Source organism: Helicoverpa zea, chromosome 28 (genome assembly GCF_022581195.2).
Source record: "Helicoverpa zea isolate HzStark_Cry1AcR chromosome 28, ilHelZeax1.1, whole genome shotgun sequence".
NCBI lineage: Eukaryota > Metazoa > Arthropoda > Insecta > Lepidoptera > Noctuidae > Helicoverpa > Helicoverpa zea.
The window spans coordinates 5,179,645-5,452,172 of record NC_061479.1 but is presented as its reverse complement, the minus strand read 5'-3'; the positions used below and the strand labels follow the sequence as shown (position 1 = coordinate 5,452,172).

General features: G+C 37.3%; 14 protein-coding genes and 1 long non-coding RNA gene across 19 annotated transcripts; 9 read left to right on the top strand and 6 right to left on the bottom strand.

Moving 5' to 3' along the window:
* Positions 1 to 17,113: 17,113 nt before the first annotated feature.
* LOC124643651 (craniofacial development protein 2-like) lies at positions 17,114 to 24,345 on the top strand. Its single transcript, XM_047182669.1, has 2 exons — positions 17,114 to 18,142; positions 24,255 to 24,345. The coding sequence occupies exons 1-2, from the start codon at positions 17,217 to 17,219 to the stop codon at positions 24,343 to 24,345; spliced, it is 1,017 nt and encodes a 338-aa protein (XP_047038625.1). The 5' UTR covers positions 17,114 to 17,216.
* Positions 24,346 to 27,149: 2,804 nt separating this feature from the next.
* On the top strand, positions 27,150 to 45,871 carry LOC124643650 (lysosomal alpha-mannosidase-like). Its single transcript, XM_047182668.1, has 29 exons — positions 27,150 to 27,242; positions 27,966 to 28,068; positions 28,583 to 28,664; positions 28,994 to 29,179; positions 29,698 to 29,822; positions 30,151 to 30,231; positions 30,440 to 30,576; positions 31,873 to 32,006; positions 32,457 to 32,577; positions 33,041 to 33,148; positions 33,507 to 33,609; positions 34,022 to 34,112; positions 34,345 to 34,435; positions 35,215 to 35,332; positions 35,858 to 36,015; positions 36,399 to 36,491; positions 37,384 to 37,551; positions 38,086 to 38,237; positions 39,284 to 39,405; positions 39,934 to 40,085; positions 40,607 to 40,733; positions 41,147 to 41,274; positions 41,805 to 41,926; positions 42,242 to 42,406; positions 42,805 to 42,899; positions 43,470 to 43,863; positions 44,432 to 44,793; positions 45,107 to 45,248; positions 45,708 to 45,871. Exons 1-29 carry the CDS (start codon positions 27,150 to 27,152, stop codon positions 45,856 to 45,858), a joined length of 4,104 nt encoding a protein of 1,367 aa, XP_047038624.1. The 3' UTR covers positions 45,859 to 45,871.
* A 1,582-nt stretch (positions 45,872 to 47,453) lies between these two features.
* Positions 47,454 to 90,798, bottom strand: LOC124643697 (serine/threonine-protein kinase BRSK1). Its single transcript, XM_047182736.1, has 25 exons — positions 90,424 to 90,798; positions 86,676 to 86,967; positions 76,691 to 76,785; positions 76,268 to 76,353; positions 75,649 to 75,789; positions 75,082 to 75,232; positions 67,509 to 67,625; positions 67,114 to 67,212; positions 66,497 to 66,696; positions 65,813 to 65,948; positions 65,293 to 65,366; positions 64,551 to 64,627; positions 64,090 to 64,155; positions 62,050 to 62,121; positions 61,456 to 61,554; positions 61,025 to 61,114; positions 60,317 to 60,439; positions 58,479 to 58,648; positions 57,934 to 58,038; positions 57,599 to 57,680; positions 56,821 to 56,952; positions 54,275 to 54,399; positions 53,713 to 53,772; positions 52,752 to 52,836; positions 47,454 to 52,139 (listed from the first exon to the last, which is right to left on the bottom strand). Exons 2-25 carry the CDS (start codon positions 86,764 to 86,766, stop codon positions 51,976 to 51,978), a joined length of 2,640 nt encoding a protein of 879 aa, XP_047038692.1. The 5' UTR covers positions 86,767 to 86,967; positions 90,424 to 90,798; the 3' UTR covers positions 47,454 to 51,975.
* Positions 68,291 to 73,220, top strand: LOC124643698 (kinesin-like protein KIF23). Its single transcript, XM_047182737.1, has one exon. The coding sequence runs from the start codon at positions 68,398 to 68,400 to the stop codon at positions 71,029 to 71,031; it is 2,634 nt and encodes an 877-aa protein (XP_047038693.1). The 5' UTR covers positions 68,291 to 68,397; the 3' UTR covers positions 71,032 to 73,220.
* Positions 90,799 to 92,237: 1,439 nt separating the features above from the next.
* LOC124643770 lies at positions 92,238 to 96,408 on the top strand. Its single transcript, XM_047182848.1, has 3 exons — positions 92,238 to 92,316; positions 94,442 to 94,664; positions 96,276 to 96,408. Exons 2-3 carry the CDS (start codon positions 94,446 to 94,448, stop codon positions 96,360 to 96,362), a joined length of 306 nt encoding a protein of 101 aa, XP_047038804.1. The 5' UTR covers positions 92,238 to 92,316; positions 94,442 to 94,445; the 3' UTR covers positions 96,363 to 96,408.
* Positions 96,409 to 99,263: 2,855 nt separating this feature from the next.
* LOC124643827 (gastrula zinc finger protein XlCGF17.1-like) lies at positions 99,264 to 100,671 on the bottom strand. The gene has a single exon (XM_047182933.1). The coding sequence runs from the start codon at positions 100,409 to 100,411 to the stop codon at positions 99,422 to 99,424; it is 990 nt and encodes a 329-aa protein (XP_047038889.1). The 5' UTR covers positions 100,412 to 100,671; the 3' UTR covers positions 99,264 to 99,421.
* A 246-nt stretch (positions 100,672 to 100,917) lies between these two features.
* On the top strand, positions 100,918 to 107,814 carry LOC124643836 (tigger transposable element-derived protein 4-like). The gene is made up of 5 exons (XM_047182943.1): positions 100,918 to 101,285; positions 101,759 to 101,916; positions 102,904 to 103,036; positions 104,570 to 104,703; positions 105,686 to 107,814. The coding sequence occupies exons 1-5, from the start codon at positions 101,067 to 101,069 to the stop codon at positions 107,319 to 107,321; spliced, it is 2,280 nt and encodes a 759-aa protein (XP_047038899.1). The 5' UTR covers positions 100,918 to 101,066; the 3' UTR covers positions 107,322 to 107,814.
* A 2,745-nt stretch (positions 107,815 to 110,559) lies between these two features.
* Positions 110,560 to 113,176, bottom strand: LOC124643797 (small integral membrane protein 12). Its single transcript, XM_047182892.1, has 3 exons — positions 113,022 to 113,176; positions 112,092 to 112,221; positions 110,560 to 111,721 (listed from the first exon to the last, which is right to left on the bottom strand). Exons 2-3 carry the CDS (start codon positions 112,219 to 112,221, stop codon positions 111,588 to 111,590), a joined length of 264 nt encoding a protein of 87 aa, XP_047038848.1. The 5' UTR covers positions 113,022 to 113,176; the 3' UTR covers positions 110,560 to 111,587.
* A 211-nt stretch (positions 113,177 to 113,387) lies between these two features.
* On the top strand, positions 113,388 to 118,356 carry LOC124643795 (arginine-hydroxylase NDUFAF5, mitochondrial). The gene is made up of 7 exons (XM_047182891.1): positions 113,388 to 113,828; positions 114,388 to 114,539; positions 114,940 to 115,047; positions 115,796 to 115,941; positions 116,220 to 116,403; positions 117,214 to 117,274; positions 117,408 to 118,356. Exons 1-7 carry the CDS (start codon positions 113,519 to 113,521, stop codon positions 117,542 to 117,544), a joined length of 1,098 nt encoding a protein of 365 aa, XP_047038847.1. The 5' UTR covers positions 113,388 to 113,518; the 3' UTR covers positions 117,545 to 118,356.
* Positions 118,357 to 119,573: 1,217 nt separating this feature from the next.
* On the top strand, positions 119,574 to 125,129 carry LOC124643649. Its single transcript, XM_047182667.1, has 6 exons — positions 119,574 to 119,700; positions 121,878 to 122,013; positions 122,805 to 122,925; positions 124,106 to 124,244; positions 124,617 to 124,643; positions 125,098 to 125,129. Exons 1-6 carry the CDS (start codon positions 119,640 to 119,642, stop codon positions 125,127 to 125,129), a joined length of 516 nt encoding a protein of 171 aa, XP_047038623.1. The 5' UTR covers positions 119,574 to 119,639.
* Positions 124,623 to 137,274, top strand: LOC124643789. The gene is made up of 12 exons (XM_047182884.1): positions 124,623 to 124,643; positions 125,367 to 125,456; positions 125,819 to 125,875; positions 130,532 to 130,588; positions 131,083 to 131,187; positions 131,595 to 131,657; positions 133,626 to 133,718; positions 133,909 to 133,965; positions 134,485 to 134,550; positions 135,690 to 135,752; positions 136,310 to 136,372; positions 137,019 to 137,274. The coding sequence occupies exons 2-12, from the start codon at positions 125,444 to 125,446 to the stop codon at positions 137,102 to 137,104; spliced, it is 723 nt and encodes a 240-aa protein (XP_047038840.1). The 5' UTR covers positions 124,623 to 124,643; positions 125,367 to 125,443; the 3' UTR covers positions 137,105 to 137,274.
* A 1,976-nt stretch (positions 137,275 to 139,250) lies between these two features.
* LOC124643867 lies at positions 139,251 to 159,523 on the bottom strand. The gene is made up of 19 exons (XM_047182990.1): positions 159,414 to 159,523; positions 155,228 to 155,363; positions 153,903 to 153,963; positions 153,064 to 153,232; positions 150,320 to 150,346; positions 149,621 to 149,722; positions 148,426 to 148,491; positions 147,314 to 147,424; positions 146,972 to 147,022; positions 146,336 to 146,440; positions 145,813 to 145,881; positions 143,270 to 143,320; positions 142,711 to 142,836; positions 141,528 to 141,587; positions 141,143 to 141,205; positions 140,605 to 140,652; positions 140,208 to 140,258; positions 139,905 to 139,964; positions 139,251 to 139,570 (listed from the first exon to the last, which is right to left on the bottom strand). Exons 1-19 carry the CDS (start codon positions 159,502 to 159,504, stop codon positions 139,470 to 139,472), a joined length of 1,548 nt encoding a protein of 515 aa, XP_047038946.1. The 5' UTR covers positions 159,505 to 159,523; the 3' UTR covers positions 139,251 to 139,469.
* Positions 159,524 to 162,038: 2,515 nt separating this feature from the next.
* Positions 162,039 to 244,789, top strand: LOC124643816 (putative fatty acyl-CoA reductase CG5065). 5 transcript variants are annotated; one of them, XM_047182917.1, is made up of 13 exons: positions 162,039 to 162,321; positions 212,751 to 213,023; positions 216,368 to 216,484; positions 218,093 to 218,215; positions 227,325 to 227,450; positions 228,945 to 229,098; positions 230,855 to 230,956; positions 234,949 to 235,141; positions 235,721 to 235,827; positions 237,534 to 237,666; positions 238,181 to 238,309; positions 238,915 to 239,043; positions 239,472 to 244,789. In XM_047182917.1, exons 2-13 carry the CDS (start codon positions 212,904 to 212,906, stop codon positions 239,617 to 239,619), a joined length of 1,581 nt encoding a protein of 526 aa, XP_047038873.1. In that variant the 5' UTR covers positions 162,039 to 162,321; positions 212,751 to 212,903; the 3' UTR covers positions 239,620 to 244,789. The 5 variants fall into 5 exon arrangements, with proteins under 5 accessions (XP_047038873.1, XP_047038874.1, XP_047038876.1 ...); XM_047182918.1 differs by lacking the exon at positions 162,039 to 162,321 and adding an exon at positions 187,099 to 187,260; XM_047182920.1 differs by lacking the exon at positions 162,039 to 162,321 and adding an exon at positions 187,099 to 187,264.
* Positions 244,790 to 245,113: 324 nt separating this feature from the next.
* LOC124643872 lies at positions 245,114 to 246,084 on the bottom strand. The gene is made up of 2 exons (XR_006985985.1): positions 245,884 to 246,084; positions 245,114 to 245,547 (listed from the first exon to the last, which is right to left on the bottom strand). It is a non-coding gene; the product is annotated as an uncharacterized LOC124643872 (long non-coding RNA).
* A 1,258-nt stretch (positions 246,085 to 247,342) lies between these two features.
* Positions 247,343 to 268,194, bottom strand: LOC124643852. Its single transcript, XM_047182961.1, has 10 exons — positions 268,098 to 268,194; positions 267,035 to 267,198; positions 264,986 to 265,156; positions 264,271 to 264,430; positions 263,507 to 263,568; positions 260,131 to 260,188; positions 252,496 to 252,626; positions 251,969 to 252,088; positions 251,284 to 251,438; positions 247,343 to 248,402 (listed from the first exon to the last, which is right to left on the bottom strand). Exons 1-10 carry the CDS (start codon positions 268,183 to 268,185, stop codon positions 248,327 to 248,329), a joined length of 1,185 nt encoding a protein of 394 aa, XP_047038917.1. The 5' UTR covers positions 268,186 to 268,194; the 3' UTR covers positions 247,343 to 248,326.
* Between the last annotated feature and the right edge of the window lie 4,334 nt (positions 268,195 to 272,528).

Below are 272,528 nucleotides of genomic sequence, written 5' to 3'. Positions count from 1 at the left end.
TAACATTATTTAACATAAAATTGAATATCAATTAAGTATGTACATAATTTTAATAGTTATAACATTAAATACATTAATTTTGCAGGCCTATTTATGACCAAGGTCTTAGTATTATCAAACAAGCGTATTAAAGAGGCCTTTATTTTTGCTAAAATTTTAGAAATACTGATATTTATTTCTAAGTAAAAAAACATACATATACACACTTTGTCAAGACATTATATATTCATCTGCCTAGCCTTTTCCCAACTATGTTGGGGTCGGCTTCCAGTCTAACTGGACACAGCTGAGTACTAGTGTGCCACAAGGTGCGACTGCCTGTCTGATCTCCTCAACCCAGTTACCTGTGTCTCCCACGCCCCTTTGGTTGTCAGACTTTCTGATTTCTGACTACTTAATATCTATTTATTTATTCAACAGTTTATGTACACACATACAAAAACACAGACAATAATAAAAATAGAAAAAAAAATGTACAAGGGAACAGCTTATTTCAAAATAAATTTCTTCCAGCAGGCCCGTTATACGAGAGTTAGAATAAAAAGAGATACAGATAGACTGTAAAAATGTTGATAAAACGGCTAACTTAAAAAGAACTTCATAAATTACCGGAAAACTTAAAAACATTAACTTTTAGGTGCTGGTTCACTATTTTTTGTGACCAAAACTGACCCTAAGCGTTGACCCGTAACTTTACGCTATGACTAGCTTATGTCTAGTTTTTGTTTCTTAATATTTCAATCAAAAGTCCTGTTAATTAATTCGATCTCAACCTTTTTTCATATTCATGGTGCATCGAGCGTAATCAAGCGAGTTTTAGCTGGCGTTTAAAAGTAGTAAGAAGTCGGAAAAATATTTGTAAAACATTTCATATTTTTTACAACGCAAAAAGTGTATTTTCATAGGAGAATCTCGTGACCGCGTGAGTCCATCGATCATAAGGTAAGGAGATCAGTCAGCTCCGCAGGACATATTACATTACACAAGCATTTGCTTAGACACAGGTGCTATCACTATTCCTTCACTCTCATAGCGCGATGGGACGACAATCCGACACGACCGGAAAGAGGTCAGGCGCAGGACCGACATTTACGTGCTCTCCGATGCACGGGTGTATCAATCACCAACTTCCAGACTCCGGGCTGCTTTTGTGAAAGTTACTCAAATACTTAGTAAAAAGCTAGGCACATGTAAGGTTTTTCTTAAAAAAAACGTGAAACAGTTTTCGTAATAAGCGTAATAGCTTCTGCTACATCTACTTAATGACATTTGCTATGGCGATAAAAAAACTCGTGAAGTGTGCTTGTTATCGACTTACGGTGAGTTACATCATTTAACTGTAACGATAATCGAACCATTTTCAGTTGTCAAATCACCTAATCGACCAATGGGTGGAGAAAATATGGTTTGGTTATCGTTAATAGTTAAATGATGCAATTAAGAGTGAAAACCTTGGAAAATGCATTTTTGAAAATAAAAAAACGCGTTTATAGACGCTATAAACGCTAGTTGTTTTCTTTGGTTTCCCAAGGAACTTCTTCTAAATTAAATATAGCTTATGTTACTGGAGGATAGTCTAGCTTTTTGAAAGAAAAAAAAATCCGTTCAGTAATTTCGGTGCCTTTACGTGTCTTATTGTAGAACACAAATAAGAGATGCCTGTATCCTACAGTAAATTAAGGTTTTTTTTTAAGATAAACTTAATTAGAAAGATGGTTAGTTAATGTATTGGATTAGTAGTTAGTTAGAAGTGTAGGTTGATTTTATTTAGTTTAATGTTGAGCAGTTCTAACTAACTCTTTCCTATCGCATCTCTCTATCGCTCTAAGGTTTGCTGTCAGAGAACCCAACTCTGGGTTAAGCTCGCCTTTGTACATAACTTCTCTGTACTGTGTGTGTATTAAAATGTTTTTGTGTACAGATACATGGGCAAAAAAAGTCGTGGTGGCCTAGTGGGAAAAGGACCAGCCTCTCAAGTATGAGGGCGCGGGTTCGATCCCAGGTCAGGCAAGTACTTACCAATGCAACTTTTCTAAGTTTGTATGTACTTTCTAAGTATATCTTAGACACCATTAACTGTGCTTCGGATGGCATGTTAAACTGTAGGTCCCGGCTGTCATTGAACATCCTTGGCAGTCGTTACGGGTAGTCAGAAACCAGTAAGTCTGACGCCAGTCTAACCAAGGGGTATCGGGTTGCCCGGGTAACTGGGTTGAGGAGGTCAGCTGAATCCGGTTAGACTGGAAGCCGACCCCTACATAGTTGGGAAAAAGACTCGCAGCGTGATGAATAGCATGGGCAGTAGCATATATAAAAACAATATTCATAATTCACACTAAGACACGCCCTTAAAGGTTAGGCTCGGTACCTACTTATCGAATCGTGATCACCTACGAAAAACAATCGTGACTTACTTTTGTCACTTCAATTTTAATAAATCAGCTGATCTGTTGAACTGTCAAACAGCTGTCAAAATTTATATAGAGTAGTAGAAGATTTGTGGTCTCTATAGGCTGTTTTAATTTTAATCCAAGGTTAATAGTGATTGCTTATTAGCTGTTTCCCACGGAAATAAATCTATAATACAATATAATAAAGAGGAAAACATTTTTTGTTTGTACCGTAAAGGCTCCGGAACTACAGGACCGATTTAAAAAATTCTTTCACTGTTGGGGCGCTACACTCTTCCCGAGTAACATAGGCTATATTTTATCCCGGTACGGGCAGCAGTTCCCACGGGACGCGGGTGAAACCGCGAGAAAACGGCTAGTTCTCTATAAATTATAAGGGTTAAACATAGACACATTCTTAACTTCACTATACCGTTGCTTCCTATTGGTCAAGTTATTATGAAAATCAATTCATTCAGCAGATTCAGAGGCTACCCCCTAGCTAAACGATACAAATTCATTGACATCCCAATCAGTTCAGCCGTTTTCACGTAAGTAAAATACAAAGTTACAGACAGGCTTACATTGTTTATATGTACGAGTAAAGATGTAAGTAGGTATCTTATTTTGATTTTCATTTATTTATTTTTGAACATATATTTTACATTTTTGAATATTAAATATAAAATAAAAAACAGGTAGGAAGGTATCTTATTATTATTATATTTGTATGTCTCTAACCGACCACGGGACTACAGAGTCCCGGATTTTTGGAAGGCGAACGTGGGGCCGAAGCCAACACGCTGAAGCCCTTTTGAGACAACATTAATGAAATGGTAACACAAAACCGACGATTATCCCTGTATACACTATAGAAATGTACCCAAGGACAATCCCCGGTTCTGTGCTAAACTATTGCTAACTATGGATGAAAACTACTTAGGCTATTGTGATGGGATGCTAATGGACTAGGAATGGGGAAACTACGGGAACTATGGCACCTGCCGATGACAATGTATTAAATACATGTTAAAAAGGCAGGTGGAGACTCGCCAACTCACTTACTGGGCCCCCGGGAATCAGTCACTGAAAAGCAACAAGAGGGCAACAGGGACATGAGCGGCTGAGAAGGGTGAGGATACCTCGGCGGACTTTAAACGCAGATCACGCGCTCCCTGTGGGTCCAGCATCACCGGCCCACTCGCCACTTACCACGAGGCACCTACCCTCCGAGCAGGACTAACCTTGCTCTAGCGACTCCACTCTGACCGGCCGATGAAGGCAAGCCAAGAGGCGGGAGACCTATCCCCCGTCATGCTTCACTCCGGCAGGCCGGAGATGGGGGACAGTATACTCTCCCTGGAGCACTCGGATATATAGCCCCGCGGGGTCGCTACTCCCCGTCATCCGCCTCAGATGCCCTGCGGGGGGACACTACAGGCTAGATATAATATTATTATATTATTATATCTAGACTGTAGTGTCCCACTGCTGGGCAAAGGCCTCCCCATCTCGCTTCCACCCTTCCCGATCTTTCGACCGTGTCCACCAATCCGGACGATAGGCGTCTAGTTCGTCACGCCATCTCTTCCGGGGCCTACCCCGCCTGCGGTGTCCATCCTGAGGTGTCCACTGGGCGATAATAGTGGCCCATCTCTCCGGATGCATTCGGCTGACGTGTCCGGCCCAGTTCCATTTTAATGTCGCCGCCTTTTGGCCCACATCAGCGACTCCTGTTCTGGAACGTATCACGGTATTCCGTATGCGATCGGTCCGTTTAATGCCTAAAAGGCTACGGTAGGTATCTAATAAAGTCATATAATTTCATATCTTTCATATTTCATAATAAATCACTTCGTCAAAACATTAAACATAAGTTTAAGTTAAACCAAATAAATTATACTTAACTATTATAAAATTAACAGTTAACAGAACCGGTTAAACACTTTTTGTAGTACAAATGATTTTTTTTTTTTAACGGAAATGAACCAAGGCCTTAGTTCATTCGTCCAATACACGATTGATTAACTTTAGTTTTGTTTATTTTTTATTAAAAAAAAAAAAAACAGAACAGAGTATTTTATATTCATTAATTGATGTTTTGTTTGTCTGTGGCTGTAAGGCATAACGGGTTCGATTCCCGGGTTGAGCATACTGTTACTGAAAAAACCGGCCAAGTGCGGACTCGCGCACGAAGTGTTCCGTACCATTATTTATTGATTGATTTAAAAAAAAAATATTTATATATTTTTTTAATTCCAAAATATTTATTTAATTCTAGTTTTCAGTATCTGTTGTTTGTATATAGCGGCAACAGAAATACATCATCTGTGAAAATTTCAGCTCTCTAACTATCACGGTTCATGAGATACAGCCTGGTGACAAAGTCAAAGTCAAAGTCAAAATCATTTATTAAAATAGGCTAATACGATTAGCACTTTTTAACGTCAAGATTTTACAAGAATGACAGCACCCCCAAAACGCCCCCCTTTCACCACTTCCTAGTGTTATGGCTGGAAAGAAGAAGCGGTGAAGAACAAACTTCCCAGTGACGGACGGACATAGGAGCGAAAACAATTGGGTCCCGTTTTAACCCAAAAAAGGAAACAAAGTTGGTTTTTGTATAGAATCGCAAATAACATTGAAGGCTAACTAAGCGTAATTTTCATAATTTGATCTTCTAATTTATTTCGCTGAAGTCATCAAAAATGGTGTCAATTGTAAAATAAGTTGTTATTGTCCTGAGTTGGTATCAATAAAAAGATCAATTAAGTACATCATCATCTGCCTAGCCTTTTCCCAACTATCCGGTTAGACTGAAAGCCGACCCCAACGGCTTTCAGTCTAACCGCATGCAGCTGAGTACCAGTGTTTTACAAGAAGCGACTGCCTATCTGACCTCCTGAACCCAGTTAACCGGGCAACCCAATACCCCTTGGTTGTCAGACTTTCTGTCTTATGACTACCCGTAACGACAATCAATGATGACCAAGGAGCGACTGCCTATCACCTCTTCAACCCAGTTTCCCCTTAATAGGACTGGTTTTCAGACTTCTAACTTCTCGTAACGACCGCCAAAGGTGTTCAAATGACAGCCGGGACCTACAGTTTATCATGCCTTCCGAAACTCGATGGTCACTCATCCACGAACCAACCGCGTCAAGCATTGATTAACCATTAAGTTACTGTTACAGCCTTTTTATCGTCCCACTGCTGGGCTGCGGCCTCCTCTCACACGGAGAAGGATTGAGCGATAATCACCACGCTTGCTCAATGCGGGTTGCTGATTTCAGACTATGTAGTCCAGGTATCCTCAAGGTGTTTTCCTTCAACTTTTTATCAGCTATCGGTGTCCAAGATATACTTAGAAAGGACATACAAACTTAGAAAAGTTGCATTGGTAGTTGCCTGACCTGGAATCAAACCCACACCCTCACACTGGAGAGGTTGGTCCTTTACCCACTAGGCCACCACGACTTTTTTTTAACCGTATGATCAATAGCAATAAATAAATAAATCTACATAAATCATCTTTGTTTTGGTTTACATAACATACAAACCTCCTTCACTGTCAATGTCAGATCATCCATAAAGCATAGAGTTTCAAGGGCGAGTCTATGATGTAATATACTCTATACTCTATGGTAATCACTTGCATGGTAGAATTATTCATAAAGTCTGAACAGACTTCTGTATTTTATAAGATTAAATAGTTCTGTTGTGCGGTTGTTATTAAGGTCAGAGTTAGGCTGTGTTTAAACTGATAGATAATTTGAAATAACAAAGCACTTTTACATAAATGCGAAAGTACATATATAACTACCTCAATCTGTTTTAGATGATGAGCTTTCACGAGAAAACTGTCGAAACCAAATGGCATGAAGTACACAGATAGTCTAGATTCTGAAAAAGGACGTAGGCTACTTTTAGCCAAGTGTGGGTGTGTTGCATAGAAGGCGTGTAAGGGTGGATTTAGTAACCTTCCTCGTCCCCCTCGCCCCGCATGTTGTCGCGCTACTTTCTTAGGAGATTTTGCGTTATGACATCTCCGTCCGCTAGTCATTTTGTTCTCCTTGGGTCTTTTTTTTTTCCGACGTCAAAAATCATCAAATGACCCCTCCCGCTGTGGGTTAGCAGCGGTGAGGGAGTGTCAGACTCTTACTGACTAAAAACCGTCGTGTTCCGTCATGGGCCTTTTATGTACCAGGGCCGCGGTATCTCTTTCGAACAACCCGCAGCCCCGGCAGGCCTTGGCCCTGCTGGGCCCCGCTGGGTTCTCCTTGGGTCTGACCTAGGTCTGACTTTTATGTACACGTTCAGAAATCTCTCCATTATGAACCACGCATTACACAGAGTATTTGGAGCACAGATAATCAGACACGTACCATCGTCACTGGCGCATGACGAGATATTTATAAACAACTTATAATACGTTTAATTACACATTTTATAGTATAACTTTACGACTAATAGACTACTTGAATATTAGTTAATAGTCCTGAAGGCAACTGGCGGTTTTTTTTTCAGTGGCTTATAAATTATTGGTTAAAAATCCTTTCTCAAATTATTTTTGTATTAGTCAGAGAGCTGTGTTAAGAGAGAAGATGTGACCGTTAATCACAGGAAACAAATTGGCGCTTTCAAACTTTAAAATGTATAAAAAGACATTCATTTAAATTAGGCTAAAAACCAGAACTTTTTGAAGGTCAAGTTTACAAAAGACAGCCGCCAAATCACCCACCCTTCACCACTTCCTATGTAATTTCCAAAAATCCTCTCCTTGATTCAATTATTAGATACTAGCTTCTGCCAGCGGTTTCACCCGCATCCCGTGGGAACTACTTCCCGTACCGGGATAAAAAGTAGCCTATAGCCTTCCTCGATAAATGGGCTATCTAACACTGAAATTTTCAAATCGGACCAGTAGTTCCTGAGATTAGCGCGTTCAAACAAACAAACTCTTCAGCTTTATATTATTAGTATAGATAAGTACCAGAGAGTTCCAATTAATCTAGCTTTAAATAAGTTCAATACTATGCAGTCGCTCCTTTTGTAACACTGGTACCCAGCTGTACCCAGTTAGACTGGAAGCCGACCCCAACAAGGTTGGGAAAAGACTAGACAGATGATGACTAAGTAACACAATTTTTAATACTCAACTTGATTGCTACTTATTGACTATGACAACCACGACCCATTTAGTAATAAAAAGGTCAACTTTTTGTCAACTTTGACCTCAAAATTCAGTATTTAGAACAATGACTAATTAATCATACAAATACCACGCGGTCACCCATCCTGTTACATGCCTCGGTGGGCGCCACTTAACCGCAACGATACAGAGCGTTTGACAAAAGAAATATGAGTGATTTAATCATAATGATATAATTATTTCTTTTATGTTTTTCTGACAAAAGTAGAGCAAGGTTCGGAGATTATATTGACAAAATTATTTTTAATTGTTATACTTTGTGGACAAAAAAGCTGTTTTTTGTCACGCAATGAGATTCCTCAGTCATTGTTAAGTATTTTGAGTATAATCTTAACTTTATCTGAGATTTGCCGGTTCGGATTCATCGGGTATCCATCATCATCATCCTCCTGCCCTTATCCCCATTTTATTCCGGGTCGGCGCAGCATGACTACTCCGTCCATACTCTTCTATCTGCCGTCATCTCACAAGTAACATTGTTTCTTACCATGATCGGGTATCCATCATCCTCCGAGCCTTTTTCCCAACTATGTTGGGGTCGGCTTCCAGTCTAACCGGATGTAGCTGAGTACCAGTGCTTCACAAGGAGCGATTGCCCTATCTGACCCCCTCAACCCAGTTACCCGGGCAACCCAATACCCCATGGTTAGATTGGTGTCAGACTTACTGGCTTCTGACTACCCGTAACGACTGCTAAGGATGTTCAATGACAGCCGGGACCTACAGTTTAATATGCCATCCGAAACAGTAGTAAATACAGTTACAACATTTTAATTTTATTATCGATGATAATTAATAAATACTACTTACGTAATAAAGTGGACGTAATATAATCAGTTTAATGTGTTTGATGAAGAACGGTAAAATTAATTTTAACCGTGACCCGATTACTGATTGAATTAAGACGTATGTCGTTAACTATTAAAATATACACGGACTGATTATATTCTGCGGTTTTTATGTAACCTATATTTTTACGTAATATAATAAAAAAGTACTTAACAATACTTTTTTTGTACCCTAAAAGACTTTGAAACTTCTGGATCGATTTGAAAAATTATTTCAGCGCTGGGGAAAGCTACACTCTCCCCGAGTAACATAGGCTATATTTTATCCCGGTACGGGAAGCAGTTCCCACGGGACGCGGGTGAAACCAGGGGAAATTGACTAGTAATTTTTGTCAGTTTTGTCGTCTCAAATTGCTAACTCGATAGCAGTTCAGACGAGATGACAAAATAAATAGGTAGGTTACAAAAAATACCTACATAACATCTGCTAGACATAGTCCACTCGTAACCAGACGGCTGGCTACTTTGGCAAAAGAATATGCATTGACATACAGCGTGGCAATGCAGCCAGCCTTTTGGGCACGATCCCCGCTGACAGCGATGCGGATGAATTTTTTGATACATACATATTACAGTTTCTCTTTTTTATCTGTTTCCTGTTAATTTTTATTTATAGAAGAAAAGCTTATAATTATTTATAATTGTCTAATTTATAAAGCATTAAGTTCAAGAGTTTGGGTCCACAGCTAGCATGTGTTCGCGCGTGGTGGTTGCAGTTTCGCGGACATTTTACAAAATGTTCGCACGCAATTTGTTACTGTTTGCTAGAGCGAGTACCTACACCAGAACAAACATTTATGTACGTCACCATAACTTAGTTATAGGAACTGAGGAACTGAAAACATAGGGTTTCCTGGTTGCCTTAACTCGGAAGTGACCTTGTGTTAAATTAGAATTTCACTCACTGAACCCAAGGTTAAGGTCACGTTAAGTTATTACGGAATAGAGTTAAATCTTTAAAGTTTATGACAGTTTTGTAGTGGGTGGTACTTTAAAATATTTGTAATATCTAACGGCCAGTTTCTTCATCAAAAGTTAAAGTTAAAGTAATGTCTAAAGTAAAAGTAACGGTCAAATTTGTTTTTTCAAGGCTAAAGTGACAGCAAAACAAATAGAAAAATTGAATTTGACCGTTACTTTTACTTTAGACATTACTTTGACTTTTACTTTGGCTTTAACTTTTGATGAAGACACTGGCTGTTAATAAGGTAGGTAGGTATACTTTCTTATTAGATTTGATGAGAAGGTGCTCGTGGCTAATTAAGAGCCCCATGGATCGAGCATCGGGAGGACGGCATATTGGGCTGACAAACTATAGTGCTACTGTAGGACATGTCATCGACACTAAAGAAGAAGAATGGATCGAGCAATCATGGCGCTGTCGGTATGTGCAATAGTGACGTTAACCGACTTAAAAAAATAAGGTTTTCAATTTGACCTGTATGTATGTTTGAGTGTGCATGATTACCTATGTAGCGTTTAGCTGAACCGAGTTTCATGCAGTTTTCAGCATGGTAGGTGTATGTCAGTCTTATGCGTACTTTTTGAGTCAGTTTTGCATTATTGTAAAAGGTTTTTTTTATACGAACCTTTTCTGAAAATGGCTTTAGTCCAGCAGTTTACTGGCACCGGTATAAAATAATAACGATGATAAAATGTGTCTTAAAATGTTGTGTTCTTTTAATTTATTACGTACTTAGACATACCATACAAAGTTTAATTATTAAAAACAAAAGACATAATTATTATTTCGCAATAGGTAACTGGAACATGTCAAGATTTTGCGTGTTCTTGAAACGAATAAGAGAATTGTTAGCTTTTGTTTTTTTTTGTATTTATTTTTGAAAATTATAACAAAGTTATGCGTACAAATCAACTCGAGTCTAATATTAGCAAGTGTTCGCGGACATTTTAGTATTGTTCGCACGCAATGTGTTACTGTTTACTAGAGCGAGTACACCAGAAGATACATTTGTGTGCGTCACAGTGCCGTATCTCGATAGAATCTTGCTCTCCCGGGCTGGGCCGGGATCTCCCGGGGCTGCGGGATTGTTCGCGCGAGTTACCGCGGCCCTGGTATACTATGGGCTCCGGAAGGAACATGGTGGGTTTTAGTCAGTAAGAGTCCGGAGTACGGATCCACATTAGGATTCCATAATTTGACAAATGCCCACCAAAAAAATGGTGAACATGTTCAACACATATTTTGTAAGAACATGGTATCACACGGACTCTTACACATTATTATTATACACACTACCTATATAAAACAATAATTAAACTTCTCATCGCTACCCACCGGGAGTGTACCCAAGAGGCTGGCAGCACTGCCACGTTGGATGGCAAAGCTTAACTTTAACACACAGATTCAATACTTTAAACTGCAATCAAACTGGTGCTCACTTAATCAACGTACAGTGATTATTTTTTTGCAATAACATCCACTAACGAGATCGATTTAAAAATAATTATTTGCTGCAGACCAGTCGAGGCTAACTAGCTTGTGAGTAATGTTTATGAATGCCTATAGAAAGGTATATGACCTTACGCAGTGCAGATTCCAAAATCCTATATAATCATCGGCACGAATATTGAGCGCTGACCTTCACCTGCGCAGAAGTAATTTGTTGGATCCCTTTTGTGGTATCAATTGAGGCGCGGGGGCGCGGGGGGCTAAAGCGGTGATTGGCCCGCAGCGCATCGCGTCATAGCCGTCACTCGGGATTGGTTCTTTGCTAATAAATCACTTCTGCACAGGTGAAGGTCAGCGCTCAAGATTCGTGCCGATGATTCTACGAATACTATAATAGCATTATATGATTTGTTATATTAATCCTCATCATCTGCCGAGCCTTTTCCCAATTATGTTGGGGTCGGCTTCCAGTCCAACTTAATGCGGCTGAGTACAAGTTTGACAAGGAGCGATTGCCTATCTGATCTACTCAATAGCATAACCCTATTCAGCCCTGTTTTAGTTCGCATTTTTTATATAAGCAGTAATTAATTCAGAACTTACATAGGGACATACGGAAGTTACGTGCTCAATATAATAATATGTACGGTAGACTGCACATCAGTGGTAACTGTCATGCACCTTAACTCAATAGTAATAAGTACGATTTTCCTATAAAACTGTTACCACTGACCTGAAGTTGACTGTACTACAAAATAAATTCCGGTAGCACCCACGTCCCGTGGGAACTACTGCCCCTACCGGGATATAATATCCTACTTATTCCTACTTATATCCTACTTATATTATGTGTCTTACTTGTATCCTACTTTCCTACTTATAAATGTGAAAGTTTGTGAGAATGTATGTATGTATGTTTGTTATTCAATCACGCAAAAACGGCTGGACTGATTTGATTGAAATTTGGTAGGTAGATAGGTGATACCCTGGATTAACATATAGGCAACTTTTTATCAACACACCACGCGGGCGAAGCCGCTGGCGGAAGCTAGTAGCCTATAAATTAGGTACTCGGGAAGAGTGTAGCTTTAGAATAGTGAAAGAATTTGTGAAATCGGTACAGTAGTTTCGGAAGTTTCAGGGTTCAAACAAACAAATATGTTTCCGTTTTATTATAATATTAGTATGACCAATTATATTTGTATATATTTACTAACGTCATCACCATTCACGGTCATTACCTACCTCAATAAAGTACTTGCTTATATTATGCAATTGCAAGACAATATCATAATTATAATTATTATCGATCTTTTTAATTGATCAGCGAGGTTACGCTTAACGTGGCTCTTTTTATGATTGGTGACCAATATTAATAATAGTTATTTGTTATACAAGAGGGCAAAGTTGCTTTTTAACCGTGGGCTCAATTTTGATGACTGAGCAAGCGAAGGATTCTAAAATAGAAGGATTAAAAAATCTAATTATTGAAACACTCGCTACGCTCGTGTTTCAATAATTAGAATCCTGAGCGATAGCGAGGGAATCAAAAGAGCACAAGGTGAGAAATCTTTGCACTCGAGTGCAACACGTAACTTTTCATCCCACCCTCCGTGATCCCACCTCATCGAGGAAAGGAGATGGCCAAAAAAAAAACCCAGAATCGACAGAAACTTCGTATATATGGTTGGATTTAGTATAATTTGTAGATTACAAAAAGTATTTCATATCATCTAAAACCATGGGGTTCTCTTTTTACAAGGTTTTTTCGATTAAGATTTTAGTACATAAAAAAGCTTAACTTTTCTGTTTACTGTTCATAAGAAGTTGTGCATAGGGTAAAAACTTTACACTCAGGTGTATGTCTGTTAGCACTATACACGAGTGAAGGTTTAGAGCTGACCTGATCATGGAGAAGAGAGAAGGTCAAAGGAACTCGGCAATGGTAAATATTAACTACCTCGTGTTTGGGCTCATATTATTCGCATTGACAAGAACTTTTCAGTTATGCGAATAGTGACTAAAAATCTAAAAATAATTAAAAAAAAAAAAAATACTTTTAAGTTTTCTTTTTTATCAACCTTTGTCAGTTCAGAAGTTTACACATAACCTCTTCAACCTCTTCAAGTAGGTAGGTAGGTAGGTTCTGAAACCTCTTCAAGTAGGTAAGGTCGGTACTTAGTCGTATCTGGAGTGGTTCATGTGAATAGTGCAATGGGTGGGGGTCAAACTCAAGACCTTTACATTACTAGGCGAACTCCGTAACTATGGGGATATTACTATTCGCATGTATAATGTTAGTATACCTTGTTTTTTTTGGTCCTTTATGTAAATAATCTTTAAAATCAACAGAAATTCAACATAACCTATTTTTGTGAAAATATGATATAGCTCCTATACCCCATGGATTTCAGGCTTGACTTTTTGGCACCATCAAAGGTCTATCATAACGAACCCATTGGTACCCATTTCGTTGCTGTCGATTCTGGGTTTTTTTACTATGAAAATTTGGCCATCTCCTTTCTAAATTCAAAAAAAGAAAATGGCACGCACGTCACATTGCAAATTAAAAAGATGTACCTATTAAAATCTATTTATTCAAAAACTCAGTTTGAAAATGTAATGAGGTTCAAAATCGACCTCAAAACAATAAAAAACAATAATTTCATCCCACTTCATCGAGGAAATTACTAAATACAAAAAAATAAAATGGCGCGCACATATGAGTATCAAATTAAAAAGAAGTACCTATTAAAGTTCATTTATTTGAAAACTCAGTTTAAAAATGAAACGAGGTTAAAAATCTATGTAAAAACAATAATTAAAATTACTTAATTAATTGAATAATTATTTTATGCAGTATTTTATTTGTTTAATATGTATTTGTTTGAAAAGTCTCATCAAGATTGTCACAAATGGAGTATTGCACACGATGTTCTTAATTCAAATCACTTTGCCGCTCTAGAGGATAAAAACGGCTTTTGCGCTCAGATATCAAAGGGTAAAACTACTCTTTCCGAGATGGTGGGATGAAAAGTATAATTTATTGAATGACTTCATAGTTGAATGAGGACATTAATAAGGATCAAGGTTCGATTCCCGAACTATAAAAGAGTATCAAATTAATAGGTGCTATACCTACTATAACGCTTTGGAGCTTGTTTGTTTGAACGCGCAAATCTCAGGAACTACACTGGTCCAATTTGGAAAATTATGTCCGTCCGACCGTTTGTCCGTTTGTCACCATGCTGTATCTCATGAACCGTGATAGTTAGAGAGTTGAAATTTTCACAGATGATGTATTTCTGTTGCCGCTATAACAAAAAATACTGAAAACTATAATAAAGTAAATATTTTGGGTAGTTCCCATACAAAACGTGATTTTAAATAATGGTACCTACCTACGGAACCCTTCGTGCGCAAGTCCGGCTCGCACTTGGCCGGTTTTTATCTAGGTGCGTATAGTAGTTTATTTTAAGACTATTCTTTTAATAACCAAAAAGATCATACCTTCCAAAACTGGAGCTAACATTACCGGTCACCCATCCACAAAATGACCTTGGCAACCACTCAGGCTGGCTTTACCTTGATTGAATACCATGTCCCCGTTACTGAACTCCAAAACCCTTGGCTTCCTGTTAAACCACTTTAGTATTTAATTTTATGTAGGTACCTATACTAATATTGTAAGTAAAGTGAAACATATTTGTTTGTTTGTACCCTAAAGGCTTCGAAACTACTGAACCTTTTTGCATTATTGGATAGCTACAATAATGAAGTCTACGGCCGATTTCGGCCACGGCGGCTGTTCTCATTTAAGGAGATCAGCCAGCTGCGCAGGACATATTATAGTGCACGAGCATTAGCTTGGACACAAGTGCACTCACTATTCCTTCACTCTCATAGCGCGATGGGACGACAATCCGACTCCACCGGAGAGAGATCAGGCGAGCTACTCTATCCCCGAATAACATCCTACTAATATTGTAATGAGGAAGTATGTTTGTCACTCTCTCACGCAAAAACTAGTGAATGTATTTTGATGAAACTTGGTAGGCACCTGTATAGTACATATATTAGAATAATATGTAGGTAAGCTACTTTTTATCCATGTGCGGGAAGTAAATCCTTCTGGACGCGGGTGAAACTAGGCAGAAGCTAGTAGGCTATATTTTATCCTGTTACTGGCAGTAGTTCCCATGGGATGCGGGCGAAACCAAAATACCAGCTAGTGTTATACAAAAAAGGGCAAATATATTGTCAAGTTTCAATAAAAATAAAAAAGAAACGATAATTTTTATTGTTTATGAACAAAATAACAATTAAAACGTTCAAGTTTTTGCCGCTGAACGTTAAAAACATTAAGAATGCATTTTAATAAACAGTAAAGGAAGAAATAAAGTTGTTTTGTAAACATTTATAAGTAATATTATATTATGGAGAGTTTGTTTGTTTGTATCTTTGGAACTACTGATTCATTTTGAAAAGATCTCTCAGTGTGGGATAGAATATTTATTGAGGAAGACTATTTACATGATATCTATTTACCTATTTTGTCCTTGTATGGTAGGTACCTTAAACCGACCCCAACGTAGTTGGAAAAAGGCTAGGCAAATGATGATGATACTAGATACCTTTGTCAGCGAACTCTAGTGGGGCCCATTGAGGCCAAAGCCTGCCGGGGCTGCGGGATTGTTCGCGCGAGTTACCGCGGCGCTGGTACATAAAGGGCTTAAGAAGGAACATGGTGGGTTTTAGTCAGTAAGAATCTGACACTCTATCACGCTGCATCCACAGCGGTAGGGTACATTCTCAGAGTGGCAAAATGATAGTGTTTTTAAATGGTTAATGATATCTATACATATAATAATCTATACATATAATAAATCTGTAAAAAAACTGTGTCTGTACATTGAATATATTAAAAAAATAATAATTGGGTGGGGTTTAGAAACAGTAATGGAGCACAAATCCAAAAAAAAAAAATTGTCTGTATGTCTGTATGTCTGTATGTCTGTATGTCTGTATGTCTGTATGTCTGTTTGTTTGTACACGCTAATCTTCTGAACTACTGAACGGATTTCAATGATTTTTTCTTTGTTGTATCAGTATTAGGCCTGGTCAACATATAGGCTATAATTTATCTTCGAAACTTGAAGACCTGATGCAGAACTCCAACAGACCAATAAAACAATAAGAGATACAAATATGGTGCCGTGGCAAAAATTGTTTCATTTGATGAGCATTTTCAGCTGAGATAATAAATTTTAAGATCTGGAACACCTGATGTGGAACCCCAAGAGCCCAGCTTCTCTGTACCATATACAGGTATGACGTTTTAGCAAAAGTTGTTCAATTTGATAAGCACTTTCTATTGACTTATACAAATTGAAGATCTAAAACATCTGATGTGGGACTCCAGGGGCCCAGCTAGACTATAGCATATAGAGGTATGACGTTTTAGCAAAAGTTGTTCAATCTGATAAGCACTCTCTATTGACGCATTTTTCTTTTCTCTCTCACACAAACAAATAATAACGAAGATACAACAACGCTTGAATGTCGTGTTAAGTCACTGCTTAGTACAAATTTTACATAATTGTCCTTTTGAGACAACTTTAAGGAAATGGTGACACAAAACCGACGATTATCCCTTTATACACTATAGAAATGAATCCAAGGACAATCCTCGGTGGACGTCGTTAAAAAAAAAGACAATCCCCGGTTCTGTGCTAACTATGGAGGAAAACTACTTGGGCTATTGTGATGGGACGTTAGTGGATGACAATGTATTAGGTACATGTAAAAACGGCAGGTGGAGACTCGCCACCTCACTTACTGGGCCCCCGGGAACCAGTCACTGAATAGCAACAAGAGGGCAACAGGGATATGAGCGGCTGAAGGGTGAGGATACCTCGGCGGACTTTAAACGTAGATTACGCGCTCCCTGTGCTTACCATGAGGCACCTACCCTCCGAGCAAGGCTACTAATCCTGCTCTAGCGACGGCTCCACTCTGGACGGCCAAGCCAAGCCAGAGGCGTGAGATCTAACCCCGTCATGGTTCACTCCGACCGGCCGGAGATGGGGGACAGTATACACTCCCTGGAGAACTCAGTATATATAGCCCCGCGGGGTCGCTACTCCCCGTCATCAGCCTCAGATGTCCTGCGGTGCCTATATCTTATTATTATTGTCGTTATTATCTCAAGAGCCTTTGTCCCAATTATGTTAGGGTCAACTTAGGCCCCTGTGGGAAGTGGACAAGGGTTTTTGCACCAACCTGGGCGGGTGCAATGTAAGAAGCGAGTCCGGGAAGTAAGATTGAGGTATGCAAGTTGGAATGTAGGAACGATGACTGGAAGAGCCAGAGAGTTAGCGGATGTATTAAAGAGAAGACGAATAAATGTGGCATGTTTGCAAGAGACTAAATGGAAGGGCACGAAAGCTAGAGAAATTGGGGAAGGATACAAGTTTTATTATTGTGGAAGTGATGGGAAAAGGAATGGGGTAGGCATTGTGTTAGATAAGAACTTGAAAGAAAGTGTGATAGATGTAAAGAGAGTGAATGATAGAATAATAGTTGTTAAAATAATGTATGAAAGTTTGATAATAAATGTTATAAGTGTGTATGCTCCTCAAGTCGGTTGTGATGACAGGGTGAAAGAACAATTTTGGACGGATTTCGATGCAGTAATGATGAATGTGCCGACGAATGAACAGGTATTTGTGGGAGGAGACTTTAATGGCCATGTTGGCAGAATGAGAGGGAATTATGAAAGAGTGCATGGAGGGTGGGGGTTCGGTTGCCAGAACGACGAGGGTGAAGCCCTGCTACAGGCTGCTACTGCGTTTGACCTAGCAGTGGTAAATACGTGGTTTCAAAAGAACACCGAACATCTAATCACCTATAAAAGCGGTCACCACGTGACACAAATAGATTACTTTTTGGTCAGACGCAGTAGTTTAAAGAACATCAAAGACTGCAAGGTGATACCAGGCGAAGCTGTAGTCTCGCAGCACCGACCCCTAATTATGGATGTGATTTTAACTTCCCGGCCAAAAGCCAAAGAGAGACGGCCCCCCAAAATCAAATGGCATCTGTTGGGGAAGGCTGAGTTGGCCCGGGAATTTAGAAAAGTAGTGGTTGATAAGATGATTGAAATGGGAGAAATGAATGAAAAGAATGTGAATGAATGCTGGAGTGGAATGGCGACGTGTATAAGGAAAGCGGCAAGAAGCATTCTAGGAGAATCAAAAGGGAATGGAGTGATAGAGAAGGAAACTTGGTGGTGGGTGGAAGAAGTGCAGAGTGTATTAAAGGAAAAGAAGATGAAATTCAAGGAATGGCAGCGGACGGAAGACAATGATGATAGTGAAAAAGCACGAAAAAAGGCTGAATATGATGAATGTAAGAAGAAAGCAAAGAAGATTGTGGCTGTTTCAAGGGCAAAAGCGCACGAGAGGATGTATGACTCCCTAGATAGCCCAGCTGGTCAAAATGACTTTTACCGATTGGTTAAATCTAGGGAGAAAATGACAAGAGATGTATGCCAGATAAGGTGTGTAAAGAATGGAGACGGAACGGTCCTTTCGAATGATGTGGAGATTAAAGGTAGGTGGAAGGAATATTTTGAAAGACTGATGAATGAAGAAAATGAGTGGAGCGGTGTGCTCCATCATAAAGCGGTGAACGAGGGCCTTGTAAGAAATGTATGTGAGGATGAGGTCAGATTAGCAGTGAATGGAATGAAAAATGGAAAAGCGATAGGGCCAGATGGAATACCAGTGGAAGTGTGGAAATTATTAAAGATGGATGGATGGAAATGGCTGGCTTTATTCTTCAATAAGTTGTTGCAAGAGGAAACTATACCAGACGAGTGGTGCAATAGTTTCCTGTCATCGGCGAAAAGCATACACCAGGGTGCCTCCTCCCGTATATCTGCCGTAAGCGCGTCCATTACAAGCAGGAAGAGATACGGGCTGAGGGCCGACCCCTGATGTAAGCCCACTCGTCCAAAGTGACGGTGAGGTGAACAGGGACGTTACGCATCGGATCAATACTGGATGGATGAAGTGGCGACAGGTAACTAGCGCTATTTGTGACCCGCGGATGCCCCTCAAACTGAAGGGCAAAATTTACAAATCCGTCATTAGACCTGTCGTCCTGTATGGATCGGAGTGTTGGGCATTGAAAAAGACGGACGAGAAGAGAGTGCATGTAACAGAAATGAGAATGCTGAGATGGATGTGTGGTGTTACAAGAATGGATAAAGTGAGGAATGATTACATTAGAGGAAGTCTGAAAGTAGCGCCAGTTACAGAAAAGATGAGAAGTAGAAGATTGTCGTGGTATGGACATGTAATGAGGAGGGATGATACGCATGCAACAAAGTGTGTGCTAAGTATGAATGTAGATGGATGGAGAGGAAGAGGAAGACCTAAGAAAAGATGGATGGATTGCCTGAAAGATGATATGAATAGGAAGGGAGTGAGTGTCAGTATGACGAGTGACAGGGGAAAATGGAAGAAAATGACATATTGCGCCGACCCCAAGTAATATTTGGGAACAGGGCAGGAGAAAGAAGAAGATGTTAGGGTCAACTTCCAGTCACGATGCAACTGAGTACCAGTATTTTACAAGGAGCGACTGCCTATCTGACCTCCACAACCCGGTTACCCGCTCAAACCAACACCCCTTGGTAAGACTTACTGGCTTCTGACTACCCATAACGACTGCCAAGAATGTTCAATGACAGCCGGAACCTACAGTTTAACATCCCCTCCAAATAACGGTCATTGGTATCCAAAATATACGTAGAAAGTACATACGAACTTAGAAAAGTTGCATTGGCAGGCACTTACCAGACCTGGAATCAAAGACGCACGCTCATACTTAAGAGATTGGTTCTCTATCCACTAAACCACCACGAATTCCACTAAGTCACCACGACTTTGTCATCTATTTAATGTTTATTTACGTAATATTTTTGCCACACACAACTTAAATGCGGACTAATTAGAATCACTACTTTTATCCCTATGTTCACGTCTATTGCGACGATTCAGATCTTTGATTTTGCTGACCCCGTAGTCGCTGGCATAAGGGACAGGATCCGCGTACGAAGTCGTGGGCAGAAGCTAGTATATAATATGGCCCGTGTATTGATTAAAAGGCAAGCGAATTCGCAAGCAAAACGTTAACAAAACAATATTTTTGTAAGAAAAATAATTAACAAAAAGAAATATAAGCGTGACGCATTCGTTTACCCTTGGAAAGCGAGACAAAATGACGTAAACCAATCTAGATATTAAACTTAATCTATACTAATATAATAAAGAGGAAACATTTAGTTTATTTGTACCCCAAAAGCTCCGAAACTACTGAACCGATTTAGAAAATTCTTTCACTGTTGGAAAGCTATACTCATACCGAGTAACATAGGCTATATTTTATCTCGATGTGAGCAGTAGTGTCCACGGGACGTGGGTGAAACCTCTCATTTGAACAACTTTGGCAGTGGTTACGGGTAGTCAGAAGCCAATAAGTCTGACAACAAGTCTAACCAAGGGGTATCGGGTTGCCCGGGTAACTGGGTTGAGGAGCTCAGATTGGCAGTCGCTCCTTGTAAAGCACTGGTTCTCAGTAACACGAGGTTAGACTGGAAGCCGACCCCAACATAGTTGGGAAAAGGCTCGGAGGATGATGATGATTGATCAACGCTCACTTAATCAATATCTGCATGGTTATTTACAATATAAGCTGTAACCGAATTTAATTTAATTATCAATTTCAACAGTGTTAGTTACGCATTCGCGGTTCACGTTTTTTTTTTCAATTATATAATAACTGCATCCATTTATTTATTTACTAACGTAACTTTTCTGAAAAAAATAACACAAGGGAACAAGATTTTTGTTGCATGAAATATTACGACTAATATTGTATATTTTTGGGCTGCTAATTGAAGATCTGAAGTCAGAATTTCTGTATCAGCTTTAGTTTGTGAGATATCAACAAAACGTGATTTTCAAGAAAAACACAATTTTATTAACAAAAAACAGCAGAAGAACAACAATTAAGCATCAAAAAACTTTCTTTTATAAGATTTTCTAGCTTCATTCGGTTCACAAGGGCTGTCTTTAATGCTGCAACAGTAGTTAGCCATCATGTTGGCATTCCAATGACCCTGGGACCGCTTTTCCGTAGTCCGAATATCTTGATCAAACCTTTCGCCTTGTTCTTCACTGAGATCACATAGATTTTCAGAGAAATGGTCGAATGGCTAAGGAGGAAGTATACCTTGATGCTCATATTACAACCAAGCCGACAACATCTGTTCAAAGTGATTTGAATAAGCTTTCATCCTTTTTGTTTGATAGAAAATTTTGTGCAATCTAAACGAATTCGTTTCAGGCATTTTTTTCGATATCGGTCATGTAATTATGAAACTTACACTTACATCAACCACCTTATTTGTGGACCATCAGAAATTCCGGCTTTTAGTTTCTCTATACTCAAATTAGGGGACTTTTTAGATATGTATTGAGCATTTTTGTTCAGAGCTTTTACAAATTGTTTCATGAGCCCAAGTTTGATGTGCAAAGGTAGTAGCACCTTTATTATGGTAAAGAAGTAGATAACAAGTTAGGGTAAATCCATTTGGACCGTTTTTTTTTTTTGTTAATACCGTTCATATCAACCACGCAGAAAAACTACCTAATGATTCGAGGATTCTCGCCAGATCATCGGTGTTTGTTACTTGAAATGGGGTCTTTTCTTATTTTTCCATAACCTTAAAGACTCGACGCATGTTTTACATACCATTTTAGACACCCAGTAGGTACCTTTTTTTTTTTTTTCCGACGTCAAAAATCATCAAATGACCCCTCCCGCTGTGGGTTAGCAGCGGTGAGGGAGTGTCAGACTCTTACTGACTAAAAACCGTCGTGTTCCGTCATAGGCCTTTTATGTACCAGGGCCGCGGTATCTCTTTCGAACAACCCGCAGCCCCGGCAGGCCTTGGCCCTGCTGGGCCCCGCTGGGGTTGCTGACATCTCTTTAAGGAGCGCGTGGAACGACGCGCGCCGTCGACACGGGTCTGTCGTCTAAGCAGACAGAGGGACGATGAGCCACCCGAACTCACCGCCCACAGACCCACGCCTACGGTGGCCGGGAGTCATCTCGCGACACCCGGCGCCCATGGTGTCTACCTGGTCCAGCGCGGCGGCCGGGATGAGAGGTGCGAACTCTCTGGCGTTCCGCCTCCTCCATCTCGAGCATGACCGCTTCGCAGAAGGAGGCGACGGCATCCCCTCTCGCCCCGGACCATGGCCTGAACCAGGGCCGGACGCGAGAGGTCGCCGCCGCCCAAAGCCTCGACGAGGACCCGGCGGTGCCCCTCCCATGCGGGGCACACCTGGACTGTGTGGTCCACCGTGTCCTCGGGGCTGTCCGCACAATGGTGACACCCGGGCGCCTCCTCACGACCGATGCGGTGCAGGTACCTCCCGAAACAACCGTGACCGGTGAGGACCTGCGTCATGCGGTACGTGAGGGCGCCGTGACTCCTCCCGAGCCACTCCTCAAAGAGGGGACTTACCGCCACGATGGTGGCGTGCCCTGCACTGGGTTGCGACAGTCACTCCCTCCAGGCCACCATGAGATCGCGCCGGAGCTCCGCCCGCTGCGCGACAACTTGCTGCGGCAACGGGCTCCTCGCGCCAGTCGTACAGGCGCAAGAAGACCCTCGCCTCCAGATCCCACGGTGGCAGTCCAGCAAGTAGGCCAGCTGCTTCGCGGGAGATCGTGCGGTACCCCCGGATTAGCCTAATGGCTATCACCCTTTGGGGCACGTTCAGGTAGTGTACAGCCCGCGGCCGTACCGAACGTGCCCATACCGGGGCCCCGTAAAGGGCCATGGACCGCATGACCCCCGCGTACCCAGTAGGTACCTGTCGCCGGTGTCCAAATAAAATCCAAAGAACTCAAAGTACACCCGTTTCAAGAACTCCGACACGCTTAGTCTACAATCTTTAAATGTATATTCACCACAAATATTACAGAAATAGTAAGTATCATTTTTACAATTATTTTGCAACATAGAAATAGTAAAAATTATATACTTTTTAAATAAAATGCTCTGTTTTATGAAATTTAAGTGTAACTAGTTCGAAAATACGGTCAATAGCTGTATCTCAAAAACTAAAGCTACAAGAAAAAAAATGTGGATAGATTTGAAATCAGCGACCTCGAATTAGTAAACAAAAGTCATAAAATTTCATGCAACAAAAAAAAAGTCTTATTTTGTTCCCTTGTGTAATAAATTCACACACTTTTATACACGACTAGCTGCGGTTGTTCTCACTTACCGTGGGAACTATTATCCGTATCGGGATACAATATATCCTATGTTACTCGGGAAGAGTGTAGCTTTCCAACAGTGAAAGAATTTTTCAATTCGATCCAGTATTTCCGGAGATTAGCGCGTTCAAACTAACTCTAGCTTTGTTACTGTTATAGCCTTTTTATCGTCCCACTGCTGGGTTGCGGCCTCCTCTCACACGGAGAAGGATTGAGCGTTAATCACCACGCTTGCTCAATGCGGGTTGGTGATTTCAGACTATGCAGTCCAGGTTTCCTCAAGATGTTTTCCTTCACCTTTTTATCAGCCATAGGTGTCCAGGATATACTTAGAAAGTACATAAAAACTTAGAAAAGTTGCATTGGTACTTGCCTGAACTGGAATCGGACCCACGCCCTCATACTCGAGAGGTTGGTTCTTTACCCACTGGGCCACCACGACTCTCTAGCTTTTTAATATAAGAATCTATAGATAAAATAATAAACTGAACATTATTATAAATTAAATAAAAAACCGCGAAAACCCATTATTAATGGAAGCATCATTATTATGAAATTAAGCGAGCTATGCGAACTATTCGTAATGGCGTCGGTATGTCAATATTGAATGTTATTATTTTATCATTAGGATAATGTTTTGACCTATTCTGGGTCATAACTAATAATAGGTGAAGAAGTGGTGGCCTAGTGGGTAAAGGACCAACCTCTCAAGTATGAGCGTGGGTTCCCTTCCAGGTCAGGCAAGTACCAATGCAACTTGTCTAAGTTTGTAGGTACGTAGGTACCTACTTTCTAAGTCAATCTTACAATGACTGTGTTTCAGAGGGCACGTTAAACTGTAGGTCCCGGGTGACATTGAACATCTTACGTAGTTAGAAGCCATTAAGTCGAACAACCAGTCTTAGGCCGTAGGTATACAGGAAGAAAGCTGGCAGAAACTGGAACTTATAAGCGCTTATCACGACACGCGCCGATAAGCGCTGACCGGCGCCGACAAAAGCTGGAAACTTATAAGCGCTTATACATAGGTTCGGTGGCCTGGGTAACTGGACTGAGAAGGTTTCAGATAGTCGCTCAGATGATGATGAAAAACTAGTAATAGCTGAACTTCTATACTAAAATTATCAACTTTAAGTTTACTCAGTCGACAAAATTATTATTTAAAAGTTCATCAAACCTACAGACAGACATGCTGGGGAGTTTGTTGCGCCACTTCTTCTTCCCAGCCAAAACACAAAGGAAGTGGTGAAGTTTGGGCGTTTTGGGGGTTGTCTTTTGTAATTTTTAACGTTCGAAAAGTGCTGTTTTGCAGCCAAGTTGAATAAATGATTTTTAATATTGAACCCACACATTTAAGAGGCTGGTTTTTAACCGCTAGGTCAACATAACTTTTTTTTGACCCTGCCAAATGTCATTACCTTTAACAAGGTCTAATTGAAATATTTAATTTAAATAATGAATCTCAATTAACTAAGATATTTCATAGATCAAAATTCTCAATGAAAAATTACGTATTTCTGACGTCAAGCTTTTGGTCTTAACCTCCAAGCAACACGTAGGTAGGTACATTAAAATTTTGAGTGATTTAAATTCGGAACTGTTTTAATGTTTGAACTGTATTTAACTTCCGTTTCCGTCATTAATTGAGTGTGTAAACGAGTATGTATATGTCGCGATTTTTTGTAGGGAATTGTTCTAATTGACGTAAAACAAAACCTTGATTGTTTTGTACATAATTTTGCGTTTTAATAACTTAGATTTAATGGGAGTTTGAAATTATTATTATAAACTACCTACACATAATAGATTGAAGCACAATTCTTCTCCGTGCGAGAGGAGGCCTGTGCCCAGCAGTGGGTTCTATGTATGTACTGTTCATCCATCCTCATCCTCCGAGCCTTTTCTCCAATTATGTTGGAGTCGGCTTCCAGTCTAACCGGATGTGGCTTAGTACCAGTGTTTTACAAGGAGCGACTGCCTATCTCCTGCACTACACAAATTCTGCCTGTTGCCGGGTGAAACCATCTAGTAAGCTATATTGCTGTGGTAGCAATATAGTAGGTACTATCAAAGCACTATGAACTTCATCTGCTGATCCCACGACAATGCGTAAACGTGACTGACGTGTAAGACTTACTGGCTTCTGACTAACCGTAACGACTGTCAAGGATGTTCAATGACAGCCGTGATCTACAATTTAACGTGCCATCCGAAACACCGTCATTGGTGTCTGACATACTTAGAAAACTATGGAGGCTGGCTATTACCTCGGACAAAAGATCAGCATGGCCATCCAACGAGGTAATGCTGCCAGCCTCTTGGGCACGCTCCCAGTCGACAGCAATGCGCACGAGTTTTTTGACGTGTTTTAGTTATAGTGTTTTTTTAGGGTTCCGTACCCAAAGGGTAAAACGGGGCCCTATTGTTTTCGCTCCTCTGTCCGTCCATCCGTCCGTGCGTCTGTCACCAGGCTGTATCTCATGAACCGTGATAGTTGAAAAGCTGAAATTTTCACAGATGATGTATTTTTGTTGCCGCTATAACAACAAATACTGAAAACTAGAATTAAATCAAGATTTTAGGGGGCTTCCATACAACAAACGTGATTATTTTGCTCATTTTTGCTCTGGTACGGAACCCTTCGTGCGCGATTATAAACGCACTTGGCCGGTTTTATTTTTTCTTTTACTAGGATAGTTTTTTTTGTGTTGTAAATATCTATGTAAATAACTAGGTATGAAAATAAAGTATGAATATTTTTTTTTATTTTGATAACTATGTACATTTATACTGTAATTCTATGGAATACTTCACTTCATCTGGTGATCCCACGACAATGAGCAAACGTGAGTGTTCATGAGAAACTCCCAGCTGTGATTCTGTTTAATGTTACCGTTTAACTGAGCCTTGTTTTGCTAACCCGATACTAGTTATTTGAACGGAAAAGGCTGGGTTCACACTAATGCAGGTCAAGTTTTCTGATAACTCTAGAATAAAACTAAGTCTAACTGATCCTGTTAGTCCGAAAAGTCTTATCTAGCTTGAACGCCCTAATCTCAGGAACTACTGGTCCGATTAAAAAAAAACCTTCAGTGTTAGATAGCCCATTTGTCGCTTTTATCCGGGTGCCTAGGTTCCCAAGGGATGCGGGTGAAACCGCAGGCAGAAGTAAACTTTGAATTCGAAAGTAATTCAGTTTATCTGAAAATCATAGGATTTTTTTATGTTTATAATGTGACCTGAAAACCGTATCAAAATACAGTTCATAACTAAGAAATATTTTTCTGACGTAACATTATAAGGATTAAAAAATATTTTTATTAGCCTTTAATCTACATCAAGCAAATTAAAGAAAAGGTGAAGGTTGTGACGTATAAGGAAGTTCAGGAGTTGGCGCTAGATAGGTGTAAATGGAAGGAGCTGCACCGACAAGAGCTGGGCTCTTAAATTAATGATGATGATGATGATTAGCCTTTAGGGTAAAGGCTACGTAACTACTGAATTGATTTAAAAACTACTTCACTGTTAGGAAACTACACAATCCCCGGATGACTTAGGCTATATTTTATCAGGTAGTCGTATCAGTAGTTTCCACGGTTCACGGGTGAAAGTACGAGAAACAACCAGAGTTCAATAATCGGCCAAGTGTGAACATATCCTTACTGTAAACAGGCGTCTAATTTCAACAGTTGCAAGTACTTTCCCTCATGACCACAGTTTACTTCCATTTACCTTAGAAACACCACCTTTTGAACCACCAACCAACTTTTTTCAAAAAAACAGAGCAAAAAATACAACTCTTTCAAAAATAATCCAACTCTTTCGAAAAATAATACTAAAAATGATTTTAAAATAAATAATATTTGTTCGATTTTTAAATGTAGAATTAGGTTTTTGAAAAATAGTTTTGTTTTGTTAAAATAATGTTTTGTTTAATTCATTATGTGTTCATAATAGTTTTGTTGGAACTGAAAATTATTTCGTCTGTGAAGAGTAAAATTGAATGTGGTTATAAGGTATGTATTTTTTTTAATAGAACCTAAGTCTATTTGTAGCTTTTCACAATATGTTAAGACTGTTATGTAATCTATGGCTTAGGGAGGCAAATAATACTTTAAATTATAATATTAATTAAATCTTTATTTATTTATTTACTTTTAATACTGTCCTGTTAATTTAGTAGTCGCAAAGCGCGAAGGAGGTTCCCGGTTCGATTCACGGGTCGGGCCGAAATAGCTTTGTGGGTATCAGAAACTTTCGCATAGCAGCCTGGAGTCTGGACGTTGGTGGTTTTATAGTCCTATTTGCGCGTTATGGCCTCTTTTCATACTGAGAAGGAACGAGCGTAAATCATCACGCTTGCCCAAGGGGGTGATTTTGGATTGTAAAATCCAGGTTTCTTCAAGATGCTTTCCTTCACCTTAACTAAGTCGTTGTTGTCTAAGATACACTAAGAAAATACATTATGTAATAGGCGTCGTCTTTAAGTAAAAACCAAGTGTAAAAGAAGCGACTTTTCAGACGGTAGCAATAGGATTTGCTTTGCAACGGTATCTTCCTAGAAAGACAACATGATTCCGATACAAAAATACTTTTGAGAATTTTTCACTCTCAGACGCAGTCTCATGAAAATATAAATTGCTTCCTTCCCTCCTATCCCTTACTTGAAATCGAAACACTCTTACCTAATAACCTGATACTTTAACTTGACTGACTAATATTTAAAACATTTTCTTCAGCAATGCCCACAAACAAGAGATGGCGCCCTGAACGTTCACCTAATACCTCACTCACACATGGACGCCGGCTGGGTGAAGACCTTCGACGAATACTACTATGGAAGTAATCTTTATTTACCTTTATTTAGTGGTTTATGTATACAGTTACACAAACAGAACACAGACAAGAAGAAAAAATAAATAGAACAAATAGTACAACTAGTACCTTTGTTTCTAGCGGACTTCCCAAGAAGGCGGTTCTCAATTCTTGTTAGCGTCTTGTTGATACTTCAAGTAGCCAAGTGAAGAACTGCCTTTCAATGTGCTATACTGCCAGCTTGAAAGATTTTATAACGCTTATTTTAATTCATCGCCGAAACTTTTCCCAATTATGTTAGGATCAACTTACCGTCTGACTGGATGCAGCTGAGTACCAGTGTGCCACATAAAGCGACTACCTATCTCATCTCTTAACCCGACAACTCTCTACGCCTTGGTGAGACTGGTCGTCAGACTTTCTGGACTTTGGACCCGTACCGACTGCCAAAGATATTCAATAGACTGCTGGGACCCACTTCCACCCCAAACTAGAACATTTATTTACAAGATTATTCTTAAATTATGTTTTTTATTGACAGCTAAGACGTCAGTTAGCACGGCTAATGTACAGCTGATCTACCATTCCGTACTCTCCGAGTTACTACACGACAAGAGACGCAAGTAAGTCACTTCTTAAAGAAAGAAAATTCTTAAAAGGGTTTAGAAGCGGAACCATGCAGAAGAAAATTAAGAGCAGCATAATGGAACCTCCTAAGAATATAGCGTCGCCATGACTGTATTCAGGGGAAGACGAATGTCACTGGCTTCGCCCAAATGAGCTTTCTTCGGGATTTGTTAAACCAAAGTATTCTACGGATATGACGGCGACCAAAAATTATATTTGTGGTTCTATGTTTACCTGTTGTTATCGACTTTGTGAAAACTTATTAACACCAAAACACCAACCATTTTGATCTGCATCAGAATAACCACTAACCCATTTCTCCAAGGTTCACCTTCTCCGAGACAGCATACTTCTGGCGCTGGTGGAAAGAACAGCGGCCCACCACAAGGGCTACCTTCAGGTCACTGGTGCAGGAAGGCCGCGTGGAGTTCGCTGGCGGAGGATGGGTGCATAATGATGAGGCTACCCCGGATTATTTGCATATCATTGATCAGTATACTTGGGGGTTAAGGTGAGTTAGTAAAGACAGATTTTGTAAAAACTCCTTTAAGGAATTATTTTATTAACGGACTTACGGCCAATTACTGAGACTCCTCTCAATATTAAAGATTGCTCAATCATAAATTCTTTCTTTTCTTCAAACACTATTATAGGGTGTGTAAAAGGTTACACACCGTACCGTACAGGTGTCAGTACCGTCACAAGTAAGGACTTGTGACGGTACTGACAAGTTATCTGTATATCTAGCTATCGTATCGCCGTCAAATGGCTGGTTGGCTGGATGGTTATGGTTTGGTTATCGTTATAGTTAGTATCCGACCTACCCTAAGAACTTTGAGTACCTATTAGAGGGTACTAAGTACCCATAAGTCTTGTTTTTTTTTAGTTTTTAGCAACCTCTGCCAATAATAATTTTGCTAATAGTTTTGCTTTGAATGGATTACTCCAGTTATTTATTACTCTTCTTCAAAATTATAGAAAATATTTGTAATTACTACAATGTCAACTAAAGTTTCACTTCTATTTCAGAAAACTTAACGATACACTTGGACCCTGTGGCAAGCCGAAAGCAGCATGGCAGATAGACACATACGGACACACAAGAGAACAGGTCTCTTTGCTAGCTCAAATGGGATACGATGGTCTTTTCATAGGTAAGTAAGTCTTCTTTTTCATCTTCCTACCTTGTTCCAAAAGCATTAGTAGTCGGTGCAATTGTTTTACACAGCCATTCCTCTCTGACAGCCGTCATACTGGCACCCACTCCCTTTTTATGCAATTTTTAGGCATTAAATATATATTTTTGCCTTAATTCGCCTCTTCCTGTTTCTCTTACGCCTATCCATTCACATTCATACTTAAAACATAGGTAAGTAACTTTTTATATCTCTAGTATCTTATCTATAGTCCATATGTATTTTTTTTGGGAAGCGACTAATTTAGAAAAAAATGCACAGAAAATATCTTGTAATGTGCTTTCAGGTCGAGTAGACCACAAAGAGCGAGAGTCCATGATAGAAGAAGATAGAATGGAGTTCATGTGGAGAGGGTCCGATGTTTTAGGTAAGGTCTGGTGGCAAAAACGCTACTAAAATCTGAAAACTGAACTGAATTGAATGGCTTTGTATCTCAAAGGCTATTTCAAACAATCTTTTACATATTATTTGTTTTTAGTTAATGGTGGTACCTTAACTATACCTATATAGTTTGCTATAATCTGAGTAAAGAAGCCATCGTTAAATTGCTTGTTTAAAAACTTTTCACCTTCCAGGCAAAATGTCAGACATAATGACAAACACGTTGTTCAACCTGTACAACGCTCCCGATGGCTTCTGCTTCGATTTCCTCTGCAACGACGAGCCTATTATTGACGATCCGGACAATAAGGTCTACAATGCTGATAGACGAGTAAGTGCCTCATCATCATCACCATCATCTTCTCCATCTTCACCATTTTCTTCATCTTCTTCATCTTCTTCATCTTCTTCATCTTCTTCATCTTCTTCATCTTTTTCATCTTCATCATAATCATCATAAACATCTTCATCATCATCATCAGCCTTTGAATTGTCCCACTGCTGGGCTGCGCTACTGACGGCTTCTGTTTCGATTTCCTCTGCAACGACGAGCCTATTATTGACGATCCGGACAATAAGGTCTACAATGCTGATAGACGAGTAAGTGCCTCATCATCATCACCATCATCTTCTCCATCTTCTCCATTTCCTTCATCTTTTTCATCTTCTTCATCATAATCATCATAAACATCTTCATCATCATCATCAGCCTTTGAATTGTCCCACTGCTGGGCTGCGCTACTGACGACGGCTTCTGTTTCGATTTCCTCTGCAACGACGAGCCTATTATTGACGATCCGGACAATAAGGTCTACAATGCTGATAGACGAGTAAGTGCCTCATCATCATCACCATCATCTTCTCCATCTTCTCCATTTTCTTCATCTTTTTCATCTTCTTCATCATAATCATCATGAACATCTTCATCATCATCATCAGCCTTTGAATTGTTCCACTGCTGGGCTGCGCTACTGACGGCTTCTGTTTCGATTTCCTCTGCAACGACGAGCCTATTATTGACGATCCGGACAATAAGGTCTACAATGCTGATAGACGAGTCAGTACTTCATCATCAGTCTTAAGTACTTTATTCACCATCATCATCAGCCTTTTTATCATCCTGGTTGTGGGCACAGGCCTATCTACGTGGAGAAGGATCGAGTGTTAATTGCCACGTGTGCTAAAGGCAGATTGGTGATTTTAAACTTTAAAGACCAGATTTCCTGAAAGTGTTTTCCTTCACCTTTACTTATCCAAGATATACTTAGTAGAAAGTACGTTACATTGGTATCCTGACCTCGAATCAAACCCATATATTTGAGAGCCTGGCTTTAACTACAAGGCCACCATGACTTTTTGAGGAAATCATCATTGTTTCACCATGTTGCTCTTATGTATTCTTGCAATTAAAAAACTCCAAAATGTTCCGAAATCTTTCGCGAAATACGGAGGAGGTAATCATGACAAGATAGTCAGCCATCCACAGACCCACAATGACGAGCGTTTAAACGCCTTAAAATCATTCGACCGGTGCTACTTTTACTATAACTTCGCAGAAGATTTATCGATTGAATTTCTATCAATAATTCTAAAAATGCTCTGCTAAACAAAACTTCTCCATTCCCAGGTAAACGACTTCATATCCCAGATAGAGAGACAAGCTAAGTACTACGACCACGACAACATCATGGTGACCATGGGGGGAGACTTCACCTACCAGAGCGCCGCCAACTGGTTCATGAACATGGATAAACTTATCAAGTAACACATTTTTATCATCAATATATTCCCAAGCAGTTTCTCGCGGTTTTAGCTGCGTCCCGGGAAAAGTTCCGGGATTTCATAAGTCCTGAAAATGTTATTTTTATAAAATTTTAAACTTAGGAGCTTACAATTTCCTGAGGAAAAATTGCGTAATTAACTTGGATTTATAAGCCTGTAACACCCGGGAATAGTGAAGCTTTGTGCGCCCGTGCATGAACACACGCTAGCAAAAGATTTGCCCCAACGCACGCATATTTGGTTCGCAATCAAAAGTTGCCCGAACAATTTCTGTGGAAACTTGCATTTAGAAGAAAAGCTCGTACTACTTTTGCCCACATTAATCGAACTATTTTCTTTCGAAATTGAACGCGAAAATTCATAGTAATCAACAGTTTTATGCTGTCTGTAAACTTGGGCCATAAAAGGATAAATTTTATTACTTTTCAGCCACGTGAACACACATCCAGCGAACTTGTCCGACATCAACATATTCTACTCGACACCATCTTGCTACCTGAAAGCTATCTATCTATATGGAAGGAGAGATAAAGCTGTTTATACTGAAAAGGTAATATTTGGAATATTTTCTAAAGAATAAACTGCTATACGTACCGTCAGTTGCCGTACGGTAAAAGTCGTGGTGGCCTAGTGGGTAAAGAACCATCCTCTCAAGTATGAGTGCGTGGGTTCCAGTTCAGGCAAGTACCAATGCAACTTTTCTAAGTTTGTATGTACGTTCTAAGTATATCTCAGACACCATTGACTGTGTTTCTGAGCGAACGTTAAACTGTAGATCCCGGCTGTTATTTAACATTTTTGGCAGTCGTTACGGTTAGGCAAAAGCCAGTAAGCCTGACACCAGTCTTACCTAGGATTATTGGGTTGCGGAGGTCTGATAGGGGGATGATGATGGAGGTCTGATAGGCAGCTTAGTAGCTATATGTGGCACACTGGTACAGTTAGACTAGAAGCCAACCGCAACATAGTAGGGTAAAGGCTAGGCAGATGGTATAATTTGTAATATTTTACAGGGAGACCAGCTGCCCTATGGCAGTGACTCCCTAACGTACTGGACTGGGTACTACACATCCAGACCTAGCCTGAAGTACTTTGCGAGAAGAGCCCATGTCTTTCTGCAAGTAAGTAAAATATAAAATAACAGAGGATGACTTTTATTATGCACTTACCCAGAAGTATATGAAGAACTTCGGTTTTTTTTTTTTAATTTGTCCTATAATTTCCACCTTTATAACATCCAGTAGACTTAAGAAAACTCTGATTCTCATAGCTTATTAAACCTACAGGACACAAAATAATATGCGTAAGAATTTGCATAGCCATTCAACGTTGCAAAGTAGACAGCCTTTTGGGCACAAACAATCCCCGGTGACAGACTGACGTTTTTCATATACATGTATATATTTTTTTTATTTGTTAAGTTTTTATAGTTGTCAATTTAATATAATTTCGTTATTTATTCTTATAATATACTTCTAGGTAGTGAAACAGATGACAGTGATTGCTCGGCTTGGAGATTCGTATGAACTGCATCTCTTGAGGCACGCTGTGAGCCTAGTACTCCATCATGATGCTATTACAGGTACCCTACATAGCAATATAATTATACTTACAATAGGTTACACCCGTTCCGTGGGAACTACTCCGCACAAAGGGAGTAAGAGTAGTCTTCCGACAAAACTACTAAATCAATCTTGTAGATTCTAAGCTTAGAGCGTTCAAGCAAAGAAAGCATTAAAAAATAACTCTTCAGCTTTATAATATTAGAAAGGATTTAGTCCCCTACACTGCAGACTAAACTTTCAACCAATAGTTAGCCCGATGGTTGGTTGCCTAACTTGCCTTACTGATTTAAGAGTCCAATCAAATCGTGGATCATATTATTAGCCAACAATAAGTTTGCGGTTTGAATTTGAAAAATTGTTGGTTTCTTAATCATCTAAATACAGCTTAGAATAAAGTAAGTCGTAAGTTAATCATAAAAAAATTTACAGGGACGAGTCAACAACACGTCACGTCCGATTTTGTACGAATCTTGAGCGAAGCCATCGACGCGTGTACTAAAAAGGTGTCAAATTTACTCAGGTATGTTCTAACGAAAATCAGGAATTTACTTCCAAAGAATTCGAAGTAAATTCATCTTCCCATCTTTCATCTTTATATGTTCTTATATATAAGAGTTTTACATGTTAAATTGGGGGGTCCCGGCTGAACCAGTCTTATCAAGAGGTATTAGGTTGCTAGGCATAGTATTGTTACTTGAGTGAGTTAGACAGTTGCACCATGTTAAATGATGATGAGCTTGTTCTTTTCGCAGTTACCTGACTCCCACGTGGGGAGGAAGTCGCCGAACCAAGAATAACCAGCAGTTTGTGATATGCCATCAACTCAACATGAGCCAGTGCAGGGTAAGATTTCTTAAGCCCCCGCATTCTGCAGACTAAAGTGTCTGCCAATAGTTGGGCAGACTGTAGGCCGATACTTTATTTTATCTTTCACCTACATTACAGTCGTTCCCAATATTCTATGCATCTGAGTGCCTAGTGCGAGTTTTGCAAGTTAATTTTTTCGATGCGAAGATTATCATACCATTGAATCACGTAGCACTTATCTTAGAATTGTGTATTTAATAAAGACTGTCATCAGTACTTGGTCGTATTACACCTGAGCTCACTTTTGCGAGTGTAATCATTAATAACGGGCAAAATGAAAGAAGAAGTAATACCTAAATAATGTGACGTAGCATACGACTCTTTATTTCAATAGACTTATAATTACGTATCGAGTTGCGAAAGCTGTCAAAACTCGGAATCAGCACTCTGTTGATTTGCTTAATGGGCTAATGTCAAAATACATTATCTAGTCAACAAATCCGAATATTGGGAATAGCCTTTTGTCGGTATGATACTGGTTTGGAACTCATTTTTATAAACTGCGCACTACCTGTTTTGCAGGGGGGCCTTACACCTTTTTCTCTCAATTTTTTTTTTAACCGTTATCCTGTTATAATTAAATTAAAAATCAAAAATGCCTTTATTTTCAGGCTGCAATTTCATCTTAATTAAAAGCCAATGGATCAAAAGCAATAAAGTAACTTATTTTGGCCATTAATCCTTTTTGAAAATTATTTTTTTATCCTAAACATCGAGCTGGACACACCACCTAACTACATGTTTTTGATTTCTAGTTCACAGAAAACCAAGAATCCATGTTACTACTGGTTTACAACCCTCTAAGCGTGAAGACTTACCACCACGTGCGTCTGCCTGCCATAGCTCTTCACTATACCATCAGAGATTTCAATGGTAATACCACCTACCACTACTATTTCTCCACCACTTAATAGCAGACACGTAGAAAAAGTCGAAGCGTTAAGTCCGCCGTTGTACAATATGCAAAACATTTTGAGTAAATAAGCAAAAGGTATCCATAATCATCGGCCTTTTGCCAACTATGTTGGGGTCAGCTTCCAGTCTGACCAGATGCAGCTAAGTACTACGTAGAGTGACTCCCGATAGTATCCCGATAGGTCAGGCCGGGAATTGGTGACCATCTTTGTCATGACGAGTTCCCCCGTTTTTCGAGAGGTATGTCAAATTGGCTGGTCCCGACGGTCATTTGAACATCTTTGGCAGTCGTTATGAGTAGCCAGAAGTCACGAACTTGATAAAAGACTAGGCAGATGATGACGATATATCTCTAGTTTCATGTAAAGGTACCCTTGTAAAGTGTTTTCTATGAGCCTGATATTCTGGTGATAAAACAAACACAAATTCAATATCACCGGCATAAAATATGTATAATGATTTGATGCTTTCTTCAACCTTCAGATGAGGAAGTGGAATACCAGCTAGTGCCCCTCCCAGCAGCCATTATCAACCTCCCCGGCAGATCCTCTACAGCCATCCAGGAGTTGTGCTTCGAAGCCGAGAACATACCTCCACTTGGGTTCACTGCATATTATATTGCACCCGTTCGAGATCAATTGGTGAGATATATACTTTACATCGTTACTAGTAATGGCATCCTAGCTGATTATCGGCTACGGCGGCTGTTCTCGTATAAGGAGACCAGCCAACTGCGCAGGACATACATATTATAGAGCACAAGCATTTGCTTGGACACACGTGTATTCACTATTCTCTTGTTCTCATAACCCGACGGAAACAACTGGTACTTTATGTATACAGATGTTTACAAGTTATGTTATGTATACAAGTTTTCATTTATTTATATTCACCGAGGTTTTTTCTTGCAGATAGAGCATTTCGTGAAGAAGATTTGGTTCATTAAATGGATAAAAATACAGATAATCAAGAACATTATTATTTTGATATGTTGATCATTGTAACTGAAATGTTTTTGTTACAGGAAGAAAACGAGTTCGCGAAGAAATTTTCAAAATCGAACCCTCCTGGGAAAGCTGAAGCCGAACAAGAAATAATTCCTTTCATATCTAATGAGGTAAGAACTTGGACCCTTGTATGAAATCGCGAAATAATTCTCACTCTACCGATTAATATGATATAATATGGTGTCTAAACAGTCCCAAGGAGTTTCGAATTTCACCTGTTTAGATAGACCGCGAAGCCCCTGAGAAGTATGTGAAAGACAGGACATAATAAAATAACTCATGAGATCTCTACTGTCTTAAAAGTACCACTTACTAACGTTTATGACATGGAATAAATTTTTTAAACCAGAACGGATAGGGTACCAAAATAGTTCTTCATGTAAAAGGGGATTGTGTCGCGAAAAAGGTTGAAAATCGCTCATTTATGTACTTCAATCTTTCTTTCGTATCAACGTAAATCTTTCTGACGTAGGTATATTCAATGACCGTAACCCTACGTAAGTTAAAACAAATGAAGGAACTGCTTTCAGGGAACGTGTAATCTGAAACAACGTATAATCAAACAAATTAATGGTTCTTACATTTACGTACGTGTCGAGAAATCAGTTGATGCTTATGAGAAAACAATAACAGAAAAATAATCCTATGTTTTGTCTTCTGTATGTCTCAAATCAGACATATAGCTGTAAATAGTTCTAAGATCTAAAATGTAAAAAAAAATGTACCTAATAAAGTATCTATCTGTCTATCATATGTTTTACATCTGTTTTGGGCGCGATTCCCGGTAACAGCAATTCGTATGAGTTTTGTAATTCTTAACTACCTAATTTTAATTACTCTTTTCTTATTTTTGTTTGTTTGTTAAGTTTACATAATGTGATGTAAGTTAAATCAAAATAGTTATGTAAGCCAAACCGAATTTATTGTGCAGCAAAATCCGGTGGGAAAAAAATTCAATTCCTCAAAAAGACCATTTATTTCAAATTCTTCTTAACATTACAGTACCTGAAAGTAACAGTAGAAAAAACTACCGGACTCCTGGAATCTATCCAGCACGTGGACGGGGTCAGGGTGGATATATCGCAGAACTTCTTCTACTATGCTCAAGGTCAGCAGACTCTGCAGTCTGGCGCCTACAGCTTCCGACCTGATCGGCAGAGGCCTACACCTGTGAGTGACCTTGGAATTTTTATGACTTGTAATTAATTTATTTGGGGCTGTGAGATTGTCCAAAAGAGTTACTGCGGCCCTGTTATGTAAAGAGCTTAAGGAGGAACAAAATGGGTTTAGGCAGTAAAAGTATGAAACTCCCTCACGCTGCACCCACAGGGTGCAATTTGATGATTCCCTTTAAAAAGGATGTTGAAATGATAACATTCTTAGATCAAAATCCTGGATGACAGGAAATGAAATGCAGCTCATTACACAGAGCATATGTATAAAAAGATTAAATATATGATCAATGTTATAGCAATCGCATTTAGGATGAGCAGTAGCATCTCCGAACCTTAAAAATATCCAACACTGCGCTCACCAATACATACCTATGCCCAGCGCGGTGAATATGATAATTGTCCAGCTTGTGAGAGCTAGCAGTCCAGCAGAGGACGTTTTTAGGCTGTGACTACGATGACTAAGACTAATTGTTTATATCAATCATAAGCTGGATTTTCCAAACCTTACCAAAACGACCTCATGTTCCAGGTGACAGACAAAGTAACCTACAACACCATCCGAGGGTCGTTAGTGAAGGAGATCAGGCAGCGGTTCAGCGACTGGATCACGCAGATCATCAGACTGTACCGTGGTGAGGAGTTCGTGGAACTCGAGTGGGTCGTTGGACCTATACCTATTGGGTAAGTATGTGAGGATGCAGGATACCAGAGCTTTTGTGATAGGATCAGTAATATCATCCAGCTGTAACGTAACTATTAGTTCTAGCTGGAGTGGGTCGTTGGACCTATTGGATCAGTGGTAAAATTCAACGTATGTAAAGATACAGAAAAGCAGTGATTTGGTGATTGGATCAGTAATATTATCCAGCTGTACCATAGTGAGGAGTTCTAACTTGAGTGGGCCGTTGGACCTATTGCTATTGGGTAAGTGGTGAAGTTCGAAGGGTGTTAGGTTACAGGATAGCAGTGACTGGGTCACTCAAACCATCAGGCTGTAGTGTGGTAAGGAGATTGAACAGCATAAGTAGGCCAATAGACTAATGTCTATTGGGTTTGGAAATGTTAGAAGTATGGAGGGTTGGCAGCGCTTCAGCGACTGGATTACGCAGATCATCAGGCTGTACCGTGGTGAAGTGTTCATGGAACCCGAGTGGGTCGTTGGACCTATACCTATTGGGTAAGTGGTAAAGTCCGACATATGTGAGGATAGAGAAATATCAGCCAGCTGTATCGTTGTGAGGAGTTCTAGCTTAAGTGAGTCAACGGCCCGATTCCTATTGGTAAAGGTCGAAGTTATATTTAATTTGGTAACTGGATCAGTAAAACCATCCAGCTGTAACGTAATGAGGAGTTCTAGCTCAAATGGGTCATTGCACCAATATCAAGAAGGGTGAGTTACAGAATACCAGTACTTTGGTAACTGGATCACTCAAACCATCAGGCTGTAGTGTGGTTAGGAGTTTTAACAGCAAAAGTACGCCAATGGACTAATACCTATTGGTTGAGTGGTAAAGATAGACGTACCTATATAATGTAGCTCATTGGTCTAGTAGTCACAGGATTTTGGTTTGATTCCCGGATGAGGGTTAAATCGCTTTGTCGATTTGAATAAACTTTTCATTATGATGGTCACTCATGATGTTAATTATACAGATTGGGCAAGAGATAAGAAGAACGTGATATTCCACCTATTCCTAAGAAGTTTAACTTATATACTTCTTCTGCAGCACGGACCTGGGCAAGGAGGTGGTGAGCATGCTATCCACGAACATCAGCAGTAATGGAGAGTTCTTCACCGACTCCAACTCGCGGCAGATGATGAGGAGGACCTGCTGGAATGAGACTGCTAGTAAGTTAACATAACTTGGGTTTAAGACTTAATTTATTAGCGGTTTTCGTGGGGAACTTCTTCCCATACGCAGATTAAATATTAATAATAATAAGATTTTTGTGTGTGTGATGGATGTGTGAATAGTCAGTGGCTGTAAGTGTATGTCATTCGGAGATAGTGTGTCTTCTCAGCAGTGAAAGAATTTTGCAAATCGGTTCAGTTATGGAACCTATAGAAACCAAACCAAAACCAAAAACTAAGCGTGACAAATACTATACTGAAAACCGCATCAAAATCAGTCCAGCCAAACGTGATATAATCGCACACAAACATGTATACAAACATACATCTGAGAACCACACTTTTTTTAAGTCGGTGAAAATTATCAAGGATGGCCATGGCCATGAGGTTTTTAACCCCGGATATACTAAGTAGATCCTACAGGATGCGGATGGAACCACTAACAGACACCCGTAATTTAAAAGACCTACAACCCTTTCTTTTAATTTCAAGGTCAACATACTAACCACATTCTTCCTCCCCAAGGTCAACAGCAAAAGAAGCCAGTAGCAGCTTGCTATTATCCCGTGACTTCTCGCATATGTATTCACTCGATGAACACCAGTATAGAGATGTGTGTGCTGGTGGATAGAACTCAAGGCGGAACTTCGTATAACGATGGAGAGATGGAGCTTATGGTATGGAAATTTCCTTATTTAGTTATTCATGTGTACCTACAAAAGTTTTCTTTGTATCATTTAGGTAACTCACAATTTTGCGCTAACCCAAGGGTAAGTAACAGCCGCGTTGATCTCTCGATCATAAGCTTAAGCAACGTTAAAATGAACCATCTTGTCATGTCGAATTCCTCTGTGTTTTAGAAGACGTTTGATGATCCCAGCAGTCATTTCAACATTTTTGACAGCTTTTTCTAACTACGTTGGTTATTAGCTATAGAGGAAACGATGCAGCTCAGTTATAGCAGTGTGCCCCATGGAGCAATTGCCTATCTGACCTCCTTAACCCAGTCACTAGGCAAACCGGTACCCCTTGGTAAGTCTGGTTGTCAGACTTTCGGGGTTCTGAATACCCGTAACAACTGCCAAAGTAATTCAATTGACAGCAGGATCCCACCAATTTAACGTGCCTTTCGAAACACGGAGATTTTAAAGCTACTCAATCGCCGAAAATATCAGCTTTATCACGTCTTTTTGTTCAGGTTCATAGAAGATTACTGACTGATGATGGCTTCGGGCTTGAGGAGACGTTGAATGAAGAAGCTTATGGCGTAGGCCTGGTCGTCAAAGGAAAGCATAGGATTCTGTTTGGCAATTATAGGCAAGAGGGTAAGTAGATTAATTCCTAATTAGACCTACTATACGGGCAACGATCCTGGCTACTTTTGAATGTGGTAATTAAGCTTAGTTCAGCACTAATATGTGGGTAAGGGCTACCTACATATTCTTTACACTAATATTACAAAAAGATTAAGTGCAAGGTTGTTGTGCAAGGGATAAACTCTGGAGCTACTGAACTTATTTTGAAAATGCTTTTACCAATAAAAAGCCACATTATTGGCTAACCCTAATATAGGGCAAAGTATCCTCGGAATGCTGGCGAAACCACGAGAAACAGCTTTGCAGCGATAAAGGGATAGTCAAAATGCTTACAATTTTCTAGTTTATAAAAGCATTTTTCTACTTTTTCATTTTACAGAGTTTTCTTTTCTAGATAGGTATTATATACCTTCGATTTTCAGTGGACGACCAAACCTTCTCGGAGCGGATGTCCCTCTTCTCAAGGAAATGGCAGTACGAACCGTGGCTGTTCCTCACTTCTGGAGAGAAGGTCAACAGGAGGAAGTGGCAGAATGTCAGGAATAAGAGAGTAAGATGTTTTTGAAATGGTTTTGTCAAATATGGAATTCTACTAGGTAGGTTTGTTGCTGGGAGAAGTAAAAGGGTTTAGAAGAAGATTCAGATGATTGTGATGATGAGAAATTTTGTCAAATATTAGTTATTTGGGTTTATAATTAGGGGAAATAATTTTTGGTAGTATGTACCTATATTCAAGATAGGTATTATCTACCTAGCCTTGAACCAGCTATGTTGAAGATGCAGCTGAATACCAGTGGTTTACAGGAAGCTACTGCCTATCTGATCTTCTCAGCTCAGGATCACCTGGACAATCTAATATGCATCGGTAAAAATGGTTGTTACATTTTCTGGCTTCTAACTACCCGAAACGACTGCCAAAGATGTTCAAATGACAGCTCATTATGCTGAAAACTGAAACTATGAACTTAAAAATGTGAATCATTAATTATGGCATATCTTCTAAAGGTTCCTCAAATCTATAGATAGACATGTGTTGCTGGGGCGGGCGATCTGAATGTAAACTAACCCTCTTAATAAAAGTTTTCAGTATTGAAGCTGCACGGTCTACCTCGCCACATTCACGTTCTGACCTTGGAGCCGTGGAAGGCAGGCACGGTGCTGCTCAGACTTGAGAATACGCTGGAAAATCCTATAAGAGGTATGTACGTAATTTTTGCCAAAATTACTCTCAGTTCATTACAAATAAGGTTCAGATTCTAATAGTCATAATTATACATTACCTGCCTCTTGTGCGCTGGACACACTTGCTCGTACTCACCGCGCTGGGCATGCACATTGGTGAGCGCAGTGTGAGACATCACACTTTATTTTTATGTATTGGCCCTTTGTATTCCCCAAATACTCCCTTATGTACTCCCTCATAAACTTTCGTATTGTACTTCTACTATACTCATCCTATGTCCTTGCCTATTTTAGGCCTACTTTAAATGACTTTTTATCTTCACAGAACGCTACAGAAATGACAAGAACGATGGCCCAGAAGATTACAATACGAAACCCACACATATAACAGTGGAATTGAAGAAGATTTTTCTACAAATGAACATTAAAATGGTGCGGGAAACCACGTTAGCTGCTAACCAGTGGTTAGATGATGCGAGGCAAATGGATTGGAGTACCAGGTAGGTTGGAAATTGAACTTTATTTATACGTGTTAAGGGTTATTTTTTATTGTACTTAATGGGTACCAGGTGATGTTGGAAATTGGACTTTAGTCATACGTGTTAAGGGCTATTTTGTATTGTAGTGGGATATTGCAACGTTCAATTTATTAGCGTCTACTTATATTGATTGATTATTAGGTTTTTTTTTTAAATTGTTGGTACTAATAGAATAAAGAACAAACATTTGTGTGTTCTATTGTACCCTGAAGGCTCCGATACCACTAAACCTAATGAAAAAAAAGACTGCTTGGGAATAGTCAATATTTTAATATTTTGTCCGGGAAGATTTTTTTCCGGAAAGCAGGTAAAGCCATAGGAAATAGGCAATTTTCTTATATATTTATTTTTGTCACCAGATATGTATACAGCGGAGCTGATGATGGAATTCTACCTGAAGATGCAGAAGAAGGTGATGAGAAACCTATCAAAACCGGTGAAAATAAGGAATCAGGTACTCTAAAAATATTTGATTATGACGAATTAAGAACAAAGTAACTATATATTTGCACAGAATACCGAATAGGTATGTATGGAAAAAACGTCTAAAATATGACTTCAAAAACGGTCGGTGACCCGCATCCCGAGAGAACAACTTCACGCAGCCGGTTAATGAGTAGGATATGTCCACTCTCAGACTCCAGGCTAGCTATGTACTTAATTTCATTTAAATCGATTCAGCTACCTCTAGCAAACAGTAACACATTGCGTGCGAACATTTGCTAAAATGTCCGCGACACTGCAACCGCCGTGTGCGAACACATGCTAGCTGTGGACTCACGGTGTCTCGAATATAGAAGGAAGAAAGATTATTTATTGACACAGCACAAGACATATAAACACATAGAATTACAAATACAAAAATGACAAAAGGTTGCGCCAAATAGGTCCAATTCAGCATTATGCTAGACAGCTAGTTTCTGACGCTGGTTTTCAACTGGACCTTTGAGGAGTTACAATAACATATTTGCTCGCCCCTATTTTATGTAATTTCGCCATAAGAATGTAAATGCTTATTTTTCAGGCCACTATTCCGAAGAAGATCCCGATTACACGCGAAGAAAATACATCCGACCCCGTTTCTCCGACAAATCGCGATCCAAAATCAAAATGCCGATTTACGCCGACTATGACCGACGCAAGCGATCTGTTAACGTCACTGGAAATATCATGGAGAACACTATTAACGATACTTCCCTTGATGACATTAGAATGAACGAAACTACAGAAACACCAATTAATGATACTACAACAGCAGTTACGTTAAAACCAGAAATTAATGAAACAACAAAATTCTCTGAGCCTTTCAAATTTTTCGCGACTCAAAAGACCCCAAAAATGAGTTTTTTGAGCCGAATGAAGCCGAGTAAATTGGTACCTGATTGGGGAGCAGAGACTGAGGAGATAGTGTCTTCTGAAGAAGATTTCTCTTCTAATTTGAAGAAGAGATCGCCTCGCAGAAGGAAGGGTAAGGGTTTCAAGAGGAGAAGTCCTGAGGGTAAAAAGCATACTTTTTAATAGTCCAGTCTCTTCAACTCAGATCCTAAACTTAGCTGGTAGTCCAGGTCCATTCGATTAATGGTGTCCAAGATATTCTTAAAATATCTAAATAAGATAAATATCTAATATATCATATAACGTAGAATGTACTTTTATTTTTACTTGACTTGGAATGGAACCCATATTCCATACTTTACACTCTTAACTCACATTTTACACCATGAGTAAGATCCTTATTCAAATCATTTATTTTTCAAAGAATGTGAATACAAAATAGGATGTTAACATTTTAAATAGCAGTTCTAACATATTAACAATGATTAGTACGAAACGGCTAACTTCTGACCTCCGAAACCCAAACATAGAGCAATATTATTTTGATTTTCTCCGCGTAGTTCTTGCAGTGACCTAAACCGTGGACATTTTTAATGTCAGAAACACAATTTTTTAAATGCCCTATCCATTATTTTCAGACCCATCTATCATAGATGACTCAGACGATGGCATAACGAAGTCAATCTACGAAATGTACTACAAACACCGTCCAAGAGCCCAATACAGGACATTCCAGAAGAGTTCAGAAGAAGACATGCAGAAGATTAGAAAGAAGAAGAAGTCGAGAAGAATGAGAGATAAGAATGACTATGATTATGAGGAAGCTACTACTAGGAAGTATTTTAGGGCTAAAAATAGAAGGGTAAAGAGTAGGGGTTTGGCAGCCGATATGCCTTTCTTTATCACTGATGGGAGAAGGCATAATAATAAGGGAGATAGAGAGTATCTTGTGGATGATGGCAGAAGAATACGGGATAAGACTTTGAATGAAAATGATGGACATATTATTAAAGGTATTTTTTTTAAGAAATAATTTTCACGATACTGCTCGTAAATGTTAAGCAGGGTTTTCAACAAGTAACTTTGGATACCCAGTGGGACGTTATACTTTTTATGTACTCCCTTATAAAATCTTTTATGTACGAGTACTGCCTATGTGTACTCCTTTATGTACTCCACTTATTTATTCACTTATAAACTCCCCCTCTTAACCCCTTTGCACTCACTCTCCTATGCTTAAGTACTCCATCAAGCCATGTGGCTTTTACTTAGCCACGAGCTCCTCAATAACTAAAATAAGTTGACTGATTACCCATATTTTTTCAGAAGTAACTTTGAAATCATCACCAAACCGTTTGAGGAAAAGGAAAGACAGCAGTGGCGTAGAACTCCAAGACTATTCTGAAGAAGAAGAGATTGATATTGAGAGGGAGAGTGATAGGAGAACTGAGAATAGCAGGAGGAAGAGGTAAGAGTTTTTTGGAGAAGATTTATCAAACACTAGCTGTTTTGGTTTCACACGCGTAATGTGGGAACTACCTACTTCCTGTGTTCGGATGGAGATAAGTCTGTTTTCTGGATTCAAGTGGGGAGATTTGCATACCAATATTCAGGCAAATAGGTTCAGTTATTCTTGATTTGTAAACAGTGTAAATATCACGACTTTTTAAAATACTTTTAGAAGAGTAGTTTCCTCAAAAACTTATTCATAAGAAGATAAAAGGTAGCCTTTATTATTATGTTATTCTGATATGCAATACCTGAGGCTATCAGGTTTCATGAAAATCCATCCAGTAGTTTTAGCGTGATGAATTACAAAAAGTGAACCCTCACAAAATCGCTAGATAGACCACTATCCTAACCGCCTGTTATTTCTACAATCATATCTACCAACATATCAAGATAATATAACCTATTTCTTCCTCAGAACCTTACCAAAAGACGACGAGCCGCCCGCAGCAGACACGGGCACATCAGAACCGGTAGACGATGTGGATTATGTCATAACACTAAGACCTACTCAAATAAGAACTTTTGTTATATGGTTTGAGAATAATAGGAAGAATTATAATACTTAAGTTTGATATAATCATCGGCACGAATTTTGAGCGCTGACCTTCACCTGCGCAGAAGTAATATATTGGGTCACTTTGTGGTATGAAGTGAGGAGCGGGGGCGGGCTAAAGCGGTGATTGGCCCGCAGCGCATCGCGTCATAGCCGTCACTCGGGATTGGTTCTTTGCTAATAAATCACTTCTGCGCAGATGAAAGTTAACGCTCAAGATTCGTGCCGATAACTATAGAAATAAGTATTTTAAGATGATTAAGTTAGTATAAGCAGAGTCAATATCACGGAAGAAGGATAAATAGCGGAGATACCATACGGAAGATAGATCAATAGCTTTATAGGTCATGCAACATGTGGTAAGCGTCATCAGTTACTAGAACCAATGAGACATTCGGGTCCTTGTCATTGGCGACGCTACTTTCTTAGTTAACTTTGCGTTATGACATCTCCGCTAGTCATTTTGTTCTCCGTGGTCAATATCATTATCCTCCTGTCCTTTGTCCAAATTTTATTTGTGTTCGGCGCAGCATGTTTTCTTCTTCCATACTCTTCTATCCGCCGTCATCTCACAAGTAACATTCTTTCTAGACATATCGACTTTCACACAATTGGTCTATTGTTTCTTTGGTCGTCCCAGTCCCCTTTTTCTGTATCCATACTAATACATATATAACCTATCTCAAACATGATTAATAGTAACAGTTTTTTTTTTCAATATTAGCCAATTTTGGCACGCATTAAGCTCTGTTTTTCTATGTACGTCACATTCAGCATTTAAATAAACCTGCCTAGCAGTTCCCAATGTCGTCGTTTGAATTTATAGCTGCCAATTATTTGATAGATGGTAAAAATCTGTCGGTATGATTTAAATCGTATTTTTTTGCGACTAGCTGTCAATTGTTATCTGTGATGTTGCTCTGAAAATCCGCTGGTGAAAACTGTAACTATGTACAGAAATATAAAGTAAATTGTCTTAAAGTTTTTGATGTTGAAGTTATTTTGATAAAAAGTGTCAATTTTGCAATATGGCATTATCTGTCTCACTATATTTGATGCCTTTATAAAGTGCTTGCTACATATTGTGTTTGTTCCAAAATTTTAGTCAGTAGCTCAAGCTCATGACTAGACTATCTATATTTTGGAAAACACAAAATAAACCTACTTCTTATCAGTTACTTATTTTATTTGAGTTCGTATTTTTGTAGTTAAAAATATTATATTTATGCATATCTAATTAGATAAATGTTAAGAATTTTGATTTTATTTAAGTAAAAGTTGTTATTATGATTTATTTTATGTTAATTTCATTTGAACGTTTTTGTTAATAAATGTACTGGTATATTACGATTTTTTCATTTAAATACACCATATTTAGCAATGCCATAGTTATCGAACGCCTGACAAAAATGAAAGAGCAATACTCGGCATCCTACTATTATTGCAAACGAGAATGGATGGATGTTAGTTAATTTCTTAAGGAGTTAAGGACCTACAGTTTATCGTCTACAGAGGGCACGATAAACTGTAGGTCCCGGCTGTCAGGTCAGCCCTCCTTACCCCATAAGTTTTTATTGTAGAGTATTGCAGAAATAAAACACAAAACCATATATTTTTCAATGTATTATTTTGTTCAATGTTAACCAATAAGTTTCTTAAGCAAGTTACAGTATGGATATAGCGTAGCGTAAGTATATATTTCTTCTAAAATGTACAGTATCGAGCTTGGTCTTAAAGCATTACGGAATTCTCTCGAACATTACAAAAATCCCGCGCCAAGACCAGAGAAGAATATATTTTTTTCATAAATATATTAATTATTAAGTATTTTACAGAGTTACACAAACACACAAATTATATCGGATTTTTATATATATGTATATATACTTTTTTATTTATTATATATGATGATATATTTTGCGGTATTTTTCGTGCAAAATTATGTTCGCTTTTCAATGTTAAAATATAATTTTATATTTTTAACGATGCGTACATTTATTATGAATAAAGAAGCCGTTTTGCGTAAAAAATATTTTGCACATTTATTTTTTTGCTAAACAATCATTCATTCTTTAGGAATTGAATGAACGATAACTCGGGTCATTCATTCATTCGTTCATTGAAGGAGACTCGATTGCAAATTCATTGGACATTGAAAATTTTGAAGGAAATATGTAGTTTCAAAGATTGTCATGAAAATTAAGTTTTTTTAATGATATGTAAAAATCAGGTCAGATGTTAAGAAGGATATACATATAACCAATATTTTTTCAGAAAAAAATCCTATAAAAACAGATATTTGTCAGCAAGTTTTTTTTTTCATTAAATGTCTACGAATAATAATTATTATAACACCAAAAACAAACAAAAAATATCAATGGGAACATGAAAACTCATTGTATTAAAAGGACATAACCACGTATTGGCCACTTAAAAATATTTTTTTATGTTGGTCAAATTGTGAAAAAATATTTTTTGAGCGGCTTATTAACAAAATAAGCACCTTAGGATAAACTAATTATAGACAATGGTAAAATTCATATAGTATAAAACTTTAAGAACTGCAAAAAATAATGAAAACCGCGAATGATATTAATACTAGTAATTTTCCTACAGTTTCGATCGCGTCCCGTAGGAACTACTGCCCGTACCGGGATAAAATATAGCCTATGTTACTCAGGAAGAGTATAACTTTCCAACAGTGGAAGAATTTTTCAATTCAGTAGTTTCGGAGCTCTAACGACATTACATGAATTTTACCATTGCCCATAAAATTAACAAATAATGGGGAATTATACTAAATGGGACTAAAGTCACACCATGACTAGAAAATTTAATGTTACTATCATCGAAGCAATAATATCGAACATGGCAAAATAAATAGCATTCACAATTTTAAGTAAAAAAATTATAAAAAAAGAAAAAATACAAAAAAAGATAATTTTTTTTCTTATAATTGAAAATGCTATTTTAACCGTTGTTTTTGACGCAAAACGCGACAAAAGGCGTTATTCAAAACATTTTTATACAAAAGCACTTGACGTATATAATATACTATACAAATTACCTACCTACATACAATATCAGGGAATGTACGATTATAAAGCTGTTTTATTTTAATTATGATATATCACAATAAAAAAAAAATATAAAAACATGCGTATTAGATGAAATCCAAAAAAAAAATGATTTGTGATGACATATTTTACCAGGAACCATAATTTTGGGGTGAATATTTTTTGTTAGAAACGTAATAAAAAATAAAATATACTTAGAGCGAAGGTAGAAATACTCTTTAGAATAAACATGACGTTAAAAACAGATAAAATAATAAAGATTCAATCTGTTTTGTTATGTTGTTCCAACGTATGTGGTCTCTATGCATATTTTAAAAATCATTTTCGCAAAATTTTACTTTCTCTAAGCGATGACTAGGGGTTCAATTGCCTGATTTCTACATCATTTACTGTGCGTATTATTATTTTTTTAGAATCACACAATTATACTACTTTCAAAAAATAACTGAAAAATATTTGACATCTTTCAAATGTAAAAAAAAAAACAAAATGACTCATTTTACAGTATTTACAAGAAAAACGAAATATGAACAATAATATACAAACGAAAAAGCAAATGTTACTTATTTATATGTATTTATACATAAGTATATATGTTTTTATATATTATTTTTTATACGTATAGGAGTTTAACGTGCAAAATATCGTTTGTTTCCGCAGCTACATCAAACGGGTTAAAATTGACAATTTATTTTAATTCTATTACATTTTTTGAGTTTTTTTTTTCTATTTTTACTTGTATTTGGATGGAGTTATAGCTTAGACTCCTAAACTACTTGACAAAAACACATTTTTATGGACATTTACAAAAATAAACTTGGCTTCTAGACTATTTGAAAAGTTCAATCAGATTATAGATACAATATTTTGCACGATTTAGTGTTTACTGACAATGAACACAGCTTTTTATAATTTTATATAGGTAGTAAGACGTTGTTTTAGATTTAAATCATCTACTATATCGCCCATTTCTAAAACAAATATAATATTTTTAATACATTTAATAAGAGAAAATAATATCAAAGTTTCTATTTAATATTTTTAATAAAAAAATAAAAAAAAAGCTAAAAAAATACGAATTGAAAAAAAACTACTGGGCGATATACATAAAGGTGCAAGTCTATAGATACTATTTCTATAGTGTAAGCATTGTCTATGGCAGTAGGTAAGGTTAAACATATACATATATACTTTTTTTTGCAAAAATACAGCAATCTCAGGCCTTAAACTAATTTAGCATAATTTCAGTACACGGGGGTAGCGCTTTTTAACATTTTAAAAGTACATGGCCGGTTTCATTATTTTTATATAAGTTTTTTTTTATTTATTTTAATTAAAATTAACACATACTTTTAAGCTTACTAAATACAGCTATATTGTATGTATGTATGTATACTTACAAAAACTGATTTTGCTACTTTTCTCAACGATTCGCGTTTTTTTACAGTTGTAACAAAATCCATTTACAAATAATATTTTAACAGATTATTTTTTTCAATTTATTTTTTTGGATTTTTGTTACACTCTGTTTTTTTTTCATTCATACGTCAAACTTTAGTCGGTCAATTACATTTCAAAATATCAAAATGTTTTCATTATTTTGACAGACTTTAATGGTGTTTTTGAAAATATTTTCCGTTCAACGTTATTATATCACAATAAAATTAAAAAAGGATTTTTAATAGCATTCACTCATCGCAACTCTTACTTATAATAAAAATCTAAATATTTATATTATACATAAGTACATAAATGTACAAAAAAACGAAATATATTTTCAAAACACCATATTTGTTATTTCACATTTCAAGAGTACGAAAAATGTGTATTTTTCGAAAGTTTTTTTTTGCTAAAATAGTGACAATTAGGAAGCTTTCGTGTCATCTATAATGTTTTTTTTTTATTAAAATTTGGAAGTACCTACAGTCGTTTCCAAAAACATGTAGTTTTCTAGTCTTATTCCAACTTTGTGCAGCTTTCCTTTATGTGTTCTGTTTTCAGAGAAAAAATATTACAACTAATAAAATGGGTGTTTTTTTTTTTGTAAAAAAAAATATTTTAATTTTTCAAGACAGTGGCGTTAGAATAAAAATACAACCCTTTTCGAAGAAAGTCGGTTAAAAATAAAGTAAATATGTACTAAGTTTTTTCAGTATTTTTTATATATTATAATAAAAGGTAGTTTTAATGATCACTGAAGACAGAACACATCCAACGTCACTCACTATCTCACAATTATTTTTTTTAGTTGACTGTACATAAAATTGCTTCAAAATTAAATTTGACGATCAATTTTACAGACGTATAGCAAATGATATTATGTTTTTTTTTTATTATTTATTTTATAGTAAGCGGTGAAAATTTAGACATACAAAAATGTGTAGAGATGTGAATAATGTGTTATTAACATTAAAAAAAATGTTTACTTGTATTACGTAGGTACATAATTATTCAATACTGTATTGGAAGCACTCAATAAGTTTACTCAATTAATTAAAAAAAAAACAGTTCTCAACTATTGAAAATACAGCAAAAAAAACAAGTGCATTTTTTTTAATCCAGTCTATTGAAATCAAAAAAAATCGTCAAAAAAATTCGTCAAACTCAATTTTGAAGATAAAACGACCAATTCTGTATACTTTTACATACATTTTTGTAAGCTAGATCGAAAGTATGTGATGGGGACACTAAGACTAAAAGTGATAGGAAGAAGTTTTACTAGAAAAAATCTAAAATACTAACTTTTTGGCAAGCAGGAACTAACTTGAATTTAAACTCGAACATTTTGACTTCATTACGTAGTTATTCAGCTCAATATTAGCAAAATTAGTATTTTTTAAATTAAATTAATATCAATTTTAAAAGGTATAAAAATGGGGTTACTTTTTTATCAAAAATTTTGTTAAAACAAGCTAAAAACTTACCTCAATTTCACCTTCAAATTACACAAAAATACATTGTCCTCAACTGCCAGACTTTTAATCCCCCAAAATCCCCAACTTTAGTCCTCAGAGTCCCCCACCACATACCTCCAGAGTTTAAACAGTTTACTCTCACGCCATCGAAGTGGTAGGAGGTGCAACATCGCGACGATTGTCACGCAAGGAGTTGTTACGTCGGAGTTCGTCCTTGATCGAGCTGTCGCGAGACTCGAGGCCCCGGCGGGGGGAGGAGGTTGCCTCCCTACACTCGGAGGAGGAACGCTTTGTGTGGGTGCCTGTGGATGGGGGAATTTGTTATTCATTATATTCAATGTTTACCTATTGCATTTTACATAATGCAGAAAATAAGGTGGAAAATTATTATTCGTGTGGTTTTCTTAACACTCTGTATACTTACTGAAAAATCTCGAAATAGTTTTCGTTTTTTTCTGTATCCATATTAAATAAAAAGAATAATGGAGTATCTTGAAAGGGGAAAAAATCTTTAAAAAAAACTTTACTTACAAAACTAACGTAGATTTTTCTAAACAATCTTTTATACTATTGCATATATTATGCTAAATACCAGAGCTCCTATGGTAAACATAGTTGGCCTTACTACAAAAACTTAAACATCTGTTTTACACTTGTCTAAAAAAATTGTGGCTGCAAAATGAACCATATGCCAACGTCATAATCTGACATTTTTTTTAGACACTTTTTTCTTAAACTGACGTTTAAACGTTTTTGTGGTAAGAAAAAGTTTAAAAAAATACTTTTGGTTTTATTTCCGCATTTTACATCTTTTATGCACAACATTTAAAAAAATAACGAAATTTACTGAAATGAATGGGTCACAAAATTTTCAAAGATAACACTTAAGTAATAAAAATAAATAATAATTTTACCTGGCAGATCTCGGCCGCAACTCATAATCTCGTGGTCGAGGGAGGCGGAGGCCGGGTCGGCGCCGCGTCTGCCGCGTCCCCCCTGCTGTCACACAACTAGTTACTTGCCACATACTACTATATACGGGTTGGGGGCAATACTCCCCCAAGGGTAAAACTACCCCCGCAACAGTAACACACTCCCCAAAGAGTAACACACCTTGTTTAATACTATACCCCCGCAGTAACACTACTCCTTCAAGAGTATCGCTACTCCCCTGACATTCACACTACTATATGGGTAACGCGTCCACCCTGCTGTCACACAACTAGTTACTTGCCACATACTACTATATACGGGTTGGGGACAATATTCCCCCAAGGGTTATACCATTTTCCCCCGGGGAACACATCTTATTATCTGCCACTCCTACTGTAGATGCGCGAGCGGCTATACCTCCACGGTAACTCATGAAGAGTTACCGTTTCGTTACCCCAAAATTATTCCATTTAAAGTCACTCATTATTGCTCGATCATTTCTGGACATTCGTTCACAGTTCATTCAATACTTATGATTTTCTCCATGAATAGAACAAGCAAGCAAGTAGAATTTTATAGTTATCGGCACGAATCTTGAGCTCTGACCTACAGATTCTCTGCGCAGAAGTAATTTATTGGGTCCTTTTTGTGGTATGAAGTGAGGTGCGGGGGCGGGCTAAAGCGATGATTGGCCCGCAGCGCATCGCGTCATAGCCGTCACTCGGGATTGGTTCTTTGCTAATAAATCACTTCTGCGCAGATGTAGGTCGGAGCTCAAAATTCGTGCCGATAACTATACAGCTCAGGAATACTACTGAGTGGACGGGGACGAGATGTTTAAATAAGGGAATTCTACTCGTTGTTTAAAAACTTCTCCGCTACTTTTTTGGCGGAATTTGGGCTCACATTAACTAGATAATATAGAAAAGGGTAAATATTCACTTTGTATCCACTGGAACCACTTGTAACTGATGAACTGGACCCAAGTGGATGTGTGCCATTCTGAAACATCACAAATCAATTTTTTTTTAACCACATGAAGGAAAGAGCAGAGCTGGTAGTTATTAGAGTACTTCTACATAGTAGCCAAAGTATATGTTCATTTGCTGACTAGAAATAGGGTTTTAACACAAGTTGGGGCTAGGTCAAAGTAAGTTCAATCTATATAGTAGGCAAATCAACACACACATAGGTAGATTATAGAAATTCATAGTAAGTGAAAGAAGCACTTGTCGATCGATCATAAGGTTATCCGTAGTTAAGCGACCATCTTGTCATGACGAATTCCTCCATATTTCGGAAGGCACGTTAAATTAGTGGGTCCCGGCTGTCATTTGTACATCTTTGGCAGTCGTTACGGGTAGTTAGAAGCCAGAAAGTCTGACAACCTGATAACCAGGTTGAGGAGTTCAGATAGGCAGTCGCTCCGCGTGGCACACTGGTACTTACCTGTACAATTAAACTGGGGCAGTTCAGAAAACGCTAGGTAGATGATGATGATTACCTGATCTAATTGGTCTATAGAAGTGTGGCTAGTCGGGCTCTTCACAGTGTCGAATACTGAAGAATCACTGTCGTGGTCAGACTGTTGATGTGGAGTTTCTGGACTGTCGGGTATCTCGCCAGCCGCTGTAAATGAAATACAAAACATTAAAAAAACGTGATAATATTGAAAAAAACTGACCACACGTTGTATCCTTGGCAAAAACCCGAAGCAAAACGGTGTTTTTGAAAAAATAAAACGGAATATAAGTGTGTATATAACTGTAAAAAAAAGAATCAGTTCGGTGTCTGGAAGTTGGTGCTTGATACACCCGTACGTTAGTGTCCGTCCTGCTTGTGATCTCTCTCCGGTGGTGTCGGATTGTCGTCGCATCGGGCGCAGAGAGTGAAGGAATCATTGAATTCGAGTAGTGACCCGCCCCGGCTTCGCACGGGATAACAGTATTTTCTCACTATTTAATGTTTGTTATTATACATATAAACCTTCCCCTTCAATCACTCCATCCTCCTCCCCTATCTATTAAAAAATCCGTTGCGTAGTTTTGAAGATTTGGGCGCACAAAGAGATATAGGGATAAGAACAGAAAAACCGACTTTGTTTTATAATATGTAAGTAGTGATATTACTCGCAGAAGATGATCTAGAAGATGTATGACTCCCTAGATAGCCCAGCTGGTCAAAATGACTTTTACCGATTGGTTAAATCTAGGGAGAAAATGACAAGAGATGTATGCCAGATAAGGTGTGTAAAGAATGGAGACGGAACGGTCCTTTCGAATGATGTGGAGATTAAAGGTAGGTGGAAGGAATATTTTGAAAGACTGATGAATGAAGAAAATGAGTGGAGCGGTGTGCTCCATCATAAAGCGGTGAACGAGGGCCTTGTAAGAAATGTATGTGAGGATGAGGTCAGATTAGCAGTGAATGGAATGAAAAATGGAAAAGCGATAGGGCCAGATGGAATACCAGTGGAAGTGTGGAAATTATTAAAGATGGATGGATGGAAATGGCTGGCTTTATTCTTCAATAAGTTGTTGCAAGAGGAAACTATACCAGACGAGTGGTGCAATAGTTTCCTGGTGCCCATTTTTAAGAACAAGGGTGATGTGTTGAATTGCAACAACTATAGAGGAATAAAGCTAATGTCACATAGTATGAAAGTGTGGGAGAAAGTTATTGAAAGGAGGCTGAGAGAAGAGAGTGATATCGCACGAAATCAATTCGGTTTTATGCCTGGTCGGAGTACAACGGACGCTATATTCTGTATTCGCCAATTGTGCGAAAAGTACAGGGGTGCACACAAAAACTTGCATATGGTGTTCGTTGACCTCGAGAAGGCATATGACCGGGTGCCTCGTGAGGTTTTGTGGTGGGCCCTTGAGGAGAAAGGTATACCAGGGAAGTATGTGCAGTTGATCCGAGCGATGTACGGCAGATGCCGTACAGAAGTCCGGTCCGCAGCGGGCACTACCGCCAGCTTCAGTGTAGGTGTTGGCTTACATCAGGGGTCGGCCCTTAGCCCGTATCTCTTCCTGCTTGTAATGGACGCGCTTACGGCAGATATACGGGAGGAGGCACCCTGGTGTATGCTTTTCGCCGATGACATTGTTCTGGTGGGGGAGAGTGGGCCAGAGGTCCAGAGTAGATTGGAGGCATGGCGGCTGAGACTGGAGACAGTGGGTTTAAAGGTGAGCAGGAGTAAAACCGAATACCTTCATTGTGATTTTGGCGGTATTTCGGGACCCATGACCATAACCCTAGCCGGCATGCCGCTACCAGTTTGCTCCGACTTCCGGTACCTTGGTTCACTCGTCCAAAGTGACGGTGAGGTGAACAGGGACGTTACGCATCGGATCAATTCTGGATGGATGAAGTGGCGACAGGTAACTAGCGCTATTTGTGACCCGCGGATGCCCCTCAAACTGAAGGGCAAAATTTACAAATCCGTCATTAGACCTGTCGTCCTGTATGGATCGGAGTGTTGGGCATTGAAAAAGAGGGACGAGAAGAGAGTGCATGTAACAGAAATGAGAATGCTGAGATGGATGTGTGGTGTTACAAGAATGGATAAAGTGAGGAATGATTACATTAGAGGAAGTCTGAAAGTAGCGCCAGTTACAGAAAAGATGAGAAGTAGAAGATTGTCGTGGTATGGACATGTAATGAGGAGGGATGATACGCATGCAACAAAGTGTGTGCTAAGTATGAATGTAGATGGATGGAGAGGAAGAGGAAGACCTAAGAAAAGATGGATGGATTGCCTGAAAGATGATATGAATAGGAAGGGAGTGAGTGTCAGTATGACGAGTGACAGGGGAAAATGGAAGAAAATGACATATTGCGCCGACCCCAAGTAAAATTTGTGAACAGGGCAGGAGAAAGAAGAGTGATATTACTCGCATATGAATTATTGAATGTTGTGTACATGAATAATTGGAATTCATATTTATGTACCTACCGTTTATTAACGTAACTGTTCTTTGTTGAATGTATTAACTTGTAGTCTGTTACCTTACAAACTTATTAAATAAAATAAAATATACGTACCATGTGGATGTATATTCCTCCTCACGGCCCTGGGCTCGGGCGGGTGCAGCGCGGGCGCGCGGCCGGCGCCGGGCGCGCGGCACACGGCCGACTGCACCACCTCGCACACACGCCGGAAGCGACGGATATTACCTGTAAACGCCATGTTTATAGCAGTAAGTAAGCATGTAAACTTAACTCTGGTGGAATTAAGGGTGTGTCCTAAGTGTGTGATCAGCAAGATAAGCGGCACGATTTCCTTTCAAGTGGGCAGCGTGAAAGTACTTAAACAAATTACAGTATTTTTCGTTAAATGTACAAGAACTACTGGTGTTTTTGTACATTTAGCGAAAAATACTGTACCTAATACAAAATATTTTTTACCTCTACAATCAGTGTTTTTTCCAAAAATCAGTTTTTAAATATGTCAAGAGGCATGGTAGAGCAAAGCCAAGTCCAAACTTCGTTTTCACCAACAATCTCTTAACGTTTCCCTAACTAAGTGTCACTTAGAATAAGGGCTCCCCCAATATTACATTTAAGTTACTTATATAAAATATGTATTAGTGTATGTTTTAATATTTGTGTATTGTATTTTTCTATGGGTCTTAGATGCCTGATTCAAATAAATAATAAAGGTTATATGGGATACTTAAACTTTGGTGAAAACGAAATCATATTAAATCTTCCTTAAATGCTCTTAGGGATCCCTAAATTTAGGTATTTGTTGGTAAAAATGGTCATTAGTCAATTTCGGAAATTAAATACTTTTTTAAATACTTCTAATAAAAAAACTTACCAGACAATAATGTAAAAGTGATAGCATATAAATACTCCTTTCCATTCTCTCCTGGCGCCTTCGTTATTGTTGAAATGTCAACCTGAAATAGATTTCAACAAATGTGAGATTGGAATATGCATATGGAATCGATTATTTTCTCTCTGCGAACCTAGTAGAATTATTTTTCGTTTGGTAGAGAGATAAACGTCAAATAAATAGAAATATAGAGATGTACGTAAAAAATATTATTTTTGTATTTTTTACGAATTTTACCCAGTATACCTACGTAAAAAATGCAGTAAAGTTCTGGTGCTTACTTTATGCTGTATGTAAGGAAAAAAATATGACATTACCTGAAATCTCACGTGTCTCTGGAACATGGCGGGCGCGTTTGATCCTCTCTTGTATTCGACGCGAAACGACATCGGACTTAACACGCTGTGGGATAATTCTGCTATCTGCAAAGTTCAATTTTTGTTTTATGTAGATGCAATTTGGATTGTAGGTATTGTATTATTACGAACATACGAGCTGTTCCTTGCGATTCCACCCGCACCTTGAGGACGATAACTCTGGGTACCTTTAGAATAGGTATTTCTTTCCCAGGCAACTCAATAAAAAATACATTACATTTTACCAAAAAGGTGAGATGTATCTATAAACTAGCCGACCCCGCGGTTTCAACCGCATCCGAAGGGAATTACTTCCCATACCCGTTTGAAGAGTAGCCTCAGTTACTATATTCTAGTCCATTCGTCCAGCCATTTCGGAGATCACAAAGTTAGAAAAAAACTGACAGGCAGATAAACATAAAAAAAAATCACCTATGTGACATGCATACAGATCATATGTACATAAAAGGAGTACCGTGTAAATAAAATATCCTTTAAATACTTACACTCAAAAACGCATGTATAAGATCAGCTTTGACGGTAGCCAGGGGTTTCCCCTTCACCAGAGCTGTGAAGGTTTCCTCCTTATCCGCGGACAGGAGCAGGGAACCGAACCACGACCGCTTGGTCAGCTCGGGCGAGGATTCTGGAGTTAAATGGACCTCTTCTGATGATGCTGTGGGAGAATAAAGATTGTTCATGATTTGTATGTGCTCCATAGTGTAACTCAGTATACTGTCCAGTGTTGATGTCATGAATCCGCAATATTGGACTAGTGAGATAAATGTGACGTATATAACGCACAACTGTTGATTTCAATCGTCTAATCAATTTAAACAAAACGTCCTACATATATCTATGCACTGGCCAGTGTACCTATTTCGGAAGAAATCAACGTCATCAAAAATGGCGTTTTAGCACCAGCCATATATACAATTTGTAACATAAGGGGTTATGTACAAAGTAAGTGAGTTAATTTAAGTTATAGTACATGAGGTTTAGTCTTTGACGGTAGTTTGAATTCCATAGATCTTAGGTTTTTCTCTGGCATTGGCAAACACATTCATTTGGTATATAGCATTTTTAGTTTTGAATGTGGCGACACGTACTAAAATATCTAGACACACGGCAGTGTGTCCGCCAAGTTCGAGCAAAAACAAGCGACACACCGGCCGTGGGTTATATTACACGAACCATTTCGGGCCAAATTCTACCCCCCTATAACTCAAAATCTATTTTATTTACGCATATCAAATTTCTAGTATCTGTAGAGACCCCCTCACGTATCTAAAATACAAAATTTCATTAATATATCTTTTGTAGGTCTTGAGATATTGACGTCAGAAAATCGCTATTTTTACTATACACTCACTGACTGACTGACTGACTGACTGACTCACTCATCAAAAACCTAGACCACTTCCAATGGTCGTATTGACTTGAAATTTGGCATGGAGGTAGGTCTTTATGTCAAGGTAAAGGGAAAAATCTGAAAATGGCCAAGTGTGAGTCAGTTTCAAAATAATGAAGGTGTTTTATACCCGGTGTAAATTTATACCCCTAAGGAACTAAAACGAACTAAATGTATCTATATTTATATAATATATCTTCGAATGGTCGTACCGATCTGAAATTCGTTACAAAGGTTTGTATTTAGTCAAAGTAAAGTAAAAATCTAAAAACGGCCAAGTGTGAGTCACTTTCGAAAATAACGAATGTGTAACTTTGATCCACGAACATAATATATGATAACATGTCATGTCAGTCAGTTGGTAAATCTAGTCCATTTAGTTAATCTAGTTTATTTCTTTGTAAGAAGCATAGTGCATATTCAAAAATCTGAAAGATAGTATAAATGAGACATTTCCTTAACTAATTTAATCATAAGAAAAAAATAAAATAAACAACCTTACAAAAATAAATGAAATCCCACCCAAAACAAAAATGTGAAAGGCTGCCAAGTTCGATAATATGGGAATGCTTCGCCTATAAAAGAAGTGAGATCTGAATAAGTACCAAGTTCCATACAAATACCTCAGTTAAAAATAGTTACTTTTTAATGATGGTTCTTGGCAAGTTTTCACACACCTTGTTATAAACCTACTCACTTCTTCGTCTCACTTCTTTTATAGGCGAAGCATTCCCATATTATCGAACTTGGCAGCCTTTCACATTTTTGTTTTGGGTGGGATTTATATATACGCATTTATGTTTGTACCACCGCGCCGTCATAAAACTCATATTTCATTTTTTATCAATACGCAATTGCTCCAATCAAAACAACATTCATCTTTAAACTTTTCTGTCGCCACTACCATGCCCCCAGCACTCTATGCCTACTTACTCTGCATTTTCCTCCTGTGGAAGCGCGGCGAGCCGAGGAAGGAGTTCTTGATCGTCGCCAGCCGCACGCGCCACGGCGCCGCCGCGCCGCCCGGGACCGCACCCGGGGCTCCGGGTGCTACACCTGGGAGTAATACGGGGTATTATGTAGCAGGCCGGTCTTTAATGTGGTTTGGTCTATAGTCAGTTTATTTTTACGAGTTCTGTATTCATTCACCCTCCGATCCTTTTTCCCAACTATGTTGGGGTCAGCTTCCAGTCTAACCGGATTCAGCTGAGTACCAGTGCTTTACAAGGACCTCCACAACCCAATTACCCGGGCATGTCAGATTTTTATTTTACGGGTTCTGTATTAAAAGGGTAAAACGGAATTCTTTTTCTCGAGTCTCGATTTAACGGGTCTATCACTAGGCTTTATCTCATGAACCGTTATAGTTACAATTTGAAATTTTCAATGAGATGATGTGTTTATTTCTGTTTTTAGGACTAAGTTATTTTTACTATTAATTTTTGCTGCATCATTTAAAGCTTCTTCTCACGTAAAAAAGGTAAAGTACTCAACTGAAGAAGAGTCAGATGGCTCGACATTGTTCAGACTTAAAGTCCAGCTTCTTGTGTGAATTATTTTCAGCCTAAATCTATTAGACCGACCGAACGGTAGAATATATAAATATTGTATATATTTCTATATACTTGGAAATCTACTCACTAGTTATAGTTCCTAGATTGGGGAATAGTGAAGGTTGCGCGGCCGATTGCGTAGTGCTAGGTGGTCCGGGTAGAGATGATCTTTCTCTCACTGTAAAAATTTAAAAATGTGTAAATATAACGCGGTAAGGTAACACTTGTGATTAAAGGAGGTGAAAAGCCCAACTATAAATCGAAACTGGCTGATGATATGTGATCATATAAAACAACAAAAACATCCAAAATAAAAAAATAATTAATGTTTCTTATTCCCTTCGCAACTATTTTAAAATGAATATGTAGAAATATTTGCCTTATTCATGAGAACGTAATTAAAAAACAAACAGTACTAATTTCGATTCCTTGTTCAAGATTCGAAATCTGACAGAAGAAAATACTCAATATTAGCTTCATGAAAATTGGGAACTTGGCGTTGCACTCCCGTGCACATACCTCGATGCGTCTGCGAGGGGCTGTGCGGACGCACGGCGACGCCGGCGCCGAGTAGCGGCGACTCGTTTATTATGATCACCGCCTCGCCGGGTTCACCACCTGTGGGGATTACGTTACTTACTAAAAATATTTTTTTGGGATTAGGGTATTTATTTAAAAAATCTTTTGGGAAATTATATTTAAGTCGTTAACAGTTGGTGAAACTCTCAGCAAAGCCATTTTATTTATTTTCTCAACATCTGTTGGTTTTGTCACTTTGAATTGAAGGACCCAAAAATGGCATACATTTAACGATTTACGTGAATACGCGAATTCTTCTATTTATATGGCGAGATTCCACCAGTCACTGTGGCGCACACCTCGTGCGTATCCCGTATCGTATCGTATCCGTGGTGTATGCACTCTAGCAAACAGTAACACAAATGTCCGCGAAACTGCAACCACCGTGCGTGAAAACATGCTAGCTGTGGTCTCGCGACGACATTATTTCCGTTGCATCTTGTCTTTAATCATTTGGTAAGTAGATTTTTTTTTTTTACATAAATACCTTAATAATTAATTAGGCAATTGTGTTATAAAATATAATGTACTTACTGATATTAAGGCTTATAGTAGGTCCAGTAGAGTTTGCTCTCTGGTGATGATGCTCACGAACTGACGGCGACGCTGAAATTAAATATAACCTTATTTATCCATTTCAAAATACTAGTTAATACACTCAGCGGCACGGAATCTGGCCCAAGCACATTTGAGCCTTATAACCATTATTTAAATGAAAAATCAGCATTTTTATTTTAAAATTGTTTAATTTACTCATTTTCCAAAAGAAAATGACTAACAAACAACAGAGTTGTGAGGATTTTCATTAAGTTTCATTGAGTTAGAAAACAGAGTCCTTTACCGCAATATCACCATAAACTTTTTAAATTCAACATTTTTAACAAAACAGAAAGTTATCGAATTTTAATAATGGGTATTTCTTCCTCTTGATCTGATGACTGCCTGCATACGATCTGGCATGCTCTGGATGATGTTTTTTATCTCCACCTGAGAGATCTCCTCTCAGGCAGGTACCAGCGCAGTTTTCAGTTCACTAAGAGTCCGTGGTGGGTTACGACTTGCTTGAACCTGTCTTTTAAGCATGTTCCAGACATGTTCTACAGGATTCATGGCTGGGTTTCTTGCAGTCCAGTCCAATTTTCGAATACCGACCTCGAACAAGTACCTAATCGGTTACGCAAAGAGCTGCGTGAGGTCGAGCATTGTCCTGCATTATACGAAATTCTTCACTTCCCATGAATCCCTGACAGGGTAAAACATGATTTTGAAGGATCTCTTCAATATACCGCACTGTTGTCAGACGACTTTCGACAACCAATAATTCAGTACGGGCTTCTGAACTTATGCCTCGCCAAACCAAGATGGACCCACCATGAAAACCGACTGTTTGCTTGGTAGTGGTGGGAAGAAACCATTCTCCGCGCTTTCTCCATTCACATTCACGGCCGTCTGGAGCTCTTAAGACGACTCTGCATTCATCGGTCCATAAAATTTTACTCCATTGGTCATGCGTCTAATTTGCATGTTCTGTTGCAAACCTAAGTCTGGCTATGCGATAGTGCGGGAGAAGTTCCGGGCCTCGAGTTGGTCTTCGAGCACGCAGATCCCGTTCCTCCATCCTTCTTCTTATTGTGCGCTTACGGGTGTTGACTTCTCTTGCTGTTTGCAAAGGCTGGCGTATCTCTAACGCAGTGAGAAACCGATTTTTCATATTGCACGTACGATAAATCGGTCGTCGTGCGCCGACGAACACCTTACACCCCCAGTTTCTGGTCTTCTTGTGTAAAGGCCAGTCTGGTCATACATTTTCTATGCATATCTTTAACTTGTATGCGGTGCACTTAAAGTTTCAACCATCTTCCGCTGCTTCCGCCCTTCACGCAACTTTAGCTGCAGTAAGGGTAATTTTCAGATCAAATTGTGAAAAAAAGAGAAACAAAAAACGATCATAATCATAATTTTTTTTGGAACGTGCTTAGTAGAATTTAAACTTAACTCTCTGCTTTGTGTTCCAACAACAGAATCTGTTTCTAGAGTTACAAAAGTTAAACAGACACACATTTTTCTGTATTTTAATTAACAATTACGAAAGGACTGACAATATGTCATATGAAATTAGAATTTACAACAGCTATCTGGGCTGATATCTACTTGTATTTGTTTGGGCCAAATTCCGTGCCGCTGAGTGTATTTTATATACAATTCATAATTTGCGTAATGGCTAATAAGTATACCTCTAAAACTTGTATACTCCAGCCAGTTTCTTCATTTGACCGTTACTTTTACTTTAGACATTACTTTGACTTTTACTTTTGATGAAGAAACTGGCCGTTAGAAAACAACTCTTAACTTAATTAGATTATCGGCGGAAACTGTCCGCCGATAGTTTGCCCATACGTAAACCGATAGTTCATTTTAAAGGTAATCGTAAATACAAACACACGTTTTAGTCGGTCTGAAACCGGTGTAATGTGCTCACTGCCATTCATACTGATTTATGAACCCGATTAGACTATCGGCCTACTAAAAGTTTTGCGCGGAAGCTCCAAGTAAAAATAATAATTTATATCTTACCCAAAGGAGATCCGGGGGTTGCAGGCGTTCCTCCCAATGACGACACCCGATGTGGAGTGTGTCCCGCTGAAAGAGAAATACGGAAATATGAACTTAATTTGTTGAACTTGTCAGCATCCACTATCATGCCTCTCGAATAATTATGATGCAAGTGTTATGTTTTATTTATACTTTCTTTAAAATTAATTAAATATTGAATAAGATGTTCAAATTCTTATTCCACTAGTATCAAAATAAAACTATGTATATGTCATTCTAATATGTGTATACAGATTACAGTCTGTGAAGTCTCATGAAAATCTATACAGCAACAAACATACACATTTACAAACTTTACAAAAGTAAAGTTTACACTTATAAAACTAGCGTGATTTAAGGGGCTCTGTACCTCAAAGGAAACCTTAGCACAGTCTAATTTTTTGTCTATAAACATGAATATAATATTTCTTAGTTATACTCACTAGGCGGACTGGCGGGCAGCTGCGGGGAGCTCCGGCCCTCCCCCCGGCGTCCCGACGCGGACCTACTGCGACCAAACCTGTGCTCAAACCTCGGATATTACATACACTACTACCTTATGTCTACTGGGTTATGCAAAGTTGAAATGTAGGATTCGTGATCTCTCGGACTCATGCGTCTGTCGGACTCAGACTCACAGGGTCTCTCAGACTCGTAGGCATCTCAAAGTCAGACATCTTTCACATTTATAGGTTCGTCAGACTCAAAGGTCTATCGGACTCACGGATCCGACGGTCACATTTATAAAACTTATGGGTGTGACATGCTTTGCAAATAGGAATTCTTTAACAAGAGGCTGCATGCAAGGGTTTTAATGTTTTCTTGTTGATAATTATATTAAGAACAGAAATATAAAAATAATATTTCTGTCATAGCAATTCAATGAAACATTATAATTATCAAATAAACTGAACTTTTCGGTACTCTACCGTGGACCCAAGTACAATTTGACGTCAATTTAGCTCTAAAATAAAATACAACTTCATAAAAAAAGGTTTACCTAGTACAGATTTCGTGAGTGGGTGTCAAAATTTCTTATAGGAATTTTTGTATGTTTTAGACCACAATCGGCAAAATATATCCAAAAATTAAAACACAATAAGAGTAGGTACAGTGTTCCTCTTGTCTAACTAGGTTACTGCTTACCCTCTCTTCGTAAAACGTGAAGGTATTACTACTTCGTACCTATACTGAGATCTCCGAGGCGTTATCGGCGAACCCTCGCTGATTTGACCGAAATGTGCCGATTGTCCGTTTACCTGAAAAAAAATAGATTTTTATATAATTACTAAGTATATAGCTGTTGTTTGTGGTGCAACGAGCGATCGCGATGTTTATAAGCTGTTGTTTGCAGAGTAACGTGCGATGCGAGGAAACTACTTTTTCCACCCGGATGAACAACAACAAGTAATCCATGTCCTCTGATTCCTCTGTTTTCCACAGCAAGTCAATAAAATACATAAAATTAAATCAAAGAGGAGTTGATACGCGTCACAACGTCACAAGTACCCAATACGACCATTTCTCAGCATAATGTTGCGACGAGACAAGATAACAACTTTTAAATACTTTTGCTGCGGGGCCCTGCGGTTATTTCGCAACGGGCCCACGATTTTGCTACAGGTCCCGTCCCGCGATAATTTTGCAATGTGACCCACGTTAATTTTGCTACAGGCTCTTCAATACTTCTCCTATCTCTACTTACCCGGCAGGTGTCGAGTCGCTTGCGCGGCGGGTCGGGCGGCAGCGCGGGCGCGGCGGGGCGCGGCTCGTCGTCTCGCGCCGGCCGCCGTCGCTTGCGCTCCAATAGTAGGAAGTAGATCACCTTCTCTGTGTTGTGGCTGTGAATATAAAAGAAAATAGCGTGTGAAGAAAGGGTTGTGGATAATTCAACTTCATGATCATATATCTGTCAAGACTTTTCCTATTTTGTTTTCTTCCAAGCGAACAAACTAGTACAGACACATGTCTAAACTGTGCTGGTGCTCAGTTAAGTACTAATCTTTTACAAATAGCAACAGCCTAGCAATCCGATACAGTCTGGTTGTCAGACATTAAGGGTAAAGACTGCCAAAGAAATGTATAATCAAATGAAAACTATGTCCGAAATGGCGAAATCAACCTGCCTTCCGAAACTAGGAGGAACTCGTCATGATATAACATAATCACTGTTAACAAGACCAACCGCGCCAAGGCTTGCTTACCTTGTGATCGATCTACCCGTGTGGTTTCTTAGCCATGAGCAAAGTATTCAAAAATAAAAAAAAAATTGAAAAACAAGTGGGAATAATAGGATCTTATAACTAGGTACATTTTTAGAACTTAGTTGCCTGTTTTTATTACAATTATCAACCATGAAAAGCAAAAGCAACTAATTAAATCAACTCACTGTGGACTTAACAACTCCTGTATAAGTTTCTCCCTCTGCTTAAAGCATCCGAGACTGCAGATTGCCTGTAACACGTCAGGGTCTATGGCTTCTGCTGAAGGTAGCACCCTGGTCTGAACCACCTCCATCATCGGGAGCTCTTGTTCTAGCTCTCCTCGACCGCCGGCTGTTACCCAGGGGTGTCGTGTGATTTCTGCCAGCTGGGAAAGTAAAATTGGAGTTTATTTAGTTATTTAAGAATGTATGTTCACAGTCAGACACAGAGTAGACAGACAAGAAGAAAAATAAAACATTCAAGTTAGAGAGTTAGGTAAAGAATTGTTATGGTGGAGCTTTCTTAAGAAGTAAACTGTGCATTTGGCACAGTTTACTTCTTAAGAAAGCTCCACCATAACAATTCTTGCTTAATGTTTTACACAGAAAAAGAGTGTCTCACAATTTAGGTGACAAAAATGTTATCAAGTGACAATACATTTTCAAATTCAAGCTACAATTAATAAACATAGGTACAGTCGTTTAACTTATTTATTTCTAAGACCCCTAATTCATTGTGCCAAAATCCAACATTTAGTTACAAAAAATGAAAATCTTGAAAAATATCTAAATTCAGGTCTCACCGTCATTCGTTTCTCGGGGTTAACTTCGATCATTCCTCGCAGCAGCTGTTGGCAGTCCGGAGGTACAAAATGTGGCACATGGAACACGCCACGTTTTACCTGAAAAATTAAAATAAAATCATTAACAAATAATCTTAAAAATTACAATCAAATGAAACATTAATATATTATTCGTAGGACTTGGCTTAGACACTCTTCCGTGCACCAAATTAACTAGTTTCAAATTCAGTAACGCCAAGCCGTTAGAGAATAAATATAATGTAGTATTAAAAAAACTATTATTTTTACATTCGACTATCGGGCACAAAAAGCTTGTCACTATGTTGTAATTGTATTTTGTATTCTGCGGTATCTTGAAAAAATATAAGACTTTTGTAAATAAATAAAGAAATTACCTTTTCAAGTAATTGACGTAAATTATCATCATCGAAAGGCAATGCACCGACCAGCAGTGCGTATAAAATCACCCCACAGGACCAAACATCGGCTCGCCGACCATCATATTTCTCTCCCTGCAAAATAAACAAAAACAGTTATAAAAACACGTTACAAAATAACGTTATGCTAAAAACGGTTATTTTTAGATATTCGTTTCGTGGAACAGAGTCGTATGGTTGTGTTTTGTTATACAGTTGGCAGCATTGGATATCATTTTAGTGTGGCAACGTTATAGAAACTTTCTTTTATTCGTGGTAAAATGGTAAAGTATTAAATACTTGTCCGTTTCAACTGTTATAGAAATCATAAAAAAAATTAACAACTTATGTCTTTTATCAAATGTTCTATCAATAAGTAAGCTTTGAAGTTTCACGTTATAATTTTGATAAATAATAAAATGAATAAACTTATTAATACGATTTATACACTTATTGTCTAACTTATTAATCAAATTATTTGGTTTATATTTAATCAAAACAATAAATAATGTCAATATAGCATCATAATTTTAACAAATAATTTCAGTGTTGGCTTTTATTGTCGACGATTTTTTGGGACTTACAAGTTTACGCTGTGGCAACATTCACAAATACGTCAGACTAACTTTAAACGGCCGAGTATAATCCGACCAAATACGACTCATACCAACTTCTACCGTTAAACGAAACAGCAACATACAAAATCCACATGCTAGAAAGAGTAAACAAGCTCCGCAATTTAATAATCGAAATGTTTGTAACATATTGATAATTCATGAACGACCGTTGCTTTGATTTCATCAATCCGTTGAAAAAATATAAGTTGTGATAAAGTAAACAGTGTATGTGATACTAAAATACTTTCAAAATGAAGTCCGCTAAATCTAAACAGAGATTAAACGATTTACGAACGCCTGCTAGGAGTAAACAAAACCTTATAGGCGAAAGAGATCCCGTGCAAGTTTACTGTAGACTTCGGCCTATGCAAAGGGACTCCGATTCACCATGTATGAAGATAATTTCGCCGACAACTGTCCTCCTGACGCCCCCATCGACTGCTATAAGCTACAGAAACGAGAATGCGAAGACTATGAAGTATACTTTCAAAGAAGTCTTCCCGCCAGAAACGAACCAACAAGAAGTCTTCGATAAAGTCGCTTTACCGATTGTCGAAGGCCTAATCAAAGGTAAAAATGGCTTATTATTTACTTACGGAGTCACAGGAAGCGGTAAAACGTTCACTATGACCGGAGAACCGCAAAATTGTGGTATTTTACCAAGATGTTTGAATATTATATTTAAAACTATTAACGACTTTCAAGCGCACAAATATATTTTCAAACCTGATAAAATGAACATGTTCGATATTCAATCTGAGGCAGAGGCCATGTTGGAACGGCAACAGGAACTTCATAAATTTAAAACTGGAAAAAAGAATAATTCAAATCCTGATTTGGCCATGTCATCGTCTGATGTGACCAAAATCGAGGGTATTAACGAAGATAATCAGTATGCAGTCTTTGTAACTTACGTTGAGATATATAACAACAGTGTGTTTGATTTACTCGAAGATGGCCCTCCTATAAGTAGGAATTTACCGGTAAAAATCATTCGAGAAGACGCAGCCCATAATATGTATGTCCACGGTGTTACTGAGGTAGAAATTAAGTCTGCAGAGGAAGCTTTTGAGGCATTCTACTTGGGATTAAAACGTAAACGCATGGCACATACTTCACTCAATGCAGAATCAAGCCGAAGCCACTCGGTATTCACAATCAGGTTGGTGCAGGCTCCAGTTGATGAAATGGGAGAAGCCGTGATCCAAAATAAAAAGTTTCTCAACATCAGTCAGTTGAGCTTGGTAGATTTAGCCGGCAGTGAGCGCACAAACCGCACTAAGAATACTGGACAACGTCTTCGAGAAGCTGGTAATATAAACAAGTCTTTAATGACGCTAAGAACTTGCTTGGAAGCGTTACGAGAGAATCAGATCAGCGGTACCAACAACATGGTACCGTACCGAGAGTCAAAGATCACACATTTGTTCAAGAATTTCTTCGAAGGAGAAGGACAAGTCCGTATGGTTGTCTGCGCTAATCCGAGAGCTGAAGATTACGATGAGACGCTCCAAGTCATGAGGTTTGCAGAGATGGCGGCTGAAGTGGAAGTCGCTAAGCCTCAAGTTATTGATGTAGCAGCCAACATTGGTCTAACTACGGGACGTCGTAAGGCTAACAGATTATTTACAACAGCTAGAGACAATTTGTCTAGACCGGAAGCTAAAGATCTGGAAATGGATCTGGGTCTTGTATACAGTCTGGGACCTGACTTCCCGAGTATAGAACTGAACAGTTCCCAAGCTGCTCATATTATTAAGGAACTTATGGCTCATTTGGAGATGAGAATCAGCAGGCGTGAGATGTTAAAACGCAGCAAACAAATCAAAGATGAAAGACTGAGATCGGCTCTTTTAGACTTGGAAAAAGACTCCTTAGAAGTCAGGAGTGAGAATGCGTCGTTACGAGGACAGTTGGCAGCCGCAGAACGCAGGGTCAGAGCCTTAGAAGAACGTCTAACAGCTACAGAAAACGCATCACTCACTCACCAGAGAAAACTGTCAGAAATGACAGAATACACAACTAATTTGAAAAGAGAATTACAAGAAAAAGAAATGCTGCTCAGCCAAAACAAATTCGATAAAGAAAAGCAGAAAAAGATCTTAGAAAGAAAATATAATCACAAGATAGCAGCCGAACATGAGAAAGCTAAAGAAATAAACTCTGAAAAAGAGAGATTGAAAAACGCAATCGAAGAGAAAGAGAATAGACTTCGAATTATAGCTGAAGCTCTTAACCGAGGCGACCATGATGGATTTAATAAGATAACTACAGAAATTGGTGCGCAGACGAGTAACAGAGAAGGGAATTTCACTCCTGGGTCCACTCCGAGGGCTTTACCAGCCCATCTTTTGACTCCATTCAGTTCTGCACCGCATACTACGCAGACACAGCGAGATACACCAGCTTCTTCTCGTCGTGGGATAGCCATTGCTAACCCAAGACACCGTCGCTCCCTCTCCGCCGATGGCCGCGGCTGGGTAGAACATGCTCCGAACAAAATCGTCCCCATGGGCACAGTTATGAAACCCAACATAGCTAACAGTAAAGTAGTTAACAAACTTACAAGCGTTAAAGATGTAGTTAACTCAAGAACTTCTAAATACTGTTTGATTTCTCAAGAACAGGACACGGATGGGGAGTTAGAAACGAAGTTGTATAAAGGAGATGTGGTGCCCACTTGTGGTGGAGGTGCTCAAGTAATATTCAATGATGTTGAGATGTTAAAACAGTTCTCTCCTACGAGGGAGTCTTCGCATTCCCATAGCCACCGCCTGTCTGCGACCACTTGTGCAAGGCACTCGGGCAAGCGTAGGGACACCGCTTGCTCCCCACCGCAGACCCCATCGAATACGAGCAAAAAGCAGAGAGTCGACGATGATTGAAGGTGTTAATGGGTAAGAAGTTTCCGCCATAGTCCTTAGTCTAGCATACATCTGGAATTCCTGATCTAAATCCTCTATGGTTGCAAAGAGTTTCTTGCAAAAAAGTTTTGTTACTTTATACTTGATCAGGAAATTCAGATGTGTGGTTGTTTTTTTTATATATTATTGTGATTATGTGTGGGTAGAAAGTTTGTTATTTCTAAGTTTTGTTAAGCTATTAACACTTTGATAAATGGCCTATGACACTTTTTATTAGATTTCAAAAATAATGGATATGAAAGGTTTGGTTTATATGTAAATTGATAGCAGCTAAAAAAAATGTTTGTTGTCCTCAAAAGGCCATATTTGAGAAAAAAATACTTTAAAATTATTAATTTAGTATTACTAAACATATTTTTTAGGTACCAAATAGTTAATATATGTAACTTTAATTGGTAAGGCTTGTAATTTCTTTAGGTTTAATTACTAAACATTTTAGCATTTGGCTGACAATTAAAAATTATGTAAAGTGCCTTTTTGTTCTTAAAGATGTATTTAAGATACAAATAAATTAATAGTTTTAAAAGCACGCTTTTACAGTACCTGTCTTTTTCAACGTTTATTATAAGACTTTTCTAATAAGTCCAAACACAGACATGATATTTTCCAACTTGCATTTCCAGTTCATATCTTCCGGCTTCATCATCAGATCAGTTTGACGGTACCATATTATTGTATTGTCATCAGAACTACATACAGCTGCCAATTTTCATGACGCTACGATCCTTGGAAGATTGTTTTAGTTACTTTAGATTCCATTTCATAGTTACATACTACTAGGTCAACCTGCCTAATAAAAGCGTGTTAATAATTGTCAGCCAATAGTAAATTACATATTAATATACTTAAGGGTTTGTGATTTTTTACATTGAAGACATTTCTGACTGTGATTCAAATAAAATTGCTCATTGTAAAAGTACATACCATTTTTTGTTAAATTTTTTTTTACTTGCTGGTTTCATTGATAATTAATTTATTGAGTCTCTTTTACTATTATCAAACACTAAAGTACATCATTTTTTTTTTTCAGAATACTAACTATATATATTATCATCATCTTTTACTGTGTGTCTGGTACAGGTGTCTGTCTAGATTTGGTCCCTGATATATGAATTATTATTTTTGTCAGTTTTTGAAAGGTCTAAATACTCATGAAGTACATATTTGTAAAAGTACATTAATTCTTATGCTTATCCCAAACAACTAGTAACAGTACAGCTTCCACCATGTTTTACCCACTTTTTATGGGAATAACTTCCCTCACCTGGTTAAAGAGGACCATGTATGTTAGTCTTAACTATAAAAGCTTTATTACTGCAAACTTTCACCAAAATCGGCTGAGCAGTTTTCGCGTTAAGAAAAACATACTCATAAACTTTCGCATTTTGTAACATTAATGTGATATTTTGTCAATGAAACCAGCTACATATGTATAGTATACATATTATACTCTCATATACAGATAGTACATAAGTTTTTATTATTACTTTTTTCTATATTTTTCAGAAAACTTGTAGTAAAATTCTCAAAATTCTTGATTATGTGGCTTTTTTTAACTTTTTCTTTGTGTAAAATAACTTAAAATATTGTCTTTTCATACTAATTTGAAAAATAAACTTTGTTTTGTTTACTTAGTAAGTATTTACAAAGATTATGTACCTAATTATGTACTAAAAAGTAGTACAAAAATAGTCTAAATGTAGGCTGTCTAAGTTCTAATATTATATAGATCTGATTTGCCTTAGAAAAAGCGCTGTTTTCAATTGAATTAAAGTGTATGTAATAATTTTTATTGGTGGGTTCACTCGTTTCCAAAGGATTTTGATTAAGTGATTTGATTTTGATTATTTAATTTTAGTTACCGACTTCAAAAATAGGAAAATATCACTTTCGTATTTATGTCTCTTTGTGCGCTATTACGTCACCTTTTTCTGAACCGGTTTGATGCGGTTTTCAGCATAGAATTTGTCAGACTTAAGAGAAGGTTACAGGATTTCATTAGGATTTATTTTTTTATAAAAATTTTCTTGTGTGTTATACAAAATTTCACCCACATTAATTTAGTTCCTACAAACATAAAAGAATTTCAAATTAATATTAGTTTAAGGTGTCAAAGTTCAAGCATTTAATTTGATTAATTAACACTCTGATTAAAAAAACGGAAATTGATAATCTGATACAGGGGTGGTAGTTTCCGGTTCAAAGGTCACCAGTTGGACTGTTTTTTGTTGACTCATTGTTTCTGAGTATAGAGGATTTAAATAATAGCCATTGAGTACGGTTTCTCCTGTGTTATATGCAGGAATAAATTTATTCTAGTACTAGCTTCCGCCCGCGGCTTCGCCCGCGTAGAGTTCGGTTATATCGCGTTTCCAACAGAATTCTTCAAAAATCCGGGATAAAAACTATCCTATGTTCTTTCTCAAGGTCAACTCTATCTCTGTACCAAATTTCATTAAAATCAGTTCAGTGGTTTAGTCGTGAAAGCGTAACAGAGAGAGTTACTTTCGCATTTATAATATTAGTAGGGATTAGAGAAGGGGTTTCGGAAAGCACGATAAACTGTAGGTCCCCGGCTGTCATTTGAACATCTTTGGCAGTCGTTACGGGTAGTCAGAAGAGACGCTAAGGGCGATTGTTATAATCATTAGTTTCAGAGATATTTATAGCATGTCATATTGCTTTTTTTTATAAAATATTTACTTTAGCACATGCTTAAAATAATGCCTTATTCCGCAGTCACATTATTTGCGTTTATAATAAAAGTGAAAAGTTTTCTCTGTACCACTAAATGTAATTGTCTCTTTACTAATATGAGTACCTACACAATGTCCCACATATTTCAAGACCTATAATTTACCCACTTAATTCAATTGTAAAACCAGCGTTTCGCGTTCAAAGTACTTAACTAGATAATTATGAGGATGTGGGCTATTTCATTATTAAATAAACTTTGGTTTAAATGTTTTGTGGGCGCCATCTTGCGCGTCGGTTGTAAGTTTTCCCGCCATGTTTTTGGCGCGGAGTTGTAATAAATAGTTTGTAAATTGATTTTGTTGGTTTTATTTTGTTCTATGTTTAAGTAGGAGTTCGTTCGTACCTACTCCATTTGACTTAGGCACTTGACTGAAGGTAAACTATCTTACACAAATACGTATTTGAAAAAAAAATATATTTTTTTTTTAAATTTAAAAATAGTATCGAGATTGTTTACCTATAGTTAAAATAAAAAGTTAAATGGCTGCTCAAGAATAATAAGAATAAGAATTATTTATTTGCCAATGATGTATCAAATGTGCATCGTTGTATTATATTTTTTATCTCGCTAGCTTCTGAAGCCCCTTACAACAATTTGAATTCTCTAAATAAACACTCTGTAAGTGTAAAATGCAGGAAATAGACAATTTATTGCCGTGTAGCGCAACGGTCATTTTTAAATTGATAGGAAGACATGATACAAATTGAATGGTTGTATTTTCTACCATCTTGCTGATGCAATGTGTTTAATATGAATACACTGGTGACTTGTCCAGTCAATGATTCATTCTTTTATTTCCTGTTCTAATGTAAAGTAAGGTTGAAAATGCCGTGCAAATTTACCATTTTTATTTTTACTGATTTATCAAAAACAAAAAGGATACCTAGTAGGTACCTACTGTAGGTATGATAGAAATAGAATGGTCCTCTTTCGAAAAAAACCTCGAGTCTTAAAATTAAGACTACTCATGTAAAAATGTCTTTTCTCAATAAGTAGGTACCTTAGTAACTTGACATCTCTATTCTAAACTTACAACTGCAAAATAGGGTCCTACTATAGTTACCGGCACGGATAATGAGCTCTCGGCGGAAGAGTGGCAATAAACCAATAAATCACTTTTGCGCAGGTGAAGAACATTGCTCAACATCCTTGCCGATGATTATACCTTAGCTTAACTTGATATCTATATCTATTTTATTACAACTGAAAAATAAGGTTCTATACCTTATCCATAGTCTATAGTAAGTACTGACCCTAATAACTTCTGGGCAAGCGTAATGCGGACTGCCACAAGAAGTCTCCAGCAATGACCCGGCCGGCTGCAGTGATGCCATGCCGAAATCTGCTATTTTTATATTATTCCGCTCATCCAGTAGTAAATTTTCAGGCTTCAGGTCACGGTGGCTGTGAATTTGAGAAAAATACGTGTTAATATTCGAGAAGTAGGAAGTGCGTTTTGAGTTAGTCGACAATAGATGGCGCTGTTAAATTTTCATACTGATTTATAATCATTGTTGTGCTTGACCATTGTTATAACAAAGTAAAAGTAATTTCCATTTCATCCATGTACCAACCTACACAATGTAAGTGTGTATGAAACTAAAGAAGAGAGTTAATTAATAAATTCGCTATAATTAAGTAGGTATCTAAATTAAGTAAATATGAAATTTTTGAGTTTAATCAGTAGGTTCTCTTACATTTTTAAACTTCACCTCTTTAGTGTAGGTATTAGCGTAGACATGTAGATAATACAACTTCCACTTTGAATTACCTAACTCATATTCCTGACTTTACTAGAATTTTAGAATATCAAAACTTACCATATAGAGTGACTGTGACAGAAATCGAGTGCAGATATAATTTGCCTGAAGAATCTTCTTGCCTCTTTCGGTGTGAGTCTGCCTTTCTTCACCAAATAGTCGAACAACTCACCACCACTCACGTGCTCTAATACTAAATATCTGAAAAAAAATGTAGTGTAAATGTTAATTTGATTTTAAGAATGTTTTTGAAGAGCCTAACAAATATGCTATAGCATTTTGTAATGTTCTTTTTCAGCAATTTTATAGAATCAAAGGGTTTCGCAATGCAATGTTCAAGAAAATCAGGTATACAGGAGAATCTAGCACAGATTATGTTAACAGTGCTTTCAAACTAGCGAATATTCCACTCGGATTTGGTGGCAAGAATGTGTAGCGCCTAGAGAAACTGAGTTTACCTGCGTGCGAAGAAAATCTGCTAGTGTGAAAAACTGTCTTTCAAATGTTATTATAAAGTTAATTAAGTTTTAATCTGTTCTTAGTGCATTTCTTTCCATAACGGCATTTTTAAATGAAGTCAATCCTAGCAGAAAGAACGCCATTTAAAGTGCCTTGAATTAATTTCGATGCAAAAAATACCTAGGTACTCTATCGTGATATGTTTTCAGTGAATACTTACAAATATTTCTTATTCTCGTAAACGTCGGACAGTCCCAAAACGTGTGGATGTTCTATCAACTTCATAATTGCTATTTCTCTTTCCACCTGAAATATTACAAGGTTTACGTTAGAAAAATCGAAAGATAACTCGGAAAATAAAGAATAAGAGTTAAATTTATAACAACGCCATCTATTGGTGTTATTATGAACTTAATAAGCTACAGATTGTAAAGTTTTAATTATGCGCACAGTAGGTAGATAACGTAAATTAATGCTTATTTTCACGTAAATTTGCTAGTATAAAAACATAGTAACTATTCCAAAAAATTATATTAGTTTCTGTGTAAACAGAAATTCTTCATTTTCTTTTCTAGTTTTAATTATTGACCAATAGACGGCGCTGTTCCAAAGTTGTTTAATTAAAGATATTTTCATAATGTACCTTCATGAGCACAGACTCGCTGAGTTTCTCTCTGTTGATAATCTTGATTGCCACCTTTTTGCCGGTCACGCAATGCACGCCCAATTTCACGAGACCTGCAATGATAAACATATCACATTAAAATAAATTAAGTACCTAAGTATGGTAAGTAGGTACACTCTAACTTCTCGCGGTTCTTGAAATCTATAGAGATCCATTTCAAAGGTTCATGAGATACAGCCTGGTAACAAACATAATGTACAAGATTTACAGACACAAGAACGGACACTGGGTCCTTTCTAAACGACTTCAAAAAAAGGAGTTCTCAGTTTGACCTCTATGTACCTACGGTAGGGCCATTATCTCACGTTTGGTTGAACCGATTTTTATGCGGTTTTCAGCACGATAAGTATTCTTCAGATTTAGGAGAAGGCTTTAGGTAGGTACAATATTGAAGTCGGTTTAATTATTTTCTTAAGTTTTCGCTTTGGGGGTGTCATTATGACTATAAATAATCTACCTCACCAATTAGGTTTCTAATCTCTCTAACTATATGCAGCTGAGAACCAATATAGGGAGGTAAGTAAAAGTCATATGATTAGTTACTGTAAATATTATAGTAGGTAATCTGTGTTATTAGTTTAACCCATGCATGTTCTAAATAGGTATAGGTAAGGTAATGTGCTAGCCATCATGATTAAATATTTAATTGAATTAACATAACTCGTATAACAATATTTTCATATTTTATAATGTTTTTAAAATATACAGACAGAAGTCGTGGTGGCCAAAGCACCAACCTCTCGAGTATGAGGGCGCGGGTTCGATGCCAGGTTAGGCAAGTACCAATGCAATTTTTCTAAGTTTGTATGTACTTTCTAAGTATATCTTAGACACTAATGACTGTGTTTCGGATGGCACGTTAAACTGTAGGTAGGTATCGGTTGTCATTGAACATCTTTGGCAGTCGTTACGGGTAGTCAGAAACCAGTAAGTTTGACACCAGTCTTAAAGGGGTATTGGGTTGCCCGGATAACTGGGTTGAGGAGGTCAGATAGGCAGTCGCTCCTTGTAAAACACTGGTACTCAGCTGCATCCGGTTAGACTGGAAGCCGACACCAACACAGTTGGGAAAAGGCTCGGCAGATGACAAAACAGAATTAAGTCTCTACGATTATGAACGATTGCTGCTTAATGCATCAATAAGTCTTCCGTTCAAGTCAATAACAGCTGAATGTATGTAAAATTCAGGAAACAAGCTGTATACAGGTATATTTTCTCACGCGGTGTTACAATTTACATTTAGGCTTAGCAAGAACTGCGGGTTTAGTTTCAATATTTCCTGTGCGGTATCTGCTACTTATATAGAGTTGTTAATACCATTTGTGTTCATTTTTAAAGCACCAACGACTGACTTGGCCTCATATAAGGTCTATTTTAATACTGAAACCTTCGTCATCTGGTGAAAACCGCATGAAAATTGTTTAGAAGCGGCTTTCCCTGACAGACTGATATAAGTACTTAAATAGATAGTAGATGATGATAACAAGAAAGCCGCTATCTTTCTTCCTAAAAATACAACAAAACCACTATATGAAGAATGACAAGCATTATGGACCACGTAGGTACTTTAAATACGTATATTAGAAAAAGACATCTCAAATTTGTCTAGCCGTTTTATGGTAGGCCGTAACGATCAAAAATTATTCTCATTGTTAAAAGTCCCTCTCTCTCATTATAATAGATAATCTATACTTATATAATAAAGAAGATTTTTTTTATGTTAGGACAAGGCTCCTGACTAACTACTGAACTGATGTGAAATTACTATCCGTAACCCGGGTACAATATAGCTTAGGTATAAAGCCTATATCACGCGGGAAGGGCTGCCATCTCGAATTTCGCCAAACCCGGACAAACATTAAAAAAACCCGGACATTTGATCGCATTTTTTCCCCGATCGAGTACGATTTTTTTAAACAAAATAATACCTAATTTGTAATCTATTTACTATTAACATATACTTAAATTCAATGGGGTACTTCCTTACATGAAAAGTGTCCGGGTTTTCCCCGGTCACTTCTTGAAACCCCGCCCGGACGGCCCCCGGACGGCCTCCAAACGAGGACAAATCCGGGGAAACCCGGACGGATGGCAGCCCTAAGCGGGAGTAATATAGGTACCTTCACAACAGTGAAATAATACAAATCAGTTCAGAAGTATAAAAAATATCCGCCGTGGTGTATCAACAGCTCTCTACGATATGTTATTAGCAACCGCAAGCGGAGTCTTATTCACGATTTAACATCATTCGCTCGAAACCAGCGGGTTGTGACACAAGTGCTGAACATCTACAATGACGCTACTTCAGGGGTGAGTTATAAACGTGTCATTTGTATCATTTGCCTAGCCTTTTCTTAACTATCTTCAAGTTTTTGTAAGCTGCTAATACGGTCCTGCCGGGGCTGCGGGATTGCTCGCGCGAGTAAGCGCAGCCCTGTTACAGGAAGGGATTAAAGAAGGAACATGGTGGGGTTTAGTCAGTAAGAGTCTGATACTCCCTCAGGCTGCACCCACAGCGGAAGGGGTCATTTGATGATTTCCTATAAAAAAGCTGCTGTTACTATGTATAAGATTGTTCTATAATGTACTCCTAGTCGATTGACGGCCACATCGGCTGTTCTTATATAAGGAAATCAGCCACCAGGACAAATTATAGTGCACGCACATTTGCTTGGACACAGGTGCACTCTCTATTCCTTCACTCTCTTATCCCGATGGGACGACAATCCGACACCACCGGCGAGACATCATATCAGACCATTTTTTGACCTACTTCCACACAATGTTCAACCATATCCTCGAGGTTTTAAAGTATATTCTCCATTGAGACAATATCACGCCATCCTCCAAGCCTTTTTCCCAACTATGTTGGGGTTGGCTTCCAGTCTAACCGGATTCAGCTGAGTACCAGTGCGCCACAAGAAGCGACTGCCTATCTGATCTACTGAATCACAATTTTCAATCTTGTAATATAATATATAAAGTCTATTCTCCATTGCAGGCTACAGTTCCTGTTGATAGTGATCATGGTTACCAGCTCGACGACTATGAGACATCATACGGCTTCCATACAAGCGGTGCCGCCAAGCGTATCCCTCAATCCGATAGGAGATAAACCTAGTACTGGGAATTTTATTAATATCAGTAAGTATTTTGTGTAGCTAGCTATGTCCATAATTTAAAATGGGGAATATTCTTAGAAAAATCAACCAACCAAAAGATTTAATGTAGTCGCCGATACCTAGCATTCAAAACGTAGGTATCTTAAAGGTAGCTAACATAGGACGCAAACGCGAAGCGATACCTCGCAACGCAAAAACAACAAACATTCGATTTCTTTTGAAGTAGCTTCCGTAAATCATTTTTTGTTTGTCTGTTTGAACCAGGCTCCGAAACTACTGAGCCGATTTGAAATATACAGGAATGAATTTTAAGCAGTGCGCAAAAAAAAACTGGTGGTCCAGAATCTTTAATAGAACATATCTGCATCATCAGTAAAAAAAATTTTTTCATTCTTTTGTCCGCCCTAAAATCAGCAAAATATGGATACCAACTATTCTTAGGCCGCTGCCTCGAATTTTGCGGGCAGCGGGGCGGCAGCGGCGGCGGCGCGGGAGCGGCAGGATCTTACGCGTATAATCAAATGGACCGGCCCTCGAATACAGCGGCGCGGGAGCGGGCAACGAGCGGTGAGCTCCATTCAAAACGGTGACCGAACGCGCCGCCGCCGCTGCCGCCCCGCTGCCCGCAAAATTCGAGGCAGCGGCCTTACGCGCGCCGAGCGAAGCTCGCGTCAGTAAACCGGTTTCGCGTTGCCGCCGTGCATACTATGACGACTGTGACCGTACTATTGGTTACAAAATAAACATCTTTCGATATCAATAACTTTTCTTTTTTGTACTAAAACACTACAAAATAAAAATACTTATACGTATCTATAAAACTTATTTAACTATAAGGTGACAAAGTTTGCGCACTGGATAAAATTCATTCCTGTATACTCTTCCCGAGTAACACAGGCTATATTTTATCTCAGCACGGGCAGTAAAATCGCGGAACTACCTACAGCTAGTTACAAATATAGTAAGAACGAAATCAAAACGTCACTAATACAACATACATGTAGTACAATACAATGGAAAGTTAACACGACTCCATTCATACTTTTCCAAAAGGCTGAAAGCATTTTCCATAGCCTCTATTTCCTAAAGGTTGACAGCTGTCAACGGTTCCGCCATTTTGAGCGCAACGGGTATCGGGCCACTATTGAATTCAAAGTTTAAAAATGAAATATGTTTTCTTTCGATGTTTTTCACAATGTGTTAAGTCAGTACATATGTATGTCCTTTCTAAGCAATACTAAGCGTATCTTGACCGTGTTTCGGAGGGCAAGATTAACTGTAGGTCCCGGCTGTCATTGAACATCTTTGGCAGTCGTTACGGGTAGCCAGAAGCCAGTAAGTCTGACAACCAGTCTTACCAAGGGTTGCCTGGGTAACTGGGTTGAGGAGGTTAGATAGGCAGTCGCTCCTTGTAAAACACTCTTTACCACACTCCATCTCACGAAAAAAAATACATCCTTAATTATATGAATCTTTTGAACTCAATATTTTCAACGTAAATTCCACCCAAGCTGCTTAGCTTTTCCTTTTGCAAGAAACCATAGTACCACTCACTGCAAATTAACTGCATATTTCTGTTCAATAACATTAAATTAATGTTAGTATCATAATGTTGACAACTTATTACTGGTAACTTGGAAGGCTGCCCGTTTATTACGCTTGCTAGCGATCATGAATGGCAATTTACTGTATGTGAGTAATTAATATTTAGAACAGAGTTAGGTTTCATATTTTTGACCGATTTTAAAAAATGAGGTTTTTAGTTTGAATTTGACGCTTGGGTCGACTGATTTTAATGAGGTTTGGGCTAAGTATTTGTCACATTTAGGAGGTTTTAGGTAGGTACATATAAAACCGAAATTGAATATAAAAATATTTTTATATAATATGATTATTGATTAATTTATTATCGTCTAATGATTTACAGGTATTATAGTTAAAAAAAATCAACATGTTTGTTGTTTGTTATACCTCAAACATGCTCTACCTAATTATAAATGTAATCGTGGTCTTAAAAAACTAACCGTCTTACCACAAAAACTTTTTAACGTCAGTTTAAGACTTGTCTAAAAAAATGTCAAATTATGACGTTGACATATGGTTCATTTTGGAGCCACATTTTTTTTAGACAGGTGTAAAACAGTGGTTAAAGTTTTTGTAGTAAGGCCATAAAGGTCTTAAAGTAACAATCAAGTCGGTACAACTTATTTTAAGATCACATCTTTCTTATATTAAGTGGGCCACATCTATATCCTAACTAATATTATAAATGGAAAGTAACTCTGTCTGTCTGTAAAGCTTTCACGTCTAAACCACTGAACAGATTTTAATAAAATTTGTTACAAAGAGATAGAGTTGACCTTGAGAAAGAACATAGAGGATAGTTTTTATCCCGGACTTTTGAAAAATTCTCTTGGAAACGCGATTTAACCGAACTCTACGCCGGCGGAGCCGCGGGTGGAAGCTAGTCTTTATTCTATTCTATTATATTTTTTACCCCCTTACTTATAAAATCTCTAATCACCTACTAACCAACATTTTAACTAATCACAACTTAATGTCTTAAGTAGTGATTAAATATTAGTTAAGACATGCTTAAGCTACGTTTATAAGTAAGAATTTTATTAAACAGCCCTTAAGTATTACTTATATTTAATTCACGTTTATAAGTAAGTAAGGCTGTTCTGTTAATTTTTAATTTTAAGTTATTATAATCGTTTCGTAAACCAGCCGAAGCGGTTTACAACGATTTTCAAAAACTAATGAAAAAATTTTCAAATCGGTATGGTGTACTGTTTCACTTCGAGACTAGACCAAATCGTTGTAACGAAACCATAGCGCGATTCAGAAAATGTACCCGATCTAACAACGCCATCTAGTTACGTTTTCGGAACTAATCTTGAGCCTTAAGTTTGCTGTTTTCTATCTTAGAAGAGAAATGAACATGTTTTTGTAATGCTAATATGCATGTGGAATGAAAAAAAAAATAATCTATCTTTGGGATAGCCCTGAAATAAATAACACGTTTCAATTTTGTCTTACGTCTGACGGTACAAATTCTACATAGGAGAGACGTCATATTATATTTATTTATTTTAAGGTAGACTCACACAATAATAACATTATCTAGCATATCTTAGTAATATTAACGTTCTTTTTTTAAAAAACATTATATGAAAACAAAATCTTTTGCTTACATAAAAGACGGACTAATAACTAGTCACTATTTTTATATCCCACGCTAAGCGTCGTAAGTATAGAGTACCTACCAGCGACCCGCTCCGGATTCACACGGGATAACAGTATTTCCCTACTATTTAATGTATGTTATTTATTATACATATAAACCTTCCTCTTTAATCACTCTATCTATTGAAAAAAAATAAACCGTATGAAAATCGGTTGTGTAGTAAAGATTTTAAGCGTAAGCAGGGATACTGGGACATAGAGACAGAAATAGCGACTATAATATAATATTAAGTTTACTTACGGCCAGTTTCTTCATCAAAAGTTAAAGTTAATGTCTAAAGTAAAAGTAACGGTCAAATTCGTTTTTTCGAGGCTAAAGTGACAGCAAAACTAATAGAAAAATTGAATTTGACCGTTACTTTTACTCTAGACATTACTTTGACTTTTACTTTGGCTTTAACTTTTGATGAAGAAACTGGCTGTTATTGATATAAATATATTTTAAACTAGCTTTTGCCCGCGGCTTCGCTCCCGTCAACTGACTTCTCTACTTTACCCTATTTTTTTCGGTTCATAAGAACCTTCTCCTGACAATAACAAACACAACAAAAAAAGAATTAGCCAAATTGGTGCAGGCGTTGTTGAGTTATGCGCTTACCAACACAATTTGCGATTCATTTTTATATTATAGATTTAAAATTTTAATTTTAAAGTTTCGTTCAATAAACCAGCCGAAGCGGTTTACAACGATATCCAAAAACTACTGAAAAATTTTTCAAATCGGTAATCGGCATTATTTCACTTTGAGACTACACCAAACCCTTGTAACGAAACCATAGCGCGATTCAGAAAATGTACGGGATCTAACAACGCCATCTAGTTACGTTTTCGGAACTAATTGCACTTAGGTATTTGAGTTTTTTTGCTGTTATAGCTAAATTTGAATGTTGTTATCTCTTTTTTAAGTTGCTAAATGATAGTAAAATAATAGTTATGTTATTATGATTGATAGTAATTTGCTTTTTAATGTTACAAAGCTGGGTTTATAGGCCTCTTCTAATAGAGAGATTTTTTATAGAGGTGTAAACATTTTTACAACCACTTATATGTTTAGGTATATATTATGGCCATTTTTAGGGTTCCGAAGATAACTAAGAACCCTTATTAGAGCAGGAAACTACTTAATAATTACAATATACTCTATTTGAGTACCTAAGCCCTTATTCACTCTTTTGCAAAAAAAAACGGGCACCCTATGTTAATATAGTTGGGAAGAAGTTTGACAGGTGATGATTTTCTCTGAAAGTTAAGGCTAAATATATTGAATTTGTTTGTTTCAGATCCTTTTTTAACGAGTTCCTTATTGCAGACATTAGTGGAAGAGTCCGAGAACAAGAAACGCGTTCAGAGGTACAGGGACGTCGCGTAAAGTCTGCACTTGATCATATTGAATAAATCTTAGTTACGACGCCATTTCGTTCTTTTTTTTCCACTTTTCCCGCGGTTTAAGTCGCGTCCCGCTCTTGGAAGGAAATATATTATAAATTTTGATAGGAAGTGTTTTTCTTTTTCATGAACTTTATTTATGTAGAATTTATGTAGATACACAGACGTCGCGTAAAGTCTGCACTTCATCATATGTTAGTTACGACGCCATCTTGTTTTTTATTTGTCATTTTTCCCGCGGTTTTAGCGTTCCGTTCTTGAAGGAAATAAATCATAAATTTTGATTTTGTATTGTGTTTTTATTTTTCATGATCTTTTATTTATATTTATGCATTCACATAAAAATACAGTGAAGGTAAAAATCTAACATTGTAAAAAAACTAAAACTAAAAAAATTCAATCTATGATTAGGTTTTTTTATGTCTTAGTAGAGACTTTAAAAAATAATATTTCAGAAAGCTAGGTATTATGATAGATAGCCCAGCTTCCCAACTGTGTTTATTTCAAACTGGTTCAAAAGTTATAGAGCCTTTTGGGTACCTACAAACAAAAAATTATTCGTACTTTATTGTATTTTTAAGAAAATAAAATATTAAAATAATGTGATGTAACATACGATGATACGACTCTTATTTCACCCGAGAGGCCGAGATATGATAGCGTATTAACGTATCGGTATCGATCGCGTGCCTATATAAATAACACTATTATGAAATAATAGAACGAAACGAAACGAAATCAAGACGACAAAGTGCTCTTTACATAACTTCTAATTTTCACATCATTATAATCGTTCTACAAACCAGCCGAAGCGGTTTAGAACGAATTCCAAAAACTACCAAATTTCATCTAAATCGGTTAACTTTGCAAGTCTCTCTGCGAGACTAGACCAACGCGTTGTAACGAAACCATAGCGCGATTCAGAAAATGTTCGGGATTGTACAACGCCATCTAGTTACGTTTGCGGAACTAATTGCGGCACTTTTTTTTATGGAGTAAGTAATCTGACTTCATAGAACTTTTCTCATACATATTATACAACTGTTTAAAATAATAATAAATGTTTAGTTTGATTGTTTTTGTATTAACTTTGATTATATGTATAAAACATAACTTATTTTGTATAAACCACGGGTATAAGTTTATGAGGATTTGTAACCACATTTTATTTTTAAGCTGAACTTTTTTTAAAATAAACATAAGCTTCAATCGTAATTGAGTTGGGATTGGACCTCAGTCGAATGTGAATCGTATATCGCTTAAATAAAATTAGTAGAATCGCGACCCTGGTACATAAAGGGTTTAAGAAGGAACAAGGTCTCAGTCAGTAAGAGACTGTCACCGGAGGGACTGAAAGTTTAACGTAATTAATTGATCTACTAATATATTTTTAAAGTTGAAATGGGTTCAGTAGGTAAGAAGAATATTTAATGTATTTCTTCGCCGTTATGATTAATGTCTATTTCTATACGTTTAACATTCCTGCCTAATTTAATAACTGCTCAGGGGCCCGATTCTCCTAAGTTAATAATGTCAAAATCGAATAGAAATCGAATCGCAATATGATCGCAATAGCAGTTTTAAACATATCGGGCATTCTGCTACTAATATAAGATCAATCGTATTCCAACGACAGTCGATTGGTTTGCGATTGGTCTGCTATTTTGGTGATTTTGGTCTATACAGTAGTTTGCTCTACAATCATATTGCAAGCGTAAATCATTTTCAGACCAAATGATTCATTATTAAATTACAGAAAAGGATAAAAACGTTTGTTTCAACGAAAAAATAGCGGAATGCCACATACGTTTCAATCGTAATCGAGTCGTTATTGGATCGCAGTCGAACGTGAATCGTATGTTGCTTAAGTAAAATTAGGAGAATCGGACCCCAGAACGTCGCAGAAACCATTTTTTTAGGTGTCAGGTGGTTCCCAAGGCGAGTCAGCAAACCCCAATAGGGCCCACCAGGGCCAAAGCCTGCGGGGCCTGAGGGATTGTTCCTACATAAAGGGCTTAAGAAGAGTCATGGTGGGTTTTAGTCAATAAGAGTCTGTCAATCCCTCACGCTACCAACCCACAGCGAGATGGGTCATTCGAAGATTTCCTTTCAAAAATGGTATCAGAGGGTCGGACATTAATCACTTAATTGCACTTAAATGCAGATATGTATTAAAAAATATTTACCTGTCTGCCCCTTTCCCAAGGTCTTCTCCAGCCTGAAAGGTCCAACATATTGGTAGACCTCGGAGGTCCCCGTAGACCCTCCACCTTCCATCTTCACACTTCGCGCCAAATCCGATCACGAACATAAAAACTGTTCATATTTCACTATAGTAGTTCAGTCATTTCGCCAACAGATGGCGCTGTACTAAATTTATAGTCATTGTTTTTTAAAACGATCTTTCTTCTGGATGGACGGTCATGCCTAATATTGGTTATTTTTAATTTTGTTTATTTATTTCACTAGTGTTTTGATCTGCAGAAATAAGTTAAGATTTTCAATTTAGTCTAGTGTTTTACAAATTCCGGTGCCTCGATAAAAAACGCTAAATTAAAAATTTGTTGTTTCTGCCTTATTGTTGTTTATGATAATGGAGGACATCTTGAAGACTTTTCAGTTAATTAAATGTTGTTAACTATATCCACGTAACATTAATTTGAACGGCCCGAAAAACTATTTAGGTCCAGGTCCACCAAGGTTCTATAAATCACGTTCAATTTTCATAGCAAATAGATTTTTTGAGAAAAACTGACGTTTAGGTATGCTGTCAACGAACTTTAGCCTTACCACTTCTTAAAGCATTCGTGTCAACCTCCTACATCAGTTTTTAACTCTAATTAACTCCCGTCACGAGTACCAGCAAAAACCGTCGATTTACTATAAGGGTTTATCGAGATAAAACTTTAGAACTATGTTTTATGGACACCTATTTGTCTCTATGAGAAAAATCAGAGCTTTCGCTAGGAATTTAAGGATATAAACTAGGGATATCGTCGCTGAAGATAAATGAATAAAGTTCGTGGCAAGGCAACTATTTACTATTGAACTATTATTTTATTTAGGTATCTATGGTTGAAAAAGCTCGTGGTGAAGTTGTGGTGGCCTAACGGGTAAAGAAGCAACATCTCAAGTATGAGTGTGGGTTTGATTCCCGGTCAGGCCAAGTACCAATGCAACTTTTCTAAGTTTGTATGTAGGAGTTCTCCCGTGTTTCGGAAGGTACGATAAACTGGTGGGTCCCGGCTGTCATTTGAACATCTTTGGCTGTCGTTACGGGTAGTCAGAACCCAGAAAATCTAGTTAGACTGGAAGCCGACCCCAATATAACTGGGAAAAGCCTAGGCAGATGATGAGTACCTATACATATGACGACACAGGTGCACTCACTATTCCTTAACTCTCATAGCCCGATGGGACGGCAATCCGACACGACCGAAGACCGAGAGATCAGGCGCAGGACCGACATTTACGTGCTCTCCGATGCACGGATGTATCAATCACCAGCTTCCAGGCTCCGGGCTGCTTTGTGAAAGTCTTCTAAAACCCACAAAGCGATTTCGGCCCGACTCGGGAATCGAACCCGAGACCTCGTGCTCAGCAGCCACACTTGCGACAGCTAGACCAACGAGGTAGTTAGACCTATATACATATACCTATATAGTTACATGAAATACCAACAAGTTAATAGTGTCGATTAAATAGAAATTAATCAAAAACCAATTACTTAAAATCAGTCATCTACCTGCTTTCAAATACGTTTCAATTTGATATGATTGTTATGTCAATATTTACCAAGGGTTGGGTGTTAAACCAACAAGAACAGTGGGTTGCACCATTTAACTATAACGATAACCGAACCATTTTCAGTTGTTAAATCGAGTTGACCAATGGGCGGCAAGTGTACGGCTGGTTATGGTTTAGTTATCACTGTTGATAACTAAATAAATGGTGTAACTCACCCTTAGGAGGTTAAACACCTGTGGGACTGTTCGCGCGAGTTACCGCGGCGCTGGTACATGAAGGGCTTAAGAAGGAACATGATGGGTTTTAGTCAGTAAGAGTCTGACACTCCCTCACGCTGCAATTGCGGAATTGACATTTGAAGATTTCCCATCAACCACTCAAGCGTATCATCTGCTTAGCCATTACCCAACATCGTCCTTCCATCGTCAGCAGCGACTGCCTATCTGACCTCTTCAACCCAGTTACCCAGGCAACCCAAGATCCCTAGGAACGACTAACTGGCTTTTGATTTTCTGACTACCCGTAACGACTGCCAAAGGTGATCTTTTTTGAATGATTGAAAACAATTTCGAAAATAGAACTCCAGAATAACGGACAACATTTCTGTAGGGATTAATTAATGTTGCCAACTTAATTAATTTGGTAGAAAAATGGTTGGCAGTCTGAAAGTTGCTAATTACGTGGAATAATAATAATTCTGACTGACGTGCGTACAGTTAACGCAATTTATTCGGACTTACACTGAGTTGGGTCAAAAAAGTATTTTACTAAAGTAGGTACCTAGTTAGTAGGTATATAGATAAGTACACAGTCCATTTCTTTCTGGATACTTGCCAGACTAAAAAACTCTTAAAAACAATGGGCGACTACCGAGTTCTTGAAATAAGATTTCATTTGAATGGTGTAAAAGGCATGTTATGAGTGAGTTTTATGTTTCTGGAGGTTTTTCCTCCTCAACCCAGTTACCTGGGCAACCCGATACCTCTTAGTATACAGGTTGTCAGACTTTCTGGCTTCTAACTACCAGTAAAGACTGCCAAAGATGTTCAAATGACAGCCGAGGCCCACAAATCTAAAGTACCTTCCGATACACGGAAACTCGACTGTATGTGTACGATCACTAAACCAACGAGGCTCTAGAACAATGAGGTACGTACCAAAGGTATGTTAACATGGACAGAAATATCACCTTTAGCACCAATTTAAGATTCGTGAGTAATCAGATTAGGCTCAAAATCCAGGGTTAGGTATTATGAAAACGTAAAGTTCAAGGTGTTACAACCACTTTTGTTAAACTGAAAAACGAAAATCACGATGAGATGAAACTTTGAACACGATTTGAGTGAGAATCTCCGTAAGGCAAGAGGTTGTATACGTCAAGGTGAACTGACTGGGAGAAATCATCATCTGTCTAGCCTTTTCTTAACTTTCTTTCTTTCTTTCTTAACTATGTTGGGGTCAGCTTCCAGTCTAACTGGATCCCGCTGAGTACCGATGTTGTACAAGGTGCGACTGCCTGTCTGAGCTCCTCAACCCAGTTACCCGGGCAACCCGATACCACTTGGTAAGACTGGACAGTGGTCACTGGAATGTGTGTGAAATGGTCACTGGTCGAAGGATTGGGAAGTGTCTTTGCCCAGAAGTGGGACAAAGGCTGGTAATAAATAACCTGACAGTGAGAGTATATGCTTTTTTTTTTCATTATACCAATTGATAGGATTTTTTTATCCCGCTTTCTAAAAAGGCTCACGTATCCTTGGTAAATCAGAAATCAGACATGATCGAAACACTGCTTGCAAAGATATGCTTATAAAAGCTTAAAAAGCCTCGGAAAATCATTGTTTCAATTAATCAGGTGACCGAATTAAATAGACTGACTAAATTCTTGATAATGTTTATCAGGAAATAGATCTAGCGTGTTGGTAAGTAATTTAATGAAAAAGGGCATTTATTTAGCCTCCGTTAAGGCATTGATACGTAAAAAGGTCGATAATTTCGTTCACGATTCAAGTAAATAGCGTTAATTTTAGACGAACGTGCGAAAATATCCATTTAAAGCGACTAAACTATATTTAGAATGTATATATGGCGTCCTTTTTTTATTTTTTTATTTATCATTTCATATTAAAGACTCATTTTGATTTAAATTTAGAATTACTTAAAAGTTCTAATTTTAAAATAAATCACCTGTACATAATTAATTATGAAAAAAAATATGCAGACTTTCACACATTTTCCGGTTGAGGCACAGGAATTGTTCTAAACATCCAAATGGAATTATTGAATTTGATAAGAAAACACTGGTTAGCGAATTAACTTACTGAATTATTAAGCACTACACAATCTTATAATAACACTGTATTCCGCATACAACGTTTTCATCTGTACGTCACTAAAAAATCAATATAGGCAGCCTTCGCACATCACTTTAGTTTGACACACAATTCGTACGCGTATCCGAAATGACGAACACCTGATACATTCCCGCGCATTTTCACTATTATTTTAATGATTTTATTTTGTTAAAAAAATTGTAAAATATTACATAATAATGTGGGTATGAGATTTAATGTTTTCCGTGCGGCCACGGTACGCGCCGCGTTCGGCTGGACTCGGCTGTCGTCGGCTGTTTCCGTAAGGGGGTTGAAATGTGAGTCACTGGCTCCGAGGGGTGGCTTTTCGATACGTTCCACGAACGAGAAATAGGGGAATGGATTCTTATTGGAAAGTTTTGTTACGTTCATAATTCTACAATATTGTAGACATAATTTTGCAAGTCTTTAAATCAGTTCATTTAGTCAGAAAAACATTTGAAATACGTGGCCATCTACTAAAAAATATTTTCTATTTGCAGCTACTTTTGCCCTTTATTTACTAGATCTTCTCACATTTTTGCTGTAATATTACTCATTGAATTACCCACATTTATAAGTACTTAACTTTCATGTAAAATAATATATTCCTAATTGACAATTTTCAATTTACTTTTATTAGGTACGTAGGTACTGATTAGACAACGTGACAGGCAACGCCATCTTGTGGCGTAGTATAAAGGAAAATAATATTTTAATTAATTAAATCTCAGTTTTTTATTTAGCTCTTATTTATCTACATAGCAATTTGGCCATGGGTATAAAAGTCTAGATTAGAAGGTTTTATCCTACAATTTATTTATGTTTACAAGGTGGAAAAGTCTGAGCCCCATCTCAGGATTTTTTCAAAGAAAATGATGAATGATGAAATCACTTATTTGCTTTCATCAAAACACGTTAAACTTGCATACATATTTTAATCAATAAATTATTCCCTTACATACCAACAAATACGTAGAATAAGGAATTAATTAAAATAGTTAATTGTTTCAATGCAAATTCATTGTCGTCGTAAACCTTTATATTTAAAAACAATGTTTAATTTACTGTATGTCATTTTACTTATTTCAGAGAGTAACAACATTTTTTTTTTTTAAGTATATCTGGGACACTAATGGCCGTGTTTCGGACGACACGTAAGCAGTAGGACCCGGTTGTAATTTTGAATATCTTTGGCAGTCGTTTCGGGTAGTCGGAAGCCAGTAAGTCTGACAACAAGTTTTATCTAGGATATTGGGTTGCCCGGGTAACTGGGTTGAGGAGGACAGATAGGGAGGCGCTCCGTGTAAAACATTGGTAGGTAGGTACGTACTCAGCTGCATTCGGTTAGACTGGAAGCCAACCCCAACATATTTGGGAAAAGGCTAGGCAGATGATGAGATAACAAAAAAAACACTCATCTAGGAATATTAACCTATCAATATGTATGTTGGTTTAGTGGCTACAAAAACGACTCGGTGGAGGTATCAGAGTTCGATTCCCGGGTAAGAGCGAAGTCGCACAAGAAGATGAGATGTATCTATCCCAACTCTAGGCAGCCTTTATATTCTTTTGACCCCAACGCATCGAAAATGTTGTTCACCCCTGCACATATTAATGGCGTACAAAAATAGTAGGTATCTATAACTAGTTGTTCTACGATCATGTAGCACGATCATTTGGAGTTTATTATTCTGACAGTTCACAGGTCTCTGCCTACACGATAAATGTGAGTATTTTAACTACTTACCTATTAATTACCTATGTTTTTTTTTTCATTACCACGGATTTTGCTAAAAACCGTCGTGTTCCGTCGTAGGCCTTTTATGTAGGTACTAGCGCCGCGGTAACTCTTTCGAACGATCCCGCAGCCCCGTCAGACTAGGGCATGCAATACCGGTTTACCGGTTTCGGTTTTACCGGTAAAACCGCCCATTTTTGCGATTTTTAATTTACCGGTAAAAATAATATGTAACCGGTAATTTACCGGTTTTTACGTTTTTGTGATAATATATAGCAATTGTTCATTTAACGTCAAATCTTCATTATGTAGCCTGAACATGATTAATATTGCATACATTACATATTGTAAGAGTGTTAAAGCTGCTGTTTTTAGGAAAGTAAACTTATTTGGCTCCTTAACTATCTCTAGGTTAGATACAAATCTTCATTCTCATCTTAATTTATAATATCTAAACAAATTTTATTCATTCGGTTATTCTGAATTTCCTCATAGGCTGTCAGCATCTATTAGGTAAAAATGTAGCTTATGCTTATTTTACCTACTCTATGACCTTATTGAGCAAGGGCTTTTACTTCACCACCATGCGGACAGCTCTGAGGATACGGTGGAGCACACAGTCCAGGTATGCACTGCTTGGGAAGGGTAGCGTCGTGTCGTGCCGTGTGTCGTGGCGACCTCTCGCGTCCGGCCCTGGTTCAAGCCATGGTCCGGAGCGAGAGGGAATGGGAAGCCGTCGCCTCCTTCTGCGAAGCAGTCATGCTCGAGAAGGAGACGATGGAGCGCCTGCGAGTTCGCACCTGTCATCCCAGCCGCTGTAGTGGACCAGGAAGACACCACGGGTGCCGAGTGTCGAGAGACGACTCCCGGCCACCTTAGGCGTCGGTCTGTGGACGGTGAGTTCGGTGGCTCATCGTTCCTCCGTCTGCATAGACAGCAGACCCCTGTCGGCGGCCCGAGTTGTTCCGCGCGCAGGGCCAAGGCCTGCCGGGGCTGCGGGATTGTTCGAAATAGTTACCGCGACCCTGGTCCATAAAATGCCTACGATTTACCATAAAAAAGGGCTTTCACTTCAATGAAAAAAATGATTTTTTTTCACGGTAACTTACCGTTTATCCCGTCTTGTGACGGGGTCCGCTTTCCGTATCTTCTTCTTCCACTTCAATCTATCCAGGACATCTTCCTCTTCGATTTCGTAGATTTTATGTCATTCTTTACGACACTCAACCACCACCGTTACGGTCTGCCTCTGCGCCTTTGACCGGGTATATTGAGATTGAGTATGCGACATTGGCGATCTCATTTTTACATGGCCGAACCATCGCAGCCGTTTCTCTTGCATTTTGTCGACGACATCGCGTACGGATGGTACTGACATGTTTTTTTGTTACGGCCCACGTCACAAAAAATGTTTACCACCTATACCTTGTATTTTTAATTATTTTTTGCTTTTAGGCTACCCAATCTTATTGATATAATATCATTTTTTTTTAATACAAAAATTACCGTTTTACCGGTTTACCGGTAAAAATATTTTAATTACCGAATTTTTACCGGTAATTTTTATTTTACCGAAATTGCATGCCCTACGTCAGACCTTGGCCCTGCTGGGCACTGCTTACGTAGGGACCTAAATCTACTTGCTCGTGATATCTTGGTCTGAAAAATAATGGACATTTTAGATACAAAATTACAAAAGAAAATTCCTTATAACATGCTTTTTAGAGATTTAAAGTGTAGGTTCCTTATTAGGTATACTTTCTTTCAACCAAAACCTCGGATAGGTAAATAATAATACCTGCAACATATAATAGGTAACCTGGAACTTATACCTACTAGGTAGGTAAGTTAGGTACCTCTAGCTTAAATTATAGGTACCACATCTTACCAATCCGCGCGGTAAATCGACGGAGAATCGACGGATATGAAATTGATTTTTATCCGGATGCGTGAAGTAGTTCCTACGGGGTTCCTCTGAAACCACTGGCATTATAAGCTAGTTGTTAGGTATATTCCTCAAATGATATTTAATTCGTCTTACCACTCTACACCTTTAAAGAATACCTGAATTCTATCCCCAAATAGTTCCTACCATATTTCTTCTTTTTCACAGCAAAATGACTTCCTACGACAAATACCTGGGCCTCCCCCTTGAACAGTTCGAAAGGATGTCGAGGAACTACGAGCTCTTCCAGGAGACCTGTAACGATTTGACGAAGGAACCTGTCAGGGTCTACAGCCCGCTGACCAAGAAGAGCATGGACGAGCTGTACCTGAACAGAGAAGTCAGCAAAGATCTTCAGAAGAAGAAGGAAGAGGATATGAAGAAGGCTGCGGTAAGATATTTTTGAAAATTATGAAGGGATAAAAAAAAACTACTGGATCGATTTCCAATAGGTATAGGTATATCTTTGACACCACTAACTATGTCTCGGATGGCACCTTAAACTGTTGGTCCCGGCTGTCATTGAACATCCTTGGCTGCCGTTACGGGTAGTCAGAAGCCAGTAAATCTGACACCAGTCTAACCAAGGGGTATTGGGTGGACCGGGTAACTGCGGGTTGAGGAGGACAGACAGGTGTTTACTCCATGTGGCACACTGGTACTCAGTTGCATCCAGTTAGACTGGAAGCGGACCCCAACATGGTTGGGAAAAGGGTGGGCAGATGATGAAATTTTGGGCTACATAATTCGTTTTTCCAATGTTTTGGCAGCCTCTATGAAAGTAAAGTTGCATTTTTAGGGATTGTTCACACCAAACGTATTGTCCGCCGCTTACTGTGAGTATACTCACTGTCTGCCCCAGTGTGAACGTCGACTCAATCTGCAGTAAGCGTACTCACCAAACCGACAATAAGCTATAGCGTACGATGCGCTACATGTGTGAACAAAAGAATAGGCTCGTGTAGGTTCACACTAGATGCGTACGCTGAGCGGCTGACTATTCTACACATAAAAGAGCTCAGTATTTGAACCCCCCAATCTTCATACATAACAGATGCTATGTCTTCCCAAGCGCATCTTCGTAAGTTTCTATCACTAGATTCTTCTGAATTCGCATTCCAAATACATTCTCTAGAATGTACTTCTGCAATAAACTTTTCGGTGTCGAACATCGCGAGGTGTCACGTGTCTCGTCTGTCCTCATTGAAGTTTGTTTCTCGAGCGGCGGAGCGGCGCTATTCGGCAACTGCGTCCGCGTAGCCAATCCGCGTCCGCCGTGCATAGTCGCGTAGTAAAATAATCGGCCACTGAGAGTCAGCGACAACAGACGACGTAATAGCGTATAGTCGGTTCGGTGTGAACAACAATTTCAATATATATGGAAAAGCAATAAACTGCGTAACGCGCGCTCACAGTCAGCGGCCGACAATACGTTTGGTCTGAACGATGCCTTATAGCCATATAAAAATGTATGCCTATTTAATTTAGGTACACTACCTAATATTATAAAAACAGAATAGTTTTTTGCTTGAACGAAAGTTAGGCTCTGGACGGACCGATTTGAAAAATTATTTTAGTTTCAAGTCGCCCATGTATCGAGGAAGAATGTAGGCTTTTTATACGAGTGGACCTGAATAAAAACATCGTAGTCAACAGATGATCATTCTTGTACTTAAACTTGAAATTATGCATGCAAGAATGACGCAGTTAGAGGTCATAAGTTCGACTTTTATTTGAATAACCATCAATGATTTAGATATTGTAACTAATTAAGTTAATAAATAAGGCGAAGTAATTTGGACTAAACATAGATAGGAACCTACATTGTTTTTAGCGTGAAATAAGGCCTTTCAAATCTAAACTACTTAGTAAGCCGATTTAAATGAAATAACTAGCCTAGAGCCTGAGACAGATTAGGTATACCTAGGCTACTTTTTTTGAATGAATTATTTATTTACCTACCGTTTTAAATAAGTACTTTATTTTCTTTTATTGTTTACAGCAAGCCGCTCAAGAAGCGTCAGAAGCTAAAGAAGAGAAAGAAGGATCAGAAGAGAAACAAGAGGAAAATCCAGAGACTGAGAAGTGATCTGTTATATTAAAATTATTTATTAAATATTATGTAAATAGCTGTAGTCATTTATTTTATTTAACCTTCTGGAAATCAGAAGAGAAGTCTTAGTTTGCTTTTCACTGCCCTATCGCAGTAGCGGCGTAAGTTGCGGTTCGCTCCGAGTGCCACATCTCAGGGGGTGCCATCTCGGGCGGCACATATCTGCACGACCAGGATGGCGCGGTCAGATGGGACAAGTCACTAAGGGTGCCATTCTAATCTGCGAAGCCTAGGTTCACTACCATTTACTGCCCGATATTTAAATTTTAAACAAAACTATAAAAAAAAAAATTATACAACAGTGCATGCGCGAGACATCGAGGCGGGACTGAGAGGGGTGAAACCCCTCTCATTCCGACTGTCACCCCTCTCTTGTATTTTTGCTTTTACCTGATTACTTAATTCCTTCAAGTTAGTAAAAAAAATCCGCTCGCTTCGCTCGCGGGATTTTATTAATTTCTCATTTATTCTGCGCTTACTTTTTGAGTCCTCAAGCTAACAAAAAGCTAAAGCACCGAAGTAGCTAAAACAACTGACGCTAGCATCAGTCATGGTTTCTTTTTATTTGTGCTTAATTCCGAGTTAAATTTGAGAGTCCTCAAACAAACAATTAGAAAATTCACATGACTTTTGTGTCCCAAAACTCAAAAAACTTAGCGCTCACTAAGGTCGCAACTTCTTCACTTTGCAGTAATTTTTTTCCAACTTGTTGGATACTATTGTGGTGAAAAACCAAAAATTTTCGCGCTCGCTGCGCTCGCGCCTTTCACTTTGCGCAGGTCTTTTCTTATTTCATTGCGTCCCAAACATCTAAAATTTCGCGCTCAATGTCTTCTCATACAGAGAAAATATGAGCGTTAATCACCACGTGCGGTCAAAGCGGGGGCGATTTCAAACTTTCTGCATCCGGTTAGACTGGATGCAGACCTCATTATAGAAAAGGGTAGGCAGATGATGGCCTGCCCACCTAGAACTACCATGGGATATGTACTATTCAATATCTATGTATAGTTACCTCCTTTAACTGTCTCGTTGGTCTATATAGTGGTTGCAAGCGCGACTGCCGTGCACTAGGTCACGGGTTCGATTCCCGGGGCAAGGCGATAGCGCTTTGTGGGTTTTAGGAACATTCACAAAAGCAGCCCGTAGTTTGGAAGTTGGTGATTGATACACCCGTGCATCGGAGACATAAAGTAAATAACCACTAGAGAGCGCACTCGCCAATTTCTTCTATATAAGAACACGACTCACCACTGCGGGCCGGGGGACGCGTCATAATAGGCTAGTTTCCTAAAAAATAATAATTAGTCCGTCTTGTAGATTGTCCAAAATTAAGCGATACGTATTTTTTCTTTTTTAAATTGGATCAGAACTTGTTAAGATATAGCGTGTTAAAGTTGAGTGTGACGTCGCAAGTTGCTACAATTTTCAGGACACTGTGACGTAAAAGGCCCCCACTCCTAATTTTTGAAGTGTATTATCTTTGTCATTTTATGTTTAATTAAAAAAAGAAAAAATACGTATCCAATATTTTTTGATTATCTAAAAAGCGGACTAAATATTATTTCATTATTTCGACCCTGGACACTACCCTATTCGCGGCTACTATTGGTCAGTTCAAGGTCGAGTTGCATGAGTACGCTCAGCAAGGGATTGCTCTCTTTCAATTAAAAAATATCGATAAAATGTATTTCATCGTAGTAATTAATACTCAATAAAAATCGTATAAGAATATTTAATAAAAATCAGTCTATTACAAAAAAGAACTCCGTACAAGAAAATTATTGATTCTTAAAATGTATTAATTTAGTATAAGTTTTTCGAATGAATGTTTTAGGATCCTGATTGTTTTTGGTAAAAATATTTACTTGTTGGGGACCAATTTTCCCCATTGATAGTATATATCCACTTCACTTTTATTTCTGGAATCTTCAAAAATCTTCTTTCGATTACATTAAGAGTAATTTGTGGAGGCACCAGGAACAGCGGCCTCTAACGTTGCTATGGTCAGTTAATTAACTCATTAGCCAAAATAAAACATATTTTTTAATTAATGTAAATGTACTATTATCGATATCCACTTCATCCAGTTCAGTTAACAGCCCAAATTTCATCGATAGGAATACAAAGGGCAAGAAAGAGATGGACATATTAGAATTTCTTAATGAAAGAAAGGGACTTTCCCAAAAGACATCAACGAGCGTGAGCGCGGTTCACCAAATACCAATGTAAATAGACCCCTGTGGTATTTCGAAATATAATTAAATCAAAGCCAAATTTTGGTATTGATACTTGCCAATGCCATCCTTTTTGTAACTAGATGTCCTGGATTGTTTCCCGCACCATTTCATCGCGCATGTAGGCATTTTTTTTATTTTTTACTAAATAAAATCCTTAATAATTTAGCGTGTTCGCAGGTCATAGACTTGGTCGCTACTAAAGGATCGTACTGATCGTAGCCTTATAGTACGCGCAAAATCGCTAACGTTTGGCGAGCGTCGGGGCACTGTATGCGCAGTCAAGTGGTTTTATAGTCTTTGATCGGAGAGCACGTTAACGTCGGTCCTATGCCGATTTATTTCTGGTCATGTCGGATTGCCGTCACATCGGGCTATGAGAGTGAAGAAAGTATGCGCAAATGCTCGTGCACTATAATATGTCCTGCGCATTTGGGTGATCTCCTTATATGAGATCAGCCGCCACGGTCGATAAATCGGCAAGGACATCAAAAGCGGAAGTGAGTTTTTTCACTTCGGAAAAATCACTGAACTGATTTGGATGAAATTAGGCACTAATATAAAAGGTACTTTGGAGATAGAGACAGAAGAGTAAAGGTAGGTAGAACATAGAAAATAAATAACAATAAAAATAAAATAATTTATATGAAAATACACGGTTTTATTGAACTTAATCATAAAATGGAAGGTTACAGGGAAGTAAAATTAATTCAAACTACTTATGTTTTTATCATAAAAAAGTATAATTATTTTGTAATAATACGTAGCAATACGCTTATATACGGTTAGGAGTAACAACTAGGAATTATCTGTCATGATTTCTTCGTCATCTTCCTCCGGCTCCGCTAGGTCTGGATGACAAACTCTTATGTGGAGATTGAGATTGATTCGGACGATGAAACTCTTACCACAAGTTGTACATTTATGGGGTCTCTTAACATCGTCATCAACGTTAGGAGGATGGGCTCTTGTTAAGTGAGTTCGGAGCAGAGACGCGTGCATAGTTCGGTCGCACTGTGTACATTTCACATGACAGTCGATCGGCTGCCCTTCGTGCGTTTGTCTATGCTTCTCCATGGTGATTTTCGATACAAATAACTTGTTACAACAGTCACATTTAAAGTTTTTTACCTTTGTATGTTTCTTCATATGGATTTTCAGGCAATTCTTAGTCGGAAACATTTCGTCGCATTTCGAACATTTAAACTTCTTTATATCATTATGCAGCTGCATATGAAGCTTCAAATAAGCTTGGCCAGTAAAACTTTTATTACAAATTTCACAGTTAATAGTGGAAGTCGACGAATGAGTTTGCATATGACTTTTAAGGAACTGAGCGGCAACAAAACTTCGGTCACATACCTCGCATAAATACTTTTTGGACGCTGCACCTTCATGCTTGGACCTATGAATGTCAAGATGGTACTGAGAATTCACTTTAACATCACACTGGTCGCATTTAAACTTGCGCCTTTTTTTAGGACCTTCTTTGTGATGAACTTGGGGCTCTGGCTCCATGATAGGAGTATCCTTGTCGTTTCCATGGAACTTCTTGTGCAGCATCAAGTACTCCATACCTTCAAACGTGAGGTCACAAACATCACATCGGTACCTCGTATCGTTCTGCTGTTGTTTTAATTCGTACGTTACGTTGTCCCCACCGTTGTAAGCTTCGGCCATCTTCTCGCGTTTAACTGACGAACGGTTATCTTGTTTGTCACTAGACGCCGGCTCCATCATACTCTTCATCCAGTGGTCTTGAATTCCAACGCCGGATTTCGTCTCCATTTGGTGTACCGACGCTAAGCTATTGCTAGCGCATATTAACTAGTGCGATATTGATCCATATATCGCAATGCTGTGGTCACAATTTAGCGTAAATACACTTTTCTGGCGTGCAAAACGCTATTCGCGCATTGTTTACGCGTTAGTTTTGTGGATTTCACGTTAAAATTACAGCGGTAACACAAAAGCGAGCCTTGTTACAGTACCATAAATTCCAAAAGAGAAGCGATGCGCGTTGCTTTTTTTCGGGCGGTTCATTGACAGCGGGAACTTTTTTTATTCTTGACAAGTTTGCTGTTGCCATTATACATTTATTAAACCCTATAATTATAAATATTGACTAAAAACAATACTGTTATGTCAATAAATACTGTAAAAATAGAGACAATGCAATAAGCAAAATTGTTTTCTTAAATATATTATATTACAATAGTTTTATTCTATTTTTTGTGTCGAAATCGATTGCCATTGCTAATATCAGCCGATAACAGTATTGCCACCAAATAAAATCAAATCTGACAGATGGAAAATGGCGTCTCCGAACTCTCCGATGTTATGCGGTGTTTATTTTTATTTATATCCGTAAAAACTCGAGTTATACTACAACAATAATGATAATATTTGTGTAGTGCCGGTAATAAGTAACGTGTGTACCGCCATGGCTACTACTTCAGAGGTTCCGGCTTCGACTTATATCGATAGTTCGTCCGACGACGAGTGTTTATCTTTAGTGAAACGAAAAGCTGAAATCGCTGAAGAAAGTAATAAAAACTGTAAATATGAGGAGGATAGTGATGATGATCCTATCATGGCCGGGGTCCTGGTGACCGTAGAAGTCGAGGAAATGGACGAGGACTGTCCTTTAGAGTTCAACAAAGTAGGTGCTAGTTCCCACCTAAAAAATACTCCTTGCTATAAGTTATTGTATGTTTTAACTTGTGTAAACACTTGAAAATTGAGCTTAAAACCTCTTTAGTACATATTTGTGTAGTCTATGCAGTATTTACTTGGAGTTTTAAGTGTTTTGTTGGACTCATGTAATGAAAAACAAATACTTTTAACATGTTTCATGTATTAATTTGCTATGGTTCTTGAGAACTCAAGGTTACATTCAGAAAGTAGGTAGATACTTACATATATTTGTATTTAAATATAGTGTTCTTGTGTGCTTTTTATCTTTTCAATATAATATGTATATAAGTAATCTATTTATCCATATGCGTAAGTATAAGTTGTTCTCTTTTGAAGGCAGGGTGCAACTGCTGGCAGAAGCTAGTTAATATTTCAAACTTTAACAGTGTTTTACTTATCCAGAATTCAATAATCATTTCACAACTGCTAACATTTCAGAATGACAGACTCAAAAAACCGAAAAGAAGAAAAAAGTCAAAAGAAATTGAGAAGAAAGTGAAAAAGTCTAGAAGATTCCGATGTACAGCCTGTGATGCTGAGTTTGACACCTCTGCTGACCTTAAAACTCATGGACTGGAACATCAGGTTAAAACAAGGTAGGTAAGCTATTCCAGTAAGGCCTGCCGGGGCTGCAGGATTGTCCACACGAGTCACCGCAGCGCTGGTACTTAAAGGGCTTAAGAAGGAACATGGTGGGTTTTAGTCAGTAAGAGTCTGATACTTCCTCATGCTGCACCCACAGCAGGGGATTGTGTGATGACTTACAGCACAAATAAAAGGTAGGTAACATGTACTCCATTTGAGTTAATAGCTCTAGCATTAAACTTGATAGCTCTACACACAAATACAGGAATGAATTTTAAGCAGTGCACAAAAAAAAACTGGTGGTCCAGAATCATTAACAGAACACATCTGCATCATCAGTAAAAATTTGTTTTTCATTATTTTGTCCGCCCTAAAATCACAAAATATGGATACCAACTATTACGCGCTTGGAGCAGCGCTCGCGTCAGTAAACCGGTTTCGCGTTGTCGCCGTGCCTACTATGACGACTGTGACCGTACAATCGGTTACAAAATAAACATCTTTCGATATCAATAACTTTTCTTTTTTGTACTAAAACACAACAAAATAAAAATATACGTATTTACAAAACTCATTTAACTATAAGTTGACAAAGTTTGCGCACTGCATAAAATTCATTACTGTATATATTAAATAAATAAACTGCTGCCTTGATTAAAATATTGTTATTGTCTTCCTTAATCTCTTCTGGTGGTGTCGGATCTGTGTCCTATCATGCTATGAGAGTGAAGGAATAGTGAGTGCACCTGTGTCTGCGCAAATGCTCGTGCACTATAATATGTCCTGCGCAGCTGGCTGATCCCCTTACATGAGAGCCGCCGCTGTGGCCGGCAATCAAATAGGGCACCATTATTATTTCTTAAGTTTATTTAAAAGAACTATGCAGCAAATAGTGGTTTTAAGAAAAACAGACGATTTATCCTGCTGACGAAAATGGGCCTTAACAACTCAGTATTACAGTAAATTTTTGCTAAACGAACCAATTTGAAATGTTCCAGGCACAAATGCGAGATTTGCGGTCGCTACTTCAAGAAGGCGTTCAGTCTGCGGATGCACTCCAAGGTGCACATGGAGAAGGCAGCTCCACAGTGTCCTCTGTGCGGCCTCAAGTTTAATAATAAGAATTATTTGGTTAGTATGTTTTGTTCATCAGTAGGTAAATCTGGGCTTAGGTGGCAGAAAAATAGTAAAATCCTATTTCTTGAATTTATTATGCATACCTTTGATTTGTTCTATTTTTGCTAAAAGCCAAATAGTATTTATCAATAATACTACAGAATCCTTACTTGTACCTATAATATTTGAATATATTTATTTATATTTGTTTGCCTGCCTGTTTGACGCACTTTCACGCCATTACTACTGAACAGGTGTAAAATAAAGGTAAACAAACAATATAAGTTAGAAAGGTAAAGGTACACAGATTACACTTACCTAGAATCTGAAAAAGGACATGGGCCACTTTTTATCTAGGGGTGGGGAGTTATTTCAAGATATTACAAACCTGGGCTTTACATCACAAAAAAAATATTTTAGTATTTATTTTCTACTTTAAAAACCACCTTTCAATATATTTTACTAACCAACTTTTTCCCAATAAGTAGAAGACTCTTAATTCATTAGTTAACACATATATTTTTCGGGAACTATATTTTTTGTCACCAAAATTTATATTAGTCATCAAGTTGTATCACCTAATAAATAGATCTATCGCCACGAAATATTTTCGTTCTCAGATAAACAAAGAGTGTTCCCAGGTATGAATTAGCAAATTATTGTTAATATAATGTGTAGAATATGAGATGGATTACCAATAAAATTGTAGTGCATTACATGAATATAAACTTCGTTCTTATAATAATAGTTTTATTACTTAAATAATAGCTTGGTGCTCAAAATGGTAGATCTGTCACCAAATAAATCGATTAATCGATCCCTGACTGCGACTCCTTTTTATTTGTTATTTTGTCACCAATACAGTAGTTACATTTTATTTCGTTCAGTTATTAAAATAATGTATTCGTTACCAATTTAATACATCAGTTTATAATTTTAATAAAAATATGTTCAAAGGGAAGAGGAAGGGAAGGGAGACAAATTGGCGCGCTTTCGGGCCTCAACGAATGGGTTGTAGGTTGGTTGTAGGTACGATCATACGATGCGGGGCGCGGGCAGTGAGATTTTTAACAATAAATATTGATTATTTTGACTTTGATTAATTGTTTTATTTACTATTCAGCTAGAAATTTAATTTAAATATATTTATACTACCTGTGGAAACTAAAGCCCTTGGGGGGAGGCACATGGCCAGTTAAGTAGTAGACTCTTTTGGTTGAAATGATGATGACGACCACCCTACATTTTTAGACCTTCATGAAATTTTCTAGTGATATAATATATGATTTATTGGTGATCTCTTTAAATTAGTTTGCTTAAATACTATTAGGACAAACCTATTATAATACATACAAAATCATTTATTTGGTACTTGACCCCATATCTCCATGATTTTCGGTAATTTATTGTGGAAATGATTTTATATTGTTTGGTGACTACATTTGGTGACAAATCTACTATTTTGAGGGCAAACCCTATTATTTAAGAAACACAAAATGAATTAAATTGGTGACAGCTTAAATCATACCCATATTTTTCTCATTACAGGCTCGACACATGTCTACGCACGAAAGAACGGAAGAATGTGAGATATGTCAAGCGAAGTTTCATACAAAATCTCAGCTCAAGAACCATACGAAACAAGCACATTCTAAGAGGAAATTAGTACCAGAGACTACAACGTAAGTTTTTATATTATTTACTAGTAATTCTTACTAATAGATAGATAGGTAGAATTTCTAGAATAGACCTGTGCAGTTTTTTGAACCTGCGCAGGCGACCTATTCCCATACACACTCTCCTCTACCTCTACGGTAGACAGTAGCATTTATAGCTGGCATAACTCTGTCTGTCTGTCGCGCCAAAACAACAGAACCGATTCATATAGTCTAGCTAGATATTGAAAATGGACTTCAGCTACTTTTATCCGGATCCGGATGAGTCAAAATTAAATAGTCTATCGCAAAAGCTCAACAAACAGGGGCCCGATTCTCCTAAGTTAATAATGTCAAAATCGAATAGAAATCGAATGGCAATATGATCGTAATAGCAGTTTTAACCATATCGGGCATTCTGCTACTGATAAAAGACCAATCGTATTCGATTGACATTTGATTAGTGTGCGATTGGTCTGCTATTTTGGTGATTTTGGTCTATACGGTAGTTTGCTGTACAATCATTTTGCAATCGTAAATCATTTGCAGACAAAATGATTCATTATTGAATGACAGAAAAGGATAAAAACGTTTATTTCAAAGAAAAAATAGCGGAATGCGACATACGCTTCAATCGTAATCGAGTCGGGATTGGATATCAGTCGAATCGAGTCGAACGTAAATCGTATGTTGCTTAAGTAAAATTAGGAGAATCGGGCCCCTGAAGTAAATATGTTCACAAATAGACTAAGAAGATCACACATAATTATTTACTAAAACATAACGCAACATAAATAGAGAATCGCTCGTGACGTCACGTCTATGTAATATTTGTAGGTACTCAGAAGTGACGTAACTCAAAATTCAATCGTGTTGTATCTTCGTTGTTATTTGTTTGTGAGAGAAAAGAAAAAATACGTGTCCGTTATGTTAGGGTTATCTAAAAGGCGGACTAATTACTTTTTTTCAATCAGCATGCCTATTAACATCAGTACATATATGTTTTCAGGAAACCATCCCACAACAGAGAAACCAACCAAATTTCCTCAGCGGACGGCGAAAACACACAATCAGACAACGATTTAAAAACAACTGAAGAACCACCATTTTTATATAACCAGTACGAAAACCTAAAACGCGAGGATCTTAACCATTCTACTCAATGTGCCATCGTTAGCAAAATGCATAAGGGACGATCAGTTTCTGATGTTTGTAGACTATATAAACTAACACCGGAGATAGTCAACGAAATTTGGGAAGACAGAGAAAAGTATGCTTTACCTAAAAAGGTAGGTAAACGTACTACTAGGTATATGAATAGTGTTTTAGATACAAGAATAGTGGACTGGTTCCATTCCCAAAGGGCCAATGATGTTCAGGTTTCAGGTAAAATGCTACAAGATATAGCCGAATCGTTTGCCAAAGAAAGCGGTTTTGTAGCTTTTAATGGCAGCAAAAAATGGTTAGACAGGTTTAAAAAAAGATATAATATAAGTCTTAGGGGAACCCCTTGTAAAAGGGATTATCATAATCAGATGGAATCTAAGTGGAAGAATCATTTTTTTAGAGAGCAATGGAGCGATGCTAGGTTAGGGATACCGGATGAGGATATTTATACAGCTGATGAATTTGGCTTTTACTACAATCCTTCTAAAGGTCGAATAAAAAAGTTAGCAGGCAAAAAGTATATACAAGGTTACGTCAAAGATAGGTTATCTGTGTTCCTCTGCGCGAACATGCCGGGGACAGATAAGAAAAAATTGCTAGTCTGTGGTACGGAAGATCCCCTTTTACATTCGTTCAGAAATCCAAATACTTTACCAGTTACTTATATTAGGCATTCTCAAGCCCATTTCACGACGCAAATGTTTGAAGAATATGTTAAATTTTGGAATAGAGAACTTAAATTAAAAAATCGGAAGGCAATATTAGTGTTAGACAGAGCAACTATACATTCTAAACTTCAGTTGTCACATCTAAAATTAGTTTTCGTACCCTGGAAAGCTTCTAACGGCTTAATACCTATGAAAAATGGAGTTTCAGCGAAATTTCGCGAGGAGTTTCGCAGATTAATTTTAGAGGAAAAGGCTATCAATGTTCTAAGAGGCGTTGATAGGAATTTAACTTGCTTAGAAGCTCTAAGTATGCTAGAAAAAGCTTGGGAAAGAACGCCACCGGAAGCTATAACGAAAAGTTTTATAGACACCGGTTATGACGTTTCAGTACCAGAAACTGTCAGTTCAATAGACAAACCGAAAGTTTATGAAAACGACGAAGAAATTCTAGCTAATATGTTAAAAGATTATGATGTAGAATCTTATTTTACGAATTTAAGCAATTTAGATCAGTATTTGACTGTTGACGAAGAATTGGTTACCGGCCAAGGGACTAACGGATCGGTTTTTGGCGGGAATCATAAAGTGACAGATGTCATAAATGGCGCGGAGAAAGAAAAGGAGGATTTAATGCCTCTAGCCACAGATAAACCAGAGTCAGATGAAAAGGAGGTTCTAGTTAAAAAGTCTAGGGCGTTACAAGATTTGGATATAGTGAGAAAATATTTGCAATCAAATGCTACATCTTATGATACATTTTGTTGTTTCATGGAAATTGAGAAATTCGTTATGCAAACTGTTATTGGTTGACGTTTTGTTATTTTTAACCGACTTCGAAAAAAGGAGGTTCTCAAGTCTGTTTTTTAACAGTAAAAATTAACTATGGTACAAAGAAATTTATGGATCATGCAATTTTTTTAATCTATTGTTTTTGCTTAAGCGTAGTTTTAAAGTGGTTTTTGCCGCTAAAGTTGTAATAAATAAAGTCAAATTAAATCAATTATTGGGCTTATATGAAAAAACTTCTTTCGACCTAGTCAAATCGATAATCTAATTCTTAAAAATAGGTACGAGTTACCTAAAATATCTTGATCTAAATTTTTTTAATGAAATATTTAAAAATCTCTTTCCTTCCTCTATTTTTTAAGGGAATTGAGAATAAATTACGTACATAATTATCCAAACTAATATTATAAATGCGAAAGTAACTCTGTCTGTCTGTCTGTCTGTCTGTCTTTTCTTCACGCCTAAAATACTGAACCGATTTGTGTGAAATTTGGTACAGACATAGTTTGAAACTTGAGAAAGGACATAGGATAGTTTTTATTACAAAAAAAATAATAATAAAGACGGACATATAGCGCCATCTATTGGTCAAATCAAAAATCTGCTGGTAGTCACTATTCCACGCGAACGAAGTTGCGGGCAAAAGCTAGTTATGTATAAATTAAAATTGGATCTCACTTTTTTTGACCACTCTTCTTCTTTGCGAGTCGATGGCAATCAATTTTAAATTTTAGAGGCACAGTATTTCGCCATGCCCATGGTTCATGAAAGTATATTTCTTAGGAAAAAATGGCTGTCAGGTAGCCGGCTTTATTGAAGTTTTTATAAAGCCCTCTTGAGTTTTTCAATGTTTTCAATATTTTTCCTTGAACACTGAAAATTTTGCATCGTCTTTTTTATTTAAGTATCTTGAAATTACAGTCACATCCAAGGTACGATCCAAGATACAAAGTTTGTATTTTTGGTTTGAAATTCCAATAGCCTATAATTCTCTAATAAAATACCAAGGTTGGTTTACCTTTAGTTATTTGCATAAATGGAGTACCTATAAAGATAATTCAATGTTGAGCTAAAAAAAATTTGGGCCATTATTTCCCAAAAAAAATATGTTTCCTCAAAATATTGTAATTAAGAGTTTAATTAGCAATACTGAATTTTATCAACGAATCTAGCTTTTACAGTTTTGAAAATTTTATATATTTTTGTCGAAGGTACGAAGTAAATACAGTTTTGATGTTAAATTAGATAGTTCACTTTATAGATGGCGCTACTAAAAATATAATTTTATTAAGTGATATAAGTACAGTGAGCAAATATTAACGGGATTGTTCAAAAGAGTTACCGCGGCGCTGGTACATAAAGGGCTTCAGAAGGAACATGGTGGGTTTTAGTCAGTAAGAGTCTGACACTCACGCTGCGCCTACAGCGGGAGGGGTCATTTTATGATTTCCCATAAAAAAAATAACTTGTTTATTTATGTATGTAAGTGACAAATTGTTTCACGCATGGATCAGCATTTTCAGCATACAATGGTTTAAGAGTGGCGCTATCTACATATAATAAAAATGTCTACTTCCTTTTGGCGGTTGTCTAAGCTGAAATAATGCGGACGCTACCAAATGTAACACACGAACACAAGAAAAACAATAAAAAGTTAATTCACGCAAGTGTGACACCAGCCGTACCAAGGAGTATTGGGTTGTTCGGGTAACTGGGTTGAGGAGGTCAGATAGGGCAGTCGCTCCTTGTGGCACACTGGTACTCAGCTGCATACAGTTAGACTGGAAGCCGACCCCAACATAGTTGGGAAAGGGATCGGAAGATGATGATTCGTTTGTTTGTGTGCTTAAATGCGGTAACGGGGTGCATCATTTCAGCTCAGACAGTCTCAACTTTTTTTCTATAATCTTGCCTGTTTTTTGTTATATAAGAAAGTTTAAATGTATATAAATAGCGAGATTTATTATTATATTAAGCAAAGGATTTTTTGTAAATATATTTTTTTTCCTATAAGAGGAATTCCAGTTATATAGTAATTGATATTCGAATGGTTGATAGCTTTTGGAGTGAATCCATTCAATGAAATGCAAATAATATGTATATATCTTATTAAGGTCGCCGGAAGACGCTGGATGCAAGTCGCCTCCAACAGGTATCTGTGGAGATCTAAGGGGGAGGCCTATGTTCAGTAGTGGACGTCCTATGCCTGATGCTATGTGAGATGATGATGATGATGAAATAATATGTAAAAACTAGGTTCGGCCAGTGGTCGCAGTCGCTTCCTAAGGGATCTAATTCCTGGTCCCCGTTGAAAAGTAGTCTATACATTATTCTGATGTGTAAGCTATATTACTGCTAAGTTTAACCAAAATTCTTCAGTATTTTTTTTTGCGTTATAGAGTAACAAATATCCATGCTTGTACTCATGAGCGGGAAGTTGTTTCCAGCACAAAAGTAGTATATACGTTATTCTGATGTGTACGCTATATTACAGCAAAATCCATGCAGCAGTTTTTGCGTAAAAAATAACAAATATACATTCACCCAGGCTTCTTATCCATATGCGGGAAGTAGGTCCCGAGATGTGACTGAAACCGCGAGCTTTAGTTAGTTTTTAATATAAATATGATTTGTATTACATTGAATGGCTTGTTTGGTGCTGCCAGACTAGATTTTCTTGTATATAAATAAATAGAAATTATTATATAAGAAATTGTTGATTTATCTGTTAAATTGTTATATGTTTAAAAAACTTTATATTCTGAATTCATAAATACATATAATTATGTTAGTATGTTTCAGCCATTACTTAGTTCTGTGAATATTATTATTAAAAGGCTTTTTTTCTAGTCTGGCAATACTGTGGAGGTGCAATTTAGCTTGTATGTGGCAAGCTAAAAGTCAGGAGTTATTGTAGTCTGTTAAAACTGTTATTTCTTATAAAGTATTTTAAGAATAAATGAATTTAAGTGTCAAGTCTGTTTGTCGTTTTATTTCAAAGATTTTAAGTATGTAATATATTTATGATGTCGTCCTAACCGATAGTCAGCCATAGCGGCTGTTCTTATATAAGGAAATCAGCCAGCTGCGCAGGACATATTATAGTGCACGAGCATTTGCTTGGACTGCGGTGCACTCACTATTCCTTCACTCTCATAGCGCGATGGGACGACAAGCCGACATTTACGGGTGAAACCACAGGAAATCAGCTAGTTTCCAATAAGCAATCAACATTTTCTGGGTATTAAATAAAATTCAAATGTTAAATAAAAAAAAACATTTAATAACAATTATTTACAACTTTCAAATTCATTGTTTTCAACTTATTATTTAGTTTACTAAATTATGGCTATTGTTGCGGAAATCCGAAATACAAGTTTTACATTTTTACAAATAAATAAACAATACGTAAGTAGGTATAGTTTCACCAATCTCAATGGCGGCAACTAACTTCCGAGCGTCGCGTCGGCGCGTTCCTAGCCGCCAAAAAGTCTGGCGAGAACTATGAGTGCTTATATGTATTTATCAACATACAAGAAGTTTAATAAATAAGCGTTCTTTGTTTGCTATTTTGTTCTTCAATTGAATGCCAATTTAAAACTTAAAAGAAACTAAGGAAGAAAGGTTTCTACTTTGTCCGAAGATATAATAATTATAAAAATGCTAGTTGTAACTAGAATAATTTATAGTAACTAAATTGTGTATCATTGATGTCAGCCTTATCCCAATATTTTTTGGGGTTGGCTGTCTTCATCTTGAAATTTATTTTTTTCTAAGTAGTTAAATGTTTTGCTAATTTTTAAAACTATTGGGCAATTTTAACATTCAAATATTTTTTCAATTTTTTTTTTGTACAGTATTAATTATATTATTCATAGCTAAAACATAATTATTTGAAGAAGAAAGTCCCTATTCCAAGGTAATGAATAATTTGATCATCCATTATTTTAAGTAGTATCAGGCCATTGAATTACAGACGTTTATTTCACGAAAGCGGGTAAAAAAGAACAGAAAGAAAAGAAAGGGTAAGAACCCGAACGCTTCGTTACTTAACTCGTAACTGATCGTGTTGGTCATGCCCACCTGACGTTTTTTTACCTATAAAAAGGTGCCTTCTTCCCTTCTTTTCACATTGTCTTTGTAAGTATGCGGGCGCTCGGGAGCGCTCAGTAGTGGTCGAGTCGCCGAGTCATACAAACATACTGTGCATGTACATTTAGACACAGGAATGGCTCAACGACTTTTGTAAAATAAAACATATTTTAATAGTATAAGAGCTAATTAAAGTGACTAGTTTGATTGTAATGATGGTGAAACATTCTTTCCGAGTACATTTTCTTTATATTTTAGTTTCTGTACGTTTGTTGGGTCATTTAGTGTTAGGTCATCTGTAAGTCGTTCTAATCTCTGGTCCTGGACTGGTTCTGAAAGAAATGGAGAAATACAAGAGTTAAAAAAAATATTGAGATTTTTTTTGTACCGACTATTCTGAAAGTAGGATTGTTTCAGATCAATTTCTTGATTTGTTATACAAGTATTGCTAATGGCAAATAAACAAAAAACAATTGGGTGTGTTTGTTAGCTTGCTTAATGCCGGTTGGTGATTTCAGACTTAATAGTCCAGGTTTCCTCAAGATGTTTTCCTTCACCTTTTTATCAGCCATTGTTGTCCAAGATATACTTAGAAAGTACATACAAACTTAGAAAAGTTGCATTGGTACTTGCCTGAACTGGAATCAAACTCACACCCTCATACTTGAGAGCTTGGATTGTTGGATGGATTTAAATACTTACTAGTGTAAGGAGTATATCTATCAGAAAGCCAGCCTTCTAAGTTGTATCCGATGACACCAACTACAGCAGCTACGGGCAACGTGAAGTACGGAGCGTTTGTGCGCAAGAAATGCATTATTAGTGGCCACATCTGGAAAATGGAAAGAAAAATAGTGTGTTAAATGTCTATTCTAATATAATAAAACTCGTGACCAAAAGGCTGACCTATACTTCGGCCAAAGGATATGCAATGCCATCCAGCGTGGAATGCAGCCAGCCTTTTGGGCACGATCCCCGCTGACAGCGATGCGGATGAATTTTTTGATACTTAAGGTTTTAATATTTCCCCCTTTATTATTTTTGTAAATGTAAAAAATCATTGTTGTGGCAATAAAAAATTAAAAGGCTTCAAAGCAACTGAATCGATTGGAAAAATGCTTTCACAGTTGGCAGGCTATACTCTTCCCGAGTAATATAGGTTAGATTTCATTCGGGCAGGCGCAGTTCCCACGGGACACGGGTAAAGCAGGGAAACGGCTAGTCTTCAATATAATTATTGTGTATAGAACTAACACTGGTTTCTACCCGCAGTGTTACCAAGGGAAATAATTCAGGCAGCAATAGCAGAATAATATTGGCTACTTTTTATCCATGTTAAAAAGTAGTCAATATTATTCTGCTATATAAACTACTGATATAAGCTATATCACTGACAAGTTTTATCCAAAATCCATCTCGTACTATTTGAGTGGAAGAGAGACAAAAATCCATACATACAACAAACTTTCGCGTTTAGTAATGGGATCTTGAGTTCTTAACAAACTCATTCTGTAATATCTGTGCTTCAATACTATAATATTTAAATTAAATAAGGAGAATAAACATTTAAGGTTATGTAAGCGGTTCTTATCAATAACTTGTAAATAAAATAAGAAATGTAGAACAACTTACTTTTGATGATAATTTACTGCAATTTGGCTAGAAATGAATGAAATCTTTAGTGTTTTTTGTAAATAAATATTTTTTTTCATCAACAGGATTCACGAAAGTAAACAGCTGATAATTTTATTAATTTGACAATGACAAGTGAAGGGACTTTCCAATTTACGAAAGCCTTGAAACATGCTTGAAACTAAAATCTTGTAGTGCTTTAGGAAGGTTGTTGCTGGACCTATAATATCACAATGATATTAAAAGACTTTTGAATCCAAACATAAAAAATATACAAACCGCTCTTGAATAAAAAAATGCAATAGATAAAGAAATATATAAATATGGAAAATATTATTATATGAACAGCCATTGAATTTTCGATTGGTCTCGACCGTAGAAAGGAACGTAATGTCAAAGTGCTAAAAACATAACCTCAAACATTAATAACGCTATTTAAAAAATAAATAATGTGTTTATAAATAAAGAATCAATAATAAACTAGTAATTTAACAAAAATGTCTCAAACGCAACTCTTAAACTGCCTCTCCAGGCTCCACATATCGCGAAACGAGTCCAAATATTTACATAACCATGTTCAGATTTTGGTTAGAAATTATTCTTCAAAAAGTCCAAAACAGAAGACTGCTTCGTCTGTGTATCGTACTATGAATATATTTGATAGGAAAGCGAAGGCTTTGCAGAGGGAAAGGACAGCTAGGGCAGAAGATTATCACTTGTCAGAGTATATTAAAGAAGAGGTTGGTTGGCGGACTGCCGACCGAGTTTTGGATATAAAACGGGTGTTTAAAAACGCTGTTGAGCTTGGTAAGTACTTAAAGGCAGATTTGAATTATATTTAAACACTATTATTTCATTCGTGCTGTTTGTTTCTGTTATAAAATCATTGATTGATGTAACTCTTCCTTCTTGTATGTTAAAGTCATAAAATCTTTACTTATAGCATACTAGCTCACTCCAGTCGTTCCACTCGCTTCCTGAGGGAACAAATTTCCGCCCCCTAAGAACCCCAAATACAAATAATCAGGGACCAGAAAGTTGGGTCAGTGGGTCGTGACCCAACTTTCTGGTCCCTGATTATTTGTATTTGTTATTCTGATGTGTAAACCTCTCTCTGATGTGGTGTCCTACTGCCAAATCTCATCAAAATCCATCCTGCAGTTTTTGCATGGAGAGGGAACAAACATCTACACATACATACAAACTCTCATATTTATAATAGAAGAGTGCTAAAAGACTTTAAAAATAAAATAGTTATTTCAGGAATAAAATACATGTATTTCCCCAAACACAAACCTTTTTAAAATTACCTTTAAGATTTAAACACACTGGAAATCTAAAAACGATCATGTCATTAACATTTCAGGAGCAAGCCGAGGCTATGTATCCCGTCACTTCTTACCCGACAGCGTAGAGAAGGTCACATTATGTGATACCTCACAAACACACCTAGACAAAGCCATTGTAGGGGACGGCGTCAAGTTTGAGAAAATTATCATGGATGAAGAGAATATTGATGTAAGTTTAAATGTATGCCCTGTTATGTTTACTTATCAATACTAATATTATAAAGACAAAGAATTTGTTTTTATGGATAAAGTAAAAAACTTATGACACTCACAAATAAAATGGCTTTCTATTGGTAAAGAATTTCAAAATCAGTTCAATCAATCAATCTCAAGCAATCTCCTAACTTTAGGTCTTTATAATGTAACTAGCTGCTTTCCCGCGGTATCACTCAGGTTCAGTGGGAACTTGGGAAGAAAGAAATCTTTCACTGTTGCAAAACTACACGTTTTGCAACAGTGAAAGATTTTTTTTAAATAATCGGTTCTGTTTAGTTCCACTCTTTAAGGTACAAAAAGAAAACAAAAAAAAGCTTATATTAGAATAGATGTACATAATTTGTGTTATTCAGTTTCCAGACAACAGTGTGGATCTTCTGGTTTCCTCTTTAGCCCTGCACTGGGTGAACGACCTGCCTGGTGTCTTTGATAAGATCATGAAGTGTTTGAAACCTGATGGGGTAAGTAAACCAAGATATTTTATTGCATATCTGTTATTTTGTTTAAGTAAAAGGTTCTAAATTGTTTATAATTGCATCCAATAGTAATGCAATTTTGAAATTAGCTACTTAACCAAAGGCAGATCCAAGATATTGGACACTGTGGGCAACCCTAATTTACTTTAAAAAAAAAAGATAACACAACTGGCAACACCAGTTGTGTTATCTTTTTTTTTTATGTACTCCTAAAACTCATAAAAAAAGTCAAATCATTTATTTCATTTAGGCCTTTACGAGCACTTATGAACGTCAAAAATATAACTAAGATTGATTCTAGTTGCCCACTCCAAAAGTAGCTTCCTTATAGAAGAACGGGCAAGAACTTCTATAGTTACTCTTTTTAAAAACTTTAAAGCCTTATGAACTCTCCCTAAGTTTTCTAGTTATTCTACCTCTATAAACTTATTCACCTATGTGCTCTCCATATATACCCCCTTGCGTACTTATGTATCCTATTCCTCATGTACCTACTACCGACTGCCCAAATGCTCAAGCAGTCAAATGGCTAACTTCAGAATCGCAAAGCTATATGACGCGAACTGCAGTTCCTGAGATTAGCTCTCAAGCTTCATAATATTAGTAACCTTGACGGGACCTTGACCTAATAAGCATGCTCTCGCTGTGGCGGCATATTGGGCTGACAAAGTGTAGTCTCACTGTAAGACATGTCATTGACACGAAAGAAGAATAATTATTTCTCTCTTCTCAGGCGTTCCTAGCCTGCGTATTCGGCGGGGACACACTAATGGAGCTGCGCCAAGCACTTCAGTTGGCAGAGAGCGAGCGCTGCGGAGGAATATCTAATCATATCTCCCCCTTCACCAGGGTCAGGGATATCGGGGGGTTGTTGACTGCGTAAGTAGAATAGTACGTCCAAAGCGGTCACGGCGGCTGTTCTCATGTAAGGAGATCAGCCAGCTGCGCAGGACAAATTAATGTGCACAAGCATTTGTTTGGTCACAGGTACATTCACTATTCCTTCACCCTCATAGCGCGATGGGACGGTAATCCGACACCACCGGATAGAGATATTTTATTTATTTATTTCAGGCAACTGAGGCCTATAAAAATATAATACAAAAATACTTATAAACTAAAGGAACTGATTCCATATTGTTTCTCAAACATTGCAGAAGCGGCTTCACCCTCCAAACAGTGGACGTGGACTCCATCGTAGTGTGGTACCCCAGCATGTGGGAGGTCATGCGGGATGTCCGTGCACTGGGCGAGGGTAACGCGGCACACTCGCGCCCTCTGCGCCTCAACAAGCACGTGCAGTTCGCTGCCAGTAGCATCTACACTGAGATGTATGCCAAGGTGAGCAAGGAGAGACGAGAGAGAGAGAGGGAGAGAGACAGAGGGGGGGAGCGAGAGAGAGAGAGAGAGAGGGAGATATCCACAAGCACGTGCAGTTCGCTGCCAGTAGCATCTACACTGAGATGTATGCCAAGGTGAGCAAGGAGAGACGAGAGAGAGAGGGAGATATCCACCACAAGCACGTGCAGTTCGCTGCCAGTAGCATCTACACTGAGATGTATGCCAAGGTGAGCAAGGAGAGACGAGAGAGAGAGAGAGAGGGGGGGGGGGAGTGGGAGAGAGGGAGAGAGGGAGAGAGGGGGGGAGAGGGAGAGAGAGAGAGGGAGAGAGGGGGGGAGAGGGAGAGAGAGAGAGGGAAGTATATAATGGAGAGACATGAGAAAGGGCGATAAGGAGATTAAGAGGCAGGTAGATAGGGATAGGAAGAGAAAGAGAAATTAACTGCTAGAGATCGAGAGCGAAGTTTAAGGCTTATGAGAATGAGATAGATTGAATGGTATGAGAGATCGTTTTAGAAAGAGAGAAAAACAGATTATGCTGCAGATATGTGTTCTAGATATGCGCAATAGTCGGTTTTGCATTGTTAAACAATCACTAGTACCCATCTTCAGATTGAAAAGTTATTTGTCGGATTCTATTGAATGTACCCTGTGTACATAAGTAAAAATTAATCAAAACAAAATTTTATCATCTCACAAAGAAAAACCCCTAAAATATAACCAACAATACCTACTCTATTTAAGCAATCACTTGTCTAAACATAAACAATATCTCTTACCCAATATTCAAACTACCCTCTCAATTTTCCAGGAAATGCCAGACCGCAAGATCATGGGTGTTCCAGCTACTTACCAGATAATCAACTTCCTAGGTATTGTATAATATTTATTGTATTTGCATGCCAACAAGGCAGAATGTACACGGACCATATTAAGTTATTTACCATCCTATTTTGTATGAACCTGCATTCTAAGCAAATAAAGACCTATTCTATTCTATTCTAGGTTGGAAACCAGACCCTAGCCAGCCACAGCCGAAGGAGCGAGGCACTGGTCAGGTGTCTTTGAAAGACTTGCATAAAATAGATGATATTGTCAGAGACCCTAAAGTCGTTAAACTTAGCGAGGATGATATGAAATAATTGGTTGATAGTTAAATTTATATCCTACTAATATAATAAATGCGAAAGTCGGTTTGTTTGCTACGCTTTCACGCAAAAACTACATAACCGATCATCATGAAACTTTGTACACATATTCTTGGTGGTACGTTTTTTTTTTAACGACGTTAAAAATCATCAAATGACCCCTCCCGCTGTGGGTTAGCAGCGGCGAGGGAGTGTCAGACTCTTACTGACTAAAAACCGTCGTGTTCCGTCGTGGGCCTTTTATGTGCCAGGGCCGCGGTATCTCTTTCGAACAACCCGCAGCCCCGGCAGATTCTTGGTGGTACTAAAATGAATATAGGATACTTTTTATCAACACACCATGCGGGCGAAGCCACGGGCGGAAGCTAGTACAGTAGTACTGTAATATTGTAAAGAGGAAAAAAAAATATTTTTCTTGTTTGTAATGGATAAACTCAATAAATACTGACTGATTTAAAAAATCTTTCACTGTTGGAAAGCTACTCTCTTCCCGAGTAACATAGGCTATATTTTATCACGGTACGGGCAGTAGTTCCTACGATTCGTTTCTACCCACGTCCTGTGTACATAGTAAAGAATGTGTAGTTTGAGTTTGAATATATAATAAAAGAAAAGATTATATAATAAAAGAATGTGTATTCTAGTTAGCTGAGATTAGCGCGTTCAAACAAACTCTTCAGCTTTATAATATTAGTATCTAAACATAGATAAAAGAAAAGAACAACAAAACTGTAAATATTGTTAAGTACTTTGTAAAGAAAATATGGTTTACTTATGTTGATAATAAATGTTTAAAATTAATACAATGTTTCGTTTTAATTTTATCAGAAATTGTTCTTTATTAATACACACAAATATTGCTCAAACTTTTTCTTGAAATGACACATCTAGGAAAGTGAGAAATTGAAATATATTTTTATAAATACATAATTTAAGTATTACAAAAAATAATTTACATTACAGTACATAAGTAAGTTCTAAATTGGACACCAATGGCTGATAAAAAGGTGAAGGAAAACATCTTGAGGAAACCTGGACTATACAGTCTATAATCACCAACCCGCATTGAGCAAGCGTGGTGATTGATGCTCAATCCTTCTCCGTGTGAGAGGAGGCCGCAGCCCAGCAGTGGGATGATAAAAAAGCTGTATCAGTAAATTCAGTAACAACTGTACATAAAATAATATAAATTAGCACTATTATAACTTATATTAATGTTCCACAAGTAACTAAAGAAATCGTTACGGCCAATGTTCTAATAGCCAAGAGCTTCGACCAACACCTCAAGAGGCTCTCGTTAGGCGGCTGGATCAAGGGACTGATTCAGAAGGCAGTACTCCTTGATACGGCACGTATTGTGAGGAGGTTTCTGTCCCTGGGACCCTAACCACCGCTACCTTGGACTTATATTTTTTTTTTGTTTTGGGAAATCATCAAACCCTCCCACTGTGGGTGCAGCGTGTGAAAGTGTCAGACTCTACTGACTAAATCCCATCATGTTTCTTCTTAAGCCCTTTATGTACCAGCGCCGCGGTAACTCGCGCGAACAACACCACAGGCATCTTTTTTTTCTTTTTTTTTTAACGGCGTCAAAAATCATCAAATGACCCCTTCCGCTGTGGGTGCAGCGTGAGGGAGTGTCAGACTCTTACTGACTAAACCCCACCATGTTCCTTCTGAAGCTCTTTATGTACCAGCGCCGCGGTAACTCGCGCGAACAAACACGCAGGTACTTTGGACTTTGTGACAATATGGTACGGTGGCCACATACCTATCTATTTTTAACATTTTCAAGTTTTTTATATACTTTTTCTAAATTAAAAAAAATGTTTCAAATAAAAAAATGACTCAAACTTGATAGGTACTAAAAATAAAGAAATTTTCAATAGTCATCAATTTACGTAATAGCACGTACACATACAAAATAAGTTAACCAGGAAAAATATATTATTTAACTAAATACGAACTTACAGTACTGTCATAATATTTTGTTAATTCCTGTATTAAATTACTATTGGAACTTATTTGCCGATTTCAATGGTAATGGGGCGTCGGTCGAGATTTTTCTTTGTAATAGACCGTTATAAAAATGTTTTTAAAATCTGTGTTTGTGGATATTATGTGTTTTTTTGTGGTTATTTATTGTGAAGGTGAGTCAATGGATTTTTATTACTTGTCTTCATCATCTCCCGAGCCTTTTTCCAACTATGTTGGGGTCGGCTTCCAGTCTAACCGGATGACGCTAAGTACCAGTGTTTTACAAGGAGCATCTGTCTATTTGACCTCCTCAACCCAGTTACCCGGGTAACCCAATATCCTTAGTTATGACTGACTGGTTTGGTTAGTCAGAATTCCTGGCTTTTGACTATCCGTAACGACTGCCAAGAAGGTGCAATGACAGTCGGGACCTACAGTTTGTCGTGCCTTCTGAAACACTTAATAATTACTTTAAAATGAGGAACTAAACTTACTTCTATATTAGTAAAAATTTAACTTGTAAAAGCATTTCAATTGTAGGAGCATGCCAAGACTTGTTCGTGGTTTCTGCTGATGTGTAGAGGCTTCTCGCAACTATATCTTATCCGAGATAACAGTTACCTCCTGCTAGGTAGCGGGATTGTTCGCGCGAGTTACCGCGGCCCTGGTACACAAAGGGCTCCAGTAGAAAAAAAGGCGGGTTTTACTCGTTGCACGAGGGTAAAGATCATTTCCCACCACATATAGTGTGATAGTTTAGTAGATAATGCAGTTTTTCCTTTACATACTTTAATCCACATAGATATAAGGACAGAGATCTTGTATTTTTATGGCAATAAATAATAGCTGTTCCTTGTGGTTCCACTCGCGTTCCAAGGGACGTCTTTCCACATTGAATTAAGGGAGTCTATATGTTTTCTCAGACTCAGGCTCAGGCTAGAATATCTGTGTACCAAAGATGTACAACTTTATAAAGGTCGCCGGAAGACGCTGGATGCAGGTCGCCTCCAACAGGTATCTGTGGAGATCTAAAGGCAAAACCCGAGCCGCCGTGCACCTGGCGGCATACAAAGCCGCCGGCTTTGCCGCACAAAGAAGCTGCCGGCACCACCAACCAACCAAAAAAAATGATTTTGTGCCGCTTGTATTAGCCTTAAGGGGGAGGCCTATGTTCAGCTGTGGACGTCCTATGGCTGAGATGATGATGATGAAAGATGTACATCGGTTCAGTTGTTTGGGCTTCAAACCGCGGCAAATACATATAATATAGAGCTCTCAAACCTTCATCTTGGAAATCATCATAGGTATAACCCCTCCCGTGTCAGACTCTTACTGACTAAAACCCACCATGTTCCTTCTTAAGCCCTTTACGTACCAGCGCCGCGGTAACTCGCGCGAACAATCCCGCAGCGCAGGCAGGCTTTGGACTTAGTGGGCCCCTCTGCGGTTTTTCTGATTCTTTTAGCAGCGCGTATACCGGTTCAATTGCGGTCATCTAACCTACTTATCGAAATAATTACAATGGTATTAGTAATTTAGTCATTTCCAAAGTATTGAGGAAAAATACGTCCAATATAATTGCTGTAGGCATGTGAATTTAATGGATTTTACATATGTCGATTACGTATTTTATTTTAAAAGCTTTTGTCTGACACCAATCTGGTTAGATTAAGTTAAGGGGTATTGGGTTGCCCGGGTAACTTGGTTGAGGAGGGCAGATAGGCAGTCGCTTCTTGTAAAGCACTGGTACGCAGCTGAATCCGGTTGGACTGGAAGCCGACCGCAACATAGTTGGGAAAAAGGCTCGGAGGATGATGATGATTTAACAGCTTTTGTCTAAGTAACTACCGCATAAGTTGCTCTGTTGACGCGATCGGTTCGTGGATGGACCGTCTTGTCATGACGAGTTCTTCCGAGTTTCGGAAGTCACGGTGATAGATCCCGGGCATCCCGGCTGTCATATTGATAGCATATTATCATTTGTCAATCATTACGGGTAATTTCTTAATTAATTAGAACCCAGATAGTCTGAAAATCAGTCTTTCCAAAAGGTGTTTTTATTACGTTGAGATTTTTTTCCAACTATGTTGAGGTGAGGTCGGCTTCCAGTCTAACCGGTTGCAGCTGAGTACCAGTGTTTTACAAGTAGCGACTGACCTCCTCAACCCAGTTACCTGGGCAACCCTATGCCCCTTAGTAAAAATGGTTGTCAGACTAGCTGGCTTCGGACTTCCCGTAACGACTGCCAAAGTCGTTCAAATGACAGCCCACAGTGTACATTATTACTGCAGCCACGACCAACAGTTACAGCAAAAAATTACTTATGTCAATTTTTTCTTTCTTTTTTTAGTTATAGATAATGAAGTTCGTATAGAAATATTGAAGAGCAACCCAAAGGAATGCAAAGTACGGCCAACACATAACTTAGAGAGGGGGTCTAACTTTACTTTGCTTATCATCAGTCAATATTTCATCGAAGAAAATATGTAAGTAATAACTTTTAACTTTATACAATATAGATGCCTATATGTTTAAATATAACTAACCATTTCCCGCGGTTTCACCTGCGAACTACTGTCCGTGCCTGAATGAAATACAGCTTATGTTACTCGGGAAGAGTGTGGCTTTCAACAGTGTCAGAATTTTTCAAATCGATTCAATTTAGTTTCCGTCGGAGCCTTTTAAGTACATACAAACAAAAAAAACAAAGCTAAATAAACTTACATTTATAAAAGCGTGATTTTCTATACCACTAGGGCTGCCATCTCGAATTTCGCCAAACCCGGACAAACATTAAAAAAACCCGGACATTTGGCGTAAATCGCATTTTTTCCCCGAACGAGTACGATTTTTTAAAAACAAAATAATACCTAATTTGTAATCCATTTACTATTAACATATACTTAAATTCAATGAGGTGCTTCCTTACATGAAAAGTGTCCGGGTTTTCCCCGGACACTTCTTGAAACCCCGCCCGGACGGCCCCCGGACGGCCTCCAAACGAGGACAAATCCGGGGAAACCCGGACGGATGGCAGCCCTATATACCACCTACCTACTATTATAAAGAGGCAAATTTTGTATTTTTGTTTGTAATAGATAAACTCAAAAACTATTGGACCGATTTAAAAAAAATCACCAATAGAAAGCTACACTCTTCCCGAGTAACATAAGCTATATTTTATCCCGGTACGGGCAGTAGTTCCCACGGGACGCGGGTGAAACCGCGGGTAAACGACTAATTGAACTGTAAATTTATTTTGAAATAATGATTTCAGGTGGTCCCTACCTGACCCTGACTTAAAACCGAAAAGACTGGAAACCTTAGAAAACGTAGAATTTCGCTCAATTTATGAAAAAGGTTTTAACTCTCAGATATCAACGTTTTTCATAAACCATGTAAGTAGGTATCTACTTCAGTAGTCCAACTCGCTTCCGTCAGTGGGCTTTTTTTTCTTTTTTTTAACGACGTCAAAAATCATCAAATGACCCCTCCCGCTGTGGGTTAGCAGCGGTGTGGGAGTGTCAGCCTCTTACTGTTCGTGTTCCGTCGTAGGCCTTTTATGTACCAGGCCCGCGGTAACTCTTTCGAATAACCCGCAGCACCGGCAGAACTTGGCCCTACCGGGCCCCGCTGACAGCCAGCGGGCTCAGTCGATTTCTGAGGGACCAACTTCCCATTAGGATACCTTAAAGTTTTGCGTTGTTGTATTGTTAAATTACTGCGACTTGCGCCATATCCCGACCCACCATAAACTTCATCTCATCATCATCTCCCGAGCCTTTTCTCAACTATGTTGGGGTCGGCTTCTAGTCTAACCGGATTCAGCTGAGTAGCGGTGCTTTACATGGAGCGACTGCCTATCTGACCCCCTCAACTCAGTTACCCGGGCCACCCAATGGCCTTTGGTTAGACTGGCGTCAGATTTACTGGCTTCTGACTACCCGTAACGACTGCCAAGGATCTTCAATCACAGCCGGGACCTGCAGTTTAACGTGCCATCCGAAACACAGTCAATGGTGTCCAAGATATACTTAGAAAGTACATACAGACTTAGAGAAGTTGCATTAGTACTTGCCTGACCTGGAATCTAACCTACGCCCTCATACTCGAGAGATTGGCTCTTTACCCACAAGGACACCAGGACTTTTTCACCATAAAGTTTTTTGTTATAATGTGTTCAAGTACTAAGGTATCGGTCACAAATTACCAGTCATTCTACAGGTAAAAACTGGTACCATTTTCCGTCTTTCCTTTTATCGGTATAAAACATTTTTGAAATAATGAGATAAGGGGAAAATTATGTTCAATACTAACAGTTCGAATTGTAAAATAAAAACCTAATCCATTCAGTGGTTTAGCCACAGGAGTCATTTTTCGTTTTCATAATTTACAACATCATGTGTAAAGCAGAGATGAAGTTAGGAGTATCGAATGTTTTGATTTTTATTCAATTTACTTTGTTTGAAAAAAAATTTTTTTTGTGCTAATCGACACATATTAACCAGTATATTAACGCATTTCATGTGATTGTGAACGACACACCCGATATAAATAAAATATAATTTTTATTTTTAGACACACAAAGTTAGAAAACATTTTCATGGAGTATGGCAATTCAGTTTCAAGATTATCTTGGATAAAGCGTCTCGGTACAACGTTTTTACGAAAGCAAATAAAAGCTCTATTTCTAAATGCAATACTACTGTTAATTTAGGTGAGTATTATAGGTACAATCCAAAGGTAATCCTATCTGACTTCCTCAACCCAGTTATCCGGGCAATTCAATACCCCTTGGTAAGACTGGTAGTCAGACTTACTGGCTTCTGACTTCCCGTACCTGGTCGTGCCAATTGCTTAATTAATATACTAAAATTGTATAATAGCAAAGACTTGTGTAGGCTTATATGCAAACACACATCTAGCTACTATAATCTGTCAAATCGATTTTCAACTCTATCTCTGAAGTATAAGGTTCAATTTTGATTGAGAAAACTTGATATATTGCAGTAGCTTGATTTGCTAGTATACTCTGTAGGCACGGCCAAACTGCTGTAATATATTCTAATATTACTTTATTTCATTTCAGTAACTCACAAAAAATCTAATAAGGATGGTAAGTTTTATTATAACGATTCATTAATTATCTATTATTTCCCATGAATCGAAGAGCACGTAAATGTCGGTCCTGCGCCTGATCTCTCTCCGGTGGTGTCGGATTGCCGTCCCATTGGGTTATGAGAGTGAAGGAATAGTGAGTGCACTTGTGTCCAAGCAAATGTGCGTGCACTATAATATGTCCTGTGCAGTTGGCTGATCTCCTTACATGAGAACAACCGCAGTAGCCGATAACCGGCTAGAAGGATATCTATTACTACTACTAACTGTTTTTCCGCGGTTTCTATGCGTTCCTTGGGAACTTCTTCCCGCGTCCGGATAAAATGTAGCATATGTTCACCGGGGATAATGTAGCTTCCCGACGGTGAAAGATTTTTACAAATCGGTCAACTCCTTTTTTAATATTAGTGTGGGTTATTTTCTCCATGAAAATATACTTGTCCGATCAACAGTCGGATTGGCATTATTGTCCGACATCATGTAGGCCAGCTAGGATACAATCATCGGCACGAATCTTGAGCGCTGACCCTCACCTGCGCAGAAGTGATTTATTAGCAAAGAACCAATTCCGAGTGACGGCTATGACGCGATACACTGCGGGCCAATCACCGCTTTAGCCCGCCCCCGCTCCTCACTTCATACCACAAAAGGGACCCAATAAATTACTTGGTATTTTTTAATCTATCCGTTTGCGTAATAATTTCTTATACATTTTTTTCAGAGTCTGTTAAATGGGAGCTGATTGCAGTACCTGTCATAGTTGTGGTATTACTTGCACAAACTGTGTACATTATATGTATGAAATACAGAGGTAAGTGTACCATGTATTTATAATACCTATTCCATTTGAGAAGGTACTTAACTAAAAGTAATCAATCTTGATAGGACTTTTTACACAAATATTTATATAATAAACAAATAACTATACTGCTTAAAATACCGATTTATTTGTACCTACTTTACCTACTATTATTATTGTTTATTAAGTCATTGCTTTTAATTTTTGTGACTACTTTTCTGTTCTCAAAAAATCTATTTATATAAAATGGCTGAAAGGATCTTTATGCGATTTTCACCATTAAGCAAGAGCGGAGAATCCGCAACTCTGAAAGTGATTTTATTAAGTACAGTTTTAATTATCCTTTAATAAGTCTGTAATAATTTCAATTTTAGGCCAGCTGATGAAATTCAAGAGGAAAGGAAATGGAGCTAAGAACGAACACAGCCAAGGTAAGTCTATAATAATATATACTAATATACATATAATAAAGAGAAATCATTTTTTATGAAACCGTAAAGCCTACATAAGCACTGACTCGATTTTAAAAATTCTCTCACTCACTCACTCACTTTGGAAGCTAGACTGTCCCCGAGTAGCTAACGTAGGCTATGTTTTTTCCGTGTACGGGAAACATTTCCCCTGGAACGCGGGTGAAACCGCGGGAAACAGGCAACTATGTATATAAAGCTAAAAAGTTTGTTTGACAAGCGCTAATTTCGGGAACTACAGGTCCGATTAGAAAAACTCTTTCAATGTTAGATAGCCCATTTAGAAACATAATCTAAAGGCATTAGAAACATAACCTTTTTGACCGACTGACTGACTTTAATTAAAATAAAAAGAAGTAATGTTAAAAAAGTTTTAAATATATGTTTTTTAGATTAAATAAAGTGTATTTTATTTAATAAAATAAAAAAATAATAATATCACCCGGTAAAACCTGCATTTAATAACATTCATAAAGTGAGCAAAATGCTCTACGCGCGAGAGCCCGTGTGATTTCTAAGGCTTCTGCCTCGAATTTTGCGGGCAGCGGGGCGGCAGCGGCGGCGGCGCGGGAGCGGGGCGGGCAACGCATACCTGTTCTCGAAACTAGCGGGCAGATCGCGCGGCAATATAGCAGTGTAGTGTTGTGTTCTGTTGTGTTTGCTGTTCCATATGGGTGTCTTCTCAAAGATGGCCGAAATAATTAGCTCTTGCACGTCCGAAGACATTTTGATACGTCACAAAAAAAATGTATAACATTATGCCTACAATGCAGACGCCCAACGCGGGCGGTCACCGCTTGACTGGAGCGCACCGCTCGTTGCCCGCCGCCGCGCCGCTCCCGCGCCGCTGTATTCGAGGGCCGTTCCATTTGATTATACGCGTAAGATCCTGCCGCTCCCGCGTCGCCGCCGCCGCCGCCCCGCTGCCCGCAAAATTCGAGGCAGAGGCCTAAAGGCGCGAGTGCTGGCAGGTTAAAAAAAACAGGAGGTTCGACAATTCGACTCTGTTTTTTTTAATAGTTATGAAGTTAATACTCTTGCAATTACCGTACATTTTTTTAACGCTCAATCCTTCTCCATGTAAGAGGAGGCCTGTGCCCAGCAGTGGGACGATAAAAATCGTGTGCATTCGTTTTAAGAATATTTGTTTTATAATTATGGTATGTTTAAGTTTTTATAGATATAGTATTATAATGTTACTGTAAAAACCCAAACTATGGTAAATCCTAAGATTTTCACATCTACATCCCCAATACTTTCATTAATACAACTTCGAAATAAAAATCATTTAAATAGTTAGAATTCTTTGACTAATGATTACTTAAAACAAATGACGATAAATTGATTTACCATTGTTTTATTCCTAAAACCAATATTAACCAGTCCAAATTGGTAAAACCTAGCATGTAGGGGAGATGTTCCTAAAACGGGTACCCCTCCTAAAACGGGTAGGCTTTGCCATTCGTATATTATATGTCTTAGTGTGAACCTGTGAGTGTAGAGCGGTGCACTACCCCCCCGCCGATCACGGTCAGTTGGCTCGCGAGCCTAGAGCGAGCTAGGGCATGCAATACCGGTTAACCGGTTTCGTTTTTACCGGTAAATCGCCCATTTTTGCGAGTTTTAAATTACCGGTAAAAATAATATGAAACCGGTAATTTACCGGTTTTTACGTTTTTCTGATAAAATATAGCAATTGTTCATTTAACGTCAAATCTTTGTTATGTAGCCTGAATATAATGTAATGTTGTGTACATTACGTATTGTAAGAGTGTCAAAGTTGCTGTTTTTTAGGAAAGTAAACTTGTGTGACCTTAGCTATCTCTAGGTTAGATACACATCTTCTTTCTCATCTTAATTTATAAAATCTAAACAAATTGTATTCATTCGGTTATTCTGTTTTTCCTCATAGCTGTCAGCTCATACTAGGTACAAATGTAGCTAATGCTTATTTTACCTACTCTATGACCTTACTGAGCAAGGGCTTTTACTTCACCACCATGCGGACAGCTCTGAGGACACGGTGGAGCACACAGTCCAGGTGTGCACTGCCTGGAAAGGGTACCGCCGTGTTGTCGTCGAGGCAATAAGCAGCGGCGACCTTTCGCGTCTTTCCCTGGTTCAAGCCATGGTCCGGAGCTAGAGGGAATGGGAAGCCGTCGCCTCCTTCTGCGAAGTAGTCATGCTCGAGAAGGAGACGGCGGAGCGACTGCGAGTAGCAACTCTCATCCCAGCCGCTGTAGTGGACCAGGAAGACACCACGGGCGCCAAGGGTCAAGAGACGACTCCCGGCCACCGTAGGCGTCGGTCTGTGGGCGGTGAGTTCGGGTGGCTCATCGTTCCACCGTCTGCATAGACAACAGACCAGTGTCAGCAGCGCGCGTTGTTCCACGGGCTCCTCAGGGAGATGTCAGCAAACTCAGTGGGGCCCAGCAGGGCAAAGGCCTGCCGGGGCCGCGGGATTGTTCGAAAGAGTTACCGCGACCCTGGTCCATAAAACGCCTACTAAAAAACATGGGTTTTAGACAGAAAGAGTCTGTCATTTGATGATTTACCATAAAAAAGGGCTTTTACTTCAATGAAAAATATATTTTTTTACGGTAATTCTTAGCATTTATCCCGTCTTGTGACGGGGTTGGCTTTCCGTATCTTCCTTCTTCCACTTCGCTCTATCCTCCTGAATAGACATCTTCCTCTTCGAGTTCGCAGATTTTCATGTCATTCATTACGACACTCAACCACCACGGTTTCGGCCTGCCTTTGCGCCTTTGACCGGGTATATTGAGATTGAGTATCACATTCACACTGCCGATGTCCTCAGGTGTCACTCCTTTTTACATATCCGTACCATCGCAGCCGTTTCTCTTGCATTTTGTCGGCGACATCGCGTACGGATGGTACTGACTACTGACATGTTTTTTGTTACGGCCCACGTCACAAAAAACGTTTACCATCTTATACTTTGCATATTTATTTAGGTTTTGCTTTAGGGCTACCCAATCTTATTGTTATAATATCACATTAAAAAAAAATACAAAAATTACCGTTTTACCGGTTTACCGGTAAAAATATTTTTATTACCGAATTTTTACCGGTAATTTTTGTTTTACCGAAATTGCATGCCCTAGAGCGAGCGTTTTCGAGGTAAGACGTAAAAAAAGTTTTTTGCAGAGTTTACTAAAAAAAATCGGATTATGCTAGTGCTGACTACTCAAATATGGTGCAAGATACGGTTTTCGTAGTTTTGTATTATCATTTTGCATGTTATATGCTTATTAATTGTGAATACTTAGTGGTCTCCTTGTTTACTATTTTAAGGTTAAGGTAGTTGAAATTAAAAATGTGCTTTTGGGCATAACGGGTGACTACCCGATGCGAAATAAGGGGCCACTTCCTCAATTGATCCCACAGAAAGCTAATCGAAGACAAAGGAAGCCACAGAGAGCTGAAGAAGTACAGGAACAGCTTGAAAAAGAAATTAAAATATGTTTTCTCTGATTTTTAACAAAATTATCTGCTGGTAGAATTATAATTTCAAATGTAACATTTAATAAAGTAAAAAAGTGAACTAGACTGATCAAAATAAGAAAACTGTTAAACATAATTAAGGAGACTAATTAACGATAAAGATTTCCTGGATAATAGGAGGCTAAGATATGTTTTCTAATTTATTTATCACATACATTCATTCATTACCTGCTTTGCCCAAAGGCGCTACCCGTTTTAGGACCCCCCTGAGGGCAAAGCGGGTATTTCGAAAGGGTTTATTTTTTTGATTTTTTTCTGAATTTTGAAGAAGTTTACTAAGACTGTCTTATGTTTTCCAAAGTTTATTATATAAACAACCCTATGAGTACAATTACAAGTCGCATGTAATGTTCTTGGTTATTTTATTTAACATCTTCCCTTAGCTTACCCGTTTTAGGAACATCTCCCCTACTGAATTCGAATAGTCCGAAAAAATCCTACCTTCATAATAAATACTTACATATACCAACTCATGTCGGTAAATCTTAGGTTTTACTGGAAAACTTAGGATGTACCATAGTTCGGGTTTTTACAGTAACATATATATTGATATGGTGAATTTGTATGTATTAGTTTATAAGTCTTGTTATACAACGTTATTTTTTGTTTATGCGAAACCTGATACACCTATCTAGTATTTTTATGTAAAGAATCTATGTACGAAATTTCAAAACCGTATCATGAAAAATCACAAAGTTATAAGCTTGTTAAGTTACGGGACTATCCGTAAAAATACATAATCACCACAAAACGCACATGCCGCGCAACGCGATAGCACTGTGCGCTCGCGCCCGCTATGAACTCGCCGTGACCGCCGTTGTGCGAGAATAAATACCTATTTGTGGTGTCCAACATTCAAAGTTTTTTAGATAATTTTGGGAAAAAATATAACATGGTGTAAAAACTATTGGAATCGATTCAGTTACTGATTCTGAACAAACTATATTCAGGTTTCACACAAACAAAAAATAACGTTGTATATTTACGATATATGTGTATTTGTATTTTTATGGGTCCTAGTTGCCTGAAATAGCGGAATAAATAAATAAATAAATAAAGGCTGATAATGATACTGATTATTATTTTCAGCCAGTATAGCCGATCGACCGCCACAGCCGCTTCCTCCCGGTGCAGTTGTAAAACAAGGTAATTGTATAAGTATTGCAGTTAAAACTTCATATTCCTTGCTCCTTTTTATTTTCAGGATTTTTTCCGCATGAAAATCGGTTCTTCAGATATTGATTTTTTTGTCCTTATTACTAGATTTCCCAAAGACACCTGATTAGGTATAGTTTTGGACCCAAAAACTGAAAAGCATAAAATAAAAATCATTAAAAAAAAAACAGTCTTCTCAAAACACTAAAAAGGAGAAAATTAAACTTTTGACATGGCTCTAGAAGTCGGTGGCTAAATAAAAGTCAACAGACTTGCAGACACCGACTTCTAGAGCCATGTCAAAAGTTTCATTTTGTCCCTTTCAGTGTTTTGTGACGTCAGATGTTTTGTAAAAAGTTTTTTATTTTGATGTTTCGTGTCGGGGGCTAATGAGAGTATATACCTAAGTTTTTATTTATTTAATTGAAATATTTAAATCATTATAGTTAACATAAAGTACCTAAGTATTTTTGAAATGTTTTCAGAATCTACTCCCGTGAGATCGCCAGAATCCGTACGACGTCACTACTCAGAAGCAACTGAGGTGCAACCGGTTAAACCGACAAATATAATACGCCCTTCTCTAAAAGGTAAGCTTTTAGCATTAATACTAGCTTCCGCCCGAGTTCTGTTATATTGCGTTTCCAAGAGAATTCTTCAAAAGTCCGGGATAAAAACTATCCTATGTTCTTTCTCAAGGTCAACTCTATCTCTGTACCAAATTTTATTAAAATCAGTTCAGTGGTTTAGACGTGATTTGCCTGAAAGATGATATGAATAGGAAGGGAGTGAGTGTCAGTATGACGAGTGACAGGGGAAAATGGAAGAGGATGACATATCGCGCCGACCCCATATAAAATTGGGAACAGGGCAGGAGGAAGAAGAAGATATATTTCGGGTTTTAAAATATAAGTAATGGTTATATTAAAAAGCAACTGAAGATGAACAATGATTTTCTATACATATATTTATATTTCAAACCTTTATTTAATTTTAGCTCAAGTACCGACAGCCATTCCAGCCCAGGTTCAGAATTCTTATACCCACAACATGTGTCCCGGTGAGTTTTTACAAAAAAAAAACCTGTCATGAGCGAGTTGGTATCGCGCGCGAAGGGTTTCGTACCATTATAATTTTTTTATGACGTCAAAAAACCATCAAATGACCCCTCCCGCTGTGGGTTAGCAGCGGTGAGGGAGTGTCAGACTCTTACTGACTAAAAACCGTCGTGTTCCGTCTTAGGCCTTTTATGTACCAGGGCCGCGGTAACGCCATCTATCTATATCTACCTAAAACCGGCAAAAAAAATGGGTAGTATTTAAACGCAAATCAAAAAATATCCTTTTTCTATGCAATAAGATTCCGAATTCCCATCAAAATTACTGATTGCACAGCAAAATATTCAACTCAAAATATCACTAAACACACTACAATTTATTTTCGCAGCGTACAGCGATTTTTCCTAAAGCAAAAGCTTTTTCATCAATGCACAGCTAACAATCTTAATGCACATTATACATGTTAACTCTTTTTCTTTTAAATATAGCTTCTATTTTTATTTTATTTACAGCAGTTTTTCTGAATAAAACAGCATTTTATTAGTCACAGTCATCTTATTATTTATTAATTCCCTCATAATGAGATGAGCTAAAAATATAAAATTAAATACAAAATTGTGCATGCAACATGGAAGTAAGCATGCAACATGCAGCAAGCATGGCTTCTGTCACGGCTCCGGCGCTGCGGGGCTCCGGCGGTCCCATGCGAGCTTATCGTCGCAGATGGTTTCCACGCTCACCACCGCAGCTTCGGCTTACTGGCCGGCTCAGCCGGCCAGCCTCAGCCGCGTCGGCGAGCGTTAAAACTACCTGTGCCTCAGCTCGCAGGCCGCCTCGCCCCTCCCCGCCTACGCGGTTTTGAATTGCACTCTAGGGGTAGGGCAAACAAGACTACGTGGAGTCGGTTTTGCAGCGATTCGTTATCGTTACTAGCTTAAATTTTTAATACCATGTTTTTTAATTGAAGGTTATAAATGGCAATTTGCTAAATAAATGTAATCTAAATAAAATTCTACCATCTTCATAGTACGCCAAATGAGATTTTACCAAATAATAGTTTCTCAAAATATACATTAGGTATGCTACTAACTAAACGAAAAAATGCAAATAAAATTCAGCCAAATAAAATTCTGCCAGATAGAAGGAACCCGACCTAGCGCTATCTCAACTCGCTCGCGCCACTCTGCACTCCAGTGACGAAAAAGCACGCGAAGCCGCGAACCTTTTTCAGTTAATTTGTTCTGCTTTTAGAAATAATGCAATGTAACAGGAGTTTTTTGTTATAATAATCATTAAATTTGCCGAGCATGGCTTCTTGAAAATTAAGACAAATATGATGAACAGGTTTTGTTGTACTTACTGGTTAATATGCGACTGGGATAGTTATTTTGCTATGAAATATGGAAAATTTGCTGTGCAGTCAGTATTTAATGCTTGTATGTAGTATTTTTGTACAAGAATAAATTTAACTGTATTGCATTATAAGGAAAAAAGTAATGTCATATTGATGTATAATTTGGAATTATCTGCAGTTTGAGTTTTGTTAAACATTTAGTTTATTTGTAGTGAAGTAAGTTATTTGATGTAAAAAATAATATAGGCGATTATTTATTTGATATGCAATTTATAATATCCCAAAAAGAATACGCTTGCTGTTTGCGAGTTCCCTAAAATATTTATTTTATTCTAGATTGGATAAGAGAGTACATGAGATGAGCATATAGGAGGAGTACATGGTTTATGAGATACAGCTTGTTGACAGAAAGACAGTAATAGAGTGCCGTTTAGCCCTTTGTGTGTAGAAACTTAAAAATCAGCAGTTTTGAAAACCGTCACTTCTAATTCTACTTATAATACATTGGGAGCAAACCAAGAAAAATAAATAAATTGAGGTAGATTTGAAATAACTAAAAATCCAACTCTTTTCCAATCCTATGATTGTAGTAAAATTAATCTGTTTTTATCCACAGTTCCGGTCGAAAATAGACAAGGTTACAGAAACCAGGGATTTGATACCACTGAAGAAATACATCCACATGACTTTGTGCGAAGACATTTGGAAGGTGAGGGCATTCAACCACTTTATGATAAATTACTTTATGATAAGTTACACTACGCTAGACAAGTCCTTAATAGACTATACTAAAATCTTTATAATGCTAAAAATATTATATAAGCGACATAGGCCGTATACGGAAAGAAAGCTGGAAAAAGCTGGAAACTTATTTATTTAATTTTATATTTATTTTGCAGCCAGACCATCAGCTCCAAAGATGATTAACCGTCATTCAAGATCATTCAGAGAACTACGTAAGTGTTACATACTTATTCATACTAGCTATGTCCCGCGGTTTTACCCTCGTGCCGTGGAAACTACTGTCCATACTGGGATAAATTTCTTTGATCTGAGGAGATAAAATATAGCCTATCTTACTTTAACTACCTATCACAACCCAGCGTGGCTTCCCAACTGTAAAAGAATCTGTGTTAGTCTATTTATCAAGGAAGGTGGTGTCGGATTACCGTCCCATCGGGCTATGAGAGTGAAGGAATAGAGACTGCACCTGTGTCCAAGCAAATGCTTGTGCACTATATGAGAACAGCCGCCGTGGCCGAAATTTTCCTTGTACGTTTTATTATTATCGAGGAAGTAAATCTTCTTTTTAAAGCCGTGTAAATAGAATCGAATAAATAAATAAGGCCAAAATGAAAGTCTAATTTTTATCCGGGTGCACGAAGTAGTGCCCATGGGACGCGTTTTAAAACGCAAGTGGAAGTTGGTGGCTAGTATTTTAATAAGAAAACATATGAATATATTTATTTTTTCAGCCTCAGCACCAATGCATTTGTCTCCGAATTCAAGTCATCTAGTTTCGAAATCTTTCAAAGAACCGAGTAAGTACCTACCTATCTATTTGTGTTGCCTATATTTTTCCAATATTAAATGGATACGTACCTATGGAACCCAAACAAAACAATATTTTTTAGGGTAGAACCGACCTACTTACAAAGACTTCGCTGTCCGTCTGTCAACAGGCTGTATCTCATGAATTGTCATAGGTAGACAGTTGAAATTTTCACAGATGAAGGATTTCTAATTCCGGTATAAAACATATGAATAGTTTTAAAAACTAAAAATCACGCTAGTCATGTATTGTCATTAGAACTCAGAGCGTGTGAAAGAAAGAAGAAAGAAAAAATATTTATTGGCACAAGCCATAAGTACATACACAGAAATAAAAATAAAAAAAGTGTGCAAAAGGAGAATGGGCAAAATGTTTGGATGTTGGTCTACTCTCCGTCTAGTAATGAGTCATACATCATTTGAAAGGTCTTTTCAAGCGTTATATTTTGTACTAACATACTACTTACCAAATCTTAGTACTTTAGATGTTAGAACGTGTTAAGGTTTTCTTTTTATCGATATAGGCTTTCGAGATAGTTCTTAGATTCCTTCTCTAGTAATGAATCATATGTCACTAGAAAGGTCTTTTTAAATAGAACATTTTGTACTAAAATACCTCTAACAAATTGTCAGTACTTTAGAAGCTACAGCAGATTTAAGACATACTTTGTTATTATTTCACTAAAGACGTTCTATCTAACTCCCTAAATACTAACAAATGACAATCGCCGCCATACAAGAAAATACTCTACATAACACAAGCTTTCTATTGATATATCACTTAATGCTAGAGGAGAGGTAGACCAAAACGCCCAATGTCCTTTCATCCTAATCGTTATAAGTGAAGCTAATATATGCGTGTTAAAAGATACTGAAAACTATAATTAAATAAATATTTTAGGGGTCCCTCGTATACTTGTGTTGCTGGGGAGTTTGTTTCGCCACTTCTTCCCAGCTAAAACACATAGGAAGTGGTGAAGGATGGGCGTTTTTTGCTGTCTATTGTAAATTCCTGACGTTGAAAAAGTGCTGTCTTGCAGCCAAGTTTGAATAAATGATTTTTAATTTTGAAACAAACGGCATTTTTTTAGACCTAATCTCCATGTTCAAATGTATATTATTTTTACAGAACCGGCACCTCGTTTGTCACCTAACATGTCACCTAAAGTATTACAGCTTGCACCTAGACAAGGTATTTATCATTATTTAAATAAAACTTTAAGATAATTCTAGTCATAAATCAACAGATTAAAAATGCAGATATTTAGGTATACCCAGAAACATTTATAAAACATGGTTTTTCATAGTTTTATAATACCTAAACTTTGTTTTCGGAATTTCATGCGCGTCTCGATTGACCACTGGCTTTGCGTACCAGTAAAAAAATTGCCACCTTCGATAAATATGCTATCCAAAATTGAAATAAGGGTGCATGTTGAGGCAAATGCGCAGGTTACATGCATGTTAAAAACGTGCGGGTCCAGCGACTCGCGCATGTACCAAAGCAACATACCCACCCGCGTGCTCTTACGTCACTTGCGCATGGTAACTCGCTCCAGCTACATGCACCGTGTAGAAGGACCCCACCCTAATATTTTAATATTTCAAACGGGACCAAATAGTTTTTAATTAGTTTCAAACCGACCAAGTTATAGTAGACCAAGTGGTTTCAAGCTCTCAAATAAAAGCGTTTATCAAAACACAAACACTTCTTAATTTACAAAATTATAATTATGATTCTTGCTTCAGATCCTGTCCAGCCTTCAAAACTAAAGAAAAAGTTACCAATATATCCACCACCACCTTTACCAGGTAAAAACTTTTCATTTAAAGTATTTTTTTTATTTCAAACTAGCTGTTTTCCCACGGTTTCATGTGGGAACTACTTCAATTACCGGGATAAAATATAGCCTATGTTACTCTGGAAGAGTAGAGCTTTCCAACATTGAAATAGTTTTTTTTTAATAATTAGTTTTTAATCTATTACAAACAACCATACAAATCCCTCTTTATGATATAAAGTATAATAGATAGGCCTATACTTAACAGCTCTTTCGAAACGTCAAGCTATATACCGTTCCAAACTATACACAACTAGCTTCTAAATAAAGTTCGCGCCAAACTTAATGGCGTCTCGTAACTAATTTCCCAGCATTAGTACACACACCCTTCCTGTGCCTCTGCAGCCTATTGATTCTAACAGTGCTTTCACAGTGGCGTATTTTGCGCTCGGTTTCTCCAAGCACAGCCAAACGACAGCACAAAAATCTGTCGAATTTTATTTACGTCATTTTCGTACTTACGTATAGTTGTCAATTGTTTTCTGTCGCCTAAATACGCCAGTAGCAGAGTAGGTATGTCTCAGGAAAACCGAGCGGAAAAGCGAAAGCGCTGTAAAAATCGTTTTTGTGCAGCAAATCATGCAATGTTCTGAATAGGTATCTGTTATTTTTTTCAGAACGAAGAATATCATCCGATGATGAATGGCAGTACGAAGAATTACAGCCAACGGCAAAATATATAAACGGTGATGGATTTTTATAATAATTTGTTAATAAATTAGGTACCTAATATTTCAATATTAGTTAGTTAAAAGTCGATGGTGCTTTCAGTTCGTAGATAGGTGACCAACTTACCTTCCGAAATACGGAGGAACTCGTTAACATCATAACTTCTCCATCATAAAGTTAAGCAACGCTTGCTGCGGTCGGTCCGTGGATGGGTGAGCTTCTTGTCATGATGAGTTCCTCCGTGTTTCGGAAGGCACGATAAATTGGTGGGTCCCGGCTGTCATTTGAACATCTTTGCCAGTCGTTACGGGTAGTCAGAAGCCAGAAAGTCTGACAACCAGTCTTACGAAGGGGATTTCTAGTTAACAACAAAATTATTATGCTGACTACCATTTAAATGTAATTACTTAAGTGTGAGTTGCACCATTTAACTATAACGATAACCAAACCATAACCAGCCGTATACTTGCCGCCCATTGGTCACATCGGCGATTTGACAACTGAAAATAGTTCGATTATCGTTATAGTTAAATGGTGCAACTCACCGTACTTAGTATTGTAAATTAATTGGTTTTTAGTGAATATTTATTGTCTTTTTAATTATTTAGTAATATTATTTTTTAAGTGTAGTCTGTATTTGAACATCTTTGGCAGTCGTTACGGGTAATCAGAAGTCAGTAAGTCTGAAAACCAGTCTTACCTAGGGGTATTAGGTTGCCCGGCTAACTGGGTGAAGGAGGTCAGATAAGCAGTCGCTCCTTGTGGCACACTGGTACTCAGCTGCACCCGGTTAGACTGGAAGCCGACACCAACGTAGTTTGGAAAAGGCTTGGCAGATGATTCTTTCAGTGTAGTAAAATATGATACTTTTCTAATTATAAGTTATGCCTATCGTATGTACCTACACCAGGAATAAAATGTAAACAATAGGGATGTAAATAAAAATATTAAGTGATATTTTGACTGTTTTCTTTTTATTTTATTACTAGCCGTTTTCCCGCGGTTTTACTCGCATCGTATGGAAACTACTGCCCGTATCGGGATAAAATATATCCTATGTTACCTACTTGAGAAGAGTAAAACTTTCCAACAGTTCAGTTGTTTCGGAGCCTTTAGGGTATGAACAAACAAAAAAGATTATATAACTACTAGCTTCCGCTCGCGGCTTCGCCCGCGGGGTGTGTTGATAAAAAGTCTATAGGTATGTTAATCCAAGGTATTGCCTATCTACATTTAAACCAAATCGGTCCAGCAGTTTTCGTGTGAAAGAATACTTAACAAACATACATCCATACTTGCTCACAAACTTTCACATTTATAATATTAGTTGGATAATCCAAAAATAATATGTTATGAATAAAAATTTTATTTTATTGTGACTATTTACAACAAAATACATTTCTAAGTTAACCTATGAGTACATATTTATTTTAAATGCATCGCTTACATGAATATATAAATAATAAATCAATAAAATAAAAGTTTACACAATTAAATTGATGATATACTTTTCTAAAAAGGTACTAAGTAGAGTAGGTACAGACGCCTGCAGGTCAACCTACCCGAATCTCAAAGGAGATGTCTCAAATCCGGCCCACTATATGTAAAGTCACTATATGTAAATCCAGAAAAAAAATAAGGAATTCGGGAAAAATACATATAAATTGCTAAAATGCGTACTTTTCTCGTAGTAATTTGTTTTTTATCAATGAGTTTTATTAATTTTCATTATGGCGTCCCGACAATTTAGATACTGACTTGTCAAAAAAATTACAATAAACCCATCGATTTGACAATTAAGACAAATAAACATGTCTTTATAATGTCACCATGATGACATCTTACGACGAACCTTACCGCCATGATGGTGTACAAAGAGTGGGCCGGGGCTCCATACATTTTGAAACATCTCCTTTTGCCAATCAAACATTAACCTTTCACTATTGTGATAGGTTGAAAATCTATTGAAAAAAATTGTCAGATTGTGGTAGGCTGATGTACTGTGCTTATAACTGGCTAAAATATAGCCATTGTCACCCGGGAATAGTGTAGCTTTCCAAGAGTAACAGCCTTTTTATCGTCCCACTGCTGGGCTGCGGCCTCCTCTCACACGGAGAAGGATTGAGCATTAATCACCACGCTTGCTCAATGCGGGTTGCTGATTTCAGACTATATAGTCCAAGTTTCCTCAAGATGTTTTCCTTCACCTTTTTATCAGCCATTGGTGTCCAAGATATACTTAGAAAGTACATACAAACTTAGAAAAGTTGCATTGGTTTCCAACAGTGAAAAAAAAAACAAATCGGCCCAGCAGTTCCGTAGCCTTGTATGTACAAACAAACGTTCCTTATTATAATTTTACAATAGATGGGTTAAATAACTTCTATTAATAAATATAACTAAATGTTGTAAATATTAGGGTCGTAATTAGTATAAGGTTTCAGCGGTTCATAATTCCATTCTTCATCAGAAGAATCTCGGTTCTCGTTGAAATATATTTCTGAAAACAAGAAGACATATTTTTTTTTTGTAATACGCTTTTTAAAAGTCTTAACACTGCAAACTTTTAGTCGGTCAATAGTTTGTTTGGGCTCATAAATCGGTAAGAAGATGAATGGTATTCAGCCGGTAATCTGACTGAATGGAAACTTATTAAAAAAAAAATGGCAACCGTCGTGTAACTGGGTTGAGGAGGTCAGATAGGCAGTCGCTCTTTGTGGCACACTGTTAGACTGGAAGAAGTGAAAATGCTAGGCAGATGATATTAGTTGTTTAAAAGATTTCCCGCTTTGGTCTAGGTCTTTAACCATTTGCTGGAAATAAGTATACCTTACCTTCCTGCATTGGTTGAGGAACAGGTGGACTTCTAGGCTTCGACTGCGGAGGAGGTGGTCCTGATGACAAAGATTTTACATATAAATACAATACTTAGGTACCGATAAAGTGTCAGTTTGTTATTTGATAGTTAATGCTATATGCCATAAAGGCTGCTTATAATTTCTGCCAGATATCGCTATCTGAGACCGGTATTAACGAAAGTTATATTAACTGTTTCTGTCAGATAATATATTAACCGCTGGATTGCGTGGTCTTGTATGAATCGCCTTATAGAATAGAAAAAATAATAGTGTACTTACTGGGATTGGACTTCAATCGAGAAGGCTCGTTTATGGTTGGGACTGGCGCAACTGTGAACGAAAGTATAGAGGTTATAAAACGGTATAATTATAGTATGTACATATGGAAAACAAGCCCAAATTCATCGACAACATAAACGTTAATTTTCTTAAAAGAACTGTTTACTACAAGTCAAGTTTTTTTCAATTGAAATATTTCGGGTAGCCCGGGTAACTGGGTTGAGGATTTCAGATAGGCAGGCGCTCCTTGTAAAACGCTAGTACTCAGCTACATACAGTTAGACTGGAAGCCGATCCCAACATAGTTGGGAAAAAGCTAGACAGATTGGCAACAGGACAGGAAGAAGAAGATGAAAGAAAGAGGCCCATTTTGAAACCTAAAAAGAAGATTTCTTACCATTATTTCTCCTTCTCATTGCTGCTTCTAACTCAGAAGTCTGCATATCTGTTAAGCCAAATAAAAACAAAAGGTAGGTAAGTCAAATAAGTTAATATCAAGGATTAGTAAACAAGGATACTTTCAGTCTCATTTATAAATTAGTGTCTAAACAGTGGCACGGATCGTATAATCATATTGGCAAAGCCTGACGTGTTCGCTTCGTGAATAGGAATAGGACCATCATGACATAACAAGTTATCCAATGTTTCGATAGGCACAGTAATTGAATGGATCCCGGCTGTCATTTGAACATCGTTGGCAGTCATTACGGGCAGTCTGAAGCTGGAAAGTCTGACAACAACTTACCAAGAAATCGATGTGAGGACGTCATATAGCTACTTGTAGTTAGACTGGAAGCTGATCCCACCATAGTTTGAGAAAGACTAGGCAGACGGTAAAACTCTATTGCTAGTTAACAGAGATACCCGTTTGTAACTGGCCTTCTATTAGTAGATATAATATTAATATTGGATATCATATAGGGAAGTAAAATTACCGTTATTTCTTCTCCGTAGAGCTTGTTCCAATTCATTGGTTTTAGGAGTAGTAGTATGTTGTTCTGTGAAAGTTGATAATTATAATTAGTTAAACGTAAGTGTTCAGGAGTTAATCAACTAGCTGTTCCCTTGGTTTTAACCACGTATTCCGCACATGGATAAAAAGTCTTTACTGTCCTTTTTCAGGCTCTAGCTGTTTGCACCTTTTAAATCAATACATTAATTTTGTCGTGAAATCGCAAAAGAGGTATAGAGTTACTTTTGGCTACAAATTATTGTGTAAACTACAGAAGTCATACCTACATACATACAAAGTTATTCGATGAGAGCTCCGACGTATTAAACGTTTTGGAGAGTTAAAAAAAAGTATAGAATGAGACTTACCGACTGCGTTGTTTCTTCTTTTTAGAACTTGTTCCAGTTCATTTCCTGGAGAATTCACAACTGCAGAAAAATAAATAAACATATACTCCCTAAGTATATCTTGAAAGTTTGAGGAAACATGGAGTATAATACTAAAATTATGAAATGATCAAACCACTCCATGCCTTCTCTTTATATCAGTGGTTCTTAACCTTTTTGACATGAGGGACCACTTTAACCAAATTTTGTCTTGCCGGGGACCACCTCATCGGTTTACCTAAATTAGCACTCATTTCTTTATTATTTATATAAAAAAAAACTGAATTTTTGGGTCAGTTCTACTCAAAGCTAAACGCATGTCGGCAAATGCAAATAAAGAAAAACTTGCCTATGTATGTAGTTTCTAAATGCGCGAGCGAAGCGAGCGCGAAATTTTTTCGGACTTAAACCAAATACTACGTAAAATGTAGCCCAAACGTACTGAACTTTTTGTTTGTTGACAAATGCAAAAATAAGGGCATATAGTTTCTGAATACGCGAGCGAAGCGAGTGCGAAATTTTTATCGGACTTCAACCGAATATTACGTAAAATTTAGCCCAAACGTACTTAACTTTTTGTTTGTTGACAAATGCAAAAATAAGGGCATACAGATTCTGAATACGCGAGCGAAGCGAGCGCGAAATTTTAATTATTTTTTAAGACTCAAAACCAAAATTACGTAAAATGTAGCCCAAACATACATTTTCATGAATGGGGGGGACTAGGTACGACACACCCAATATACTTCCATTCGAAAACCCCCGCTCGCAATAAGTCGTTAAAAATTAAGTTAGATAACGTATAGCAACGTCGCGAAGCTAAGCTTCGCGGACCACTTGGAATGCTTCCAGGGACCACCAGTGGTCCGCGGACGACCGGTTAAGAACCACTGCTTTATATGAAGAGGCAAGAGCAAGTGGGACGTAGGTCAGTAAAAAAATATATGATGATGATAACGATGGCTAATAATAATGGTGTGTAGGCCAACTTCAGTAGCGGCGGCTGTTCTTATGTAAGGAGATTAGCTAGTTGCGCAGGACATATTAGGTATACCTAGTGCACAAGCAATTGCGCAGACACAGGTGGACTCTCATAGCACAGCAGTCACGCTATGCGACTACTACATAGTAAAAGAGACAATGAAGGTATAGAGTTGATACTCACTGGATCTCGGTCTACCAGGCTTGGGGGTGACAGGAGGCTTGTTGACGGGTTTGAGCTTCAACGTATTTTCCTTAACGTCCAGGAGTTTACCTGAAGGCACCTTCTTTGGAGGTTTCGGTAGTCTTGCTGTAGAAAACATAAATTAAAAGTTATTATAATTTATAATAAGCATATGCAAGTTAGGCATTATTGGTGAGTTATACCATTTAACTATAACGATAACCGAACCCTTTTCAGTTGTCAAATTGTCGATTTGACCAATGGGCGGCAAGTATACGGCTGGTTATGGTGTGGTTATCGTTATAGTTAAATGGTGCAATTGACGTATATTACTTTAAATCCATTATTTTAAGAACACCTGGGTATTTCTTCTTCTTCTGATCGCCTAACAAATAATGGTTTAATATCCTAACAAGCTCTTAGTATCTAGAGTTTTATCAAATCCGCCTGACGGCCTCTGACGTGGGTATATAACAACGACTGCTACTGAAGCGATTTCGGTCTGACTTGGGAATAGAACGGCAGTACTGCTTTCTAGTTGAAATTAAAATATACTTACGAGGCATGGGGTTCACAGGAGGTGGTTCGTAGACATCCTCAGATTCCATTTCTGTAATCAAGCAATAAAAAGTTTTGATCAAGTTATAATAGGCGTGACTTCAGGATGAAAAAATAGTGATTCTGATTAGGTATCCCATCTTTTAGAGTAGGTACCAAAAAAGATTGGACATTGGATACATATACGTAAGGGTCTCAGCACACATATGGGATCGGAAAGGGATCGTCACCGTATCGCCTCGAGCCGTTCAGAATGGTTTGTATTAAACTCCCTACCCACTCAAGCGTCCGAGGTTATAACAGTCACCAAAAAAATTCTTGCCTTAAGCGTCCATGGTGACTACAGTATCCGAACGACATCGTTCGGTTTAAACGTGTACAGCGCTATAGCCAGGTGGTATTAATATAGTTGATTGATACTAGATGGCGCGTTATTAAATTTGTCATCCGTGAGTTGTGATTTTTTCTGTGCAATGGCAACATTAAATTTATAAAAAAATATATTGAAGTGACAGTTCGTCGTTTTTGACAAGTGACTTTTTTGTGTGTGGAGCTCTTGACAAAAATGTGGTAAGTTTCTTGTTTTATACCTTATTTAGATTGTTATTTTATATCAAAATAAACGTGAAGAAATTTCCTTTACGAAATATGTATTATTACGACAATTTCAAAACGTTTACATAGTATAATTTAGGTGGAAAAGTTATACGATCACTACACGATCATCGTTTGATACTTTTCTATTGCTTACAGTGTATTCTAATTGGTTATTTTTGTTAAATAAATGCAAAATATACGAGAATCGTTCACTATTAGCACGTTAATGGCCATTTACAAACGAAATACATTGAGATGGGGTCTATAATGATTAAAATGTTAAGACGTTATTCATGATTTTAGTGTTGGTGAGCCGACTCCCCTGGGACTGATCTACTTACAACGTAAATAATGGTTTGTTCACACGGAGCGTTTTATGATCAATTTGGGAATGTTTTGTGGCTTTTGGCTTTGTTTATGTATCTACTTATAGGTGACGGCATGTTTATTTAGTTTTCGTTTTTCAATATCAAAGAATGAAAAATACCTAAAATTACAGTTTTACAGTGTATTTATTTTACTGTAATATCAATAACCGCTTTCTTTTTTTCTATTTAACATAATAAAAAATTATATGTAATAAAATTATATAAAAGTAAACATGTTTGCTCTATAAACATACCGAACAGTAATATGCGTGTTTCATTAAAACAACGTCGTCGTGTGAACACGCTATTAGCCGGGCGGCCATCTTGTCACATTTTTACGTCGCCCGAGGCCCAGTGACCGCTTGAGAAACACTTAACTTTGTTTATTTTTTCATGACAGAAAACTAATTACTTATATTAAGATATTGGTATCATTTTAAAGAGTATATCCTGTACTAATATAATAAAAAAACATTGTTACCAGTAATCACTATATTTTTCTTATAAAACTCGGAATAAAAAAAAATTACGATATTTTTTTTGATATCCTCAACTTTATACTTTATTATCATCCTATAATATTAATTAAAGTAATTTACTTTTAATCAAATTAAATTTTACGTTCTTTTAGCTTTCCGTGAGTATTTTTTATTCGAATCTAGCTATTGTAGTTTTTCAGTAGTAATCGTTTTTGTTGAGAGAGTCTCGCTTGGTCGTAAAAAAGCAATTGACATTTCATGCGCGGACAGGTGGGCCGAGAATCACTGCGCGGCTTGGACGCTTGAGTGGCTACTGCAACGCACACTAATCGGAATAATAACGTAATCGCCTCGCCTCGGAACAGGCTCCGAACTTGAATTCCCGCGCTTACGGCTCATCGTCCCCGCGCTTACGTTTCTCCGTCCCCGCGCTTACGTCTCTCCGTACCCGAGCTCACATCTCTTCGTCCACCCTTTCCCCTTTCCCCTCCCGCGACTTGCCTGCTAAAGACGCCGCCATTCGCAAGGAGTATTTCATTCGTGTTGCGCGTCAGCCAGGGGGCGGTGAGGCGTAAGCGCGGTGTCGCCTAGCCGTAGCCGAGTTGACGTACAGGCGCTGCTGATACGCTTTCGTTACGTGCATACGGTAGGTTGACGCCTGGTTGACAGCGAGGCGAAAGGCGTTACGGTTACGATCCCTTTCCGATCCCATATGTGTGCTGAGACCTTAAGGCAACAAAAGGTTGAGAGTGGGAGTTTGTATCGTCACGTTTATGTATCTGTACCTAAAAGTAACATAGCACAAAATTCATACTTTGTATGTAGTATCTTCGTTGTTATTTATCTGTGAGATAAAAGAAAAAATATGTATCCATTGTTTTAGGGTTATCTAAAAGACGGACATATAAGTTTGTCACTCTTCATGCCTATTTTTGTTATTTTAGAGTGCTTTTAGACCAAAGGAATAAATGTAAGAAGTAGCCCATAGTCTTCTCCTGTATTGAGGAAGGCTATAGACTATTTATTCGGGTGCTCAAACTAATTACTACGGAACACAGGTGAAACCGCTGGTATAAGCTAGTTAGAAAAAAAAAACTTACCCTCATACACTTCTTGAGGTTGATTGGGCAAAGGCAGAGGTGGCCGGTTCGCCACATTCGCTTCTCGATCTGAAATTATAAAATTAGATAAATAGAGCTTTCTAGACAAAACACAGGTAGTTAGGGCCGAGCCGCCCCTGTGCGCAAAATGTGCGCCTCTACCGCATCGTCTATAAGACCAGTCAGCTGTCAGCTGTGCAGGACATATTATAGTGCACAAGCATTAGCTTGGACACAGGTGCACTCACTATTCCTACACTCTCATAGCGCGGTGGGACGACAATCCGACATCACCGGAGAAAGATCAGGCGCAGTACCGACATTTACATGTTCTCCGATGCACGAATGTCAATCACCAACTTCGGAAGTACTGGCTATTTTGTGGAAGTATTTAAAACTTACAAAGCAAAGTCAGCCCAATCCGGTAAATAAAATGTATAGGAACATCTGGCAAAAGTCTGATTACCTTTCTAGTAATAACATTGTAGGTACATTTTTAAGTTTGGTAAGTATTAAAACGAACCATTTGGTCTCCCTCTTGGGAAGACAGGTTGTTGCTTCTCTTTCAAACCTGGTGATAGCATCGTTGGAGGACCTACTCTGTTCTTGTGGTCTGTTCTTGGAGTACCTGTAAATAATAAATGGATTGAGTAGAGTAGATTGAGTTATCAAACTGAGTGAATGAGTGATTGATTTACATTTCAAACATTGTTAAAAGGACTATTCTACAGACAGACATGTATTGCTGGGGAGTTGGTTGCGCTTCTTCTTCCCAGCAAAAACACATAGGAAGTGTTGAAGGGTAAGAGAAGGAATGAGCGTTAATCATCACGCTGAAGATGATTTCCTCCACTTTTACTCGGTCATGGTGTATCCTTGGAGAGGCCTATGTCCAGCAGTGGACTGCGATAGGCTGATGATGATGATGATAATGATGATGGTGTATCTTAAATCCGTGAAGGAAAACACTTAGACAGGTAGAAAGTACATTTAGGCAGAAATAGATGAGGCAATCGCTCTATGTGGCACACTGGTACTTTGTTGCATCTGGTTAGACTGGAAGCGGACTCCAACATAGTTGGGTAAGGGCTAAGCCTGTTGATGATGATGATGAAAATGATGATGTGGTTATTGTGAGAATAAATAAATAATAACTTACGAGGTATTGTGTTAACGGCTGGAGGCTGGGGTACTTGCAAACCAAGGCGTCCTAGGAATAGATACAGAGTTAATTGGGTTGTATATAAGTATATATAATTTTATGTGTCGGTTAGCAGCGGTGAGGTAGTGTCAGACTCTTACTGACTCAAAACCGCCGTATTCCGTCTCTTTTATGTACCAGGGCCGCGGTAACTCTTTCGAACAATCCCGCAGCCCCGGCAGGCCTTGGCCCTGCTGGGCTCCACTGGGAGTTGAATCACCTTGAGGAGGCTCTTATAACCACAAAGAGTGGTTTTTACACAAAATCTTTTCTTTGGATGAAAGATTAATAAGCACTCACCATTCAAGTCGATATTAGGAGCTTCGTAAATGGCTTCATCGTCATCATCATCATCATCCCTCGGAGCAGCGATCTTCAAACCCTTTGGTACTGGGTTCGCGCAGTAGCGTGCTGAAGAAATAGATGTTTTGAAGGTTATATACTATGAATCGGGAGAATATCTGCAGTTATGTATTTGAGATCCTACACAGTTACATAGTTATAAATAACATTAGCATAGTAAATTAAATAAATCAGAAAAGGAAACTACTAAAATAAATTACGTGTACTTAGAATTTAGTTAGTTTTACATAGGTACTTATCTACATTAGAAATAAACTAGATAACTGATAGAAAACTGTAAATAGAATTAAGTTAAGTAATAAAAGGCTTTTTTATTTTATTTTTATTATCCGATGATTTTATTTTAGTAAAACATACTTAAATAAACACCTTCAAATAACTTTATATAGAGGTATATAAGATATATTGAGGATTATCCGATTGATAACCTATTTAATACTAGAAATGCCAAAGTCTGTTTGTTTGCTACGCTTTCACGCAAAAACTACATAACCGATTATCATGAAACTTTGTACACATATTCTTGGTGGTACTGGAATGAACATAGACTACTTTTTTTAACAAGCTAGTAAAGAAAGTCCATTTCACGAAAGAAGTCCCGCAGACGCAGCGCTAGTGTCTATGCGATAGCTCAGTAGGTAAATACGTACAAAAATATATAAGTAGTTCCACAATTTTCCGCGGGACTTCTTTCGTGAAATGGACTGTAGCTGATAATAACTAGAGTTGATTTTCATGAAACATGTCTTAAGACTACCGATGGAATTCAAGCTTCTATTTAAATGAAACTGCGTCATAGTTAAGATTTGTGATGCTATAGACATAGGACATAGGGCCGTAAACTTGTGCTTCAGGGTAAAAAAAATAGTTTAGAAAACTAAAAAAAAACACGCTAGTCAGGTATTGTCATCAGAACTCAGAGCGTGTGCAAGATTTCATCCTAATCGAAGACCGGGAAGTGGGTCAAATTAAGATTCCATGATTTTCTTACATACATAAGAAGTTACAAGTGAAGCTAATATAAGCATGTTAAAATCAGTGAAACTTACCTGTTTCATGTTCATCAGTTTCCGGTGTTATCTTTGATATATGTTTATGGGCATTCAAACTTCGAGCTGAAAAATAAAAAATGTTTAAAAAATGACACAGATCTACGGAGTTAGAGGAGATGCCATAATTAATGCAGGTAGGTCAGGCGCCTTCTTCTAGCTCAAATAGATACGGTGGGCATGACCAAAACGACCAGTTACGAGTGAACTAACAAGGCGTTCGTGTTCTCTTAGCGTCCGTTCGGACAGACCTCGAGAGAAGAGAAAATTCTTAACGCGTTGAAAATCGAGTACTTAGTATTTGTAGACAGGTTTATTTTTGGATGTGCACTGCTTTTGTCATTAAGCATGCTCGACGGCGCTCGGTGTGAAATAATAAAACGGCCGACCGGCTCCGATCGCGTACTTTTTCTTGACGTTTGGCTCCGATTGCATGCTCTTTAATGCTCGCGCAGCCGATCGGCTCCGGTCTGTGTGAAAAGAAAAATGCGCGCCGATGCTCTCCGAGCCGGTCTGTTTGAACGGACCTTTAGACATCTATCAATGATTTTTGGTATTACAAAAAATGGGCGGGCCCAAAGTACGTTTCTCATCCCCCACAACCCGCATGTTGGCGTGCTACTTTCTTAGGCGATTTTCCGTCTTGGCACCTCCGCTAGTCGTTTTGTTTTCCATGTACAAATATCATGTAACTTTTTATTGGGTCGGTATTTTACAGTTTAAGAGGTTTTTCACACTAGCGGACTTTCCGCTCAGCTATTGGTTGAAAAAATGACAGCTAAATCCGCGCGCCAAGTTTTACCGCTAAATGAACAAACTGAATAGAAAATCCACCGGTATGAAAACTTTTAGGCTTGTTACAGCGTTTTTATCGTTCCACTGCTGGGCTGCAGCCTCCTCTCACACGGAGAAGGATTGAGCATTAATCATCACGCTTGCTCAATGCGGGTTGGTGATTTCAGACTACATAGGTAGTCCAGGTTTCCTCAAGATGTTTTCCTTCACCTTTTTATCAGCCATTGATGTCTAAGATATAGATACTTAGAAAGTACATAAAAACTTAGAAAAGTTGCATTGGTACTTGCCTGACCTGGAATCGAACCCACCCCATACTCGAGAGGTTGGTTCTTTACCCACTAAGCCACCACGACTTTTTTAGGCTTGTGTAACTTAATTTTACGTCACTATATCTTACCTTTTGCTTTTAATACGGCAATGTAAGCTGATTGAGCTAATATTATGAGTACGGACACTCCCGCAACGGCGCCTATTATCATATACTTGTCATCTGAAGGTACTATAAAAATAACAACAACACAGAAATAAACTTTAAAAAAATTTATACTCAAAATAAACTTAAAATCTGCAGATAATAAACTTGAGATGAGATAAGGCATATGTTATACAGGGTGTGTCGTACCTAATCACATTAAATCCTATCACATATACTTTATGATATTCTATGGCGAATTGTAAAAAAATACCCTAATCTATTCAGTGGTTTAGCCACAGGAGTCATTTTTCGTTTTTACAATTTACAACATCATGTGTAAAGCAGAGATAAAGTTAGGAGTATCGAATGTTTTGACCAGTTGACAGCTCAAGGGAGAATTTCCGTTGTTTGTAATGGCTGACTGTTGTTCTAATTCCCGCACATTTTTATTTTATATTTACTTTGTTTCAAATTTTTATTTTTTTATTTTCACCTATTTTATTTTTTTCTAGTGTTATTTGCCTTATATTAACCAGTATATTAATGTAATTAATTTAATGTGATTAGGTGCGACACACTTTGTATATCCTAGAATATGATATATTATATTGGGCAGTAGATAAGTAATATTTTAAAACTAATATAGGTATGTATAAATTATCCAAAAGCTACGATTCTTACGACTTCTTCCGGTACTTGACAAATTTTCTGGAATAAAAAAAAACTAAAGTTAAAAATAGTAATAAAATGGGAAACAAAAAGTACAAGTAAGAAAGTAAAAGTATCACATTAGACCCTAGATTGTCGTTCCATCGCGCTATGAGAGTGAAGGAATAGTGAGTGCACCTGTGTCCAAGCAAATGTGCCTGCACTATAACATGTCCTGCGCAGCTGGCTGATCTCCTTATATGAGAACAGCCGCCGTGACCGTAATACGTTAAAAACTTTTTACAAAAAACCGACTTCAACAATTAATTAAACCTAAAACCTTCTACTAAGTCTGACAAATTCTAAGCTGAAAAATGTTCAGCCAAACGTGAGGCAATCGCACACAAACATACAAACAAGTAAAACTGCGAACCTCCTTATCTTTGGAATCGGTTCAAGAGAACCCCCTTTTTAAGCCGGGTAAAAATCGAGTATCTTTAATATGTATATCGGGTGTGACGCACCTAATCACATTAAATCCTATCACATACATATATACTTTATGATATTCTATGGCGAATTGTAAAAAAATAACCTATTCCGTTCATTGGTTTGGCCACAGGAGTCATTTTTCGTTTTCATAATTTACAACATCATGTGTAAAGCAGAGATAAAGTTAAGAGTATTGAATGTTTTGACCAGTTGACAGCTGTCAGTTTTCAAGGGAGAATTTCCGTTATTTGTAATGTAATGACCACGGAGGACAAAAGACTAGCGGAGATGCCCTAAAGCAGGTAGGTCACGCGCCTTCAGGTAGGTCAAATACGTCACGACTACGTCACGGCAGGCGTGGCTGGACACCGCCCATATACCGTCCTTCACATCAAACTGACATCTTGTCATAGTTGTATTATTACAACAATTTCAACAGATTTTATTTGTTACTCGATTAAAACGATGAAATGCGCTATCATTAATTGTAGAAATTGCTCAGGATCCAAAGTCAAACATACCGATAGGATAACATTTCACGTGTAGGTAATATTTTAGCTTTAAAACATATTTTTTGCTAGAGACATCTGTCGTCGAATAGCTGCATTTCTAGAACTTCTAAGTGAATTTGTATTATTTTCGTATCAACCTTTTATCAATGTATATTATTGGTATCAATTTTTTGCCTTAAAAATAGCTTAATTTTTCCTTGCATCGTACAAGCTTTTTTATAGCTTTTTTATTTACAAACCAAAATATATGATACCATGAAAATTTAAAATTATAAAAACACCATCTTTCGGTAAGTAGTCGACTTAATATTTGAAGGAAAATTGTGTTCATCAAGACAAAGAGACCCGTTACAAAATTAAATGCTACCAGGCATAGAAAATTCACTCACCCATTCTTTTAAAAGGTCGTATTTAAAATCATAACTCTATGTATTTTTTTGTTTTATCTAAGAAAAACATAAAGGTAAAAAGTACTTTTGTAAGAAGATTTCTCGATATATGTGAATATGAATTTCTATGTTAGGGTGGATGAACAAGGATTTTCCTGTCTATGTAGAAGGAATATTTTTCAGTTAAAAATTATAGGTAGGTACTGTGTTATTTTAAATATAAGGTGAGACGAAAATTGGTGTAGATTTATTTATATTCATCATCAGCAATGTTTTACATAGGTATATCTCTCTTCCCGTACATACTTTTTGAATGTACCTTTACTCAGAGCAACATGCTACACACAAAGTCTGCTATTTAGTGGATGCGCCGTTATGATATAGTTGTGAAAACTCTGATAAACACTGACCCTATAATTTTAATTCCTATTTTTCTTGGTGAATTTCATAACATGGCAAAATTGAAAATAACAACAGTCATCATCAGCACGGTTCTAGAACAAATAGAACAAATTTTCGTGCTTGTGACGCCATAGTGGCTAGTAGACGAACTAACACAATGACATAAGTTGATACTTAAATTACACAATGGGGGTATTTTAGACCGGTGGTGAATAAAAATGATTTTTTAATCGAGTCTCCATTTATTGATTCCTAGTAGAATTATACCTATCTATTTCATTTTTGAGGGTGTAAAGAAATTGTTGTGGGGCAATTTTTTCGAAAAATAATACTTGTATAAGTACAATTTTTCTATCTTTTTTATCTCTCTCTTTTTCTTCGTTCATTTCAAATGAATGCTTGTTCAAACTTTCCAATTCAATTACTATTTTTAAAGAATTAATAAGTTTGAGTATTTACTTTACTTTTTAGTATGTCACTAGTGGTCGATGTTAGTTTAGGGTTAGATTTTAATTATCCTATTCCACGCTAGATGGATTTACAAAAAATGGGCGGCTTCCCATAAAAGGCGTATAAGGGTGGAGCACGGGTGGAGTCAGTAACTTTCCTCGTCCCCCGCTCACCCGAATTTTGGCGCGCTGCTTTGTTAGGAGATTTTACGTTAGGGCACCTCCGCTAGTCTTTAGTCCTCCGTGGTAATGACTGTCTCCTATATGGTGTTCTAATTCTTGCACATTTTTATTCTATTAACTTTTTTTGAAAAAAAAAAACCTTTTTTTACGTTTGCGTATTTTTTATTTGTGCTGATCAACATGTATTAACCAGTATATTAAAGTATTTTATTTAATGTGATTAGGTACAGTCAACTTCAGGTCAGTGGTAACAGTTTTATAGGAAAATCGTACTTATTACTATTGAGTTAAGGTGCATGACAGTTACCACTGATGTGCGGTCTACAGTACTATACACTTTGTTTATGTACCTGGTTTTGTGGCATTAAGAATTTCCACAACAGTTCTGCATTCACTTGAAGAATAGTTCGTTCCGTAGTGCGGAATTTTCGCCTTTTCTGGTTGAAATTCGGACATATTCGGATAGTAATAGAATTCAAATTCCCATGTACCAGCCATAGTTTTGTTCACGACGATAGACTGCAAAATTAAAAGAATAAATTAAATCTAAATAAAAAATTCAATTCAAAGAGTACTACGGGATTGTTCGAAAGTTACCGCGGCGCTGGTACATAAAGGGCTTCAGAAGGAACATAGTAAGTTTTAGTCAAAGAGCTAACCTAACACTCTCTCACGCTGCACCCATAGCGGGGAGGGGTCATTTGATGATCAAAATATGAATACAAATTGATAGTTAGACAATCTGGTTACAGCCAGCAAAAAATAGAGGCTTCTTTTTATCCAGCTGCGAGAGGTGGATACCTCGGGTTGCGAGTGGAACCGCGGGGTAAAGCTAGTTGAAGATAAGTTTGGATACATAATCATCCTTTTCCCAACTATGTTGGGGTCGGCTTCCAGTCTAACCGGACGCAGCTGAGTACCAGTGCTTTACAAGGAGGGACTGCCCTATTTGACCTCCTCAACCCAGTTACCCGGGCAACCCATTACACCTTTAGACTGGCGTCAGACTTACTAGCTTTGACTAAACTTGACGACCGTCAAGGATGTTCAATGACAGCCGGGACCTACAGTTTAACGTGCCATTCGAAACACAGTCATTGGTGTCCAAGATATACATAGAAAGTACATACAAACTACAGTACAAATCATACAGTTGATACAGTATAATAGAAATCATATTTTCACTTACAGAATTAACTTTCAAAGTTTCCTTTATTAATACTTTGTTCTCTTCAGATCTTAGTCGCAACCTGAAAAAACGAAGACCAAATTAAGGCCCAATCATATTTATTTACACATACACATTATAAAAACAGAAAAGAATTTACAAAGGTAATGCTTATTTCTAAAAACATTTCTTCCAGCATACCTGCGAAAGGAAAATGAGAATAAAAGAGATGTACACACTGTCTGTGTGTAAAGAGCAATGGAAACAGAAATTAAAATGGAAGAAAACAGCTGTATACCTACTGTACAGTAATGAATTTTAAGCACTGCACAAAAAAAACTGGTGGTCCAGAATCATTTAACAGAACATCTGCATCATCAGTAAATTATTTTGTTTCAAGTCATTCTTTTGTCCGCTCTAAAATCAGCAAAATATGGATACCAACTATTCTTACGCGCTTACAAAATGATCATCTTTCGATATCAATAACTTTTCTTTTTTGTACTAAAACACGACAAAATAAAAATATACATATCTATAAAACTTATTTAACTATAAGTTGACAAAGTTTGCGCACTGTATAAAATTCATTCCTGTATATTATACCTACATAAATAATACGTAAATAATCATATATACTGTATAATAAATAATAATAAATGTACTGTTTAAAAAACTAAAAAAAAACGTTTTTTGATTTTGATTCCAAACAGCCCGTCCGCCATCTTGGTAAGGCCACCATATTTGATATGTAATAACGTTTCTTAGCTAGTCATATATTGTCATCAGAACTCAGAGCGTGTGCAAAATTTCATCTTAATCGAAGACCGGGAAGTCAAATTAAGTTTCCAAGATTTTCATACATTCATAGTTACAAGTGAAGCTAATGTAAGCGTGTTAAAAAGAATGTAGATCTATATAAAAATAAGGGGTTGTTTTGTATGTGACACAAAAGAATTTATGCAGTTCACCATGACTGATTAAAGGTGAAGGAAAACATCTCGAGGAAACTTAGACATAAAGTCTGAAACCACCAACCCGCATTGAGCAAGCGTGGTGATTAACGCTCAATCCTTCTCCGTGTGAGAGGAGGCCGCAGCCCAGCAGTGGGACAATAAAAACATTCTCATATTATGATGCACGCACATTTGCTTGGACACAGGTGCACTTACTATTCCTTCACTCTCATATGCTCTCCGATGCACGGGTGTGTCAATCACCAACTTCCAGGCTTCGGGCTGCTTTGTGAAAGTTTTTAAACCCATTCATTTTGGCCCGACCCGGGGATCGAACCCGAGACCTCGTACACGGTAGTCGAGATGATGATGAGATAAGTATATTCTTACCATCCAAAATCAATGAAAGGTTTCTCGTTTACTAATTGCAAAATTATAGTAATGTTGCTTCCATTAGTAAATTTGTAGTTCGACTGCAAAGAGCACGGTTTTCCAGCTATTATTTTCACTGGTAGAGAAGTGTTTTCTGTAAAGAAATAGATACAAATTAAGTATAGTAAACTAGCGACCCGCTCCGGCTTCGTACGGGATAATATTATTTCCCCACTATTTAATTTATGTTATTATACACATAAACCTTCCTCTTTAATCACACTATCTATTACAAAAAAATCCGCAAGAAAATCAGTTGCGTAGTTTTGTATATGTAGTGATATTTGCATTTTGATACCAGTACCGTCAGTTTCTAATAGGTATGTCGAACGAAAAATTAAATTAGTAGATCTTTAGATATATCCCTAAAATAATGGACACGTATTTTTTATTTTCTCAGCGATCTAATTTTGTGTTAAGTCACTTTAAGGTACTTTTACATAAAAGTGACGTCATAAATTCCCACTCTAAACCGTTACAGCCTTACTACAAAAACTTAAACATCTGTTGAACACTTCTCTAAAAAAGTGTTACAGCAAAACGAACCTTATTTCAACGTTATAATCTGTCATTTTTTTAGACAAGTGTTCAACAAACGTTTAAAAGTTTTTGTGGTACGACGGTTAATGCCTTTATATTTCAGCGATTTTTTAAGGTTCCCCGAACACCCGCATGTTGTCACGCTACTTTTTTAGGAGATTTTGCGTTATGACATCTCCTCTAGTCATTTTATTCACCATGGGTTTTTGTATGTGGCATCCAGACCGTTTGTTTTGGTCAATCGACTGTTTTCTTTTTCGAAAGGGTAAATAATCTGTTGTGTGTTTTAAATCAATACCTCTCAGATCAAAGAAATAGGCAATACCTAAATACTTCTTTTTTATTTCGAACATAAACAAATATTTACATCAAATTAAAAATAATCTTTCATTTAAACTTCTTATCTTTATACAAAACTAAAAATAAAATACTATGTACCTACAAAACATAAAAACATATAAAAGAGCATCGATCAGGCGTCGAAGTATTCCTCCGCATCACTGTCCTCCGGAAACGTGCCCAGAAGACTGGCTGCATTGCCACGTTGAATGGCAATGCTAATTCTTTGTCCAAAGAATAAGCCAGCCCTCTGGTCACGCTATCTATATAGAGCATAAAAAATTGGTCCTCATCGCTTTCACTAGGTAATGTGGGTAACTAATTACTAAGTATACTTTTCTAACCAAAATCTATTTCCAATATTGGTTGCTGAGAGAAACGCGTATGAATAATATAATTATAGGAATTCATATGAATCATTCAATGTACGGGTAAGTAAAGATAATGAATTGAAAGTTTTATGAATCCGTATTAATTGTAAATTTATGTTGTTATCATATGTAATCGCAGTTTAGGTAAGGTAATAAGTTTATTACCGGGGCTGCGGGATTGTTCGAAAGAGTTACCGCGGCCCTGGTACATAAAAGGCCTACGACGGAACACGACGGTTTTTAATCAGTAAGAGTCCCTCACCGTTGCTGTTGCTAACCGTTAATCCTGACACCAGTCTAGCCAAAGGGTATTGGGTTGCCCGGGTAACTGGATTGAGAAGATCTGATAGGCAGTCGCTGCTTGTAAAACACTGGTACGCAGCTGCATGCGGTTAGACTGGAAGCCGACCCCAACATAGTTGGGAAAGGCTAGCCAGCTGTTGAGTTATGAGAGTGAAGGAATAGTCAGTGCACCTGTGTCTGCACAAATGCTTGTGCACTATAACATGTCCTGTGCAGCTGGCTGATCTCCTTACATGAGAACAGCCGTAATGGCCGACAATCACTAGGAGGACGTCATCAAAATAGAAGGTATTTCTGATTGACATATTAATATAAAAGAGTTCAAATTAGCATATCATGTGGTTTTCCTTTCAATAGACAATAATATAGGTAGGTAGGAACGTCACAGTTGATTGGGAACATTACTGTGGAGTTATAAGCGGGATTTCCCATGAAAATGTTAGAAGGAGATAATAAAAAAAACATGGAGAGATTGGATGAAATAAAGACTGGAATGTATACGACTTACTTGTGAGAATTTTAAATTATTAACTTATAGCTAAGTACTTATAAGTACTCCTTAATGCTTACTAATACGTAAGCATTATAAATGAAAAAGTAAGTTGGTCACCCTTAAGCTTGTGGCACATTATAGCAGCACCGCAACAGCACGGCTCCACACCAGCATTTAAGTTGACATTCAATTTAGAGCATTAAATCGTGTATATTATAATATATTTCGTAATGTCAATATGAAAAAGCCAACGGCGAGCAGTCAGCGTGCTTGCCGCTTCCACACAACTCGACTCACCGCCCGCGTGCTGCAAGCGAGCGGTCCTCATGCGTACAGCGCGCCGATGGCGTGCTAATTGCGCGCCGACTCCGAGCCGGCAGCGAAACAACGTCATTGCGTCGTGTTCAATCATAACATCAATCATAATCGTCTTAAAATAATATTGAGTTTGCGGTGACAGCAAGCTTACACCTCGCGGCAGGCGAGCGGGCAGAGTGGTTGGCGCGCTGTCCGCTCGCCGTAGTCTTAATTCGAGGCGACGCCGTGCTGCTGCCGTGCTGTTGCGGTGCTGCTATAATGTGCCACAAGCTTTATGCACCAAATGTACCTACCAAAAAAGGTGATGTACCTACTTAGGTACCTATAAAAAATGGTACACCGAAAATGGACATACGCATTTTTATACGCTTTATTTTCAAGTGGTATGTGCCACTAAATAACGCCTATTTGTGAAAACGCAACACATTTGACTAGCCTTTACAAACATAAATATCCTATCATGCACTGTATTCACTACTTTTACACCTTTCAATGGAATCGGTTCAGTAGTTTTGGCGTGATAGCCCGACAAAACATACGGACGGACAGAGTTAATGTATAATAGGTGTAAGGAAGCAAGCATTTTCAGAATAAGTCGGAATTCCCTGTGAGTAATCGTCATGCTCGACATAATGCTAATTCATTGTTATATTTTTGTATTATATTAATTGGTTACTCTGGTGAACTTAGGATCTACTGGATAACCGCACTAAAAATATATTCTTCCTTCTAAGATTCTAACCTTCTCCTACAACAACAACGAAAAATAAAAATAGTGTAAGTACCTAATTTTCATTTAAATCGATTAAAGTAGATATGGCGTGAAAGCCAAGCAGACTGAGTTACTTTCGTAACTATTTTTAATTTTTAGATAGATAGATAGATATATTCTTTATTATGCACACCAATTAACAATTAACAAGAACAAACAAAAATTTTGAAGTCGGTGACACAATGGGCGGTCTTATCGCTAAAAGCGATCTCTTACAGACAACCTTTGGATGGATTGTGAAAAAAGGAAATAACCATATCGCAGGTAGTTTTGGTGCACTATGTATATATAATATTAATACGTAAAACAATAACAAATGAAATATAATAATATATATATATAGATATAGATAAATATAACAGAAATATGTATATATATATGATATAAATTTAAAGTTGCCAATTAAACTTGACAATAGTCTGCAACAGTAGTACCCAATTACAAATTGGAAAGGATTTTTACTTACATTTGAAATCCTCAGTATTTCAAATAAAACTATTTTTGAAATTGACTAATAATATTACAAGCATTGTATATATGTTCATAGACTGGAAGCCGACCCCAACATAGTTGGGAAAAAGGCTCGGACAATGATGAATGTATATATTTATGTTCATACTGCATGGTTCTATTTACATTATAAGGTTGTTTTAGTGTAAAATCAACAAATGACCAGACTCTGGTCAGACTTTTACTGACTAAAACCCATCATGTTCGACTTCTTAATAAAAGGCCTTAATGTACCAGCGCCGCGGTAACTCGCGCGAACAATTCCGCAGCCCTGCATTATAGGGTCTTAGAACAAAATGTATGAACTCATCATATTTTGCACTAGATAAATATAATCACTTCTAAAATAATCACTTATATCACTTACCCATCAAACACATGCAATTCACAATTAATTTATCCTTCTATTGCAAAATAACAATTTTAAAATAAACTTTCTTCATAACAAAAATCTAATATGGCCGCCTAAAAACTTAAATTGACAGTTTACAAACTTACCTGTAGACATTATAGATATAAATTTTGAGCACAAGAACACCAAATATATGTAAAACATCATTTTACATAGTTTTACTGTAGGTAAATACATGTGCACTACATAATATGGTACTTAATACTGAAAATGGCGGACCAGTAGGGTGACAGTAATTTACTTGAAATTGAGGATTTAATTTTAAATTAAATAAATAAGGAGCTTTTTTAGTTACTAATGTAATAACAACAAGGAATCATTTTTTTGTTCGTTTCAAAAGGCTCCGAAACTACTCAACCGATTAGAAAATTCTTCCACTGTTGGCAAGTTTAATTATCCCCATGTACCTACTATAAGCCATATTTTGCTGAGTGTAAATCACTGGTACTCAGCTGAATCCTGTTAGACTGGAAGCCGACCCCAACATAGTTGGGAAAAGGCTCGGAGGATGATGACTATAAGCCATATTTTATCCGGTTGCAATATAAAAAAAAAAATAGTTTGATGATTGCGTGGCTAACTAACAGCCACATGGGTCGATCAATCATAAGATTAAAGAGAGCAACACGTGGGCGACCATGTAAGCCATGTCAAGTTCCTTCTGAAGACCTTTTGGCAGCATGGATGGCAGAGCTATAACGCTTTTGAAATCTACCCTGGCAGAAAAGTAGCTTTGCTTAAAAATAGATTATTAAACAGACCAATTATTTTGCTGATGTTAGCGTAGCATCATAATAATTTAATAATTTTAATAAAACTGGATGAACCCCGTGGTTCCCTCGTACCAAGGGAACTACTGGATATAACTTAATGTGTGTCGGTGTAGTTTATAATATTGGTAAGTATGAGCTAGGAAGATATCCTGTAAACATATAATTTATAGTCACCCTACGAATGAACATGACAAGGAAAACAGGATAAATCAAAATACAATAGTTGAGTGTCAATAAATAACTAAATGTTTCACTAATTTTTCCTTATGTTTCGCTTATTTATCACTTTGTACTTTTGATATAATTATCTACTAGCGACACTAGCGTCATACTGCGGTCACTATTCTAAATTCTACGAGAACTATCATCTCCCGAGCCTTTTCCCAACTATGTTGGGGTCGGCTTCCAGTCTAACTGGATGCAGCTGAGTACCAGTGTTTTACAAGGAGCGATTGCCTATCTGATCTCCTCAACTCAGTTACCCGGGTAATACAACTTGGTAAGACTGGCTGTGAGACTTTCTGGCTTCTGACTACCCGTAACGACTGCTAAAGATGTTCAAATGACAACCGGGACGGGACCTAGGTATAGTTAATCGTGCTTGCCATTGTGCCACATTGAGCGACTGCCTATCTGATCTCCTCAACCCAGTTTTCTTTGTTACGGATCATGTCACCCGTTAGTAATAAAGTAGGTATAGATGTTTTATTTCACGAAAACAGGTGAGGTGAGCCGGGGCCGCGGGATTGTTCGCGCGGGTTACCGCCGCTCTGGTACATAAAGGGCTTAAGAAGGAACATGATGGGTTTTAGTCAGTAAGAGTCTGAAACTCCCTCACGCTGCACCCACAGCGGCAGGCGTAATTTGATTTCTCTTAAGAAGCAACTTACCGTTAATGTTTTAATTTAAGAAAGAACGTTAGATATTTGTGTGTGTTAGATACTTTTAGTCTGACAGCCAGTGTTACATATATAGGTGTAGTGGGTTGCCCGGCTTACTGGATTCAGGAGGTTAGGTAGGCAGTCGCTCTATATAAAACTCTGGTGCCTACTTAGCTGCATCCAGTTAGACTGGACGCCGACCTAAACATGGTTGGGAAAAGCTAGTCTTTTCAGATGATGTAGGTCAGTAACATTTTGTAGTCTACTTTTTACCTTATAGTGGAAACTACTTCACTTGGATAAAAAACTACAGACTATAGATTTCCATTAGGTGCATTAAAATAATAGTTCTTTATAAAAATGCCCGCCTACCTATACTAAGTTCTAGTTACTAAGTACTAATTAATATTTATTTAAAATAACAATGCGCGGAAAAATCAATTAAGTTACTATTGTGAATCATAAAAATAATTAAGTCACCTAAACTTATTTTCACTTTCAATTTTTGAAAACAACGCCATCTATTTTCACAAACGCGAACTACATGCAAGCTTTGTGTACCTACTAGCTAAAATTATCCTGGATGACTGATGTTGTTTGCCCGTGAATGATCAAACACTGGAGTGATGGTAGTTTATAATTAGCTAGTTTTAATAACTGAAAAGTTGACATAATGACCTAGTTTTACTATGTTAATTTTTAACTGCTCTATTTTTGAAGAAATATGACTTAAAAATATATTTGAGCTAAGTATAAAGTATGTAGGTAAGTTATAATTTTTTTTTCGATTTACCTATTAACCCTAAAAAGCTGTCGTCGTTAATTTGAATCGCGAATCGAATTTAAACATTCAAAATCGGGATACCGAATTTACTTTTTCGCGTAAACGAAATTCGAATTTCAAAAAAATGCCATCGCTAAACACGCAGATACGATAGTAACATTGAGATAAGAGGGTTGTTCATGTTTCATGTATTCTGTGAATTCATCTATTCGAGCATAGAGATTTGGGCGGCATTGGCGCATGCGTAGAAAACAGTGCCCTGCTTATCCAGTCAGAGACAAAATGGCTACCCGACGGATCGTCTCCAATTGATTTTTTTTCCCCACGAAACTAGTAACCACACACATTTCAACCTATCTGTGTTTAAATACATAATTTTAAAATTAACCGCGTTACCACATACTGAGTTAGTGTAAAAATAAATTTGCCAGTGTAAAGGTTCAGGTTATAAAGTGTGTCGAGTGTTAAATCGTTATTATACGTTAAAATCGAGGGTTTTTCTATCAAATGCATAGACTTAAGTGTTTTATGTCGTCCCATGGTCGTCGCAGTACACGTAAGTAAATTATCCCTCATTAAATTCACCAGTTTAGTTGAGTCCGAGTGACCTAAAATCTTTCTAATGCAGTTAGCAACAGAGGAACGAATGTTAAGGCGTGAACGATGCTCTACTAAGTTAAGAAAAAAAGACGGTTGACTTTGCCGCATTTTCTTTTGATTTTCGAATTGGGTTTTCAAAATTCGAATTCGAGTGTTCCTATTAAAAAAAAAATATGACGTTCCAGTTGACGGTTTTAAAAAATTGCAAGAATGACATAACGTTAATGTGTTATACATAATGTTAGGTTGCCGAAGTGGGTTTCCCCTAAATTTTAGGAATCTTATTCGTGTCTCCTTCTCTCTTCTATTGCTATTACTGTCTGGCTTCGTTCCTGAATGGGCTGTAAGCATGCGCTGTTTGACCCGGCAATATCTGGACTATTTCGCAAGAATTTTTTCAGTAGCTACCTTTCATGGGCGATTTTTTTCGCCAATGTCAAAGTTGACACATATTCAGCTATGTAAATGTGTGAGTGAGTAGAAATTGTACGTAAGGTTAATCTGATTATTGGCCATTGGAACTATGTAATCGTATTAAGTAACACTAGAGATGAACACGAAATATGCTCAATCGATCCTTTTTCGTAGAGGATCATAGTTTGGCGAACGTTGCCTCTTAAGAAAAACTGTTTAATGTAATTATTAAAGCTATTTATTCATTTGGATATTTTTATTTATTTATATGGATAGATATTTAAACATTTACAAAAAAAAATACAATAAAAATGTTAAAAAGACACAGAAAAAAAAATCAAAATTATTTATTAGTTTAAAATTATGAACCATAGATATGATGCATTTCGTCTATTTGAGAGCTAATTACTTGTCCTCAATTACGTCAGTATAGTTAAAAATATCATTTCTATCGTCATCAGAATGCACGCCAGGAATACTTTTTTTCAGCAAATTATCTGCCATTGAGTAACTTTGTTTCGTTCAAATGAACATTCGTCATTTTGAAATCATCGTCATCATCAGGATTTTTATCGTCCCACTGCTGGGCACAGGCCTCCTCTCACACAGAGAAGGAATGAGTGTTAATCATCACCCTTGCTTGCGGATTGGCGATTTCATACTTTAAAGTCCAGGTTTCCACAAGATTTTTTCCTTGACCTTTGCTAAAATATACTTAGAAAGTACATACATATAACTTATAAAAGTTACATTCATACTTGCCTAACCTAGAATAGTCAATTGACACAGTAGGTAATAGACTGGCCTTCCAGGTACTCATAATGCCTTACTGGTTTACGAGTATCACTAGAAACCCTAAGTAACCCTATAATTTAGATCATGTATTATGACCTATAAAACTACTTTGCCGACCCAACTTACACTACTGGCACTTTAAGTCGTCAATAATCTCTGTGTTCCGGATGGCACGTTAAACTGTAGGTCCCGGCTGTCATTTAACATTCTTGGCAGTCGATACGGGTAGTCAGAAGCCAGTAAGTCTGACACCAGTCTAACCAAGTTTTATTGGGTTGACCGGGTAACTGGGTTGAGGAGGCCAGAAAGGCAGTCACTCCTTGTAAAACACTGGTACTCAGCTGCATGCGGTTAGACTGGAAGCCGACCCCAACATAGTTGGGAAAAGGCTCGGGAGATGATGAACTCGCCAAAAATTACTTTGATTCGTGTTTTATTCTCTTGGATATTCTTAGTTTTAAAGCTATTGAATAATGTTTGAAGGCGTTTAGTCTCGCTATTTTGACTTACCTCTCCATTGACGCGAATTGAAGCTGCGATGCTGAGAAATGAAGAAATAAATAAACGAATAGCTGTAGGATTGATTTTACGATATGGTTTCAGTAATGCAATCCTATTTAGATTGTGCTTCAGTATCTTCGCACTGTATTATTTTTCCGCATCAATGGACAGGATCGAAATCCATTTTTTTTTTAGTTCTTAGGATCACGATATAATGCCTCTTAGCTTGACACCAGTCTAACCAAGGGTTATTGGGTTGCCCGGGTAACTGGGTTGAGGGGGCCAGATAGACAGTTGCTCCTTGTAAAGCGCTGGTACTCAGCTACATCCGGTTAGACTGGAAGCCGATCTCAACATAGTTGGGAAAAAAGGCTCGGAGGATGATGATCACGATATAATGCTTTCTTAATATAACAAATGGAGTCTCTTGACGTTTCTTAAGCACCTGTTATAGGTCTACTACCTATGAAATAAAAACCTTTGATTAACTTTGAAAATGCGTACGTACCGCTTGCTTGTCCAGCTTTTACAGCAAAACTACTGAATCGAATTTAAATGAAAATTGTCACACACATATTTGAGACCCTCAGAAGGAACTTAGGTTTCTTCTTAGTGGTAAAAGGCGTTGTGTGGGAGCTGTCATTCTTGTAATTTACATGTGGAAAGCAATAAAAGTATTGAGTATTGAGTATTAATTTTGACGTTGAAACGTGCTAATCTACATAATTAGACTACTTTAATGAACGATATTGACTTTAACGTTCTTATCCTACATTTTTATATTATATGTTTGTTTCGTCATCAGTTTTATTTGTTTTGTTGCTTTTGTGTAAATAAATGGTTTTTCTTTCTTTCTTTTTCTTGTTCGCGTGCGGGAAGTAGTGGGAATAGCTAGTGAAGAATTAAGATTGTAATGTTAATATATGTCACGGTCACAAGGTTTCAATGATGTAATTTGCATGACGTCATGATAGTTAATACTCGAGGAGTGATACCCACACGTACTACATACTAGCTTATTGCTGCGGTTTCACCCACAATCTCTTCATTCCCGATTTACTCTCTCAAGGTTTTTTTTTTGCGGGAGTTATTATCAGTGGGTGCAGGGTGAGAGTGTGTCAGACAAGAGTCAGCCCGAGCAGGCTTTGGTATAGTGGGCCCCACTGCTCTTTCAAGAACTCGAAACATCGTAGGATTTTTTTTTCATGATCAGCACGGTTGCTCTCTTGCGATTTCAGATGTAGAAGTCCAGGTTTCCTTAAGAGGTTTTCGTTATCCTTCACTCAGTCAAGTGGTTTCTGAAATACTCTTAAAAAGTATCATACTTGTCGTAATTATGTCATTGTACATAAAAGGTTCCTGACGGTAGTTGTTTGACCTAGGATCGAACTTCGAGTGTGTGTAATCTAAGAGACACTACACTCAGTTTTTGATTATTTATTATCAAAAACCGAGCTAAACCTTTAATAAAACAGCATACTTCTTAAAACGCCGGCCGGTACCATTGCTCGTAAGATTGGTGAAAAAAAGAAAATGCATGCCATGTTAATAAAAAGCAAAATGCAAAAATCGATCTAAACAAAAAAGTAAGTACCTTACAAACATCTCTTTAGATAAAAGGGAGCATCTTTTTGGCAGTGGTTATGAAAACAATTATACTATTATTGCGCCCCCACCTAACCCCAATCATGCGAGGTCGGGAGTCAGGACTCTACGGATGTGGGTGAAAAAATGTATAAAGGTAGCGTTTGAGGGTTAACCCTTGTTTCTAAGGTTGAGGTTAACGATTTTTTTTTGGATTTGGAATGGATTTTTTGGTAGATTTTTGGTGATTTTGACAATGAGAATATGGAAAAAAATCTTAAAAATTACTTCTTAAGTAGAAATAATACTTAACTTTAGGAATTGAAAACAGAAAATTGTTTTAAAGTACACATCAATTGTTCTTGTTTTGGTATTTCTAGGCCAGAAACGCATTTGCCTATATGTTTATTTTTACTTAGACTTTTAACTGTGTTTATAACAGAGCTGTAATTTTAATTTATGTAAACCAGTCTAAGCTCTAATTTCTCTAGCAAAGAATTGCATGTGTTATAAAAGTGAAATGCACCCCACTTTTATATTGTTATCTTTTTCTTTACACTAACTTAGCTTTTGTAAAATGCATTCACTAGACGCTCGTGGCAAAGTAACGGACCCAGGATGGATGACCATCTTGTCATGACGAGTTCCTCTGTGATTCGGAAGGTACGTTAAATAGTGGTTTCCGGCTGTTATGGCCGTTATTTCTACGTCTTTGGCAGTCGTTACTGGTAGAAGCCAGAAAGTCTCACAACCAGTCTTACCAAGATTATTCTGTAATCTGCGTCAAGATGTATCGCGTAGCCCGTATTTCTGGGTTAAGGCGGTCAGATAGGTTGCTCCATGTAAACCATTTGTAGACTGGAAACAGACCCTAACATTTTTGTCTGGGCAGATGATGGCGCATAGTCTACAACTTTGTAGATTTTAGACGCTTTCACAAAGGAGACTGAAATTTGGTCATTGATAAACCCGTGTATCGAAGAGCATGTAAATGTAAAGGTCGGTCGGTCTCACTCAGGTGGTGTCGGATTGTCGTTCAATCGCGCTATGAGAATGAAGGAGTAGCGAGCGCACCGTGTCTAAGTAAATGTGCGTACACTATAATAATATTATGTCCTGCGCGGTTGGCTGATCTTTACAAATTGCCATTTTTGCAACATTTAAAAACTCAAATTCCTTGAATGCGCTTTTCACAGGAGATTATCTACTTAAACCTACCCCTTCTCTAAAACGAAGGGCTGACAAAATCTTTTGGTAGAAAGACGATTTTTCACCCCTTGTAGTTAAAAGGGGATCTTCCGACCCCCGGGTTTTATAGACTTGAGATCCGTGACTCACCCTTTGCCAAATTGCCACAGATTATTATAGGTACAGTCAACTTCAGGTCAGTGGTAACAGTTTTATAGAAAAATCGTACTTATTACTATTGAGGTAAGGTGCATGATAGTTACCACTGATGTGCGGTCTACCGTGCCTATCTACCACGTTTTTTCGTCATTTTGAAAATTGCCGAATCGGTTTCGTTGTATTGAACTTTTCTATTTAATGTAATTTTTGTATGAATTTAAATCTTATTTTTATTTACTAGCTATTTCCTGCGGTTTCACCCGCGTTTCAGGGGCACTTCTGCCCTTGTCCGGACAAAATATAACAATATTTAGTTCTGCGGTTCTACCCGCGTCCCGAGGAAACTTCTGCCGCGGTACGGGCAAAATATAATATTAGTAACTCGGGGATAGTGCAGTTTTCCAACAGTAGGCTCAGTAGTTTCGGGGCCTTTGGGGTACAAATAATCAGCCAAAAAACCAGTGTGGCACATGGAGCGACTCCTATCTGACCTCATTAACCCAATTAAGGCAAACCAGTACCCCCTAGTAAGACTGGTTGTCCGACTTATTAACACTAAAAAAACACTACCCTTTACGTACTGCTTCTATTATTATTTATGGAAAATAGGTATCTTGCAAAACATTGCATTAAGTACCTAACTAAAAGTGTTATTCATATGAAAAATAGTATACAAGCTGTTGATTTGCATTTGTGCCATAGTTCAGGAGGAGGACATACAATACGTATATAATCGATTGGAATTACAGTAGATGGGAAATAACTAATATGCACTGCTTTTTTTGTCATTGTAATGTCGTGGTATTTCAGAAGTAATCCAATTTTATGAATGAAAATAAGTGATCGTTGCGTATGCTTTGTGTTTGCGTTTGTGTGAGGGCGCAGCACGGTTTTAAGGCCATTAACACACGCGCCAAGTTTAAATAAGGCTAGATGACATTTACGGAATTCCGAAAAAAAATTAAAGAAAAAAAATTACGTACCAATTTTTTTATTGATTTGGGTCGACAATCATTAGCATAATTACCTCCTTGAATATGGCACGGATGCAAATCAACAGCTTGTATTTATAGATTTGACACGTCAAATTGTTAAAAATAACTTTAAGGTTAGGGGTTCATCGAGCTAATAATTATTGTAAAGGCGAAAGTACATTTGTCCATTCTAGTATTGTAGATTTTCTAATTTGTTTACGTTAGATACATTTTGTATAAAATTAATTTCAATAATATATTAAGTAAAAATTAAATTATATAATACTAGGTTATATCGCGTTTCCAAGAGAATTCTTCAAAAATCCGGGATAAAAACTATCCTATGTTCTTTCTCAAGGTCAACTCTATCTCTGAACCAAATTTTATTAAAAACAGTTCAGTGGTTTTGACGTGAAAGCGTAACAGACAGACAGACAGAGTTACTATATAATATCGCATTTATAATCGTTTAAAATCGAATACTTCTTAATTTATTTTTCTTATATAGTTCATCAATATTCAGAAATGTGTCAATAAAATCTATTATCATTCTATTGTCTATATTTATTTATTTATTTAACAATTTATGTACACAGTGAAAAATAAAAGAAGTATACATAGCATAAAATAGTACAAAGGTACTGCTTATTTCTAAATCAAAATCTCTTCCAGCAGACCCGTAGTAAGAGAGTTAGAATAAAGAGAAGTAGATAGACTGTGTAAAAGGACATAGTACAGATATATAAATTATACACATATATATAGGTATATATAAAGCAAAAGATAACACATACATACAAAAATACATTTTTTATAAAATGACTCTATGAAGAAGAGGAGGACAAATAGTAGCTTTTGAGTTTCTTTTTGAAAGTTGCAACAGTTTGACAGCTCCTTAATTCAGGCGATTATTTTTCTTAATATATATAACCTATACTTAATTTTCATTATTATTCTGTCATTGTTTTATTTTTTATAATATTAATAAAAAAGAACATCTCTATAATAGATACATTATGGGCTCCAGAAGGAACATGGTGGGTTTTAGTCAGTAAGAGTCTGACACTCCCTCACGGTGCACCCACAGCGAGAGCGGTCAGTTGATGATTTCCCATTAAAAAACCGGCCAAATGCGAGTCTGACTCGCACACGTAGGGTTCCGTACCATCCATACTAATATTCTATATATATATGGATATCGAGCAAAAATGAGCAAAAAAATCACGTTTGTTGTACGGGAGCCCCCCGAAATATTTATTTTATTATAGTTTTCAGTATTTGTTGTTATAGCGGCAACAGAAATAGATCATCTGTGAAAATTTCAACTCTCTATCACGGTTCATGAGATAAAGCCTGGTGACAGACGGACGGACGGACAGAGGAACGAAAACATTAGGGTCCCGTTTTACCCTTTTGGTATGGAACCCTAAAAAAGATCATATCATAGATACAGCAAAATTGAAAAAAAAGACTATTTCTTCATTACTAGTTACTCATTAAAAAAACCTATACTTATAGGAATTGCTTGCATACTCTAGGGAAATCACTAAAGCGACCGAACACGACAATGTTCTGAAATGAACGTCAGAACAAAAGTTCTGACTGTAAGAAAGTGTCACGTTTACCCCTGAGGGGTTACTAAAACAAAGTTTATGTTTTGCTTATATTTTCCTTAGTTAGTTTTAGGGAATTTTTTAATATTTGTGACATTCAAACTTAAACAATATTTTTTTTACTTCCAAGGACTATATAGATTTCACAGGTAGTAGATTTTTAAAAAAACGCCTATATTTATGTCGTGTGATTATCTTCAAAATCAGAGAGTACCAATTAGGTAGCAACTCTCTAATCTCTATACGTATTTCGAGGGAATCTATGAGCCACTCTTCACAGCCACTAGATTTTCAAACACACCAAGATTAATTAAGTATGCTAAGTAATGTACTCGTATGTAGTAGAAGTTGTCACTCTTTTCGGTTTTCTTGTAATACAGCTATTATTAAGTAAAGACGGACAGTCTTTAGACGGACGTCTAGCCGCTAATTTTCAGTCAATAAACTAACAAATTATTATCAAAATCATCTCTATATCGGGTGTGTCGTTCACAATCACATTAAATCTAATCACATATGTATACTTTATGATATTCTATGGCGAATTGTAAAAAAAAATAACCTAATCCATTCAGTGGTTTAGCCACAGGAGTCATTTTTCGTTTTTCTAATTTACAACATCATGTGTAAAGCAGAGATAAAGTTAGGAGTATCGAATGTTTTGATCAGTTGACAGCTGTCAGTTTTCAAGGGAGAGTTTCAATTATTTGGCTGACTTTTATATGGTGTTCTAATTTTCGCACATTTATATTCTATTTACTTTGTTTAAAAAATGCATTTTTTTATTTTTACGTATTTTTCTGTTTCCTTTGCGCTAATCGACATATAATAACCAGTATATTAACGCATTTCATTTAATGTGATTGTGAACGACACACCCGATATATTATATTCACCATAAAACATACTCAAAACTACTGATTAATACATAAACGGTAAAACGACATTTACACTCGCCATCCGACGTAAGTCAGACATTACGAATTGTGTCATCCAATTATACGAGTTCCAACGGGCGATGACACGGATAACTAAATGACTAGCGGAGGTGTCATAACGGACTGCCGGGGCTGCGGGATTGTTCGAAAGTGTTACCGCGGCCCTGGTACATAAAAGGCCTACGACGGAACACGACGGTTTTTAGTCAGTAAAAGTCTGACACTCCCTCACCGCTGCTAACCCACAGCGGGAGGGGTCATTTGATGATTTTTGAACCCACGCCATGCACGCCGCATGAACATGCGGGTGTTCAGGGCACGAGGAACGTTACTGTCTTCGCCCTTATACGCCTTATTTGGACCCGACCATTTTTTATGTTGTCTAGGTATTTGCTGGGGAGTTTGTTGCGCCACTTCTTCTTCCAAGCAAAAACACAGAAAGTGGTGAAGGGTGGGTGTTTTGGGGGCTGCCTTGTGTAAATCTCTGACGTTCAAAAAGTGCTGATTTTGATTTTTTGTACCGAAAACCGTTGTCCAGATGTCCCAAAGAATCTGAGAGCCTCGTTATTTCACTCGTAACTGATCGTTTTGGTCATGCCCAGTTACGAATTTGACCTAGAACAAGGCGCCTGACCTACCTGCATTATGGCATCTCCGCTCATCTTATTTACTCCGTGGGTAGTGCACTGGCGGCCATGCTAAATGGGCCAGCGAATAAACGGGAAGAACTTGATTTTTATGACTGTCTATCATTTTTGTGGCTAGTTTAAAGTGTAAAGGTTGAGTAGCTATGAAATTGTTTTCAGGATTACTAAGTGTTTGAGATGTATTTTTATGAGTCAGCGTTTTTGAAAAAAAGAAGAAACTTTGGGTTAATATCGATTTATAGAAAACTCGTTTTCATTAAAATCTTTTAATTGATCATTTATGTACAAAAATAAAGCATTGGCGGACCGGACTTAATGCCGCAAGGCATTCTCTACCAGTCAACTATCGTGTTAAAGTGAGATAGGTAATGATTTGGTACAAAAAGAATAACTAAAAAAAAATCATGATGTTTGAATCTAGTTTTAGCTCTGTTTGTTTATTTATTGTTATATTTCAAAACCAAGTTCAAGACATGTTTTGTATCTTTAAATAATACCTAATGTTTAAATGTTGTATCCACTAACCGTCTTACCACAAAAACTTTTAAACGTCAGTTTAAGCCTTGTCTAAAAAAATGACAAATTATGTCGTTGACATATGGTTCATTTTGCAGCCACAATTTTATTAGACACGTGTAAAACAGGCGTTTAAGTTTTTGTAGTAAGGCCAATGTTAAGTTAAGCAATACCTTTCTAAGTAAGTATATCTTAGACGCCAATGGCTGATAAAAAGGTGAAGGAAAACATCTCGAGGAAACCTGGACTATAGTCTGAAATCAGCAACCCGCATAGAGCAAGCGTGGTGATTAACGCTCAATCCTTCTCCGTGTGAGAGGAGGCTGCAGCCCAACAGTGGGACGATAAAAAGGCTGTAACAGTAAGAAGCAATACCGAATGTTTTTTGATTTTCCGTTTTTTTTTAGCAAATAAGTGACTTCAGTAATAACTTATCTGTTTGTGAATGTATCTCTATTAATTTCATTAGTGGTATTAAAAAGAAGTCGAATAAAATGCTAGTTTTTAGTTAATTAATTCCACAAAAGTGACAAAACTATAATTTGTAGATAGCATCAACGTTTTACTTCGTGTATATTTGACTAAAATTACTACCTACGTTCACTTTTCATTTAACGTACAATTCCGGTACAGCTTCAGTTCAAAACCTTCGAATTTGAATCATGCTATTTTTAACCAACTTTCCACTTTTTAACCGACTTAAAAAAGGAGGTTTTCAGTTTGTAGTGTTTGTGTGCGATTATTTCACGTTGGGCTGAACCGATTTTGATACAGTTTTCTGCATAATATTTGTCAGGAGAAGTTTTAGGTATATTAAAGAAGTCGGTTTTATAATATTTTTTCATTTATATTGGTGGTAAAACTTAGATCATGCGTTATCAGGTCATTTGGTATGTCAGTAAGTCAGGGAAAAATCAAGGAAATGGGTATCACGGTATCCTACTGGTCTGGTGAAACATTTCTTTGGTTACAAAAGAGATCAAAGCATAACAGACACCAAAGAAAACCATAAACTCCGGTCAATAAAAGACTTTTAATGTCTTATTTACGGGAATGATAATGGCATCCAGGCCTATTGTCGGTCACGGCGACTGTTCTCTCAGGAGATTAGCCAGTCAGAGTCTCAGGACATATTATAGTGCACGCACATTTGCTTGGACACAGGTGCACTCACTATTCCTTCACTCTCATAGTGCGATGGGACGGCAATCCGATACCACCGGAGACAGATCACAAGCAGAACCGAGATTTACGTGCTCTCCGATGCACGTATCAATCACCAACTTCCAGACTCTGAACTGCTTGCTGTAAGCTTGTTTTATCATCTCCGTAGCCTTTTCCCAACTATGTTGTGGTCGGCTTCCAGTCTAACCGGATGCAGCTGAGTACCAGTGCTTTACAAGGAGCGACTGCCCTATCTGACCACCTCAACCCAGTTACTCGGGAACAATATCCCTTGGCTAGACTGGTGTCAGACTTACTGGCTTCTGACTACCGTAACGACTGTCAAAGATGTTCAATGACAGCCGGGACCTACAGTTTATCGTGTCATTCGAAACACAGTCTTTGGTGTCGAAGATATACTTAGAAAGTACATACAAACTTAGAAAAGTTGGATTGGTACTTGCCTGACCTGTAATCGAACTCCTCACACTCTTGACAGGTTGGTTCTTTACCCACTAGGCCACCACGACTTTTTTATATATTCTGCTCTGCCTTAGGAATAAGACTACCTAGACAGTTTTGTTTGAACCTAACAAAATACAGCAAGATATACATTTAAAACTCAAGTGTGGTTATTGTCATTGTATATTTTTAAACTAGCTACGTTTATTTGAACTCGCATGTATTCTATAAACAGATAACCCCTGCCGGTATAGTTAGAACAATTTAAACGCGAATACCATTGAGAGGATGGTTCAATAATTGGGTATTATGGTTTGTGAGGTTAAGCTGTATGCCGAGGTCGGTTTTTAGATGGGTGGCATATGTAACTTGTATTTTTTTTGTTCAAATTAAAGTACCTAGTTGATTAGCAATGCTAGATAGATTGTAAAAAAATTGGTTACTTAGGTACACTCTATGAATTTCGGTTAATCTTAGAAGAAATGGATGAAATTACTTTAGGTGGATGTCAAAATTACACGCGGAAAAAAATATGTAAAATCATAATCTTTATCATATTTTTTACATAAATAAGTTTATAAACAATTGAGTTGAAAGAACTTTCAGAGTTAAACAATGAAAAAACCACTTTGAATATTATCGCGATTGAAAAGTTCACATCCAACTTAATATCTGACGTTAAATAAAATACTTATCTGATGAAATTAAGTATAAAATATACAACTTAAAACTAATACAGTGCATCAAAAAATTGCTCCTCATCGCTGTCACTGGGTAATGTACCCAAAAGACTGGCAGCATTGCCACGTTGGATGGCAATGCTCAACCTCTGTGCGAAATAAAAGCCAGCCTTTGGGTCCCGGGAAGTGTCAACCAGGCGCTGGGAAATATCCCTGGCAAGAATGTGGGCGCTCGGACCCCACGGCCCTAGAGTTTCAACCCCAAACGGCTCAAACATGTAATTGCCTATAAGGTTACTATATTTGCGCCGCTTGAGGTTCTCTGCTTGTGCAGAGGCGGAGCCAGCACACCATGCAGTTCCGGGAAGGTGAGATGGCGCAAGAGTGTCGACGCATGTCGCGTCCCACACTAAAGTCCTACCCACCTGTATACATATATAAGTTTATTTTTTTTTTCAATTAATGTAAATATTTTGTGAATAAAAACCAATTTACTCTAGTATAAAATATGGCTCTAGTGGCTAAATAAAATAAAAACAATAGAAAGACTTGCAGACACCGACTTTAGCCAAGCGCACAGTTTTATTTTGTTCGTTTCAGTGTTTGGTGGAGTCAGTTTAAATTTTCTGTAATTTATGATTTAACTACATAAGTAAGTATGTAAAGCATTAATTTTGTTTTAAAAAAGTCGTGGTAACTTCGAATCTAAGATTGATCCAAGTGGCTTTGATTTAGCCTCAAACCCTTCGAATACCACGAGTATGAGGGTTTTCTAAAATGGCGTCCACCAGGTGGCAGCACCGAGTCGTCAGGTCCAGGTAACTGTCAAAGTGCTTATCTTTACTATGAATAGTGAACGATTTTAGTGTTTTTTTTTTTATTTTATAATTAAAGCACTGCATTATTGTTTTACTATTGAGGTTGAGTAAATAAAAAAAACTAAATCATATTGTGTTAACAAATTTTTCAACAAGCTTTTCCTTAGTACCCGTGACTTTTGCACCCTCTCTCTTAGCTCAATTTTTAGTTCGGAAACCTTATTCTGACCGTAGTCCATAATAAAATCAATAACACTTCCAATATAACAGAATTTCAATAAACAATAAGTTCGGACCCTACAATTCCATACTATTTGACAGCTGTTTGGACCTGACGCATACGAAGCGCCGCCTGGCGGCAGAAAAAGTATCGAAAACCCTCATTGCAATACATAAATAGACTGCAGACTTCACATACAAATAAATATATCTACTTATTAATAGAATTGTCACCATACACTGCAGAAGCCAGATAAGTGTGTTTTATCCTTTAACTACGGCGGTTGTGTTTGCAGGATATTATTTAACAGGCAGTATTGTTTAACATACCTAGGTACTTTTTGGCATATATGCAAAATAATAGTAGGTATAATGTCTCAGAAAACAAATTAATTCCTAAAAGGACAATGCCAGGGTCTGGGCTCAAAGTTTGCCCAGCAGTGGGAGTAGTTTCAGCTGGTTCCATAGTGCACTCTGAACACGAAATCCAAATATTTTTGAAATCGGTCCCAGAGGTCCCGAGAAAAACCGGTTCTAATGTTAAACTTGAACAGTCACTTTATAAAGCCCAAGCCATTTGCCCAGTAGTGGATATTGTTAAAATAGGTTCCTTACTTCACTCTTAACGCGGAATCCAAATGTTTTTGAAATCGGTCCCAGAGGTCCCGAGAAAAACCGGTTCAAATGTTCTCCATATAGATAGTCTCTTAACAAAGCCTAAGCCTTTTGCCCAGTAGTGAAAGTGGTCGAAATAGGTTCTTTACTGCACTGTTAACACGAAATCCAAATATTTTGGAAATCGGTCCCAGAGGTCCCGAGAAAAACCGGTTCTAATGTTAAACTTGATCAGTCAATTTATAAAGCCCAAGCCGTTTGCCCAGTAGTGGGAATGGTTAGAATAGGTTCTTTACTTCACTGTTAATACGAAATCAAAATATTTTAGAAATCGGTCCCAGAGGTCCCGAGAAAAACCGGTTCTAATGTTAAACTTGAACAGTCACTTTATAAAGCCCAAGCCATTTGCCCAGTAGTGGGAATGGTTAGAATAGGTTCTTTACTTCACTGTTAATACGAAATCCAAATATTTTAGAAATCGATCCCAGAGGTCCCGAGAAAAAACCGGTTCTAATGTTAGCCAGCCATTGTTAGCAAGCCGTTTTAAGCAGCAACAAACCTAACAACCTCTTTTCTTGAAATAACATTCAGGTAGTTAGTGGTTTCACTGTTAACAGGATAAAAAAACAGAAATAGACGTTTAAAGGTAATTGTTGTTTCTCTTGCTTTTCATTCTCTATCTACCACAATCAGTCCTAAATTCGTGTAGCGTCATGCAATTAATATTCGTAATGCAAATGGAAAAATCTTATCAAGACGAATAAAATAAGCTCGAACACGAGGTAGTAAATAGATACCGTTGAGGAGTTCCCTCGTCTCACTGTCGTCTCCATCGTCAGGTCCTCCACAGTTTTGTGGTGTTGGAAATATATACCCGAATGACAAGTTTTTATTCAATGTGTGCTTACAATTTCCGACAGTTCCCTATTGTTTTAAGGTTTCTATCACCAGACCCTGGACCCAATAACAAAGGAACCATTTGGAAAGTAAATCCTTTCAAACAATAAAATGATTGTTTAAATCGGTTGGTAAACGACGGAGTTATGCACGTACAAACGTAAAAAGAATACAAACGAACTGAAAAACTCCTCCATTTTTTGAAGTCGGTAAAAAAAAAAAATCTCGTTCAACACATCGTATTTGTCGATTAATATTATAATGCATTTCAATTAAGGTAATAAAAGTGGAATAGTTAAGAGTTTGTAAGCATATTTTTCGTAATATTGAATAAGAGTCAAACCAGTTTTTCTCAGGACTCCTGGGATAGATTTCGAAATATTTCGGTCTGGGACCTATTATAAGCCTATGGAACATAATACACTATGCAGCTACTGTGGGCAACTCTTGAGCCCAACTTCCATACAAAGAATAGCATTGTCCTTTTATTATCTTATTTTATCTCGAAATACATATAAAAAGTTGCTACCTTGTTGCTACCAGCTGCCGTTAATTTCTACCAATTGCTGTCTGGTGGTTGGTGGCGTGGTTTTAAACAGAATAATCTTGTTAAAGTTGATGAATCAGCCTGACGTCAGGATTTTCTTAAATTACTTATTTGGTAATCTTTCACTCAAATATCAAACAGCATTTTCAGAGCAATAGTCACAGTCTTTTATATAGTGTAGTCATTGAAGCGAAAAATACGGTCTAACCTCCGATTTTTTTTACTGTGAACCGATTTGCATGAAATTTTGGAATTAGGTTCATCTTACCCTTAACTTCAAAAGTGAATATGATTTGAACTCCGCCACCCCCCCTGGGGGTGGTTGCCACCCCTTCTTTGGGGTGAATATTATTTTTGCAAAATAACCTCGGATATCGATAGAAGACCTAATTTTAAGCAAAAGTGGTCTTTAAGTTTAAAAAAAAATCCAATACTTTTCAAGTTATTGGCAATTGAAAATTCGCAATTTTTTCACGTTTTTCATCGGTTTTTTGCAAATATCTCCAAAAATATACGTTTTATCGAAAATGTATAAAAAACAAAATTGTAGCAGGTAAAACAACGAACAATTAGTTTTTTTATAAAGTCTTCTAAGTGCAATATTAAGCTAGATATTAAAGATCAAAGCCGTTTTTTATTTTGTCTGAAATTTAATCGACGTAGTTTATGCCATCTATTATTTTAGTAAGTTGATCAATTTACGAGTTTTATTATTTTCCGGTGACATATATACACATTACAATAGTTGTGACTCTTTATTATACTGCCTACTTTCACATTGCTCCAAATATTGACACTCCGAAGTTTTCAGTTACTAAGTAGAAAAAAATATGACAAGTTTTTGGACCATAACTCCTTCAATTTTCATGCTATCACAATTTATAAAAAAAACACTGTAAAAGTAATTAAGAGAGCTACAACATCCATCATTGCAATATATAGTAAAGAACTTTTTTCTAAAACGGTGAAGGGTTAAAGGGCTTAAGAGAGGCTGTGATTGCGCTGCCACGCGCTCTTTAAACAATCATATCTCCGTCAATTTTTGTTCGACAGAAAAAACAAACAAACCAAATTGTTTGTCAGAAAAATACCTAATTTTTTTTTCAGTACACTTTTATACGTATCTGTCGTAATTTTTGAGATATTATGAAAAACAAGTGGGTTTTTCTTCAATTTGAAATTTTGTTCTTTTCGTTAATCGTGACTTTTTTGAAAAATATCTGTCCTGAAGCAGCCAAACTGATACTATCTATCAAACTCTTCATAATAAAGTTAATCCTAGGCGGAATACGATTAATTTTAATTTTGGTGGAAATGGCACTTATGAAACCCATTGATTTAAAAGAAAAAATATAAGATGCTCCCCTTATTTGCAATACAGCTCACTTATTTTACGTAGAAAAGACTTTTAATAGTGCTCATCTTAAAGCTTATTTCAAGCACTACAAAACCCATTTGTATTAGAATGTATAAAATGCATCTGCTCGCCGCTACATGGCATTGACCACAACGATTAAATTTCAGACAAAATAAAAAACGGCTTTGATCTTTAATATCTAGCTTAATATTGCACTTAGGACATTTTATAAAAAAAAAACAAATTGTTCGTTGTTTTACCTGCTACAATTTTGTTCTTTATACATTTTCGATAAAACGTATATTTTTGGAGATATTTGCAAAAAACCGATGAAAAACGTGAAAAAATTGCGAATTTTCAATTGCCAATAACTTGAAAAGTATTGGATTTTTTTTAAAACTTTAAAGACAACTTTTGCTTAAAATCAGGTCTTCTATCGATATCCGAGGTTATTTTGCAAAAATAATATTCACCCCAAAGAAGGGGTGGCAACCACCCCCACGGGGGGTGGCGGAGTTCAAATCATATTCACTTTTGAAGTTAAGGGTAAGATGAACCTAATTCCAAAATTTCATGCAAATCGGTTCACAGTAAAAAAAATCGTAGCATTATTGCTTCAATGACTGCACTAATAGTCTAACAGCTGTTGAGGGCGAAACATAAAATTCTGAAATCGCCTCTGTCGTAAGCTTAACCTGATGATTAACCTCATACTTAACAAAGGTCATTCCTTCTCTGTGTGAGAAGAGGCCTGTGCCCAGCTGTGGGTTCAATAAAATAAGGCTAATTCGATGACGATGATGATTACTTCCCAAAACTACCGCTTATAACCGGTCTGTAACCTATTCCTGCCTCAATATAACATAGATTGAACTAACATTATATTAACCAATGATGTTTCTACGTCAGTTCCCGCCTTCTCCCCATATGATGAGGAAAAATGCCTCGTGATCTAACTGTCATGCGAAAATGAACCTTATGATCTTTGGCACTTGTTACTTTGTGTCTTTGTATGTGTGTGGTTGACTTGTACAATGACTATAAGGTACTTTTTTGTTTGGCAATGTTTTTTGTCTATTCTTAGAAGAAATCTTGAAGTTATGGCCGCATGCATAGAGGTCGGTTATAGTTTTTTGAGTCATTTTTTCCCATTTTGAAACAAAAAAGCTTAAGATAAACTAAGTTTATTTAAGAGAATTGCCAAGTTATTGTGGTTTCAGTATATTTTATTTTGGAAGTCACTCCTTACTTATGTAAAAAATGCGGTAGTGACTATCTGTCTGTCTTTCGCGCCAAAACTACTGAACAGATTTTAGTGACATTTAGTACACAGCTATATAGAGCTATACTAACCTAACCTGAGCCTACTTTTAGCTCTGGAGGCGAGGGTCTTCTTGCGCCTGTACGACTGGCGCGAGGAGGCTCAGCGCCGGGGAGAAACCCCGTTGCCGCGGCAAGTTGTCGCGCAGCGGGCGGAGCTCCGGCGCGATCTCATGGTGGCCTGGAGGGAGCGACTATCGCAACCCAGTGCAGGGCACGCCACCATCGTGGCGGTAAGTCCCCTCTTTGAGGAGTGGCTCGGGAGGAGTCACGGCGCCCTCACGTACCGCATGACGCAGGTCCTCACCGGACACGGTTGTTTCGGGAGGTACCTGCACCGCATCGGTCGTGAGGAGGCGCCCGGGTGTCACCATTGTGCGGACAGCCCCGAGGACACGGTGGACCACACAGTCCAGGTGTGCCCCGCATGGGAGGGGCACCGCCGGGTCCTCGTCGAGGCTTTGGGCGGCGGCGACCTCTCGCGTCCGGCCCTGGTTCAGGCCATGGTCCGGGGCGAGAGGGAATGGGATGCCGTCGCCTCCTTCTGCGAAGCGGTCATGCTCGAGAAGGAGGAGGCGGAACGCCAGAGAGTCCGCACCTCTCATCCCGGCCGCCGCGCTGGACCAGGTAGACACCATGGGCGCCGGGTGTCGCGAGATGACTCCCGGCCACCGTAGGCGTGGGTCTGTGGGCGGTGAGTTCGGGTGGCTCATCGTCCCTCTGTCTTCCTAGACGACAGACCCGTGTCGACGGCGCGCGTTGTTCCACGCGCTCCTCAAAGAGACGTCAGCAACCCCAGCGGGGCCCAGCAGGGCCAAGGCCTGCCGGGGCTGCGGGTTGTTCGAAAGAGATACCGCGGCCCTGGTACATAAAAGGCCTATGACGGAACACGACGATTTTAGTCAGTAAGAGTCTGACACTCCCTCACCGCTGCTAACCCACAGCGGGAGGGGTCATTTGATGATTTTACGTCGATAAAAAAAAAAAAAAAAGCCTACTTTTAGCCAAGAAGTAAGTAGTTCCCTCAGGACACGGGTGAAACTGAGGGAAACAGCCTAGCACATTAAAATTAATACGAATATGATTTTGATTGTAAAGTACTTTGTCACAAAAAAACAACTAAATCGATTGCGATAAAATTTACCAAAGCAATAGACGAGATACCAGACACAACTGGGCGTCTATAAGCGCGCCTGTAAATTCTATAATGACCCCTCATTTCGCATTATCTAGACCAGGGGTTCAGGAGTTCAAAGTACCATGATTTTAATATAAAAATTACTGTCTAACTCTCATACAAGTTCATTGACCTATTGACATGATTTTTTTCTATGTACGGTCTACCAAAATATCTTTATGTCATTGGCGTTTGACACTTTTGGGCAATCTAAATTAGTAATTGACTGAGAGTACTTACATACTAGCGGATTTTCTGTTAGGCTTTCGCGTGACATTGCTTGGGCCATAGCTAGTAATTTGACAACTAGCGGTGCGAAAGATGACATTTGACACGCGATTTTTTGCCGCTTAAAATGTGTCGTGCATAGATAAACCGAGCGGAAAAACCGCTAGTGCGACAAAGCTATTGAACTTGAAGATTATTCAGATTTCAATATACTCTTAAAAGAGTCGTTCGACACTCGTTTAGTTATTTGTCATATTCTTTATTGAAAAACTGACCACACATTGAATTGAAATGTATTGTACCCATGTCATAAAATCATGTTATTCTATTATTTAGTATGGTTTTGCGCTTTTATCAGCTAGGTTTCTTTATAGTTCTGCACGTATGGGAACTCTAGTTTTTTTTCTTTAATCAAATGCCCAAAAAGGTACACCGATTTCTAGTGCTATGTGAAAAGTTATAATGATATTTTTTTGTATTTATTTTTTGTTAATATTTTGTATGTTTTTAAACACTAAAATGAGATATTAAGTAAAAGTTGCATACATAAACACTAGCGCATACTTTTGTACAAAAACGCTTTTATAAAACACATCTAAAAAACTACAGAACCCTTTTCAAGCTACGAAATAAACTTAACCATTGTACACAACAATAAATATCAAATATCCAAATATCATATTAATTATTACTTTGTACCATACTTTGTTACGCCAACGGTACATTGACTATGTACCAGTAACTCCCTATTTACTGTTAAATTGAGGATATCCTGGTAGAAGGGCTGGTATGATTGGCCCTAAGGATAGAATAGTAGCTTTAGTACTTAGATATAATGTGATTGATTTGGACACTTAAATAATATTATGGTACATTGAACATTGAACATACTTGCCAGTCGTTACGGGTAGTCAGAAGCCAGAAGTCTGACGCCAGTCTAACCAAGGGGTGTCGGATTGCCCGGGTAACTGGGTTGAGGAGGTCAGATAGGGCAGTCGCTCCTTGTAAAGCACTGGTACTCAGCTGCATCCGGTTAGACTGGAAGCCGACCCCAACATAGTTGGGAAAAAGGCTTGGGGGATGATGAAATAATATTATGGTACAAATAAGGTAAAACAGTAGTTCTAGTGACCAAACTTAGACATTTCACTTGACCTTTTGAAAGAGCTTTTATTTTATGTTTTGTAGCTTTTCTATATCTACAATTACCTCTAAATATTTCCATGCCAATATTTCTTAAGTATAATAAAGAGAAAATGTTTTCCGTGTATTTGTATTCTTAAGGCTCCGAAGCCGACTTCAAAAATTATTTCAGTGTTGGGTGGGTAGCTAGTCTATCTCCGAGTAACGTAGGCTATATTTTGTCCGGGTATATGAAGTATGGTTTCTATAGGACGTGAGAGAACGAGAGAAACAGCTAGCCAATTAAAAACGTTGATTGTTAAAATTAGACATAAGTATGGTTACAGGCATTCGTCTTTCTCTTATGTACTCTCTTATATACTCTCTTATGTACTCTCTTATGTACTCTCTTATGTACTCTCTTATGTACTCTCTTATATACTCTCGTATGTACTCTCTTATGTACTCTCTTATGTACTCTCTTATATACTCTCTTATGTACTCTCTTATATACTCTCTTATGTACTCTCGTATAGAGATGCCACGAATATTCGGCAACTATTCGGTATTCGGCCTATTTGGCCCTTTTTTTTGATATTCTGTATTCGGCCGAATACCGAATATCAAAACATGAAAAAAAGACGACATATTAGAAAAAAAAAAAAATTGTGATGAATAAAAACAAGCTTTTCAGCATTTGTTGGTAACAAACGATTACGTTTTTCGTCGTAAATGATACCAGCTTCTGAAAATAACCTCTCACTATACACGCTACTCCCTGGAGAAGAAAGATAAACTTTAGCGAATTTCGACAGGTTTGGGTACTGTTTTTCGTTTGCTGACCACCACTAAGGTTCAGCCTTCTGATCTAAGCGGGAATAAGGAAGACAGGTTGCGACTTGTCTCTTTATTGTTTACCTACGCACGGCGCGGCACGTGCTCAACAACATGTACCTATTTTGCGCCAAATATCCGACCCCCGAATATTCGGCGCAAAATAGGCCGACATCCATACATATTCGGCCGACAGTGCTGCCGAATATTCGGTATTCGGTATTCGGCCAAATCACTATTCGTGGCAACTCTACTCTCGTATGTACTCTGTTATGTCCTCTCTTATATACTCTCTTATGTACTCTTTTATGTACTCTCTTATATACTCTCTTATGGCCTCTCTTATGTACTCTCTTATATACTCTCTTATGGCCTCTCTTATGTACTCTCTTATATACTCTCTTATGTTCTCTTTTATAAAGTTAAAGTTATGTATGTTAAAGTTATGTAACTGTGTTTGAGCTATATTTTACATAATTTTTGTTTTGAGTTCTCAAAAATACAAAAAAAAGTCGAGTCTCCAAGATAATAATAGGCAGATGATGATGATATATTAACTACACCTATATCAAAGGAAATTATAATAATAACCGAGAGTTAATTCAAGGTAAATATAATAATATGTAAATCTAAGGCGTAGAATATTATATACGTACCATAAACATTGCGAAAAATTACATATGTATATTTAATTTAAGGTTAGATCTGACCTAAACTACTAAAAATATTGCGAATTTTTGTGTCACCTTGAAAATTAGATAAGTACACAAGGTCAAAAAAGTTTTCCAATATTAAGTATTAGTTAAGGATATTAAATTAATTTGTCAGTTGCACCATTTAACTATGACGATAACCAAACCATAACCAGCCGTATACTTGCCACCCATTGGTCAAATCAGTGATTTGACAACTGAAAATGGTTCATCATCATCATCATCATCTCAGCCATAGGACGTCCACTGCTGAACATAGGCCTTCCCCTTAGATTTCCACAGATACCTGTTGGAGGCAACCTGCATTCAGCGTCTTTCGGCGACCTTTATAAGGTCGTCTGTCCACCTTGTTGGTGGACGTCCTACGCTGCGCTTGCTAGTCCGTGGTCTCCACTTCAGCACTTTTCGGCCCCATCGGCCACCTGTTCTGCGAGCAATATGGCCTGCCCATTGCCACTTCAACTTGCTAATTCGGTGGGCTATATCGGTGACTTTGGTTCGTCTACGGATCTCCTCGTTTCGGATTCGATCACGTAGAGAAACACCGAGCATAGCCCTCTCCATAGCTCGTTGAGCGACTTTGAGCTTTGAGATGAGGCCGATAGTGAGAGACCACGTTTCTGTGCCGTAAGTCATCACTGGTAACACAGACTGATGGTTCGGTTATCGTTAAATGGTGCAACTCACTGTAAGTAAAGACACTCCTTTTTTAATGTATTGAATTTAAAAACCTCTTCCGAAAAAAAATATTGTCAATTGTTTTTGGATTTAAGTTAAAGTCTTTATAAAAACATTTACATTGAAAGAACTTACAGGTTTAAACTTCAAATAAAGTAAAACAAAATTACTTCGAGGTATGCACTTGTAAGTATTATTACCACAAATGATAAAATCACGCCTCATGTGTTAAGTTAGGTAAAAATCAAATAAAAGCATTATATGATGAGATTTTCCCTACATTGTCTTGGCATCAATCTTAGGGACAAAGACATAATAAATTATTTAAGGTACCTACTTGCAATGGTTATTATCGTCGAATGGGGTGTCTCATTGGGTGAAAGTAATTTTATAAAACACTAGCCGTTTTCCCGGGGTTTCACCCTCGTCCCGTGGGAGCTACTGCCCGCACCGGGATAAAATATAGCCTATGTTACTCGCAGATAATATAGCTTTCTAATGGTGAAAGAATATTTAAAATCAGTCCAGTAGTTTTTAGGGTTCCGTAGCCAAAATGGCAAAAACGGAACCCTTATAGTTTCGTCATGTCCGTCTGTCCGTCTGTCCGTCTGTCCGTCTGTCACAGCCGATTTACTCGGAAACTATAAGTACTACAGTGATGAAATTTGATGGGAATATGTGTTGTATGAACCGCTACAAAAATATGACACTAAATAGTAAAAAAAAGAATTGGGGGTGGGGCCCCCCATACATGTAACTGAGGGATGAAATTTTTTTTTTCGATGTACATACCCGTGTGGGGTATCAATGGAAAGGTCTTTTAAAATGATATAAAGTTTTCTAAAAAACATTTTTCTTAAAGTGAACGGTTTTTGAGATATCAGCTCTCAAAGTCGTAAAAAGTATGTCCCCCCCCCTCTATTTTTATAACTACGGGGTATAAAATTCTAAAAAAAATAGAGGTGATGCATGCTAATTAACTCTTTCAACGATTTTTGGTTTTATCAAAGTATCTCTTATAGTTTTTGAGATAGGTTGATTTAACTGTAATTTACGGAACCCTTCGTGCACGAGTCCGACTCGCACTTGGCCGGTTTTGAGTTTATCCATTACAACCAAACAAACAAAGTTTTCCTCTTTATAATATTAGTATAAATGTAAATATCCGAAATGATACCCTCCTCTTTTTTGGGAAGTCGATTAAAAAGGTGCACCGACTTTTACCGTTAACAATATTGATCCACTGCAAAGCTGAAAGTTACGGGTAGTGATGACAGAATGTCTGAAAGCCAGTCCTACTAAGGCATTGAATTGCCCAAGTAACTGGGTTGGGTTGAACAGGTCAGATAGGCAGTCGCTCCATGTGGCACACTGGTAACTAAGCTGCATTAGATACAGCATAGACCCAACATAGTTGAGAAAATCTTTGGCAGATGATGACGAAAGCAAATATATTTTTTTCTATCTCTTAGAAAACGGAAGATGTACATAAAAATAGTTACATGACCTCATTATTTTAAACTAGGATGTTTCATAATAAACGGCAAATCCTACGCGAACTCAGGGGTCCAAAAATGTTGTTGGTGTCAATGAAACTTCTTATATTATCTTAGGCTGTGAACAAACCAAGGCCCAAGTCCTAAGTTCACCGACAAGATAAACATCAGTTTTCTTATAACTACGAATTTTTCCGTTCAGGTCTCAAAGTAAACGTTTGTTTTAAGAAAAACGGGCATGCTATTCATGAAGATGGATTTAAAAAAAAATATATGATTTGATTGTCACGTGTATTGGTAGATTTTTAAAGCTTAGCTTATGGTGGTTATATTAATATATATAGGTACATGCTTTAAGAAAACAATTTTTTACAGTAAACAAAGCGACAGGATGTGTACTTTCTGAGTGCATCTTCAATGCTTGAGTGCAATGGTTAAGTCCCTACCACTCAAATTTGAGTAAACATAACCAATAATCTTCGTCGCAGGTAAATAATTTGTATCCTGAAATAGGACATAAATTAACAGCTGAGCATTTTGACAACAGCTGAACGTGTAACTTTCACAAAGCAGCCCGTAGTCTGGAAGTTGGTAATTGACACACATTAAAGTCTGTAATCGCCAATCCGCCTTGAGTTCACCTGATGATTAATTGTATGAGAAGAGGCCTTTTTTGATGGAAAATCAAATGACTTGAATGACCCCTCCCGCTGTGGGTGCAGCGTGAGGGAGTGTCAGACTCTTACTGACTAAAACCCACCATGTCCCTTCTGAAGCCTTTTATGTACCAGCGCCGCGGTAACTCGCGCGAACAATCCCGAAGCCCCAGCAGAAAATCAGCTCTAACTTGAGCAACGCTCAAGCGCCTTGGTGATTAACCCTCATTCTCTCTATGGAAAGAGTCTGTAACCCTGCAGTTTATAGTTTAAAAAGGCTGATCTATTCTTTACCATACAAAAAATACCCAACAACCCAAAAACCCATCAAAATAAACTCCATAGCCCATCTCAACTGCATCAGTAGTGGAAACGCACTTTACAACATTATATACAGTACACTATGTGCCCGCGCCTCAGTCAGCTTTCCGCTACCGTCGACGCAAGACGGTCGACTCGCGCGCATGTTACGTGCAGTGCAGTGATATTAACGATATATTCTGATTTTGAATTTGATTTTTTTTGTGTCAAGTTTTTTTTTTTGAGTGTTGTGTGTTTTGGTGACTTGGAGTTTTTAATTTTGGTGGGTTGTTTACTATTTATTTTTTTGTTACTTATATAAACATAAAAAAAAAACAAAATTTAATCGATACTAAAAATGTTTGAAAATAATGATTATTTTACCGTCTGTTTTTGAATATAAAAAATGCGTCGTTAATTTAGGTAGTTTAAAACCCATGGTAGTTTTAAATTCTTTAATGAAATTAGTCTGAAATGAAGTAAAAACTCGAATTTTTTGAGTTTATTATTGTGACACACATTTGGTGTAAAATTATAAAAATAACTAAATAAACAATTTTTAAATAACTATTTAAAGAAATAGTGTTATGCTGCTGTAATTTATGGAATGACAATTTTTAAGAACAGACTGAAGTTTTTATTTCTATCTATCGAAATGTTGTAAGTGCTAAATTGAGTTTGTTTATGTTTAAAAAATGTAATATATTAACCAAACCCTCAGTAGGTTAAAAAAATACGTACGTAATTAAAATAGTCCGTATATTTTTAAATGCCTGCCTAATTCGGTAAATCCGACAAATTCGATAATCTGTCAGCATTCTACAAACTGTTTGTCAGATTACCACGAATCAAGTTTAATTTGTGATTATAAATAAGTGGTAATTCGTAAGTGAAACTTTACTCAACCTTTTCACCTTTTAAGAGAAACTGCACTATAATAACAAAAATGTCTTCTACACTATTAATTAAATAAAATTAACTAGGTATAATTGAAACCGAACTTTCGCTCATACCGTACCATCATTATATCATAAAGACGAGGTATGCAAAAAAAGTCGTGGTGGCCTAGTGGGCAAAGAACCAACCTCTCGAGTATGAGGGCGTGGGTTCGATTCCAGGTCAGGCAAGTACCAATGCAACTTTTCTAAGTTTGTATGTACTTTCTAAGTACATATATCTTGGACACCAATGGCTGATAAAAAGGTGAAGGAAAACATCTTGAGGAAACCTGGACTATATAGTCTGAAATCACCAACCCGCATTGAGCAAGCGTGGTGATTAATGCTCAATCCTTCTCCGTGTGAGAGGAGGCCTGTGCCCAGCAGTGGGACGATAAAAAAAAAAAAAGGCTGTAACCGTAACCGTATGCAAGAATTTTAACATCATGATAGTATAATAAATTCTCTAGACTTCTCTTTCTCTGTCTAGCCTTTCCCAACTATGGTGGGGTCGGCTTCCAGTCTAACTGGATGGCGCTGAGTACCAGTGTTTTACAAGGAGCGACTGCCTATGTGATCTCCTCAACCCAGTTACCCGGACAACCAATACCCCTTGGTAAGACTGGCTGTCAGATTTTCTGGCTTTTTTAACGACTGGCAATTTTTGCCACATATGAAATTGAAATTACTTATATTAAAGATGTGGTAAATAATTGTTTCGTAGGATTGTATGTGATATGAATTAGAATGACTAAGATATGAAATTACTAGCGACCCGTCCCAGCTTCGCACGGGATAACAGTATTTCCCCACTATTTAATGGATGTTAATATACATATAAACCATCCTCTTGAAACACTCTATCTGATTAAAAAAAAAAACGCATGAAAATCGGTTGCGTAGTTTTAAAGATTTAAGCGTACAAAGGGACATAGGGACAGAAAAAGCGACTTTGTTTTATATTATGTAGTGAAGTGAAAAGGCAAGTAGCAATATAACTTCAATATATACATGCTTTGCGCAACATCAAGGGTAAATATAGCGAAGATATACTTCAGTCTTACATAGCCGTTTGAAATCAATATTAATGCTCTATAGAAAGTGACATTACAGTCACGCACAGACACAGATTCAAGAGCTATTGGAATACGCATGGCGAAGATGTTTTGAGGCTAAATAAAAGTATGAGTTGTGTTTTAAAATGAAGTCTACACTTACATGGATAGAGTTCACTGTAGTAAGAAATATACATAACAAGGTATGAAATTAAGTATGATGATTTTAAAACTATTTCGGGACTGGTTCAGACCTAATAATGTCGTGTGATTAAAGAGCGTTGTACAGTGAAAGGGCAGGAGCCCGATTCTCCTAAGTTAATAATGTCAAAATTGAATAGAAATCGAATCGCAATATGATCGCAATAGCAGTTTTAACCATATCGGGCATTCTGCTACTAGTATAAGACCAATCGTATTCCAACGAAATTAGATTGGTTTGCGATTGGTCTGCTATTTTGGTGTATTTGGTCTATACGGGAGTTTGCTCTACAATCTGCTCTACGACAAAATGACTCATTATTGAGTGGCAGAAAAGGATAAAAACGTTTATTTCAAAGAAAAAATAGCGGAATGCCACATACGCTTCAATCGTAATTGATTAAAATTAGGAGAATCGGGCCCCTGGCGTTTTGATCGAACTGATATTTCAACCAGTTGGCCGCCCCATATAATACCTAAAGTTTATTCATGAATTAAGTACTCTATGTATTGATGAAAATTGAACGAAAATCAGTGCAGAAGTGTTTGAGGCTACGGCAAACATACCGAATTATTCGTTGCGGATTCCATTGTGTTGTGACATGTAGTGATATAAACACTCCATTTGTTCTACATTCTGTGTCGCGATGCTCTTCAATACTACTTTACATTTTACTCTTGCTTTCGATATCAGCTGTAGTAATACGTATAAACATGATTCACATAACATCATCTGCCTAGCCTTTTCCCAACTATGTTGGGGTCGGCTTCCAGTCTAACCGGATGCAGCTGAGTACCAGTGTTTTACAATGAGCGACTGCCCTATCTGACCTCCTCAACCTAGTTACCCGGGCAACAAAATAGTCCTTAGTAAGACTGGTTGTCAGACTTACTGGCTTCTGACTACCCGTAACGACTGCCAAAGATGTTCATATGACAGCCGTAGTATCAAGTGTAAACGTGATTCACATACCTAGCTATTTATAATTATAAATCCCATGACTTTATGTTATATGTAAATGCGGAAGTTTAAGACCACGGTTTCACTGCTTACAATAGTGTCAGTTAGTTATCTAATAGTTAATGCTATCTGACAGGTAAAGGTTGCTTATAACTTCTGCCAGATATTGCATTCCGAGACCTGTGACCAAAAGTTATAGTTTTTCTGTCAGATAAGTTCCTGATAGACTATCAGAGACTTTACCAGTAGACAGACGCTTTTCACACTAGCTATAAAGTACCTGCAGTTTTAACCTTAGCGGGCATTCTGCTACTAATATAAGACCAATCGTATTCCAACGACATCCGATTGGTTTGCGATTGGTCTGCTATTTTGTTGATTTTGGTCTATACGGTAGTTTACTCTATCATATTGCAATCGTAAATCATTTGCAGACAAAATGATTCATTATTGAATGACAGAAAAGGATAAAAACGTTTATTTCAAAGAAAAAATAGCGGAATGCCACATACGCTTCAATCGTAATTGAGTCGTGATTGGATCTCAGTCGAACGTGAATCGTATGTCGCTTAAGTAAAATAGCAGAATCTTTTCGGAAAGTCGGTCAAAAAAATTATATGCATTGTATTAACAAAAACTGTCTAGCCAAAATATTTCTTCAGTTGACCGATACTTTAGTTACACAACATTTTAAAGAAATATAGGCTGCGTCTGATTAACGCATACGTTATCTTATCACACGGATTAAAGAATGCGTAGACCACGTCATACAGAATTATTAATTTTTCACACATTTCATAGGAATTAGGGTAGGGCTCATATCTCTTACGTTAAATCTGTTTGTAAGTGATTCGTATTTAAAATGAATTTCATGTTTTTGATTAAGTGTAAGTTAGAATTCGCACTAATATTATTTAATGCGAAAGTACTCTACTCCGTTTGTCTGTCAAGTGTCACGCCAAACTTTACCGATTTATATTATATTAATTTTGGTACACAGATAGTCTTGAGTATTTGACTTCCTCAACCCAGTAACCTGGGCAACCTTGGTTAGACTGGTGTCAGACATTTTCTGGCTACCCGTACCGACTGCCAAAGATGTTCAAATGACCAACGGGACGTATATAGTTATCGTGCCCTCCGAAACAAAGTTAAACTTAATCAATACCCAAGTGTTAATTTCTGACTAAAATCCATAAACGATAAATTCACAGAAAGATTTTGATGACGAATATTCTCAAATATGTAGGTATTAATGTATGTTTGTGTAAAGGAAAACGCATCGGTTTACCAAGAAGACCGGAGAAAGCTCGCTGACTCAGCAGTAGCTACGTAACAAACGTCATTCGTCACTATCACCGAATTGGTATAGTCGGGAACAAAAGTGCTACGCGCTTTAAAAACAATAATATATAAAAAATACAACAATAAAATATAATAAATGTATTTTTTATATTTTAAAATATAAAAAATACAGCTTTTTAAGTAAAAAATCTAGATTCTGAATCTGAATACAAAAAAAATGTAGGAATTGGTAGGTATTCTTGTCATATTGTTTGATTTTCTAAATTCGTTAAAAGTTAGTCAGTACTTAAGTTCCAAAAAATAGATCTTATTTTGAAACACAATATTTTGTTTTTTTTTTTTAATGAAAATTTATACTTACATTTTTTGAATAATATATTTTTTATGAATATTAATAATAGTACAAACGGAGTGACTTTTTTCAGGGTACCTAAACCTAAGTATTGTAAGTAATTTTTTTTACCGAGTAGAGTCATATACCTCCAAACAAATAAAATGTAAAGAAGGAAATACAATGAATATTGTACACTAAATACTCGTATTAGTAGGTAAATTTATATAGATTATATTACATTATCGCAAAGTTAGCGTCAAAAACGTATGCATACAAAATATATAGGTACTTAGTTTACGGAAAATATTTATATGCACGAGTATTTTGTTTAGTTTTAGAGTTGATTGAACGGCCACGAAATTCCTCTGTATTGTATTGTCAATTATAATTTACAAATCCTGGAATACATTATTGCAGATATTATTATGACATTGAAGGAAATATTCTGGACAAATGTATTATTATGAAGTAATCTGTGTCTATACTTACGTCAATCTATACTAATATTATAAAGCTTTGTTATAAAGAGTTTGTTTGTTTGTTTGAACGCGTTATTCTCAGGAACTACTCGTCCAATTTGAAAAATTCTTTCAGTGTTAGATAGCCTATTTATCGAGGAAGGTATAGGTTTAATTTTTATGCGAGTAAAACTGCTGGTTAAATCTAATTCTTAAATAAGATTGCTTGAAACCATTCTTTCAAATGCGTGTGCAACGGCAAGAAATACTTCGTCTTACTCAGATGTCTTGTTTATTTACATATATATTTACAATACATATAAAAACTATCCTAGAAAAACAAAAAAAAAACACTATAACTAAAAGGTCTAGTCTTACTTAAACGCAACTTAAACAAAACAAAGTAGGTACAAATAAGCAAGTCCTAAGTTCAAGTTAAGCACACGATGCATAGCCGGCATCGTGCTTAGATTTAAATAGTTCAGTCGGCTAAGTTACTTGAACTTACATTTAAATAGGACAAGTAATATTGGCGACAAAAGTGTTAAGTATGCATTTTTTATGTTGCACTATTAAACTGTGATTGGAGTCATTGAGTTTCCCAACTATGTTGGTGTCGGCTTCCAGTCTAACCGAATGCAGCTGTGTACCAGTGTGCCACAAGGACCGACTAAATATCTAATATGCTCAACCCAGCTACCCGGGCAACCCATAGCCATTTGTAAGACTGGTTGTCTGACATACTGGCTTCTGACTACCCGTAACGACTGCCAAGGATGTTCAATGACAGCCGGGACCTACTAATTTAACGTCCACGAGCTCCTTATAAATTACTAAGCTTTTTACATACACATATTTTCCTATTTATAAAAGTGCATTGGTTAGGGTGATAAATTTACCTATGAAATATTAAGTTAATGATTAATTTGAATAATGTAAGTCTCATTGACACTTATTTATTGGTATCTTTGATGCATCATTTACCATTCAACTTTAGTTTGCACTTAAAATAAAAAGAAATAAATTAGGTATTATCACAAAATATAGGTAAATAAATCTTTATGAAGTGAAACATAATAAATAGTCAAGGAATTCCTGAGACTTACACTTACACAAATTATATTTACAAATGATATACATTTAAATCAGTATTATTTTTCAAAAGTTGTCTTTTTAAGTTGTTTTATTTTTGTAGTTAAGTTTATTGAATTTCCTCAATGTCTCCAATAATAGAATGCAATTAGTTACTATGAGGATAATACTCATTAAAATGATTATTGGTGTTAAAAGATAATTTGTCTAATTAGTAGTTCCCCTCGGTTTTACCCGCATGCCAACTGAACTACTTAAACGCACCAGGAAAAAAATAATAACATATTTTATTGTATAAAAGCAAAAAAAAAACGTCTGTTTATGAAAAATGCAAATAACCAAGTTTTTTAACGTATATATTTTACTCCGGTACGGATAGTAGTTATCACAGGAAGCGAGTGAAACTGCGGGAAAAACAAAAAAAAAATTGGCCGTCTTAAATAATTTTATTTACTTTTTTATTTCTGATGATGTAATACTTTTGTATGCGACGATACATGCTCTAAATAGCGAGCGGTCATTAAAATAATTTTTGAACTATACTAGTCGTGTATTACACAGTAATAAATTAATTAAAGAAGTACTTTTTCAAAGTCTTCAATCTTTTTGTCGTCCCACTTCTGGGCTGCGGCCTCCTCTCACACAGAGAAGGATTGAGCGTTAGGCGTCGTCCTAATTGGGAGCGATCGTACGATGGCGCGATGCGTTTTTCATCTCACGATCTCACTTGCAAGGTTCAAATAGGACACTCTGATGAAATCTGTATGTTTGAACTCATCGCACGACGAGAACGCATCGTGTCATCATACGATCGCTGTCAATTAGGACGACGTCTTAGATGAAAAACGCATCGCGCCATCGTACGATCGCTCCCAATTAGGACGACGCCTTGATCACCACGCGCGTGAGATGCGGATTAAATATTTTCAGACTTTAAAGTCCAAGTTTCCTCAAGATGTTTTCTTTCACCTTTACTCAGTCATTGGTATCCAAAATATGCTAGAGGTACATATAATTTAAATTAGTTAATTATATCAATACTTGCCTGACCTAAAATCAAACTCGCACACACATAGATACTTGAGAGGCTGATGTTTTATTTTGAAATGACAGCCATCATCATCTTTCGAGCCTTTGCCCAACTATGTTGGGGTCGGCTTCCAGTCTAACCGCATGTAGCTGAATACCAGTGTCTTACAAGGAGCGACTGCCGTGGATGATTAACAATAATAACTCCAAATTCTAAAGATAATAAGTTCCTGAACTTGACAGCTTGTAATGTTGAATAACAATTGAATTGTAATTCGATTGTAATAAAGCTAGTAGTTAATAGGCTCGTGACAAAGTAATTAGGCCTATTTGTATTTCATGAATTAACTATTATTTCCTTTCTGAATAATTTGCGAAAGTGATTAAAAAACGAATAAGTGTGTTAATTCATTTGTTCTGTTTAATTTAGTTATTGTAAGTAAATAGTTTTGTCTGGCTTGCATTTGAACATAAACACCAGGGGCCCGATTCTCCTAATTTTACTTAAGCGATACACGATTCATATTCGACTGAGATCCAATCACGACTCAATTACGATTGAAGCGTATGTGGCATTCCGCTATTTTTTCTTTGAAATAAACGTTTTTATCCTTTTCTATCATTCTATAATGAATCATTTTGTCTGCTAATGATTTACGATTGCAATATGATTGTAGAGCAAACTTCCGTATAGACCAAAATCACCAAAATAGCAGACCAATCGCAAACCAATCGAATGTCGTTGGAATACGATTGGTTATTAGTAGCAGAATGTCCGATATGGTTAAAACTGCTATTGCGATTCAATTTCTATTCAATTGTGACATTATTGACTTAGGAGAATCGGGCCCCAGAATCTCAAGTATCTACGAGTGTGCGGGTTTGATTCATATAAAAAGTATATATGTATGTTACAGCTATAGCGATTGAATAATTTATAATTTATAATTAGTAAGTACTTGGCTGCTTCGAAGCAATATCCTACTAATATTATAAACGCGAAAGTTTGTATGTATGGATGTTTGTTACTCTTTCACGCAAAAACTACTGAATGGATTTTAATGAAACTTTACAATAATATAGCTTATACATCAGAATAACACATAGGCTACAATTTGTAAACATATTGTTCGAAATACTAAACCTGCGCAGACGAAGTCGCGGGCACCAGCTAGTAATTTACTAATCCCAAAGGCGAGATTCCAACAGTGTGTGTCCCTGTTAGCAAAACTAATATTTCTTCTGGTTTGCTATTATAATAGAGTTTTATTATCCCTACTGATATTATAAATGCGAAAGTAACTCTGTCTGTCTGTCTATTACGCTTTCACGTCTAAACCTCTGAACTGATTTTAATAAAATTTGGTACAGAGATAGAGTTGACCTTGACAAAGAACATAGGATAGTTTTTATCCCGGACATAACAGGGTACTTTTGAAGAGTCCTCTTGGAAACGCGATATAACCGAACTCGACGCGGGCGAAGCCGCGGGCGGAAGCTATTAATTGAAACAATACATTTTGAAATAGCTACAGAGTTTTTTTAAACCCATGACACACAAACTTACAAACTGTAACTGACGAATCGAGATTTTTAATTTCCCTAAAGCAACAATTAAATGAGTGGGTACATTATTTATGTTACAAACATTATATAATTGACTTACGTACATAATGTTACGCGTTATAAATGTTTCAAAAGATTTAAAAAACCGGTTGAGTGTGAGTTGTAGGTACTCGCGTAAGACGGATTCCGTACCATCACTTGTGTAGCTTTTTCCCAATTATCTTGAAGTCGACTATAAAAAGCGAGCAAAAACAAACACTTTTGTAGTACAAGAAAAGTGTAAAATATTTACCTATTTAATTATAGTTTTCAGTATTTGTTATTAAAGAGGCAACAGAAACACATCATACGGTTCATAAGATACAGCCTGTTATCAGACAGCGAAGTCTTAGTATTAGGGGCTTTTCATGGGAAATCATCAGCTCCCGCTGTGGGTGCAGCGTGAGGGAGTGTCAGACTCTTACTGACTCAAACCCATCATGTTCCTTCTTAAGCCCTTTAGGTACATGGGCAGCGGTAACTCGCGCGAACAATCCCGCAGCCCCGAGATATTAGGTAGTTTTTTGTCTGCCCACTAAACGACCCGAAATTACTGAATCAATAAAAAAAAAAAAACAAAAAATATTTCATGTTTGACTAAACTGATTTGTCAGATATATGAGAAGGTTTTAAGTAGGAAGGTATTAAGATCTTAAGTTGTTTTTTTTTTTTTTTTGAAAAAAAAAACCGTATTACCTTTTGGGTACGGAACCCTAAAAATGATTACATAAACATCAACATTATGAGATACATCATGATTATGTAAGTTCATGACGTTGTACATAATCACTGCATTCACATAGACCTCCATAACATAGTTTTTTTTTATACAGTTACATACAAATATCAATCACACAAAAAAATAAAATAAAAATAAACTTTTTTGAAAAAAAAAATACCGGCTTCAGCAACATATCTGACAAAAATAGCTTCATCCAATCGTGGGATATTTTTTTTGTAATATTTGAAGCTATGCAGTAATTTCGGATCCTTTAGTGTGCATGTAAAACAACATATTTTTGATATTGGTATAAATATTAATATTAAATCTGAGAATCTACCGATTTACATCCAAACTAATATTATAAATGCGAAAGTAACTCTGTCTGTCTGTCTGTCTGTCTTTCTGTCTGTCTTTTCTTCACGCCTAAACTACTGAACCGATTTGTGTGAAATTTGGTACAGGCATAGTTTGAAACTTGAGAAAGGACATAGGATAGTTTTTATTACAAAAAAAAATAAAAATAAAATTATTCCGGACATATAGCGCCATCTATTGGTCAAATCAAAAATCTGCTGGTAGTCACTATTCCACGCGAACGAAGTTGCGGGCAAAAGCTAGTTAAAAATAAACATACAATAGTAACTGAAAAGTTTCAAAGCCCTTTATCTAATTTATTGTTATGCACATCCTACTTAATTGCTTAAACGTCATATTCATTCTTCCCTTACTAATTTGTTTTATTTTATACAATAGTTTTACAAAATGATCTTATTATAGGGAAACTAAGTAAAACTAGTAACTAATTAAGTAGGGTAACTAATTTGTTTGTATTCACTAAACCGAGTCTAAACATTTTTTTTCCAAAAAAGTAGGTACCTACCTTTACAAAAACATTAAAACTTAAATAGTGCAAGTCAAATTCAAAATCTTTTCGATCCCATTTTTACGTCTTACAAAGAAAAACAAAAGAATCCGAAATTAATTTGAAAATAACACAAAACACGCACTTTGTAAAACAACAAGTGTACCTAAAACAAATTATAATTGTGAGAAAAAAACTAAAAATAAAAGTCAAAGGGCCTTACTACAAAAACTTTAAACCCTGTTTTACACTTGTCTAATAAAATTTTGGCTGCAAAATGAACCATATGTCAACATCATAATTTGTCATTTTTTTAGACAAGGCATAAACTGACGTTTAAAAGTTTTTGTGGTAAGACGGAAAGATTTTTATTTCATACTAGGTATCGCTTGCGGTTTTACCCACCTTAAGAGAGAACTACTTCCCGTAGTCGGATGGTGACAAAAACTATCCTTTGTCCTTCTCCCGGGTCCAAGCTACCAGCCCTCTATCATCATCTCAGCCATAGGACGTCTACTGCTGAACATAGGCCTCCCCCTTAGATCTCCACAGATATCCTCTAATTTTCAGCTTAATCAGTCCTGTGAAAAACATTTTTATATACCTACTAAATAGACCTACAGGTGCTTACGATACTTTAAAACTAGGTGCAAGGTTCCAAAGACTGGGAACTTATGGAGAAGAAACTCCATAGACACTCTTTTCAAAAAAGAGCAAAAATAAACTACAGGTCAGTCAATATTGAAAATAAAATAAATCAAAACACTGCAAACCACAAATTAAAAAACAAAATAAAGTAATAACAAGTAAGACGAACAAACACCGTTGTGCTCGACCATACCTGCGCGTGGGCACTTTCTCTGCTAGGTCAATGTACAGTGGAGTAGAATCCGTCTTGTAAGGCCGTGTGTTCATTGACGGACGTTTGAGCTACGAATTTGTGTTGCTTATGTCATTGGGTTTATAGTAGACTGTTAAATTACCTATATGGTTAGGTGTGAGTGGAAAATAATTGGGTCAAAAATGTTTATTTTTAACTTCTAAATCTTTTAAGTTTTTTTAGTATAGTTAACTTAAATATAGTGAGTGTATTGAGGTAAGGAATAAGCGAAAGTAATTTTCATTTCAAGGTACACAAGATTGCATTATTTTGAACTATTTTACGTAGATATGTGCAATTTTCTATACTAATATAATACAGATGAATTTTCTTCTTTCTTTGTTTGTATCCTAAAGGCCCCGAAAACTTCTGAACCGATTTAAAAAAATATTTCTCTGTTGAAAAGTTAGTAAAGAATATACCTAGGCTATATTTTATCCCGATACGGGCAGTAGCTCCCAAGGGGCGCGGGTGATTCCGCGGGAAACAGCTAGTTAAAAAAAAATCCTCAAATATTAATCAATAGACTGGCAAAAAGTGAAACAAAAGACACCACTATTATTTCATTTGTCGATATTGACACCTATTTATCGACAAACCATCAAGTGTACCCACTACTTAACACTCAGAAATTCACTCCGTGCTCCGCGGTACAGTCACGGACCATTTATGTACCACTACCAACCATTGTTGTCCATTTTGGGCACGTTAGAAATTGTCACAATATCCTACTAATCTATATTTTATTGTTAGACTATAATTTGTTTGGTAGAAAAAACGTGAGAATTTTGTTAGAAGTTTTTTGCAAAGAAAATTGTGAACGGTATTGTCGTGAGAAAGTTTTAGAATAGAAAAATGATGGAGCTGTATTTAAAAAGTCATTATTGGTTATAATTTTTGGCATTTTTTTTTTGCATAAATTTAGGCCAGCCGTGTAAATAAAAACAAAGGATTGTATAAACCTTTGTACTATTATAAGTTACTTTTACTTCGTTCATGTATTTAATGCAGTGGTTCTTAACCTTTTAGTCATGAGGGACCACTTTAACTTAAGTTTGTCTTGCCGGGGACCACCTCATCGGTTTACCTAAATTAGCACTCTGCAAAACGCATGTCGGCAGTTGTGTAGGTAAGCAAATGCAAATAAAGAAAAACTTGCCTATGTGGTTTCCAAATGCACGAGCCAAGCGAGCGCGAAATTTTTATCGGACTTAAACCAAATATTACGTAAAATTTAGCCCAAACGTATTTAACTTTTTGTTTGTTGATCGATGCAAAAATAAGGGCATATCGTTTTTGAATACGCGAGCGAAGCGAGCGCGAAATTTTTATCGGACTTAAAACAAAAATTACGTAAAATTTAGCCTAAACGTACTTAACGTTTTGTTTGTAGACAAATGTAAAAATAAGCGCATACAGTTTCTGAATACGCGAGCGAAGCGAGCGCGAAATTTTAATTATTTTTTATTTAAGACTCAAAACCAAAATTACGTAAAATGTAGCCCAAACATACATTTTCATGAATGGGGGGACTAGGTACGACACACCCGATATACGTCCATGCGAAAACCCCCGCTCGCAATTATAAGTCAATAAAAATAAAGTTAGATAACGTATAGCAACGTCGCGAAGCTAAGCTTCGCGGACCACTTGGAATGCCTCCAGGGACCACCAGTGGTCCGCGGACCACCGGTTAAGAACCACTGATTTAATGTGTAGATAAATGGTTACATAAATAAATAAACATAGGTAAGGTGTAAAAAATAAATGCATAGCAAGACCTTTAAATCTATACATAGGGTAGTTTAGTTATGTGGGATGTAATGAACCTATTTTGAAAATTATTTTACTTTTTTTTTTATTATTTTACTCTTAAAAACCCACGTTACTGTGTATATCATAGGCTATATTTGATTCGGGAAGGGTAAGTAGTTTCCCTTTAATACAGTAGAAACCACGAAACATATTGTAAAGAGTATCTAGTCATCATCCTCCGAGCCTTTTCCCAACTAGTATATTGGGGTCGGCTTCCAGTCTAACCGGATGTAGCTGAGTACCAGTGCTTTACAAGGAGCGACTGCCTATCTGACCTCCTCAACCCAGTTACCCGGGCTACCCAATACCGCTTGGTTAGACTGGTGTCAGAAAGTAAAGAGTATCTAGTACGAAAGAATATCTAATTTAGTTCATAGATTAGCTAAAAAAATACAATAAAACGCCATGTTGATTAAGACAGGTAATTGAAATCTTCATCTACTCAATTCTTACGAGCAAAGTCCAAACGTTATTTAATGAAATGTGAAAGTAAACTTTGTTTGTTTGTCCTATTTTAGCGCGTAAACCGCTGTATCGATTTTGATATAGTCGGTACTGATATAATTATCTTTTACGACCTGTTTCCCGCGGTTTCACCTGCGTTATCTATTTATTCATTAACTTTCTTGTTTCTTTGTTTGTACCCTAAAAAGGCTCCAAAAACACCTAACCTATTTGCAATAATTCTACTATTGTTTAGAAGCTACTATCCTTTTTTGGTGGGAAATCATCAAATGACCCCTCCCGCTGTGGGTGCAGCGTGCGGGAGTATCAGACTCTTACTGACTAAAACCCACCATGTTCCTTTTTACGCCCTTTATGTACCCTGCCGAGGCTGCGGGATTATTTGAAAGAGTTACCGCGGCCCTGGTACACAAAAGGCCTACGCTACGACGGAACACGACGGTTTTTAGTCAGTAAGAGTCTGACACTCCCTCACCGCTGCTAACCCACAGCGGGAGGGGTCAATTCATGATTTTTGACGTCGTTAAAAAATAGCCCTTTATGTACCAGGGCCGCGGTAACTCGCGCGAACAATCCCGCAAGTTAAGTGCTCAAATGGAGTCTAGAGAATGTCTCTAGAGTGTAGAATGTAGTAGGTAAACTAATGCATTCGTCTCGCAGTCATCAGCAACATTAGTTCCTATTCCTATATCCGGTATATGTAGGTGAGATAATTTGTAAAAGCCGGCCAAGAGTTGATGACGCATACTAAAGTTGAATACTGGGTAACTTTTGTCTGTGTTTGTAGTGAATACAGTACCTTGTTATCATTATGTAATGAATACCGGATTAATGAAAGGTGGTAACAGAAAAGAGACACAATTTAAAAAACCGGCCAAGTGCGAGTCGGGCTCGCGCAAGAAGGGTTCCGTACCATTATTTAAATTTAGCAAAATAATCACGTTTGTTGTATGGGAGCCCCCCAAAATATTTATTTTATCCTAGTTTTCAGTATTTTTTGTTATAGCGGCAACAGAAATACATTATCTGTGAAAATTTCAACTCTCTAACTATCACGGTTCATGAGAAACAGCCTGGTGACAAACGGACGGACGGACAGAGGAGCGAAAACAATAGGGTCCCGTTTTACCCTTTGGGTACGGAACCCTAAAAATAATGTAAACGTTGAACTATCTTCATAAACATAACCCTTCTTGACAGTCGAATAAAAGATGACCTAGTGCGTGCAATGATCATCATGCTAGACTGCCAAACAGGACCCGGGTTTGGTTCTCGGTACGGTCAACTTTTCATGATGAACATTGTTTGATTATGGTCTATGTATTATAATTTTACCTACGTAACTTGACCTTCATAACCCAGTTTACTGGTCCGATTGATAGCCCTTATCAAGAAAGACTCTAACACTTTTCATCTGCCTGTGCACAAAGGTTTCATCCTAACTTAGGCAAAATCACAGGAGAAAGCTAGTAGCACAAACAACTCCCTTAAGTTCGTAGTCAAAAATATACTCGAAAAATTCACAAAATATACGAACAGAAAAAGTGTGAAACAAGTCTAGTTTGCCCCCCGGCTTTACTCGTGTTCAAATCGCTTGGGAACCATTAAAATTGTTCGACAAAACAACCTGAATTTTAACGATTTTTCGATACGTGTCCGTGCCAAGTTTCTTTGAGGTTTTTCCAACGAAATCCGACAAATTGCGTAAAGCGTTTGGGATTTAGGTACACATGTATTTTCGTAGTTTTTGTTAGTGCTTGAAAGTGTACCATTGGTTCAGGTAGATACAATTTCACTATCATCTTAGTGTCAATCTTTGAGTATGTCTAGTACTATATTATAATGTTTACTTTTAACTATGGTTAATTTTTGGCGCACTTTCAAGTGCATTGTTAATAAAACTGATAAATAGATTGACTCTGAAAAAAGTAATTAATTCATCATCATCTAGCCTTTTTTATGTTGACACGGCTTCCGATCCAAGCGAATGCAATGGAATATCAGTGTTCTCCTATTAGAAGAAGTGGTTGCCTATCTAACCTCCTGGTTTATAAATTAAAATTATATATGCGCACCAGAAATCTCATCAACTGGTTAAAAAGTATTTCACATCTGCCGTATTTTTATAAGTCTACAATTATATATTTGTCTTCATAAATAAGTTATTGCAAGTTCTATCATTCTAAACGACATTCTACTGTTTGTTCGTTTGTCCAACTAGTACATGATAGCAAATGCATTCATCCAATGCACTCTGGACTAACCGTAATCCTCCCATTTCGGTTGCAGGCCCTAAATCCTACATCGACTAATTGTACCTGAGTGACATACTAGTATAGGAATAAGGATTCATCTATAGTCTATTTGAATAGGCTCTAAAGTAAGGTTTACATTTTGACAGGAATTTTTATTTAAAACATCATCCTCCAAGCCTTTTTCCCAACTATGTTGGTACTAGGACTTTTAATTTAAAACATCAGAAAAAAATGCAATAATAACAATTAACTACCAACTCTATCAATTGAATCATTGTTTAATATTTATTTGAGTAAAAAGTAAAGTCAAAACCATATATTGAAAGTAGGCTAATTAGATTAGCACATTTTCAAGTCTATGCTTACAAATAACTGCACACCCAAAAAGCTTCCAAGTTTGTTTGTTACGCTTTCAAAAATCGCTGAACTGATATAGATGGTTATTAGGCTACTCGGTATTGTGACAAACCAATATCTTTTTGCACCTCACTTGCCCGTGGTGCACTGTATATAGCTGGAATGTAAAATTCTTGAAATTTTTGAAATTCTTTGACAGACTGGTATCAAAGTCCAGAAAGTCTGATAAACAGTCTTACCAATATACATAGGTGGGAAAAGACTAGACTAGGCATGATATTATGACAAATAAAGTATCTTTTTGTAATTTCTGTAAAAAAAAACAAAATCTATGACCAGATTAGCTAATATCATAAGTTTTGGTGATCCCGCATAGAAGCATTTGAGTTATACGAGGGGGAGCGTTTACATTGGGCGAGTTACTTGCCTGGTAAGAATTTACTGGCACGGTTGCGAATTGTAGAGTACTGATAGAGGTAGAGTGCTGTGTTTAATTTAGAGATTATTTATTTAATAGAAAGTTACACTATCACTACTTAATACGATAGGCTATGATACTAAACAAACAGCTATTATAATAAAGAAAGCTAAAACTTTATTTACACATTTACATACATCCACATATTTGAAGTCAATATTAATTAATACCAACGTTTGTCCATTTTTTTCCTTCAGAACATCTAGATATATCCAGTAGAGCCTTCATTGTTTAGTTTGTTGTGTCACAAAATAAAATGATGCAAACAAAACACTATTAGGTACTCTTTCATAAGGCTTTAAATTTCTCCCATTATAACAGCAAAGTTATTTGACAAAACCTTTCCTCTATTACGTCCAAAAAACTCACTGGAACGTTTAGTGTACCTGGCTTAACTCGCAGCCAGTGACAACTAGCCGAACTCTACTAGCTCACCTACTCTCCCGTAACTAAACGAAGCATATTCCTTATTCCTTAGGCATAGGGCGTGGAAGGGCAATGCCCGACCTTGTCCCTATTGATTCTATTCGTCTAACGGTATACGAGCTTTCTAGTTTTAAGGGGCAAAGCAAAGATGTGATTTGTATGTGGCAACTTTATTTTTGGGGGCTCGTGGCTAAGTAGCAGCTACAGGGGAGGGTAGATAATAGCAAGGTAGGTTATAATAACAAGGGTGGGGTGGATTATGTAAGGTTAAGCAACATTTGCCGCGGTCGCTCTGTGGATGGGTGACCATCATTTATTTATTTTAAACTAGCTTTTGCCCGCAACTTCGTTCGCGTGGAATAGTGACTACCAGCAGATTTCTGATTTGACCAATAGATGGCGCTATATGTCCGGAATAATTTTATTTTTATTTATTTTTTTGTAATAAAAACTATCCTATGTCCTTTCTCAAGTTTCAAACTATGTCTGTACCAAATTTCACACAAATCGGTTCAGTAGTTTAGGCGTGAAGAAAAGACAGACAGACATACAGACAGACAGACAGACAGACAGACAGACAGAGTTACTTTCGCATTTATAATATTAGTTTGGATTACATAATAAAAAGAGAGACGACAGGAAAGAAAGAATTTATAAAGGCAACGCTAATGTCTAAAAAAAATAGAGTTATGCCCGATTCGTCATTTTAGTGATTTGGCATCCATAAAAAACGTGTCCCAGTTTGTCATTCAATAAAATATTTTATTTTGCTTAGTCCCAATTGGTCATCCGTACTTTATTTTGTAAAAAGTACTGTCAACAAGATAAGCTGTACAATATTGTATTACGTTTTTTTTTATTTATGTTGGTTATGTTTTTTTCCGATTATGGCAAGACGCTATTAATAAAATCGCGATTTCAACGGCGTCACACAACGCACGGCCAAAACCAAAATACCAGGATCGCATAAATCAGATGAGTAATATACCAATCAACGAGTGTCCATGGAACTGCCCACCGTGTACTAGGACCGCATAACTTACAGGAGTATAGCAGTCAAGAGTGTCAGGATTTTACGTTTTTTTCCTAATTGTAGATAAACATACCAATTTACACCATGTCGATGAATTGTATTTTATGTATGTGAACCAATTTTTTGAAAATCCCGGTATAACTTATTTATATATAAAATCAGGTAATAAAACAGAAGCCTTTTATTTTCTAGAAAGAGACAATATATAGAAGGGGCAAAGTATGGTCCGGTTTCTATTGTTTTGTGTAAGTAACTATTTACTATTATCGGTATTAGCAAAAAAACATGTGGTGTAAATGCATTATTAGTTGGTTATTGAGTGCCCTGGAAGTGTATGTGACTTGTGACCAAAACTTAAGCACATAGGTATACATAAATAAAATAAATATATTTTCTCAATTGTGTATGGATAGTAAAGCACTGGTACTCAGCTACATCCGGTTAGACTGAAAGCCGACCCCAACACAGTTTGGGAAAAAGGCTCGGAGGAAGAAGTGTATGGATAGTAAGAACAAGAAGTTTAAGAAGATAATTGAACTGAAACGTTCTGTTTAACCGAACAAGGACCAATTTAAAAGAAAAACTGCAGTATGTACAACACAACTGCTGACTACATTCAAATTATTTTTGTTAATTAAATTTTATATTTATGAATATTTTTATGTATACAATCTCTTTGCTAGTTATGGGCCCCTGGTACTTTTGTTACCGGTACAAAAAGTATCGAGTCACATTTTCGGGTTTATAAAATGCCCATGTTGTCTTCACCTGTGTTTTAATGTAAACTTTATTATATGTATATGAGAACTATTAAAACCTTTACCTACATTGAAGTTTATCATTTAAAATTTCTTCTAACACTTTTATTTCTGACGGTACTCTGATACGTGAAATTTTATGCGGGTGACGAATCGGAACTCAAAATTTAAATATTAAATTATTTATTTTGCTCGAATGACCAATCGGGATTAGGTGTATGGAAAAAATAGTTGGTGACCAATCGGTACTAATGACAAATTGGGAATAACTCAAAAAATATATCAATGATTTTTACCTATTACTGGCTTCCGCCAGCAGTTTCACTTGCGTCTCATGTAAAATTCACCTGGATAAAAAGTAGCCTTCACAAAGCTATCTCAACAAATGGACTATCTAAAACTGAATTTTCAAATTGATTCAGTAGTTCTCAACTTTATAGAATTAGCAGGTAAAAAGAAAAATACATCCGAATTAAGAACCGCCTTTTTGGGAAGTTTTTTTAATAAATCTGATTATTCACCTTGGAATAAATTCATGCTCTAAACAAATAACATTTGAATAACAATTAATTTACTACCCAATCACGTGTCTTTTTCATTATTTATGTATTTCTAACACTAACTTTTGCATACGACTTTGTGTGTGTGTAAAATATTGTTTAAGGAGAATTACTCTAGCGGAAAAATTAAATCTCCCTCCTTCCCTCCGAGCCTTTTTCCCAACTATGTTGGGGTCGGCTTCCAGTCTAACCGGATGTAGCTGAGTACCAGTGCTTTACAAGGAGCGACTGCCCTATCTGACCTCCTCAACCCAGTTACCCGGGCAACCAAATAACCCTTTGGATCCTAGCGGAAAAATTAAATATGAATGGTTTTTTTGGTGTTTTATCTGAGTCAATATTCGATAAGATCACGCCTCAAATCGAATGTTAAATTGGGAAAAACATTAAAAAAAAACATTTTATATTGCATATGGCTTTACATGTGTAAAATATTTTCTAAATATTTTTAACTACTTGAACAGAACAGTTAGGTAATTTTTTTTCGAAAACGTCTTAAAAGTAAATAGGTACCTACCTATTTATCAAATATTTACCTACTAACTTCCCAAACAAGAGGTTATCAATTCGGTTGTTTGTATTTTTTGTGAATACTTTTCACATTTTCATACAAAAGGATTTATTAGACAAAACCTCATATTTGTTAAGTTAATTATAATTATTTCCATCAATGAAATCATCAAAATTGGCACTACAATTCTGGAGATTAGTAGTAAAAATCATGCAAATATTTTACTACGTTTTTTATGTAATAAATTAATTTATAAAACTGTGTCAGGGTCAATTATACCTTAATAGTTACATTGTGCCAAAATCTTGTTTTTTAAACTATGTATGTATGATATAATTTTGTGAATTTAAATATTGCAAGGACCTTGCGATCACGGGTTTATAAATAGCAAATTAAACGAACTTTGTAATACCTACATATGAACAGATTACCTTAAAATACGCATTCAAGTTTACTAGCTTCTGTCTGCGTTTTCACCCGCGTCCCGTGGGAACTACTGCCCGTACCGGGATAAAATATAGCCTATATTACTCGGGAAGAGTGTAGCTTTCCAACAGTGAAAGAATTTGTCAAATCGGTTCAGTAGTTTTGTAACCTTTAGGGTACAAACAAACAGCAAACGAAAAAAAAATCCTGTTAATTGTATTAGTGTAGACTAGCTTCTGTACTATCGACCCATTTCTTAAGGCGAGGAATTGGTCAACAATAATTCCATAACCGGCACGCGCATCTAAGGCGCCAAAAGGGGTCGGAGCGTCTGAGCGGGGCGAGGATAACAATACGCGCGCTAGCTTATAACTAAAAGTCGTAAGCGACAAAATGGTTTTGTAATTTTATTATTTAGAAATGATAATTTGATAAAAATTCCTTCTACAATTTTAAAGAGTATGTATATACTCAACTACTAAAAAAGTTAAGAGGCTTAAATCGGTCCCGTATGCCCATAATATGTGAATCCCTTTTTAAAAAGAGGTATGTTTGATATATTTTTCTCTGTTATAAAAGTACCTAATCATGTTTCTACTTCTAACAAAATAAGGTTTATATCATGAACTTTCAGGTAACCAAGTTGTATTTTGATCCGTTTTGTATTTACTGAGAAAAATTGAAATCCTTGGCGCCAAAAATTCCAATTCGTCCTCTTAAGTGACTTCCCTCCTGCTTTCGGATAAAACGATCATCTGTTTGAGCATGAAAAAGTGACAAACATACATACATAGATTTATGGCCTTTTGGACTTATGCTTTGTTATATTAAACAATTTAAAAAACATGCACATATTTACATAAATAAACACCTAAAAATTACCACCTACATGAGCTACTTACATAATATATGGCCTATATAATACCTAGTTTTTAACCCACGCGTTTAACATACATGCAAGTGTACTTTCCAACTATCATTTTGATTGATGATATCCGAAATGGGGCCAGATTACCTTAACCCCTTATCAGTGAGAAACCCGCCATCGGCTGATAACAGACTATCATATCATATTGTTATCATTAGGCAGTTTTAAGTTCATACGTGGCTGACCAAAAATTATTAATTTCAAAATTACCTATGTAATTTTTACCGACCAACTACTCTTGAGGTATCTGGTCGGGCAGCGGGATTGTTCGCGAGTTACCGCGGCCTTGGTACGGTAAAGGCTTAGCAGATGGTAATTTTACTGTTGGACACTACATACTACTAATCGATCAAGGCCTTTTGAATCGTAAGACTACATTAACTTTATCGGAATTTAATCAGCAATTTCTAATCCAACTGAACTTTAATCTTTGTTAAAATTAGAATTTCAAATTCTTCAAATTGTACAGAATGTGAATTAATATATCTTCTATCTTCATTATATTTCTTCTTCTCGCCCTGTTCCCAATTTTAGTTATGGTCGGCACAATATGTTTTCCGCTTCCATTCCTCTCTGTCACTCGTCATACTAACATCCACTCTCTTCTTATTCATGTCTTCTTTCAGGCATTCCATCCATCTTTTCCTAGGTCTTCTTCTTCCTCTCCATCCATATATATTCATACTTAACTTACTCTTAACTTTAAACAAAGTCTATGTAACAAATTTTCATGCGTTAGGGGTAAAATATTAATTCACTCTCAACCAAAATACCAAAAATATATTATAATAATACCTCCTTTATTCCGCATACAATTTATTTCCAAAACAACTAAAACCTATTTTACAGGAACTGGCCAAAACCAACATGGCAAAAATATAAAAAATGACTGGAGACAAAACGTCAAAATGATGGCATAGATTGCGCCTATCTCAGAAAAAGCGATAAAATAAAAAGTGAATTATTGATAAACTTGTACATGAACGTATATTATTTACATTGGGCCGTGCTTGTGACTATTAAAATGTATCTGAAAGCGAAATACAAGTGGTTCGGCTGTTGCATACTTTGAATCTATGCATTGACGTTTAGTTGTTTCAAGAGAAAAGTGGAATTTTTTTTGTACGTCTTTTTTGGTAAGAACAAATTCTGTGATATCTGATGTAAGATTTCCAGATTTTTTGAAATTTTAATTTAGAAAAACATCCGTTTTTAGAGATAGGTTAGGACTTTAGATCGAATGAATCAATCGATGTATTTATTCCTATCGATCTTGTTTGAACTGAACTACATAATATAATTTCTTCCCCATTTTTACAAATTATTTGTTTCTTACGATTTTGTACCGTTGAGATTGCTACAACATGAAAATATAGTCTAATGTTGTTCACAGCTGTTGTCAATGTAATCAAGGCTGAGGATAATTGGCTACATCCTACGGGTTTACTCACACATTTTAAGAACTTCTTACATAATCTACGAAAAATCAATGTGAAGGGCATTCAAATTTCATTTAAATTACTTCAGCTGGTTCTGATCCAGTGTCTGACTTGTAGAAGTCATATAGGCAGCCGTCATCAACATATTTGGGAAAAAGGCTAGGGAAATGATATTCTTACGGTGAGTTGAACCATTTAACTATAACGATAACACAAACATTTTCAGTTGTCAAATCGCCGATGTGACCAATGGGCGGCAAGTATACGGCTGGTTATGGTTTGGTTATCGTTATAGTTAAATGGTGCAACTCATCTTTGTGTAAAATAAACTTTAGGTGTTGCTACGCTACCTGCCTATCCCCTTTTTAAATAAAGCCATACTTATCAAGTACTAAATAACTTAAACTACTTTAATTCCTCATTTCTTTAACATCAAAGTAGTCTGTACCGCGGCCCTGGTAGGTACACTGTGGGCTCCAGAAGAAACATGGTGAGTTTTAGTCAGTAAGAGTCTGACACTCCCTCACGCTGCACCTATCTCTCGCGGGTTCTTTTAGTAATTTCCCACCATTTTTTTTTTGTTGGGTCCACGCCACTTTTTATTCCTAACAAAAGCACATAGGAAGTGGTGAAGGGTAGGCGTTTTGGGGGCTGTCTTTCGTAAATTTTAAAGTTCAAAAAGAGCTGTTTTGCAGCCAAGTTTTGATTACGATTTTGGGTTTTTAAATTAAGAAAACCAGTTGATTATTTTTGGAAATTCTACACCATTGGTATTTTGAATGACCTAAATAAATATTCAATTTTAACGGAAGAAACAAAAAACTTTTTTGATTGATTGTGTAATTGCAACATAGTTCGCGAATTTAGATAAATATTCATGTGACCTATGGCGGTTTGTAATGTCTCTATTTTAGCCTTAAACTTGTAAACTCCTTGACATTTTATGATGACAGAATTTTGGGATATTGTTACAGTTTTATATTTTATCAGCTGTTTTTGACATCAGGGCTTCTAATATTTATAGTTTATTGATATATTTTTGGAATGAACTTTAAATTGGTCGGTCTTTTTTTTAAACGACGTCAAAAATCATCGAATGACCCCTCCCGCTGTGGGTTAGCAGCGGTGAGGGAGTGTCAGACTCTTACTGACTAAAAACCGTCGTGTTCCGTCGTAGACTTTTTATGTACCAGGGCCGCGGTAACTTTTTCGAACAATCCCGCAGCCCCGGCAGACCTTGGCCCTGTTGGGCCCCGCTCAGCTGTCATTTGAAGATCTTTGGCAGTCGTTACGGGTAGGCAGAAATCAAAGAGTTTTACCAATGGCTTTCGGGTTGCCCGGGCAACTGGGTCGAAGAGGTCAGATAGGCAGTCGCTCCACTTAAAATGGTACCTACTCAGCTGCATTCGCTTGAAGCAGAGTCCAAATAAAACTTTTAAAACTGCACTAGCCTTGAATCTATTTAGTCCAGTTTGGTCTTATAAAGTAATCAATTTTGATTAATTATGCCACTTACCAGATTTCACCTTCCTAACAATTAATTTGTCTAGCCAAAGTCAAATGTCTTCTTAAATAATTTCTTACGAACGGTTTCGAAGGAACTACTTCCAGCACCCGGATAAAAATAGTCTACATGTTATTTTGATTTGCTGAAGCTAGATTTACTGCCTAGTTTTTCATCAAAATCCGTTCAGCGGTTTGCGCGTGAAGAAATAGCAAAAATACCTACATGTACACGCTTTCGCCTTTATAATTTTATTGTGATAGGGTACCTATATCTAAGATTATTAAAGCACTTCAAAAGCTAGGTACACGGCTTAAAGGAGCTGGTCTCAACAACTATGGAGTTTGTCGTCATTTTTTTAATGCAAGTTGAGCTAGGAAGGCTCAATCCTAATAACAGTTTTTTTTTATTTGTATCCTAAATACTCAGAAACTATTGAACTGCTCACTGCCTGGTGGAAAGCTACACTGTCCCCGGGTAACACAGGCATTTTATCCGGGTACTGCCAGTAGTGATGAACCTCTGGTACCTGCTATTGAATTTGTATTGTCAAAGCAGGAACTTTGGTCTAGCCTTAACCTTCATAAATCTATAAATCTATTGCAAAACCTACGAAATCCACCATCTTATATATTGCCAAATTATCCTTGCCATATTAAGGTCGAAACTTCAAAACAAGATTTAATAACTTCATTATCTCACAAAACCGCTATTTGTATACAAAAATAAATATACCTTTGAGAATTTTGATTTAGGTGCAAAATATTTTTTTATCATCTTGTATGAAGTCAGAGTTTTCTCAAATCCGCCTGATATCCTCTCACGTGGGTATGTAACAACGACTGCTACTGAGTAGCATTCGGGGACGCCGGCGACACGTGCCCTCCCAGGCTCGGGGGTGTAGCACTGCTAACTTCTAGACACAGGGTTGCTTTGTGAGAGTTTCTAAAACTCACAAAGCTATTTCGGCTCGACACAGCAATCGAAATCAGGACCCCGTGCACAGCCGTCGCGCTTTCGAGAATTAAATCATTGGAGAAGTTAATGAAAGTAATTACTGGCTTCTGCCATCGGCTTCACTCACGTTTCGGGTACTACTTTGCGCACCTGGACAAAAATAGCTTACCTCCATAAATGGGCTATTTAACAGTGAAAGAATTTTCAATAGCTGCAATAGCGCCTCCTAGCAAAAAAAAAAACAAACTTTTCAGCTTCACAATTGAAAAAAAATTACAAAAATGCTGGAAGTGGATTCTGTTGGATATCCTTCAACGCGCTGGCTAATTTCTTTTTCAAAATATTAAATGTACAAAAATGACTTCCAGATTTGTTACATGTATAGATGTAACTAACCAATTTCTCCATCTTCCACAGGTATAAACAAATAACCATGTTGAAAAAACCAGTGGCCTGTTGATACTCTGACTCCTGAAACCTGCGACCTTACATGCGACCGGCTGATCAAGTTTACATGTATTTACCAAGTGTTCGAGCGCGAGATTAGTGAAGGGAAAGAAGATATAAGCCATGGCGTCCTGTTTGTCCGGTGGCCACTATGTACCGGGGAGTCAGGAGTATGTGCCTGTCGCCGAATTTTATGCCGATAAGTCTGTTTTCGTTACTGGCGGTACCGGTTTTATGGGGAAGGTAAGAATATGTTTTTTTTTCTGTCGATGTTTTTTTGTTTTTTCGATAACTGTGGCACATCACTGTTTGGTCTTAGGCTTTTAGGGTAGTTGTCAGTGATTATTTTTAATAGAATAAAAAAAATAAGTTTTCAGCTTGACCTGTATGTAGTTACGTAAGTACCTGTATGATTGTACACGATTATCTTGCGTTTAAATGAACCGATTTTAATGGGGTTTCCAACTCAGTACTTTTTAATTATTTCTATCTATAAAATGTAACATAAAAAACTAAAATTGTTTGAAAAAAAAAATTAAAAAAATAGTCAATTAATCCGAAGTTATGTAGATAGAATAATAGAATAGCTAGAAATGCTTACTTTTAGGTAAAATTTTAAGTAACGTTTTTGTGTTTCAATGTTGAACAATCCAAGACAATGTACTTTTATATGGTAAACAAGCCACTCTGACTGACCTTATCAGTTACCTAATAAATAGATTCACGTTAGAAGCAGACAAAACTAGATTTCCTTAGTTAACTCGTGCGAACACCGTGCGACTGGACAAATGTCATTCTTGCCTTTTCATATTATGACTTCTCTTCTGTAAAATATAGCCTATGATATTATAAATAACGTGACTTTATATTGGTAAAAGAATTTTCAAAATTGGTTAAGTAGGTCCAGAGATTTGGGCGCAAACACATGTAGCAGTTGACTCTTGCCGACAAATTTGGTAGAATCCTACTTCCTACTTGTATTATAAATGTGAAAGTTTGTGAGTATGTATGGATGTATGTTTGTTATTTAATCACGCAAAAACGGCTGGACCGATTTGATTGAAATTTGGTATGTAGATAGGTGATACTCTGGATTAACACATAGGCTACATTTTGTCAACACACCACGCGGGCGAAGCCGCTGGCGGAAGCTAGTTTTGTCATAATGAGACAAATTGAATGTTAAGCTTATTTTCATTTTATACGTGTAAAAAGAAACTAGTGTCCTAAGCTAAGCTTCACTAGTTTCCGCCCGTGGTTTCTCTCACGTCTAAAAAAAAACTTTTCACTGCACATGGATAAAAAGTACCCTATGTTATTATTCTTATACATAATAAGCTATATTAGGTACATCTAATTTACTTCAAAATCCTTTCAGCAGTTTTTGCGTGAAAGAGGAACAAACATTCATACATTCATGCAAACTTTGGCTTTTATAATATTAGTAGGATTATGTAACACATTATAAATTATCAATATCATAACATTCTTGATTAATTTCGATAAAAACATTTTATCAATGCAAGTTTAAAGTGATTACTGTGTTAATCAGTCGGGCTAGTTTATCTTATCCATTTGCTTTTGAAAACAGGACATAATACTGACCTAATTATGAATTATTTAAACGTGTGGTTACCCAATGTTGTAATTGTAACGTTATTTGTTTAGCGGATGTTTAGTACCAGTGTTTTATATGGAGCGACTGTCTATCTGACCTACACGACCCAGTTAGTTTACCTGGGCAACCCAATGATAGCTCTTGGTTCTCAGTCTGGCTGGGTTTTTAATAACTGTATTGTTAAAGAAAGTTATAGAAATTTCATCCGGTACAAACGTTTTAATACCCTTTTTGTAATAAAGTACTAGTTAGCTAATGTCTGCGGTTTCACCTGTTTCTTAAGAGTTATTCCCAATTTGTCATTAGTACCGATTGGTCACCAACTATTTTTTCCATACACCAAATCCCGATTGGTCATTCGAGCAAAATAAATAATTTAATATTTAAATTTTGAGTTCCGATTCGTCACCCGCATAAAATTTCACGTATCAGAGTACCGTCAGAAATAAAAGTGTTAGAAGAAATTTTAAATGAAACACTTCGATGTAGGTAAAGGTTTAAATAGCTCTCATATAAATATAATAAAATGTACAATAAAGCACAGGTGAAGACAACATGGGGATGGAGCCCATAACTAGCAAAGAGATTGTATACATAAAAACATTCACAAACAAGAAAATAAATATAAAATGTAATTAACAAAAATAATTTGAATCTAGTCAGCAGTTGTGTTGCACATACTGCAGTATTTTTTTTTAATTGGACCTTGTTCGTATAAACAGAACGTTTCAGTTCAATTACTTATTTTATTTATGTATATGTGCTTAAGTTTTGGTCACAAATTGTGCTATTTACTGTTTTTCCGGTATTCATTTTTACGAACTCACATGCACTTCAAGGGCGCTTAACAACCAACTTATAATGCATCTGCACCACATGTTTTTTTGCTAATACCGAAAATAGTAAATAGTTATGTTTTATTACCTGATTATATATATGAAATAAGTAATACCGAGATTTTCAAAAAAATGGTTGATATACATAAAATACAATTCATCGACATGGTGTAAATTGGTATATTTATCTACAATTAGTATATAAAATGTAAAATCCTGACACTCTTGACTGCTATACTCCTGTAAGTTATGCGGTCCTAGTACATGGTGGGCAGTTCCATGGACACTCGATGGTTGGTATATTACTCATCTGATTTATGCGATCCTGGTATTTTGGTTTTGGTCGTGCGTTGTGTGACGCCGTTGAAATCGCGATTTTATTAATAGCGTGTTGCCATATTCGGAAAAAAACATAACCAACATAAATAATAAAAAAAAAACATATTACAATATTGTAAAGCTTTTCTTGTTGACAGTACTTTTTACAAAATAAAGTACGGATGACCAATTGGGACTAAGCAAAATAAAATATTTTATGGAATGACAAATCGGGACACGTTTTTTATGGATGCCAAATCACTAAAATGACGAATCGGGCATAACTCTTTCTTAAATACTTATATCTATTATATTGATTTTCTGCACTGGATCGCAGTGCAGTGATGGCCAAGTCAATATTATTGTAATGTGAACAAAACTATTGATATAGCCACAAAATATTGATTTACAAATAAAGTCGAACAGGACTTGGCTTCCATGCAATCTCGAAACTTTTTACGGTGGAAGAATTGCGTAGAGAGACTTGGCTTTTTTACATGTAATGTTTTTGGTGTATTTAATGTTTATCCGTAAAAAAATCATCTCAGTCGATTTTATCATGAATACTGACTCGCATTAACAATGTTATAACTATGGATACTCTTATTTTAACTATTTCCCGAACACGGATAAAAAGTAGCCTCAGTTATTCCTAGTTACATCAGCTTTCTTCCTTTGAAAGTCCCGTCAAAATCGGTCCAACTATTTTAGAAAGCCCGAATAAGCTAACTTCAAAAAAATGAGACTTCATGAAAAGTTTGCTGCTGATGATGATGATGACAGAATAATAACTAGAACATTGCATTTCCCCACAGGTGCTGGTTGAAAAGCTGTTGAGGAGTTGTCCAAAAATTAAGAAGATCTACTTACTGATGCGGCCAAAGCGCGGCCAGGATGTTGCTTCTCGTCTCACTGAGCTCACACAGTCACCGGTAAGTTCTTAACCGACTTCAAAACAGAGAGGTTCTCTATTCTCCTCTAATGTTGACGCCTCAACGTGACCACGACCGTTCTGCCAAGAGCGAATCGACAGAGAAGAAGAATTCTGCCGGGGCTGCGGGATTGTTCGCACGAGTTACCGCGGCCCTGGCACATAAAGGGCTTAAGTAGGAACATGGTGGGTTTAGTCAGTAAGAGTCTGACACGCAAAAAAAAAACAAAAAGTGTGATCCCTCACCTGCATTAGATGAATTCCTATCAAAAAAGGAGTTAATTGATTATAAGGCCAAGGAACGCCTGGCGCGGTGGATTCATGGATGGGTGACTATGTTGTCATGGCGAGTTCTGCCCTTTTGGAAAGGCAAGCCATGTGGTCGCGACTGCTGAGCACGAGCTAGCAGAAAAAAAAGGGTTGTAGAGACATTTCACATAGCAGACCGGAGTCTGGAAGTTGGCGAATGCTACATCTGCGCATCGGAGAGCACGTTCAAATGTCGGTCCTGCTTGTGATCTCTCTCCGGTGTTGTCAGACTGTCGTCCAGTCGCGCTATGAGAGTGAAGGAATAGAGAGTGCACCTGTGTCCAGTCCAAGCAAATGCTTGTGCACTATAATATGTCCTGCACAGCTGGCTGATATCCTTAGAGAGAACAACCGTCATTTTATTGTTACTTCTAGGAATACTATATTTATAAAACAACTAGCTTCCGCCAGCGGCTTCGCCCGCGTGGTGTGTTGATAAAAAGTAGCCTATGTGTTAATCCAGGGTATCACCTATCTTATGTAGATAGGTGATACCCTGGATTTCAATCAAATCGGTCCAGCCGTTTTTGCGTGATTAAATAACAAACATACATCCATACATTCTCACAAACTTTCACATTTATAATATAAGTAGGAAGTAGGATTGAATTATCATTACCATTAATGACGTGACCGCACCTAATTGTTAATTTTATACAGTGTTCGTATTTAAAAGAAGTTAGTAAACTATTTACTTTGTCATACATAAGAATTAAGTGCTTTTAAAGTAATTTATTTAAGTGTATTTATATTTGTGCATTTATTTGCGTTTTTAAGTTGAATGAGTTCTTCATTAGTTTAATATTCTTTAAGTGTATTTATATTTGTGCATTTATTTGCGTTTTTAAGTTGAATGAGTTCTTCATTAGTTTAATATTCAGTTTGTCACTTAAGAACTTGTAAACATACTTAAATATGTTAGTTACAAGTGGTTACGTGATGTCTTTTGACCCTTAGTTTAAACGCAAACAGGGGAAATAAAATCAATCATAACTTGTAACCGACTTCAAAACAATGAGGTTCTCAGTTGGAACTGTATGTATGTATTGTTTGTGATTTTGATTCGATTTTCAGCATAGTATTTGTCAGGTCCAGGAGAAAGTTTTAGGTATTAAAATAAAAATAAATATAGATATCCCGACAATAAAACGAATTATAAAAAATCGGTCCAGTAGTTTCGGAACCTTTGGGGTGTAAACAAACAAATGTTTCCTTTTTAATATATTAGTACCTATATATAGATTTATCTAAGTGTACATAATTTTCGTCAATGTCTGATGAAGAATATTTTGTTCCCCAGTTGTTCGAGACCCTACGGAGAGAGCGGCCCCAGGAGCTGAACAAGATAGTCCCGATAGTGGGCGACATCACGGAGCCCGAGCTCGGCATCAGCGCCGCAGATCAGACTATGCTATGTCAGAAGGTAAGAACAGATCTGAAGTTACCTACTCAAACACAGAAACTTTTATACAAATTACCATCAGTTGCACAAAGCTCCATTAAAGTTAAAGGTTCTTTAAATCTATTGCTGACTCTTTCTTTGTTAACAAGATAAAAAGTGACAGCAATAGATTTAATGAAGCTTTAACTTTACTGGAGCTTTGTGCACCTGACGGTTAGGTTGATAAATCAGCACTTTTCGAACGTCAAAAACAAAAAACAGCCCCCAAAATGCCCGCCCTTCACCACTTCCTATGTGTTTTTGCTGGGAAGAAGAAGTGGTGGAACAAACTCCCCAGCAACACATCTCACACTCAATTTGAGTAAAAACTTAAAGGTGAACAATCTTGATACCTAAGACTTTTTTTACAAAAATACCCCTAAAACAAAAATAGATATAATGGCGGGGCAGCACCATGGTGGTTTACTCCTTATACAGGGTGTGTCGTTCACGATCACATTAAATCTAATCACATATACTTTATGATATTCTATGGCGAATTGTAAAAAAAATAACCTAATCCATTCAGTGGTTTAGCCACAGGAGTCATTTTTCGTTTTTCATAATTTACAACATCATGTGTAAAGCAGATATAGGCATCGTTCAGACCAAACGTAATGTCGGCCGCTGACTGTGAGCGCGCGTTACGCAGTTTATTGCTTTTCCATATATTTTGAAATTGTCGTTCACACCGAACCGACTATACGCTGTTACGTCGTCTATTGTAGCTGACTCTCAGTAGCCGATTATTTTACTACGCGACTATGCACGGCGGACGCGGATTGGCTACGCGGACGCAGTTGCCGAATAGCGCCGCTCCGCCGCGTACGCACCGCCGCTCCGCCGCGTCCGCACCGCCGCGCAGTGATGCCAGATTGGGGGGATTCCCCCCAAATTTGGGGGTATTTTCTGCCCACGGGGGATTTTTTGGGGGGAACAATCCTTTGGGGGGATCAGCGGGGGGATTAAAAATTGGCTTGGAGGGAGTTGGAGGATTTTTCGGAAAAGTTTTATGACTGAACGCGACCAAATTACTTACTACTTCATTTGATTCCACCATAGAACCACACACAAAACCAGTAATGGAAGCGATTGCAAAATTATTATAAATTATTGTATTTAAATAAATATTTTTCTAATTACTAGGGGGGTTTTCTCTCAAAACACTAACATTTTGGGGGGATTTTGGGTGAGATTTGGGGAGAATGCTAGATCATCATCTGGCAAGGCGCCGCGCCTCTGCCGCAATTCACTCGAGAAACAAACTTCAATCAGGACAGTGGTGACACGTGACACCTCGCGATGTTCGACACCGAAAAGTTTATTTCAGAAGTACATTCTAGACAATGTATTTGGAATGCGAATTCAGAAGAATATAGGGATAGAAACTTACGGAGATGCGCTTGGGAAGACATAGCATCTGTTATGTATGAAGATTGGGGGGTTTATGAAACTAAAAAAAGAAACGAAACTAGTAAGTAATGTTTATTCAAATTTTCACTTCCTAAACAAAAAGTATAGTTTTTCTGATATTTCTGTAATTTTCAGCCTAGCCATTCACCAGATCATTCGAGAGCTAAATTCCAAATTCAACGTTTGGTATCTAGATGATGGGACCCTGGGAGGCGATGTAGAGACCGTATTTCAGGATTTCATTCATTTAAAACATAAATTTCATTCCATTGGTTTAGAACTAAATTGTACAAAATGTGAATTATTTATTACTGACACGACTTACAGACAAATGACAATATCCAAATTTCAATCATTAGCACCACAGATTAAAATTATAGATAAACAGTCTCTCCGCCTCCTTGGGGCTCCCATCCTAGACCAATCTTTTTCTACATTTATTTCGGAAAAAATTGATAATTTCAACGATATTTCGGAACGCCTACAGAAAATTACAATGCATTCGGCCATCACAATTATTCGACACTGCTGTTTTGGTCCTAAATTTACATATTACCTCCGTTCTTCTCATCTCTTTAAACATAGCCACCTTTTAGACCCAATTGATAAAATTATCCGCCATACCCTCAGCTCCATTCTCAATGTGGCCCTGGACGACCGAGCCTGGCAACAAGCCACATTGCCCATCCGGATGGGAGGTCTCGGCGTCCGCAAAATTACCAGTATTAGTTTACCGGCATTCATATCCTCGGTTCACGGCACTGAGAAATTAACCAGGAATATTCTTACTCCAACACTGGCTGATTTCGAGGTGCCGTATTTAGCCGAGGCTAGGGATGCATGGAAAATTACTTGCCCGAACGAAAATTTACCCAGCAACCCGTCTTCCCAAAGACAGTGGGATGAGCCGCTCTGCAGAGTAACCCGGAATAGTTTGATAGAAACGGCAATTACTCCTGCTGAGCGAGCGCGCCTACTGGCTGTGGGTAGATGGGAGTCGGGGCTTTGGCTTCAGGCACTACCGTCGTCAAACATTGGCACCATGTTTGACGATACAACTTTCCGCCTCGCTACTTGTTTACGTATAGGAGCACCGTGCTGCTCCCCTCATCGCTGCCACTGTGGTGAGGCTGTCACCAGCCTCGGACACCACGGCCTGTCGTGCAGCCGTAGTGCGGGCCGTATTGCGCAGCACGCAAATATCAACGACATTATTCGTCGGGCTCTTGTTGCCGTCGGGGTGCCAGCTGTACTGGAACCAAATGGCTTGGCACGCGACGACGAAAGAGACCGGACGGCATGTCTTTATTCCCTTGGAAGATGGGTAGGCCTTTAGTATGGAACGCAACCTGCGTCGATACTCTTGCGCCATCCCATCTTCCAAGTTCTGCGTGCTGTGCTGCTGCTGCCGCTGCGGCCGCGGAGAACCTCAAGCGGCGGAAATATAGTGGCCTTGTCGGCAACTATATTTTCGAACCGTTTGGGGTTGAAACCCTCGGGTCGTGGGGTCCGAATGCGCATAACCTATTTAAAGACCTGTCTAGGCGGCTGGTTGACGCTTCCCGTGACCAAAAGGCTGGCTATTACCTCGGACAAAGGATCAGCATGGCCATCCAACGAGGTAATGCTGCCAGCCTCTTGGGTACGCTCCCAGTTGACAGCGATGGGGATGAATTTTTTGACGCCTTTTAGATATAGTGTATATATATATTTTTTTTTTATTGTTCTTCTAGGATAGTTTTTTTTTGTGTTGTAAATATCTGTGGAAATTAAATCAAAAGAGTTATTAATTGTCGAAATAATAAATAAACTATTTTCTGATATTTAAGTTTTTTAACAACTTACATAGGTATACATACAAGCTATTGATTTGCATCCGTGCCGTAGTCCAGGAGGTTAAAATTAACACTATCACATTCGTTTTTAATGTGTCGAAAGCACTAAGTTAACGATCCTAGCACGTAAGTCTGTCACATGACCAGCTTGACCCTCCGTGATGAGGGTTCCCGGTCGGGAAACATTTCCCGGAACATAGGTATGTACGGCTGTTAGTACACTGTTGTCACTGATGGCATACAGGCGGACCATCTCCACCAACTCGTGTTCGTGTAATTCTCCGTCATATCGCACTTTGTACCTAGTCCTACACGTCCTAGTCCTAGTATGCGGCGGCGGCGGCGACATCAAACACCGATTGCCGTCGGCGCTTGTTTGTTCCGGCTTCAAGGTCACGCGAGGAGCGGCTAGGCGAGTGTGTGGGAGTACTCGCACTGTGATTGGGTGAATTTGGCTAGGCTGGATTACCTACGATTTTTATTGAATGATCGTTGCGTGTGCTTTGTGCATGTATCGTTTGTGTTTGTGTGAGTGCGCAGCGCGGTTGTAAAACTAGTAACACATGCGCCGAATTAAAATACGGCTGGGTTACACTGACAGATATACGTAAATAAGAAAAAAAAAAGACAAAATTACCTACCCTTTTTTTGTTGATTTGTTGTTTGACTATGGCATGGATGCAAATCAACAGCTTCTATAATTATATTAGTAGCACTACATAAATAATAAAACAAAGCGTCATTATATGTATTTGTCCTGCCAGTACAGCCGACCCTCGTTCACGAAATATTCTTTGAAAAACTCTCTCACCCTCTGACCCGACGTAGAAACAACTAACAGTGATGTTCGTACATCTCTTAGGTTACAAGTGCTTAACTGTTCTTCAAAATTTATGCCTTCTCTTCTACGAACAAAATTGTGTAGCAGACATGTGGCTTGTACAATTTTAATAGCATTATTGACATCAGTATTTATGGTTGTATGCAATACTCTCCACTTACTAGATAAAATACCAAATGCACATTCCACGCATTTTCTCGCTCGGCTGTGGCGAAAATTATATGTGCGTTGTTCCATGGTCAAGTTGCGATTTGGGTAAGGTCTCATAAAATTTGATTTCAAACTAAATGCTTCATCTCCTAAAAACACATATGGTTGTGCGGGTCCACTTGAATTAGGTAGTTTGGCAGATTTTGGTACATGTAACTGTCCAAGTGTTATCATTCTGCCCATATTGCTGTTTTTAAATATGTTACTATCTGCTTCTCTGCCACAAGATCCAATGTCAACAGCAGTAAATAAACAGTTAGCATCAGCTAAGGCAAATAAAATGATTGAAAAGAATTTTTTGTAGTTGTAATAGTTAGAACCACTGTGAGCTGGTTTTTTTATTCGAACATGTTTACCATCTACAGCACCTAAACAATTGGGATAATTTGTTTTATTATAATATGTATTTGATATATTTATCCACATTTCTTCTGTAGGCTGTGGTAACTCCAGTGGCATTAATATTTCCCATAAAATTGAGCAGGTTTCAGAAATAATTGTAGATATCGTAGACTTCCCCATTAGAAAATCTTCGGATAACGTACCAAATGATTTCCCAGTAGCCAAATACCTGTGAAATGTAAAATCAAATAGATCTCGTTTCATGATATTATAGTATTTGTAATGCAAGGTTAATAAACAGTAATTATTTATGACATTATTATTTATTTACTTATAGCGAATGTGTAGGTACCGTAACCAGCGCCGCCAGCTGATTCAATTCTCTAACCACTAACCTGAGCATATTTTCAACAACCTCGGATCCTCGGAAACCTGGCAAACCTGTTTACTATTTATTTAATCATTGTGCACTGCTTTTTGGTCTGTTTTTGTACTCAAAACAGATCAAATATTTGTGTATGATTATTAAATAAATAGTATACATGTTTGCCGAGTTTCCGAAAATCCGAAATTGCCAAAAATATGCTAAGTTTAGCAGGTAGAGGATCAAATCAACTGGCGGCGCCAGCTACGGTACCCATTTGCCTGAATTAAAACTTTATTGCACAAAATTTTATAAGGTCGCCGCTTTATATAAGGTCCACCGTTGACAGATCGACGGTTGACACATCGACGGTGGCGCCGTCACATATATAAAGGGTTTAGGCCGGCAGCACACATCCGGTTTCCTGATCCGGTTTCCTGATCAGGAATCCTGATTCGGAAACCGGAATGCTCTTTTTTCATACAAAATGTTCACAAGAGCGCACACGTTCTTACTTTTTCCGGACGGAAAAAAACCTGACATTCGGTTTAAAATTTTCTCCGTGCGTTCGGGTACTCAGAACGGAATAAAACCTGATGACGTCATTCCGAACGCAGCGCTCGCGAACAATTTGGTTTGACCGCCGCACACATACGGAAATTTTCATTCTGAATCAAGGTAGCCATGTTCCGAATGGACGTGTATCAGAGCCCGCTTGTCACTTACTTTTTTATATTTGTTTTTGTTTTTTTTTGAGAGATGAAATCCAGTTTATTAAACAATTAACAAATCTATACTAATACTATAAAGCTGAAGAGTTTGTTTGTTTGTTTGAACGCGCTAATCTCAGGTAGGTACTACTGGTCCGATTGGAAAATTTCTTTCAGTGTTAGATAGCCCATTTATCGAGGAAGGCTATAGGCTACTTATCGGCTTTTTATCCCAGTACGGGAAGTAGTTCCCCACGGGATGCGGGTGAAACCGCTGGCAGAAGCTAGTATATACATATTTGCATACATAAAAGATAAATAGTTTAAAGTAGGCGGATCACAATCCATTCAAAACTGCCCCATGTCCTATAACAAAGTGACGTATCTCAAAAAAAAAGATAAAAATTTTAAAAACAATATGGTACTTATATGTACTCTCTAACTTAATTTTTTACACCTTCATACGAAAAAGTGCTTTAAAAATGGTTCAGGCGCTGTTATGAGAACATCGCTCATAGGACTATTCATACATTTTATTAAATTATTTTTTTGTTTGCTATGGTATACCTCATAGGTGGTCCCATAATCATCTCATCATCGTCATCGGATCTGATGATGGAAACCCTGAGAAATCCAGGGCAACTTTTGAAAGTTGTAGGCATGCGCAGGATAAAAACTTGATTATGAGGTGTATGTCTGATAACATTATGCATTAGTGAAAGTTTGGAGCTGACCTGATGATGGAGACCAGAGAAGGTCGAGGGAACTCGACAACTGAGTACGTAAACTACTTCGTGTTTGGACTTATGTTATTTGTATTGAATAGAACTTTGCAACAGTGAAGGTTTGGAGCTGACCTGATGATGGAGACCAGAGAAGGTCGACGGAACTCGACAACTGAATATGTAAACTACCTTGTATTTGGTCTTATATTATTCGTATTGATGAGAAATTTCCATTAAGGCTTAAGTGGCTCTATACGTACTGGCCATGTAAATTCAGAATGAAAAAAACCGAATGTGTGCGCTAGTGTCACGGAATCCCGAATCGGAATTCCTGATCAGGAAACCGTATCCGGAAACCGGATGTGTGCTGCCGGCCTTAATATTATAAAATTTTATTTCAGTTCAAGAACTTCAAAAAAAATGGAAGCATCTCAGAGATTACTTTGTTCGGGAAAAAAACAAAGAACAAAATATTAAAAGTGGCAGCGGTGCCCCGAAGAAACGCAAATCTCCCTATTTGGATATGCTTCAGTTTTTAACAATTTCACGTGCTTCGAGCCCTGCTTCAGTCACAAATATACAACTACCCTCGGCACGTACACCAGTCAGTCACAGTTCGGATAATAATACTATAAATTATAATGAAGATAGTTGTGATAATACTATCATGAACAACTCATCTCAGCAGTCAAAATCGAAAGGATTAACTGTATTTCAACAATGTTTATTAAATTCAATGAATAGACAGGAACAGAATAATATGAACCCACATATGAATTTTCTGATGTCACTTGTACCCGAAATGAATACGATGTCTGAAAGGCAATTATTTGAATTTAAATTTGAGATAATGAAAATAATACATAAAATTAAATATAATAATGACTATTTACATGTACGGATCCGGTCCTTCAACTAGCACATCATATCAGCATGAACATTATTATGATCATGGGTACATGTCATCGTCACAGAACCGTACACAGTGCACACCCCCATCACAGCCATATCAGGTCACATCCTCACCTACACAAATCGACACCTCATCTCATACTGAATCTCCTGATAATCTATCGGAACCACCTTCTATAGAAGACATTGAAAGAATTTTGCAAGGTGATTAAAAGAACAATGTCAGGTTTCGGCCCACCCAATCAACTTTTTTATCTAGAACTTTTCCAAAAAAAAAAATCAGTTTAATAAGTAATTATTTTGTTTATCGAGTTCAGGTTTTTCGTTTTAATAATTTGGTTTTGAGAAGTTCAATGCAAAACTGGAAAACATAGAAAAGCTTCTGACGTTAAACTACACAAGAAACTGTAAGAATTTTCACTGTACATGAAATATTTTTATTGAGCCTAAGTTACTATGGACGTCTGACATTGTTCTTTTCGCAATTGTTTAAACGTGATTGATTTGATTATAATAAATAAGTGTTGATTACAGTACAAGTTGTTTTCCTCTTACCTTAAAGTAATTGTCAATCTTTCTTCTGGCTGAATAGCACGTCGATAATTAGTGTCCCTTTTATATAAACTTATACGTATTAAAGATAGTAACTCATCGAATGTTTTTACTGTCATACGAAAATATTTCTTGAACTTATTTGGATAAAGTCTATATTCGAAATATAAAGTATGAAATTGACCAAGAAAACATCTCTTCATATTTAAGGGATGTACCCACAATCTCTTCTTTTTATTATTTTCGTCTTCCTCTAGAGCTTCGCAAATGGCAACTATCTGAATGCGCATCATTTAATTGAAATATCAGTAAACGTCCGATTTTTTTAAAAAATACACTAGTTTTATCGTATGGGAACCACGAGTGATCACAGAGATCGTTTATAAAATACTACGAGCAACTTCAAATACTGAGCTCTTTTATGTGTAGAATAGTCGGCCGCTCAGCGTACGCATCTAGTGTGAACCTACGCGAGCGTATTCTTTTGTTCACACATGTAGCGCATCGTACGCTATAGCCTATTGTCGGCTTGGTGAGTACGCGTACTGCAGATTGAGTCGACGTTCACACTGAGGCCGACTGTGAGTATACTCACAGTCAGCGGCGGACAATACGTTTGGTGTGAACAATCCCATAAAGTTAGGAGTATCGAATGTTTTGATCAGTTGACAGCTGTCAGTTTTCAAGGGAGAGTTTCAATTGTTTGTAATGACTGACTTTTATATGGTGTTCTAATTTTCGCACATTTTTATTCTATTTACTTTGTTTGAAAAATGCATTTTTTTTATTTTTACGTATTTTTCTTTTTCCTTTGCGCTAATCGACATTATTATATGAATCGACATATAATAACCAGTATATTAACGCATTTCATTTAATGTGATTATGAACGACACACCCGATATAGTTATCGGCATGAATCTTGAGCGCTGACCTTCATCTGCGCAGAAGTGATTTATTAGCAAAAAACCAATCCCGAGTGACGGCTATGACGCGATGCGCTGCGGGCCAATCACCGCTTTACCCCGCCCCCGCCTCACTTCATACCACAAAGTATTACTTCTGCGCAGGTGAAGGTCAGCGCTCAAGATTCGTGCCGATGATTATATCAATATTTTTGCATTTATACCCACGTACAATACGCTTTTCTAAAACTACTAATAATATTCTCCATAATTCTCCACCAGGTATCGGTGGTATTCCACTCGGCCGCGACGGTGAAGTTCGACGAGAAACTGAAGCTATCCGTCACCATCAACATGCTGGGGACTCAACAGTTGGTGCAGCTGTGCCATCGTATGCTTAGCTTGGAGGTGAGGATATCCCCCCCTCTTTATTCCTTCATCATCAGCAGTTTCTGTGCCACTCGGCACGAGCCTCTTCTCATACAGAGAAGGAATGAGCGTTAATTATAGCAGAACTGAGCCCAGAGTCAAAAGATTCTGAAGCCGTGTTTATTTCCATGAATATTTCCCGTTCAAGATTAACGGTGTGATGATAACGCAGCTCAATCATCCTTTTCATTGTCCCACTGCAAGGCACAGGATTCTTATACAGAGTAGGTATGAGCGTTAATCACCACGACTTTAAATACAGACTTCCTCTACTGTTTTCGTTCATAAGTGTCCAATATAAAAAGTGCCTATCAGGGTCCATAATTGTGACTATCATTTTATATTTTCCATCTAATGTGGAACCTAGAATAAGGAAAGCAATATATGATATGATACGATGCCTCCATATCACTTAGAATAGTTTCATATATTTTATCATTGTTCAGTTTTGTATTTATGTTCCCAGCTGGAATCTAGACCTAGTTAAATCTAGACAATTCAAATAATTTATTCACTTTAAAATTTCCTTTAGGATCCTCAAAAGGATCCTCCAAATTCTCACATGTTAGAACATTCTTCATAGACTTTGTGGTCAATGAATTTCATTCTAGAAGAATTTATAATTGTTTCACCTTTGGGTCAAAAACATGTTAATTCCAGTAAACTAGAATAGTAACGGGCAATTAATTCTAAAAACATTATTTATTTCGAGTGACGAAACCTGTGTTTACCTACGTCTGAAAACTCAGTAGGTAAAGTTAGCAAACTACCTATTAATTTACCCTTCATTACACCTTTTCCAAAACTAATAACAAACCAAATCTGACAGTTTGAGTCTAACATTTCAGATTCCTTACTAACAACATCATGTCATCAGCTGAATATCTTCTCAGACAGAAGTAGGCCAAGTCAGCACCAACCAGTATTGTCTTTCAACCAGCTTCGACCTGACATCATCATCATCATTTCAGCCACAGGACATCCACTGTCAAACATAAGTGTCTTAGAAGGAATTGATCACTAAAAGACCGGTTTGTGGTGGTTGTACTCGGTCCTTTGTCAGATTCCGCTGACCCATGGAGAATAAAGTGATGAGAGGAGATTTCATAACGTAAAATATAATAGAGTCACCAAAATGCTGGCTGTTTGGGGGACGAGGAACCTTACTGGCTTCGCCCTCATACGCCTTCTTTAGAACCTGCCTATTTTTGTAAAACAAAAAGTCGTTGACCGATGTCTCAACGAACCTACCCGTTGTTGGTTCACTCATGACTGAGCATTTTGGTCATGCCCACCGTTCCAATTTGTCCTACAAGAAGGCGACTGACCATTTTGGTCATGCCTATCATACGCACTTGACGTAGAAGAAGGCGCCTGATCTGCATTACGACATCTCCGATCATCTTTCCTTCCTTCTTCTTCTGACTACTGAAGGCCCTTCTTCAACCTGATATATCCTTTCATAATTTCCAGGCGTTAGTTCACGTATCGACGGCGTATTGCAACTGTGAGCGTGAACGCGTCGAAGAGACGGTGTACGCGCCGCCCGCTCATCCAGAACACGTTGTGACGCTTGTCCAGACCCTGCCTGATGAACTGGTCGATAGAATCACACCGGATCTTGTTGGTTAGTTGGTCTTTTGGTCTTTTAAACCACCTGTGTAAGAGGGTGTTATGGGTTTGATCGTAAAAGAGAGGGGTGTTGTGAGACCCCCGAATGGATGGATGGATTTCAGTTAGACGGTAATCGGGAGGGGTCGGGAGGGCTGTCATTGAACATCCTTGGCAGTCGTTACGGGTAGTCAGAAGCCAGTAAGTCTGACAACATTCCAACCAAGGGTATTGGGTTGCCCGGGTAACTGGGTTGAGGGGGTCAGATAGGGCAGTCGCTCCTTGTAAAGCACTGGTACTCAGCTGCATCCGGTTAGACTGGAAGCCAACCCCAACATAGTTGGGAAAAAGGCTCGGAGGAGGAGGATGAATCGGGAGGGTTTTGAAGATGGTCAACGTTACAGAATGTCAAATACATTTTGTCAAAAAATTAAAAAATGTCGTACGTAGTCTATTTCACGTAAGAAGTCCCGCGGAAAATTGTGGAATTATATATTTTTGTACGTATTTACTGTGCTATCGCATAGACACTAGCGCTGCGTCTGCGGGACTTCTTTCGTGAAATGGACTTCACATATATTTGATGGCTTTGTGTGTCTGTCTGTGGTACTATAAACGGTTGAAAGTTGATCTTACAGTGATAGCTTCTAGAATTTTCTAAAATCGATTCAGCCGTTTCTAAAGTATCAAAATTATATTTCTTGTGTAAGTGCATTGATAACCACTTCCTCAGTTACTAAGTAAACAATGCGCTAACTTACCCAACGTAAGTTATTGAGAAATCCAAATTCTTACCAGTTTATGTAACAACGGTAAATTAATTTAGGTACTTAATTCTTGCGCATTTTTAATTACTCAAGGTTAGGGGTCAGTTTTGTTTGTTTATTTTTCAATTGTTTCCGATTTTTCTGGACCATTTGATGATGTCTCTCTATATTATTGGGTACAGACCCTATCAAAGCTTAGTGGAGAAGTTTTTAAACAACCAATAGAATTTCATTATTCAAACATCTCGTCATCGTTCTCTGAGTTACGTAGTAACTATTATAGTAATCTGTGGTAGTATCCCTGAGAGAAGAAATCCTATTGGTTGTTTGAAAACTTCTCCAAAATTTAGTCCAGGCTTAAATTATGATTTTTAAAGAGTCGCGGACCAAAGGTACTACATTCCGTACCCGGGTTGGGGGCAAAAACTGTCTTCAGTCCTTCCCCAGAGCTACCTCTCCACCAGTAATCTGCCAGATCAGTTCAGCCGTTCTTGATTTATAAAAAATGTAACTTACACGATTTCGAATGTCTCGTATTAGTGAGCTAAATATTTTATTCTTATTCAAACAAATTAATTATTTATGTTAACTAAAACGTATTTAGTGATTGCCCTTGTTAAACCTATTATCTTGACAATAATAAATTAAAAGTAAGTTACATGAATTTGTAATGCTTTGACAATTCAATATGAAATTACTGTCATTTGAATATCTTTAGCCGTTGTAACGGGTAGGCAGAAACCAGAAAGTGTGACAAACTGTGTCAGATAGTCAGGATTTTCGTCTGACCTTTTCGCGCATATATGACGCAAAAATACTTTATTTTTAATCCATAGTAGGTATTCGATCGCCTTATATATTTAAATTATTATGTAATATATTAGTTTAATTTTTTGTTTTCCTATGTGCGTCATTGAATTAGTTAATTTTTTCCTAGCTCCATTATTATGTGCCTGTATTTTTTTATGTTTTTTTTTTCTAATATATTGACCTTTTGGTTTCCAGGTGACAGACCTAATACATACACATTCACAAAGGCTCTCGCAGAAGATATGCTTATAAAGGAGAGTGGTAACCTGCCCGTCTCGATCGTACGGCCTTCTATCGGTAAGTATTTTAATTCTATTTGAATACTATTAAATATCTAATAAGTCGTGGTGGCCTAGTGGGTAAAGAACCAACCTCTCGAGTATGAGGGCGCGGGTTCGATTCCAGGTCAGGCAAGTACCAATGCAATTTTTCCAAGTTTGTATGTACTTTCTAAGTATAACTTGGACATCAATGGCTGATAAAAAAAGGTGAAGGAAAACATCTTCAGGAAACGTGGACTATAAAGTCTGAAATCCCGAACCCGCATTGAGCAAGCGTGGTGATTAATGCTCAATCCTTCTCCGTGTGAGAGAGAGGAGGCCGCAGCCCAGCAGTAGGACGATAAAAAGGCTGTAACAGTACTATAAATATTATAATTCTAGATTACTAATCAGAAATACTAATAATATTATTCTAGATTAAAGAGAAAAAGAATGAATGAAATAGACTTAGAAAACGGTGAAATTATAAATGTAAATAAGTATATCGTTTGTCAATGCATTTTGGAAAAACCGACAAAAACAAAAGTTCAACGACAACGGAATAACAGCAGTTTAACGTAAACAATTTGTTTTGAAAACTGAACGTGTAAATTTATAGTAAACAGGGTTGAGGAGGTCAGATAGGCAGTCGCTCCTTGTAAAACACTGGTACTCAGCTGCACCGGTTAGACTGGAAGCCGACCACAACATAGTTGGGATAAGGCTAGGCAGATGATGAAATATTTGAAAATAAAAATGCATGAAAACCCGACTTTTATGATAATTCGATATTATTATGAATATGCTCGTATTAAAATTTCACTAAAAGTGGTTACATATTATCATTTACCTACCAATAAAGAGTATTGAATCACCGCACCGGTACAAATATTTCGCCTACATTGATTAGCAAAGACCTTGAAATATAGATAAATTTTTGATATATGTAGGTAAATTACATTTACTGGCTGCAATAATTTCAAAAACGTTTATTCAAATAAGGTTGATAAATCAGCACTTTTCGAACGTCAAAAACAAAAGACAGTCCCCAAAACGCCCACCCTCCACCACTTCCTATGTGTTTTTGCTGGGAAGAAGAAGTGGCGCAACAAACTCCCCAGCAATGATGTGATATACAGTTTGGATAGTAAACTATTTATGCTAAGTACCTGGTGAATAAATGTGATTTCAAAGACACTTGTAAAGTTTTTAGGGATTTCAATTATATAGGTAATCATCGGCACGAATCTTGACCGCTGACCTTCACCTACGCAAAAGTAATTTATTGGGTCCCTTTTGTGGTATGAAGTGAGGCGCGGGGGCGGGCTAAAGTGGTGATTGGCACGCAGCGCATCGCGTCATAGCCGTCACTCAGGATTGGTTCTTTGCTAATAAATCACTTCCGCGCAGGTGAAGGTCAGCGCTCTAGATTCGTGCCGATGATGAATAGATTTTGATAGGATAGAATTTTGATATAGAGTTAGGCATAATTTAAAACTATAGTCTCAGCATGACAGAGCATTGTAATTAAGGACTTTTTAGTGCAAATATCTAATCTAGTGCAATGTACTAAATATCTGATAAAGGCTTATAAAGGCGTACTTAGTGTGCAATAAAATCATAAAGACATTCATTTAGTATATTCAATAATTAAATATCTGGACCTAGTACATCGATTCGAAAAAATATATGTTTATCTATAACCACGCAACTAAAACCATGATGGCTCAAGGATCTAGGATAAAAAACTCTCTATATCCTTTCACCGGGCCTAAGCTACATCCCCACAAATTTTCAGCGGAAACGGTTCAGCCATTCTTAAGTTATGTAGTGTTACGAACAACATTTTATTTCCTTCATAGATTACTCATGTTTTTCAATAGCAAAAACATTATACAACCATGCTATTATAGGTACAATTTTAACCTAGCACCATTACATTTACAAATAACCTACTAGTATTATTATCAAAATAACTTATTAATAATGTATTAGCTATCAAAAACATTAACATGAAATTCTAATTTACTATTTATCATGTCCGGTGAATTGCAAATTGAGTTAATTTACTTTTTAATGACAATGTACCTATGCTTGGGTCTAACTAAATAATAGCTCTAGGGGTTCCTAGACGCATTTTTCGATGATTTTTGGTTTTTAAAAAAATGGGCAGGTTCCAAAGAAGAAAGACGTGATCACGTGAGTCAGGTTTTATTTCTTGTCAAAGCGTTAGTGATTTAAGATGATATTTAAAAGTAAATACTATGTAACTATTAAATTAGTAATTTATCGCGAAACTTGAAACATGAATCATGTCTGACGTCATGAATTGAATTGATAAGGAAAAAGATATAGATAGAATATTCATCAAACTTCAGGGATCTATTTCCGCATCCATAGTAAAGTGTTTTAAATATGTTTTGTAGAAGGACCTAAAATAATGCCTTGGGGTATCCCTAGGCCCGAAAAGTAGCAGCTGCAAAGTTTAACAATTTTATTATAATACAGTACAATATATTACTGCCAAGTTTCACCCAAATCCCCTCAGTAGCTTTTGTGTGGAAGTATAAGAAACATCCATACATCAATCTAGACATACTTACAAACTTTCTCGTTTATAAGATTTTTAATAAAGAAATTAATTTTTTAATGTTAATAAATTATAGAGAAGTTGACAAATATTGTGGATATAGGTAAATTCTTATCAATGATTAATAGATATAGCCATGCCATGGTATGAGCTGGCATAGTGATAATATTTCACGTAATTTTACGCTAAAATATGCCGATCTGTAACATATTATTAATATGTATAATATTATCAGCTGATAATATGGTCACGTGCGGTATTTGGACTGCAGGGTAAAATCCGGTAACATTCTATCTACCTCTATATGTTAAAAATAGATAGTAGTGACTCCTACACTTGACAAATATGTGAATCATAGTATTTATAGTCATAAAACCGACTCCCAAAAAAACTGAAAAGCAAAAAAAAAACTATTCTTAGGTGCATCGGCCTAGAAGTCGGTGGCGTATAAACTCAGGAACATCAATTAGACACAAAGTTTTTTATTTTTGGCTTTTCAGTGAGCATAGTTGTCACTATCCGCATTTGTGGAAAGTTCTCATCAATACGAATAATATAAGTCCAAACATGACGTAGTTTACATGTTCAGTTGTCGAGTTCCCTCGACCTTCTCAGGTCTCCATCATCAGATCAGCTCCAAACCTTCACAGTTGCAAAGGTCTCGTCAATACAAATAATATAAGCCCAAACACGAGGTAGTTTACATATACAGTTGTCGAGTTCCCTCGACCTTCTCTCGTCTCCATCATCAGGTCAGCTCCAAACCTTCACTGTTGCATAGTGTTATCAGACGTACATCTCATTGTCAAGTTTTTAACCTATGCACGCCTATGATTTTCGAAAGTTGCCCTCGATCTCTCAGGGTTTCCATCATCAGATCCTGACCTGGTGATTATGGGACCACTTGGAAGGTATACCCTATCAAACAAAAAAAAATTGTAAATCGGTCCAGGCGTCTTCGAGTAATCGGTGAACATACATAAAAAATAAAAAAAGATCCCGACGAATTGAGAACCTCCTCCTTTTTGGGAAGTCGGTTAAAAATCGATGTAACTAGACTAGCTTATCCCTTCGGTTCTACCCGCGAAAGAACTACTTACTTCCTATGTGCTTTTTTCAATCTCTGTCTTTAAATTCAGCATAGCTAGGTTTAGATAAAAAGTATCCCATAACCATCCTTTGCAAATAGACTACGTAACACTGAAAAACTATCAAATCAGTTTAGAAGTTCCTTGGCAGTCGCGCCATGTGGCACTGTGGAACTCAGCCGAATCCCGTTAAACTGGAATCCGACCTCAACATAGTTGGTAAAAGTGTAGGCAGATGGTTTAGAAGTTATTTAGATTTTCGCGTCCAAACAAGGGAACTCTTTAGCTTTATTCTTTTAAGTTGTACATGAGTAATTGTGTACCTAAATGTGTTATTTCCTTTAATTCCAGTACTCTCATCGCTCCGAGAGCCGGTAAAAGGTTGGGTGGACAACTGGAACGGCCCGAACGGGATCATAGCGGCAGTTGGCAAGGGTATCTTCCGTACCATGCTGGGCACAGGCACGAAGGTGGCTGATCTGGTGCCAGTCGATACGGTCATCAATCTAATGATTGTTTGTGCGTGGAGGACGCATTTGAGACGGTGAGTGGTGCAACGTGCTTTAAAATAATCTTTGCAACTTCAGAAAGATTTTACAATGGAAGACAATGCTTGAAACTGACTGTAGTTTCTTCTTCGGTGCCTCTGTATAAGAAATACGTTAACAGAAAGACGACAGCAGAAAAGTGGGTTTTAATTATACAATCCTTAATCTAGATGCAAGAAGCAGATTTCGTGATCATATATGTACCTATCATGTGTAACATCAATAACATTCGTTTAGCTTTTAACTGATCATCAGTTTTGCCAAAGTGCATAAGCATTTCTCAGGCAGAAACGTATTCGATTTTACTTTTTATATAAATGTTCTAATTAATGAAAGTGATTTTCCGTCTATCACAAGTCATTGTGTTCGTCATCATCGAAGCTATGTAGCTGGGCAGAGCTAATCTGAGTTGAGGAGGTCAGATAGACAGTCGCTTCTTATGGCACAATGATTCTCACCTGCATCATCATCATCAGTTGAGAAAAGGCTAAGCATATGATGTTGATCTAAAGTCCCTTCAGATTTTTACCATATTATTCTTATAATACTGAATGCATGTTTTGTTTCCATTTCAGAGGAGAAGGCGTAGTGGTGTACAACTGTTGCACCGGCCAGCAGAACCCTATCACGTGGCAGCGGTTCGTCAAGACCAGCTTCAAATATATGCGGAAACATCCGTTTAGTGAGTTATTTGCTTTATGATAGATCAAATCAAATCAAATCAAATCAAATCCTTTATTTGCATAAAACATGGTAGGAGACAAGATGTTCAGTAAAATATTGTGTACAGCATGTCTTGCCGTGGCATACGGCGCGCAATAATCATATCAAATTATGAATTTAAACATTATACATTATAATCATATTAGTATTAAATAATTTAAAAAAATAATAATAATAATAACTCTCAAATTAATTAGACATTAAAATCAATTATGCTTTAATTGCTTTAAAAATCAATTAAAGCAGAGCAACGAAACATTATTTTATATATTATAGATTAAAGACAATTAAATATTAAATTCATCTTCATTCAAGAATTGATCAATACTATAATAACACTTATTGGCCAGAATCATTTTCAATTTATTTTTAAATACTTTGATATTACAATTTTTTATATCGTTAGGGATTTTATTATATATTTTTGGCGCCATACATAATACGCTTTTTCCTGCCAGAGTTGTGTTTGCCCTATGTAGACACAGTCTATTACTATTAAGTTTGCGCCTGTTCCTTTTTACCACATCAGATAATTGTTCAAATAGATGAGAGTTTTTATGGACGAACAGTGCTATCTCTAATATGCAAAGAACGGTTTACAAGAGTCAGTGGAATCTAAGCGAAACATGGCTCGTATACAACGCTTTTGGGCCTTAAAAACCTTCTCATTATCTGTTGAGTTTCCCCAAAAGATTATCCCATAACGTAAGACAGAGGCGACAAGGCCGTGGTAGGCCATGAGTGTAGCATCGATGTTTACTATTGGAGCCAATCTGGACAGAGCATATGCAGAACTGCTAATTTTCTTGCATAATTTTGATATATGCGCCTTCCAATTCAGTTGGCTATCGATGGTTAGTCCTAAGAATTCCGCTGATTCTACCTCGTGTATAGGATTATTGTCGTAATTTACATCAAGGTTATGAGGCTGAGCTCTTTGGCTGAAGTGCATGACTTGTGTTTTAGATAAATTTATTTTAAGATTGTTGTTATCAAGCCAGTTAATTATTGAGTCCAAGCAATTGTTTATCTCGTCTTGATAGAGTACCTTTGTCCGACATTGTACAGATACAGTACTATCGTCTGCAAATAGAGACATTGGGTGGATAGTACATTTAGGCAAATCATTTATATAAATGATAAATAAGAGTGGGCCTAGTACGCTGCCTTGTGGTACACCAAGATGATGATCTATTTATGTGTAAAACAACAAAATATAAAAAGTACTATTCTATTTCTGCTGTCTGCTGTTTAACCAGTGAAGCATAGACAACTTTGTGGGCCATAATATACCTCCAGCATTTTATATCTCCTTGCCATTTACTCCAAACGGATTATCTACTTTGGCATTAAAACAATGACGATCCGGCTTTTAAAATTATGTCTAAAATAAATAAAAATCTTCAGCAGTCATTATACCTCTAGGTAGTCTTACAGTGCTACCCGGTTGTCTGGGGTGATAGGAATTCGTTCCATATAATACTTTGCTATTCAGCAGCATACGATTAGACTGGAAATCGACTTCAACTTTGCGAAACAACTAGTTGATAAATCCTTACATAAATACTCTTACACGACTCCAACATAGTTGGGAAACGGCTGGACAGGTAATTGATTAATAATTAATTAATTAATAGGATCTTAATTTGTTCTTTTCCATTACAGACGAGGTGCTATGGTACCCTGGCGGCGACATCACCAGCAACCGGCTGAAGCACGGCACTCTCTCGCTGCTGCAGCACCGCGCACCAGCCGCCCTCATGGACCTCGTGTCCACTGCTACTGGGAAGAAACCCATGTATGTACACAGTAATAATAATAGTTACCTGGTTGATTGTCGGCCGTGGCGGCTGTTCTTGTACAAACAGATCTGTCGGCTGCGCATGACATACTTCACACAAGCGTTTAAGCAGACACAGGTGCACTCTCTATTACCTCGATGGAACTACTTCCCACATCCGCATAAACAGAGTCCTATAGAGTGATATACTTATTTTTGAAAATGGTCATTTAGTTTATATATGCCAACTATTTGCTTGAAGGCACCTAAGTAGTATAGTCCATTAGCCTCCCGACCCGACTGCACATTGGTCTAGTGGTCACAGAGCTGTGATGGGGTCCATGAGGTCTCTAGTTTTTAAGAAAGTTTCACACACTATGTGCATGTACAACAGAGGGAACGTAAATATCGGTCGTTCGACCTGATATCCCTCCGGTCGTGTCGGATTGCCGTCCCTGAAGACTTCAACACCTAAGTTTAGGAGGACTGGGGTATTTTTGTACATCTCCTACAATTCCACCCTCTGTTCCAGGATGGTTCGTGTTCAGAACAAGCTGGAGAAGGCGGCCGCGTGCCTGGAGTACTTCACCACGCGCCAGTGGGCCTTCGCCGATGACAACGTGCAGGCTCTCTGCGCGTCACTCTCGCCTGATGACCGCAGGTAAGGATTGCAAGATATGGCAGATTTTTTAGAGATAGTTTAAGGTCGTTCCCAATATTCTATCTTTCTGTGTTTTACTAGAGATAGAAACTGGACAATACTTCTATGTCAAAGCTTGGGGTTAGCTTGAGTTTTAGGGGATATTTACTTACTTCTGTGGGTCAGTTGATATATCATAAGATTAAACAACACTTGGCGTGTTCAACCCTTTTATTAGTGTGTTCTGACTGTCATTTGAACATCTCTAGTAGTGGTTGTGTGTAGACAAAGGCCAGAAAATCTTGATCACCAGCATTGCCAAGGGGTTTCGGTTTGTCCACGTAACGGAGTTAAGGAGATCAGAAAGGCAGTCGCTGTATGTGGCACACTGGTCCTCTGTCTGTATAAGCTAGATATAGACATAGTTGGGAAGAGTCCAGGCAGATGATGTAGCCTGATGGAGATGATAAAAATTGAGCCGATGTAGCTCGTGAACCCAAGGCATGTTTGCCCAAAAAACAGACAGACATGCTTAGTTTGGTTCCGATTTCGAAACTGTTTGTAACATTTTTTTTCATAGATTTGATGGTGATTACTACGATTTGACACTTTATTCTTATGTTCAGGACCTTCGATTTCAACGTTCGGAACATCGACTGGGACGCGTACATCGAGTCGTACGTGCTCGGCATCCGGAGGTTCCTCTTCAAGGAGAGCCCCGACACGCTGCCCAAGTCCAGGGCTGTGCTGCGAAGGTAGTTATATATATACTGGTCTTCTGTTTTATGCCGGATTTCTATAAAATCTATCTATCCTTTGCTTTCTGATTGGAGATTGAATTTAGCCACCATTAGCTTCATATAAATTATGTCAGATTAAAATCTCTGGGGTTTCCAATCTTGACGAGTTAGTTTACTTGAACAAGCTCATATCAGAAGCTACTGAACCGATTAACAATTTTCTTTCAGTGTTAGATACTCTATTTATCGAAGAATGCTATAGGCTACTTTCATTAGATTGCGCCTAGTAATCTTTACGAGGCGCGGTTAGAACCACTTGCGGAAGCTATAAAAAAAATACTTTTCAGTTTTATAATATAGGTTTAGATTAGTGCAATCAACTGTGATTAGTGCAGTGTGTCTAAAACATAGAATTTTATTAAAAATATGCTTTTTATTTCCAGATTACACATAGTCCACATCCTAACCCAAGTGGCGACCGTGTTCTTCCTATGGAGATTTCTGTTTTCACGCTCGAACGCTCTCCGCAACGTTTGGCGACGCGTCCTAGAACTGTTAACAAGGGCAGCCCGACTCTTAGCTATAGCCTGATGTCGTCTTCTACTGAAACTACCCTCGTTAACGCCCCTTCAAATCAAGCTTCCAATCACGCCACGATAAAAACAACCAATTTTGGCATTTGACATTTGTTACAAGATGGCGTCTCCCGCCATTTCAACATTGACACCAATAGATATTGTTAAGTACACGGGCAAATAATTTAGGTGATATATTTTTCTCTTTGAAAATAAGCTTTTACGGGGCTGTTAAATTTGCTTCGGGATTTACACTGTGTTGTGTAGAAATTAAAAATGTATATCGTGTTGCTGACTTGTCTTTGATTGTGGCCAGTACTGATAGTTGACAATGACAACTCCTGTAACTTTTGTCTTTGATGTATAAACGTTAAGTAGGTCTTATTGTAATAAAAGAAACGGCTGTCTCTTTGTAAAAACTTGTTGATACAATCTGTTCCTATAAGAGGCATTGGTTATTCAAATAGTTTGTTCGTTTTGAAACGTAGGTTTTTCCATAACACAGTGTTTATCTTATATTTCCCAGGCGCTAGGCTGTTAGTTACGGAACGTTAAGTAATAGTAATTCCAATAATTTTGTACCTTTAACAGCTCAATGTCTAATGAATTCAAATCTGTTATCGCCTAGTTTTTAATAACAATAGCGAAATGTATTGATATTCATGTTAAACTCATTTATATTTTTAGTGTCAGTTTTGTGTCTTAATTTATCGAAGTCTTCGATTGATTTTATATCATGCTTCCATGAAATGACATTTGAAATTTCATCGATCGGCTTACGAATTAGTTGGTCTACCAATATTGTTGATTATTGAATCTTTGATTCTATATAACTGTTGACATTGATACTATTATATGCGAAGAATCAATTGAGAAGGACAGTTTAAGACGAGAAGTAAAAAGTTTCGATCGGCACACAACTGACATTGTTGTCAAAGTTTGTACAATTTCGAGGCTATAAATGTCTGTAAAATGCAATGTACTTTTTAGTTAAAAAGCTTTTCTTTTACCCGCTGATGATTCATTCAGATATTTTAGCAGATTTAAGGGAAAACATTTCGTTTAGCGAACGCGCGTATATTTTTTCAAGATTGCAACTAGAATTTCTGATGGCTCAATAATACATAGAACTTTATGAACTAGTCAAATGCATTCGTTTTGAAGAACAACTCTTATGTTAGACTTCAGGATTAGTTGAGCTGTTTTTATCACAATTGTTCGTACATAATGAATATATTATATAATTAATATAACACTTTGGACACTTGCTAAATGCATAGAGTTGTTCTTGAACGCAGAAATATATATTATATATAGGTACCCATGTAAAATAAAGATTCCAAAATAAAAATTGTTAAACAAACGACTTAGCGAAAATATTTATGAAGTGTAAATCTGTGATACCTTCTAAGTTATTGTCGACTTGTAATATAACTTTTGCATCTTCGATCTTCTATATATTATATGCCAAATTGTGTAAATTGAGTTGGTGATCTATAAATGACTTATTAACATCAATTGTACTAGTTCAATCAGTAGATTTTCGCTCTGATACATAAGTGAATTAATGTGTAAAATCTCTAAGTCTATCAGGCTAGAAAAGTCTACTATTGAATTCAAGATGAATGAATTCTTCGAACTGTCTTCGGTTTTTGGTCATGCTATAGACGCTTCTCGAAGTCTTAGTAGAAATATATTAGAATTTCTTACTATTTCTATAGAAATATGATAATGATGATGAATTAGAAGGTGTCACAAAGTAATTGATTATAAAGGATCGTGCGATTTGATAGCGGCTAGGAGAGTAGTGTTTCGAATCGTGGTATGTAATATGAAGCGTAGGAATGCATGAAAGAGCGGCAATTCACAATTTTGTGAGTTTTTTTATGGTCTACCGCCAGCTAAACCCATTGTGAAGAGTTTGTATAGATACCTATCCTAGTGGGTTTATTTTATTCTTAAAGTTTTCCATTTTGTAATTTCTATGCCCCGCCTAGGAGTCCAGCATTTGTGGATCAATATATAAATTGATCGTCTTCGAAGCTTTTCGATCGAAAATGCGACTCCTTCTATTCCTTATTTTGGCTGTAATGAAAGCTCAATTTCATAATCTTCCTTATTCACATGCTATTTTAATGGCTTTTTGAGATATGTGTATCAGACCATGTCTATTTATACGTAACAAATTTTTGAAAATAACGAAGTTCCCATGTCATAAATTTTGATATTATTAAAGTAAAAGTAACGTGGGAATTTGAAATATAGAAATAATAAATGCAAGATATCAAATTCGTCACGGCCGAGGCCTATAAAGTTAAGAAATAGACAGAGTTAATATAGGTTTTGCATTCATCTCTAGACATAGGTGCCGGTTTCTTCCAAATACCTTTAACATTGTGATTTATAGCAAACTAAAGATATTACCATCCAAATGAGTGGCAACATTACATACGTAATATAGAACTTCGATTGTTATTAGTGGTAAACTCCGAATTACACACATCTTCCAGTACTTATAGCCTATATAGCTTTTATCAGTTTTGCGTACCTCGATGACTTTATAACATTCGTCGAAATTAATTTATATAGTATGGAATATTTTGTCGCTCCATTTATACTATTGCAATAAAAAACTGTGAATGGTTACCATTGTTGTTAAAACGAAACTAAATGTTAGTGAAAACTGATTTTCTAAAGACATACCTCAAGTGAGTTAGGTGTGTTTAGTAATTCCATTCTAAAATGGATAATATTTTCATGTTTAGTCTTAGAGCAGTCAGCTAGATATTTAATTATTACATGACATGGGTCCTTCAAAAGCTTAGTTGAAGCAAGCAAAACATTTTTAAAAATTAAATTAATAAAATTCGTTCCAAAATGACGCTTCCTTAGTGATAATTAACGTAGGTATTTATTGATTTTTTATATATAAAAAAAGTAATAAATTTCAGTTTTATATATCTATGCTAGGATACCCGTAGTAGGCCTTCCGCCTCAATTCCCTATGCGTACTTACAACTTGGTTATTCTTACCAAAAACGCGAGTTACATAATCCCATAATATTTGGTATAAGTGGTAACTGTTAAGTATTGCCTAAGTTTATACGACATGTTATTTAAGTGTTAGCATTTTTTCTTATTGTATAAGTCTAACAGGACACTTTGGCTCTCACTGTTTTTCTTGTATCACAATGATTGTAAGTAAAAGGTGTTCGTTTGGCAAAGTTGGGGTTTGAAAGTTCTGTCGATAAAATTCCTTCTGAAATGATATAAGGGTTTTCATTTGAATTGATTTATTAACTTCTACAAGGCTTGTTAATCCATAACTTTCTTCATTACTCCGAGATTGTTCTATATTTATTTATTTTGTTTTATTTATGTTCCTCTGTTCATTATTTTCATTCAACAGTGCAATGTCTGTATGTGAAACTATTGGATATGCTATAATGATAAATTATATAGTTTTATGAGAAATCCCAACTTTGTGACAACCGTTCCAATTTTCTTCCAGTGTCGAATTAATTTAAGTTCTCTTAGTGTAAATTTAAAACTTATAGATTCCTAAAAGGGAAGTGAATTCGAGAATGGGAAACTAGAATTTATCGAAGTCATTGATAAAATTGACTTCGAGATTCAGTGACTTCGATAAATGTGAGACTAGTGCGTACGTATATATTTGTTTTTGTCTGTAAGTATATTATATGTACATTTTGAAAAAGAAATACTTCAGTCATGTTGTTATTATTTTCGCGAACTTTCTGTTTAGTAGGTTTTTTGTATTTAATTAAGATAAGAAGATATTGTTTGGGAGTCTACCGGTGAAATTGTACGTGCTGAGTTATTAATTGTGTATATAGAATTTAGTTGACCCAAAGTTAAATCCAAATATATACATGCAGGAATATTTTTTCATTTTTTCGCTCTATCTTTATAATGTAGACATGTTTTGGAGTGGTGTAAGGTTTGGCGGTTTTCGAACGAAAAATTCAATATGGCGGTCGATAGAGGCCGAGTTTAAAATTGGAATGTATTTCACAATTTGTGCGATTAAGCGTAAGTGACGATTTGTGGCTAACAAAACGTCCTGCGGTGGGTTTCTTTAACCGTAGTACTCTATCCGTAGTTTTGGGTTTAGAGATTGAATTTTTACATAAGCTCCATATAAATTATGTCAAATTTCAATCTATAATCAACAAAACAATAGATGGATAGGTTATAGAAATCCGCAATTAGTTAATTCGGAAGTGGTGGCTTCTACTTAAATGGCTGAGTAGATAGTTGAAAATCTACCGATTTTAACGTAAACTTGAACTACCAAATAGTACAAAAAGTTATTACGAACAATTAATAAAAAGAGAATAAAGTAAAAAATTGCTTGTTTATTTACATTGAAAAAAATTGAATGGATGGAAAATTGACAAGATTTTTAGGATCGCGCCAAAATTTGACAGTTAAGATGGCGGCTACCGTTCGAAAACCGCGTTCTATTGCTTTAAATACTTTTTTTTTGCTTAGACGCCAGCGGTTTATGGCTATGGTAATACAGTAAAACCACGGTGGGATTTATAGTGCAGGAAAGAATAATGTGCTCAATGCTTGAAAGTCACTGTTCTCCCTGGCTGGGTATTGCGTGTAATGGAACGTAAGAAAACGTATTCTACAATGTTCAAAATGATACGTCCAGAAATCAGCTTCTTTTTTCTAAATATTTATTGACTTCATTTTCATTTTCTAACACATCATAGATTGCATTTAATACATGCTTTTTCCAAATATTGCATTTTATTACAAGAAATATCAAATTAACAGTATTTAAAAAACATGAATTTGTTTTGATGATTTTTCTTAACGATTCTGAACATTAAAATAATGATAACAGATATTATGTGTCACGAAAGCGGTTAAGTTAAACTTGTGTGTGTAAATATACATGAATATTGTCTTTGTATGAATCAGCGCTTCTTTCTACCACTCCTAAGCGCTCCCGGGCTCAAGCATACATAGACAATATGCACGTACGTGTACACACACGAGTATGTCTTACCCGCTTTCGCACGAATGCCCAGCTAGACAAGGACAGAGATAGTCCGTAGGCAAAGAAATGTGTCTCGGTGATAGTTCGGTATATACATGGGGGGTTTATTTATTATTCCATAACGTAATAAAAACGAATGTAAAGTTTATAATGTTTTTATTGGGAACACCCCCCACAAAATTCCTAAATTCCTCTCCTACTTCCAGAATGACCTTTCTTAACCCTTATTTCGACAGAGAAGGCGATAGTGAACTTATTAAAATTTTATTGTATAACATAGTTTCCATGGTTTTTCTGAACCTCCAAAAAACTAAAAAAAAATTCTACCCCCCACCCTTATGGAGAAAAGCGATGTCCGCCACACCGGACATTATCGAAACTTAATAAAAAAAGTGTTAAAAGGACTTGTCCGTCCTAGCGGACTTAATCGAATACGTGAATGAAGTTGCATAGTATATAAAGTAAAAGAATATGATAGTAAAAAAGCCTTTATTTTTTATAAAAGTACAAGGAAACTGTAGGGCCTGTGTTATTTTACATGAAAGCTCAAAAAACAGTTGCGAGGATTTTTGCCCTTCACAAAACAAAGGCGTGTATCACATTTCAGGCAGTAAACCGTAGTTTTTTTACCGCCCATATTCTTGTTATACTCTTTCACAATATTGGGATAATCAACATCGACTTTCCTCTTGGCATTCTTGCAATATCTTTTAATCCTGCTAACTGGTTCAGCGTCAGTATAGGAACTGATGAGAGTAGCAGCTTTGTTCTCATGCCACCTCACAACCGACAACTTGTTTTTGTTACAGACGGTTTGACTGAAAGATCGATCCCCTTGGTTTCTTTTTAGTGCCTTTTCGCTACTCAATTTTTCTTCGGCTCCTTTGAGGCGGTTGCTTCTAATGGTACCTACAGAAAAAATACCATAATTTTCACGCAACAGGTAAACAAGTTCAAGTGATGTAAAAAAATTATCGAAACAAACCGTTGCTGGTTTCCTGCTGGTCATACCATATTTATTTCGACAAGGTCCGCCGTGACGGACAAGCTATAAGACACAATAAATACAGGTGTTTCGACGAGGTCCGGTGTGGCGGACAAGTAAAAAACTCGATAATTATTATGAATAACGTAGGCAAAAGCTATGGAATCGTATTATTTGAACATTAGAACACTAAATTCACAAAACACAAATAAAAATCTACGCAAAAATCTATCAAAAAATAATGTTTTTTAATAAATTACCTGAAAGACTCTCTTAGTGCGCGGTTTCGCCGACATTTTTTCGCCAATTGTCAAACTCTGTGTTGTCACAAGCATAATTTATTTTTCTTTTAAAATTTAAACGACCTCCCAATAGCTTAGTTGTTTTTTTGTTGCAAAAATAGAAATAAACGGGGTGGTGGATTTTTTTAAAGTACTTGTCCGGTAGTACGGACAAATTCGAAATAAGGGTTAATTCCAAAATTCTGTAATATTTCTTTCGGGTTACCGGGTTCGGGTTTCGGGTTACTTGAAAAATTTTATTCGAAGTAAGTCGTGGTGGCCTAGTGCTTAAAGCACCAGCCTCTCAAGTATGAATGAGGGTTCGATTTCAGGTCAGGCGAATACCAATATAGTTTTTCTGAATCATATGTTATTTCTATGTGTTTCGTTGGATGCTAATGACTGAGTAAAGTTTAAGAAAAAAATCTTGAGGAAACTTGCACTTCAAACTCTGAAAGTGCCATAGTTAAAGAACCATTTGATAGAAATACACTCAGTATACCAGCTATATCAGCGTGAGTGACATTTTGAGATGCTTTTATTTACTCAACTTTGATATGAGTATTTCTGGTTATTCTTAAAGATAGGTACAGGATAGGACAGCGACTGCAATTACTGTTGCCGCTTCGATCAAAGACGGTTTCATGTAGACGCGGTATATATGGTCGGCAGTTGCAGTCGGCAGCAAGAATTAAAACGTACCTATCTTTTATTCGATTTGAGTATTTCTAGTGTTTTATGAAGATGGATACCGCTTATTTACACCATGGAATCCTGTGATTAGTAAGTCGTCATCGTCGCGAAAGACGACACAAATCCAGCCTCAAAATGTCTTTAGTGTAATGTGTAGGGTAAATGACAATGAATGAAAATTGTGAGGACCAATCGAGGGCACCTCAAAAATCTTGTGCTTCACGGGGACACCGCTAGCTGTCATCAGATGACCCGTGATCACGGTCGGCGCCACTCGGCCGAAATGTCGAGAAAATAAAAGGTACTTATCGTACCAACGCGTACGTATAGTATCGCTTTATGTCTCGATTATTTATACCCAAATATGTAATTGAATATCTTTGGCAGTCGTGAAGGGCAGTCAGAAGCAAGTCTGACAACCAGTTTTAACAAAGGGGTATTGGGATGCCCAGGTAACTGGGTTGAGGAGGTCTGATAGGGCAGTCGCTCCTTGTAAAACACTGGCACTCAGCTGCACCCTGTTAGACTGGAAGCCGGTCCCAACATAGTTGAGGGAAATGGCTAGCGAGATGATGGTATTTGTACACATGTATACAATTTGTTACAGTTTGCTAGAGCGAGTAGACCAGAAGATACATTTGTGTGCGTCACAGTGCCGCACACCTATAGAAACTCATCTTTATGATTAGGTCATTATCGGAATATATGTAACACCAAAGTTCCTCAATTAAGAAAAACGTGAATAAATGCTAGTTTATTTATTTAATTAAAAGATAAATTACATTGTAATATCGTTAATTACACAATACATAGAACTTCTAAAACAGTTTTAATAAATAGACACATACATAGTTAAAAAAATACAGACAGTTTTATGAAAACGTGACTTCTTCAGACCTCTAGATATTTTATCTCATGAAAGCGGGTGAGCCAGACTTGTATACATGCACATTGTCTTTGTATGCGTAAGCTGCGGGATTGTTCGAAAGAGTTACCGCGGCCCTAGTACATAAAAAGCCTACGACGGAACACGACGGTTTTTAGTCAGTAAGAGTCTGACTCTCCCTCACCGCTGCTAACCCACAGAGGGAGGGGGTCATTTGAAAAAGCTCGGGAGCGCTCAGTAGTGGTCGAGTCGCCGAGGCATACATACACAATGTGCATGTACATTTACACACACAAGTGTGGCTTATCCGCTTTCGTGAGATATAACATCGATATTTATAGGCTGTAGATTTACGGCAGTGTTAAGCCTTTCTTCGGACTTGAAGGTTTTGATCCTAAAATATTTTGAACCATTTTTAGATTTGTTGCCTTAAATCGGCTTTAGGTAGAAAGTGAAGATTTACTTAAAATACATAAGTAGGTGCCTAATGCTAAGACATTCAACTTATACAAACATAATGCTACGATAACAAGAATATGTATTTTAACTTCTAACCTACTCTTACAACGAAATAATTAAGAAACTGAAGCTAAACATTAACAACATAACAAACTTTAAAATCTACATACAGTACATTATCATGAATCATTAATCTGTCTAGCCTTTTCCCATCTGCAGGGATCAGACTCCCTCTTAACTTATTTTCCAAAGGTCTACAAATGACTAGGATATAAAACTACAAGATCCAACAACTTTCGAAATTCTACAATTAATGGCAAAAATCTAAGTCAAATTAAGGTGCAATGTAAATTGAACTTTAAGTTAATGAAAATAAGTGTGATTTTATTCAGTAATAGTTCCACCTGTCGTGACTTCAGGCTTCGGAGGTTCAAATTCTGTATAGTCGTGTTCCACATACCTATCAAAAAAAATGTAAATTGGTAAAAAGTCCTGGTAGTCTTGTGGTTAAAGCACCTGCATCTCAATTATGAGTGTAAGTGTTCGATTCTAGGTCAGGTAAGTAAGGGCTGCGGGATTGTTCGCGTAAGTTACCGCGGCGCTGGTACATAAAGGGCTTAAGAAGGAACATGGTGGGTTGTAGTCAGTGAGAGTCTGACACTCCCTCACGCTGCATGTACAGCGGGAGTCATTTGATAATTCCACACCAAAAAAAGTCAGTAAAGTACCTACCAATTTAATTAAGTAAGTATAAGATTATCTTGGAAACCAACGACTGAATAAAGGCTTATAGTAGGGGAGGCCTAGAAGGGATTTTGGGATTTACTCAAGCGCGGCAGATTAGTATATAGGGAGGTACCTATTACCCCATTTAACACCTCCACCAAATATAAGCCCTGTATATGTAGCCGCGTGTCTAGAATAAAGGATCAGATTAGTAAAAAAAAAATTTCATCTGACATTCTCCAGCGCGTCAGATTAAGATAGGGTAAGTTAGTTATATGCTAAAAAGTGTATATTCCACTAATCTGACAATTTGCGATTGACGATAAGAAGTAGGAAGGTTACAAAATTGTAAAAAAAAAACTTCATCTTGACTTTCTCGAGCGCGGCTAATTTTTTTTTTATTTTGAAGGGAATAATTCAACGTTCACGAAAAATATATAATCTGACGATTCCCGTAAGCCGAAGTAAGGAAAATTAATCGATAAAGTTTAAAGCGTGCAGCTACGTGATGCCGGTATTCTCCTCCCAAGTTTCTATTCCTCTCTCTCTTTTTTCAATTCAATTCATTTGCAATAAGTGTTGGTACATTTTGGGTCTTAAATAATCTACACTAATGTTATAAAGCTGAAGAGTTTTTTTGTTTGAACTCGCTAATCTCAGGAAGTCATACATAGTATGCAGATATACTGTTTTTAACGAAGACGATTCATTTTATTGGCTACTTTCGTTAAATACGTGTTCCTTCCAGTTGCATTGCTTGTCTATCGTGATACCGAGAAATGCCATTTCGTATACTTCTTGTAATTTATGTCCTCTATAATTACTCTTTATAGTCTTCTTTTTATACAGTCGTGGTGGCCTAGTCATCCGGTTAGACTGGAAGCCGACCCCAACATAGTTGGGAAAAAGGCTAGGCAGATGATGATGAGCCTTATTTTTTATCTATATGTATTAAATTGAATAAAATTAGTTTTTGTAAGATTTACGCATAGATTATTTCCGTCAAGCCATGTTATTATAGATTCAATTGTATTGTTTATGTCACATGTATATTTATCAATGTCATTATAATTCAATGTAATTATTATAGAAATGTATGTAATGTATGAGCAGATTGGTACACTCCGCCAATAGCAATTTCATACATATCATTGGATAGGCCTTTTTATCTAGAACAACCTTTATTATGACAGCTTTGTTGAAATGTTTGTCCGTTCTGGGATATAGATCAAAAAGTGTGTAAAAGTTAAAACTGAATAATCTATTGATATCTCAAGTTTTAAAGGAATACCAAAGTGCTACTACGTGTATGTCTTGTAAGTACTAAGTACTTGCTGTGCAGACATTGGTGTCCAAGATAAACTTAGACAGTAAATACAAACTTAGAAAAGTTGCATTGGTACTTGCCTGACCTGGAATCGAATCCACATACTTGAGAGGTTGGTTCTTTACTCACTAGGCCACCACGACTTAGATAATGATTATAACAAAATTAAAAAACAACGACATTGGTGTTAATTTTTCAAAGAAAATTAGGTTACAGTATTGATTATTATTAGTTTTAAAAACTTTCCATTGTCAGATTAAGCGAGTCTCTCCAGATAATCGTCAGATTATGAGATGATTACGTTAAGGGTACATAAATGAACCATATATATCTTAATCTGACGCGCTCGAGTATTTCAAAATGGCGATTTTTTTTTGCAATTTTAAATAATGACCACGAGTTTAGGTCACGTCTAAATCGTCAGATTATTGCATAAGAGACTTCGTTTTGGTTCACTTAACACCCCTTTTGAAAATCTGTCGCGCTCGATAAAATTATTTTTTTTCCCATTTTTAACCCTTACCTACGACCACCCCCACCATGGAAACAGTCAGATTAATATACGTATGTTTAAAAAATGACGTACGACGTGCATGCTATTAATATCTGACGCGCTCGAGTATGTCCATGCAACTGTTTTTTTTTACATTTTTGAAAGTTTATAGCCGCTCCACCCACCGATGAAAGTGTGTGTATGTCAGGACATTTTTTTCTTCTTATCATCTAAGCTTCGCAATCTAATAGGTCTCATTGACGCTCGAGTCACTCCCGGTTTAGCACTCTTGCCTCCCCTACTATTAGGAAAACTTGTTGAATTAACCAGGAATATAACGTCTGAAATTGCAAGTCCGCCCAATCAGAGCGCGCTAATGTACCAGGTTCCTATTTTTTCTAATTTTTAGTTTTAATGTAAAACATAGCGGCAACAATACAATGTACATTAGGTACCTGTAAAAAATACAACAATCTGTCACAATTCATGAGATTTTGACTCGTAGAAAGGCGGAGAACGAAGTCTTAGTAACAAGGTCCTGTTTTATCTTTTGGGTATGGAGCCCCAAAAACGTTGATAATGACTAACCATGTAAGACATCAATCCAGTCCAACCAACCAGTCTAACCAAGGGGTATTGCGTATGGGAAGGGATATTGGTAACTGGGTTGAGGAGGGCAGATATCAGTCGCTCCTTGTAAAGCGCTGGTACTCAGCTGCGTCCGGTTAGACTGGAAGCCGACCCCAACATAGTTGGGAAAAAGGCTCGGAGGATGACATCTATAGACCAACTTACTTCTCGAGCGGTGGGCAGAGGAAGTGACGTATGTTCCTTGGCATCACCATTTCAGCTTGTAACTTGCAGACTTCCTTGATGAACTCTTCAAAATCTGCCATTATCTCCTTGTCTACCGGACCGCCGATACCCGGGACGGCATACACCATTGTGATCTAAGATTTGAAAAATTAACCACTTACATATTAATATTCTATACTTAATTATAAAAAGGAAAGGAATCTCTATCATTTTATCCCTTGAAATATATGAGAGTTGCTACCTAGTTGCTACCCTCGTGGTTTTGAGAAAAAATTGTCATCCAGCAAGACATCAACTTGCCAAGCCAGTTTGTCCAATAATACTGCATAAAAGTATTGAGTATTTTCTTTAACCAAGAATTGTTATCTTCCATTTTGTGCGACATAAGTTGCTGCGCAGAGACCAATTTTAGGTATGAGTGGGTGACGGAGGTGCTAGAAGGGCTCCATTTTTTATATTATACCATGTCTATCTATCTATACCATGTTTGTTTAAACATTACCGCTTACCCCGACATGACATCTATAGGAAATCTAAAAAAAAACTAAGTATGAGGGCTTTACGGGGTTTTATATTTGTAAAATCGTAAGTGAATTACGTGAGCATAATTTGCAAGGTTTAAGGCCGGCCTTAAAAGAGTTTACATAAAACTTAAAGTACGTACCTCAGGTATAGGAGTTTCCTCCTCCTCAATCTCTTCAACCTCTGGAACTATAATCTCCATGTTATCATCGAGGAACTGCTCCAATATATCTCTGATCATCGCTACTTCCTCCGGTTTGGCCTGTGTTACAAAAAGTATATTAAGATCAAATAAATACAAGTAACGTTTTGACAGGTATGTTTTATGCTGAAGTTTACAATATCACCCATACTGACCCGTTTCTGACATCCCCATTTTGACCTTCCGATATCACAATTCTGGCAAACCCTGTGACATCTCATTTTGAACCACCTATTGTAACTCCCCGATTTGATTTCCCCATACTGACCTCCCTATTTCGTCTTCAAGGACTGACGACCTTCCTTAAGGTTAATAATGTAGAGCTTCATACTTTAATTTAGGCCTACTTTTTGCCAACAGAAGGAATAATTTTTATTTTTTGACTAATTGACGATTTCTAGACGATAATCATTATCAACACAGTACCTCAGCTTTTGCCAAATGCAGAGTTGTGGCTCTTACTTTACCTTTTTCTTCTTCAGATCAGGATCAGGTAATATAGCAATTTGTTCATCGATGTAGTCCATAATTTCTTTCTCTATTGTTTGTACAATAAATTCTCCACTGGTAGTCGACATTTGACGACCAGCCACCATACCTATAATCAAATTAAACTAAGTTAACTTTAGAAAGAAAATAACTTGTCAAACATTTGAGATTTGGCTAAATACTGTGTAGAAAGAAGTGCTTATTAGTTCACTAAAAGGATAACTACAATCTTAAAGTATATATTTTAACTATACACATATATCTTGAAATACAAGGATATAGAAATGATCATATTAACCAGTAAGACATAACGATGTAAATCCATTTACGGCCATTCCCAATACTCTAACTGTTGATTTGCTTATTAGAGATAGAATTCTGACATGAGCCCCATTCAAGAAATGTTAAATTCTAGTAGCTAAGCGTATCAAGATAGATAGTATATTGGGAACGGCCATTAAACGAGTAGACAGAATGTTTACAATACTTATGAATTATGCTGAAACCAAAACTATCATTAGATCTTGCAAGGGCGTTGTCAAGTAGATTGGCGATACATCCAAGTGATGAGATGTCTCTACGAAGCCGCTACAATGTCCGTTCAAGTACAGAATCAGCAAACAAGGCCCATACCGTTGCATCGAGGAGTGAGACAAGGGGATGTTATTTCCCCGAAACTGTTCACTAATGCAATGGAGGATATGTTCAAGACGCTGAACTGGAAAGGACGCGGCATCAACATCAATGGCGAACACATCTCTCACTTGCGATTTGCTGACGATATCGTCATCATGGCGGAAACGCTGCAGGACCACGGAGGAGAAAAGACTAGCGGAGGTGCCCTAACGTAAAATCTCCTAACAAAGCAGCGCGCTAAAATTCGGGTGAGCGGGGGACGAGGAACATTACTGGCTCCACCCGTGATCCACCCTTATACGCCTTTTATGGGAAGCCACCCATTTTTTGTAAATCCATCTAGCGTGGAATAGGATGATTAAAATCTAACCCTAAACTAACATCGACCACTAGTGACATACTCAAAAATTAAGTAAATACTCAAAATTAATAATTCTTTTAAAATAGTAATTGAACTAGAAAGTTTGAAGAAGCATGTGAAATGAAAGAAGAAAAAGAGAGGGATAAAAAAGTTAGAAAATTTATTCTTATATAAGTATTATTTTGTGCAGAGAACTTGCCCCACAACAATTTATTTACTCCCCCAGAAATGAAATGGGTATAATTCTACTAGGAACCATTTAACGGAGACTCGATGAAAAATCATTTTTATTCACCACGGGTCTAAAATACCCCCATGGTGTAATTTAAGTATCAACTATTGTCATTGTGTTAGTTCGTCTACTAGCCACTATGGCATCACAAGCACGAAAATTCGTTCTATTTGTTCTAGAACCGTGCTGCGATGACTGTTGTTATTTTCAATGTTGCCATATTACGAAATTCACCAAGAAAAATGGGAATTAAAATTATAGGGACAGTATCAAATTAGAGTTTTCACAACTGTATCATAACGGCGCATCCACTAAGTAGCAGACTTTATGTGAGTCGGATATTGCTCTGAGTAAAGGTACATTCAAAAAGTATGTACGGCAAGAGAGATATACCTATGTAAAACATTGCTGATGATGAATATAAATAAATCTACGCAAATTTTCGTCACATCTTATATTTGTTATAAATTTTTGGAGTTATTGCAAAAATACTGTTTTTATAAAATGTAGTCTTAAATCTTATTACATGTAACTGATCACAACGATGTTGCCTGGTTGCTAAAAGAAATACATAGTTAGAGTTATGATTAATTTTAAGATAATTGCAGCTTTTTTACATAAGACCTTTTTTAAGAATGGGTGATTGAATTTTCGATGTCTGGTAGCACTTAATTTTGTAACGGGTGTCTCTGTCTTGATGAACACAATTTTACTTCAAATATACGTAAGTCGACTACTTACCGAAAGATGGTGTTTTTATAATTTTAAATTTTCATGATAATATATCATATGTTTTGGTTTGTAAATAATCTATAAAAAAACTTGTAGGATGCAAGGAAAAATGAAGCTGTTTTTTAAGGCAAAAATTGGTACCAATAATATACATTGATACAAGATTCATACGAAAATAATACAAATTCACTTAGAGGTTCTAGAAATGCAGCTATTCAACGACAGATGTCTCTAGCAAAAAATATGCTTTAAAGTAAAAATATTACTTTCACGTGAAATGTTATCCTATGGTATGTTTGAGTTTGGATCCTGAGCAATTTCTACAATTAATGATAGCGCATTTCGTCGTTTTAATCGAGTAACAAATAAAATTTGTTGAAATTGTGGTAAAAATACAACTATGACAAGATGTCAGTTTGATGTGAAGGACGGTATATGGGCGGTGTCCAGCCACGCCTGTCGTGACGTAGTCGTGACGTATTTGACCTACCTGAAGGCGCGTGACCTACCTGCGTTAGGGCATCTCCGCTAGTCTTTTCTCCTCCGTGTGCAGGACCTACAACAGATGCTGAACGACCTGGCTGAATCTTCTCTACGCATCGGCCTACGGATGAACTTGGACAAAACCAAGGTCATGTTCAATGAACATGTTCTACCGGAACCGATAGCGATACACGGCGCCGTTCTCGAAGTTGTTCGGAAATATGTATACCTCGGGCAGACATTGCAGTTAGGTAGAAACAACTTTGAGGACGAGGGAATAGGAGAATTCAGTTGGGTTGGGCTGCATTTGGGAAGCTACGTCGAGTCCTAACATCGTTGATCCCACAGTGCCTAAAGACAAAAGTCTTCAATCAGTGCGTCCTACCTGTCATGACTTACGGAGCCGAAACGTGGACACTGTCGGTACGGCTGGTTCACAAGTTTAAAGTCGCTCAGCGGGCTATGGAAAGGGCTATGCTCGGCATTTCTCTGAGGGATCGCATCAGAAATGAGGTAATCCGTCAGAGAACCAAGGTCATCGACATAGCCCACCGAATCAGCAAGCTGAAGTGGCAGTGGGCTGGCCATATTAGCCGAAGAACCGATAACCGTTGGGGTAAACGAGTTCTAGAGTGGAGACCACGCCTTGGCAAACGTAGTGTAGGACGTCCTCAGGCACGGTGGAGTGATGACTTGCGCAAGACGGCTGGCAGGAGCTGGATGCGAGAAGCTGAAAATCGATCTCAGTGGCGTGCACTTGGAGAGGCCTATGTCCAGCAGTGGACTGCGATAGGCTGATGATGATGATGATGATGATTGCAAGGGAGAGAGGAATGCATAGGGAATGTTATGAATGTTATGAAAATGTTATGAATAATTTTACATCGACTCAAATACACATCAAAATACTCGAAATAGAATTTCTTTCCCAATCAACAAATTAAGAAAAGATTAAGAAAAGAGAAGAAGTATTATAGATTGTAGAACCCTGATGTGTTGGTGTCTGCATCTAAACAGCCAATAGTAGTTTTTATCAAATAAATAGAGGGTTAAAGTTCTAACCAAGATCATAATTGGCAGTTTTGAACTTATCCACAATAGTTTCTATTTCTGCAAACGTTTGCTCCAAATCTTCCAAGCGTTGTTCACGATATTCATATGTCTAGTATAGGAATAATAGGATAAGGATTAGGATTAGGGATATAGGAGAATCTACAATATCGTTGCCTACAGTTACTAAAAGATTAAAGGAGGATTTCATTTTTCAGTTTTTTTGTTGTACCATCTGGGGCCCGATTCTCCTAAGTTAATAATGTCAAAATCGAATAGAAATCGAATCGCAATATGATAGCAATAGCAGTTTTAATCATATCGGGCATTCTGCTACTAATAAAAGACCAATCGTATTCGATTGACATTTGATTGGTGTGCGATTGGTCTGCTATTTTGGTAATTTTGGTCTATACGGTAGTTTGCTGTACAATCATTTTGCAATCGTAAATCATTTGCAGACAAAATGATTCATTAGTGAATGACAGAAAAGGATAAAAACGTTTATTTCAAAGAAAAAATAGCGGAATGCCACATACGCTTCAATCGTAATCGAGTAATCGATCGTACGTTGCTTAAGTAAAATTAGGAGAATCGGGTCCCTGGATGCGAGCAGCCGAAAATCGATCTCAGTGGCGTGCACTTGGAGAGGCCTATGTCCAGCAGTGGACTGCGATAGGCTGATGATGATGATGTTGTACCATCTAATATTATAAACGCGAGAGATTGTTTGTAGAGGTATGTTTGCTTCTCTTTCACACAAAAACTACGGAATGGGTTTTGATGAACTACTACTTTTATCTATATTCTGGAAATAGTTCCCTCAAGATACAGTTAAAACTGCCAGCTAGAATCAAATAAATTCCTTCACTGCGACTACCTTTGCGCAATAAACAGATTTTTATGCGATTTACACTAATATATGGAAGAATTTATGAGTTTATATGTTGCATAAGGGGGAAGGATTTATGAGGATAGTATAGGATTTATACTTTGCACAAGAACAGGGCTAGCTTCTCCGACTTGGTGACCATAGCAACTTCTTCTCCATCTTCCGGTGTTTTCCCTGGTTCAGCCTCGAACAGTTCTTCCACTTCACCCCCATCTCTTGGTTCCCCTGCATTCGGTACCTTGGTTATGACCCGGATTTATTTTCTTATTTTTCTATGTATGTGTAGAATTGATTTTGGGTTAATAGGCATGATAACAGAGTTCATAATTGGTTCTCGTTGTCCGTTTTTTTAGATTGGCTAAAAATAATGGATTAATACAAATATTTTTACTGTCATCATACCTATTAAAATATTATGTAAGGCTGCGTGTACTTATGTAGTTAAATACTGCTAGAATGACTGTGACTATTTGATATGTACGGTTGATATAGGTATGTATACGAAATACGGTCTATTCTGCTTATTCCACTGCGTATACCATTCATATTATCTACTACTAATTCCAACATGACAAAATACATATTATAACGACTTAATTTACTACAATCAACTTAATTAGTAAAGACTTTAGGCTCAGACTCCTTCAAAATAGATTGGAGAAGTTTTTAAACAACCATCAGAATTTCTCCGCTCCGAATAGGTAACGAAATTCTATTGCGTCGCCCAGCAGTAAAAACCTCGGATGGCTCATTTCCTTGAAAAAAATATATATTTGTTCTTTGGATTGATAAACTCGGTAAGCACAGATTACTCTAGCAAGCTTTGGAATCAGCTACTCCTAGCGCCATTTATGACGTGCTATGAGAACCTGTATCAAAATAGGATCCGCCATTTTCGTCTGAGTAAATTGTCAGTGCGGTTAATAATAGCGTTATTCCAGATTAAAAAATAATTAACGTATTTATTTATTTAATTAAAATTCTATAAAAAGCAAAAAGTATTAATAGTTTAGGTAGTAATCTTCCCCACTCAAACATTTTTTGTCAGTTTTGGTTTCCTTCTGTAAAATTTTGTTATAAACACTTACGAGGTTTTCACTGCTGGACGACAATTGGTTGCCGAAAAACTTCGATCAAAGGACAATGGGCGATTCCGGTCCAAATGTCCACCACGAACGAGACCTGTATGGCTAGATAGCCCGTTAAATATAGAACATTTTTTGTTATGAAAGTAAAAAAAAATATAATGCCAGAAAAAAGTTATAGCAAAATCAAATAAAACATTTTATAGATTTTTCAATTTCATTTTTTCAATTACTTTTCGTGATGTTCGATTTTCGTACTTTCTGTAACTTCTGAAAAAATAGAATTGTTCATTATTAGAGAGAAGACACCACCAGTTACATCGAACTTTCTTAGATCCAGGCACTGCTGAGTATATTCAGGCACTTCCGGCGCCTCAATTGATTAGTGATTCGTACATTCATCGGGCAAAAAAATATGGGCTGTTTATATGCAAATGAGTTTTACTCATCTTAGTTTTAGAAAGTGTATAATTAAAGTGCGGAAATGGAAGTGCAATAAAATAAAAAGTAATAATGATTACATACAAAAACTACCAAAAATTAAGAATACATTTTTGGCTAATAACTTTTTTTTGACATTGTTTTTTTTTTTACTTTGTTAGTAAAAGTTACTCTAAATTAAGTGGACTATTTAATTATATAGGTCTCGTTCGTGGTGGACATTTGGACCAAACTTCATACATTCTTGCCCAATCTCCTTTGGAGAAATCTGAAGCAATGTGACTGTTTCTAGGTACCTACCTACTTATCATTCACAAGCTTTAACAGACAGACTTTACTTACAGTGACCAACTTTACATCATCCTCCGAGCCTTTTTCCCAAACTATGTTGGGGTCGGTTTCCAGTCTAACGGGATTCAGCTGAGTACCAGTGCTTTACAAGAAGCGACTGCCTATCTGACCTCCTCAACCCAGTTACCCGGGCAACCCGATACCCCTTGGTTAGACTGGTGTCAGACTTACTGGCTTCTGACTACCCGTAACGACTGCCAAGGATGTTCAATGACAGCCGGGACCTACAGTTTAACGTGCCATCCGAAACACAGTCATTGGTGTCTAAGATATACTTAGAAAGTACTTACAAACTTAGAAAAGTTGCATTGGTACTTGCCTGACCTGGAATCGAACCCGCGCCCTCATACTCGAGAGGTTGTTTCTTTGCCCACTCGGCCATCACGACTCACCAACTTTACATTTAATACTTAAAAATCTAATTCATACGTAATACCTACTCAAAGCCTTGTACAAAACCTAAATACGCATACAATGATAAAAGTGGTTTTATAAGGAGAAGAAAATAGTGCTGTCACAAATTGCAGATTCTAAAAGTAATAAATAAATAAATTAATTAAATTAATGAATCCTACTAATACTACAAATTCTAGGATGTACATTTTTTACCACTTTCACGCTAAAACTAGTACATGATTTTGATGAAACTTGGCAGTAATTGAATTTACATTATTGCTTATTATTTATTCAATTACTGCTGACCAGTTTGCCACAAGGAGCGACTGCCTATCTGACCTCCTCAACCCAGCTACCCTGGCAAGTTTATAATGTGTCTGCGGTCCAAAAAAGCGACAGCTTACAACTATTCTGCAATTTACGACTGCACTGAATTAAAATAAAATGTTCAACCGTATATTTCTAATTTGACGGGTTGATCTTCTTCATCAAAGACCAATATTTCTATAGATTTTTGATGTCCTTCGTCGTCTTTTCTTTCAGCAGCTGGCGTTTCTAGAAACACATTGATATTTTCAGGATCGAGAATGTTTATAGATTTTTTACTAAGTATAAGTTTTATTTACATAGATCTATATAAAAAAAAAAAAACTTTTTTAACACCAAGCAAAACTCGCATTCACATCACTTTTGGTAAGTGGAATATCATTACTCGAATCTTACTGACTAATACCTATCCATGTTACTTTTGAAACCTTTCGCGTGAACAATGCCAAAATACAGGAATTTTGTTCTAATGAAGACTCAATAGGTACTGGTCAGCTTTTGACACCCTAATAGAATTGACTTGAATTATAGTTTGACAAAGATCTACTTCATTCTCAATACCAATAGCATAATTATAAATTTCCAATCAGTTGATAAGAAATAAAATATCATGTTTGCACAACTCACCTGGTGGTGCATAGCCAAAATCTTGCATTTTCGTAGCACTGAGCTGCTTCAGTTTTTTCTGAAAAGATAAAGAATAAATTAAATATGTATTTGCATTTGGAGACGTTTTCACGCAGTCACGGGAGTGTAACACTCGCAACTAAAATCATGTTTCTAAATCCCACGAAGCTATTTCAGCTCAATCCAGGACTCGAACCCGGGAACCTCTGTGTATACGGCAGAAATGCTTGCGATCACCGAGACCTACGGGGCAGTTAATCAAACCGAACGCAAAACATCTCATAATTTTCTACAATGATTAAAAGAGGTATTATTTAAACTAACATCAACTTCTTCATCTGGTGCAGGTCTCCCTGAAAATGCAACATAAAATATTATCTTCAAATTAATCTTCAAATATTTATCTTCAAAAAAAAAAAATAACTCAATATATTCTAAAGAAAATTATCAAGCAACAAAATTTTATAAAGGTCCAACAGGCCCGTTTAGACAAACGAGGCCTATATTCAGCCGTATTTCTCACTTGGATAAATCGACCAGCCACCCTGATGCCAGAATGGCTGGTCGCCTTTATGATTTTTTTTTCTTTAAAAACTACTAGGGTTGCAAGTGGTTGCAACTAATGGCAGCTGGTAGCAACCAGGTAGCAACTCTACAAATGATTCGAGAGATACGGGTTTGTGACGGAGATTCCGATGCCTACACATAATTTTGTTCACGAACTTATACTAGCAAAAAGTAAAGAAGTAAACCTATTCTTTCCCTCATATAGTTATCCCTTTCCGCTTCTCGTATACGCTCAATGGAAGCCGACCTCTCAATCTTGCCGATAGTAGGTAACGTCAGTTTGACACTCAGTCTGGCAGTCCGAGCCACATGGTCGTCTATTAAGGCCAGTCGTTGAACATCCTGGTCTTCCCAATACTCATCGTCTTCTTCATCATCATCAGAGTCCACCTGGGTTTGGAGTTTAAGGAACTTGTGATTGGTTTAGAAGGAATGAGGTAGGATTAGAGAATTTGAGATCTAGTACATTACTGGAGTCTTTAAAATGATTATGTATTCTATAAAATTAACTAAGGCGCTTTGCAAATGGAGCAACTGGTTTTTTTCATATTATTATAATATTATAAATAATCCCTATGTTCTTTCTCAAGGTCAACTCTATTTCTGTACCAAATTTTATTAAAATCAGTTCAGTGGTAAGACGTGAATGGATAAAGTGAGGAATGATTACATTAGAGGAAGTCTGAAAGTAGCGCCAGTTACAGAAAAGATGAGGAGTAGAAGATTGTCGTGGTATGGGCATGTAATGAGGAGGGATGATACGCATGCAACAAAGTGTGTGCTAAGTATGAATGTAGATGGATGGAGAGGAAGAGGAAGACCTAAGAAAAGATGGATGGATTGCCTGAAAGATGATATGAATAGGAAGGGAGTGAGTGTCAGTATGACGAGTGACAGGGGAAAATGGAAGAAAATGACATATTGCGCCGACCCCAAGTAAAATTTGGGAACAGGGCAGGAGAAAGAAAGAAAGTGGTAAGACGTGAAAGCGTAACAAATAGACAGACAGAGTTACTTTCGCGTTTATAATATTAGTAGGGATGGAGTTGCGCTCTCGTAGCAGCTTTACCGTATAGAAAGAAACCTTTCAAAAAGTTAATAGTTGCCTCAGGAAACGTTACTCTTATAAGCGCCTAAATGATAAGATGATTGTATGAAGTTAATACATATCGGGTGTGTCGTTCATAATCACATTAAATTCTATCACATGTACTTCATGATATTCTATAGCGAATTGTAAAAAAAATAACATAATCCATTCAGTGATTTAGCCACAGGACTAATTTTTCGTTTTCATAATTTACAACATCATGTGTAAAGCAGAGATAAAGCTAGGAGTATCGAATGTTTTGATCAGTTGACAGCTGTCAGTTTTCAAGGGAGAATTTCAGCTGTTTGTAATGACTGACTTCTATATGGTGTTCTAATTTTCGCACATTTTTATTCTATTTACTTTATTTGAAAAATGCATTTTTTTATTTTCACGTATTTTTCTTTTTTCGTGGTGTTAATCGACATATATTAACCAGTATATTAACGCATTTAATTTAACGTGATTATGAACGACACACCCGATATAATTATATTATTTTTCAGAATAAAGATCTGGGGACGTAGGTATTGACTAAACCATGTATTTGCCTCATGTCCAAGAAAGCAAGAAAGGCTGGTCCAAAAAGTACAAAGTCGTAAGGTATAAAATAAATAACTACTACAGAGGGCCTGCAAGACTTGAGAGTTTTCATGAAGAAGAGAAAGTCAGCAAAATATACAAAATTAGTTGTGCAATAAATAGCTATCAATCATTTGGTACCTAAGACAAACTAAATAATTATGCATGACTTTTCGAGAATATGACTCTAGCTAGATGAATTTACTGGTAAATAAAAATAGCAAGTTTGAAGACTTACTTTAATCATTCTTGCAGGATCAGCCTAATACATATAATAAATGGAAAAATAAAATATGTATGAGAAAACGAGTCAACAACTTATTCATTAATAAAACGGTGAAAGGGGTATTGAAAAGTTACAGCCTTTTTATCGTCCCACTGCTGGGCTGCGGCCTCCTCTCAAACGGAAAAGTATTGAGCGTTAATCACCACGCTTGCTCAATGCGGGTTGGTGTTTATTGAAAAACTAGCTGATCCCGCGAACTTCGTATCGTTCAAACCTTCCCTGGACCTCTACAAACATTTTAAAACCAAAATCAGCTCAATCGACCCAGCCGTTCTCGAGTTTTAATCAGACTAACGAACAACAATTCATTTTTATTTATATAGATAATGAGTAAAATCACTGACTTTAATGTATTATGAATTATATTACAACCTTCGTCAAGTTGCTTTGCTAGTCTAAAGTAGGTTACCAGTGATTGTAAAACAAGTTAAATTGTAAGATAAAACACTACTACACATGTTTTAGACATCAAATGGCCGTCTTCAGAGCGGCAAAGTTATTTGACGGGAGCTGTGCATCAAGTAGTTTTAAGATTTTTCTCCGGGATTTACCAAAAACAGGATTAAATATGGGATGGTTTCGTTTGGTCAATATAACATAGGAAATGGAAAAAGGTATCATTTATATCATCCAATAATATCATCGTCATCCTCTTGCCTTTTATCATCTCCCGAGCCTTTTCCCAACTATGTTGGGGTCGGCTTCCAGTCTAACCGAATGTAGCTGAGTACCAGTGTTTTACAAGGAGCGACTGCCTATCTGACCTCTTCAACCCAGTTACCCGGGCAACCCAATACTCCTTGTTATACCCTAACTTTTATTTTCTTGGTAGGTAATATGTTATTACTCACCGCTTCTTGATCTTCTTCATCATCTTGAACTACCTCCATAACAGGAATGGCAGGCGCAGCACCTACAAAATACGAATTTTCTATACTTATACTTCACTGCATAGTATAAAGTAGCTTTTTCTGTCCGCAACCGACTTTCATGCGGTTTTTTTAACAGACAGAGTGATTAAAGAGGAAGTTTTATATGCAGGTATAATCATTAAATAAATAGCATTGCACCCGTGCGAAGCCGGGGCGGGTCACTAGTAATCCAGCTAATATTATAAATGCGAAAGTCCGTTTGTTTGCTACGCTTTCACGCAAATAACTATTTAACCGCTCATCATGAAACAGTATAGTAGAAAGAATATAGGATACTTTTTATCAGCACACCCCACGGGCGAAAGCTAGTATCCATAAGTTGTCTCTGTATAAGTTTTTTTAGCAACGAGGGATTTTGTATTAAAAAAAACCGGCCAAGTGCGAGTCGGACTCGCGCACGAAGGGTTCCGTACCATTATTTATAAAACGGACAAAAAATCACGTTTTTTGTATGGGAGCGCCCCAAAATATCTATTTAATTCTAGTTTTCAGTATTTTTTGTTACAGCGGCAACAGAAATACATCATCTGTAAAAATTCTAACTCTCTAACTATTACGGTTCATGAGATACAGCCTGGTGACAGACGGACGGACGGACGCACGGACAGAGGAGCGAAAACAATAGGGTCCCGTTTTACCCTTTGGGTACGGAACCCTAAAAATATCCCTTACAAAGCCATTACCTTCTCTGTACCCATTATGGTACTGAACATCCTTGGAAGCGTCCACCTGGGCGAGGAACCTGTACATCTTCAGGAAGTCCTCCATGGGTATAGCTGCTGAACCACCATCAGGCTCCTTGGTTAGAGACTCGCAGAGAAGAATCATCGTGTGTGTTAGACACTGGAGAATATGAGAAAGAGGAAGAATTAGGGGCTAAGGAAACTGGTTGAAGGTGTTATAATCACTCGGTTTCTCAATACTTTGTGAACTTATTGCCAATGATGTTAAAAAATGTCTCTATACATAAGTTAGGTTTGCCAAAACTGTTTCTTTTTTCAGGGAGCTTAACTGCCATACAAATATTTATCTCATGTCTACGAAGACATCAATAATCTATAGGGGAAGCCTTTCTCTACATATGTATAACGAAATTTCATTTGAATTTGTTGTTTTACCGTAAAAAACGTTATAGAACAAAGCGGCCCTCTTACATTCTGAGGATATTAACGCATTCACCCTGTTATGAAATAAGTTTGCCTATGAAGGTGATACCGCGAACAATAAAATAGACCTACCGGAGCTGCGGGATAGTTCTACTGTGGCCCTGGTACATAAAAATCCTAAGAAGGAACATGATGTGTTTTAATCAGCAAGAGTCTGACACTCCCTCACGATGCACCCACAGCGGGAGGGATCATTTGATGATTTCCTATAAAAAAGACCTATCCAACATACCTTAGTCAGCATCCCACCAGCGACCGCCAAGAAATGTAACAAAGGCACTGAATCTTGTCGCAGGTACACCTCACAGAGGCACAGGATCCTCTTCAGCTCCATGTGGTCCAAGCAGAACCCTTGCCAGGCGCGCTTCACGACTGCCATGGGCACATCTGTCATGCCATACATCTGAGGAAAGAAGATTCTGTTGGTCTTTAGCGGCTGTCAGCAAAATATTATATCTGTTGATGTGCTTACTAGAGATATACACTAGCTCTTCTCTAGAGACACAATTCTGACTTTTGGTTCTTCAAACCTAACAGACAGAATTGTGTTGCTGGGGAGTTTGCTCCACCACTTCTTCTTCCCAACAAAAACATAGGAAGTATTGAAGGGCCTGCGTTTGGGGGCTGTCTTTTGTTAGTTTGACGTTCAAAAAGTTTTTATTTTCAGCCTACTTTTTGTTAGCATCATACAAGTAATCTCTGGTAAGCAAAACAACAGGTATAATGAATATGGGAGACAGCCGCAAGTTGCAAGTCATTTACGAAACCGGGTAAGTGCGAGATGGACAAAATTACTTTTGTTTTATGGGCCAATATACATATATTATTTTAATCAAATCAAAATCAAATCAAATCATCTTTATTATCAGGCATCAAAGGCCCATAGATAAATACCTTAAAACTAGCATACATATGTTATACAAAAATTGTTAGTAAATAAAAACTTAAAACTATGTTAGTAGCACTTCACTTAATGCACTATCTACTATCTGTGCGGTCCTGTGGCACTTGTCCGCGGAAGCGACGGAACACCACGTCCTGTGGCCAGAAGTTCTCGTCCAACACGAGGTGCAGGAAGCACGTCGGCACTCGCACCACGAACGCCTTGAAATTGACGTTATGGCGCGACTCCAGCAGCTGCACTCTCGGGGCGTACTTCAGCTTCTGGCGCACGTACTCCACGATGTCCTCCGCCTTAGTGGTGTAGTGTAGGCGGGAGATGTACACCGGGGTGTTCGGCTTGGCGGCACGAATTTTGATGTTTGGCTCAGTAGGAGCCGTGCCGCAACGATTCTTGTTGGTTCGCTGACGGCGCTTCCTCCTTTGCACCGTAACGAACCCCTCATCGTCAGCCCGATTCTGTCCCTTTACGGGCACGGGCTTCTTCGTAGCATCAATTTTGCTACCGGTGACGCTAGCGTAGTCTCGATGTTTCGTCGACGCTGCAGAAACGAGCAGCTGTTCGAGCGGTCGAGCGGCGGCGAGCGGAGGAGCCGCAGGGACGGGAGCGGGGCAGCGGGGCGCACGAGGCGCGCACTGTGCCGACTCAGCATTCGGCGGCGACAGCGGCGATGGCGACAAAACTGCTGACGCGAAACTTGCACCCGATACATCGAGGCACGCTCCGCGCCGCATGTTTACGTTCGATGCACCCGCAGGTGACCCAGTTACAGTCACCGATTTACGCAACTCATTGAGTTCGCTGCGCAATTCGGCGACAGTATTTTGGGATGCATCTAACTTCCTCTGTACATCCGCAAGACTTGCCTTAAGAAAGACAATATCTTTCAATAGGCTTGTTACGTCGACGTGGTCGAAAGTGACGGGCGGTAGCTTGTTGAGATCCTTCGCTACAAACGTCGGCACGTCGTCAGGATCGGTCTCCTTTAGCAGCGTGATGATATCTTGTATGCTTTTCTTTGTCCCGTCACGCCGGCGGGACACCATCTGATCGCTCTTGTTAAGCAACCGGTACAGCAACTGCTTTGCAGCAGCGACGTCCTCCTCGCTGAAATTCGTCGCGCAGATCTGGATGAGTCCTCACACTCTGAATAACTAGTAAAAGTTTCCTAAGGTGTACCTTATTTTGTACTTCCCTATGTACTTCTTTCTATACTCACATGTGTGCTGGCCTTATGTATTCGTCTTGTGTACTCGCTTATGTACTCGCCTTATTTGACATATTTTATATGAAGATTATTTCAAAATAAAAAAACAACCGATAAATCGGTTAATGTAATCCACAGATAGAATAATAGCTTTGTTTAGAAATATAGATTACCTGATTAGCCAGGACCTTCAAGCAGCCTCGAGTCAGTCCCCCCTCGGTGCTGTAGATAGGATACTCCAGTCTAAGCTTCACGGGCGGAGCTCGGTGCTCAGCCAATGCTCTGAAGTACTCAAACGACCAGCGTAGAAGATCGTAGGGTTGAGTTTTTATTGCCGCTTTAGAAGAATATATTACAATGTTAAAGTTCTCTAGTAATTGGAATCTGTCTAGACAGACGTGGTTAGAAAATAGCTACTGAGGTAGAAAACATTGTATATAAATATGAAACTAACAATGATGGTCCAGGAATATAACATAGGTAGTTTATAGTGTCTTATGGCTAAGCAGAATATCATCTGCCTATCATATGTTGGGGTCGGCTTCCAGTCTAACCGGGTGCGGCTGAGTACCAGTGTTTTCCAGAGAGCGTTTTTATATCCGCCCTCCTCAACCCTCTAGCTAGGTAATACTGGTTGTCAGACTTTCTGGCTGACTGAACCTCCGGTCGTGGCGGATTGTCGTCCCATAGGACTATGATAGTAAAGGAATAATGAGTGCACCTGTTACAGCCTTTTTATCATCCCACTGCTAGGCACAGGCCTCCTCTCACACGGAGGATTGAAAATTAATCACCACGCTTGCTCAATGCGGGTTGGTGATTTCAGACATTATAGTCCAGGTTTCCTCAAGATGTTTTCCTGCACCTTTTTATCCGCCAAGATATACTTAGAAAGTACATACAAAATTAGAAAAGTTGCATTGGTACTTTACTTGCTTGACCTGGAATCGAACCCACACCCTCATACTCGCACCTATGTCTGCGCAAATGCTTGTGCACTACAGTCTACAATATATCCTTCGTCACTGACATGACCTGTCCTCCTTATGTGAGAACAGCCGCCATAGCCGATTGACCTGAGCGCCATTATTACTCCATACGTGGACAATATAAACATAAGTAATAGAAAAAAAAAATCGAGTAGAAAAATATGCGTTTTAAAACACGCAATAAGGCCCTTAGCATAATGCTGCGACCCGAAACGAGACAGAGTCCCAGCGTTGGTTTGGAGCTTACCTTTACAATATCTCTTGAGGATATAAGGAAATTTCGGAGGTATTACAATCTGCTGGGAGCAGTACATCTGCTCTATAAGCTCCGGCATGATGGCTTCAGTGGCTACTGGAAACAAACAAAGAAATATCATCATCTACCTAGCCTTTGCCCAACTTTGGAGTCGGCTTCCAGTCTAACCGGATGCAGCTGAGTACCAGTGTGCCACAAGGAGCGACTGCCCTTTCTGACCTCCTTAACCTTAACCCGGGCAACCCAAAATGTTTAAAATTTGATGTACTGTAGTAGGTATACTAGCTTCTGCCAGCGGTTCTACCCGTGTCGCGTAGGAACTACGTGGGTGGTCCCATAATGAATGTACTCTTATGTACTCTCTTATGTAGGTACTGTCTTATGTACTCTCTTATGTACTCCTCTTATTATTTGTTATTAACCTTAGGAAGTTCACCTATGTACTCTCTTATGTACTCTCTAATGTACTGTATTATGTACTCTCTTATGTACACTCTTATGTACTCTCTTATGTACACTCTTATGTACTCTCTTATATGTACTCTCTTACGTACTATCTTATATACTCTCTTATATACTATCTTTTATACACTCTTATGTACTCTCTTATATACTATCTTATTTACTTTCTTATATACTCTCTTATATACTCTCTTATATACTATCTTATTTACTTTCTTATTTACTCTCTTATGTACTCTCTTATGTACTTCTCTTATATCGGGTGTGTCGTTCACAATCACATTAAATGAAATACGTTAATATAATGGTTAATGTATGTCGATTAACACAAAGAAAAAAGAAAAATACGTAAAAATAAAAAAAATGAATTTTTCAAACAAAGTAAATAGAATAAAAATGTGCGAAAATTAGAACACCATATAAAAGTCAGTCATAAAAAACAACTGAAATTCTCCCTTGAAAACTGACAGCTGTCAACTGATCAAAACATTCGATACTCCTAACTTTGTCTCTGCTTTACACATGATGTTGTAAATTATAAAAACGAAAAATTACTCCTGTGGTTAAACAACTGAATGGATTACGTTATTTGTATTACAATAGGCATGATGACAGTAATCAAAAATCATTAAAATAATATATTTATTAAATTAAACTTGAAGCTTGGAATATAAAACGCGCATTGTTTTCTTTATTAATAATGTGATTAATATGTATTTTTATAAAATAAAATTACGAAATAAGGCAATCCGCCATGATATCTTGAACACCAATCAGAGCTCGTGACGTCATTTCTCAAAACAACTCGCGCGAAAGCGCGCGAACGTCACATTTCGTTATTGTGAACTTCCACTGCGATCTTTGTTTTTATTTAATTAATTGTGTATAACACGAGTTATGGAGCCCGGATTTATCAAGGCAAACAGCGCTAATTTGCCTAGAATTGATATCATAATGCTGGCAGAGTTTTTGGCATCAAATAAAGATTTTTGTTCAGCTGAATTTAGAAATGTTAAAACTTCCATGTAAGTATACTATAGTATAGTATATATAGTTTAATTAAAAAAAACTTTCATGTAAGTGTATCAGTTTAATTAAAAAAACTTCTATGTTAGAATCTAGAGAACTATGTAATAACTTACATCAAAGTGATCTTCACAAAAATAAAGTTGTACCCTGGGCAATCTTGCTTTTGAATCTCGCCTTGCAAGTTTAAGCCACTTGTTTCGTATTTTTTTATTGTGAGGAACGTACACAAATAACTTATCAGGAGTTGTTTTGGATGTGTTCTTACACTGGGGGACCCCACAACACCTATGCACTTTCGAATTCATATTTAATAACACAAAAAACTTATAACTTAACTAAATTATTGCACGAGCGTTGTTTACTTGCGTCTTGTAATTTCAGTCGTGACGTCACAAGTGACGACATGACACTGACAAGCGTTTTCGCGCCGGATTCAAAGTGGACAGAGAAAAATGCAATTATTTGATAAAAAAACTTCACATTTTCTTAAAATTAATAATTTTTCATATTAAATAGACGTATACCTACATCATACAAAGGTATTTAAAAATTTGTCATCATGCCTATTCGCCATAGAATATTATAAAGTATATGCGATAGGATTTAATGTGATTGTGAACGACACACCCTGTATACTTCTCTTATGTACTCTCCTATGTACCTTCTTATGTACTCTCTTATATACTCTCTTATGTACTTTCTTATTTACTCTCTCTCTGATGTACTCCTTTATGTACTCTCTTATGTACTCTCTTATGTACCCTCTTATGTATACTCTTATGTACTCTCTCATATACTCTCTTATATACTATCTTATATACTATCTTATGTACACTCTTATGTACTCTCTTATGTACTCTCTTATATACTATCTTATGTACACTCTTATGTACTCTCTTATATACTATCTTATATACACTCTTATATACACTCTTATGCACTCTCTTATGTACTCTCTTGTGTACTCTCTTATATACTCTCTTATGTACACTCTTATGTACTCTCTTATGTACACTCTTATGTACTCTCTTATGTACTCTCCTATTTACTCTCTTATGTACACTCTTATGCACTCTCTTATGTATACTCTTATGTACTCTCCTATTTACTCTCTTATGTACACTCTTATGTACTCTCTTATGTACTCTCTTATATACTATCTTATGTACACTCTTATGTACTCTCTTATGTACTCTCTTATATACTATCTTATGTACACTCTTATGTACTCTCTTATATACTATCTTATGTACACTCTTATGTACTCTCTTATGTACTCTCTTATGTACATTCTTATGTACTCTCCTATTTACTCTCTTATATACTCTCTTATGTACACTCTTATATACACTCTTATGCACTCTCTTATGTACACTCTTATGTACTCTCTTATGTACTCTCTTATATACTATCTTATGTACACTCTTATGTACTCTCTTATATACTATCTTATGTACACTCTTATGTACTCTCTTATATACTATCTTATATACTATCTTATGTACACTCTTATGTACTCTCTTATGTACTCTCGTATATACTATCTTATATACTCTCTTATGTATTCTCTTATATACTCTCTTATGTACATTCTTATGTACTCTCCTATTTACTCTCTTATATACTCTCTTATGTACACTCTTATATACACTCTTATATACACTCTTATGCACTCTCTTATGTACTCTCTTATATCCTCTCTTATGAACTCTCTTATGTACTCTCTTATATACTATCTTATGTACACTCTTATGTACTCTCTTATATACTATCTTATATACTATCTTATGTACACTCTTATCTACTCTCTTATGTACTCTCTTATGTACTCTCTTATATACACTCTTATATACACTCTTATGCACTCTCTTATGTACACTCTTATGTACTCTCTTATGTACTCTCTTATATACTATCTTATGTACACTCTTATGTACTCTCTTATGTACTCTCTTATGCACTCTCTTATGTACTCTCTTATGTACTCTCTTATGAACTATCTTATGTACTCTCTTACGGGGGTTGGCTCTGTAATTTCATGGCTTAATAATAATAATTTAAAAATAAATTTATTAAAAACAAACATAATGCACTTTGGACAAAGATTACATAATCCACTAAATGTTATAACTCACTCATGATAGTCACACTATAAATGAAGTATCTAAAGCTCGCTTTCTCGGCTTAATTATAGACAGTAAACTAAATTGGAAAGAACACATTGATGCACTATGTAAAAGAATCAGTAGTCAAGCATATGCTTTGTACCAACTTGCTCCAATCATCAACACGGATGTGCTACTCTCGGCTTATTATGGTCTTGTTGAATCTATCCTCAGATATGGCATTATCTTTTGGGGCAACTCAACAAATAAAGAAATGGCATTTAAAATGCAAAAGCGATGCATACGTGCTATGTTTGGTATCCAAAGTACTGAGAGCTGTAAGCCATATTTTACAAAACATAAAATCCTCACATTACCGTCACTTTATATTTTGGAAATCGCTTTATTTGTTAGAAATAACCCCCATCTGTTTCCTCGAATATCGGACGTTATATCACGAAATCGCAGGGATAATAATAAACTCTGTGTTCAGCGAGCAAAGACAGCGCTACTGTATAAAAGCGTTGTATGCAGAGCACCAAAATTTATAATAATATTCCTAAATGTGTAAAAGAACTAAATACAGACCAGTTCAAGAAAACGTTACAAAAAATACTGACAGAAAAAGCCTACTACAATGTCAACGAATTTTTAACAGACAAATCGCTCTAAATGCACTTTCTGAAGCGTTTCTATTTTAAGTATTTTGAATTGCATGACATTTATACCATTTTTTTTATTGAAATTAATTCCTAATTTTTGAGTTATTTGTATTATTATTCTTTGTTTTTGTTGTTTTAATAATCTTATGGTAGTTTCAAACTAA

Excerpts from the sequence above, each read along its gene's own strand:
- LOC124643795 (XM_047182891.1), top strand. The coding sequence starts at position 113,519 with ATGTCTCAAACGCAACTCTTAAACTGCCTCTCCAGGCTCCACATATCG. Across the intron at positions 113,829-114,387 it reads TAAAAACGCTGTTGAGCTTG|GAGCAAGCCGAGGCTATGTA; the intron begins GTAAGTACTTAA and ends TTAACATTTCAG. Across the intron at positions 117,275-117,407 it reads CCAGATAATCAACTTCCTAG|GTTGGAAACCAGACCCTAGC; the intron begins GTATTGTATAAT and ends ATTCTATTCTAG.
- LOC124643816 (XM_047182917.1), top strand. The coding sequence starts at position 212,904 with ATGGCGTCCTGTTTGTCCGGTGGCCACTATGTACCGGGGAGTCAGGAG. Across the intron at positions 230,957-234,948 it reads GATCGTACGGCCTTCTATCG|TACTCTCATCGCTCCGAGAG; the intron begins GTAAGTATTTTA and ends CTTTAATTCCAG. Across the intron at positions 239,044-239,471 it reads TCCAGGGCTGTGCTGCGAAG|ATTACACATAGTCCACATCC; the intron begins GTAGTTATATAT and ends TTTTATTTCCAG.
- LOC124643827 (XM_047182933.1), bottom strand. The coding sequence starts at position 100,411 with ATGGAGACGAAATCCGGCGTTGGAATTCAAGACCACTGGATGAAGAGT.
- LOC124643698 (XM_047182737.1), top strand. The coding sequence starts at position 68,398 with ATGAAGTCCGCTAAATCTAAACAGAGATTAAACGATTTACGAACGCCT.
- LOC124643852 (XM_047182961.1), bottom strand. The coding sequence starts at position 268,185 with ATGCCGGAGCTTATAGAGCAGATGTACTGCTCCCAGCAGATTGTAATA. Across the intron at positions 267,199-268,097 it reads CCTCAAGAGATATTGTAAAG|CGGCAATAAAAACTCAACCC; the intron begins GTAAGCTCCAAA and ends ATTCTTCTAAAG. Across the intron at positions 251,439-251,968 it reads AGGAAACTCCTATACCTGAG|ATCACAATGGTGTATGCCGT; the intron begins GTACGTACTTTA and ends TTCAAATCTTAG.
- LOC124643789 (XM_047182884.1), top strand. Across the intron at positions 130,589-131,082 it reads CGGTGCAGTTGTAAAACAAG|AATCTACTCCCGTGAGATCG; the intron begins GTAATTGTATAA and ends AAATGTTTTCAG. Across the intron at positions 133,966-134,484 it reads AAGATCATTCAGAGAACTAC|CCTCAGCACCAATGCATTTG; the intron begins GTAAGTGTTACA and ends TTATTTTTTCAG.
- LOC124643770 (XM_047182848.1), top strand. The coding sequence starts at position 94,446 with ATGACTTCCTACGACAAATACCTGGGCCTCCCCCTTGAACAGTTCGAA. Across the intron at positions 94,665-96,275 it reads AGGATATGAAGAAGGCTGCG|CAAGCCGCTCAAGAAGCGTC; the intron begins GTAAGATATTTT and ends TATTGTTTACAG.
- LOC124643650 (XM_047182668.1), top strand. The coding sequence starts at position 27,150 with ATGTTTTGTTTAATTCATTATGTGTTCATAATAGTTTTGTTGGAACTG. Across the intron at positions 32,578-33,040 it reads AAGCTGTTTATACTGAAAAG|GGAGACCAGCTGCCCTATGG; the intron begins GTAATATTTGGA and ends AATATTTTACAG. Across the intron at positions 39,406-39,933 it reads CTGCTGGAATGAGACTGCTA|GTCAACAGCAAAAGAAGCCA; the intron begins GTAAGTTAACAT and ends TTCCTCCCCAAG.
- LOC124643867 (XM_047182990.1), bottom strand. The coding sequence starts at position 159,504 with ATGTATTTACCTACAGTAAAACTATGTAAAATGATGTTTTACATATAT. Across the intron at positions 147,425-148,425 it reads AACTGATGAACATGAAACAG|CACGCTACTGCGCGAACCCA; the intron begins GTAAGTTTCACT and ends CTATTTCTTCAG. Across the intron at positions 139,571-139,904 it reads TCCTCAACCAATGCAGGAAG|AAATATATTTCAACGAGAAC; the intron begins GTAAGGTATACT and ends TCTTGTTTTCAG.
- LOC124643697 (XM_047182736.1), bottom strand. The coding sequence starts at position 86,766 with ATGGAAGGTGGAGGGTCTACGGGGACCTCCGAGGTCTACCAATATGTT. Across the intron at positions 64,156-64,550 it reads GCTGCCCGCCAGTCCGCCTA|CGGGACACACTCCACATCGG; the intron begins GTGAGTATAACT and ends TTTCTCTTTCAG. Across the intron at positions 57,681-57,933 it reads AGAGACACGTGAGATTTCAG|GTTGACATTTCAACAATAAC; the intron begins GTAATGTCATAT and ends AATCTATTTCAG.
- LOC124643649 (XM_047182667.1), top strand. The coding sequence starts at position 119,640 with ATGTTTTTAAAATCTGTGTTTGTGGATATTATGTGTTTTTTTGTGGTT. Across the intron at positions 122,926-124,105 it reads CAACGTTTTTCATAAACCAT|ACACACAAAGTTAGAAAACA; the intron begins GTAAGTAGGTAT and ends TTTTATTTTTAG. Across the intron at positions 124,245-124,616 it reads CAATACTACTGTTAATTTAG|TAACTCACAAAAAATCTAAT; the intron begins GTGAGTATTATA and ends ATTTCATTTCAG.
- LOC124643797 (XM_047182892.1), bottom strand. The coding sequence starts at position 112,221 with ATGTGGCCACTAATAATGCATTTCTTGCGCACAAACGCTCCGTACTTC. Across the intron at positions 111,722-112,091 it reads TAGATATACTCCTTACACTA|AACCAGTCCAGGACCAGAGA; the intron begins GTAAGTATTTAA and ends CATTTCTTTCAG.
- LOC124643836 (XM_047182943.1), top strand. The coding sequence starts at position 101,067 with ATGGCTACTACTTCAGAGGTTCCGGCTTCGACTTATATCGATAGTTCG. Across the intron at positions 101,286-101,758 it reads GTCCTTTAGAGTTCAACAAA|AATGACAGACTCAAAAAACC; the intron begins GTAGGTGCTAGT and ends CTAACATTTCAG. Across the intron at positions 104,704-105,685 it reads TTAGTACCAGAGACTACAAC|GAAACCATCCCACAACAGAG; the intron begins GTAAGTTTTTAT and ends ATATGTTTTCAG.
- LOC124643651 (XM_047182669.1), top strand. The coding sequence starts at position 17,217 with ATGACTGGAAGAGCCAGAGAGTTAGCGGATGTATTAAAGAGAAGACGA. Across the intron at positions 18,143-24,254 it reads GGGAATGGAGTGATAGAGAA|GTTCGGTGGCCTGGGTAACT; the intron begins GGAAACTTGGTG and ends GCTTATACATAG.